Source organism: Ovis canadensis, chromosome 25 (genome assembly GCF_042477335.2).
Source record: "Ovis canadensis isolate MfBH-ARS-UI-01 breed Bighorn chromosome 25, ARS-UI_OviCan_v2, whole genome shotgun sequence".
NCBI classification, from domain to species: domain Eukaryota; kingdom Metazoa; phylum Chordata; class Mammalia; order Artiodactyla; family Bovidae; genus Ovis; species Ovis canadensis.
In genome coordinates, this window is record NC_091269.1 from 21,683,822 (window position 1) to 21,972,179 (window position 288,358).

Here is a 288,358-nt window from a genome sequence, read left to right on the forward strand (position 1 = left end):
GATACATTCAGTTCAGTTCAGTTCAGTCACTCAGTTGTGTCCAGCTCTTTGCAACCCCATGAATCGCAGCACGCCAGGCCTCCCTGTCCATCACCAACCCCCGGAGTTCACCCAGACTCACATCCATCGAGTCAGTGATGCCATCCAGCCACCTCATCCTCTGTCGTCCCCTTCTCCTCCTGCCCCCAATCCCTCCCAGCATCAGTCTTTTCCAATGAGTCAACTCTTCGCATGAGGTGGCCAAAGTACTGGAGCTTCAGCTTCAGCATCAGTCCTTCCAAAGAAATCCCAGGGCTGACCTCTTTCAGAATGGACTGGTTGGATCTCCTTGCAGTCCAAGGGACTCTCAAGAGTCTTCTCTAACACCACACTTCAAAAGCATCCATTCTTCAGCACTCAGCTTTCTTCACAGTCCAACTCTCACATCCATACATGACCACTGGAAAAACCATAGCCTTGACTAGACCTTTGTTGGCAAAGTAATGTCTCTGCTTTTTGATATGCTGTCTAGGTTGGTCATAACCTTTCTTTCAAGGAGTAAGCGTCTTTTAATTTCATGGTTGCAGTCACCATCTGCAGTGATTTTGGAGCCCCCCAAAATAAAGTCTGACACTGTTTCCACTGTTTCCCCATCTATTTCCCATGAAGTGATGGGACCAGATGCCATGATCTTCGTTTTCTGGATGCTGAGCTTTAAGCCAACTTTTTCACTCTCCACTTTCACTTTCATCAAGAGGCTTTTTAGTTCCTCTTCACTTTCTGCCATAAGGGTGGTGTCATCTGCATATCTGAGGTTATTGATATTTCTCTCAGCAATCTTGATTCCAGTTTGTGCTTCTTCCAGCCCAGTGTTTCTCATGATGTACTCTGCATAGAAGTTAAATAAGCAGGGTGACAGCATACAGCCTTGACGTACTCCTTTTCCTATTTGGAACCAGTCTGTTGACTCTAGCCAAAATAGTCTACTTGTAGTTCATTCATTCACAAATATCTATTGGGACTCAACCATATGACCTTGTTGGAGGGCAGAAAAGTAGTAGTGTAATAATATGTTTGTTGAGCACTCCGTATTGCCCACTTTTCTTGATGCTTTGTATGTGTCATTTCACTAAGTTGTCCCAACTCTCTGTGGACTACCCAGGTGGCTCAGTGGTAAAGAATCCTTCTACCAATGCAGGAGACACAGGTTGGATCCCTAAGTAAGGAAGATCCCCTGGAGAAAGAAATGGCAGCCCACTCCGTATTCTTGCCTGGGAAATCCTATGGACAGAGGAGACTGGTGGGCTACAGTCCATGGGGTCACAAAGAGTCGGACATGACTTAGCAATTGAGCATGTGCACACACTGTTACTATCTCCATTTTACAGCTGAGGAATATGAGTCTCTGAGAAGTTAGGCATCTTGCCAGAGGTCCCCTGGCTAGAGACGTGATTCCAAGCCCATTCAGTTCAGCTCCAAAGCCCACATTCCTTACCTCCATACCACTCAGACCCCAGAAGTTTTGTCAAATTTCTACCAAAATTCGAGGGATTCTTTCACAGAACTAACTCAAACACAACTGATGTTACAAAGCTACTTAAGTTGTCTAGTGACTTCCCTGATAAAAGCAATGCTTTTGGTGAGTGAATTGGACCATGATATTGTTTTGGTTGGTCTTAAGCTCTCTCCACATGGAAGCTGCCCTGCCTGGGGGCTATGAGTTTCTTGTCCTTGGTGGTATGTCCTTGCACGGGCATTGGGTAAATAAAGCTGTTAGGATTTGAAATCACTTCCACACAACATTCCATAGCTTCTTCTGATCTTATTTCTACCAAGTAACCAACTTACTATTCCATATAGACACTGAACAGTTTACAAACCTTAGGTGTTTGTTCCCTGTCTTAATATGGGAGGCTATTGGATTCACAGTGACCACAAGTACATTCCAACACCCCATTAATTCCCTGTCTAAGAGAATATCAACTGGAGAGAATAACACCGCCATGGAACCATGACTCTGTGGTCAGGAAGAGGAAGCAGGGAGCTCCCCAAAGGGAAGGCAATGCCCAACACAGTTGTGGTCAGATTGAGAGAAAAGAGGGAGCCAAAGCTTAGCAGACTAGAAAGGTCAAGCCTTTGGAAGAAAATAGCATCTAGGGATGAAATGAGCAAAACCATGGACTTCTCCAGGCAAGAATACTGCAGTGGGCAGCCATTCCCTTTTCCAGGGGATCTTCCTGACCCAGGGGTTGAACCCAGGTCTCCTGCATTGCTTCCTGCATGAGCTTCCCTTGTGACTCGGCTGGTAAAGAATCTGCCTGCAATGTGGGAGACCTGGGTTCCGTCCCTGGGGTGGGAAGATTCCCCTGGAGAAGAGAAAGGCTACCCACTCCAGTATTCTGGCCTGGAAAATTCCATGGACTGTATAGTCCATGGAGTCGCAAAGAGTCGGACATGACTGAATGATGTTCATTTTCACTTTTACTCCTGCATTGCAGCAGATTGTTTACCATCTTAGCCACCAGGGAAGCCCAAATCAATGAATAGTCAAAGCCAGAATCCAGTAGAACGAGAGCAGAACAATTTCAACACCCCAAAAGAGGCAACTAAAATATCGAATGAAGAAAAATAAAGGAATTCCCGGGTGGTCCAGTGTTAAGACTCCACCCGCCAATGCAGGGGACCCAGGTTCAATCCCTAGTTTGGGAACTAAGATCCCACATGCCACGGGGCAACTGAACCTTTGCCCCACAATTACTGAAGCCCATGTGAGTGAGAGCTGGTACACTGCTGTGAGAGAAGCCGACACAGTGTGAGCCCAGGACCCTCCACATGCTGCAACTAGACAAAGCCTGGCTCAGCAGTTAAACCCAGTGCAGCCAAAAATAAAAGTAAATAAAATTCAAAACCTAAAATAATAATAATAATAAATATAAAATAAATAAATAGAAATAAAGTATTCAAATAAACAAGACTATTACCTCAGTCCTTTGAATAGGCACATGGGTCAGCCCAATTTTGTCTTTCTGAACTCCTTTTTGAACCCCTATCCTTTCTGAAAGGAAAATAGAGTGTCATGATATCGTTAGATTAGAGGGATGTTTTATGGAACCCAAGGACAGGACAGCTGGGTCTCAGACATATGCCAGGTTGTGGGACCCTCAGAGGCCCCCTCTCTCTTTGCTGTCTCTGTATTTCTGCTTTATTCTCCACTCTCTGTTTCTAGGCTTTTTCTAGGACAGCTCCTTAACTTGGGTGTCAGAGGCCCATCTAGATTCTTTCTCTGGATTTCAATTTTAGGACAAAAAGATTCTGATCAGCCTAGTCTGGTCTGGTACCACCCTTGGACTAAACACCTTGTAGAAGCATGGCTGGTGAGAACCTACCAGGGGGTTGGGGGCCCCTCCCTCAGTTTTACCATCTCTTAGGCCAGTCTGTGTTGTTGTAAGGATCAGATTAGAGAAAATATATGAAAAGGTCCCATGAAAATGAAAAGCACTCCAGTTTTCATGGCTGAAATGTGTAGCCATAAGTATTTGAAGCTCAAATTGCTTTTGTGGTAATAATATTAGTTTCCACGCATTATAAAGATACTGGGTATATAGAGTCTTGTAAATTGGAGTGAACTTGCTTCATCTGAGATTTTATTCTAAACACTTTGCTTGCAAAGGATGCCGTGAGAGAAGGGAAGACTTTCCAAGAACGGGTCTTCTGATCTGTAGAGAAGAAGATGCTCAGGATTGTGGGGGCGGGGGGAGAGACAGTCAATATTTGGCATCCAAAAAGGTAACACAGGAAACTGTTAAGCACCAGTCAAGGATGTTTGAAGGGGAAAGTGGGTGAGTTTTAAGTTTCCTCTATAGAGTCTACCTTCAGGAAAAGAAGCAAATTGTAAACCCTGGAGAGGATGCTTTGTGTTGCTAGAGATAATTGCTCCTCATTAACTTCGCCATAAAGAAGCTTTGGTATGCGGGGCATAGAGGTGGATGTAGCTGCTTTCTTCTCGTTAAATGCTAATTATTGTAGACCAGATGGTTCTTGAGCTGTAGATTTTTATGAAATTTCCTAACTTCTCTTACACTGTCGAAAAAAAACAAACAAAAGGTAACTTAAAAGTTACCTTTTAAAGTAAAATATATCATAAGTTTTCATTAAGGATATATTTCAGGGATTGTTATACTTGAGATTATAGCTATATTAAGGCTATATCTGATATAGCCTTAAATTCCATTCTACTTTATACTTAAAATTCAAAGGGCAAAGCAGATTGACTATTTTACCTGTAACTTGCTGCGTTACCCAGAGTAAATTATGTAACTGATTTGTGCTTTTTGAGGAGAAGTAGTATCCTCTGTCTTATCTTGAGTGTTTCTGGGATTTTAAGCATAAAAGTCATGCTGGAGCATAAAGTAACTCACAGCAGAGTGTTTTTTCTCTGCCTTGAAGACAGTGCATCACATAACTTTAATTATTAATGCGCTGTTCAGATGTGTCCAAATGCTTCCTTTTTAAAACAAAAAGGGCCATGAAAAATGGAGTAACTGGGATGACACCAGAAATTAAATATAGGGCCAGCTTTCTGAGACCAGTAAGTAGTTCAGTAATTTTTTTAAGAGGGATAATTATCTTTTTAAAAATTATTTGTTTATTTTGGCTGAGCTGGGTCTTCGTCGCTGTGCTCAGACTTTCGGCAGCCTGGGGCTGCTGTGCAGTTGTGCTGAGCTGGCCTCTCGCGGCTGTGACCTCTCTTGTTGCAGACACAGGTTCTCGGCGCCCAGCCTCGGAAGTCGCGCTGCCCTGGCTTAGTTGCTCGTGCAATCTTTCCAGACAAAACCCAGTGTCTTCTGCACTGGCAGGCAGACTCTTACCCACTGGACCACCAGGGGTGAGTAGTTTAGAACAGAGAAGAAGATGGTCGAGGAGGAAAGAACCAAGTAGGAATACTCAGGTTAAACACTAAGAAGATTAGAGTAAATTAAGAATTTTAAGAAAAGATGGACATGTACAGGAGAGCATATGTGCACACACACACCCCAGAGGAAAAACTCAGTCACCGATTCAAACTTCAGAATTAAACAGAGAAAATTTCCTTGTAGATCTGTTGATATTTTCCACAGGAGAAAAAAAATTATTTCCGCCAAAGTTTTTCAGGGAAGATTAAGGGAATGGATATTCTCAAACTGACAGTCAGTCAGTTGGTCTACAAAAATGGAAAACTTAGTCAGAGCCAGAAAATAGCAGAGGAAACACACCTGGTAAACAGTATAGATACAGACACCATCCTTGAGAAGCTTTTGTCTCGAGGAGAGAGATACACAAACAAAAATGACAGGCAATGATAGAGATGCGAAGAATAAGACAGAATACTTCCAGGACCTTGTCAGAGCTGCACCTAACCTGGAGGAGGCTCCCCTGGAGGCTCAGATGGTAAAGAATCTGCCTGCAATGCAGGAGACCGGGTTCGATCCCTGGGTGGGGAAGATCCCCTGGAGAAGGGAATGGCTACCCACTTGAGTATTCTTGCCTGGAGAATTTCATGGACAAAGGAGCCTGGTGGGCTACCATCCATGGGATCACACATAACTGAGCGACTAACACTTGACCTGGAGGGTGGGGGAGCCTGGGAAGGCAGAGAGCTGCATGTTCAATGGACCAAGTGAGGAAAGAAGCATGGATGCCAGTATTCCTGAAGTCCCCTTCACTGTCCATCAGTAACTGTGACACAAGTCTTCACTGGCAACTGTGGTTGAAAGGAAAATGCTTTGAACTAGAAGTCAGACCGGTTTAGATCCACCATTAAAAGCCATAGTAAGACCTTGAGTGTCCTCATCTCAGTTTCCTTGTCTGAAAAATGGAAATAATAAAATATTTCCATGATTCTAAGTGATTGGAAGATGCACTATCAATTTAATAAGAAATTTTCAAGGTAAGCATGGAGAGAGAAGTATGTGTCAGTTGTAATATGCTTACTGATTTCAGCAAGATTAAAATGTAAAAATATGTTCACCATAAAATTAAGACAACATGGTGATTTTCCAGACTTGTTGTGAGGATTAAATGAGATTATATACAAGAATATAATTTCCAGACATCCCTGGTGGTCCAGTGATAGAATCTGCCTGCCAATGCAAAGGACACAGATTCAGTCCCTGGTCCGGGAAGACTCCACATAGAGCAGGTCAACTAAACCTGTGTTCCACCTCTACTGAGGCTATTTCCTGGAGCCCACAAGCTGCAACGAGAGAAGCCACCACAATGAGAAGGCCGAGCACTGCAACTAAAGGAAGCTCATGCAAAGCAACGAAGTCCAGTTCAGTCCTGTCACTCAGTCGTGCCTGACTCTGTGCGACCGCATGGACTGCAGAAGGCCAGGCTTCCCTGTTCCTCACCAACTCCTGGAGCTTGATCAAACTCATGTCCATCAAGCTGGTGATACCATCCAACCATCTCCTCCTGTCGTACCCCTCTCCTCCTGCCTTCAATCTATCCCTGCATCAAGGTCTTTTCTAATGACGCAGTTCTTCGCATCAGCTGGCCAAAGTATTGGAGCTTCAGTTTCAGCATCAGTCCTTCCAATGAATATTCAGAACTGATTTCCTTTAGGAAATTTCCTGGTTGGATCTCCCTGCAGTCCAAGGGACTCTCAAGAGTCTTCTCCAACACCACAGCTCAAAAGTATCCATTTTTCAGTGCTCAGCTTTCTTTATGGTCCAGCTCTCACATCCGTACATGACTACTGGAAAAACTATCGCTTTGGCTATACAGACCTTTGTGGGCAAAGTGATGTCTCTGCTTTTTAATATGCTATCTAGGTTTGTCATAGCTTTTCTTCCAAGCATCAATCTTCTTTTAATTTCATGGCTATAGTCACCATCCTCAGTGATTTTGGAGCCCAAGAAAATAAAGTATGTCACTGTTTCCATTGTTCCCACATCTATTTGCCATGAATTGATGGGACTGGATGCCCTGATCTTAATTTTTTGAATGCTGAGTTTTAAACCAGCTTTTCAACTCTCCTCTTTCACTTTCATCAAGAGGCTCTCTAGTTCTTCTTCACTTTCTGACATAAGGGTAGTGCCATCTGCATATGTGAGGTTATTGATATGTCTCCCAGCAATCTTGATTCCAGCTTGTGCTTCATTGAGCCTGGCGTTTCTCATGATGTATTTTGCATATATGTTAAATAAGCAGGGTGACAATAAACAACCTTGACCTACTTCTTTCCCAATTTGAAACCATTTTCCATTGTTCCATGTCTGGTTCTAACTGTTGCTTCTTGACCTGCATATAGGTTTCACAGGAGGCAGGTCAGGTGGTCTGGTAGTCCCATCTCTTGAAGAATTTTCCACAGTTTGCTGTGATCCACACAATCAAAGGCTTTAGCATAGTCAATTAAACAGAAGTAGAGGTTTTCTAGAATTCTCTTGCTTTTTCTATGATCCGGCAGATGTTAGCAATTTGATCTCTGGTTCCTCGGCCTTTTTCTAATCCAGCTTGGACATCTGGAAGTTCTCAATTCACATACTGTTGAAGCCTTGAAGGATTTTTGAGCATTACCTTGCTAGCATGTGAGACGAGTGCAATTGTGCGGTAGTTTGAACATTTTTTCGCATTGCCCTTCTTTGGGACTTGATGAAAACTGACCTTTTCCAGTCCTGTGGCCATTGCTGAGCTTTCCAAATTTGCTGGCATATTGAGTGCAGCACTTTAACAACTTCCTCTTTTAAGATTTGAAGTAGTTCAGCTAGAATTCCATCACCTCTACTAGCTTTGTTTGTACTTATGTTTCCTAAGGCCCACTCTGCTTCATACCCAGGATGTCTGGCTCTAGGTGAGTGATCACACCATTGTGATTATCACAGTCATTACGATCTTTTTTGTACAGTTCTTCTGTGTATTCTTGCCACCTCTTCTTAATATCTTCTGCTTCTGTTAGGTCCATACCATTTCTTTTATTGTGCCCATCTTTGCATGAAATGTTCCGTTGGTATCTCTAATTTTCTTGAAGAGATCTATAGTCTTTCCCATTCTATTGTTTTCCTCTATTTCTTTGCACTGTTCACTTAGGAAGGCTTCTCATCTCTCCTTGCTATTCTTTGGAACTCTACATTCAGATGGGTATATCTTTCCTTTTCTCCTTTGCTTTTCATTTCTCATCTTTTCACAGCTATTTGTAAGGCCTCCTCAGACAACCATTTTGCCTTTTTTGCATTTCTTTTCTTGGGAATGGTTTTGATCACTGTCTCCTGTACCAAACCTCCGTCCTGGGGAGCCTGGTGGGCTGCTGTCTATGGGGTCGCACAGAGTCGGACACGACTGAAGCGACTTAGCAGCAGTAGCAGCAATTCTACGAGGTCTCTTAGGTCTTCATAGAGCCGTTCAACTTCAGCATCTTCAGCAATAGTCGTTGGGTCATGTGTGTGTGTGGAGAAGGCGATGGCACCCCACTCCAGTACGCTTGCCTGGAAAATCCCATGGATGGAGGCGCCTGGTGGGCTGCAGTCCATGAGGTCGCTAAGAGTCGGACACGACTGAGTGACTTCACTTTCACTTTCACTTTCAGGCACTCTGTCTATAAGACCTAATCCTTTGAATCTATTTGCCACTTCCACTGTATAATTGTAAAGGATTTGATTTAGGTCATACCTGAATGGCCTAGTGGTTTTCCCTACTTTCTCCAATTTAAGTCTGAATTTTGCAATATTCAAATACTCAAATATTCAAATGATCATGATCTGAGCCACAGTCAGCACCAGGTCTTGTTTTTGCTGACTGTATAAAGCGTCTCCATCTTCGGCTGCAAAGAATATAATCAGTCTGATTTTGGTATTGACCATCTGGTGATGTTCACGTGTAGAGTCATCTCTTGTGTTTCTAGAAAGGGGTGTTCACTATGACCAGTTTCTTTTCTTGGCAAAACTCCGTTAGCCTTCGCCCAGTTTCATTTTGTACTCCAAGGTCAAATTTGCCTGTTACTCCAGGAAGCTCTTCCTACCTTTGCATTCCAGTCACCTATGATGAAAAGGACATCTTTTTTTGATGTTAGTTCTGATGGAGGAGTCTGGTAGGCTGCAGTCCATGGGATTGCTAAGAGTTGGACACAACTGAGCGACTTTACTTTCCCTTTTCCCTTTCATGCACTGGAGAAGGAAATGGCAACCCACTCCAGTGTTCTTGCCTGGAGAATCCCAGGGACGGGGGAGCCTGGTGGGCTGCCGTCTATGGGGTCGCACAGAGTCGGACACGACTGAAGCGACTTAGCAGCAGTAGCAGCAATTCTACGAGGTCTCTTAGGTCTTCATAGAGCCGTTCAACTTCAGCATCTTCAGCAATAGTCGTTGGGTCATGTGTGTGTGTGGAGAAGGCGATGGCACCCCACTCCAGTACTCTTGCCTAGAAAATCCCATGGATGGAGGCGCCTGGTGGGCTGCAGTCCATGGGGTCGCTAAGAGTCGGACACGACTGAGTGACTTCACTTTCACTTTTCACTTTCATGCATTGGAGAAGGAAATGGCAACCCACTCCAGTGTTCTTGTCTGGAGAATCCCAGGGACGGGCAAGCCTGGTGGGCTGCCGTCTATGGGGTCACACAGAGTCGGACACGACTGAAGCGACTTGGCAGCAGCAGCAGCAGCAGCAGCGTGTGTGTGTGTGTGTGTGTGTGTGCACGCATGTGCTCTAAGTCGCTTCAGTTCTATCCGACTCTTTGTGACCCCATGGACCCGCCAGGCTCCCCTGTCCATGGGATTCTCCAGGCAAGAATATTAGCGTGCCCTGCCCTCCTCCAGGGGATCTTTCTGACCCAGGGATCAAACCCACATCTCTTATATCTTCTGCATTGGCAGGCAGGTTCTTTACCTCTAGCGCCCCCTGGGAAGCCCAGTGGTTGGGACATAGACTTGGATTACTGTGATACTGATTGGTTTGCCTTGGAGGCAAACCGAGATCATTCTGTCATTTTTTAGATTGCACCCAAGTACAGCATTTCAGACTCTTTTGTTGAGTGTGAAGGCTACTCCATTTCTTCTAAGGAATTTTTGCCCACAGTAGGAGATATAACGGTCATCTGAATTAAATTCTCCCATTCCAGTCCATTTTAGTTCACTGATTCCTAAAATGTTGATGTTCACTCTTGCCATCTCCTCTTTGACCACTTCCAATCTGCCTCGATTCAGGGACCTGACACTCCAGGTTCCTGTGCTATGTTGCTCTTTACAGCATCGGACTTAACTTTCACCACCAGATGCACCCACAACTGGGGGCTGTTTCTGCTTTGGCTCAGCCTCTTCATTCCTTCTGGAGCTTTTTCTCCGCTCTTCTCCAGGAGCATATTGAGCACCTACCAAGCTGGGGAGTTCAACTTTCACTGTCATATTTTTTTGCCTTTTCATACTCTTCATGGGGTTCTCAAGGCAAGAATGCGGAAGTGGTTTGCCATTCGGTCCTCCAGTGGACCACATTCTGTCAGACCTCTCCACCATGACCCGACCCGTCAGTGGCCCTGCACGGCATGATTTATAGTTTCACTGAGTTAGGCAAAGCTGCGGTCCACCCAGCACAGCCAAAAATAAATTTAAAAAACAACAAGAAAAAATTTAATTATATAATTTCGCACTGTACTGTGAACTAAATGTGTACATCACTGAAAATTCATATCTTGAAATCCTAACTATCATCAAATATATTTGGAAATATATATTTGAAAGAGGGGCATTTTGGAGATAATTAGGTCATGAGGGTGGCTCCCTTGTGAATGGAATTAGTGCCTTTGTAAGGAGAGATATGAGAGCTTGCTGTGCTCTCCCCTTCTCTATGGAAAGATCCATAAGGAAGGCAGGTCTGACATCAAGGCGGGGTATCTTCACCAGACATCAGATCTGCCAGTGCTCGGATCAATGACTTCTCAGCCTCTGGAACTGTGAGTGGTAAATTTAGTTGTTTAAACCACTCAGTCTATGACATTTTTTTATAGCAGACTTAACAGTCGAGGACACACTATCAAGTGCTACAATGGAAATATTATTATTTTCCTCACTATCTAAATGAGGCCCAGATTTTGACTTGAAAAAATGGATGTGCTATTCAATTTTGGGATCAAATGTCTTCATGAGAGTCATTTTTTATTAAGGAAGATATATCATTCTTTTTTAAACTTTTTATCTACTTATTTATTTATTGGGGCTTCCCAGGTGATGCTAGTAGTAAAGAATCCATCTGCCAGCGCAGGAGACACAGGTTCAACCCCCGGGTCAAGCAGACCCCTGGAGGAGGAAATGGCAACCCCCTCCGGTACTCTTCCTGAAAGAAATCCCACGGGGCGGCAAAGAGTCGAACATGGCTGAGCACCACGAAGTTTATCATTCTGGCCACACTGAGCCTTCAGTACTAAGCACTGAGGTGAGTGGGAGCTACTCAGGCTTCTCACTGCGGTGGCTTTCCATGTTGCAGAGTACCAGCTCTAGGCAAGCGGGCTTCAGGAGTTGCGGTTGCTGGCTCAGTAGGTGTGGCACATGTGCTTTGTTGCCCTGAGGCATGTGGGATCTTCCTGTACCAGGGACTGATCCCCTGGCCCCTGCATTGGCAGGCAGATTCTTAACCATTGACCCACCAGGTAAGCGCTATCATTTTTATTGTTGTTTGGTGGCTGTTGTGTCTGACTCTGGGATTCCATTCTTAACAATTATCAATAATATACAGACACTTTGAGAACCAATGAATTCTATCCTGAAATTATATAATAGAAAAAAACTGAGGATCAGAGAAGGAAGATTATTTTTCTATATATATATGGTGCAGGACTCGGGACAGAAAGAGGACTTTTTATAGTGATGTTGACAACTATTAGTGATTATAGTTATGTACAGTAAGCTATTGGAGCCACTGTGTAACACCAGCTCCTACATAGCAGCTGAAGGATGCCAATCCCCACAGTGAGCAATGCCTTAGCAACAGCTGTACAAGGTTAAGCTGATTTAGATCATGGGATTGAGGGAATGGAAGGGGGCAGGTGGGAAAGGCACAGGTGGAAAATTCTGAATTCTGAGCTTCCTTCCCATGGAAAACAAAATCATGCTTAGTTTGAGTGACAGAGTTTTTGGAATTTAGTCCTGATCAGGCATATTTCCATTCCCCTTCAAGAGCTCCCAATGCTCAGCCTGCCCCCCAAGCAGTTTACCTTGGTCTGAAAATGACAAAGCAGTGTGTCTTTCAGACATATGTACTGGTTGAGGATGGAGGGGGCCTGTTGGCAGGCAGGTCTGTTCACAGTAGAATCATAAAAGATTATTATTTCCGTTGCAGTCACCAGGTGGCTGAGATGGGCTGGGGTGAGTGATGATACTGTTAGCATCACAACAAATGCATCTTTGAATGATTCAATCACATAACCTACCTACACCTATACACCCCCACCCGAATCCCCTCACCCCACCCCACCCCACCCCACCCCACCCCACCCCACCCCACCCCACCCCACAGCAGTAGTAACACTATAGAAACTTTCTTGAAGGCTTATCAAAGCATTGCAGGCAAGATGCAGCACATGATGACTTTATTATAGAAGGGAGATTAAAACAGGGGGGTCATCGTGCCCCATCTGGGGATACTGTACCTGGCTGAATCCTCCTTCTAAGCTCCCTGCTGCTGAGAATTCCGGTCAGGCCTTTTAACTCTGTGTTGCTCTGTGTACTCCACGCTGTGGGCCTGCTCTTCGACTTTAAGACAAACTGGAAGCTGGCTGTTCAACAGTAGCCAAAGCTGAACTGAAGAGTCACAGGATTTTAGAGCAGGAAGTAAGATATGCAATCTGTATTTAGGACAACTTCGTTCACTTCTCACACAGAAGTATTATTGCCATTCTATGCAGGCTCAGAGACTAGGAAAGCGTAAGTAGGCTGCTCAGGGTGGAAGCGACTGGTCAAGGAGCCGAGATTCCCACCTGGAATCCTCACTCGCAGAGTTCGGTCAAGAGAACGTCAGCACGCCTCTCCCTCGGGGGTCTACCTGCGCCGCCCCCAACCCCTTACTCCAAGCACGGGTCTCCCCAAGGGTGGCGGCTTTCTCCCGCGGCCGCCCCGCCCCAGTGGGCGCGCTCCCCGCCTGGTGACTGGCAGACACCGAGGCTCCCCGCCCGGCGCTGCGGCTCCTCTCCTGCCTTTGTTTGGAGCGCGGGAGAACCAGAGAACAGGAGGAGGCGTGACTTCAATATTCTTGTCGTTTTTAAACAAACGATCTCCTAATTCGTGTCTGTTTCAGGCCAGCGTGAAGCGTCGGTAGGCAGAGCCGGCAGCGCCGCGAGCACTTGCTCCTGCCAGCCCCAGCCCCCGCGTTCCCTGGGGGCCTCCCCACCCAGCCTTCCCGGCGGCGGAGAGACAACAGCTACGCAGACGAGCAGCCTGGCCGCGGGTGGGAGGCTCTCCTCGCGGCTGGCGAGGCACAATGTGGAGATTTTTTCATTAATAAAACTAGCAGCCATGGTCGCAGCCTTCCCGCCTGCCCCTTGCCGCCCGCTCGGCGGCACGGTAGGCCGGGGTCCAGGGAATGGGTTCCGAGGGCCAACGGGCATAGGTGGCTCGTCTTTGCGTTTCTCCAGGAAGTCCCATTTCATAAATCCCGTGCGGGGTCCTCTCTCTATTAGACGACTGACATCGATCGCGCAGGAGCCCTCTCGATTGAAGAGACAAGATGGCTTGTGGTTTGATCCATAAATAAAACCTCACCCTTTGACTCCAGGTTGTCCGACATCTTGCTGCTGCATTTTTCGGTCTATCAGATTTAGGAAGCGACTGTCAACCGTCCTATCGCTGCATTTGTAAACAACTGGCTTTCTAGGACCCTGTTTTTACCCTTTTATGGTGGCGGGTGGGAGTAAGGGGGAATGGGCAGGGGAGATGATGGCAGGGACGGGACGGATCGTCGTACTAATTCAAGATGCAATTTCCGTCCAAATAATAGATTGTTATTAACAATGATCCTCTCTGCGAACCCTTAAAATTGCCCCTTGCCTCCCCTAGCAGCAAGAGGCGAGCCCTCATTCGCCGAGCAGACTCCGCCTCCCTCCTCCTCCCCTCCTCCCCATCACTACTCCCGGCTCTGGAAATTACAACTCCTGGGCGCGCGGCGTCTGGAGAAGGCTGCGCGGGGAGGGAGACGAGAGGGGATTCCCGAGCCAGCCGGGCGCTCGCCCTCCGCCCGCTGGCTGCAGCGTCGCGCGGCCAAGGTCAGAGGCGCCGCAGGAAAAGAGGCTGCGAACCGAAGCGGAGGGTCAATCCTGCCCTCGGGGAGAGAGCCCCAGGGCGCGCTTGGCCCGCGGCAGCAGCGGCCGGAGAGGGAGGTGAGAGAAGGTCTCCGGGCCGGCACGGCCGCCGGAGGTAGTCGCTGGCACGGAGACACGGCAGGTGGCGGCCCCTGGGTCCGTGCGAGAGAAGCTCGAGCTGCACCTTCGGTTCCCGGGCGCTGTCCGTCGCCTCGTGGTGCTGAACCCAGCCCCAAGGCCAAGCGGCCTACTCGCCCTCCTTTTCAAAGATCGCCCGGACTAGGGGCGGGGCGAGGGCAAAGGGGGCTCCTGGACAGCTGCCCACTGGAATCTGGAACCGAAGGGCTGAAACGGGAGAGCTAGCGATCCGCAACCCAGCATCCAGTCCTGATGTGGAGAGGAGACGCCCGCTGCTGCCGGCGGCGGCGCTAGTGCTGATTCATCACCTAAAGCATCTCGCAGGCCACCTCGGGGGCAGCCGACCGGCCCCGGACTCTGGCCGCAGGTTGAAGCCTCTGGTGCAGGAGCCTCGCGGGCAAGAGGTGAGGACCCTCTTTTACCTCTTCCCCCTCACCTAATTGTCTATGGGCGGTGGCCCCAGGACAGAGAGAGGGGCGTGCCCACGGGTTGCAAAGTAGTCATGCCCGTGTGATGCTCCCTCCTCCCATCTCACTGGTGCTAACCTCACTTATTCTCCTCTGCCCGTCTGCGGAGCTTGGGCCATTCCACCTTCCACCCTGAGCAGTTCTCCGCCGGCTCAGCGATGGAGGAGGAGCTGAAGTGCCCAGTGTGCGGCTCCCTGTTTCGGGAGCCCATCATCTTGCCATGTTCCCACAATGTCTGCCTGCCTTGTGCTCGTACCATCGCGATGCAGACCCCGGACGGTGAGCAACACCTGCCCCCGCCGCTTCTGCACTCTCGGGGCTCAGCGCTGTCCTCAGGCGCCGCCGCCGCGCCCCCTCTAGACCAGGAGGCAGCGGCTGGCCCGGCTTGCAGCGGAGCGGGCGGAAGCGCAGCTGGCGGCCTGGGCGGCGGTGCGGGAGGCGGCAGCGACCACGCGGACAAGCTGAGCTTGTACAGTGAGACAGACAGCGGTTATGGCTCTTACACCCCGAGCCTCAAGTCCCCAAACGGGGTTCGAGTGCTGCCCATGGTGCCCGCGCCTCCCGGCTCCTCCGCCGCTGCTGCCCGGGGCGCCGCCTGCTCCTCGCTGTCCTCGTCCTCAAGCTCCATCACGTGCCCGCAGTGCCACCGCAGCGCTTCCCTGGACCACCGCGGCCTGCGCGGCTTCCAGCGCAACCGACTGCTTGAGGCCATCGTGCAGCGGTATCAGCAGGGCCGCGGGGCGGCGCCGGGGTCGTCCGCAGCGGCTGCGGTGGCCATCTGCCAGTTGTGCGACCGCACCCCGCCGGAGCCGGCCGCTACGCTCTGCGAGCAGTGTGACGTGCTCTACTGCGCTGCCTGCCAGCTCAAGTGCCATCCGTCCCGGGGACCCTTCGCTAAGCATCGCCTGGTGCAGCCGCCGCCGCCGCCCGCGCCATCCGAGGTCGCCTCCGGGTCCCCAGGCGCTGTCCAGGGCGCCCCCAGCGGAAGCGGCGGCTGCAAGAGCCCGGGAGCCACCGGGGCCGGAGCGGCGGGGGGCAACACCGCCCGCAAGTACCCTACGTGCCCCGAACACGAAATGGAGAACTACAGCATGTACTGCTTAAGCTGCCGAACCCCGGTGTGCTATCTGTGCCTGGAGGAAGGTCGGCATGGCAAGCACGAGGTGAAGCCGCTGGGGGCCATGTGGAAACAGCACAAGGTGAGCACCCGCTGGGCGGGGCACGCGGACACGGGAGCAAAGAAAAGGGTGTCCCCTCCCGTTGGTGCTGGAAATGGGAAGGGAATGGAAAGATGACATACTAGGTCCCCTCCCCCTTGAGGCTGTTTTGATTCTACCCGAAAGTCATCCAGAATGCAGAAGCAGGTCGCAGGACTCTTTCACTCCCAAAGTTGACTAGTAAGTTACATTGATGACCCCTTTGGATTTATGGCACCTGGATTTATAGAGAGACTTTCTCTTACTGGGACTCTGGGTGATGGAAGTGTGGCAGGGTTGCAGAGTAAGCTCTTAGGAAGACAGAAAGCACACTCATCTTCAGGCTGCTTTAAGCCATCTTCCCAGGGACTTGCCTGGGAATGCCACCTCCCTAGTGGGAAGGAACAGCCTCTAATATGCAACTTGCATACACTTGTGGCTGCCAATGTATCTTCATATCTGACACAGCAGGAGAAAAGCCTTCAAAATCAGGTGAGGCACTTGATCAGACTCCAAGGCATGAGTGAGGTCAGTTTTTCTAACAAACATCCCTTAACTTCCTAATCCAAGTCCAGGCTGAGCAACTGGACTCACTGCTAAAATGAGTGATCCAGGTTCCTTGTTCAAAGAGTCCAACGGCAAGTTTGTATGTTTATCGTTCAATGTCCTCTTTCCAGTAAACTCTTTCCCCACAGAGAAGCAGGAGGTCTCCAAAGAGCCCAACAAGAAGTGTGTATTCTGATTGAGGAGGAAAGACACAGGAAAATAAGGCAACTTGTAGCCTGCCAGACTCCTCCATGGAATTCTCCAGACAAGAATACTGGAGTGGGGAGACTTTGCCCTCTCCAGGGGATCTTCACAAGCCAGGGATCAAACCTGGATCTCCTGCATTGCAAGCAGATTCTTTACCATATGAGACACCAGGGAAGGCAATAATAATAATAATAATAATAAATTATCTCTTCATATCATCCAACTGGAAATGGACAAAAAGGAGAGCACAGTGGGGAGAGAAGAAGGGGCCAACCATTTATACTATAGATTTATTACATACAGTTGCTATACAATTTCTGCTACAGTGTGTCAGTTATTTCTGTAACTCAACATTTTCAGAGAAAAAAAATGAAGAACACTTCAGCAATCCACCCTGGAGAGAGAAATCTGCATTATAGGCCAGAAAAGAGAAATCTGGAGTCAAATCCCTAATTCTAGGGCAGTGATTCTCATTTGGGAACAATTTCACTCTCCTTATAGGACATTGCCAATGTCTGGAGACAGTTTTGGTTGTCACACTTAGGAAGTTGCCCCTGGCATCTGGGTTAGAGGCCAAGAAGCTGTGAAATAGCCTACAGTGCACAGACCACCTCCATCAAAACAATAATACATAAAAATATCAATACTGTCTGTGGACTTAAAAATATTCACAACCTAAAAGTTGAGAGTTTTGTTTTATTTAGTGGAAATATTTAGAACTTCATGCCCGGGAGGCAGCAGCTCAAGAAATCTTGAGAGAACTGCTCCAAAGAGGTGACGGGAGGAACCAGGTTATACAGAAATTTTGCAAATAAGGGCAAGTCTGAACATCAAAAGATTATCATTAATTAAAGAAAAGCAGATAACTCAAGCTGAGGAATTTAGGGCTTTTCGTATATGGGAAGATGCAAGAGTCTGGGCTCACTGAAATCATTCCTTTGATATGCACCTCAGCTATTGGGGGCCAATATCCTGTGTTTTATTCACATCCTTAGTTTCCTCAGGGCTTACCATAGGGAGTGGCTGCAGTGATGGCTACTAGAAGGCTGGAATTCTTTCCTTCCTGAGTTCCCTCAGAGTTCACCAGCTCACCGTCCATGGTGGCTGAGTTCCCTCAGAGTTCACCAGCTCACCGTCCATGGTGGCTGAGTTCCCTCAGAGTTCACCAGCTCACCGTCCATGGTGGCTGAGTTCCCTCAGAGTTCACCAGCTCACCGTCCATGGTGGCTGAGTTCCCTCAGAGTTCACCAGCTCACCGTCCATGGTGGCTGAGTTCCCTCAGAGTTCACCAGCTCACCGTCCATGGTGGCTGAGTTCCCTCAGAGTTCACCAGCTCACCGTCCATGGTGGCTGCAGTTGCTGGTGACTGTGGCATCTTTGTGTGTTGAAATATTCTATTTCTCATGTCTCTGAGAGAAACCATGTTGTAAGTTGCGCAGACCTAGAACCAACTCTCAGGGTTTGTAATTCACTTGCTATAAACATTTAGGCACAATTTTAAGCCCACTGAATAATGTCTAACTCAGATAGTTGTTGTTAGGGTAAGTATAATACTGTATATTTACCCTCTAGCACAGTACCTGACTCACAGTAACCTATGTATATTTATTATTATTATTATTATTATTATTATTATTATTATTGCCTTCCCTGGTGTCTCACATGGTAAAGAATCTGCTTGCAATGCAGGAGATCCAGGTTTGATCCCTGGCTTGTGAAGATCCCCTGGAGAGGGCAAAGTCTCCCCACTCCAGTATTCTTGTCTGGAGAATTCCATGGAGGAGTCTGGCAGGCTACAATCCATGGGGTCGCAAAGAGTCAGACACGGCTGGGTAAATTATAGTCTTAATCCTTAAAAGCACTAAACTTGCAGAAAGCTATAAGGCAACAGCAGATAGCTCTTATTTGACCGCAGTGATTTGGCAGTCTGGAGAAAACAGGAACTGGTAGCATGCTGAGCCCTAAAATAGCTTTGTGCGAAATGAGAATGTCCTCCAGTGAGCTGTCATTCATATGACCTTTGACATATGACATATGACCTTTTGTTGCATATCACTTCATGATAATTGTAGCTGCCTTGTTTATTTTATCTTTCAAGTGAAGAGACATTATTTTACAACTAAAGAAATCTTCTGCAAAGAGGTTGTGATCGATTTTCAAGACAAGATTCCCATTCAGATTTACAAACTGGTAAATTTTCACAGCTTAGATAGCTAGAACTAATTTCAGACATTGCCACCTAAATGCTTAGGCTTAGTGTAGAGTGGAAACTAAAATGAGTTGAAGTGAATCTGCAATTTTAAAAGACTAAGTCTCTTACCTGGGAAAGTGAGTTGGATAATGAGCAATGGTTTCAATAACCAAGATCATGCGGGGAAAACACTGGTCATCTTGATTTGGTGTCAACAGCAGTTTTACAACATTTTTATCTGAGGAAATGTGAAAAGAATCCATAGTATTTGCTCAATAGAGTGGGACAGTTATCTGAGGAAAACACAGCTATGCAGAATCTAAGTGTCTCAATTTAATATCACGTCTTCAGGGAACTAAGACATACTCCTAAGTAAAGAAGGCATTCTATGAGATACTTTTGTGAAAACTTCTTTTCAAGAATGAGAGGAAGTTCTGCTATTCTCTTTCACCAGGTGCTGTTTTTCTACAGAACGGGAAATCATTAAGTGCTCCTTATCATCTCAAGTAGGGGTTGAAAATCTAAAGAAAAGATAACAGAGACAGCCCTGATGGAAAGTTTGACCTTGATTTGTGAGCAGGCATCTAGACCACCATTCTGAGCTGTGAAGGTGGCTACTTTTGTTTGTTTGTTTTTAAGATTATTTTTTTATGTGGAGCATTTTTAAAGTCATTATTTGTTATGAGATTGCTTCTGTTTTATGTTTTGGTTGTTTGGCCCCGAGGCCTATGGGATCCCTAACCAGGGATAGAACCCCATGCTCTGGAAGGCAAAGTCTTAACCACTGGACTGCCAGGAAAGTCCCTAGATGACTACTTTTGAAAGATAAACTCGATTTCACACCCCCACTGTGGCTGTTTGAGTTCTTTAGTAAAACTTATTAAAGTCTCTGGATTTTGTTGTTATCGTCATTACTGTCATAGCCTGAAAATTCCAGGAGCCATGACAATCTTGGTGCACTACCAGAACTAGAATCAGGACAGAAATATTTCTCTAATATCCCTATGACTGCAGAAGCCTGAAGCAAAGCTTTAATTCCTCTCCAGTGCGACTAGAGCTTGCCATCTAATTAGTGATTCTTAGGCAAAGAGATGTGTAAGTGACACTGAAATCTATTTTGAAACAAGGTTGATTATCACCTCTCAAAAACAGTGTAAACACTTCAGGTCTTGGCCAAACACATTTTTAAATGATTCTCCTGGAAAAGGCTTAATCATTTCAAAGAATTTGATGTGAAGAAGCAATGCAGTGCGAAAGATAAGACAAAGAAGGGAGGCTTTCCATGAGAGCTTCTATCTTTTTGCTATTGGGTGGAATTCTAATTTTCCTGAAACTAGTAGGAGAGGGTCACTGTGGGATGGACCTCTTCCTAGTGTGTCATGTCAAAGAATGTCAGCAACCACTGTAACTCCTGCTGAGTGCAGGACTCTGAATTAAAATGGTTAGAAGTTGATTCTTGAACTGAGGTAGGGACTGCTGGATAAGCCCTTCTTCAGAAGTCTTTTGAGAACCATGACCAATAGAAGAGAAGCAAAACAAAATCTCATTGTACCCCAGGAATACAGTTCCCAATGAATCAGCATTTCACAAGAGCAAAGGAGACAGTAAGGTCTAAAAATCACAGGAAAGACAGGACTTCAGGTTACTGCCACGTCCCAAGGATCTTCTCAGCAGCCTGGTCCTACCTTATTTTTATAGAAGAGATAAAGAATGGGATTAAACTTTAAAGTCTCAGAGGAAAGACTTTCTCCATTAAAAGATAACACATAAATGACAAAAGCAGAACATGTAATCATGATTGTATATGGTCATAAATATATTTATTAGAATATTTGTGGTACATTATAACTCAGGGAATAAATGCTCTTTGTTAAGCATTAGAATTACAGGTGTAGAGACGTAGAAATTAAACATCATCCCCAAATTTCAATTTGCCGAGAAAAACGAATTCTAACATTTTGGAGTTTTTTCCTTCTAGAATTCTATTATCTATTTATTTTATAATTGTCTTTTTTTTTCTTTAACAATACAATATGAATATCTTTCTTGTCAATTAATGTACATCATTTTGGATGGCTGCATGTTATTCCATTGTAAGCATTTATCCACATCCTAATGCTGGACTTTATTATCTAGGTGTTTTCAGTCTTTTGCTGATAGGAACATTTTTCAAGTTAAATCTATGCCTATATCCTTAATAATCACCTTAAGTTAAATTTATAAATATGGAGCTGCTATATCAAAGGAGATCTGGCTTTCAGATATCTGATTAATGTTGCCAAATTGCTTTCCATAAAGTTCATACCTATCTTTTCTCCCAATAGCAAAAGTATATTAAAAATTTTTAATTCATGTTGACAAGGACCATGGAGGAAAACAAATAAATGGATTGTCTTGTTTCTAGTAACCATTGTTTGCTATTTTCATTACATTATTATTAGAATTATTTTTAAAGAGGATCACAGTATCTAGATTTTTATAACTACCTGCCTGTGATCTGTCTACGCTCAAAAACTGGTTTAATATGTATAACTATTGCTTAAATATGTGTGTGTGTGCTAAGTCACTTCAGTAGCGTCCAACTCTTTGTAACCCTATGGACCATAGCCCACCAGGCTCCTCTGTCCATGGAGTTTTCCAGGCAAGAACACTGGAGTGGATTGCCATGCCCTCCTCCAGGGGATCTTCCCAACCCAGGGATCAAACCCGAGCCTCTTAGGTCTCCTGCATCAGCAGGCGGGTTCTTTACCAGTAGTGCCACCTATCCCCTCTTGAATTAAGGCCCATGAAAAGACCAATGCTTCAGGGCCCATCTAAGGCATTTTTGAGGGGGATTGAAAGCGGGGGGAAGAGATTTAGGTAAAGAGAAGTGTTTGGCAAATATCTGGGAGGTCTGAAGTTTCCAGATTTCTGGCTAATTACTGCCAGCTGAGAGTTACTTAACAGAAATCTCTCAGAGCTGTCAGAGCATGCAGCATGGAAATATACACAATCCGAGTGGAAACGTGGGTTGTTTGAAATGTTGACTCTTTAACCAACTCTGGAGCTCTGAGAAATGAATTGCAACAGTCCCAGACTGGCTAAGAACCAGTGGCAAAACTGCTTAGATGCCTGGGAACAAGAGCTGACTCTGATAAGCAGAGGCTGCACTGTCCTCTGAAACGACCCTCTGTGTTAGTATCACCACTGTCTTTAAAGCCACCAGGGCTGTAGCCTGCCTCATGCCTGGATTTAATTCCAGGCAGGTCAGTAATTCAGGAACAACTATCAGAAAGAACTCTTGTGTTACAAGCTTTGAAGTACCTTCTTTCCTCATCATTCCATACTTCCGAAAAACAAAAAGTGTGTTTGAGAGAAAGCAAGAATCCAGAAACTCGAATTGCTTTCTCTTCTCTTTGAAGACTGTGGAGGATAGCGGTTCAGGAGAATTAAGAAGGACCTTAGAGACTGTGAAAGGAAAACCCCAGATTACTACAGAAGAATGTGTTTCCTAGTATGGTCCTGGTGGTCACTCCATGGCTAAGGTGTTCTATTTTTAGCCTGCAGTGGGATGTCCTGTATCTGGGTCTACATTGGTGGAGACGGGACCTTGCTTGTAGATGCCAGCGAGATAGATTGTTTTAAAAAGGAGAGATCTCCTAATCTCTGAGATGGATTAGAGGGGCTGATGTGCTGGCATTCCGCCTGTTTCTGTAAATAAAGTTTTCCTGGGACACAGCCATCCTCATTTGCTTACACTCTGCCCATGGCTTCTTTGGGCAATGGTTGTTTTTGGTAGGGTTGGGTAGCTGTGACCAGAGATCTATAGCCTGCAAAGCCAAAAAATATTCACTGTCTGTCTCTTTATGGGGGGAAAGTGCCAACTTCTAGACTAGGGTCTCGTGACTCAAAGAGTGGTCTGCAGCACAGCAGCGGCACTGGGAGCTCTTTGGAAATGTGGAATCTTGAGACCCGCCACAGCCACTGACTCATGATTTGAATTCAGCAACATCCCTAGTTGATCCAGATAGATGTTAAAGTTTGAGAAGCCCTGATGGGAATACTTGGGGGCTCAAGGGCACTGGGCCCAACACTCTGTGCATGTCATCTGAGAAGCAGTGTAAAGGGGACTCTAGTGGGGCTGAGAGGTTTGAACCAGAGTCTTAATTACCCTGGGAATCTTCAAGCTCACCAGATTCTGGGTGCTAGGAGGGAGGCAGTGTGGTGCTCAAAAAACCCCTGACCCAGAGAGAGGCAGGAAGCTCTGAGGGGCAGTGGTGCTGCCTGAACCCTCCTGGGCCAGAGCATGGGTATCTCGTGAGAAGGGAACTTCAGACAGATGCTCTTCGCTGCTTCCCCGGCCTGAACAGAAACATGTTCACTGATGTTTGTGTATCTGGGTTTCCTTTGGGTGTGTGTCTTAGTCCTTCTATAAAGAAGCAAAGAGGGTGCTTTACCCACTCTTTGGGCAGTTTTGAAGGGCCTGCTCAGAGAATGAGGGAGGTTGGAACTCTCGGAACCATGAAACCCAAAGGAGCAGGAGAAAATCCAGGCAGATATTGTGGGGCTCTCATGAATTCACACCTCCCTGCTTAGAATTTCCATTTTCTAGGGTAGGCTGTTTCCTAGCAGAAATTATAACTCCAGCCTCCTCCTTTGCAGATGAGGAATAGTGAGGTTGAGGGGATTGTCACAATTGCACAGCAATTTGTGAAATGATTCTATAAAATGATGATCAAGTTTCCTCCTTTGTACCTTTCAATTGACTACAAAAATGTAACAGAATACTCTGTGTATCTGAACAAAAACAGGTGGCATCCGGCATCCCCTAAAGAGTCATTAGGAATGGGAACAAATAAAGGGTGGGTGGACACCTAGTCTAGAAAGTGGAGCAGCACGTCGGGCACAACCCCTCCCTCGTTTGACTGCGATGGGCCACAGAAAAGGGGGATGAAAGGACACAAGGAGACAGTGCATCCTCTTTAGAACAAATAGGATAAAAGAATTTGAGTGCTGGGGGAAATCAAGAAGATCAGATAGCTCTGTCTCCTCATTTCTCATGTGGCTACAGAAGGAAGAAGTGGTTTGCAGGAAAGAGAGAATAGGGAAGGACCCACAAGAGACAGGAACCGGTGAGGTGGTGGAGTCTAAATGCCAGCCATAAGAGACTGGAATCTGGACCCCTCCAGCACTCATCCAGCAGGAGAATCTGGGCCTTGGTCACATGGCATCTGAAAAACCTGTCCAGACAGTGCGTCGTTTTAAAAAATAGGTCAATGTTGTGTTAGGAAATTAGGCAAATTTTGTACTTGTCCAGTCTCCAAATTCTTCCTTATAATTTGATATCTATATATTCCGGGTGATACCTATAAAACCAGAAAACCAATAAAATATGAATAATCAGAAATGACAGTCCTCTTTGAAAAAGAGAATTGTGGCTAACATCACTCCATAAATCATGTGTTATCAAATGTCTGGCTACCTCTCAGCCGAGCTGTGTACCCACATGACTAAAATTCATCTCTAGCACTCATTGAGGATAACTTAAATGTTGATGACACCTCTTGACCTGTAATTCCTTCCTCTGAACCTCAGCCACTAATGCATATTTATTCTTTAAATGACCTAACTGCTTATTCAATCAACACTGAAATCTTCAGTGCCAGTATCATGCCAGGGACCACTGTAAGCACCAAGGCCATGGAAGGGCATGTTTTTCCCTCCCAAGAGCAGAGATCTTTCCCTAGAGAGAGAAAATCAACATGTGCATAAACAAGTAAATACATTGGGAAAAAAAAAAGAGTAGAAATACAATTCCAGAGGTGGGGGGGGGGGGGAGGAACAAGCAAATACATTGGATAATTTCTGATAATAATAAGTACTACAATGGAAGTAAAAAATGTGATAAAAAGCAGTTAGGCAGACTTGTTCATGGGGAAAGTTGGAAAAAGCAAGGTTTGAAGATTGCCTGAGAAGTAACCAGCCCAGCACAGTTCCGAAGACAGCTCACTTCACAAGGAGAGCAAGACCCAAGAACCTTTAGGGTACATGAAAAAAGTGGATAAGCGGCAGGAGCAGATACAGATGGGATCCAGAGGGTGCAGGGAACCCATGCGATTTCATGTTAAATGCAAAGGGAGATGACTGGGGGACTTTACGCTGAGGAGTGATGTGGTTTTTTTTTTTTAATATTTGTTTTACTGTGGTTGGAAAATGGGTGGTAGGGGATAAGAGTAGAGGAAGGAGACCACTGAGAGGCAATGGGAGTCACTTGGACTATAAATAGGGACTTGGACGAGGCCGAAGGCAGCAGAGATGGGAAGTTGTTTTCTGTTGCCGGCTGTAGTTGACACTCATTGCTGTGCATGGGCTGTCCCTAGCTGTGGCGAGTGGGGGTTACTTGCTAGTTGTGGCGCGCAGGCTTCTCACTGTGGTGGCTTCTCTTGTTGCGAGGCACAAGCTCTAGGAGCACGGGTTAGGCACTTGGGCTTCAGTAGTCGCGGTGCAGTGGGCTTAGCAGTTGTGGGGCATGGCCTTAGTTGCCCCACAGCATGTGGACTCTTCCCTGAGCAGGGATCGAACCCATGTCCCCCACATTGGCAGGTGGACTCTTAACCACTGGGCCACGAGGAAAGTCCAAAAATGGAGAGAAGTTTATGCATTCATATGCTGCTTAGCTCATTGGAAAAGACCCTGTTGCTGGGAAAGATGAAGGCAGGAAGAGAAGGGGATGACAGAGGATGAGATGGTTGGATGACATCGTCGATTCAATGGACATGAGGTGGTGAAGGACAGGGAAGCCTGAAGTGCTGCAGTCCACAGGGTTGCAAAGAGTCAGACGCGACTGAGCGACTGAACTGAATGCTGCTCAGCATTCTCTGAGCTTCTTTGATTCATGGTTTGATGTCTTACTATTTTTGGCAAATTCTCATCTGGTATCTTCAGATGATTCTTTTGCTCTGCTCTCCGTCTCTCTCTTTTACTGCTGGTGTTCCTGTTACATGTATGTTACCCTGTTTGATATTGTTCCACAGTTCTTGAACGCGCTGTTCTTTTTCCTTTAATCATTCTTTTTGTCTCTGTGTTACAGTTTCATTAGTTTCTATTGATCTCTCTTTAAGTTCACTGATTCTTTCCTCGGCTGTGGCAAGTCAACAAATTAGTCCCTTTTTCTCTTTTCTCTTTTCTCTGCATCTTCTCAGTTGTCCTGCCTTTCCCAGCAGTAGGAAGCCTTGAATGGTCTGGACCCATGGCTGTCCCCTGCTCTTCTCCAGGAAGATTGGTATTTTCCTTCTCGCTGTCTCCAGCCCTGTGGGGTCTTCACTTTGCTTGGGGTGGTAGGGGAAAGGGACAGGTTTTGCTGTTTGTCCCCAGTGGCTTAAGGTTTTTATTTGGAGGGAGATAAGGGTCCTGGAAGGGCTTTGTATTTTCCTGTGGTGACTCTCACATCTCTCCTTCAAGCCAGCTCTGAGGTGCAGATGTCTCCCTTTTAAAACGTCATAGACCCTTTAGACTATGCAAGTAGTCAGATTTCACTTTTCTCTTTGGTTGCCAAAATGCTTAGAGCCAAATATTTGGTGTGTACACAATGGATACAATTTGGTGTGAAATTTATGTTATAAATTTTGAGCCTCATTTCCAGCTCCATTTGCTGCATCCTTCGTTTATCTTTAAGTAACGCAATCGTGAATTCTATAAACCGTTGAAAGCTGTCTTAAATCCCCTTTGAACTAAATAGATGAATGAATAATCTAGCAAGTGTCTTGCTTGCATAAAGCAAAAAAGAAAAGGAAACTTCTGGAAAATCTTGTTAAGAAAGTCCTCTACTTTTGAACAGCGCCTAGTCACTGTTACACAAGCAAAATACTGTTTGAAAATGTTCAGAACAAGAAATAGGGACCCTCCCAGTCAGTGGGATGCATGACTGCTCCCTTCTCCCTTTCAGTCCCTTACAATAAAGAATCTCCAGAATGACTATGCCTGGTCTTGACTGCAGGATCATTTGTCCTGTTTTACAGCTTTCCTGTGAATATCACCACACTCAGCTTGTTTGGAGGGTGTGATTATCACCTCTCAAGTTGGCTTCCTGTACAAGTATTTGCAGTTTATTCCTGATGAATATTTGTCTTCCACATAGCTCAGCAGGGTTCCACTTCTGTAGCTTGTTTGGAGGGGAAGATGCTCAGAGGGGAAGTCAGGGCCCATTAGGGCCAGAAGACCTTGCTGAGGGGCTGTCAGGAACCATGAGAGATTTGAGAGTTTAGCCTATGTACAAGCTTACACATACATTTGCCACAGTTCATGGATGTGGACAGGAGACGTGAAACTCCTGGGTGAGAACTAAGACAGTTTATTACTCACAGCAGTAGCAACAGTCATAGTATCAGCACGTCTGTGCCGTTTCCGTGAGCCCAGTTCCCCCGAGATGTGAAGATAGCCAGATGGCATTGGCACACACAGTCAATTGCCTTACCGAAGAGAAACATGAGCTTAGGCAAGCTGAATCTTCGGTAAAAGGCGTTAACTAAGCCCAGGCCTCTTTGCTCCAGAGGGAGACAGTAAGTCCGGTTTCCGAGGTGGTTGTCTATGCAAGCATCCTTGGAAGGACCGCCCAGGACAAAGAGCAATCAGTGCCTCACTGACAACACTCGGAGAGACACAAGAGAGCAAAATTACCTTCCAACAGGAAGATTAAATCAAAATTCAGGTAGTTCCTCAAGTGATTTCTGCTTGTGTGCATTGTGAGTAACTTCTCCAAGCTCCTCTGGTTGTCAGAACTTCGTTTCACTTGGGATACGCAGACTTCAGGGTTTTCCGGGTGCCGTGATAGTGATGGTGGTGGCGACGGTGGCGGAATGTCTGTGGTGCGGTCCACAGGACGTATGAGTGCAGTTAGGGTGACTCACTCCTGGGCGCATTTGTGTCTCCTCCAGCGTGGGAAGGACAAACACCATCTCATGGCTTCGCATTATGCAACTGAAACATTCCGTTGGCTAGGCATTCACTGGGCACCTACGTGACCCACAGGCTGCGCTGAGGGTTGTGTATACATTTGAAACACGCTACAGGGAGCTCACAGTCAACCAGAGGTGAGGATAATTTTACTCCCCTGTAATATTTGTACAACCGATATTCAAAAGTGGAATAACTGCCATATTTGTCAAGTGAATAAACTAATGAGAGAAGGCGGGGGAAGGCAGTTAATTTTGCCTGGAGATTGGGAAGGGGAAGGGTAGCAAGTGGGAGGTTGAAGAGGAAATGGCGTTTGAGCTGCAGTCATGAGTGATGAGTAGTTTTTTCAGCAGGGAAAGAAAAAGTGAAAGTGTTAGTCGTGTCCGACTCTCTGCATCCCCATGGACTGTAGCCCTCCAGGCTCCTCAGTCCCTGGAATTCTCCAGGCAAGAATACTGGAGTGGGTCGCCATGCCCTCCTGCAGGGGATGTTCCCTACCCAGGGATCGGAAGGAGAGACTTAAATATACAACATTGTGTGAGGTGTTAACAAAGATGTTGAAAGTCAAGTTTCTACTTTCAAACACCAGGGATGAACACATATTCACACACGAGGGGCACTGAGAACGAGGACACTGCTTCTGATAAAAGTGAGGGAACTTAAATTACCCACACAGCATCTGAGACTCAGAAAACATTCTGGATCTTGAGACAGTGGTGAGAGAATGATGGGATAAATGGATTCCAGAAGCGGCATTTTAGGGGACAGCTACTTTGGGAGCCTAAGAAAGATTAGCTGTTGGCTTCATTCAAATTTCAGTGAAGAATAGAGATAGCCTGGCTATAACCCTTTTGAAGGTTCTTGTAAATTCTCATTATTTTCCCCGGGTTGTTATATTTATCCAGTTTGCTAGTAAAAACTTGGCAGCAAAAACCTTTTGAACATCTCAGTTAGCTTTACTAAGTTAAGAGGAGAGAGGGGGCAAAAAAAGAAGTGAGGGAACTATGAGAGAAAGGACTTGCAGGAGCAAGGCGGCAGTGAAAGGAACATGGGAAAAGTTTGGTAAAGGGGTCGATTTGGCACTGGTCATTAGTTTTAGTTTTTAGATGGACAGAAGGGCCTGTCTGTCCACTTGCGCACGAGAAATAGAGAACAGCACCGGAGCTCAGATGTGTCATTGTGTTCAGTCACTCAGTCATGTCAGACTCTGCGACCCCGTGGACCGTGGCTCACCAGGCTCCTCTGCCCATGGGATTCTCCAGGCAAGAGTACGGGAGCAGGTTTCCGTTTCCTACTACAGGGGATCTTCCCAACCCACGGATCAAACCCGAGTTTCTGTGTCTCCCGCATTGGCAGGCAGGTTCTTTACCACTAGTGCCACCTGGGAAGCCCAGAGTGCAGATAACTGGCACTAAACCCTAAGTGTAAAAGGGTGCAGAGCAGAGTCGGATCAACAGCAGATGGCAGGGTAGGCTGCACGGAGGGGATTGGAGCTGAGTTGGGTTTCAAAGTGTTGGGAGGATTTGGAGAGCTGAAAGGAAGGAGGTATCCAAAGGAACAGAAAGTGCTCTCTCTTTTTTTAAAATAATTTGACCATAGATAGTGAAAGGTTCTCAGTCGTGTCCAACTCTTTGTGACCCTATGGACTATAGCCAGCCAGGCTCCTTTGTCCAAGGGGTTTTCCAGGCAAAAATACTGGAGTGGGTTGCCATTCCCTGCTCCAGGGGATCTTCCTGACCCAGGGATCAAACCTGGGTCTCCCGCTTGTAGGCAGATTCTTTACTGTCTGAGCCACCATGGAAGCCCAACCATGAATAGAAAACTCTAAGAAAAGTCCTCATCAGACATGATTGTCCCCAAAACCATTCTGTTATAGTTGCCAGTGTCTGCGGCTGGCCTGATTCCAATAAAGAGGAAGTTTGGGTCATAGGTGACTTAAAAAAAAAAAAATCACCTGGCTTTGCCCTGCGAATGGCCTTTGTACAAAGACAAAGTCAGAATTCTGGCCCAGGGGTCTGTGCACCCATATCCTGTCCCAGACAGTTGCGCTGCCACCGGAACACGATCTCTTTGGTCTCTGGCCTTTCTTCAGGCAAGCACAGTCTTGCTGTGCCCTGGTCTACTTTTCTACCAACTGGGTTTTCTCAGAGTCTCCACGACACTCATTCTCATGTGCTAAACAGCTTTAAATGTAAAATCCCACCTAACCGGACTTCTCTCATTTACACCTGTCAGTGCTATTTTGTGGGTGACAGAGACTTACCAGTTCTCTTTATTTAATAAACATCACATGCATGGGCTTCCCAGGTGGTAAAGATTTCACCCACGGTGCAGGAGACGCAGAAGATGCGGGTTTGATTGCTGGGTCAGGAAGATCCCCTAGAGAAGGAAACAACAACACACTCCAGTATGCCAAGGACAGCGGAGCCCAGCAGGCTACAGTCCATGGGGTCACAAAGAGTTGGAAACAACTTAGTGACTCAGTTCAGTTCAGTGGCTCAGTCATGTCCAACTCTTTTGACCCCATGGACTGCAGCACACCAGGCCTCCCTGTCCGTCACCAACTCCTGGAGTTTACTCAAACTCATGTCCATTGAGTCGGTGATACCATCCAACCACCTCATCCTCTGTCATCCCCTTCTCCTCCTGCCCTCAATCTTTCCCTGCATCAGGGTCTTTTCAGATGAGTCAGTTCTTTGCATCAAGTGACCAAGGTATTGGAGTTTCAGCTTCAACATCAGTCCTTCCAATGAATATTCAGAACTGATTTCCTTTAGGAAATTTCCTGGTTGGATTTCCTTGCAGTCCAGGGGACTCTCAAGAGTCTTCTCCAATACCGCAGTTCAAAAGCATCAATTCTTTGGCTCTCAGCTTTCTTTATAATGCAACTCTCACATCCATACATGACCACTGGAAAAACCACAGCCTTGACTAGATGGACCTTTGTTGGCAAAGTAATGTCTCTGCTTTAAACAACAACAATACATCACATGCATAAACAATGCTGTATTTGGGACATCTTGGCAGCAAGGGCTGCATCTTGCTCCTTTTGTACCCCCAGTACCCAGAAGAGAAGTTGGTACCCAGAAGAGAAGTTGGCACCCAGGAGGCCAGAGAAACATCTATTTAATATGTGAATGGTGACTCAACACCAAAATGTGTTCTAATATCAACACAGTAAATGACTGTTTCAGTGGGGTCCCTTTTAGCTTCATGGTGACTCTTGGAACAGTGTGATTCATGCAGGAGGGGCAGTCCAGGGAACAGCGTGGAAATGAGGGCAGGAAGAATTATGTGTTTTTCTTGGCCCCTGATGGAGAGAGCCATTTGCATTCATTAGCATGGCACACCCCTCCCCCATTATATTCACTAGTGGTTTTGGAAACTATCCATTGATCTCATGGGATGACAGAAGATAGCTAGAAATGTGGTTGAGACTTTTCCCAAATGTTAGCTCTTAGATCTTGTCCAGAGAACAGATTGAGTCTGTTTACTAGACTGTCATTCCTGAACTCTTTAGTGCTCCAGAACTAGCAGAAATAGAATAAATAAAGTTCGTTGTGTTTTTTCAATATATTTTTTCTTTTTAAAATTTTGTTTATTTACTTATTTTTGGCTGCACTGGGTCTTCACTGCTGCACGTGGGTTTTCTCTAGTTGCAGCGAGTGGGGACCGCTCTCTGGTTGCAGTGTGCGTGCTCCCCATTGCGGAGGCTTTTCTTGCTGTGGAGCGTGGGCTCTGGAGCACGAGGGCTTCAGTAGCTGCAGCTTGCAGGCTCTAGAGCTCAGGCTCAGTAGTTGTAGCCGCAGGCTTAGTTGCCCCAAAGCACGTGGTTTCTTCCCAGACCAGGGATCGGACACAAGTCCCCTGCATTGGCCGGCAGATTCTTAATCTCTAGACCACCAGGGAAGCCCTGAAGTTTTGTTTTAGAGATAACTATCCTAAAACTCTACCACTTTTCAGGGAATGAGATCATGCATTTTAAGCAGTGCACACCTCACAGAAAGTGCTAGGAAAAGAAGAGCCAGTGTCACGATCATGATCGTGATCATTGTGAGTGTCAGGGCCAAACACAGCAGGAAAGAAGGGGGAACTGTTTCAGGGCCTGAGATCTTGCAGGAGGCCTGAGAAACAGCCATCACCCTAATGACACAGTTGTCTCCTTGGTGGGGCCTCTTCACCGCATGACATGAATAAGCGCTAGAGTGATGATCTATCCTAGTACTACCTGGACCAACCTTCTGGCCCTCACTGACTGGTATAATGGGAAGGGTTGGGGTTGAAATCAAAAGCTCTGGGTTCAGTTTAGAGCTGTGTCTTGAGATAAGTCTCTTAATGCCTCTCAGCTTCAGTTTTCACACTTGAAAGGTGTGAGGATGAAGTGAGATGAAGTGAAGAAAGGTACCAATGGTAACTGCAGGGCACTCAGTCCGCTGTAGCTCCTGCTTCTTTCCTGAAGGTGCAAGCAACTTGGCCGTGTCCCCTCTTCTCTAAAGGACTTAAAGCCCATGTTCTGGTCTAGAGAAAGAACATGTGTAGTACGATTCCATTCAGGGATTATATGGGTTTCCCTGGTGACTCAGACGGTAAAGAATCCACCTGCAGTGCGGGAGACCCAAGTTTGATCCCTGGGTCAGGAAGATCCCCTGGAGAAGGGAATGGCAACTCACTCCAGTATTCTTGCCTGGAGAATCCCATGGACAGAGGAGACTGGTGGGCTACAATCCATGAAGTTGCCAAGAATCAGACACAGCTGAGTGATTAACACTTTCACTTTCATTGAATATATATGAAAAAACATTTTTTAGGTCCCCTGGAGGAAGAAATGTCAGCCCACTCCAGTATTCTTGCCTGGAGGATCCCACTGACAGAGGAGCCTGGCGGGCTACCAATAGTCCATAGAGTTGCAAAAGATCAGACATGACTGAAGCTACCGAGCATGCGTGTTAGAATAGGGGAAAGTATACTAGTTTGCTACAGCTACCTTAACAAATTGTCACAAACCGGGTGGCTTAACACAACCAAAATTTCTTGTCTCACAGCTCAGAAGGCTGGCAGTCAGAGATCAGGGTGTCACAGGACCAGGCTCCCTCTGACGGCTCTGGGAACGGTTGATCCAGGCCTCTCTCCTGACTCCAAGGCAGCTCCTTGGCTTGTGGCTGAGTAACTCCAAGCTTCCTGCTGTGTGTGTCTGTCTCCAGATTCCCCTTTCTCTAATTAACTGGTTAATTAATTTTTGACTGCACTGGGTCTCCGTTGCCGTGCGAGGGCTTTCTCTAGTTGTGGTGGGGGTGCTTTGTTGCAGTGCTCGGGCGTCTCGCTGCGGTGCTTCTCTTGCTGGGGAGCATGGGCTCTAGAGCGAGGGATCAGTAGTTGTGGCGCATGGGCTTAGCGGTCTGGAACATGTGAAATCTTCCCAGACCAGGGACCGAACCTGTGTCCTCTGCGTTGGCAGGCAGATTCTTAACCCCTGGACCACCAGGGAAACCTTCCCTTTTCTAAAGACTTCAGTCCTACGGGATAAGGGGCCGCTCCACCCCACTACGACCTCATCTTAACTGAGTACACCTGCAGTGACCCTCTCTATCACGTTTGGTGGCACTGAGGATCAGGACAGTGAAAAACTGCTTTAAGCTGCTCACCAGGCAGAGGGAGCCAGTTGCCTCCTCATGGAAAAAAAGCGGAAGTGTTAGCCACTAAGTCGTGTCCCATCTTTGCGACCCCATGGACCGTAGCCCCACCAGGCTCCTCTGTCCATGGAATTCTCCAGGCAAGAATGCTGGAGTGGGTACACTTTCCCTTCTCCAGGGGATCTTCCTGACTCAGGGATCAAACGTTCATTGCAGACAAATTCTTTACCATCTGAGCCACCGGGAAAGTTGTCTCCTCATACCCTATAAAAATATTTGGCCAGGATGGATTTGAATTGTTTTCTAGCAGAGACTAGGCACATTAAGGCAAGTGGGAATTCAGATCCTTGTGGTGGGTCAGGGAGAATGAAGGCTTTGAGGTGGGAGAGGGGCTGTGGGTGTTGGGTGGCAGCAAGGACCCTGTAGACTCTGGGCAGCAGCGGGGTGCAGGAGAGAAGGGCTTTCAAGGGGAGCAGTGTCATCCTTCGGCTTTCCTCTGAACCCTTGTGATGATCACCCAAATTGATTATATTGAAAATATTAGCCATCCAGTGTTATCATAAGCAATGGTATTGTTGCATCAAGACACTGTTCTGAAGTCTAAATGTACTGAATCAGAGGACATCTAGGGAAAGAGCATGTGACTGTTTTCAGTTGTAAAATTGCTTAACTGCTCAGGGTAGAAATTTCAAATGAGACCTTAGTAACATGAATTTTTTAGTGAAAATAACCCTATTGTTTTTTCAATTACATAAGATGATACTCATTTCTAAATATTTAGGCAATACAGACAAGATGCAAAGGAAAATGTGAAAATTCATTTGTACTCTTAAAATTCTTACCTGTGTGCTCAGTTCAGTTCAGTTCAGTCGCTCAGTTGTGTCCGACTCTGCGCTACACATACACATCTATAATTACCTTGCTAGGGACCACATACATAATTACATACATATGCATGCCACACTGATTTAATCATCACTCCTGGGTAGTTAAGGTTGTGTATGAATGTTTACTATTTTGAAATTTTATTTATCTATTTTTGCTTGTGCTGGGTCTTCATTGCTGTGCTAGGGTTTTCTCTAGTTGTGGCAAGTGGGAGCTACTCCTCCCGGTGCTGTGTAAGCTCCTCCTTGCTGTGGCTTCTCTTGTTGCAGAGCATGGGCTCTAGGGCTTGCAGGCTTCTGTAGTCGTGGCCCCTGGGCTGTGGCGCACAGGATCAGTAACTGTGGCGTTGGCGCAGGGCTTAGTTGCTCCACAGCATGTGGGCTCTTCCCAGACCAGGGATCGAACCCATGTCCCCTGCATTGGCAGGCAGATTCTTAACCACTGGACCACCAGGGAAGTCCTGGTCCTTGCTTCTGATCTTTGGTTCATTTTATAAACTTCTCTGCCATATTGTCAAAAAAAAAAACTATTTAATTCATCTGTTCAGCAATTATTGATTGATTATTGATTATAATCAATATAATCAATATTATAATTATTGATTATAATCAATATAATAAATATTATAATCAATTATTGATTATTGATTATTGTTATTGATTATACATTGGTAAGTTATACAGAGATGAAGCAGAGTTTCCATCCTCTAAGACCACACAGCTGAGCAGAAGAAAAGGTTAACACACGCAGACAGTACAGTATAATGAGATGTGGGCCAGTGCAGGCGCCCAGAAAAGTAGCATTTCCACCAGCCACGAAGGGGCGGTGGAGAGAGGAGACAGCAAGAGGGAGGGACATTTGAGCTGAGCTTTTTTTTTTTTTTCAAGATTTATTTAGTTTTATTATTTTTTATTTGTTTTTTGGCTGTGCTGGGTCTTCATTGCTGTGCCGGGTCTTCACTGCTGTGCCAGGCTTCCTCCCTGCAGTGGCTTCTCTTATTGTGGAGCTCAGGCTCTAGGGAGTGAGGGCTTCAGCAGCGGCCGCTCACAGGCTCTGGAGCTCAGGCTCAGTAGTGGTGGCACGGGGGCTTAGTTGCCCCAAAGCACATGGGACCTTCTCGGATCAGGGATTGAACCTGTGTCCCCTGCATTGGCAGGTGGGTTCTTAACCGCTGGACCACCAGGGAAGCCCTTAAGGTTCGTTTCAGAGACAACTACCCTAAAACTCTACGCTTGCCAGGGAATGAGGTCATGCACTTGAACTTCAGCGGTTGCAGTGCATGGGCTCAGCAGCTGTGGCACAAGGGTTCAGGGGCCCTGAGGCATGTGGGATCTCCCCAGACCAGGGATCGAACCCATGCCCCTGTCTTGGCAGGGGGATTCTTAGCCACTGAACCACCAGGGAAGCCCTGAGCTGAGTTTTGGATGATGAGGGTGGGCACTGGCAAAGCAAGGGGGAGACCACATCAGGCAGGCATACAGGGATGCATGATGGAGCAAGACGGAGCAGCCTGGCAGGTGTGCTGAGGTTGTCTGTGTCTGGCTGCTGGCCTTGCCTGTTAACTCCTACATGAGCTGACAAGCCTATGTCCCTAGGGGGACATAGAATTCCCAATTAATCTGGGTCTGGTTTCTGCACATGTGAGCTCTTGAGGGTCGTTTGGCACTAACTGACCCTCTTATCAGAATAGGAAGTGACCGTGTGTGCCCAGGGATACATGTAGTGATGTAGTGAGTTCCCATCAGGCCAGGCCTGCCTCTTCTTATTTTTGACCTCACCAGCATTAAGGCCTACCCAAGGAAGTTTGGTTGGTGTCTCTGACAAATCAATGTCGGCAGCTTGAAGATACCTGTTGACAAGTTGAACTGCTCCCCCTGCACGTCTGGGGCAGGAGCTCATCAAGAACTCCTAAGCTGTCAGCATTTTGGGGAGTTGGACTCTGAAGCTGAGCTGTGGTTGGGAAGGAGAAACAGTTCCCACCATCCCCATCTCCAGATGGACTGAACTTACCCAAGTACAGCATGAATCACTGATTACAGCATAGCTATCTTTGTATTTGTTTGACCTCCCAGCCAGTTAGACTTACTTGTTGTGAGCAAAAGAAATCAACCGTGGCTCAGTTGAGCTGAAGAAGATTTATTGAAAAAATTACACTTTTTCCTAAGCACTCACAGAATCCAAGGGAGCTTTGAGAGCCAGGTTCAAAGTCACGACAGGGACTACACACAGCACTGCATGTGTGCCCGCCTGTGCTCGCAACAGGCAATTCACTTAAGCCCACAACAGCATCCCAAGGTTCCTCCTGCCACTATCCCCCTCTATACGGTGGAGGAAAACAGGGGCAGGAAGAGATTAAACAATTCACCCAAGGACACGGAGGTTGTGAGTTGGAATCCATACCTGGCATTTTGATTCCAAAGTCCTCCTCAAAACCTAAGACACAGGAGCTGCAAGAATGGTCTACTTGCAAGAGTCTGGTCAGGGGACTTCTGCAAGTAGAACCGCAGTTCCCAATCTTTTTGGCACTGGGGACTGGTTTTGAGGAAGACAATTTTCCCATGAATCAGGGTCAGGAGGGATAATTTCTTGTGGCCCCATGGACTGCAGCATGCCGGACTTCTCTGTCCTTCACTGTCTCCCAGAGTTTGCACAAATTCATGGCCATTGAATTGGTGATGCTGTCTAACCATCTCATCCTCTGCTGCCTCCTTCTCCTTTTGCCTTCCATCTTTTCCAGCATCAGGATCTTTTTCAATGAGTTGGCTCTTTGCATCAGGTAGCCGAAGTATTGGAGCTGCAGCATCTTGATTTCCTTTAGGATTAACTGGTTTGATCTCCTTGCTGTCTAAGGGACTCTCAAGAGTCTTCTACAGTATCACAGTTCAAAAGCTTCAATTCTTTGGTGCTCAGCCTTCTTTATGGGCTAACTCTCACATCCATACATTACTGGAAAAACCATATCTCTAACTATAGGGACCTTTGGTGGCAAAGTGTTATCTTTGCTTTTTAATATGCTGTCTAGGTTTGTCATAGATTTTCTTCCAAGGAGCAAACATCTTTTAATTTCGTGGCTTCAGTCACCAGCTGCAGTGATTTTGGAGCTCAAGAAAAGAAAATCTGTCATTGTTTCCACTTTTACCCCTTCTATTTACCATGACGTGATGGGACCAGATACCATGATTGTAGTGTTTTTAATCTTGAGTTTCAAACCAGCTTTTTCACTCTCCTCTATCATTTTCATCAAGAAGCTCTTTAGTTTCTCTTCACTTTCTGCCATCTGGTATCATCTGCATATCTGAGGCTGCTAATATTTCTCCTGACAATCTTGATTCCAGCTTGTGATTCATCCAGCCCAGCATTTTGCTTGATGTCCTCTGCATATAAGTTAAATAAGCAGGGTGACTATATACAGTCTAGATGTACTCCTTTCCCAATTTTGAACCAGTCAGTTGTCCATGTACAACTATTATAATTGTTATATAAGTTATAATTGTTGCTTCTTGACCCTCATACAGGTTTCTCAGGAGGCAGGCAAGATGGTCTGGTATTCTTATCTCCTTAGAAATTTTCTACAGTTTGTAGTGATCTACACAGCCAAAAGCTTTAGTGTACCTAATGAAGCAGAAGTAGACATTTTTCTGGAATTCCCTTGCTTTCTCTATGATCCAACAAATGCTGGCAATTTGATCTCTGGTTCCTCTGCCTTTTCTAAAAACAGCTTGTACCACTGGAACTTTATAGTTCACATACTGCTGAAGCCTAGCTTGAAGGATTTTGAGCATAACCTTGCTAGCTCAAGGTTAGCTTGATTGTTAGATGATTATACAGTGGGGATAATGAATAGATTCAAGGTATTAGACCTGGTAGACAGAGTGCCTGAAGAACTATGCACAAAGGTTCATAAACTTGAGCAGGAGGCAGTGACCAAAACCATCCCCAAGAAAAAGAAATGCAAGAAGGCAAAGTGGTTGTCTGAGGAGGCTTTACAAATACCTGAAGAAAGAAGAGAAGTGAAAGGCAAGGGATAAAGGAAAAGATATACCCAACTGAATGCAGAGTTCCAGAGAATAGCAAGGAGAGATAAGAAAGCCTTCCTAAATGAACAGTGCAAAAACAACAACAACAACAACAACAGAAAAGCAATAGGAATGTGAAAGACTACAGATCTCTCAAGAAAATTGGAGATATCAGGGGAACATTTCATGGGAGGATGGGCACAATAAAGGATAGGAATGGTATGGACCTAACAGAAGCAGAAGATATTAAAAAGAGGTGACAAGAATACACAGATGAGCTATACCAGAAAAGGTCTTAATGACCCGAATGTGAAATGAGTGCAATTGTACGGTAGTTTGAATATTCTTTGGCGTTGCCCTTCTTGGGGATTGGAATGAAAACACCTTTTCCAGTGCTGCGGCCACTGCTGAGTTTTCCAAATTTACTGACATACTGAGTGCAACACTTGAACATCATCATCGTCATCTAGGATTTCACACAGCTCAGCAGAAATTCCATCGCCTCCACTAGCTTTGTTCATACTAATGCTTCCTAAGACGCATTTGACTCCACATTCCAGGATGTCCCTCTCTAGGTGAGTGACCACACCATTGTGGTTATTCGGGTCATTAAGACCTTTTCTTGTATAGCTCATCTGTGTATTCTTGTCACCTCTTCTTAATATCTTCTGCTTCTGTTAGGTCCATACCATTCCTATCCTTTATTGTGCCCATCCTCCCATGAAATGTTCCCTTGATATCTCCAATTTTCTTGAAGAGATCTGTAGTCTTTCACATTCCTATTGTTTTTCCAGGTTGGTTTTTTGTTTTTTGTTTTGTTTTGTTTTGTTTTTTCTGCATTGTTCATTTAAGAAGGCTTTCTTATCTCTCCTTGCTATTCTCTGGAACTCTGCATTCAGTTGGGTATATCTTTTCCTTTATCCCTTGCCTTTCACTTCTCTTCTTTCTTCAGGTATTTGTAAAGCCTCCTCAGACAACCACTTTGCCTTCTTGCATTTCTTTTCCCTGGGGATGGTTTTGGTCACTGCCTCCTGTACAAGTCTTTGAACCTTTGTGTATAGTTCTTCAGGCACTCTGTCTACCAGGTCTAATCCCTTGAATCTATTCATCACCTCCACTGTATAATTATAAGGGATTTGATTTAGATCATACCTGAATGGCCTACTGGTTTTTCCTACTTTCTTCAATTTAAGTCTAAATTTTGCAATAAGGAGTTCATGATCTGAACCACAGTCAGTTGGTCTTGCTTTTGCTGACTGTATAGAGCCTGTCCATCTTTGGGTGCAAAAAATAGAATCAATCTGATTTCAGTGTTGACCATCTGGTGATGTCCATGTGTAGAGTCATCTCTTGTGTTGTTGGAAGAGAGTGTTTGCTATGACCAGTGTGTTCTCTTGACAAAACTCTCCTAGCCTTTGCCCTGCTTCATTTTTTACTCCAAGGCCAAATTTACCTGTTGTTCCAGGTATTTCTTGACTTCTACTTTTGTATCCCAATCCCCTAAGATGAAAGGATATCCTTTTTTGTGTATTAGTTCTAAAGGGTCTTGTAGGTCTTCACAGAACCAGTTAACTTCAGCTTCTTTGGCATCAGTAGTTGGGGCATACTACTGTGGAGTTGAATGGTTTGCCTTGGAAATGAACTGTGATTCTTCTGTTGTTTTTGAGATTGCACCTAAGTACTGCATTTCAGACTCTTTAGTTGACTATAAAGGCTACTCCATTTCTTCTATGGGATTCTTGTCCACAGTAGTAGATAATATTCATCTGAATTAAATTCTCCCATTCCAGTCCATTTTACTTCACTGATTCCTAAGATGCTGATGTTTACTCTTGCCATCTCCGGTTTGACCACTTCCAGTTTCAAGAACCTAACATTCCAGGTCCTCTGCAATACTGTTCTTTACAGCACTGGACTTTACACTCACCACCAGACACATCCACAACTGAGCATAGTTTCCTCTTTGGCTTTTTCACGTCATTCTTTCTGGAGCTACTAGTAATTGCCCTCTCATCTTCCCCAGTAGCGTATTGGACACCTTCTGACTTGGCAAGGGGGCTCATCTTCTGGTGGCATATCTTTTTGCTTTTTCATACTATTCATGGGGTTCTCCAGGGAAGAATACGGAAGTGGATTGCCATTTCCTCCTCCAGTGGACCAAGTTTTGTCAGAACTCTTCGCTATGACTTGTCCATCCTGGGGGTGCTTACAGTGTGGCTCATAGCTTCATTGAGTTACAGAAGCCCCTGTGCCACCACAAGGCTGTTATCCAGGCAGGGGCTTGTGCACTTAATTTCTATTATTACATCAGCTCCACCTCAGATCAGTCAGTTCAGTTTAGTGGCTCAGATGTGTCCCACTCTTTGCGACCCCATGGACTGCAGCATGCCAGGCTTCCCTGTCCATCACCAACTCCTAGAGCTTGCTCAAACTCTTTGAGTTAGTGATGCCACCTCAGATCATCAGGCATTAGATCCCAGAAGTTGGGACCCCTGCTACAGAGCAAATGCCTGTATTTCTACATTTCTTGGTCCTTTTGCTTAGTTTTGAACTCCAAGGAGCTGGCACATTCCCAGCTGGAATAGGGCATGTGCCTGCCTCTCATCGGGTGATGGCAGTAGTACTGGGGTCATGACTCCAGTCCTACCAGGTGGGACCTGGTAGGGAAAGAGGCAATTTCTCAAAGCAAAACACAAGCGCCATTAGGAAGGATAGCAGATGGCCAACAGCAGGAAGCAGCAGTGCCTCCCACGGTCCCGTTATGCGCAGAACCACTGTCACTAGACTGCCAGCCCCTGAGCCCAGGGCTGTCCGTGCAGGCTCTCTCTTAAATCTTAAGATGGCTCTTGGAGAGCATATCACTACCCCCATTGCAAAGTGAGGACCCAAAGGCTCACAAAGAAACCTGGTCACATAAAATGAGGGTTTGAGTTCAGACCCTGACCCCAAAGTCCAGTTCTGGGGCCCCTGGGCGGATACAGCAGGGCTTCCAGCTACATGGCCGGCAGATCCAGGACCTTAGTGCACTCTCCAGCCTGGTTAGTGCGGGGCTGAGCTGTGAGTTGAGCTTCTGGGGAGCAGAGCCCCCATCACTGCCTCTGGTCCGCCAAGGCCCCAGTGGCTGGCTCTGGGTGGGGGTGGGGACAATGTCAAACCAGCCATAGAGGAGCCGCACTACATCCTGTCCTGACCCATCTCCCCCATTGCCAGGACTCACATGTTCCTAATCTGAAACCTCTGTGAAGAAGGAGCCTTCCATTCCTGGGACCGCCTGCATCCCACCCACCCGTTACGGAGGGACTTAGGGAGGAAAAGAAAGGAGAGTCTGAGAGTGAAGTGGGGAAGAGGCGAAACAAAAAGTCACAAAAAGAGGGAGGGCTTGACTGCCAGGGCCCAGGACCAGATGGGGCTTTGTGCCCTAGAAACAGCGGGCTCAGAGTGGCCACATGGCTGTCTTAATTAAGCCCAGTTGGAGAGGACTGAGACACAAGGAGTAGCTGGGGGCAACTTGTCAGACGGAATCCATGACAGAATCTACTCACTGACTGGCCTCTGTGGAGCACTTTCTAGGTGGCTGGCCCTGTGCTGCCCACACAGAGAAGCAAAGGACAGGCCTGCGGGGCAGCGGGAGCTGGGCCCGGGAGTGCCACGGGGAGCTGATGCATTTCCCAAGGGCATCCCATCTCACAGAGAGGGAGATGCACCCTGGAAGGAGTGTCAAGGACACATTCCATTTGGGGAGGGAAGCAAAAGATCTATAGGGGGCATTTAGGAGCCATGTCTGGATCCTTGGTGTCTAAATTCCTGCACTTCTACCAGGTGATCCTGATATCAGAGAACAAACACCTAGTTTAAAGGGCAGCAACTTAGGGGCTTCTCCGCAGAGACTGTGGCAAACATGAGAATTATCTCTGAGGCTGTGTGAACTAAAAGAATAAATAGGTCCTAGCGGGGAATTTAGATAATTCATGTCTTAGTCTGTGTGGGCTTCTAGAACCATACCATCTAATCAAGGCAAACTGGAAGTGGTCAAACAGGAGATGGCAAGAGTGAACGTCAATGTTTTAGAATCAGCAAACTAAAATGGACTGGAATGGGTGAATTTAACTCAGATGACCATTATATCTACTCCTGCGGGCAGGAATCCCTTAGAAGAAATGGAGTAGCCATCATGGTCAACAAGAGTCGAAAATGCAGTACTTGGATGCAATCTCAAAAACAACAGAATGATCTCTGTTCATTTCCAAGGCAAACCATTCAATACCATGGTAATCCAAGTCTGTGCCCTGACCAATAATCCTGAAGAAGCTGAAGTTGAATGGTTCTATGAAGACTTACAAGACCTTCCAGAACTAACACCCCAAAAAGGTGTCTTTTTCATTATAGGGGACTGGAATGCAAAAGTAGGAAGTCAAGAAACACCTGGAGTAACAGGCAAATTTGGCCTTGGAGTACAGAATGAAGCTGGGCAAAGGCTAATAGAGTTTTGCTAAGAGAATGCACAGGTCATAGCAAACACCCTCTTCCAACAACACAAGAGAAGACTCTACACATGGACATCACCAGATGGTCAACACCGAAATCAGATTGATTATATTCTTTGCACCCAAAGATGGAGAAGTCAGCAAAAGCAAGACTGGGAGCTGACTGTGGTTCATATCATGAATTTCTTATTGCCAAATTCTGGCTTAAATTGAAGAAAGTAGGGAAAACCACTAGACCATTCAGGTGTGACCTAAATCAAATCCCTCATGATAATACAGTGGAAGTGAGAAATAGATTTAAGGGACTAGATCTGATAGAGTGCCTGGTGAACTATGGATGGAGGTTCATGACATTGTACAGGAGGCAGGAAGACCATCCCCAAGAAAAAGAAATGCAAAAGAGCAAAATGGCTGTCTGAGGAGCCCTTACAAATAGCTGTGAAAAGGAGAGAGGCAAAAAGCAAAGGAGAAAAGGAAAGATAAAAGCATTTGAATACACAGTTCCAAAGAATAGCAAGGAGAGATAAGTAAGACTTCCTCAGCGATCAATGCAAAGAAACAGAGGAAAACAACAGAATGGGAAAGGCTAGAGATCTTGTCAAGAAAATTAGAGATACCAAGGGAATATTTCATGCAAAGATGGGCTCAATAAAAGACAGAAATGGTATGGACCTAACAGAAGCAGTAGCTATTAAGAAGAGGTGGCAAGAATACACAGAAGAACTATACAAAAAAGAGCTTCAAGACCCAGATAATCACGATGGTGTGATCACTCACCTAGAGCCAGACATCCTGGAATGTGAAGTCAAGTGGACTTTAGGAAGCATCACTATGAACAAAGTTAGTGGAAGTGATGGAATTCCAGTTGAGCTACTTCAAATCCTGAAAGATGATGCTGTGAAAGTACTGTTCTCAACATGTCAGTGAATCTGGAAAACTCAGCAGAGGCCACAGGACTGGAAAAGATCTGTTTTCATTTCAATCCCAAAGAAAGGAAATGCCAAAGAATATTCAAACTACCACACAATTGCACTCATCTGACATGCTAGTAAAGTAATGCTCAAAATTCTCCAAGCCAGGCTTTAGCAATATGTGAACCATGAACTTCCAGATGTTCAAGCTGGATTTAGAAAAGGCAGAGGAACCAGAGATGAAATTGCCAACATCTGTTGGATATCGCAAAAGCAAGAGAGTTTCAGAAAAACACTTATTTCTGCTTTACTGATTATGCCAAAGCCTTTGACTGTGTGGATCACAATAAACTGTGGGAAATTCTGAAAGAGATAGGAATACCAGACCACCTGACCTGCCTCTTGAGAAATCTATATGCAGGTCAGGAAGCAACAGTTAGAACTGGACATGGAACAACAGACTGGTTCCAAATAGGAAAAGGAGTATGTCAAGGCTGTATACTGTCACCCTGCTTATTTAACTTATATACAAAGTACATCACGAGAAACGCTGGGCTGGATGAAGCACAAGCTGGAATCAAGATTGCTGGTAGAAGTATCAATAACCTCAGATATGCAGATGACACCACCCTTATGGCAGAAAGTGAGGAAATAAAGAGCCTCTTGATGAAAGTGAAAGAGGAGAGTGAAAAAGTTGGCTTAAAACTCAACATTCAGAAAACAAAGATCATGGCATCCGGTCCCATCACTTCATGGTAAATAGATGGGGAAACAGTGGAAACAGTGTCAGACTTTTTTGGGGGGCTCCAAAATCACCACAGATGGTGCCTGCAGCCGTGAAATTAAAAGAAGCTTACTCCTTGAAAGGAAAGTTACGACCAACCTAGAGAGCATATTCAAAAGCAGAGACATTACTTTGTCAACAGAAGTCCGTCTAGTTAAGGCTATCATTTTGCCACTGGTCATGTATGGATGTGAGAGTTGAACTATAAAGAAAGCTGAGCACTGAATTGATGCTTTTGAACTGTGGTGTTGGAGAAGACGCTTGAGAGTCCCTTGGGCTGCAAGGAGATTCAACCAGTCCATCCTAAAGGAGATCAGTCCTGGGTGTTCACTGGAAGGACTGATGTTGAAGCTAAAACTCCAATAGTTTGGCCACCTGATGCGAAGAGCTGACTCATTTGAAAAGACCCTGATGCTGGGAAAGATTGAAGGCAGGAGGAGAAGGGGATGACAGAAGTGAACTGAACTGAACTGAACTGAACTGAACTGAACCATACCACAGACTCAGTTCAGTTCAGTCGCTCAGTCGTGTCCAACTCTTTGCGACCCCATGAATCGCAGCACGCCAGGCCTCCCTGTCCATCACCAACTCCCGGAGTTCACTCAGACTCGTGTCCACCGAGTCAGTGATGCCATCCAGCCATCTCATCCTCTGTCGTCCCCTTCTCCTCCTGCCCCCAATCCCTCCCAGCATCAGAGTCTTTTCCAATGAGTCAACTCTTCACATGAGGTGGCCAAAGTACTGGAGTTTCAGCTTTAGCATCATTCCTTCCAAAGAAATCCCAGGGCTGATCTCCTTCAGAACGGACTGGTTGGATCTCCTTGCAGTCCAAGGGACTCTCAAGAGTCTTCTCCAACACCACACTTCAAAAGCATCAATTCTTCAGCACTCAGCCTTCTTCACAGTCCGACTCTCACATCCATACATGACCACAGGAAAAACCATAGCCTTGACTAGACGGACCTTAGTCAGCAAAGTAATGTCTCTGCTTTTAAATATGCTATCTAGATTGGTCATAACTTTCCTTCTAAGGAGTAAGCGTCTTTTAATTTCATGGCTGCAGTCACCATCTGCAGTGATTTTGGAGCCCCCAAAGATAAAGTCTGACACTGTTTCCACTGTTTCTCCATCTATTTCCCATGAAGTGATGGGACCAGATGCCATGATCTTCGTTTTCTGAATGTTGAGCTTTAAGCCAAGTTTTTCACTCTCCTCTTTCACTTTCATCAAGAGGCTTTTTAGTTCCTCTTCACTTTCTGCCATAAGGGTGGTGTGATCTGAATATCTGAAGTTATTGATGTTTCTCCCGGCAATCTTGATTCCAGCTTGTGTTTCTTCCAGCCCAGCGTTTCTCATGATATACTCTGCATAGAAGTTAAATAAGCAGGGTGACAATATACAGCCTTGATGTACTCCTTTTCCTATTCGAAACCAGTCTGTTGTTCCATGGCTTAAACAACAGAGATTTATCTCTCACAGTTCTGAAGCCTGGACCTTACTGAGTCTTTACATGGCCTTTCCTCAGTGCGTGTGGGATGAGAGAGTAAGGTCTTTTCTTTTAAGGACACTAATCCCATCATGGGGGCTCCACCCTCAAAACCTAATCACATTCCAAAGTTTCCATCTCCTAATGCCTCCATACCAGATGTTAAGGCCTCCATATGTGGATTTTTGGAAGACACAAACATTCAGTCCATAACAACCCATATATGATAGACCCAGATCAAACAATGAAGAGGACTTTGGGGGACTTCCTTGGTGGTCCAGCAGTTAAGAATCCACCTGCCAATGCAGGGGACGTGGGTTCAATCCCTGGTCCAGGAAGATCCCACATACTGTGGGGCAACTAAACCCATGTGCCACAACTACTGAACCCACCGTGTTGCACCTACTGAAGCCTGAGCAGCGAGAGTCCATGCTCCACAACAAGAGAAGCCTACTTACCACAACCAGAGAGTAGCCCCCACTTCCACAGCTAGAGAAAAACCTGTGCAGCAATGAAGACCCAGCAGAGCCAAAAACAGATAAATAAATAAATTATTTTTAATTTACAGGTTTCTTTTGTTTAAGAAAGTAATAGCATGAGTAATCTAAAAGGATAGTTATCATTATTAATTAGGATGATTAAATATTTTAAACAGTGATATTATTAATAAAGTTTCCATGAAAACAATAGTTAAATTATTTTATAATTTACACTTTCAAAGAAATACAAACAGCTGTTATTATTTTAAAAGAATTGATGTAAGTTTAACAAATTAGAAAAATTTGCACAAAAAATTAGACTGTTTAAATCAGTTCAGCACTTCTTACAACCCAGAGATCAAACTGAAGGCATCCTGTTAGATAATCATTGCATTATTATCTCCCAAACATTCACTAAAGAAGAACATTTAAAATGTCCTGTTTTGGTGTGATCAGGTTTTAAAAGTAGCAAAAGAGGATTTGGGGAAAGCTCAAGCTATATTTCCAAGTATAATAGTGCAAACTCATATGAGGAGACGACCCTCTATAACAAAGAGATAAAGAATCTTTCTGAGACACACAGCTAACAGATGACAGAGCCCAGATTTGGCTATATGCCCCAGAGTCCTCTTGCTTAATGCACTGTGGTAGTCGCTCAGTCGTGTCTGACTCTTTGTGACCCCATGGACTGTAGACCACCAGGCTTTTCTGACCATGGAATTCTCCAGGCAAGAATCCTGGAGTGGGTAGACACTTCCTTCTCCAGGGGATCTTTCCAACCCAGGGATTGAACCTATGTCTCCTAGGTCTCGTAGGTCTCCTTGGCAGATTGTTTACTATCTTAGCCACCAGGGAAACCAGCTTAATGCATTATGAGGCCCTATAACTCCATCTAGAAGGAGGCAGGGGTGGAGCCAGAAAACTACCCCGTGTACCTAGAAGCTACTCCTTCAGGCTGCAGGCAAAGACATGAGGCTAGGCGAGGAAGCAGGTGGTTTGGCCCTGTTGGAAATACTGACATTTTTAAGCTGTCCAAACTCAGAGACGCTATGGCAAAGTAATTCTAACCTTTAAGAAATAGGAAGGCATAAAATACAATGTTTGATTCAAGTTCAAAATCTATTCAGTCATTTTAAAATATTTATCTTCTGTCTGGTTATTTCCTTTCTTTCCAAGAGTGTAGTATGGTCACAGAGACTGAACAACCCATTCTCATTTCGCAGATGGCAGGGTCTTCCTCTGACCATGGAGTTCTCCAGGATACTGGAGTGGATTGCCCTTCCGTTCTCCAGGGAGTCTTCCCGACCCAGGGATCAAATCTGGGTCTCCTGCATTGCAGACAGATTCTTCACCATCTGAGGCACTAGGGAAGCCCTTCTCTAGGACCAGAAGAACACAGTTTTCTGTGTCCCCTGCTGGCTCCCTAGACAGTCCTTGTGGAAAAGAGGAAGAGCATGTCTCAAAAAACTGCAGCCAAATGCAATATGCTGTGAGCCTGTAACCTGTTGCCAATAAGTAATTTGTCCCTTGAGCAATGGTTTCCACCTTTGCCACCCGATCCCTGGCTCCTTTTCCAGTAGAACAACCAGGGCCAGTTTCCACAGTGCTGCCGCCTGGGCAAGGAGAGCTGACTTGTGGCCCCACCACATGGGAAGGAACTGGGGTCAAGAAAGGTATTAATACAAGTGTGTATTTGTTGACCAGCTCTCACGTAGGGCTTTTCCGTCAGGACTTTGCTGCACCCTGCTGGGCCGGGGTCACAGGCAAGTCTGATGAGCCTGGAGCAGTGTCTAGTGAGCTGTGAGTTCATTCCCATTTTCAGCTGGTGTCTGCCTAAGGCCACTGGAACCTTTCAAAAATCACTTGTTCTGGGCTCCTTGCCAAGCTCCAGGATCTATTTGCCAAGTAGGAAGTGGATCGAGAGCAGGGCTGGGCTGCAGGGAGACCGGGGCTGGTGGGGGCAGAGCCATGCTGGCTCCAGTTTCCCAGCTGGAAGGAGGGGGACACTCACTAATGCGGCTTCTTGTGGACAAGTGTGCTGCCCGTGGATCTACAGGGATCTGTCTTGCTTAGCATCCGCTTCTAGTAGAGCAGTTGCTTTGCTTTCTATTCAGCCAGTGAGCACTTTTTGAGCCCCTATTTTGTACCTGGCTAGAAAGACAAAGACAAAGTCCCCACTATGAAGGAGTGCATAGGTTACCAGGAATGGGCCTCTCCTTGGAGAGAAAAGGGGTGCAGCCTCCAAGGGCCCTCTTCTTGCAGTGAGTGTTGTATGGAGGGAGGCACCCCTTTTCTGGACACAGATGATGAGTCTAAGTGATGCTGACCTCTCCAGTTCCTCTTGAGTGAAGTTATCAGACACAGGCTGAGCTGGTAAGGATGAGTGCAAAGATCTGTGCTGCCCAGGACAGTAGCCACTGGCCACACATGGTAGCTGAAAACTAAGTAAAATTTCAAGCACGCAGAGCCACCCATACTGGTGGCAGCTGTATGAGACAGAGCAGACACAGAATGTTCTGCTATTCCTGCGATTTCTATTGGCTAGTCTTCCTGCATAGATAATTGCAACAGAATTGTCCATAGTGGTAAGCGTGGAGGGAAGGGCTTACACCAGCTGAAGTGTGTGTGTGTGGAGGGGGGGGAGTGCATTTGGGAAGCCATTGGAGGCAGGGAGAGCTTCTCCAGGAGCCACCTCTCAGCTGAGCCACACCCGAGGCCCCCAGCCATCTCTCAGAGCAGGACACAGCCCAGACCTCACCTTGAACATTGATGACCCTGGTCACCTTCCATCTTCCCATGTCTTCTCATCCACTCTGTGGCTATGTTTGTACCATCCAATGGATCTCAAAGTGCATCAGACATCCCTGGATAGCTTGTTAAAAGAAAGATTCCTGGGCTTCACCCCCAGGTTCTGAGCAGTAAGACTGGAGTGAGGCCAGAGAATTTGGATTTCTAGCAAATTCCTGGGTGATGCTGATGTTGAGGGTCCAGGAACCACACTTGGAACCATGGATATGGTCCAAAGAACCACATCAATTAACCCGTTCATTCCACACATATCCAACTGTTGAATGCTGCCGTGTGCCTGGTGCTCTTTCTGGATGTGAGCAACGAGAGAACTTACATTCTTGGGAGGAGAGACACACAGCAAACAAACCTGCGCTGGGTGGCAATGCACGTTATGAAGAAGCATAAAACGGGGCAAGGAGAGAGGCCTCTCAGACAGATCACATTTGAGCAGAGACCTACAGACAGTGGAGAGTGGGTATGACCCAGCTTTTCTGGCCCCAGTTTTTCCCCTGCCCTCAGCTTTTTAATTTGAAACATGAGAGTACCATTAAAAATCAAGGGCATCAGGAGATTGCCCTGGCGGTCCAGTGGTTAAGACTCCACACTTCCACTGTAGGGGATATGGGTTCAATCCTTGGTTGGGGAACTAAGATCCCACAGGCTGCAAGGCATGATCAAAATATAGATAAATAAAATTTAAAAACAAAGGGCATCAGTCTATTCAATAATGAAGTTTTGAAGACAGATTAGATTGTGTGGGCATACGTTTCATTGAAAAGAAGCCAGAGGCTAAAGGCCATAGATGTGAAACAAGCCTGCAGCTCTGCCTTTGGGTCCCAGTAACTGAGCAGAGTTAGGAGTCTTGATTGCCAAGGAGGCCACCACCATCCCTTCTATACAGTGACTTGGGACCCTCCACGTGGCTCAAACTCATTTCCAGGTCTCTTTCCCACCCATCCCACTTAGGCCAAAATGCAACTATGTACAAACCTGGGGTGTCCACACATTGGCGTCTGAGTGTCCTACTGAGGGGGGTAGAGCTGCTGCGGGAGGAGCGGGGGCCAGACCCGGCCAGGTCTATACTTGCTTCTTGTCCTGGCTCCTGTCAGCCCCAACCAATTAGCTGAATGCTCCTTACTTCTATCCAGCTTTGGGGTGCAGACAGAAGAGAGCAGGTCAACCAACACTTTATCGGCCATTGCTGGAAAAACAAGCCCATGCTGCAATGACCAGGCTCCCTCCTTGGAGGAAAGCTCTTGGTTATACCCTGTTATAAACACAGCTTTCGGGGTGAAGGGCAGACCAAATGCTTTTAACACCTAATTTTCCTTTTCAATCTGTAATATCTTTTAGGCCCAGCTGTCTCAGGCCTTAAATGGAGTTTCCGATAAGGCGAAAGAAGCAAAGGAGTTTCTGGTTCAGCTGAAGAACATTCTGCAGCAGATCCAGGTGAGCCCAGACCCCACCCCTCTGCAGAAGGGATGTGAGACACGGATGAGGAAAGGGAAGGCCCCTGGCAGCTCTTCTCAGTGTTGAACACGGGGAGGCCCAACTGCTCCGCTGCACGGCCTCAGGTGTGGCAGACACTACACACCCAACCCACTGGCAGCCATCTGGTAGGAAGGGGATTTCACTTGAACTCAGAAAGAATCATAGAAAGAGAACCAGGCAGAAATAATGCATGGCCATACAGTGCTACCCCTGTGTGTATACAGTGCTTTCATACCAAATGCACTATAATAGAAAAGCACCAGTTACTAAATAAACGTATTTACTGAGCACCCATGCTGCATCACGTACAAGCCCGACACTGATCAATAAGGTGCAGTCTGTGGCCCCAGGAGCTCTGTCTGTCAGGGAGAGAGTGTATAAATCCACGCAGGGAGGAACTTTCACACAGATCACGAACTTCCTGGTATCTGGGTGGAAAAGGGGGACTGAGGGCACTGAGCTCTAAACCAGCCGGTGGAAACCACCCTGCCTAATGAGCTAAAGCACAAAGTTCAGCCACCAGGCACTTCCTTCTCTGTTTCTGATGTTTCAGGACACCAGCTATTTGGTGGGGTTGCTATAACAAAGCACCATAGACTGAGTGGCTTCAACCCCAGTAACCTATTTTCTCACAGTTATGAAGGCCAGAAGTTCAAGATCGAGGCGTGGGCAGGGGTGGTTCCTCCTGAGGGCTCTCTCCTGGGCTGGCAGACAGCCACAGCCTTCCTACGTCCTCAGGGGGCTCTCCCTCTGTGCCTGTCTGTGTCCTGACCGCCTCTTCTAAGGACACAGTCACGCTAGATCAGAGCCCAGCCTAAGGACCTCGTTTAAGTTACTTCTTTCAAGGCCGTTTCTCCAAACACAGTCTTGTTCTGAGGTCATGGGGTTCGGACTTCATCATAGGAACTTGGGCCAGGGGTGGGAGGAAACACATTAGCCATGCCACAAGGTCTGAATCCAGGCTGGTCTGAGAGGTGTTGAAGGACTCTCTTTCACAACTGAGAAAGACGGATCCTACAGCCAGACCACTGGCTTTTGTTTGTTTAACTGCTTTCTGATTATGAAAAGTAAAAATATGTTCTAGAAATTGTGAAAAGTAGAAAATAGCAGACAAAAGCAACAGAAGGTCACCAATATCTCACCCCTTTCAGTGGCCACCCCACTCTTTTGACGCGCTCTTCCATTAGTTTACACACACTCACACACCCACAGTATGCAATTATGCTGCGCACACTTGTAGCTGCTTTTTTTTCTTGCTAAGTCTCTCACTGAGTGTTTCCCATGACACTGAAAACCCTCACAAACCCGCATGGCTCAGGTGACGTTGAGTATTCGTTCCATCGTCGGATGTGCTGAGACTCACATGCACAGTCTCCAGTCTGGAAGCAGGACCACTCCCTCTGGGGCCCACTTGCTGACGCGGCTGTGTCTCTAGCACCGGCCACGTCTCTGCGTGTCTCCTCCCTAAAGCTCTCTGTGTCCCACAGGAGAATGGCCTGGACTACGAGGCCTGCCTGGTGGCTCAGTGTGATGCGCTGGTCGATGCTCTGACCCGGCAGAAAGCCAAGCTGCTCACCAAGGTCACCAAAGAGAGGGAGCACAAGCTGAAGGTGGGTGCCCGGGCAGCCAGCGCGCCCAGTCCCATCCCCCTCCCTGCCCAGGGTGGGGGACACGCAGTGTAGACAGGGGGTCAGTGTTAGCTGAGGGTATGAATGAATGAACGAGGGAGGGGAGGAAGCACTGAGCAGGGACCTACGTACCCTGGTGCCACTTTGCCTGCAGTAATCGCCACGCCTACTCTCCCTCCAAAGCGGGGACCAGACACCTGAATCCTGCTGCTTTCAGTCAGAAGCCCCCCTCTCCCATCTGCCAGGCCCCTGCTTTCTGTGGAAGGCACACACCTTGCTCCCACCTTGCAGAACGGAGACGGCCTCGTTGGGCGATGAGGGGTGTGCTCAGGGCCCCAAGTCGGCCCCTCCGTCAGGTTTTCTGGCATCTGGTGCTTGCGTGGTCAGCACAGGGGCCAGTGACCACCATGGAAAGGCAAGACTTCCCCTCACTCGCACCGGGCCCCCGGTCCAGGCAGCTGCCCCGTGATCACCCTGCCTTAATGAAAACTACTCACTTCATGGTCTGGGCTCAATCTATTTCATAACCAGAAATATTACTGAAGGGCGAGACGGAACGCGTGCTGGGGATGGTCCATGGATTACATGCAAAGCAGTTGAGCCCCTCAAGTGACCACCCAGCAAGCGAGAGTGGGGGGCGCGAACTGGTCACGTGGAAGGGTTCAGATTGTGTGCGTTCTCTGGTTTTTATCCAGAGTTCAGGAAGTGTGCTCTGTTGGGTGTGGCAGGCCTGCTTGTGGGGCAGTGTGTCCAATTACTCCCCTGTAACGAGGGCACGTGGAGCTCAGGAACAGAGCAGCGGCAGGAGAGGGTACAAAGGAGTCGAGAACAGTGCTGCCTCCCGCTGCAGCCGGGCTGTTCTTTGTCCATGAGACGGCTACCAGGGGTCCTTTTCTTGGCAGATGGTGTGGGACCAGATCAATCACTGCACGCTGAAGCTGCGCCAGTCCACTGGGCTGATGGAGTACTGCCTGGAGGTGATCAAGGAGAACGACCCCGCCGGGTTCCTGCAGGTGAGCAGGTTGGCAATCCTTCCAACTCCATGGCCACATCCCAAACCAGCCAAGGTTCTAGGAAAGTCCCTCCCCGTGGCTTGGAGGTGAGCAGATTGTCCTGTGCTCAGTGATTCCAGAACACCCGAGATCTCATCTTGGCTGTTCTCACAAGCTCTGACCTGGCTCTGGGTCATCATTAAATGAGGAGGTGAAACATCACAGTCTCTAGGCCTGCAATGGCTCGACTTCCTGGCGCACCAGTGCAACATTTTCCCCACAGATGAAAGAAGACAGTCTGCCAGTCAAGCTGGAAAGATTGCACTGGGATAAGTGAGTCAGCAGAATCCACATGACCCCCAGTGGGCAGAGTCCCGCAGGTCTGGATAGAAGACCGCAGCCCAGAAAGCCCGGGCTGCCTTGCTGGGCAACCCCCAGCAGCCAGGCTAATCCGGGTCACGAGCATCTCTTGGGAACACTTCTGTGACTCAAACGAAAGCCCAGTCCTCCTTCTGTGGGGAAAATGATGAATCTCCTTGATTGGTCCCTAGGAAGGGGGCACGGGCTTCATAGCTCTACAGGGACACGTGCAAATGTTCTGAATGAGCAAGACTTTCTCCAGCAGAGAACAGAGCTGTGGGTTTGATACAGTGGGAGTTTGGAGCAGAAGCTGCAGAACAACATGGAGGAAAGACAGTGGGAGGGAGGGAGCGGCCCCGTCCTGGGGTGAAGGAGATGCTTTCAAATGCTAGGACAAACCACTAGTGAGTTCCACTTTGCAAAGTGCGGGATCTAGCAAAAGAAGAATATGCAGAGTGTTTCTGTATATTTTAAAAGTATCGTTTGCTTCCAAACGAACTTAGATACAAAACAGAAAGAGACTCACAGACTTAGAAAATGAACCAGTGGTTGCTGAGGGGAATGGATAGCTAGAGAACTTGGCAGGTTCGTGGATATACTGCTAGATACAAAATGGATAACCAACAAGGAACTCTGCCCAGTGTTATGTGGCAGCCTGGATGGGAGTGGGGGGGTTTGTGGGAGAACAGATACATGTGTATGTATGGCCAAGTCCCTTGGCTGTTCACTTGAAACTATCACAGCATTGTTAATAGGCCATACCCCAATACAAAATAAGAAGTTCAAAAAAAAAAAAAAGTATCATTTGCTTTACAAAAGGGTTTAGCATAAAACAGCAAGTGCTTCTTTACAGGGAACATGACTGACCTATGAAGATGATTTAAACAATATAATACATTTTTATTTACCCCCACACCAGCATGGGTCCTGACATCTCTGCCAGGGCTTGAGAGGGCATGCTTAACACAGCCACCCCCTGAGCCCATGGAGATGAAGCCCCTACCCTTTCCTCACCACCTGCTGTGTTATTTTTCCTTTGCATGTGGAAACCCTAAACTCTGTGCTTCCTTTAAGATCTCCGACGCCCTGATCAAGCGTGTCCAGGTGTCTCAAGAGCAGTGGGTCAAAGGCGCCCTGGAGCCCAAAGTGTCCGCAGAGTTTGAGCTGACCTTGGACAGCGAGCCGCTGCTGCAGGCCATCCACCAGCTGGACTTCATTCAGATGAAATGTAGGGGTGAGCCGTGGTTGGCCCAGTTCAGTTGTTGCTTCTTCTGGGAGAGGCATCCACTCTGCAGGGCAGCTCATGCATCGGAAGACTTGTGACCTTGGTGTGACCCAGATTGGGAGGGAGGGACTTCTGCGGCACAGACCCGGGTTCAGGTCCCAGTTCTGTGTCCTCGAGCTGGTGACCTCTGCGGGTAGCCCCAGCCTGAGCCACAGCTTTCGCATGTAGGAAAGAGGATTGTTTGTTCGTTCAGAGACACCTATTGAGTGTTTATCACCTGCCAGGCACCATCCTCGGTGTTCAGGACACAGCCGTGAACAAGTCCCCAGACTCCCTCACAAGACTGAGCTGGCATTCTAGAGAAGGAAATAGCCAATGATACAACAGACAGTGTAATATAAGCTGAGAGTGGCGGGTGTGACCGGCAAGGTGCTTCTTGAGAAGTGAAAGTGTTAGCGCTCAGTCATGTCTGACTCTTTCTGACCCCAGGGACTGTAGCCCGCCAGGCTCCTCTGTCCATGGAATTCTCCAGGCAAGAATACTGAAGTGAGTAACCATTCCCTTCTCCAGGAGATCTTTCCAGTTAGGAATCAAACCTGAGTCTCCTGCATTACAAGCTGATTCTTTACCATCTGAGCCACCAGGGAAGCCATTTTTTGAGAAGAAGGCAGTAGTATGGGGCTAGTGTTTTGAGGTGAAGACAATGGCACCCCACTCCAGGACTCTTGCCTGGAAAATCCCATGGGTGGAGGCGCCTGCTAGGCTGCAGTCCATGGGGTCGCGAAGAGTCGGACACGAATGAGCAACTTCACTTTCACTTTTCACTTTCATGCATTGGAGAAGGAAATGGCAACCCACTCCAGTGTTCTTGCCTGGAGAATCCCAGGGATGAGGGAGCCTGGTGGGCTGCCGTCTATGGGGTCACACAGAGTCGGACATGACTGAAGTGACTTAGCAGCTGCAGCAGCAGTGTTTCAAGGTGAGAAGGAAAGAGATGCAATATAAAGGAAGAAGGTTCCAGGCAGCAGAGGGCAGGTATAAGTTTGCTGTGTTCCAAGCAGAGCGAGGTCGGAGGTGACAGCAGCGTGGAGAAGGTGGTGGGTGGTAGAGGTGACTTCAGAGAGCTGGGGGACACAGGCTATGGGTTAAGAAAAGTTTGCATAACTTTCCCCAGGTTACAAAATTAGCATGTGAGGTCACCCTGCCTCTCCAGAGACATTAAGGGTACATTCAGGGGAGGGAATAAAACTCTTTGGGGGTTTATTTTTTTAATCAATATATCAAAGAGCTGAGCACCACACCTACAGAAGCTGTGAACTCAGGAAAATGCTCACTTGCAAAGTATGTGGCCATTTTTAAACCGAAGACACCCAGTCTCTGTGCTCACTCCAACACTCAGTTTGCACCTGAGGCGAGGTTTGGAAATGCCATCTGCCCCAGGTGTGAATGAGGCGTGCTTCTGGGAGCAGAATAATCCTGGCAGAAGTGGGGGCTCTGGAAAGTGGGGGTGCTGAAAGAGGCCATTTGGAGCTGCTCCTGACAGGGTGGGGTGGCGGAATTCACAGAGGAAGTGGGAAAGCGAGAAGCAGTGCCCAGGGATGCAGAGAGGACTCCTTCCACACTGATAACCCAGGGTCCTGGGGCCAGCATGGAGCCAGCCCTGAGACGACATCCATAACAGACAGTGCTACACCCCACTAAACTGTCCACTAAGATGTGGAAGATGGTGCCCTAACATCTGGACCCAAATGGAAATCTGTAGTTTTTACAAAAACTCATGTTGCAGTGTTCCCTTTGAAAAATGTCAGCATGGACTATGCATGCATGCATACTAAATCGCTTCAGTTGCGTCCACCCCTTTGCAACCCTGCGGACCATAGCCCACCAGGCTCCTCTGTCCATGGGATTCTCCAGGCAAGAATACTGGAGTGGGTTTCCGTGCCCTCCTCCAGGGGATCTTCCCAATCCAGGGATAGAACCCAAGTCTCTTATGTCTCCTGCATTGGCAGGCATGTTCTTTATCACTAACGTCACCTGGGAAGCCCCAGCATGGACTATATTTCTAAAATCTCTCAAGCCTGAACACAACTAGAGAATAAAAAGATACTCCGGAGCTCACCTTGATAGAACTGATGATACACTTGACTTGAATCCCTAATTCCATGGGTAGACTGTCCCATACTCTAAGATTGCCTCACCTTCCAGAATCTAGTTCCCTAGGCCTTTAAACGCTCCCAGACAAAGGTTTCAATGTATCTTTGTGTTTTGCCTGTCCCCCACCCTCAACCACAACTTCACGGGCCCCAGGTGTGAGCTGCACGTGACTCCATGCAGAGGGTCTGGAGAGGCCTTGCTGTGCTGGGAGGCACAGGCAGTCAGGCTCTGCTGCTAGTCCTAGGGAGCCGCTCGTGGGGCAGAATCAAAACCAGTGATGCTCAGTGGGCCGGTGGGGAGAAGACACCTTGTCCTCAGGGCTCTGGACTCGGAGGGGTGGCAGCAACTGCCACGTCTCTGCGTCTCTCCTGGCCTCAAATCCCAGGACCCCCTCCCAGGCTCGGAGGTCCACGGAGTGTGCATACAAGCGGCAGGGAATGGCGCAGCGGGTCGCCTTCCCTCTGGGGTGGGCCGGGCACGCAGCTTGTCCCTGTGCCCTGCAGGGTGTGCACACTGAAGCCCATCTGTCCCGTCACAGTGCCGCCCGTGCCCCTGTTGCAGCTGGAGAAGTGCTGCACCCGGAACAACAGCGTCACCCTGGCCTGGAGGACACCGCCCTTCACCCACAGCCCCGTGGACGGCTACATCCTGGAGCTAGACGACGGCGACGGGGGGCAGTTCCGGGTGAGGCCTGCTGCCTGCTGCCGGGGGTGGGGGGCGAGGCTCGCACTGTCCCAGCCTCTGGGTCAGTCTGTGTGGCTGCCCCTAACTCTGATACCACTAACGGGGGTGTCAGCCCCAAGGACGCAGGACTGGTGGGCCTGGGCTCATGGGACGCACAGGGGGTTTCTCTACCGAGAGCTAGGTCTGGGCAGGCAGAGAAAGTTCAGGATGGCTTTTCTGTGAAGACTGACGCAGGTCGGAGGCCAAGGCAGAGATCAGAAGAGGGGTCCCCCACACAGACCTGCTCCCCAGTTGACCCAGCAGTATCTAGTCAATGCCCTCCCACACATCTCCCCCAAGCAGCCTCCTACTCCCTCAATGTTCCCACACAACTGCCCTGCCCCGTTCACTAATTAGCTCATCTGGCAAGGTGATCTGCGCGGGAAGACACATCAAAAACGGTTGTAGCGTTTGGGTGATGATCTACGTTCAGGTCCCCAGTGATGGAATACATGGGGAGAGTAAAGACCCTTAGTGAGTCAAAAATGTATCTTCCAGCCTCACCCTGTGGTAGGAACCCTGACAGCTCCCCACCCAACAGAGCTCTACCGAGAGGTCACAGTGGAGTTCAGACTCCTGTCCAGTAATTTGGTTAACAATGAACTCCAGGGAGCACAAACTCTGGCTCTTCTTAGAGCTTCACCTTTCTGTCCCCAAGAGACTAAATAAAGACTCATTCTAACAAACCAGAGCAATGATAACAATTCTCATACTTCTCCTGGAACTGGTACCCATTCAAGAAATCTTACCAGAGTCACTGTTCCTTTTGTTTCCCTCAGTGGGATTTACGCCTGCGTCTTTTCAGTTTTTTGTTTTGTGAATGCCAGAGTTGTAGTACTCCATGAGGAAAAATTGAGTCCCTGGGAATATGGGCTCTTTAGGGAAGAGAGAAGCTGAAGTCACATGGGTCAGGAAGAGCAGGTCATACACTGGGTCCTGAACCCCAGTCCTTCTGGTCATGCAAATGAGCTAGTAACTGACAGTTCCTTGACTAACCAGAAACCAGGAAGACAGTTTATGGTTTTGAAATGGGATGAAGGAGGATATTAAAAGAAGCCGCCAGTACTTCCCTGGTAGTCAGTGGTTAGGAATCTGCAGGGGACACGGGTTTGATCCCTGGTTGGGAAACTAGATCCCACGTGCTGAGGAGCAGCTAAGCCCGTGAGCCACAACTAAAGATCCCATGTGCCACAAATGACACCCAGTGAAACCAAATAAATAAGTAAATAAATATTTACCAAAAAAAAGAAGAAGCCACCGAGCTCAGTGGCTTCTCCCCTTTGAGATGTGACCAATAATGGAAGCTGGAGCCAAGGGCTCGAGTTTCTGAGGGACTGTGTGTCATGGTGGGAAAATCGTGGACTTAACGCAGACAGGCCTGGATTTGAACCCTGGCTTCTAAATGGATTGACTGTGATCTTGGGCCAGTTTCCTGCCCCCTCTGAGTGTCCTTGTGAGTAAAACATAAAAAATAATAGCAATGTCCCAGGGTTGTGTAAGGATTAAGATGCCTTATACAGTAATAGCTGGCCCACAGCTATTATTATCAATAACTCGAAAAACCGAATGAAGAATAACACCCCCAAGTAATCAGGCAGGAATAGTGTCTTATCATTCTATTTACTCAGGCTGTGCTGGGTCTTCCTTTCTGCACGGGCTCTCGCTGGTTGTGGTGAGCAGAGGCCTCTCACTGGTTGTGGTACACCGGATCCCACTGCAGTAGCTTCTAATGCTGCGGAGCACGTGCTCTGAGGCACGTGGGCTCGGGAGCTGCAACACGTGGGCTCCAGAGCACAGGCTCAGTCATCACAGCACGCAGGCTCAGCTGGTCCACGGCCTGTGGGATCTTCCCAGACCAGTGGCCGGACTCGTGTTTCCTACACTGGCAGGCAGACTCTTCATCACTGAGCCTAAGGGAAGCCCAGGCTTGATGTTTTATGTAATGACAAAAGTGAGATGTAAAACTATGTATTTGGGGGCAGTTAACAGGACAAATTAAGTTTGAAGTAAATGTTCTAGAAAAGGACCACCGGGGTCTGATGCAGAAATGCCCCACCCTCTGGAATCAAGATTGCCAGGAGAAATATCAATAACCTCAGATATACGGATGACACCACCCTTATGGCAGAAAGTGAAGAGGAACTAAAGAGCCTCTTGATGAAAGTGAAAGAGGAGAGTGAAAAACTTGGCTTAAAGCTCAACATTCAGAAAACTAAGATCATAGCATCTGGTCCCATCACTTCATGGCAAATAGATGGGGAAACAGTGTCAGACTTTATTTTTCTGGGTTCCAAAATCACTGCAGATGGTGATTGCAGCCAGGAAATTAAGAGACGCTTACTCCTTGGAAGGAAAGTTATGACCAACCTAAATAGCATATTAAAAAGCAGAGATATTACTTTGCCAACAAAGGTCCGTCTAGTCAAGGCTATGGTTTTTCCAGTAGTCATGTATGGATGTGAGAGTTGGACTGTGAAGAAAGCTGAGCGCTGAAGAATTGATGCTTTTGAAGTGTGGTGTTGGAGAAGACTCTTGAGAGTCCCTTGGACTGCAAGAAGATCCAACCAGTCCATTCTGAAGGAGATCAGCCCTGGGTGTTCTTTAGAAGGACTGATGCTAAAGCTGAAAGTCCAGTACTTTGGCCACCTCATGCGAAGAGTTGACTCATTGGAAAAGACTCTGATGCTGGGAGGGATTGGGGGCAGGAGGAGAAGGGGACGACAGAGGATGAGATGGCTGGATGGCATCACTGACTCGATGGACGTGAGTTTGAGTGAACTCCGGGAGTTGGTGATGGACAGGGAGGCCTGGCGTGCTGCTATTCACAGGGTCGCAAAGAGTCGGACACGACTGAATGACTGAACTGACTGGGAAACCAGGAGAAAAGCAGCTCCAGGAGGCCCAAGGAGTTGGAAGATGCCAGCTTCAGCGGTGGGAGAGGTGGGAGGAGGTGGAGTGGCTCTCTCACTCCGGAAGTGGCCAAATCAACTTGAACCACCTGTGCTTGACCACACCCTTCCTCCGTCTGCTTTTTCCCATCATGTGTGATGATGCTTCCTTTTCAAATACTGTTTATTTTGTCTACTTCGATGCTTAGCTCGTGTTTTCCAGCTGAAATTCCCATTGAAAACCGACGATCTCCTCTTGCTCCAACCGTTTTGTGCACCCCCATCTTTGGGCTCCAGAGTCCTACCATGAGAACTGCCCTCTGAGGACGCAGGACGTTCTCAGGCAGCATCACAGCTATTGCACCCCATACCTTCACAGCAGAGGGATCCCATCAGCCACCAGTAAGGGTTTCTGTTCAACTCTGATGTGGCCTGAAACCCAGCCACCACTCATCCCAAATCTACTTATTAATATCACTCTTGCGTAATGGAAATAAAAGCAAAAATAAACAAATGGGACCTAATTAAAGTGAAAAGCTTTGTCACAATGAAGGAAACTATAAGCAAGGTGAAAAGACAGCCTTCAGAATGGGAGAAAATGATAGCAAATGAAACAACTGGCAACGAATTAATCTCCAAAATATACAAGCAGCTCATGCAGCTCAATACCAGAAAAATAAACAACCCAATCAAAAAATGGGCCAAAGAACTAAACAGACATTTCTCCAAAGAAGACATACAGATGGCTAACAAACACATGAAAAGATGCTCAACATCACCCATGATCAGAGAAATGCAAATCAAGACCACAATGAGGTGCCGTCTCATGCCAGTCAGAATGGCTGCTATCCAAAAGTCTACAAACAATAAATGCTGGAGAGGGTGTGGAGAAAAGGAAAGCCTTTTACATTGTTGGTGGGAATGCAAACTAGTACAGCCACTATGGAGAATAGTGTGGCGCTTCCTTTAAAAACTGGAAATAGAACTGCCATATGATCCAGCAATCCCACTGCTGGGCATACACACCGAGGAAACCAGAATTGAAAGAGACACATGCACCCCAGTGTTCATCGCAACACTGCTTACAATAGATAGGATATGGAAGCAACCTAGATGTCCATTGGCAGATGAATGGATAAGAAAGTTGTGGTACATATACAGAATGGAATATTACTCAGCTATTAAAAAGAATTCATTTGAGTCAGTTCTAATGAGGTGGATGAAACTGGAGCATATTCCATTCAGTTCAGCAGCTCAGTCACGTCCAACTCTTTGTGACCCCATGGACTGCAGGATGGCAGGCTTCCCTGTCCATCACGAACTCCCAGAGCTTACTCAAACTCATGTCCACTGAGTCAGTGATGCCATCCAACCACCTCATCCTCTGTCTCCTCCCACGTTCAATCTTTACCAGCATCAGGGTCTTTCCAAATTAGTTCTTTGCATCAAGTGGCCAAAGTATTGGAGTTTCACCTTCAGCATCAGTCCTTCCAATGAATATTCAGGACTGATATCCTTTAGGATGGACTGGTTGGATCTCCTTGCAGTCCAAGGGACTCTCAAGAGTCTTCTCCAACACCACAGTTCAAAAGCATCAATTCTTTGGCACTCAGCTTTCTTTATAGTCCAACTCTTACATCCATACATGACTACTGGAAAAACCATAGCTTTGGCTAGTCGGACTTTTGTCAGCAAAGTAATGCTTCTGCTTTTTAAATATGCTGTCTAGGGTGATCATAACTTTTCTTCCAAGGAGCAAGTGTCTTTTAATTTCATGGCTGCAGTCACCATCTGCAGTGATTTTGGAGCCCCAAAAAACAAAGTCTGACACTGTTTCCATTGTTTCCCCATTTATTTGCCATGAAGTGATGGGACCAGATGCCATGATCTTCGTTTTCTGAATGTTGAGCTTTAAGCCAACTTTTTCACTCTCCTCTTTCACTTTTCATCAAGAGGTTCCTTAGTTTTTCTTCATTTTCTGCCATAAGGGTGGTGTCATCTGCATATCTGAGGTTACTGATATTTCTCCTGGTAATCTTGATTCCAGCTTGTTCTTTATCCAGCCTAGCATTTCTCATGATGTACTCTGCATATAAGTTAAATAAGCAGGGTGACAATATACAGCCTTGACGGTCTCTTTCCCAATTTGGAACCAGTCTGTTGTTCCATGTCCAGTTCTAACTGTTGCTTCCTGACCTGCATATAGGTTTCTCAAGAGGCAGTTCAGGTGGTCTGGTACTTCCATCTCTTGAAGAATTTTCCACAGTTTGTTGTGATCCACACAGTCAAAGGCTTTGGCATAGTCAATAAAGCAGAAGTAGATATTTTCCTAGAACTCTCTTGCCTTTTAGATGATCGAGCGGATGTTGGCAATTTGATCTCTGGTTCCTCTGCCTTTTCTAAATCCAGCTTGAACATCTGGAAGTTCACGTATTGTTGAAGCCTGGCTTGGAGAATTTTGAGCATTACTTTACTAGCATGTGAGATGAGTGCAATTGTGCGGTAGTTTGAGCATTCTTTGGCATTGCCTTTCTTTGAGATTGGAATGAAAACTGACCTTTTCCAGTGCTATGGCCACTGCTGAGTTTTCCAAATTTGCTGGTATATTGAGTGCAGCACTTTCACAGCATCATCTTTCAGGATTTGAAATAGCTCAACTGGAATTCCATCACCTCCACTAGCTTTGTTTGTAGTGATGCTTCCTAAAGCCCACTTGACTTCACATTCCAGGATGTCTGGTTCTAGGTGAATGATCACACCATTGTGGGTATCTGTGTCATAAAGATCTTTGTATAGTTCTGTGTACTCTTGCTACCTCTTCTTAATATCTTCTGCTTCTGTTAGGTCCACGCCATTTCTGTGCTTTATTGAGCCCATCTTTGCATGAAATGTTCCCTTGGTATCTCTAATTTTCTTGAAGAGATCTCTAGTCTTTCCCATTCTATTGTTTTCCTCTATTTCTCCCTACTGATCACTGAGGAAGGTTTTCTTATCTCTCCTTGTATTCAAATGGGTATATCTTTCCTTTTCTCCTTTGCATTTCGTTTCTCTTCTTTTATAGCTATTTGTAAGGCCTCCTCAGAAAACCATTTTGCCTTTTTACATTTATTTTTCTTGGGGATGGTCTTGATCACTGCCTCCTGTACAATGTCATGAAACTCCATCCATAGTTCTTCAGGCACTCTGTCTATCAGACCTAATCCCTTGAATCTATTTGTCACTTCCACTGTATAATTGGAAGGAATTCGATTTAGGTCATACCTGAATGGTCTAGTGGTTTTCCCCACTTTTTTCAATTTCAGTCTGAATTTGGCAATAAGGAGTTCATGATCTGAGCCACAGTCAGCTCTTGGTCTTCTTTTTGCTGACTGTATAGAGCTTCTCCATCTTTGGCTGCAAAGAATATAAGCAATCTAATTTTGCTGTTGACCATCTGGTGATGTCCATGTGTAGAGTCATCTCTTGTGTTGTTGGAAGAAAGTGTTTGCTATGACCAGTGTGTTCTCTTGGCAAAACTCTATTAGCCTTTGCCCTGCTTCATTCTGTATTTCAAGGCCAAATTTGCCTTTTACTCCAGGTATTTCTTGACTTCCTACTTTTGCATTCCAGTCCCCTATAATGAAAAGGATATCTTTTCTGGGTGTTAGTTCTAGAAGGTCTTGTAGGTCTTCAAAGAATTGTTCAACTCCAGCTTCTTCAGTATTACTGGTTGGTGCTTATTATACAGCATGAAATAAGTTAGAAAGAGAAATACCATATACCCTTAAGGCAGAAAGTGAAGAACTAAAGAGCCTCTTCATCAAAGTGAAAGAAGAGAGTGAAAAATTTGGCTTAAAATTCAACATTCAGAAAACTAAGATGATGGCACCTGGTCCCATCACTTCATTGCAAATAGATGAAACAGTGGAAACAGTGACAGACTTTATTTTTGGGGGGGCTCCAAAATCAATGTAGATGGTGACTGCAGCAATGAAATTAAAAGTCGTTTGTTCCTTGGAAGAAAAGTTATGACCAACCTAGACAGCTTATTAAAAAGCAGAAGCATTACTTTGTCAACAAAGGTCCGTTTAGTCAAGGCTACGGTCTTTTCAGTGGTCATGCATGGATGTGAGAGTTGGACTATAAAGAAAGCTGAGTGCCGAAGAATTGATACTTTTGAACTGTGTTGTTGGAAAAGACTCTTGAGAGTCCCTTGGAGTGCAAGGAGATCCAACCAGTCCATCCTAAAGGAGATCAGTCCTGGGTGTTCATTGGAAGGACTGATGCTGAAGCTGAAACTCGAATACTTTGGCCACCTGATAGGAAGAGCTGACTCATTCGGAAAGACCCTGATGCTGGGAAAGATTGAAGGTGGGAGGAGAAGGGGACAACACAGGATAAGATGGCTGGATGGCATCACTGACTTAATGGATTTGAGTTTGAGTAAACTCTGGGAGTTGGTGATGGACAGGGAGGCCTCGTGTGCTGCAATCCATGGGGTCTCAACGAGTCGGACACGACTGAGTGACTGAACTGAACTAAGTGCATATATATAGGGTTTAGAAAGATGGTAATGATAACCCTGTATGCAAGACAGCAAAAGAGAAACAGATATAAAGAACAGACTTTTGCAATCTGTGGAAGACAAGGGTGGGGTGATTTGAGAGAATAGCATTGAAGCATGTATATTACCATATATGAAACAGATGTCCAGTCCAAGTTTGATGCATGAAACAGGGCACTCAAAGCTGGTGCACTGGGACAACCCAGAGGGATGGAATGGGGAGGGAAGCGGGAGGGGGGTTCAGGACAGGGAGACACATGTACACCCATGGCTGTACTTGTCAGTGTATGGCAAAACCACCACAATAGTGTAGAGTAATTAGCCTCCAATTAATATTAATTAATTAATTTAAAAAATAGCACTCTTGGGATGATAGCACTTTCGATGCAACATGTGACTAAGAGAAATTTTCCACATAATAGGGGCACCTGATGAGTGGTCTGTGTCTCTTCCAGGAGGTGTATGTTGGCAAGGAGACCCTGTGCACCATCGACGGCCTTCACTTCAACAGCACATACAACGCCAGGGTCAAGGCTTTCAACTCCTCCGGCGTTGGGCCCTACAGTAAGACTGTGGTCCTGCAGACATCCGACGGTGAGCACTGGGGTGTCTCAGGGGAAACAGATTCAGGCCCAGCCCACGTATCAGATGCGCAGACAGATGGGCAGGGAAAATCTGACAGTTGCTGGTGAGGGAGGCATCGGGGTAAAGGAAAGAGGTGGCAGCTGGGTGAGTCCATCTCCTCCAGCCCTGCCCCTGACCTGCTCTCCTTGCTCCCTGCCCTCCCATCACAAAGGAAGGAGACACTCCTTCACCCTACTCTCTGGATCTGGAAAGTGAGACTGGAGGTTGAGAGGTACAGGGAGATTACATTCCCAGTGTAGCCTCACTTCCAAGGGGCCAAGAGTGGCAGGATGTCCCAGCGAAAAGAAGGCAGGAGGCTGCCAGGAGGAACTTTCCCCTCGAGCACCCCGCGCAAGAGCTCGGATCTGAGTGCTGCAGACCTCGCTGTGTCCTTTCAGGATGCAGGCAATCACAGCACACCCACACTCCACTGGGTTTTGATCACATGAACCCTAAGCGTCAAGGGGTGATGTAGGGTCTGGTCTGCTACATCGGACACGTACCTGTCGGGCCTCAGGGGTCCCTGGAGGGCACCAGCCCTGTGTTGCTGTCAGCGTTTGTCCCAGGGCTTCCCTGATGCTCGGCGGGTAAAGAATCCACCTGCACTGCAAGAGACACAAGAGAGGCAGGTTCGATCCCTGGGTCAGGAAGATTGCTTCGAGGAGGGCATGCCCGCTGCAGTAGTCTTGCCTGGAGAATCCCATGGACAGAGGAAGCTGGTGGGCTACAGTTCATATGGTCACAAAGAATCGGACATGACTGAGCAACTGGAACTTTCACTTATCCCAGCCCATCCTCTGGCTGCCCTAAGGAACACAGACAGCCTGAACCGCCCCCCAGGGACGGGCAGATGGTGCTGTCCCAGGGGTGGGCTCCCCAGCTGTGTGCCCCTAGAAGCCCTCACCTGCCAGCGGGCTGTGGGTGGAGAATAGAGCGCGGAAGCTTTGGTGACCCCACTTCACCTCTCTGCCTCTCGAGTCTCTCTCCCAGGTCGCAGGGCTGGATGTATATCCTCACTCCTAATAGCGCCGAAAATGTGCGTGAGTGCTGTGGAAACCAAGATTCCATGAGAGCATGTAGATGGGGGCCTGGATGTCTGTGTACTCGGCCCAGCTGGGGTCATGGGATTCGGCACTTGGATGAACACGGAGGAGAGAGCATGAATGTGTATGTGCGTGCATGCGCGTGTGAATTGAGCAGGGAGGAACACTCAACGCCGTGTGCCCACTTCCTGAGAGATGCCAGTGAGTCTGTCTGCAAGCCAAGGTCAGAGGCTGCCGGCAAGCTCATCCCAGCTCTGCCCCTCTCGCCCACCCCTTCCTTTCCAGTGGCCTGGTTCACGTTTGACCCCAACTCTGGGCACCGGGACATCATCTTGTCCAACGACAACCAGACAGCCACCTGCAGCAGCTACGACGACCGGGTGGTGCTGGGCACGGCGGCCTTCTCCAAGGGCGCGCACTACTGGGAGCTGCACGTGGACCGGTACGACAGCCACCCGGACCCCGCCTTTGGGGTGGCCAGGGCCAGCGTGGCCAAGGACATGATGCTGGGCAAGGACGACAAGGCCTGGGCCATGTACGTGGACAACAACCGCAGCTGGTTCATGCACGGCAACTCACACACCAACAGGTGCGCGCCCCCGCCCGCCCCCGACGGGAGGCCTGGCGCCCGGGCCCTCCTGCCCTTCCCAAATGCATCAGGACGTGGTGTGGGGCAGTGTTCTTAACCACTTTGGTGTCCGGTTCCCAGAGAGACGTGACCGCTGGCCTGCAGGCCAGATGGGAGCATATGATGGAGTGTGGAGCTGGTGGATGTGCAGGCCGCTCAGCGAGCCCCGAGGCCAGGCTCACCAGCCCTGGGCTCCAGTTCTCCTCCAGGCTCTGCTCCACTTTCCTCCACACCCCTCAGCCCAGCCTGAGTCACCATGGAACTCCCCACACACAACCGCAGGGGCTTGAAACAGGCAGGCAGGGGGTGCTGCGCCCCGGGGGCAGTCACTGTGGCGGCTCTGACCCGGGCAGCTCCAGCACTGCCTTGCCCTGAGGCTGGCTTGGGAGAGTGGGGTCACCAGGCCAGACTCGGGAAACTCGAATCCTGGAGGAGACCTGGCCCCAGTACTGGAGGGTTGTGGCCCTCCAAGCCATCTCCTCGCTGTCTCCTTCCCAGTCTGCTGAGGGCCATCACCCCTGCTGGGAGAGGCAAGAGGCCCCAAGGAACCAACTCCCCTGGACTGCAGCGCTAGGCCGGGTCAACTCCAGGGGCTCTCAGAGCTCCAGGCCCACCTCAGTGCTCCTGCAGATGGCCCCAGGAGTCCTGGCCTGGGACAGGGACTTGCCGGAGGATCCCCGGGGGCTGAAGGCAGATGGGACCCCTACCGTCGGCCTTTTCAGCAGCTGTGATCACCTATTCACAGGCCTGGGGTGACAGCAGGCAGCTCCTCTCCAGGGGCTGGGCAGCCTGGCCCTGCGCCTGCCTGGCCGTCTGCTCACAGGCCACCTGGGGACCGGGTCCAGGCCCAGCAGCACCCTCTCTGCTTGCTCAGGCCGAGCGGCAACCTAGATACCCTGGGGTGAGAGTGACAACGAGGAGCATCTATTAAGCCTACTTTGTGCTGTGGGAAGCACCTGGCTCACGGGATTTCGTTTGGGCCTCAGGAAAGTTCGATTGTTATCACCATTTGGCAGATTATGAGATCAGGGCTTAAGGTTAATGTCCAAGTCTTGGGGCTAATTACACATGGTGTCAGGGTTTAACTCAGGACCCAGGCTCCAGTTCTGGGGGAAGGGTGGAGAGGGGACTGGGCTGGGCCAGGAGACCCGGGGGAGGCGCTGGCGGGCCTCCTTCCTGTGCCGCGGGCAGCTCCTTAGCGCCACCCGTTGGTCAGTGTCTGAACAGCACCACAGGCCCAGTGGCAAGCCCCACTCCCCAGCAGTGCTCCGCCGCGGGTCCTGCCCTGCCCTCTGACAACGCCCACCCAGCACTCCTGACCAGCTCTCCAGCTGACCAGCTCGTTCCCCATCAGGAAAGGACAAAAATGGTTTTCTGATCAGAGCAGAGCCGCCTGTGTCAAGGCGGACCTCCACCTCAGCTAAGGGAGGAGAGAGTCTAACGGACTCGGCCCACCCACCCCGGGGAAGGAGACAGGTGAGGGTAATGCCCACCCAGAGACTCGCCCCACCCAGTGGATGCGAATCCAAACCACCATGAGATGGAGTGTCACAACATTCACCACGAGGGCCCCGATTTTAGTCCTTTGCTCTACAGCGGGTTCTGGGGGATGACCAGCCCCCTGCTCCACTGGGGGCACCGTGTTTCCAGGCGAGGGGGTCCCCAGCAGCCTTCAGCTGAACGTCCTGTCCTCACCCCCACCCCGGCTTCTCTCCCCAGGACGGAAGGCGGTGTGTGCAAGGGGGCCACCGTGGGCGTGCTGCTGGACCTGAATAAACACACTCTGACCTTCTTCATCAACGGGCAGCAGCAGGGCCCCACGGCCTTCAGCCACGTGGACGGGGTCTTCATGCCAGCCCTCAGCCTCAACCGCAACGTTCAGGTACCACGCACCTTCCGGGCCAGGGCCCCCTGCTGGCCCCCACCCCCGCTGCCCGTGGGCCTCCAAGGTGTGCCAGACAAAGAGGGCTCTAAAGAAGCCGATGGCGTGCTGCCCGGCCAGGAGCTTACCTACCGCCCACCCGGGCCTCGCCTGGAGACAGTCTCCTCTGGCGTGATGAATCCTTACTTGGCCCCTTGAAAGCAGCAGAAGCTCTAAGGTGGCTGTTTGTGCACAAGCAGGGGGACGGAGGGGCAGCCAGGGTGCAGGAGGTGGGCAAGTCCTGACGACATGCTCTGGGAAAGCTGCCAGGCCAGAAAGTCGGCGCCTCCTGTCCTGCAGGGCCCTGGTGGCCAGCGTGTGCTGGGGCTCCTGTGGCTTTCCTCCAAGAGGAGGGAGAGCTGGGGAGAGACCACGCCTAAGGATTTACCCCCATCCCACCCCTGCCTCTCTGGTTCCCTCAGAAAGCCAGCATCCTCCCAGGGCCGAGTCCAGTCCTGGGGGGCTACCTGCTCAGCAGCCCCATGAGGGTGTGAAGGACAGAGAGGAGCGTGGAGGGAAGCGCGGGGAGTGTGCCAGCCTTTGATTCCCACACACGGCTCCTCCCCTGGGAAGTATGGGGTTGGGGGCAAAGCTCTGTTTCAAGGTGTCCACTGACTCTGAGTATTATCCCTTATTGATTGATTTGTGGGGTGGCGCAGTGGTAAAGAATCCTCCTGCCAATGCAGGAGATGTAGGTTCAATCCCTGGGTCAGGAAGATGCCCTGGAGAAGAAGAGAGCAGCCCACTCCAGTATTCTTGCCTGGAGAATCCCCATGGTCAGAGGAGCCTGGCCGGCTATAGTCCATGGCGTCGCACAGAGTTAGACACAACAGAAGGAGCTTAGCATCCACTCGCGCACAAATCAATCAATGGATGTGTGTGCTCAGTCTCTGAGCTGTGTCTGACTCTTTGAGACTCTATGGGATATAGTCCGCCAGGCTCCTCTGTCCATGGGGATTCTCCAGGCAAGAATAGTGGAGTGGCTTGCCATGCCCTTCTCTAGGGGATCTTCCCAGCCCAGGGATCGAACCCACATCTCTTATGTCTCCTGCACTGGCAGATGGGTTCTTTACCACTAGTGCCACCTGGGAAGCTCTTGATTGATTTGTACCTCCACTCATTTGCAAAAGAGCTCTGAGGCAGCCTGAAGTATGGGCTGTTCTTACACAGGGTTAAGAAAACAAATGTAGGAAAGGAAAGAGGCCATGGAAAGAAAGCAGAAACAAATATAAACCTTGAGCCGAATTCCTCCTGCAGCAAAGAACCTCAGCCTTGCCGAGGCTCCTGGAGGCTGGGGCAGCGTGGGAACCAGGCAGTACGCAGTTCTCACTGTGAGGAGAGGCAAAGACCAGCTCCTTGGAGCAAGCTCCTGGGCCTGATAGTAGTGATGCCAAGCATGATAAATAGTAGATTCCACAACACAGAGAAGGCGGGCCGCTGCCTGTGGTGATCCTGGAGCAGAGGGCAGGGCATGGCTGCTGAGCTGTGTGCATTGAGGGCTCGTGGGGCTGCTCTGCCCCTGATCACCACGTCTTCTTTTCCAGGTCACTCTGCACACGGGACTGGAAGTACCAACAAACCTGGGGCGGCCAAAGCTGTCAGGCAACTAGCCTGCCAGGTCCTGCTCTGCGTGGCCGTCCCTCACTGCACTCACATAACCCCTGAGGGAGCACAGCCACATCCCGGGTGCAACCCAGCAGCCACTGAGCATCTTAGAGACCCGCTTTCTTTGAGGGATGGAGAATGCCTGCAGGCCATGCTCGCTGAGGCCACAGAGGGTGGTGAACATGGGTGCTTCCTGTCGTTCCACCGGGCATTACAGACACGAAGAAGGACGTTTGTCAAGACAGCGAGGAAGTATTTGGGGTTTCGTTTGGTTTCCTGCCTTCTGTTTTCAATGCTTGTCTTTTGCAGGGGGCAGGGAGGGGGGAAGGGGGAGGGCAGACCCTGTGATGAGCATCCTGAGAGCGGGAGTCGGGGGGACACTCGGAAATCCTGTATCCTTGGTGTCAAGTCTTTGCTGGATGCACCACTTCAGATATGCCAGCTCCCATCTCTGCCAGGAAGCATCATCCTTTAGGTTTTCAGTTGGCATATCCGGTGTGTTATGCCACTTGCAGAAGAGGATGCGCAGAGAGGGCCGTTAATTATTCATCTTGCTCTTTGCCGCTCCCGTGGAACTGTTGAGAACTTTTTCAAACAGTTTCCTTAGGTCCTTCATTAATCAACCAGTCTCTCTCCCCTCCACACCCCCTCACACACACGTGCGCACACACACACCAGTCTCCTAAAATTCATTCACTCGGTTCTTAAACACAAAACCCTGGAATCTGAATCACTGTGTGCTGAGTCTCCACCTGGTGATGGCTTTTTTTCGGGAGCTGGCTCCCCCAGAAGTTAGCTGCAAACCCGAGCTACTCTTCTGAGCTGCGAGGCTCTCAGATTCCTGAGCCGTGAGGCCCTGGGAAGCCTCTTATACCCAGTCCAGCTTCACTCTGAGACCATCCCCGGCCACCATGACAGCATCGTGAGAACAGGGAGTGGCCCGCTGGCAGGGGAGGCTGTGCCCTGGGGGCGGGCAGGACTCTGCAGGAGGCAGGAAACAGTGGATGCTGCTGTGTTCGTGGCCCCCACCTTCCCTCGGTGTGAGGGGTCCACATGGCCGCGCTGGGCTCCAGTGAGCCCGCCCCTCCCTGCTGGGAACGCTAACCTTCTCCCCGGAGTCCGCCTCTCGAAAAAAGCCTGCTCCGGGGTCTGAGCCCAGCTGTGCCCCTCTGCTCTCCTCCCAGCCTCTTCTTCCTTGTTGCCTGCCACCTCCCTATCCAACTGGTAGGAAGCCTTTCTCTCTCCTTTTTAAAAGAATATATTTTATCAAGCATTATTTTTGAGGTCAAGGAGTAACTTGTCTATTTGCTGGCTTGGATTTTTATAAAACTTAGCCCGTAAACCGGCACCGACTGTGTCTACTTAGTCCTACCTGCTCATTTAGATGCTGCACTTGCTTTCCGAGTCAGCCCGGCCAGCGCTGTGCAGATCCTACTGGCCTCTATTCAGCAGATGCGACAAGCCTACCTCAAGCCCCTGCTCCCAGACGAAGACTGCCGGCCCAACTGTGCCCACCAAGGTGGCCAGGGAGACTGGCTGCCCACGTCTGCAGGAGCCTCCTGGTGCTGTCTAAGCCCCTGCTGCCCAGGTCCCGGCAGCCACCCACTCAGTTGAGGTCCAGCCTCCTCCTTTCCATCCAGCAGGTGGTTCCCAGGGCACACGGAGGGGCTCGGCACCCCGCAGAGCTCCAGCCAGAGCCCGGCAGGCAACATGCATGGCATCCGCATCCTCGCAGCTGCCTGTCTCTTCTCCGCCCCCAGCATCCTTTCATCTCACTCCGGGGTCACAGCTCTGGGGGACTCCACGTGGAGGGTGGGGAAAGTTCTTGAAGCCTGGAGGCCCCAGAGGAGCCCCTGCCTTCCTGGGGCAGGAAGCCGAGGCCAGCAGGTCCAGAAGCATTGGCGTTGGGAGTGTCTTTGGGGAAAGACGAGCCCAGTGAGCTGAGAGTGAGGTGTGGCCGGGAAGTCGGCCACAGACGGCCCGGCGGAAGTGGCTCCTTTCAGTGGAGTCTGGGTGAGAGGCTAGGAGCTCCCAGGATCATCGAAGCTGGGTAACTCTGCAACCCAGGCTCTGCGTCTTCGGGGAGGAGCTCCTTCAGATCAGCCTGCACTTGGCGGCACCCTTGGGAGAGCAGTATCTGGGTCAGAGGGAGATGGGCAAGGGAGGAGGAAGACCTCCTGAGGAATAACATGGCTTCCTTCCCACCGGCAGCAGCAGCGGCCCCAAGGCCCTGTGAGTGCAGGAGCAGGCAAGTACCTGCCTTTCCCGGCTCCTCCAGGGCCAGAAGCAATACAGCTGAAACCGAGCACCGCGTCAGGTGGTCCAACAGCCACTCTCCTGTCCTCAGCACAAAACAACTTTTAGGAGCAAGAATGGACCACCAGGAGAAGGCAGGTCCACGTGTTCTTGAGGCACCAACAGAATGAAGGAGGGGCTCAACAACAGCTCATGGTTCGTGTTATGCTCTCAAGCCTGGGGTTCAGAGCTACTGCAGGGGTTCTCAGCTGCTACTGAATTCCCTGTTCCTTTACAATGTGGTGTCATCTCTGTACATAAGGTGGTATGAAGATGATGCTTTGGTTGAAGGATACCTTGGTGTTTGTCTATTGAGCAGTTTCAGTGAGAAAGGAATTCAAACTAATTTAAGATGTCAAGTTCCATTTCATTGTAAATAATGCCCCAGCCACACAGATCTGCAGTTTGTTCTTTGCTAGTGAGCAGGTTTCGTCAAAGTGTATGCCTCTCCTTTTAGAATTAATCTCTTTAAAATTTGTCCAATAGCATCTCACTGCGTAGCACCCAAGCTCCTAATTCAAAGCAAGGTAAGACATTACACACAGCCGCTTTTCCTGCTCTGTCCTATTTGGGAAAATAACAATCCCACCTGCCGCACAGAGTAAGTAACCAACCTGAAACCCATCAAACTGTACACAATCTGGGATGAGTCTTCAGCACTCTACAGACTCTGTAGTTTCGACAGTGCCCTCAGGCGCCCCATGGCCCCCTGCCCCTCTGGTGCCCCTGCCCTCTGCCTACCAGAGCATTCTCAGGAAGGGACCAGAATGCAGGAGTCATGTGTACTTCTTCCAGGGATATTTGCATCCAAGCCTTAGTTGAAAGGCTTGGTCCCCTGGGAAGGCGCATTTCAGAACAGGTGAGTAGGTTGCTTACAGATGAAGCTGCTGCCGGCTGTGAGGTATCGTATCCACATACAAGCCCCAAAGCACTCAGCATGTCAACACTGAGAAACTACTGCAAGGCTGTGGGTGATGCCAGGAGTTCTGTCTCAGCACTATTGACATTTGGCACAGCGGGGGCCTGTCCTGTGCACCACAGGACGTTTAGAAGCATCCTTCACCTCCCCTCAGTAGATGCCAGTTGTGACACCTGCAAGTGTCTACAGGACTTCCCTGGTGGTCCAGTGGTTAAGAATTCACCTGCCAACGCAGGGGACATGGGTTCAATCCCTGGTCTGGGAAGATCCCACATGCTGCAGGGAAACTAAGCCCAAGAAGCCTACACACCCTAGAACCCATGCTCTCCAACAAGAGAAGCCAGCGTAGTGAGAAGTCTGCACACCACAGCTAGAGAGTGGTCCCCACGCGCTACAATCAGAGGAAGTTCGCACACAGCAACAAAGACCCAGGGCAGCCAAAAATACACAATAAAATATATTTAAAAAACAACTAATTGAAAAAAAAAAAAAGCTTTAAAAGGATCTACAGACGTTGCCAAGTATGCCCAGGGGACTCCCTGGCTGAGAACCACTGGGTTATGCTAGCAGCTGGTCATGGGTCAATACGCAGAGTGGTGTGTGGGGCGTCCATGCTGTGGTCCCCAGAAAGCCTGAACCACAAACCTGTGGGCTTCATCCTAACACTCATGACCAGGCCTTCCCAAGTCTGCAGTGTCCTGCCAGAAGGGACAGGGCAGGAAAACGGGGGAGCCTCTCAGCGAAGCCAGCCCGTCAGGTCTCACTTTGTATTCCTGAAGGGTCTCCAACCTACCACCATTCCCAGAAAGCAACACTCCGCATCCGCATTCTTCCCGGCCCACTTCTGACTAGAAGCTGCAGGAACGCCTTAGTAGGTGTGTGGCCTTCAACTGGTCAAAATGTCAAATCAGGCATCATCAGGAAGCTACTCAAGGCCTGTGCAAATCCTGGAAACCACAGTGTTTCTTTCTCAAGCAAGCCAGGAGCTCCTGGCTATTCATCGGTCACATTCATTGATCCACAGCTTGACCTTTAAATGGACTATAAAACAAAGAAGAGTGGATTTGGGGGAGAATGCCAGGCTCAGCCATCAGAAATGCCTCTCTTTCAACCCAATGTGGGTGGGGCCACACCTCCTCAGTCTCTCTGTGCCTCAGTCTCCCCACCTGGATGTGAGCGCGGTCACACTAACCTACCTCATCTGGTGTGTTGTGATCGTAGAGTAATGCTTTTCAAGAACAAAGTGGAGACTTGCATCTGCTGAGTCCAGGCCAACGGTTCACACTTGGAGGACCGAGCCTGCGCGATGACTTTCCTGAGCCTCGTCTGACATGTCTTCCATCCAGGAGCACATGTTGATTACACAGCTGCCTGGCCAGGAATGCGTAAAACCAGATTCCCCTGAGCACAGAGAGAGACAGGACAACCGCTCCTGTTCTCAGAACGGCCTGCTTTGATGGCACTGTGTGAAGCACTGCACGCAGGCTACGCATCTGCCTGCAGAAGCTGCCTTGAAACAAGGAAAGAGAGTGACTGCCTTCCTGCCTTTGTGGTTATCTTAGCTCTCTTTTAAGGGGACCTTCGGCTGACGATGTTTCTCCTCTGTTTTCAAAGATCTCCGCAGAAGGAACGGTTTTGAAAACCAACATCTAAGCATGAGAAGGCACACAACCGAGCTACCATCTGGAAGGCAGGTTGGCCTAAAAGGTGGAGGGCCTAGTGTCCCCATGGGCTGGGACTCATCTGCACTACCTGTTGGTGGGGGGTGGGGTTCATGGGTTTCTTGATGAATGATGTTGACTTGAGTCAGAATAGCTGGGAGCTGAGACTACAGGCAAGTCTCTAAGCTGGGAGGCATCGCTTTCTCTCAACGGGAGCACAGGGCTGCCTGGCCCGGGTGCTGGGAGACCCAGGGAGCTCCTGGGCGCCACTCCCCAGACTAGGACCTCAGGAAGCCTCCAAGGAGAGGATCCAAGACAGGCTTCGGGTCTGGAAAAGTGACTGCTGGCAGCTGTGGACACAGGAGTGTAGTGGGTGTTTCCTGGGTGAGGCTGCAGCTGGGGAAGGGCCCTTCCAACTCCTCAGTGGTGACTGGACATCCCAGGCCCTGGGGTTTTCTCAGCACCAAGGGGAAGCGCAGAGTGAGCAAAGCAGAAAACATTAAATGCATGATGTAGAATTGCTGCTTTCACACTCAGCTGTTGTATTAAGCATGAGAGATGTGTGTTTAACGTTGGCAAAGGAATTTTCAAAGTAGCAAAAAGCTTCGTGTCCTTGTTTTAGCTGTCGATGACGGAAGCTCCATCTTCCTGTCTTTCTTTACCCTGCTTTCCCCCTCCCCCGCTGCACCCACAGTCTGTCGGGAGTTGCTGCCATAGGGTGGCAGCTCTTGGTCCTGTTGGTGTTCACATTCCACTGGAAACCCGGAGGAGGGAGGTGGGGGGACGGTATGCAACTTTTTTCTAATTTTTGTATTGGTATCCCAAGCGTTTGTATTTTTTGAATTGCAAACACTGTGCTTTCTGGTCTTTGGGGGTTGGTTGGACTTTGTGTATCGCCTTTTGGAAAACTTGAGTTTTACCACAACCTTAAGCAGACTTGAAATAAATTCTTTTGACACTGCCAACAGATGGAAAACAATGTCCCATCTGTGCTTACTGCTCAGCAGCAAGGTCTGCCTCTCTTCAAAGTGGCCTAAGTGCCAGCTGGATGGGGAAGAGGCTGCAGTGGGGTGGGGTGGGGGCCCGGGGAGGCCCAAGGTCAATGTGCTTCTCGGCGTGTGCTCAGGAAATCATGAGGTGATTACATATGCTGTATGCTAAGTCGCTTCAGTCGGGTCCGACTTTGTGACTCCATGGACTGTAGTCTGCCAGGGTCCTCTGTCCATGGGGTTCTCCAGGCAAGAATACTAGAGTGGGTTGCCATGCCCTCCTCCAGGGCATCTTCCTGACCCAGGGATCGAACTCACTTCTGTCTCCTGCGCTGGCAGGTGGGGTCTGTACCACTAGCACCACACGACTCTCAATTATAAGGCACCATCTCCAACAGTTCATGAAACTCATTTTTGCAAGTTAATTGGAAAGAGTTAACAAATGGCTGAGACAAATTCACGAATGAAAAGTTGATCATGGGTGGCAACTGGAAGCTAACTAAGATTGGGGAAAGTGTCCTAATCGGCCTGGGAGGATGAAAGAGACTGACCAGCCACTTCACCCACAGACTGAGCCTGGTATGACTGAAAACTGTCACTCTCCTCAAATTGTGCTTCCCAGCAACAGCTGTCTCCCGCGCCCCACAGCCAGCGACCTGGTCAGCCTTCTGTCACCTGCCGGACCACCGAGGGGTTTAGCCAGGTTTCGGGGCCAGTTGCGGACTCTGAGAGCAGGACATCCCTTAGAGGGAGCTCTTGGCATCCACACTAAGAGAAGGAAGCGGAATCTGGCCAAGGGAGACCCAGCAAAGGCCTCGGCCACTCAGCTCAGTCACCGAGTTGGGACGTCAGTCACCAGTGCCTGGGACGTTACAGGGGGCGGGCATCCCTGAGAAGAGCTCACTGCTGAAGCAGGTACCTCAGCACTCTTGGCAGAGGGTCTGGAGGGACACGGCAGGGCCACCAGTCCACGCCGCGCCACACACAGGTTTCCCCTCAAGGTGAGGGAGAGGCTCCTCCAGAGTCGCAGAGAGGGAAGCTGAGACGAGGCAGGCTGGCTGCTCCTGGAGCTGCACAGACCCTCACCATCTGCCTGGACTCTGTCCACCCCGCCACCCCAGCATCCCTGATCCAGACTCCCATCCCCTGAGGGGCAGGGGTGGGGAAGACCTGAGCTTCAGGTTGCCAAGGCCCTTCTCAGTCCAGGGTTCCCGTGCTTGTCGATTTACTACCAATGCTGGGGACAGGGAGCACCAGAGACATCTGGGTGAGCACCTGGGAACAGACTCCTCCTTGCCCCCCGGGTGACTGTAGCCCTGCCTCCGCTTGCCGGTCAGGGTCAGTTACCTCCGCAAGCTGGTGCCCATTGTTGCCCGGGCAAGAGCCTTGGTTCAGTGAAACACAGCTGTGCTCTCTGCTTCCTTCTTTGTCCACAAGCCAAGCACTGTGGGGATGACTCAAGAACTCCCTAAGTGGTGCCTGGGATTAAGGGCAGGTGGTGGTAGTGTTGTATGGCACCAGGACCGATCCACCCAGGTGTATCCATGATCAGGGAGATGCCCTGCGAAGGGGGAAGGGCGCTGCGTATGGAAGACATAGCAAGGAAGCACTTAGGCTCCCCCAGGCCTGGGCTCCTTCCACGGCAGCACTGTTCTCCACTGGCACTTCTCTCTGCTGCTAGCCTTGCTGGAGGAAGCCTCATGAGCAGGGAAATAAGCAGCATGGTCTTACACGTGATCATCAGTCCTGACCATGCAGGCTTGCTTGTCGCCCTTAGACCTATTTCCAGCGCACCCAGTGGTTACATGGCTCCTCTGTATTTACCCCATAAATTAAAAGGTGAAACAAGGAAAGCAATTTACACTAGGAGCTTGCATGCTTTTCCAGAATTGACTAGCCTGGGACTCTGGTCGAGAGTTGGGCCAAGTGCTCAGTTATCTGAGCCACAAAGGCTCATGGGAGGTGGGGTGAGGTGGGACTGCTGGGTTTCCTGGCTCCCTGTCAGTAAGGAGTTAAACTGACCGGGTACCCACTCCAGTAGGTCATTTCCGGCTCCTCAGATTTTTCCCAGGGCTTTGTCATGTGTGGTGGGTTCCCTGGTGGCTCAGACAGTAAAGCGTCCTCCTGTAACGCAGGAGACCCGGGTCAATCCCTGGGTCGGGAAGATCCCCTGGAGAAGGAAATGGCAACCCACTCCAGCACTCTTGCCTGGAAAATCCCATGGAAGGAGGAGCCTGGTGGGCTACAGTTCATGGGGTCGCAAAGAGTTGGACACGACTATTTCACACCTTCTTAAAAAATAAAAAAATAAAAACACTTAAAAACTGCCAAGGACGTCACTGGTGGTCTTAGTGGTTAGGAATCCACCTGCCAATGGTTCCATCCCCAGTCCGGGAAGATCCCACACGCAGGAGAACAGCTAAGGCTATGCTCCACAACTACTGAGCCCATGCTCTGCAAGAAGAAGCCACCGCAACCGAGAAACCCTTGCACCACAACTAGAGAGTAGCCCACGTGCACCAATGCAGGGACAGAGGACTCGGCCCAGCCAAAAACGAACCGAAATAAATCTGCCAAAATATAGACCCCAATGAATGCTGCCTTTCAAAATAAACCAGAAAGTACTTCCAGTGTTTTAATAAAACATTTCCACTTTTGCTTCAAGTCAAAATATATTTTGAACAATGTAAATGCCTTCCAAGTCAATTTATGAGTCACTTAGGAGAGTTAGCCAGTGGTGAAAATACCCCTCTGTTTTCCCCAAAACTTTATTATTTATGAGGTTTAGATCTGAATTTTTGAACAGTGGGAAAAAAAGAAATAACAGCCAAAAATGAAGACCTTTTTTTTTTTAAGTGTCACAAGCTTTAAGAAGTTCCAATACTTTCAATAAGGGAAATACTAGTTAAAAATATATGTATGGCTGTCCCAAGTTATGACTTTGAAGGAGATAACATTTGTCTAACTTATTGGTTGTGTTGTTTAATAGTCATGTTCATTTTTACCAAAAAGTTGTGTTTTATTTATACAGCTTCTTACAAAGTAGATTTTATACACCTTAGGTAGGCTGAAAATTTAAACTGCTTTTCCCCCAAAACAACTGACAAATTATCACATTCTTAATTTTTTCATGATTAAACATGTTTAGAAATTAAAAAGCAATTTTAAGCTAATTATTAGCATCTACAAATCTGTAAAATTATGAAGTATCTACATGTAAACGCACAAGGCACCAGTCAAAGTGAAACCTGGGTGAACCTCGCTGGAGAATATTAAACATTCTTCTCAATAATCTGACTTCACATTCACATTGCAGTTGGCCCAATGTGGTTATCATAAAAAAAAAGGACACTTCAGCAGCTAGAAATTAATTATTTCTTTTCCTTAAGATAAAAAAGTCTGTGAAATACAAAATAAATAAGAATAATCTGGAAGTCTTGCAGGGGTCCAGTTTCAGTCCATTTGGCACTTTCCCATTTCTCTGTTTTATAAAGTAATGTCATTTAGCCACTCTGGAAGAATTTATTTTCTTGATATCAATTTGGCTCAAAATCAATGTCCCATTTTTGAATTTTCCAACCTGTCCAATCCGTCCACTTGACAAAATACTTGGAGCAGACTTCTTCTTTTTTGATTTCCTACATTTAAAGTAAGAGAAAATTACTGTAATCAAGCTTTAAACAAATGATTCCAGCACCACAACCAGGCCACCTGGGTCTGCTCCTGTGAACTCTCAGCTCTTCCCAGGCACGGCCCCCGACCCAATGTAGTACCACCCTCCTTCCTGCGGTCCCTGAACTGCCTCCTGCCTCAGGGCCTTTCCACTGGTTTCTTCTACCCTGAATAATCTGTTACCAGGTCTTTCCAGATCTTCCTCTTTATTCAGTTCTCAAATGTGGCTTCCTTAGAACAACACACCAGCCCACCCTCAGTGACATTGTCTCATAGTGTGTTAAACTTCAACCTCCTCACGAAGCCTGCCAGCTTCCCTGGTGGCTCAGATGGTAAAGAATCTGCTTGCAACTGGGTTCGATCCCTGGGTTGGGAAGATCCCCTGGAAGAGGGCATGGCAGCCCACTCCAGTATTCTTGCCTGGAGAATCCCATGGACAGAAGAGTCTGGTGGGCTACAGTCCACGGGGTCTGCAAAGAGTCGACACAGCTGAGAGACTAACACTTGCACAAAGCCTGCCCGGACCTGACAAGCCCTATGCACCTGTTTATAGGTTTAATGTGTTTCCCGCCCTACAATGTAAGCTCCTCCAGGGCAGAGACCCTCAATGTGCTCATGGCTGTACCCCCAACATCTATGTGCCCAGCACACAGCGGAAGACAGAGCACACCGCCAGAAACAACTGATCAGCTTCCAGCCGTAGACAAAAGCAGATTTTGAAACAGTAATTTCAGAAGAGAGAAAGAGGTGCTTGAATGAAGCTAAGAAATAAGCAGAATGGCAGAAAATCAAGGTTCCACTACTCAGACCCCAGTGCTCTCCCTTGTGTGGCTGTGGACAGGCAGGCAGCACAGACCCGGCCGGTCATGCTGACCCAGCAGTACCTCTCTTAGGAGGGAACAGAGGTCTTGTTGGAAACTTCAGTCCCAGCTTTCCCATCAGTCACTGCACATGTCTGGCTCTTAAAGATAGGTTCCTTTTTCAATTCTGAGGGAGTCACCTCATCTTGGACAATTCACTAAATCCTGTCTCCCCTCCCAAGGGCCTGATTTAGGATAAAAGAGAGAGAGTACAGCACTGCACCAGGCTGGAAACACCACATCCATTCAAGGTATCACCTTCAGAACCAACCAAAAGGTTTATCCAAATCATTCCACCCCAGTGCCTAACTATCACTCACCTGTCTTCCTGCCCTTTCCTCTTCTTTTTCTTGAAAATATCTGTGTCCTTGGCCTGATTTCAGAATCAAAGAAAAAATATGTATCCATAACGCATAATGGAGATTCAAAAAAAGGCAAGAGATTTGTCACCAAAAGAAACAGAAATACCGTTTATTTTTAATATTTTTTCAAGTAGGCATATTAAAGGTAACAGACTCAAAGTTTCATCCTAAAACCCTTTCAAGACTGTGAAAGGCCATTCAGAGAAAATGAACAGCAGAAAGGTCAAACCTTCCATTTTAAGCAAAAGGGAGGGAACGTAACATCCGCATGCCCTTGTGGTTTGTCCTAAGTCCGTGTGCTCTACGTAACGCAGAACGCAGAAGGGACAACTTGACATAGCAAAAGGATCAGAGCAGCTCACAGTCTCCGAACAGGAGTTGGCCATTTCAAAGCAACCCTTTCATGTAAACGAGTCAGATTACGCGGCTGGTATCACAAAATGCAGCTGACTCAAAGAAGTGGACAGAATGGTTATTTAACTATAGGCCTGTTGTCACCTAGACTGCTTTCCAAGCAGAGGGGTCCAGCACTGCACTGCAGCAGACTGGCACCATCTTTCCATTCTAGTTTAATAAAGAGGCTATGACACCTACCATTCTCTTTTCTTCTTCCTTCGCTGCCTTCTTTTCTTTGATGTGCTCCTGCAAAACCTTGTAATTCACATAACTCTTTTTGGGAGGCTGAAACGAGAAAGTACACTTATCATTTTTTATCTTGCAAACACTTCCCAGCATCCCCCAGCCTGCCTTGCTTAGGTGTTCCCCTCTGTTGTAACCCGGCTGGGGGTGGAAGGCAGAGGCAGCCGCTCACCCGAGCACCCAGCATAATGGCACGTTCCTGTTCCAGGACTCTCTCCTTTCCTTTCCCATAGCCTGTGATCCCAAACCGGTGCACTTCCAAGCGAGCCTGCAGACACAAAGCACAGTCAGACCCAAGTACCTTCCAAAGACTCCACAAAGGGAGCACAGCCGAGGGGTACTGCCCATCAGACACAATGCGCTACACCCCCAACGCTACTATGTGTGACCTGCAGTGGCTGGCTACACCGCGTAAGAGTTCTGTCGTGGTGGCAGGGAAGCGGCTTTGTGGAGCTCTCACAAAGGTTCATGACTTCCCCACACCATTCTCCCACATTTAATGCAGGCAGCTGAAGGTGAGATTTCTCTGCGCACAAATCCGTGACAAAACGAGGATAATCCACGGAGCTCTGTGGTGCTTTAAACTGAAGTCGCTCAGTTGTGCCCGACTCTTTGCGACCCCATGGACAGTAGCCTACACCAAGCTCCTCCGTCCATGGGATTTTTCTAGGCAAGAGTACTGGAGTGGGTCGCTGTTTCCTTCTCCAGAGAATTTTCCTGACCCAGGGATCGAACCCAGGTCTCCCGCATTTTAGACAGACGCTTTACCATCTCAGCCACCAGGAAAGTCCAAGGGGTGCTTTAGACGTGCCCTGAAACAAGCTGTTACCCGCAAAGGCAACAGAGCACCTCCCCAGACATGTCTGCTCACACCAAGAAACGCTTTAGCACAGCTGCTTCAAACACAGGTTTATTTCCTTTAAAAACACTGTTGGAACTTCCCTGGTGCCGCGGTTAAAAAACCTGCCTTGCAATGCAGGGGATATGGGTCTGACCCCTCGTCAGGGAACTAAACTCCCACAGGCCAAGGAACTATGAGCTTGAGCACGCCACAGCCTGTGCACCACAATCAAAGATCCCGCAGAACACAACGAGGATTCGGTGCAGCCAAATAAATAGATGTATTAAAACACCCAACAACTTAAAAAAATGCATTATATATAAAAAACATTTTGTAAAACAGAAAAAGACACCAATAGCCACTCTTGGCAGCTGAACTACTTCCCATCTTTTTTCTCACACATTTATTTTAATTGGAGGCCAATTACTTTCCAATATCGTAGTGGTTTTTGCCATACATTCACATGAATCAGCCATGGTTATACATGTGCTCCCAATTCTGAACCCCCCCTCCAACCCCATCCTATCCCTCAGGGTCATCCCAGTGCACCAGCCCTGAGTGCCCTGTCTCATGCATCGAACCTGGACTGGCGATCTAGTTCACATATGATAATATACATGTTTCAATGCCATTCTCTCAAATCATCCCACCCTCTTCTCCTACAGTCTAAAAGTCTGTTCTTTACATCTGTGTCTCTTTTGCTGTCTCGCATATAGGGTCATTACCGTCATCTAAATTCCATATGTATGTGTTAATATACGGTATTGGTGTTTCTCTTTCTGGCTTACTTCACTCTGTATAATCGGCTCCAGTTTCATCCACCTCATTAGAACTGATTCAAAAGTGTTCTTTTTAATAGCTGAGTAATATTCCATTGTGTATAGGTACCACAACTTTCTTATCCATTTGTCTGCTGATGGACATCTAGGTTGCTTCCATGTCCTGGCTATTGTAAAGAGTGCTGCGATGAACATTGGGGTACACATGTCTCTTTCAATTCTGGGTTCCTAGGTGTGCAAGCCCAGCAGTGGGATTGCTGGGTCATATGGCAGTTCTATTTCTAGTTTTTTAAGGAATCTCCATAGTGGCTATATTAGCTTGCATTTACACCAACAGTGTAAGAGGGTTCCTTTTTCTCTGCACCCTTTCCAGCATTTATTGTTTGTAGACTTTTGGACAGCAGCCATTCTGACTGGTGTGAGATGGTACCTCATTGTGGTTTTGATTTGCACTTCTCTGATTATGAGTGATGTTGAGCATCTTTTCATGTGTTTGTTAGCTATCTGTATGTCTCTTTGGAGAAATGTCTGTTTAGTTCTTTGGCACATTTTTTGATTGGGTTGCTTATTTTTCTGGAACTGAGCTGCAGGAGCTGCTTGTACATTTTTGAGATTAATTGTCAGTTGCTTTGTTTGCTATTATTTTCTCCCATTCTGAAGGCTGTCTTTTCACCTTGCTTATAGTTTTCTTCATTGTGCAAAAGCTTGTAACTTTAATTAGGTCCCATTTGTTTATTTTTGCTTTTATTTCCAGTATTCTGGGAGGTGGGTCATAGAGGATGCTGCTGTGATTTACATCAGAGAGCATTTTGCCTATGTTTTCCTCTAGGAGTTTTATAGTTTCTGGTCTTACGTTTAGATCTTTAATCTATTTTGAGTTTATTTCTGTGTATGGTGTTAGAAAGCGTTCTAGTTTCATTCTTTTATAAGTGGTTGACCAGTTTTCCCAGCACCACTTGTTAAAGAGATTGTCTTTTCTACATTGTATACTCTTGCCTCCTTTGTCGAAGATAAGGTATCCATAGGTGTGTGGATTTATCTCTGGGCTTTCTATTTTGTTCCATTGATCTACGTTTCTGTCTTTGTGCTAGTACCGTACTGTCTTGATGACTGTGGCTTTGTAGTGGAGCCTGAAGTCAGGCAGGTTGATCCCTCCAGTTCCATTCTTCTTTCTCAAGATTGCGTTGGCTATTCAAGGTTTTTTGTATTTCCATACAAATTGTGAAATTATTTGTTCTAGTTCTCTGAAAAATACTGTGGGTAGCTTGATAGGGATTGTACTGAATTGATATATTGCTTTGGGTAGTGTACTCATTTTCACTCTATTGAGTCTTCCAATCCATGAACATGGTATGTTTCTCCATCTATTTGTGTCCTCTTTGATTTCTTCACCAGTGTTTTAGTTTTCTATATATAGGTCTTCTGTTTCTTTGGGTAGATTTATTCCTAAGTATTTGATTCTTTTCTTTGCAATGGTGAATGGAACTGTTTCCTTAATTTCTGTTTTCTCATTGTTAGTATATAGGAATGCAAGGGATTTCTCTGTGTTAATTTTATATCCTGCAACTTTACTATATTCATTGATTAGCTCTAGTAATTTTCTGGTGGAGTCTTTAGGGTTTTCTATGTAGAGGATCACATCATCTGTGAACAGTGAGAGTTTTACTTCTTCTTTCCCAATCTGGATTCCTTTTATTTCTTTTTCTGCTCTGATTGCTGTGGCCAAAACTTCCAGAACTATGTTGAATAGTAGTGGTGAAAGTGGGCACCCTTGTCTTGTTCCTGACTTTAGGGGAAATGCTTCCAACTTTTCACCATTGAGGATAATGTTTGCTGTGGGTTTATCAAATATGGCTTTTATTATGTTGAGGTATGTTCCTTCTATGCCTGCATTCTGGAGGGGTTTTATCATAAATGGATGTTGAATTTTGTCAAAGGCTTTCTCTGCATCTACTGAGATAATCATATGGTTTTTATCTTTTAATTTATTAATGTAGTGTATCACATTGATTGATTTGTGAGTACTGAAGAATCCTTCCATCCCTGGGATAAAGCCCACTTGGTCATGATGTATGATCTTTTTAATGAGTTGTTGGATTCTGATTGCTAGAATTTTGCTAAAGATTTTCATATCTATGTTCATCAGTGATATTGGCCTATAGTTTTCTTTTTTTTTGTGGCATCTTTGTCAGGTTTTGGTATTAGGGTGATGGTGGCCTCATAGAATGAATTTGGAAGTTTACCTTCCTCTGCAATTTTCTGGAAAAGTTTGAGTAGGATAGGTGTTAGCTCTTCTCTAAATTTGTGGTAGAATTCAGCTGTGAAGCCGTCTGGACCTGGGCTTTTGTTTGCTGGAAGATTTCTGATTACGGTTTCAATTTCCGTGCTTGTGATGGGTCTGTTAAGATTTTCTATTTCTTCTTGGCTCAGTTTTGGAAAGTTGTACTTTTCTAAGAATTTTTCCATTTCTTCCAAGTTGTCCATTTTATTGGCATACAGTTGCTGACAGTAGTCTTTTACAATCCTTGTATTTCTGTGTTGTCTGTTGTGATCTCTCCATTTTCATTTCTAATGTTACTGATTTGATTTTCTCCCTTTGTTTCTTGATGAGCCTGGCTAATGGTCTGTCAATTTTATTTTTCCTCTCAAAGAACCAGCTTTTGGCTTTGTTGCTTTTTGCTATGGTCTCTTTTGTTTCTTTTGCATTTATTTGTGCCCTAATTTTTAAGATTTCTTTCTACTAACTCTGGGGTTCTTCATTTCCTTTTCTAGTTGCTTTAGGTGTAGAGTTAGGTTGTTTATTTGACTTTTTTCTTGTTTCTTGAGGTATGCCTGTATTGCTATGAACCTTCCCCTTAGCACTGCTTTTACAGTGTCCCACAGGTTTTGAGTTGTTGTGTTTTCATTTTCATTCGTTTCTATGCATATTTTGATTTCCTTTTTGATTTCTTTTGTGATTTGTTGGTTATTCAGCAACGTGTTGTTCAGCCTCCATGTGCTGGAATATTTAATAGTTTTTCTCCTGTAATTGAGATCTAATCTTACTGCACTGTGGTCAGAAAAGATGCTTGGAATGATTTCAATTTTTTTGAATTTGCCAAGGCTAGATTTATGGCCCAGGATGTGATCTATCCTGGAGAACGTTCCGTGTGCGTTTGAGAAAAATGTGAAATTCATTGTTTTGGGGTGAAATGTCCTATCGATATCAATTAGGTCTAACTGGTCCACTGTATCATTTAAAGTTTGTGTTTCCTTGCTAATTTTCTGTTTCATTGATTTATCCATAGGTGTGAGTGGGGTATTAATGTCTCCTATTTTTATTGTGTTACTGTTAATTTCCCCTTTCATACTCCTTAGCATTTGCTTATATATTATTGTGCTCCTATGTTGGGTGCATATATGTTTACAATTGTTGTATCTTCTTCTTGGATTGATCCTTTGATCATTATGTAATGTCCTTCTTTGTCTCTTTTCACAGCCTATATTTCAAAGTCTATTTTATCTGATATGAGTATTGCTACTCCTGCTTTCTTCTGGCTCCAAATTTGCATTGAATATCTTTTCCCAGCCCTTCACTTTCAGTCTGTATGCGTCCTTTGTTTTGAGGTGGGTCTCTTGTAGACAACATATATAGGGGTCTTGTTTTTGTGTCCATTCAGCCAGTCTTTGTCTTTTGGTTGGGACATTCAACCCATTTACATTTAAGGTAATTATTGATAAATATGATCCTGTTGCCATTTACTTTGTTGCTTTGGGTTCGAGTTTATAAACCTTTTCTGTATTTCCTGTCTAGAGACAATCCTTTGGCACTTGTTGAAGAGCTAGTTTGGTGGTGCTGAATCCTCCCAGCGTTTGCTTGTCTGTAAAGCTTTGATTACTCCTTCATACCTGAATGAGATCCTTACTGGGAACAGTAATCTGGGCTGTAGGTTTTTCTCTTTCATCACTTTAAGCATGTCCTTTCATTCCCTCCGGGCTTGAAGAGTTTCTATTGAACAATCAGCTGTTATCCTTATAGGGGTACCCTTGTGAGTTATTTGCTGTTTTTCCCTTGCTGCTTTTAATATTTGCTGTGTTTGATCTTCGTTAATTTGATTAATATGTGTGTTGGGGTGTTTCACCTTGGGCTTATCCTGTTTGGGACTCTCTGGGTTTCTTAGACTTGGATGGCTATTTCCTTCCCCATTTTAGGGAAGTTTTCGATTATTATCTCCTCATGTATTTTCTCATAGCCTTTCTTTTTGTCTTCTTCTTCTGGGACTCCTATGATTCAAATGTTGGGGCATTTAACATTGTCCAGAGGTCTCTGAAGTTGTCCTCATTTAATTCTTTTTTTTTTTCCCTCTCTGCTTCGTTTATTTCCACCATTCTATCTTCCACCTCACTTATCCTATCTTCTGCCTCAGTTATTCTACTGTTGGTTCCTTCCAGAGTGCTTTTGATCTCAGTTATTGCATTATTCATTATTGATTGACTGATTTTTATTTCTTCTAGGTCCTTGTTAAACGTTTCTTGCATCTTCTCAATCTTTGTCTCCAGACTATTTATCTGTAACTCCATTTTGTTTTCAGATTTTGGATCATTTTTACTATCATTATTCTGAATTCTTTTTCATGTAGGCTCCCTATCTTCTCATCCTCTTTTGTTTGGTTTGGTGGGCTTTTATCATGTTCCTTTACCTGCTGAATATTTCTCTGCCTTTTCATCTTGTTTAGGTTGCTGTGTTTGGGGTGGCCTTTCTGTATGCTGAAGTTTGTGGATCCTCTTTATCGTGGAGGTTCCCCCCTGTGGGTAGGGTTGGACGAGTGGCTTGTCAAGGTCCCTGGTTAGGGAAGCTTGCGTCAGTGTTCTGGTGGGTGGAGCTGGATCTCTTCTCTCTGGAGTGTAATGACGTTTCCAGTAGTGAGTTTTGAGGTGTCTGTGGGTTTGGTGTGACTTTTGTCCGCCTAAAGTTTTGTGCTCAGGTATACGTTCCTGCGTTGTTGGAGAATGAGCTTGGTAAGTCTTGCTCTGAAACTTGTTGGCTCTTGGGTGGAGCCTGGTTTCAGTGTAGGTATCAAGGCTTTTGGATGAGCTCTTGTCGATTAATGTTCCCTGGAATCAGGAGCTTTCTGGTGTTCTCAAGTTTTGTATTTAAGCCTCCTGCCTCTGGCTTTCAGTCGTATTCTTACAGTAGCCTCAAGACTTCTCTGTTTATACAGCACTGATGATAAAACATCTAGGTTAATGGTGAAAAGATTCTCCACAGCGAGGGATACCCAGAGAGGTTCACAGAGTTATATGGGGAAGAGAAGAGGGAGGAGGGAGATACAGGTGACCAGGAGGAGAAGAGGGGGAGTCAAAAGGAGAGAGACCAATCTAGCCTGTGATCAGTTCCCTAAGTATTCTCCACAGCCTGGAACACCCAAAGAGATTCACAAGAGTTAAGTAGAGAAGAGAAGCGGGAGGGAGGAGATAGAGGTGACCTGGGGGAGAAAAAGCAGTCAAAAAGGGGAGAGAGCACTCAAGCCACTAATCACACTCCTAAGTAAAAATGGGTACTGAAGATTGGATTCTTTATGATATTAAAAAAAAATAAACCAAAGTCGCAAAGGTTATTAAAAAAATATATGAAATTTGCTTTAAAAATAGAGTCTGTTTTTTTTGCAAGGTAATAGTAGGTTTTAAAAATGAAAATTAAAGGAGTAATAAAGAACTTAAAAATTTTTTTAAAAATTGTAAGTGATAATAGAAAAAAATATATAGGAATTTCTCTGGAGCTGTTGAGGGCAATGTGGGGTCAGTTCAGTTCCAGCATATACTTCTCAAGGTCTACAGGCCCCTTCCAATGTAGCCAATGCTGCTGCTGCTGCTACTAAGTTGCTTCAGTTGTGTCCGACTCTGTGTGACCCCGTAGACGGCAGCCCACCAGGCTCCCCCGTCCCTGGGATTCTCCAGGCAAGAACACTGGAGTGGGTTGCCATTTCCTTCTCCAATGCATGAAAGTGAAAAGTGAAAGTGAAGTCGTCAGTCGTGTCAGACTCTTCATGACCCCCTGGACTGCAGCCCACCAGGCTCCTCCATCCATGGGATTTCCCAGGCAAGAGTACTGGAGTGGGGTGCCATCGCCTTCCCCCGCAGCCAATGCTAACAGGGTTTTAGTCTGTTGCATCTGTCACTTCCAAAGCGGATCCCCTTTCTTTGTTTCTTTTGGCCTCCTCTCTCTGCAAGTCTCTTCAGTGTCTAACTTCCGCCCTGACACAGGGGGCGAAGGTGGTCGTTTATTTAGGCTCACTTGTTCAGTTGTGCTGCGGGGAGGGAGGAACACTGCAAACAAATATCACTGGCATGTGTGGGGAGTGCTTGCAGTGTCTGGGCCACACTGGGTTTGCCCCTGCTCACGGCGTGTGTGCTTTCCTGGTCTACACTGCTCAGGCTCCAGGTTGTTCTGCTGGAGAGCCGTCTAAGGTGGGCCCTGGGATGCATGCACTTCCCAGGCATAAGCCGCTCAGGTTCAGGTTCTTGGGTACTCCGCAAGGGCACAGACTCGGTCAGGCCTGCGTTTTGTGCCCTTCTGAGGTCTGAGCAGCTCAGGCAACCAGGTGCTTGGCGAGCGCACTCTCCCCAGGTAGGGGTGCGTCTTATCGCCTCTCCGGTCCCAGCCACTCGGGAGTGCTGTCTCAGGTGTGCTGTGTGTCTCCTCTGGGGAGCTAATCTCTGTCTGCGACCCTCCTGGCGGATGTCAACCATCCAAGATCCCGGGAAGAGTTGGCTAGCAACTGGGAGCCTGCTGGCAGTTTGGTAGAGGATGTCTCTGGGGCAGAGTTTGCCCCTTCTGGCTCTGGCTGTCGCCTGCCTGCCTCCAGCGGGGGATGGGCCAGTCCGCAGCTAGCCCTCCTCTGGTATTCATTCAGTCCTTTGTTCTGTGAGCGGGTCTGGCAGGAAAGTTCTCTCTCTTGTCTTTTTGTATTTTCCTCTTTCTCTCTCTGGCTATCCGAGCTTGGGTTGCTGTCTTAGGTCAGCTGCCTCAGACTGCCCTCAGGGCATTCAGGCCCGGACCTTATCCTAAGCAATGCCCGCGCCTCCCTGTTAGCCCCCACTTGCTGGTGGCAGATGGGAGTGTCTGGGCTACTTCTCCACTGGGAATTGCAGTTAGGCGCGTAATCTGTGGGTTTTATTTATTTATTTTTTCCTCCTGGTTATGTGGCCCTCTGAGATTCCAAAACTCCCCACAGACCCGCAGGTGAGGGGGTTTCCTGGTGTTGGGAAACTTCTCCTCTTTTACGACTCCCTCCCCGGGACAGATCTCTGTCCCTAACTCTTTTGTCTCTCTTTTTATCTTTTATATTTTGTCCTACCTCCTTTTGAAGACAATGGGCTGCCTTTCTGGGTGCCTGGTGTCCTCCGCCAGTGTTCAGAAGTTGTTTTGCGATATTTGCTCAGGGTTCAAATGATCTTTCAATGAATTTGTGGGGGAGAAAGTGGTCTCCCCATCCTATTCCTCCGCCATCTTAGGACCGCCCCCCTTCTCACACATTTTTAAAACCAAGTTACAACCACAGAACACAAATATCCCTGTTTTTCCTACCACTATATCATGGACACTATAATCATAAAACCAGCGTGTTTTAAATGACTATACAGTGTTCAACCTAGTTAATGCAGTCACTGTTCCCTGACCATTGGACAACATAGAAACACATGCATTTTTGGTATTAAAAGCTGGAAAAATAATTTCAAAACACCTACCTTTTCTAAGTTAAATTCTTGTATACCCACATCTTTATCAAGATGGTTTTGTTCTTTAGTTTTGGTCTGAAAAGAAAAAAATAATTATTAAGGATATCTGTTCCTTACAGTATCCATCCACCAAGAGAGTAGTCATGTTTTTAAAAGCTGTGAAATTGGCCCAGATGCCTAGATAACAACCAATAACATATGCTTGTTGCACAAAAGCCTACTTAACAGCGAATGGAAGAAAAACGAAGAAAATTAATTTAAGGTTTCAAAGTTTAAGAAAGGACTGATGAGAAACTAAGAAGAAAGAGAAGTGAGTAAGGGAGAGACTGGTATCTGTATCTTATGCAGTGTACGTGGGAAGCTCTGCATAGTGAGGGGTTTAGAAAGGGGTAACTGCTGAGCAGAATTCTAGAGGGTAAATAATCATATTTAAATAATTCTCTGGACTCAGGACTTGGTGCTTTCATTGCTGTGGCCAGGGGTTCAATCTCTGGTTGAGGAATTAAGATCCCACAAGCCATGAGGGAAAGGGAGGAAGCGGGGGATAGAGGGGAAGGAAAGGGAGGAAGGAAGGAAAGAAGGAAAAAAGGCATAAAGGAACAAATTTCTTTCAGGAACATCAGAAATCTAGAAATGATGGAGACGGGGATTCATAATTCCCAAGAGAAAATAATGACGCTGCAAATGCCATCAAGATATGTGACTCTTTAGATCAATATACCCCCTGGTTATGGTCACCAATCAATGGAATTAACCAGAAGTCTGAGACTTCAAGGAAACTCTCCTGTCAATCTGGCCAAGGACAGCAGTCACTATTCAACCCCAGGCCATCCTAGCTGTGCAGCATCTCGAAAAGCAGTCTGGCCTCTGGCTCCGCAGGATACAGCTGTCTTGTATGGACAGCAATGGACAGGGGAGCAGCTTGTTAAAACCCCTCTGCTGGTCACCTGCCTTAATGGAGTAGGCTCACTTTGGTTATTCTTCCCTTCTTCCTCTCTTTTAACAGCACATCTTCCCAGCTTCTTGTAGCCCAGCTGTTCTACAGGTATGTAGTGTCAGCTCCTGCCCTGTGAGAGGTGGCTAAGGCTAGCTGGGATCACCAGCCCCAAACTGGGCCTGCACAGGGCCCAAGGAAGGGCCTTTCAGGGGCAGGTGCAGAAAACTCAACCCTCAGATCAAGTTGAGCACCTCAATTTTGAACACACCGAAGCCTGTAACCCAGACATACCTGCACAGAACACTGATTACCCCACCTTTCCCCCTTCTCCCAATAATCTCTCCCTATGCCTAAGATCATCGTGCTTATCCCATGAAGACCCCAACCCCCTCACTTCTGAGAGGCAGACTGAGACTTGTCCTCCCCTCTCCTTGCTTGGCTGCCTGGTGAATAAATTGTACATCGCAGGATCTCAGTGTCCAGCTTGCTGCACATTGGGCAAATGGACCTGGTTTGGTAACAGATCCTTCTTCATAGTGAAAACAAACATCTGGGAAAAAATTCTTGGCTAATTATCTCATGATGCTGAGTCTATTAGCATGACCCCACCACTACCTTAACGTTCATCTCTATTTTTAGCTTTAAAACCACTTTAGCACATTAATCAGTGGTCTCCCCTGTTTTCTTTGCCCCTATCCTCACTGTGGTAGGAGGCCCTACTGTCTGCAAGCAACACTCAGTCCTCCTCTACCTCTAGGCTCACAGAGAACTGGGCTTTGCTCCCTACCTGGAGTCAGGCACGCTGACTTGATTTGTTTTAGCCAAAGACATGTGAGCAGAAGGAAGCATATCCCTTCCACAGAGAACCTTTAAGAGCCTTTATTGACTTACCTTCTTCAGCAAATGGTGGAGCCCCTATCACCCTGGGTCCCTAGATTAGGATGGTGTGGACCACGGCATTCTGCCGACAATCCTGATGAACACATGACGTGAGAACAAAATTAACTTCTGCCTTTAAACCACTGAGGTGTAAGGACTACTTGTTACAGAACCACCGTCTCACCTATGCTCACTGATAAAGCCTCCCTGTCCCACACACAAGAGAGAAAATTTGGAGATTCTGAGAACTTGTATGTGAGGTTATGAAGAAGACAGCAAGCTATAAAAAGAAGCTGGGACTTCCCTGGCAGTGCAGTTGTTAAGACTTTGCCTTTCAATGCAGGGGCTGCGAGTTTAATCCTTGGCCAGGGAACTAAGGAAACTAAGATCCCTTACCTTGGCCTCCAAAAACTCAAAACATAAGATGGAAGCAATATTGTAACATATTCAATAAAAACTTTAAAACTGGTCCATGTTAAAAAAAAAAAAAAGAGGAGGAGCAGCAGTTTGGGAGGAATGTGTGGGGTGAGGGGGGAAGGCAGGCAGGTTACCAGGCTCAGTGATCTTTCTGATGGGCTGACCAAAAGTATTTTCTCCTGCACTGGTGAGATTTTTATCTATTAGTTACACTGTCCAATCTTTGCCCAATTAGAGAAGAGTTGGGTAAATAAACACTCTCTCTTTAATATGCCAGCATTTCTGGGAATATTGAGAATTTTCTTTATGTCTTCTTGAGTGTAAATTATTATTTCGGTGGGGGGGCAGTCCCAAGATGGTGGAGCAATAGGACAGGGAGACCACTTTCTCCCCAACAAATTCATCAAAAGTCCATCCAAATGCTGAGCAACTTCCACAAAACAATTTCTGAACACTGGCGGAGGACACCAGGCACCCAGAAAGGCAGCCCATTCTCTTCAAAAGGAGGTAGAACAAAATATAGAAGAAAGAAAGAGAGACAAAAGCTTTAGGGATGGAGACCTGTCCTGGGGAGGGAGTTGTGAAGGAGGAGAAATTCCCAAACTGCAGGGAACCCTCTCGCAGGTGGGTTTGTGGGGAGTTCTGGAAACTCAGAGGGCAACACAACTGGGGGAAAACCCCAGAGAGCAGGCGCCTAACTGTAACTCGCAGTGGGCAAGGGGCCCGCAGGCTCCAGGCCCCACCAGCAGCGCGGGCTGCGCAGGGAGGTGCGGGCGGCACAATCGTGCTTAGGGTAAGCGCTGGGCTTCAACGCCCTGGGGACAATCTGAGGGAGCCAGGAGAGGCTCTAACTTGCAGCCTGGCCCTCTCACAGAACAAAGGATTGAGCGAATACCAAAGGAGAGCTGGCCAGCTGCGGACCGGCCCCTCCCTGCTGCCAGAGGCAGACAGGCAGGCGGGTGACAGCCAGAGCCGGAAGGCAAGGCGCTGCTCCATTCTCGGCCCCAGAAACCAGCATCCTCCATCAAACTGTGAGCAGGCTCCCAGTTGCTAACCACGTCTTCCTGGGATCCTGGATGGCTGACATCTGCCAGGAGGGTCTCAGCCTGAGATCAGCTCCCCAGAGGAGACACACAGCACACCTGAGACGGTGCTCTCAGAGCGCACCCAGGAAACCAAGTGGCTGGGACCGGGGAGGTGATTAAGATGCATGGCCCACCTGGGACAGTGCGCTCGCCACGCATCCGGTTGCCTGAGCTGCTCGGACCTGGGAAGGGCACAAAACACACACCCAACCGAGTCTGTGGAGTACCCGAGAACCTGAACCTAGCAGCTCAGACCTGGGAAGTGCACAAAACACAGTGTCCGCTTTGGACAGTGCCCCTGCTGAGCAACCTGGAGCTGGGGCAGACCCAGCGTGGGCCATACACTGCGCGCACTCCCCACACACGCCAGTGGTATCTGTTTGCTGTGTTCCTCCCTCCCCACAACACAACTGAACCAGCGAGCCTAAATAAGTGACCACCTTCACCCCCTTGTGTCAGGGCGGAAATTAGATACTGAAGAGACTTCCAGAGGAAGCCAAAAGAGACAAAGAGGGAACCGCTCTGGAAGTGACAGGTACAAGAGATTAAAACCCTGTAGTTAATTAACACTGACTATGCATTGGAGCGGACCTATAGACCTTAAGAACAAGTACAAGCTGGAACAAGGAAATATCTGAAACGGAACTGACCCCACACTGCCCACAACAGCTCCACAGAAACTCATAGGTATATTTTTACTATTATCACTTTTTAATTTTTTTTAAAATTTAAGTCCTTTATTACAACTTTAATTTTCATTAGTATAACCTACTCTTACCTTGCAAAAAAAAAAAAAGACCCTATTTTTAAAGTAAATTTCATATATATATATTTTATAATTTTGTGATTGATTTTGTTTTGTATTTTTAATATTGTATTTTTGAGAGCCTAACCTCTACTCTAGATTTTTAACCTTTGCTTTTTGGTATTTGTTATCAATTCTGTACCTAAATTTAAGAATCTAATGTTCAGTATTCATTTTCACTTCAGGGTGTGATTACTGGCTTGATTGCTCTCTCCCCTTTTGACTCTCCCTTTTCTCCACCAGGTCACCTCTATCTCCTCCTTCCCCCTTCTCTTTTCTACTTAACTCTGTGAATCTCTCAGGGTGTTCTGGGCTGTGGAGAAAGGTTAGGGAACTGATTACTGGCTAGATTGGTCTCTTCCCTTTTGACTCCCCCTCTTCTCCTCCTGGTCACCTCTATTTCCCTCCTCCCTCTTCTCTTCTTCATGTAACTCTGTGAACCTCTCTGGGTGTCCCTCACTGTGAATTGTTTCACCATTAACCTAGATGTTTTATCATCTGTGCTGTATGAATGGAGACATCTTGATACTACTGTAAGAATAAGACTGAAAGCCAGAGGCAGGAGGCTTATCTCCAAAACTTGAGAACACCAGAGAACTGCTGATTCCAGGGAACATTAATAGACCAGAGCTCATGCAAAAGCCTCCATATCTACAATGAAACCTAGGTCCACCCAAGAGCCAACAAGTTCCAGAGTAAGACATTCCATGCACATCTTCAGCAAAGCAGGAACACAGCCCCGAGCATTAAAAGACTGGTCAACCACCTGCAAAAGAATGAAACTAGAACACTTTCTAACACCATACACAGAACTAAACTCAAAATGGATTAAAGATCGAAATCTAAGACCTGAAACTATAAAACTCCTAGAGGAAAACACAGGCAAACACTCTCTGACATAAATCACAGCAAGATCCTCAATGACCCACCTCCCAAAGTAATGGAAATAAAAGCAAAAATAAACAAATGGGACCTAATTAAATTTAAAAGCTTTTGCACAATGAAGGAAACTATAAGCAAGGTGAAAAGACAGCCTTCAGAATGGGAGAAAATCATTGCAAATGAAGCAACTGACAAAGAATTATTCTCAACAATATACAAGCAGCTCCTGCAGCTCAATACCAGAAAAATAAACGACCCAATCAAAAAATGGGCCAAAGAACTAAACAGACATTTCTCCAAAGAAGACATAGAGATGGCTAACAAACACATGAAAAAATGCTCAACATCACTCATGATCAGAGAAATGCAAATCAAAACCACAATGAGGTGCCATCTCATGCCAGTCAGAATGGCTGCTATCCAAAAGTCTACAAACAATAAATGCTGGAGAGGGTGTGGAGAAAAGGGAACCCTCTTACACCGTTGGTGGGAACGCAAACTAGTACAGCCACTATGGAGAACAGTGTGGAGATTCCTTAAAAAAATGGAAATAGAACTGCCAAACAACCCACCAATCCCACTGCTGGGTATACACACTGAGGAAACCAGAACTGAAAGAGACACATGTACCCCAATGTTCATTGTAGCACTGCTTACAATAGTGAGGACATGGAAGCAACCTAGATGTCCATTGGCAGATGAGTGGATAAGAAAGTTGTGGTACATATACAGAAGGGAATATTACTCAGCTATTAAAAAAAGAGCGCATCTGAATCAGTTCTAATGAGGTGGATGAAAATGGAGCATATTATACAGAGTGAAGTAAGTCAGAAAGAGAAACACTGTGTATTAAAGCAAATATATGGAATTTAGAAAGATGGTAATGACGACCCTATATACGAGACAGCAAAAGAGACACAGATATAAAAAACAGACTTTTGGACTCTTGGGGAGAAGGCAAGGGTGGGATGATTTGAGAGAATAGCACTGAAACATGTACATTACCATATGTGAAATAAGATGACCAGTCCACGTTGGATCCATGAAACAGGGCACTCAAAGGTGGTGCATTGGGACAACACACAGGGATGGGATGGGGATGAAGGTGAGAAGGGGGTTCAGGATGGGGAACACATGTACATCTACAGCCGATTCATGGCAATTATGGCAAAAACCACCACAATATTAGCCTCCAATTAAAATAATTCAAAAAATTATTATTTCAACTAGATTAGTTTCTTCCTAATACCTCTCTGACTGGATCCACTAAAGAGCAGGGGACTTGGTACAGCTGAAGGGTGATGCTCAAGGGTAGCCCTGGAATACTGCAGGCTTCCCAGGTGGCTTAGCAGAAAAAGAATCATCCTGAAATGCAGGAGACAGAGGCATCTATGGTTTGATCCCTGGGTCAGGAAAATCCCCTAGAGGAGGGCATGGCAACCAAATCCAGTATTCTTGCCTGGAGAATGCCATGAACAGAAGAGCTTGGCAGGCTACAGTCCACAAGGTTGCAAAGAGTTGGACATGACTGAAGCAGCTGAGCATGCACACAGGCTGGGATACTAGAGACTATGAGGGCAGTAAGAAGCGGGGGCAGTAGGGCTAATGACACTTCTGGTGCAGTGCACTCGTGTTCCTCGAGGGACAAACAGCCTAACTAACCTACACTCCTCTCACTAGTGTCGTAGTTAGGCAAACAGGTTTTAAGCCAGAGAGCCTGGGGTCAGAACTTGAGCACTTTTTTCATATCCACAACCCTTCATCTGGAATCCTAAGAAAATTCAGAAGGAAATACTGTGAATATACTGAATACTGTGTACATTTCCGTCCTTTATTTTGCCCATCTTTGCATGAAATATTCCCTTTGTATCTCTAACTTTCTTGAAGAGATCTCTATAATCTTTCCCATTCAATGGTACACAATGGGATATTGTGTACCATTTCCAGTGGGGTCTAAGACAGCAACTCATGATTAAGCACATTCACATTTCTGTAGCAACGCCTGTAAATATTTATGTCATATGGAACCAACAAAAATAACTCTTAAGCCTCACATCAGCTCAGGCCAGTTTTGCTGCCAAATAAATCTGTACCAAACTTACAAAAAAAAAAAACAAACCTAAACTTGTGCTTTGGAAAGCTCTGGGGTATTGGAGTTGCATATATGGGATGGTGGGGTGACCGTTTATATGCAAGCAAATCATTAAATCTCTCTAGGCATCAATCTCCTCTGCAAAAGGAAAACAGGTTACATGAATTGTGAAGATTCAATGAAATACTGAACTAGTTAAGGAACATAAATAATCACTTTTAGTATACAGCAGGAGAAGGCAATGGCACCCCACTCCAGTACTCTTGCCTAGAAAATCCCATGGTTAGAGGACCCTGGTGGGCTGCAGTCCATGGGGTCGCGAAGAGTCTGACACGACTGAGCAACTTCACTTTCACTTTTCACTTTCATGCATTGGAGAAGGAAATGGCAACCCACTCCAGTATTCTTGCCTGGAGAATCCCAGGGACAGGGGAGCCTGGTGGGCTGCCGTCTATGGGGTCGCACAGAGTTGGACACAACTGAAGTGACGCAGCAGCAGCAGCAGCAGCAGCAGTATACAGCAACCACTCAGGAAATGGGGCTTCCCTAGGGACTTAGATGGTCAAGAATCTCCTGCAATGTGGGAGACCTGGGTTTGAACCCTGGGTCATGAAGATCCCCTGGAGAAGGGAATGACTATCCACTCCAGTATTCTTGCCTGGAGAATCCCATGGACAGAGGAGCCTGGTGGGCTACAGTCATGGGACTGCAATGAGTTCGACATGAGTGAGCAACAAATATACACAGTAAGCTTTCAGGAAATAATGGCAGATCTTTACTCAGCAGTGCATTACAGGCTCAGAAGCAGTGTGCGTGCGCCACAGTCCACGCCATAGGATCCACGCGTCCCTTCTGATCTACAGTACACTGCTCTACTGTTCTCACTATGTCTTTCTTGTCTCTTTTCTACAGAGGCCACAGAGGAGGCTAAGGTTCATGAGACAGACCTGAGTTAAGGGTGGAGAAATAGGCTTATCAGACACAGCCCTGATGGCTGAATAATACTTGGATCGTTTAAGCTGCACCTGACCCTTTCCTAAGAGCACAGGAACTTTCTTCCTCACAGGCAGCCTTGCACTCATTAAAGAGTGGGCTCATTCACTCCACTCTCAAATCCCAAGTCTAGGCCACCCTGTTTTGAACCTGGACCCTGCAGTAAACACCTCACCTAGTCCCCTCACGCCTCTGGCTACCTATAATCCATTTACCATGCAGGGGACATAGCAATCTTTTCAAAATATAAATCAGATCACTTCACGCCCCTGCTTAAATTCTTCCATGTGGTTCTCCATGCACTTTAAATCCAAAGGCCCCAAGCCTCTGGGGCCTGGTGTGACTGGCCCACACCTTCTACCCTCTGTCCTCCTCCTGCTAGTCTCCCAGCTCCTAGAACCTTGCGGGCCTCTATATAGCTCAGGACATCAGCAGAGCCATCTTCTGCCTACACTGCTCTCTTCTCTCCCATCACTGGCACCCTTCAACAGTGTCAGCCTAGAGTCACCTCCTTGGACGCTTCCAACCACCTGCTCCAATGGAGGTTCTGCCTGTTACTCTCAGGACCCTGAACCTTTCCTTCAGAGTGTCTGTAACACTTTTAAAGTATATTATTAATTTATGCAGGGTTTGCCTGACTGCACTCATAAACAATATACTCCATGAAAGCAGAGGACTATTATCTTGTTTACTGTGGCATCTCCTAGGTCTGGCAAGTAGTAGGCACCCAATTACTTACGGAATAAATGAATGAACGAGTCAACATAAAGGTGACCTCTGACCTACTATTTCTTGTCAAATTACTTCTGTAATAAGAACTTTACAAATGGGACACGATCAGGAAGTTATTTTACGGGTCAGATATCTGGGATGGGTTAAATATACAAATGGCAGCAGCTGCTGCTGCGTCGCTTCAGTCATGTCGACTCTGTGCGACCCCATAGACGGCAGCCAGCCAGGCTCCCCCGTCCCTGGGACCCTCCAGGCAAGAACACTGGAGTGGGTTGCCACTTCCTTCTCCAATGCAAGTGAAAAGTGAAAGTGAATTCGCTCAGTCGTGTCAGACTCTTCGCGACCCCATGGACTGCAGCCCACCAGGCTCCTCCATCCATGGGAGTTTCCAGGCAACAGTACTGGAGTGGGGTGCCATTGCCCTCTCCGACAAATGGTGGTCAAGTTCCCAAATGAGTCCATTAAAAGGGGTTCTGATCATCAACTCCAATGTAGGGGAGAAGGTTGCCTCGCATGCGGGAGCCAGGTACAATAAAGCAGCGTACTATAGATCAGAACACACACAGAACACACAGCTGGGTGTTCACAGCTCAACGCAATTCCGACAGTATGTACTGGAGACAACACAGATCCCACAGGCAAAGGGCTCAGTCCGATAATACCATCCCCACTTCAGACCAGCTGCAAGCCCAGACTGTTACCTGTAGCACATCTGACCCACCACCTACAGACTGCAAGTTCTCCTGACCCCCTTCTTGTGTTCAACTAATTTGCTCAAGTGGCTCACATAACTCAAAAAACCCATTTACTTCCTAGATCACCAGTTTATTCTAAAAGGTGGTAACTTGAGGACAGTCAGATGGAGGAGGGCAAGGCATGTGGGAAGCAGAGAGGACCCTGTACCCCCTCTCTGGGCCCCACTCTCGCAGCACCTCCACATGCTCACCAACCCAGAAGCTCTCCAAACCAAACCCCATCCTCTGTGGAGTTTCAGAGGTTTCCTCACACAGGCATAATTGAGTACATCTGCCCTCTCCAGCTGTGAAAAGAAGAGAAGAGAAAAGCAAAGGAGAAAAGGAAAGATATAGGCATCTGAATGCAGAGTTCCAAAGAATAGCAAGGAGAGATAAGAAAGCCTTCCTCAGTGATCAATGCAAACAAATAGAGGAAAACAACAGAATGGGAAAGACTAGAGATTTCTTCAAGAAAGTTAGAGATACCAAGGGAATATTTCATGCAAAGATGGGCTCGATAAAGTACAGAAATGGTATGGACCTAACAGAAGCAGATGATATTAAGAAGAGGTGGCAAGAATACACAGAACTGTACAAAAAAGAGCTTCACGACCCAGATAATCACGATGGTGTGATCACTCACCTAGAGCCACACATCCTGGAATGTGAAGTCAAGTGGGCCTTAGAAAGCATCACTATGAACAAAGTTAGTGGAGGTGACAGAATTGCAGTTGAGCTATTTCAAATCCTGAAAGATGATGCTGTGAAAGTGCTGCACTCAATATGCCAGCAAATTTGGAAAACTCAGCAGTGGCCACAGGACTGGAAAAGGTCTGTTTTCACTCCAATCCCAAAGAAAGGCCATGCCAAAGAATGCTCGAACTACCGCACAATTGCACTCATCTCACACATTAGTAAAGTAATGCTCAAAATTCTCCAAGCCAGGCTTTAGCAATATGTGAACCATGAACTTCCAGATGTTCAAGCTGGTTTTAGAAAAGGCAGAGGAACTAGAGATCAAATCGCCAACATCTGCTGAATCATCAAAAACACGAGAGAGTTCCAGAAAAACATCCATTTCTGCTTTATTGACTATGCCAAAGCCTTTGACTGCGTGGATCACAATAAACTGTGGAAAATTCTGAAAGAGATAAACATACCAGACCACCTGACCTGCCTCTTGAGAAACTTGTATGCAGGTCAGGAAGCAACAGTTAGAACTGGACATGGAACAACAGACTGGTTGCAAGTCGGGAAAGGAGTACGTCAAGGCTGTATATTGTCACCCTGCTTATTTAACTTATATGCAGAGTACATCATGAGAAAGATTGGGCTGGAAGAAGCACAAGCTGGAATCAAGACTGCAGGGAGAAATATCAAAAACCTCAGATATGCAGATGACACCACCCTTATGGCAGAAAGTGAAGAGGAACTAAAAAGCTTCTTGATGAAAGTGAAAGAGGAGAGTGAAAAAGTTGGCTTAAAGCTCAACATTCAGAAAACAAAGATCATGGCATCTGGTCCCATCACTTCATGAGAAATAGATGGGGAAACAGTGGAAACAGTGTCAGATATTTTTTTGGGCTCCAAAATCACTGCAGATGATGACTGTAGCCATGAAATTAAAAGACGTTTACTCCTTGGAAGGAAAGTTATGACCAACCTAGATAGGATATTAAAAAGCAGAGACATTATTTTGCCAACAAAGGTCCGTCTAGTCAAGAATATGGTTTTTCCAGTGGTCATGTATGGATGTGAGAGTTGGACTGTGAAGAAAGTCTGAGAGCCGAAGAACTGATGCTTTTGAACTGTGGTGTTGGAGAAGACTCTTGAGAGTCCCTTGGACTGCAAGGAGATCCAACCAGTCCATCCTAAAGGAGATCAGTCCTGGGTGTTTATTGGAAGGACTGACGCTGAAGCTGAAGCTCCAGTACTTTGGCCACCTCACGTGAAGAGCTGACTCAGTGGAAAAGACCCTGATGCTGGGAGGGATTGGGGGCAGCAGGAGAAGGGGACGACAGAGGATGAGATGGCTGGATGGCATCACCGACTCAATGGACATGAGTTTGAGTGAACTTCGGGAGTTGGTGATGGACAGGGAGGCCTGGCGTGCTGCGATTCATGGGGTTGCGAAGAGTCGGACACGACTGAGCGACTGAACTGACTGCCTGCCTGCCTTCTCTAGAGGTCAGGGGGTAGGACTGAACTATCCAGTCCTCTAATCACAAGGTTGGTTCTCCTGGCAACTAGTTCCCACTCAAGGATGCTTTCCAAGTCACTTCACTAACAGAAAGGACACCTTTATTTCTCTCATCTTAGAAGAAATTCTAAGAGTTTTAGGAGTTCTATGCCAGAAACAGGGGCAAATGTTTAATGTAATATTTCTTATTATAAATCACCATATCACACCCAAGAATATCTGTTTCAATACACTGTGTAGTTGGATCATTTTTGATGGCACAACCTAAATTCTGGGAAAAGAAGGTCACTTACTTCCCAGTACCTCTTGTGTTCTCAAGAGTACTTCAGACAACAGACGGCAACAGGAACTGACATGGAGAATTGACTAGTGGGGGGAGCCACATGAATGGAGAAATAAAGGAAAACAGGAATAAAAAACAAACAGAATACTTCAATACTTCAATACTGTTCCTGTGATTGGTCAGTGGAAGCCGCCATTATTTTATCATGTCTGTTTCCATGTCTATCTGACTGTCCAATGGTGACTTGTAAGTTTTCAGAGAGCAGGGGCCACAACATGTACATTTTCCCATGTTCTGCAAACTCTTAGCATAGTATTATGTGTCCTAATTACTCCAAAGAACTGGCCTTTGCCTGGTGTGCCTTATACCCAGGATATGCCATAATGATTAGCACAATATTAATTTGCAGTTATTTATATGTTGCAATATCAGCATTCTGAAGTCTTTTTATGGGCATATGTATTTTCATTGTGTTCACATACTGTCTCCTTAGCCAGACACATTTACATCGTCAGAAGATAAATTTTTTAAAGGAGAAAAGGGCAGAACACCAAGAAGAGCTAAAAAATTTCATCAAGATGAGGAAGTTCAAATGTAAAAAGAGGACTTCCCTGCGGGTTCAGTGGTTAAGAACCCACCTGTCAAGGCAGGGGACCCAGGTTCAGTCCCTGGTCCAGGAAGATTCCACATGTCGCAGGGCAACTGAGCCCGTGCACCACAACTACTGAAGCCCGTGTGCTCTGCAACAGGAGAACCCATGGCAATGAGAGGCCCACTCACCACTGCCGGAGAACAGCCCTCGCAGCAGCGAAGACCCAGCACAGCCCAGAATAAACAAACAAACAAAACGGTCCACATCAAAAGGTAAAGCGAGCTGAGGTTCCGAGAAAAGCCGACTATAGTGAAAAGGGGATTCTGTAGAGCAGAAAGAAAGCCTGCTGTACATGTTCTATTATTAAGAGACAGGGAGATACAGACTCATTCAATGACAACTTTTTTTGTCCTTTCTATTAGAAAAAAACAAAATAAAACTCTATTCCAGAAGGATGAACGCAAGTGAATATAAAAGGAAACTAAAGACCGAGACATTTCAGGAAACGAGGGTATCTAGATGCTTAGTATCAGTTAAATTCCCCAAAGGCAGTACTGTATTTCACAGCACTGTTCTCCAACCTTCTTCATATCATGGCACACACAGAAAGTACTAATATTTGTCTGGCCCAAGGTAGTACCCTATGCAAAGAATACCAATCTTTGGAAGCTCCCTGGCTGGCCAGCTTGGGAGCTCTGGCTACAAGGGCCAAAAGAATCCATTTCTTATCTGCCTGTAAGAATTCCCACTGCCCCAGTACTTGGATACTGTAAGAATTGGAAAGCTGACCTAGGATCAAAGGAGATATGGCTGCATCCTAGCCTGTGTCCACACGTTCATCAAGAATGTGCAAGCCTAGCTGTCTTTGCAGGGGGTTGAATCATGGTCTTCAAACAGATATGCTGCTGCTGCTGCTACTAAGTCGCTTCAGTCGTGTCCAACTCTGCGCGACCCCACAGATGGCAGCCCACCAGGCTCCCCCGTCCCTGGGATTCTCCAGGCAAGAACACTGGAGTGGGTTGCACTAAAGCCAGGAATCTGTGAATGTGACCTTCTCTGGAAAAAGAATCTCTGTAGTGTTATCAAGTTAAGGATTTCATGATGAGATCCATCCCAGATTTAGGGTGGCCCTACATCCACAGATGTATTAAAAAGCAGAGACATCACTTTGCCTAACAAAGGTTTGTTTAGTCAAAGCTATGGTTTTTTCCAGCAGTCATGTATTGATGTGAGAGCTGGACTGTAAAGAAGGCTGAGCACAGAAAAAATGATGCTTTCAAATTGTGCTGCTGGAGAAGACTCTGGAGAGTCCCTTGGACAGCAAAGAGATCAAACCAGTCAATCTTAAAGGAAATCATCCCTGAATATTCACTGTAAGGACTGATGCTAAAGCTGAAGCTCCAATACTGGACCACCTGACATGAAGAGCTTATTTTTCTTGGAAAAGACTCTGATGCTGGAAAAGATTGAAGGCAAAAGAAGGGGACAGCAGAGGATGAGATATTTAGACAGCATCACCAACTCAATGGCCATGACTCTGAGCCAACTCCAAGAGGTAATGGAGATCACAGGAGCCTGGCGTGTTGCAGTCCACCGGATCACAAATAGCTGAACAGGATTTAGCGACTGAACAACACCACATCCAATGATGGCTGTCGTTCCAAGAGAAAGGCAAGAGATTTGAGACTCAGGCACCAGGAAGAAGGCCACATACAGACGGAGGAAGAGTTTAGTGTTCTGTAAGTGTCGGAAGATGGAAGAAGCAAGGAAGAACTCACCCTCTGAAGAAGGGAGCAGGGCCCAGCCAACACCATTAATTTGGACTTTGAGCCTGCAGAACTGTGAGAGAATTAATTTCCCTACAGCAGCCCCAAGAAACCAAGACAATCCTCTTTTTCTTTTGCTGACAGACAAGTTTATAGGACATGCGGAAAGCAACAGAAGTGTAAACATCTGGATTTCTGCAATGAACTTGACAAAAACTTGTGAAAAAGTTTGGATAAGCAAGCACACCTCTCTCGTGGACTGAATTCTGGGCCAGAATTACAAATGCAGCCCCAGGCTGCTGCTCAGCAGAGTCCCTCTGCTTTTCATCAGAATGGAAGTTCCTTGAGAGAAGGCAGCTTTTGCCTGTTTTGTTCACTGCTACACCCCAGTGCCTAGAACCGTGGCAGGACAACATCAGGGTTTGCACCATATGAGCCGATTCATTACCTTTGCGTTCTCCTCTTGATCTGGGTTCTGTTTTCTTTTTTTACTTTGGCTGTGAAACTGTACCACTTCTACTGGTTCCCTGTCATTCCTCGGGGGAGAGTGGGCTGCTGCAGCTCCAGAGACTACAGGTCCCACAGGGGAACCACTGGGGGTCACAGCAGGAGCGCCCTGCAGCTCTTCCTGGAGCTCCTGGAAGAAGCTGGCAGCACTCTTCCTCTGGCCTCTGACAAGAGATTCGGGCTGGGGAGCTGGCTCTGTTGCCAAGGATGCCAGGGTCCCCATACCTCTCTTCTTCTCTCTCTTTTTTCTGACTCTTTTCTCTTCTGTTTCATCTTCTGTCTCTCCTGTTTGTTCGAACACAAAAAGGAAGAATAAATATTTTGTGCTTCAGCTGTCACCAATATCAAATCATATGAATGTACGTGTCCACATGTCACAGTTTACAAACACCCAGAAATACACACAAAGAAGATATTTGTTTTTCTTCAGAGGGTTGTATCCCTTCTTCAGAGGGTTGTATCCAATATCTGCACAATCCAGAGACTCCAAAGCGCTTAGTCATCTCTTCCCAAAGGAATTACACCCCTGTCTTTGATTCTTGGTACAATTACCCAGTCCTTACCTTGGTCCTGACTGAAAGCGTCATCCTAGCTGGCTCACAGTCTGTGCTAAAAGTGCACGTACATCCACCACTGCTTCTTTTTAACACTCTCTAGGGTTACAGGTGGGTACCAGAGTCTTCCTGTTTCCCTTCATGGTTATAAACGAAAACGAATCTAAGACAACTGGCTCAATTTGAAAGCCTTTGAAAGTGAAAAAGTGAAAGTCGCTCAGTTGTGTCTGACTCTTTGTGACCCCATGGACTCCTCCGTCTGTGGAGTTTTCAGGCAAGAACACTGGAGTGGGCAGTCATTTCCTTCTGTAGGGGATCTTCCTGACCCAGGGATCGAAGCCGGCTCTCTTGCATTGCAGATTCTTTACCATCTGAGCCACCAGGGAAGCCCAAGATGAAGCTAAGACAATTGGCTAAATTCGAATGTCTTTATTTTCAACTAACATACCTCCCCTTTGTTTTAACTGTTTAAACTCTGACCAGTCACCTGAAGTTTCTGACAAGAACTCTAGGCCTCACTGACTGACAGTACGAATATCACAGGGCTCTCTAAATATTAGCTGAGTATTTATGCTTGCTTGTATTTTCTCAGTTTTTTATTCAGTAAATGTGTATCAGACTTTTTTAACTGGCCCCCAGTGGTCCAGTGGTAAAGAATGCGCCTTGCAATGTAGGGGACACAGACTTGACACCTGCTCCTGGAAGATTCCACATGCTGTGGGGCAACTAAGCCTGCGGGCCACGACTACTGAGTGCATGAACTGCGCCTACTGAAGCCTGTGAGTCTAGAGCCTGTGTTCTGCAACAAGAGAAGCCCCCGCAAGGAGAAGCCGGCACACCACCACTGCAGAAGAGCTCTTGCTCATGCTCGCCGCAACTAGAGAAACACCCAGGTAGGTGCAGCAGTGAAGGCCCAGTGCAGCCAAAAATTAAATTTAAAACACAAACCTTTAATAAGAAAATATATGTATTAAGAGACGACTAGAAAACCTTGGTCAAGATGTGGCATAGAAGGATGTGCGCTCCTTTTCTCCTGCAAGAGTACCAAACCTGCAGCTGGCTGCTGAACAATCATCGACAGGAAGATGCTGGAACCCACCAGAAAAAATACACCCCAAGGCAATGGCACCCCACTCCAGTACTCATGCCTGGAAAATCCCATGGGCGGAGGAGCCTGGTAGGCTGCAGTCCATGGGGTCGCTAAGAGTCAGACACGACTGAGCGACTTCACTTTCTCTTTTCACCTTCATGCATTGGAGAAGGCAATGGCAACCCACTCCAGTGTTCGTGCCTGGAGAATCCCAGGGACGGGGGAGCCTGGTGGGCTGCTGTCTATGGGGTCGCACAGAGTCGGGCACGACTGAAGCAACTTAGCAGCAGCAGCAGCAGCATGTCCAAAGACAAAGAAGAAGCCACAGCAAGACAGAGGAGCGGTACAAACACAATAAAATCAAAACCCATTCCCAACAGGCGGGTGACCCACAGACTGGAGAACAATAAAACCAAAGAAGTTCTCGCACTGCTGTGAAGGTTCTGAACCCCACGTCAGGCTTCCCAGCCTGGGGATCTGACAAAGGGACTTGGAATCCCCAGGGAATCTGGCCTTGAGGGCCAGTGGGATTTGACTACAGGCCTTCTGGAGAACTGAAGGAAACAGAGACTCCAGTCTTTGGAGGTCACAAACAAAATTTTGTACATACCAAGAGCCAGAGGAGAGGGGCAATGACTTCACAGGAGACCGAACCTAAGCTACCTGCTAGTGTGGGAGGGCCTCCTCTGGAGGTGTGGGTTGGCAGCAGCTCACCACAGGGACGGGGGCACTGGAAGGTCTTCCTTAGTGTAAACCCTCTTGGAGTTTGCCATTAACCCTACAGTAGAGCCCTCAGACCCCAGGGCTGGGATGCCCCAGGCCAAACAACTACCAGGGAGGCAGTGCAACCCCACCCATCAGCAGACAATTGGATCAAAGTTTTACTGAGCAAGGCCCTGCCCACCAGAGCAAGACCTAGTCCCTCCTATCAACAAGCTTAAGTAAGAGATAGTTGCTCAGTTGTTTGACTCTTTGCAACCCCATTGTGTTGTAATAAAAATGACAAATAATATACAAGGGAACTCCCATCAGGCTATCAGCTGATTTCTCAACAGAAACTCTACAAGCCAGAAGGAAGGCATGACATATTTAAAGCGATGAAAGAGAAGAACCTACAACCAAGAATACTCTACCCAGTAAGACTCTCCTTCAGATATGATGGAGAAATTAAGCTTTCCAGACAAGCAAAAGTTAAGAGAATTCAGCACTACGGAACCAGCTTTACAACAAATGCTAAATGAACTTCAGGCAGGAAACACAAGAAAAGGGAAAGACCTACACAATTAAGACCAAACAATTAAGAAAACGGTAATAATATAATAGGATATTAGTATATTATATACAGTAATAAAATAATAGGATCATACACATAGATCCTTAAATGTAAATGGATTAAATGCACCAACCAAAAGACACAGACTGGGTGGGTGAAAAACGTGCATGTATGCACATCCACTTACCACATCACTCTACTTGATTCCCCCCTAAATTCTATGTAATTATTTTATATCGTGAATCATGTTCCCATTATGGCTTGCAACTGTAATTATATTTTAATTTTGTCTGGCTACTGACTGTGAAAACTGACAAACATCTTTTACTTTGTAATTATGTAACTACTACCCACTTACCACTACTGTATCATGATTGGTCAAGAGAAAAATAATAGAACTCTATATCACCAAAACTAGGATCTAATAGAAAAACCTGTAATCACTTTTAAAAATCCAGATGCATATGAGAATTATCTTGAATTTTTTTGAAAAATACAAATGCTCAGGTAGTTTTTTTCTTCAGAGCTCCAGCTACGTTTCTAATGAGCACTCATGTTTAAAAACAATTAGACTATAGATGATCTTTTCTTTTTTACCTAGTTTCACTTTTTCTTTCATATTCAGTGCTCCCGTTTCATTTAGTTTATATTCTCCAATTTCTCCATTTCTTTCTAAAAAGCTTTTGTAAACATATGTATAATATATATTTAAGAAAACCTGAATTTTTGCCTAAATAAAAAAATCACATTTTAAGTCCACTTGTTTGACTTAGTATAATTGCTAGATTTCTAATTAAAAAATAGATATGCACAAACAACAAAGGTTTACTGTATAGCACATGGAACTATAGCCAATATCCTGTAATAACCTATGATGGAAAATAATTTCAAAAACTAATATGTGTATTTGTATAAATGAATCACCGTGCTGTGCACCTGAAACACTCTAAGTCAACTATATTTCAATAAAATAGACACATTAAATAAAGAGCCAACTAAACTTTGGCATTAGGGATATAAAATCAAGTAGATACAGCCGTGTCTTCAGAGCTCCAAGTGTAAGTTCCAGCCTGTGTTAACACAAACTATTATTTAGGATTTTGCAGAAAAACTCTTCTCCTCAGGACTTCTCAAGGTCAGAGAATAATTCTTCTCTGTCTTCCAACATTTCCAAAGGCCCAGAGATACTCTGTCCACAGTACAAGTCAACAGAAGTGAGTGAGTTGGAGACAGACAGTGTGGGGCTTAGAACCCAAGCTCTTCAAGTTACTAGCTGGGTGAACTTCCAAGTTTTTTAACCTCTAGTGCTTATTTCTACAATAATGCTATTTGTCTCTTAATAATAGTATTAATGACAATATCTATTTCATAGAATTGTTGTGATAATTAAATGACTATATACATGTAACGTATGGAGTATATATGGTAAAACCGCAATGCTTTTTTAGCTATTATTTTTATTCCAAGCTATGTAATGAGCTTAGAATTTTGAGCAACTGGCTCCAAAATAAAACAGCAACATCACAATACAAATGGAAGAAATGCGTTTGACCTATACGGCACTAATGCCTAATGATTTCTGGTGCATGAAGCAGTGTCATCTTCCCTGGGGTAAGTTCTTCAGAGTGTGCAGAACTGGCTCCTTGCTGAAGTGCCAGGAGTTCGCAACCTCTAATGATAAGTTTCCTTTTCTGCAATCAAGATGAAGGAAGGCGAGCATAAGTCAGCCAACTTAAGGCTGAAAGGTCGTGAAAAGCTTCATGTGAAACCGTTCTCTGAAGTCACTAAAAGCCTGGGTCCCAACGCAACAAGGTGCCGCCAATGCCCGAGGGTCAGGCGGATCTGGGGGTGCGTGGGGGAAAGGGGCTTCCCAGAGGTCGGGAGTGAGAAAGGCCGCTATTTCCAGAGCATGAGGTCCTGTGCACATCTCCTCGTTAAGTCTGAAAGCCTTAATGCTTTCGACAAGCAAGCCGGTCGGCCCTCATACTCAGGAACGAGTTGGGACATCTGATTCAAAGAAAGACTCACAAACCCCGGTCGTAGGCGAGGGGAGGGTGCAGGACCCATTATCTGAACCGGGTTGGAAGAGCCGAGGGGGTGCTCGAGGAGCAATCATCTTTAGCTTGAAAGCTGAGCCCAGCCACGGCTGGGGTCCTCAAGTCGGCTCTCCACGTGGGCTCCGAGGCCCCGCACTCACCAAAGTCGTAGAGGTTCTGGAGCAAAGCGTCCAGAAGGGCCTGAGAACCGGGAGGCGCGGAAATCGCCAACCGGGTCTCCTGAGCCATCGTGAGGCCGGCGGGCCGCGGCGAGACCGCGCAGTTCTCGCGGACCTCCCGCCGCCCGGCGTCCGCTTCCGGTTCCCGACGGGCTGCGCGCGCCGCAAGTCCCCGCGCGGCTTCCGTCCTGGTTAAGATGGCGGCGCCCGGCGTCCTGTGGAGGGGCTGTAGAGGGTGCTGCCGCCCTAGGCGAGGTCGGGCCGCCCCGCGCGGAAGAACCGCCCACAGCAGCACCACCACCACTGCTTAGCACGGAGTCCCAGGCCACGCCCGGGACAGCAGCCGCAGCATGGATCGCTCCAGTTCATCCAACTCTTGTTTCTCCGTTGGCTCCACCAGTCCCGGGGCTGCCGTGCTCGTCTACTCGGTATGAGCCCAGGGGAGCGAGGCCGGGGCGGGGCTGCGAGAGGACCCCCTTCTCTTGGTCCCGGGTTCCTCTGGGCTGCGACCCGAGGTCCAAAGGAGTGGGTCCGAGATCCCCAGAGGAGGGACCAGGTGATTGATTTGGTTTCCAGGGCGACGGTGTATCTCGGTGAGTGTGAACGACGGTATGCCTTTAGAAGTTTGTGTTGGTGATGGTTCCTCTGGTTCCTGCCCGCTCGTTCCTTCCCTTTCACTCCACCAGGCATGGGGCCTTCAGGAAGCCACTGACACCGAAACGAGGGAGTAGAGTTGGGAATCTCCCTCTCATCGAGGGCGTGTCGAACTACCTCTTGGTTGGTTTCTCGAACCGGAGAAGCCTGCGGGTCTGACCCAACCTGAGGTAGCCTGTGGTTCCCCATCCCGCTCTTTTGCAGGTGTGATATTCCTGGGAGAAAAAGTATTTGGCTTGTGTGTGTGCATCGAGGTTTTAAGACTTTTAATCTAAGAAGATTTGGAGTTTCTGGAAATTTTTATTGTGTTTCTGTCTCTGTCCATGATTGTACTTTTCCCGCAAGTCATTTTGAAAGACAGCTAATGGCACCCGGCCTCCCTACAGTTGGCCTTTTCACCGCCTAAACCCCTTCTCCTGATTTTAACTTTTTTTTTTTGCCAACGGAATGTTTGTCACTCACAGTTTCATGAAGAAATTTTGAGGCAGAAATTTGTAGCTCTCAATATTGCACAACCCTGGGGCAACTGACTTAAAAAATAAATTAATTTTTATTTACCATAGGAAGAAATAAAAGTGCATATTTTAAAGTCATGCTATCTATGTTCTGGCTTAAATCTAAGGTTAATTTATGTAGGAACGTGGTAACAGGGAGAATATGAAAGAGCAAAGTAAACAAGAAACTCAGTTTCAGAAAAGAAGGTACATATGATAAAGAATCCACCTGCAATGCAGGCAACCCGGGTTGGATCCCTGGGTCTGGAAGATCCCCTGGAGACAGGAATGGCAACCCTCTGCAGAGTTCTTGCTTGGGAAATCACATGGACAGAGAAGCCTAGCGTGCTAGTCTTTGGGGTTGCACAGAATTGGACATGACTTAGCGACTGAACAACAACAAAACCCACCTCTACCTTCAAATTGGGAAATCAGTGGAACATGGGAAAACGTCTGTCCCCTTGCTGTGAAGAGCTTGGGCTTATAATTGGTGCTAATTGTCCACTCTCCTGAGGTTTATCACTTGTGCCTCTCTCTTCATTGACCTCACTTCATAGATGAGTGAAATATTTCAACCTTGGACTGTAGTGAAGAGGGTTACTGTGTAGCTCTGACTCCCTATATGTAGCTTTTTCAGCCCTAACCTGGTTTATGAATTAACAGCAATTTTCCACATGTGTATTAAAGGAAATAATTGATTTTGTATTTCCCCCACTCACCAAAGATAAGACTTTGGTCCACTTTTTCACTTGAAAAACTAAAGCAATTGCATGTACACTGTTACTACTTTTGAAGCTAGACAGCAGCCCTTACTGCTCTTACGACTACAGTCTTTAGTTTCTTGTTAACCTGAACTTTTTCTTACTGGTTCAGACCGCCCTTATATATTTCCTCGCCAATGCTCTTAATTGTGCAACACTCTTATCTTAAGAGATGTTTTAGAAACCGCTGATTGCAGCAGATGTTACAGTAGTAGGTGCCTACAGTGTTCTAGTCAGCATTGACAGTGTCCAAGATATGGAAGTTAAAGATCCACCTCTTGCCTTTAAGGACTTCACAGGAGATCATGAAAATAAACAAATAATCATAATTAAGTGAGATAAGGGCTTCCCAGGTGGCATTAGTAGTAAAGAACATGCCTGCCAATGCAGGAAACATAAGAGACGTGAGTTGAATCCCTGGGTTGGGAAGATCCCCTGGAGGAGGGCATGACAGCCCACTCCAATATTCTTGCCTGCAGAACCCCATGGACTGGTGGGTTACAGTTCATCCATGGGGTCATGAAGAGTCAGACACAACTGAAGCAACTTAGTACACAGGCAGGTGAGATAAGCACAGTGATTGAAGCACGCTCAGGGTGCTGTGGGAGGGATGAGGAGGAGCACCCAGCCTGTCTGGGAACTTGGAGAAGGCTTCTAAGAGACTATGACACCTGAAATGAGATTTTAAGATATGAATTTTAAGATACGAGGAAGAGGAAGACTACCCTAGGTGCCAGTGTCAGAAGACCACACCCTAGCATGTTTGGGGGAACCAAGATGGACAAGGGTAGAATAAAGGGAACATGAGAAGCACTGCTGAGCAAATAGGCAGAGGATATTTCCTAAAGGGATTTTATATGTTTAAATGCCCTTAAGGATAAATCTTGACTTTACGAGGCAACCATTTATTTATTTATTTATTTATTTTTGGCTGTGCCATGTGGGACCTTAGTTTCCTGACCAGGGATCGAACCTGTTCCCCCGTGCAGATTTAACCCCCAGATAGCCAGGGAAGTCCCTACGGGGCATCATTTAAGGATGATCGGATTTGTATTTTTGAAAGTCCAAGAAGACTACTAGGTTTCTCAAATGATTGTGTGGATAATCTCTTTTACTTAAGTAGAGACTGTAGGAAGAGAATCTGGTTAGGGAAGGAATCTGATCTGGAAGCATGAAGATTGGTTAGGACTTTGTTGCCACAGTTCAAGGAAGTGATTGATGAAAGCCTGAAGTAAGGCAGTGGCAGTAGGTCTGTGGAGAAGGGAGACGGGTGAGTCTGTCTGGTGCTCGGGACAGTTACATATGGCGGCTAAGAGGCGGCCGTCTGAAGCTGACTCCTGATTCCTGCGATAGGGCACCTGGACGGATGATGCCACCTTTCACTGATAAGAAAGAGGAAGAGGAACAGGTTTAGTTGGAGTTATACAATAGTAATTTCAGTTTAGGGTGTGGTAAGTTGGAGATGTAAGAGGCAACATTATGATTTTTTAACTTGTGAATTATCTTGTTATAGACCCAATACATCACAAAGTATTGGGGGAACATCCAAATACAGTTAAAAATATGCTATTTCTAATGATACGGTCTATAAATATATTTCATATGATATTTAAATATGACACGAGAGTGAAAGAGGATGATCTGGCCTTAATACATGGATATGACAGCCATCAGCAAGTAGGTTGTGTCTGAAGCCATAGGTCTGCTTGGAATCTTCCAGTGATGCCACAGATGCCAAGCACACTGGGAGTGGGTAATCGCTGGGTGTGCCCGTGGCCCGAATGAGAACGCGCTGTTAGAGCCTGAATGAACAGTCTAGTCCTGTTACAGTGTCCTGCGAGACCACACAGTCGGGCAACTGCTCTGTCTCTGACTTGACTCCTCGCTCGCTGGGGTTCAGCCACACTGGCCTCCTGTTTCTCAGAAGTGAGCATGCTCCCTCCTCAGAGTACTTAGAGTCCTCTCTAAGTCCTCGCAACATGCTGTGTTTTCCCAGAACTTTGCATTGCTGGCCTTTTATTATTGTTATTATTATTATTAAGATCCCAGCTCAAGCATCATCTCCTCAAAGAGGCCTTACCCCGCCCCCACATTCAGTCTAAAGTAGCTCTCCAATCACTCTTCATTAGTTACTGTTTTATTTTCTTTATATTCTCTCTTCAGTGTTATGCTACAGCAGTCTTATCCTGACTTTCAAAGCTCATTGTTTAACTTGTATGAAGTTTGCAACCATAAGGTTAAAACACTGCTGTTATTAAAAATTAAAGATTATTATATAAATTTCCATTAAATAAATTCTGTTAAAAATAGTTAATACTCAGCACTTCCTCATTAGTTTACTAAATTTCACTGTTACGCTCTTGAAGTTATTTATGTCACACTGTAAGGTGGGAATCCTAAAGTACAGTGGCTCCTTCCATCTCCTAAGGTTGTGTTGGTAGCTTGAGGCTTCCCAGGTGGCGCTAGTGGTAAAGTACCCGCCTGCCAATGCAGGAGATGTAAGAGACAGAGGTTCAATTCCTGGGTCGGGAAGACCCCCTGGAGGAGGGCATGGCAACCCACTCGAATACTCTTGCCTGGAGAATCCCATGGGCAGAGAATCCCATGGCACATAGGTCCGTAGGGCCGCACAGAGTCAGATACGATGAAGCACTTTAGCACGCACACAGGCTTGAAACTTGCCACGGTGGGAGGGTATAGACCACAGACACTGGCACATGCTATAAATCAAGGCTCTCCCGTAGATGCACCTTTACCAGCGTGTTCCTGGTGGACTCCCTACGTGAACCTGTCTTGTTTCTTTGTTGTTTATCTCCTTAAGGGCACATTCAGCTCCCTCAGGCACATTTCCTGTCTACCTTGTTCAGGCTGTATTCTTAGCCTGTAGAACAGTGCCGGGTATATTTGGGGCTCTCAATCACTGTTGAGTGAATGGGCCCACCAGAGCAGGTAAGGGAGACACAGGTAGAGGCTTGCTGTACAAAGTAAGATAGGGAAGACAGTGGCGGAAAAACACTTCACCTCAGTCTTCTAACTTGAACTCCTCATTGTATTTTGCTCCTGTGAGTATTTATTTTAGGTTGGTAAAAACTTTTCCAGCAAGATGTAGGGAAGGCCAGTTATGGAGCAGTAACACTCAACCCTGGTCGCATGTTGGAAATACTTAAAGTACTTTCAAAAATACTTCTGATACGCAGGTAGCACTCACAGACCAGATAATCAGGAATCTTTGGGAGGGGCCTGGGCATCAGAATTTTTTTTAAGTTCCCTGAGTTAATTTTAATATGCAGCCTGTGTTAAAAACCACTGTATTAGACATTGAGTTAGACCAGATTGGGAGAAGTTTGAGCTTTGGACTGAATACTGGAGAGCTGTCCTGAACAGGGCTCAAGAAGTAGCTTCATTTAGTAATTTATGTTATCATTCTACAGACAATGATTGGGTTCCTGCTAGGGACTAGAAATACAAAAATGTATGACACATGACAAGGAGCCTCCCTGGTGGCTCAGTGGTAAAGAACCTGCCCGCCAGTGCAGGAGACACAGGTTCAATCCCTGATCTGGGAAGATGGCACATGCCGCGGAACAGCTGAACCCATGCTCCACAGCTACTGGGCCTGTCCTCGAGAGCCTGGGAGCCACAGCTGCCAAATCCTGTGCACCCTGAAGCCCTCTGCCACAGCAGAAGCTGCATCAGTGAGAAGCCTGCGCACTGCAGCTAGAGAAAAGCTGTCGCAGCAGTGAAGACCCAACTCGTCCAAAAGAAAGAACAAATTTTTTTAAAAGACACATGACAAGTTCACAGTCTTGTAGGGGAAACACCAAATGCAAGTTTATTGAAGTCTTCTAGATGAAAATGTAATGAGGATTCCCTACAAACTCGAAGGAGAAGATGACCATTTGAGTCCTAGGTTATGTGGTTGAAGGCTGAGTACTGTCCAGGTGAACAGTGGGTGAGGGCCATCTGTAAGTGCCCTGTCTCAACAACTGGTACCACCGTGCACCTGGTTACCAACAAAAGAAGCTGTGGCTCTCTGGGTCACACAACTCATATCCCCGACATATACCACAATGCCAAGAATATTAATAACAGGTGCCAAATGTTTGATAAGGAATGCTGCTCCTGTAGGTAACTTGAACAAAGCTGTAGGAGCCGTGGGATGTCATAGCTTGTGTAGGTAACTAGGTCTTTATGTAGCCGGGTCAAGTGTTAAGAGGTATGAGTTTGATCCTGCAGTTAACAGAACCATGGAAGGACTGTAGGTGAACACATCTTGGACGTTTGCAGAGTATGCATACCTGTGGCTCTGCCTGGCACGTTCTTGTTCTGAGGACTCCCTTTCTCCCCACTCCCCTGTCCTCTCTCTCTGCAACCCCCAACCCTATACACACCTCCCCAACTGATTCTGATCCTTTTCTCTTCCCACACCTAGGACCACTAAATGGGAGGTCTCTCAAGATCTTTTTGTCCCTGAAAATTATATCATTTATAATGGTAATTTGTGGCATTCTACCCAGTCTGAGCCTATATAACTTATACTGTTACTTTATTAATGAGAAATGTGAGGTTTAAGGTTCTTCAGCAGGAGTCTGTGATATGTTACAGTGACTGCAGTTTTACAGCAGAATTCCAACAGTTACAATATCTTCCCCTCATATATTTTCTTTATTTATATATGAACATGAAAATGTTCATGTTTGCATATTTCGTATGTTTTACATGCTACCCTTTCATACTTAAGCTCCCCATCAGTGCTTTTTTGGTTTTGTTTATATTGTTGTTGTGCCTAATGGTGGTTTCAGTTTAAAATTCTGTTTTTTTTTTTTTAATTACCTTAACATTTAGTCATTCAGAATATATATATATATTCCAAACACAGCTAGATGTTGGAAATACAAAGATCCAAAGTACAAAGATGCCCTCAAGGTAATTGCATTTTGGTAGGGAGGCAGACTTGCAAATGATCACATGTCATGGGCTATATACCATAATAGTTGTATGGAAAGGAGTCCTAGTGAGGAAGGCAGAGTGATTCCATCAGGGGGTCTCGAGGAGAGTTTTCACAGAAGAGTGATACCTGAACAAGGATAGGAACAGAAGGGCATTTCAGGCTGACGGACATGTGCAGAGGCCCAGAGGCATGTCAGCAATGGACTGTGTTGGGGAAATCGAATCACTCACTGTTAAGTGGACCATGAGTGTGGTGAGAAGGAAAAGCCAGGTCTCAGAGGTTCTTGTATGACACCAGGAGTGGCTTAGGTCTTACTCTGAAGGAGGTGAGGGGGAAGTCATATTTTAAACCAGAATTGTGTTTTAAAAAGGGCATGGAGTGGGGACTTCCCCATTGCTCCAGTGCCTGGGACTCAGTGTTCTCAACGCAGGCAGGCCTGGGTTCAATCCCTGGTCAGGAAACTGGATCTCACATGCTGCAACCGAGACCTGGCACTGCTAAATATAAAAGAAAATAAAAAAGGCACGTAGTGGCATGGAAGACTGATTCAAAGGGGCAAAACACAGGCAGGGAGACCAGTGAGGAAGCTATTGTGATAAAGAGCACGGGCTAGACATGAATGAGAAGACAGGATTGATTCTTAAACGCCTTGTTAACAGGATGAAATGGATTGGATGTAAAGGGTGAGGGAGGAGAAGTCTAGAATGATGTAAACTGAGGAGTGAGGATGGCATGGAGGTTATTGATGGGTATTTCAGGAAAATGATCAGGTTGTAGGATTGTTCAGAGGAGAAATGAATTCCCTTTGGGAAAGGCCAAATTGAAGAAGCGAGAGGACAGTGCAGGGGAGTCAGGAACACATATTTGAAAGCAGTTGAGTAGGTGAGAGTACTCAACTCTGTGTGGAGTGAGGAGAAGAGGGCTGGAGAGGTTAACGCATATTAAAGGAAGTGGGAGGAAAAAGACATATTTGTAGGTTAAGGAGAAGATTTCCCCCAGGTAGAGACTCTCTGAATTAGAGAAATGAGATGGATTTTCTACTTGACAAGAATCGAGAATTAAAAGCCAAAGTAGGAACATTTCAGAGTTGTTGTCGCTGAGGGCAGGAAGGCATGCTTGAGAGTGGTGTCACACTGTGCGCAGCTTTAGGAGAATGAAGACTGGAAAGAGGCCAGGTCTAGTAATTAGATTTGAAAGAAATATTAGTGTTTGTTACGCCTTTTATAGTAGCAATGAATGAAAAATAGTTCAGACGTCCGGCATGTAAAGTTATATGGGAGAAACTGAAATTGACATGGAGGAGTGTTTTTAACATTAAGTTTTTAAAAATCAGGTGACAAAAATATGTGTGTGATTGAGGAGACTGTGTCCACAGGCATAGAGACAAGCATTAGCTGAAATAGTATCTGGGTGTCGATTTTAGTTTTCTTCTTTGTGCTTTTTTGTATCTGAATTTTTATAATGAACATGTATCACTTTGGAAATTTTAAAAAATATATTAAGAAACTAAGGAATATAAAGGTGATTATGCAGCCCCTAAAATACTTTAAAACAATATTTATTAATAATGTAAGGAAGTACTTAGAATACAGTTGATAAGATAAACCATATTTGGTACAGTCCATGTTTTAAATTTAAAAATATGTACTTTTAAAATTTATGAATAAAAAAAATAAGGAAACTAGTAGTAAAAGTTAAGAGTAGTTATTCCAGAGTGTAAAATTGTGGGCAGTTTGTCTTTACTTATGTGTTTCTGTGTTTCCAAATTTTCCATAATTAACATGCTGAGTAGTGTAGGATAGTGGTTAGAAACAAGGTCTGTGCCGAGATAAGGCTCGAGGTTGAGTCCTGTCTCTGCCCTTGGAGAGCTGTGGGGCCTTGGCTGAGTTACTTCACTTCTCTGTGCCTTAGGCTCCCCACTGTGAAACGGGATAGTGAAGCTAACTCCCTCACAGGGTTGTTGTGAGGATTGCCCCTTTGTGGAGGTTAAGTTCTTATTTAGAATACTGCCTGACAGTTAGGAAGCAATGATGCATGTTAGCTGTACTGACGATTACTACTATTACTTTTATCATCAGGAAAACAAACTTTTAAGAATTAACAATTTAGAAGTCATTTAACGATCTAGAAGCCTAATAACAAGCAATTTCAGGGGCGGGTTGGCTAGAACCTGATTTGCAGTGGTTGAAAGGAGATAAGAAACTAATACAGCAAAATATGAACTGCCCCAGAGTAGCTTCTATGGGAGCACTTTTGTCTTGCGTTTGCACCCGTGTACTCTTAATTTATTTGACACAATGGTTACTTTCTAATGTATGCTTTGATTTAATTTTTAAGACTAAGTGAAGGGACTTCCCCGGTAGTCCAGTGGCTAAGACTCTGCGCTCCCAAAGCAGGGGGCCCAGGTTGGATCCCTGGTCAGGGAACTAGATTCCACATGCCACAGCTGAGTTCGCATGCTGCAAGGAAAGCCTGGCACAGCCAAATAAATTTTAAATGAAAAAATTTTAAAACAAGTAAAAGAGGCAGATAAAACAAGTGTGATGGATGAAACCTGTAAAATAGATCAGATTTGCTTTAGACCTTAGTGCCCCACTGTGACTGTATTTGTTAACTTCCCCCCAGGGACACTGGCTTTATAAAGATAGCAATCAAAAATAAAATATTACAATTTAGTATCAATTCATTGATCCTAGCAATAGCTACATTTTTTTTTCCTTACTATGTGAAAATCTAACATCAGAACACCCTATTCTTTTTTTCTGTTTTCCTTTTTTAGGCAAAAATTTATTTAGACCCACTCATTCCATGTATGGGATTTTCTTGGATACATATGGTGGTGGGGGTGGTGGGGGTAGTAGTCACTAAATTGTTTCAGACTCTTTTGACTCCATGAACTGCAGCCAGGCTCCTCTGTCCATGGGATTTCCCAGGTAAGAATACTGGAGTGGGTTGCCATTTCCGTCTCCAGGGCATTCTGTTGTTATCCTATGTCAGAATAAGTTTTGACAAAGATGAAACCTTACCAATGTAGTTCCTAACCCGTCTTAATTTATTTTACAGCATGTGCCTGACTTTCTTTCCTTTGCCTTGTCCGCAGAAAGAGCTCAAAAAGTGGGATGAGTTTGAAGATGTTTTAGAGGAGAGGAGGCATGTCAGTGACTTGAAGTTTGCAATGAAATGCTACACACCTCTTGTCTATAAGGGAATTACTCCTTGTAAGCCAAGTGATATTAAATGTAGTGTTCTCAATTCTGAAGAGATTCATTATGTCATTAAACAGGTAAGTGATTCCATCTTTAGCCATAGCCAGATCATTCATTGTGTACAAGTTTCTTTCTCTTCTAGATTCTGTGAATTTATTTTGCTATTTTTAATGTATCTTTTTGGATTTCACTATATTCAGCACATTCATCTGATATTTATTTTACCTATAATGCATGTTAGCGTCTTTGCTAAACATTGTGTCTAATAGTGAGCTAGTTGAGCAGAGTTCTTGACCTCTTGAGTGTTTAATAGGAAATGATGACAGGTGTGCAGTCAGTTACAATGAAATACATACACAAGACATGCTAGTGGGAGGCCAGTGTACAAGGACATTAATTAATCATAAGGGCAATTAATTTTGTGCAGGGGGTAAGAGAAGTTTTTTTTAAATGAGGCTCGAAAGATGTGTAGGGACTTTCCATGTGAAATAGATGAAGAAGAGTGTTCCTAGCAGAACAAAGAACTTCTTTCCTGTGGTTTTCAAACCTCATGGCACATTAAAATTATTCAGGGAGCCTTTAAAAGCCCCTGTACCTACATCTCACATTTGGGTGAGTGAAGTGAAGGAAAGGCAGAATCAAGGCTGATGGAGCCATTCACTGAGTTAGGGGCTTAGAAGAGGGATAAGAAGAGGGCCGAAGAGAGAAGCTGTGCTCCGTGCTCTGGACACGTCACTTGAGATGTCCAGGTCGAAGTCCTAGGCTGGCATGATTGGAGCTTCACGGTGGCGGCCCTTCATGTGGTAGTGTGCGTCTACACCTTGATATTCATGGGGAGATCCTGCTTCTTTGACATTTAAGTGGAGGTGAGTCAGGTTTATGGAAAATTCTTAATTTTTTTTTTTTTTTTTTGGCCACACCACATGGCTTGCAAAATCTTAATTCTCTGACCAGGGGATTGAACCTGGGCCTATGGCAGTGAAACCACAGAGTCCTAACCACTGATCTGCCAGGGAATTCTCAGGAAAACTCTTCATTGTCTCCATTAGTTGCTGTCTGTTTTCCTCTGATTTAGACTTATGACCTGTGCTGTTAATCATATTGTTTTCATCTAGCATGATCTGTCTTGGGGAAATTATCAATCTTCTCTCACTTCACGGAAGTGAAGTCAAGTTTCCTCATCTGTTAGAAGATAAAGACAGTTGTTCTCAATACTGACTCTTTGTGAGAATCACCTAGCGAACTTCTGCAGACGTTAACCCCAGTTTCCCACACGTATGTAAACTCTGTGAAGGCGAGAATTTTTTTGTCTCTTTCTCTTTTAAATTGCTATATTTCTGGTACCTAGCACATAGTGCATGTTCAATAAATACTTCTTGAATTAATGGAAAAAAAAATACTTTGGTCCCATCCATAGGGATTCTGACCCAATTAGTCTAGGTTAAGACCCAGGTATTCTCTTTTCTTCAACTCCTCCCTTTCTCCTAAATGGCACTTTTGAATTGCCCGGTTCTCCTTGAACCTCCAAATCTACCTCCACATACTCGTGACAGATGACTTTTCTTCCTACTTCACACAAAAAAATTTAAGCCATTTGTGAAAACTCTTTGAACTTGCTGTGATCAGGCTTCTAATTTACCTGCGCCTAATACACATCATTTTCTTAAATGGAGCCCCTTCTGTTTGAGTTTAGTCCCTACCCCACTCCTTCGCTCTGGATCCCTCCTCTCTCCTCCTCCTCATCCTCAGGGACTTGGCTCTCTTGCCTGTCCAGTCAGATGCCTCAGCTTCTTCCTCTTTATCAGCTCTTTACCATCAGCGTTTAATATGCTCACTGCTCTTCAGCTTAAATAGACCCCCTTTGACCACGTTCCTTCTCTGCTTAGTACCCCTCCCTTCCTTTCCCACCTCTCTCCCCTTTGAAGAAGTTGGCTGGTTTCTATGGACTGGCTTCCAGCCCCTTGTAGTAGTTCTTCCCAAGACTGTGAATGACTTCCTTCCTTGTGACTAAAATCAACCTAGTTCAAATCCTGGCTGACTTTTGGCACATGCCTTCTCCTTCCTTTCCATGACACCTTACTCTTCCGCTTGCCCACCACATCTGTTTATTATTCCTCGGTTGTCTTTACGGGCTTCTTTTTTTTAACCTATCTCTTTAAATACTGCTGTTCCTCAAGATTTTGTTTTCTCCCCTTATTCTACTCACTCGCTGGGCAGTTTTATTTATTGCCAGAATTTTAAGTACCTTCCTTATACTAATGTCTCCGTATCATAATATTCAGTTCAGTTTAGTTGCTCAGTCGTGTCCTCCTCTTTGCGACCCCATGGACTGCAGCATCCCAGGCTTCCCTGTCCATCACCAACTTCCAGAGCTTACTCAAACTCATGTCTATTGCGTCAGTGATACCATCCAACCATATCATCCTCTGTCATCCCCTTCTCGTCCTGCCTTCCATCTTTCCTAGAATCAGGGTTTTTCCAGTGAATCGGTTCTTCACACCAGGTGGCCAAAGTATTGGAGCTTCAGCTTCAGCATCAATCCTTCCAATGAATATTCAGGACTGATTTCCTTTAGGATTGACTGATTGGATCTTCTTGCAGTCCAAGGGACTCACAAGAGTATTCTCCAATACCACAGTTCAAAAGCATCAATTCTTTGGTACTCAGCTTTCTTTATAGTCCGACTCTCCCAACCATACATGACTACTGGAAAAACCATGGCTTTGTCTAGACAGACCTTTGTCACTAAAGTAATGTCTCTGCTTTTTAATATGCTGTCTAAGTTGGTCATGGCTTTTCTTCCAAGAAGCAAGCATCTTTTAATTTCATGGCTGCAGTCACCATCTGCAGTGATTTTGGAGCCCCCCAAAATAAAATCTGTCACTGTTTCCATTGTTTCCCCATCTGTTTGTCATGAAGTGATAGGACCGGATGCCATGATCTTAGTTTTCTGAATGTTGAGTTTTAAGCCTACTTTTTCACTCTCCTCTTTCACTTTCATTAAGAGACTCTTTAGTTTTTCTTTTCTTTCTGCCAAAAGAGAGGTGTCATCTGTGTATCTGAGGTTATTGATATTTTTCCTAGCAATCTTGATTATAATATTACTGTATAAAAATAGTATATTATAAATAATATAGATAATTAGTATCTATTGCTTCAGCCTGGATCTCTTTGGAGTTTCATATGTGTATTTTTGTAGTTTATTGGATATCCTCTTGGAAGTTCCAGAAGCACCTCATATTCAAGATGTATAAATCAAAGTCTTTGATTCACCTTGCCCTCATGCCATGGATATGCTCCCCCCCCCATCCCCCACCCCAGATGACCCTGTCTCTAAGAATGCTCCCCACTATGTGTTAGTTGCTCAAACCAAAAATCTGGATGCCATCTTCCACTTCTTACTTTCCTCTCATACACTGTTAGTCACTGAGAGCTGCTGAAGTGCTCTCCTAACAGTGAGGTACTCTCCTAAAAATAGCACTTGTCTATTTTCTTTCCATCTCTGCTGCCACTTCTCCACCTCAGGCTCCCTTTATCTCACAGAGTGCAGTAGCATGAAGTGATTACGTCTGCATTTAAGAGGCCATTCAGGTTTGTGAGATGGAGAATAGACTGAAGAGGGACAACACTGGGCGCAAGCAGTTGGAAGACTAGCTTCTTTTAGGTTTCCAGGAAGAGGGATCTATCGGGACGGCATATCTGTTGGGCAGATGAGAAGCCCAGCTGCACAGAATAAGAGACCAGGTCATTCTCTGCTTCTCTTGTTTCCTCCAGTGCCTTGAAGAAGTCATTCCTCCTGAATAAGAACTTGTGTTCTTCATCTGTTCACATCCTTCCTGTCTCCAGGTGTCTTGTCTTTCCTACTGCCCAGCGTTCTTTGCTGGTTCAAACTGGCATGTACATTTCCTATCTGGAGGAAGGTCCCCTCCTGGCCTTGTATTCTTTCTTTTAAATCTCCAGTTCTCTTTCCCTTCTTATCCTGACTCCTTAGAAGTATAGGCTGCCCTCTTCAGTTCAGTTCAGTCACTCAGTTGTGTCTGACTTTGTGACCTCATGGACTGAGGCACGCCAGGCTTCCCTGTCTATCACCAACTCCCGGAGCTTACTCAAACTCATGTCCATCGAGTTGGTGATGCCATCCAACCATCCCATCCTCTGTTGTCCCCTTCTCTTCCTGCCACCAGTTTTTCCCAGCATCAGGGTCTTTTCCAATGAGTTAGTTCTTTGCTTCAGGTGGCCAAAGTATTGGAGTTTCAGCTTCAGCATCAGTCCTTCCAATGAATATTCACGATTGATTTCCTTTAGGATGGACTGGTTGGATCTCCTTGCAGTCCAAGGGACTCACAAGAGTCTTCTCCAACACCACAGTTCAAAAGCATCAATTATTTGGTGCTCAGCTTTCTTTATAGTCCAACTCTCACATCCATCCATGACTACTGGAAAAACCATAGCTTTGACGAGATGGACCTTTGTTGGGAAAGTAATGTCTCTGCTTTTGAATATGTTGTCTAGGTTGGTCATAACTTTTCTCCCAAGGAGCAAGAGTCTTTTAATTTCATGGCTGCAGTCACCATCTGTAGTGATTTCAGAGCCCCCCAAAATAAAGTCTGACACTGCTTCCATTGTTTCCCCATCTATTTGCCATGAAGTGATGGGACCAGATGCCCTCCTCACGTCCCAGTTTCAGAAGTTCATTTGCTGAAATTCATCCAGTAAAAGTTACTGTGGGTCTCCAAGTAACCTGATCCCAGGGACCCGTTCAGTCCCCACTTTGTCCGCTATTGCTGTGTCACTGCTGGACACTGCCTTCTTCAGGCTGTCTTACCTGGACGTCTGTGACATCACACAGATGGTTCTCTTCTTGCACCTTCTTGTTAATCCATTTTACATGTTTCTACATCTGCCCGTGTTTCTCAGGATTGAATCTTAACAGCCTCCTTCTCTTCCTTTCTATAGTCTCCCTGATGGATTTTACCCATTCTCATCATTTCAGTGTTCATCTATAGTCTGATGATATCCAAACAATACCTCTACCCTTGGCTAGATAATTGGCATTCAGAATTTAATCTCTGACAGCCCTATTCCCTGCTGGATATCTAATTTCTGTGTCTCACAAATACCTCAGAATCAGCATATCTGCCTTCTCAACCCCTGCAGTGTCCCTGTCTGCACTCTCTATTGAGAGGATGGCCCTACTACCCATTCTTTTGCCTAAACCTGAGCGTCACTCTGCCCTTACCCTTGTCTTCAGCACCCTTTCTTACCTGTGTGTGGGGCTCTTCTGTCTCTGGTCTGAACTATCTTGATAGTTTTCCAAGTGTAGTCCCTTTCCTAGGCTCATTTCCTGAAATCCGTTCCCACCGAATCCTTGAGTCCTCCTTTTTTCCCTTTTTCTAATTCTGCCTTTCCGTCCTCTCTTCCTAACTAGCCGTTGCTAGGATTACTTGCTTAATTATGTCACCAGTAACTTTAATCCTCATGTACCACAGTCTGCCTTCCAGACTGCATAGGCTCTGTGTCAGTGTAGCTCTCTGTTCACACCTCCAGGTACCGGGCTGCTCCTGGGAGGACGGGCAGAGCTGTGCACATCCGTGATCTCCAGACTTGAGACCCCTTCTTACATCAGTCCCTTCCCGTCCCCTAAATCTGCCAAACCTTAAGCTCTTATTAGACTCTGCCCTCTTGCCATTAGCAGGCAATCATGCTTTTACTTTGGAATAATGAGAAAGATTAGAAGTTATTTTCCTCAAGTCCCTGCTCCTTGCCTTCAGGTGTGTCTGTACTGCACCCTCTCCGTGTGTGCTTCAGCCTGGGCTCGGTGACAAGGCCTTGGATGAGCACACGTTAATCTCTTGTGAGACTCGTAGCAGAAGCCTCTCCCTGTCTCTGTCTTCAGCCTTTCTTTCTCTGTTGATTCTTCCCTTAATCTGACAACAGGTCCAATGCCACCAAACTTTACACTTAAAAATCGTTAAAATGGTGAATTCCATGTTATTATGTTTTATCATAGTTTTTCCAATGCAGTGATGATGTAAAGGCTTTTCAGGTTTGGAAACACTTTTGCTGTCTGTTGTCCTCGCTGAGCTCCTTGTTGAGACTTTTCAGTTATTTGCTCTATGGCCACTGTCTTTACTCTCCCACCTCCTGTTCACTCAGTCGCCGACCTGTTTATATTCAGCGTTGGTTCTGCTCTGATCATATCACTAAACCTTTCTTGCTTCATCACTTTTCTGAGTATAAGGATAACCTCTGAGTGAAATAAGGGAGTACTGGTTAAGAGGAAGCAGTTTATCTTGGTCCCACAGTCTTGGGCCTGTTGAACTGGCTCCTCAAAAGCTCAGATACAGGGACTTGCTGGCGATCCCGTGCTTAAGACTCTGCCATCCAGTGCTGGGGCTACAGTCCCTGGTTGCGGACTTAAGATCCCACATGCCTCACAGCCAAAAACCAGAACATAAAACAAAAATAATATTGTAACAAATTGATGAAGACTTTTAAAATGGTCCATATTTTTAAAAAAATCTTAAAATGTTAGAGAAAAGCTGAGATATGGAGCTAAGTAGAGGATAGTTATACATTTGTGAGAGTACTAAGTGCCACTGACTTCTTCCCTTTGATGTGGCAGTTTGTGTGTTAGATTCCCCTCAGCTTTCTCAAAAAGTGTGACTCCTTCACTGCATGTGACTGGGAGACTGGGGCTTTCACGTCCCATCCTCGTCTTTAAGAGCTTTCTCCTTTAGTAAGAACAAATATTATTTATTACATAGATTTCAGTCTTTTTCAAAGTGCTCTTTTAGGGGGAAGTTAAAGGAACAGATTAGGCTTCTTTGAGGACAGAAGCTGTGACTTGTTCGTCTCCAGGCACTTGGCAGTCCCAGCACACAGCCAGCATTTTGTTCTCTGTACAGAAAGATGTGGCATGCCGTATGAATGAAGAGCGTTCCATTGTGAGGTCATGAGTTTCACTGATTATCCTTTGATAGTTCAGAGATTTTTGTACCAGTGACCTGCATATGTGATACAGTGAGTGGTTATTTCAATAGAATCTTATATTTTCCCCTTATATGTTGTTACCTTGTAATAGCACTAAGCAGTTAGATGAAGAGGTACAGTAATCTACTGAAAGTTAACTACTCTCAAAGTATATGCTCAGACACTAGATTTTGAGCAGCAACTTAAAGAATTTGGATGTAAGCTTAAGTCATGTCCATTTAAATTAAGAAGAAAACATGCCATTTGTGAGTTATATAACATTAGTCCATTTGGAACTGGTCCTGCTGATTTGAGCAAAAAGAATTTGGACTTTTTACTTTTCCCCAGAAATGTATCCCTGCTTTCCCTTTTAGCTTTCCAAGGAATCCCTTCAACCTGTCGAGGTCCTCCGAGAGGAAGCCTGTGAGATCCTGGATGAAATGAGCCACAAGCTGCGTCTAGGAGCCATTCGGTTTTTCGCCTTTGCCCTGAGTAAAATATTTAAACAGATTTTCTCAAAAGTGCGTGTAAATGAAGAAGGGATTCAGAAAGTGAGTATTGCTTGTTAAAAAACAATCTCTTCTTCAACCCCTCACAGTTTCCTCAACTCAGAGGCATCTCAGTGTGCACTGGATGAGCAGCTGCTGGTTATCAAGCGGCGTCCGGCCTGAGCAGAGGGCAGCTCTGCCTCTCTGCTGGGTGTTTCTCCCTCTCCCCTTCAGACCTGCAGGCTTCAGACAAACCGACTTAGTCACTTACGCACAGACTTGACAGACTGAGCTGGTGTCAGATGCTCACGGAGTACTAAGAGAGTTTCTGCACATGTTTCACTGAAGTTTACAGCATTTTCCTGTGACTCACACGCCTTTCTGGCGTGTTTTTCCTATAACCAGAGACATTCTCTCGTGGTGTAATTATCAAAAGAAGCAAATTGACACTGACACAGTGCTGGTAACACAGGTCTTTTCATGCTTCACCAGCTGTCGCAGCTCTGTCACATACAGGCAGGGGAAGTCCTACGTCACACGTCACAGTCAGCATCCATCTCTCTTTGGAGTCTTTTAATCTAGAACAATTCCTTAGTCTTTGTTTGTGTTTCATGAAACCGCTTTTGAAGGAAACAGACCAGGTGTTTTCTGCCGCCCCTTGCTCTGGATCGGAGCGGTTTCCTCACTCAGGCTAAGGCCGTGTCCTCAGTGTGTCGGCCTGTGAGCGGGTGGCCTCTGTCTGCCGGTTCCTGGTGATGCTCACATTCATCAGTCGGTCACCGCGCTCTGCCGTGTTTCTCCACTGTAGAGTTACTCTCTGTCCCCTTGTAATTAATACACATCTTGGGGAGTGCTTCAGAGTCCTGTTTTTCATCATACTTTGCTCTGTTAGTTTTTATACCCACTGATGATTTTTTCTTGAATCCAGTTATTACTCTTCTGATTGCCAAATGCTGGTTTTTCTAATTCCATCACTCCTGTCATTTAATACTTTTTTTCTGGAAATAAGAGCTTTCTCTATGATGATTATTTTTTCTATTTATTATTTAATACATTTTTTTAAATTTACTTGGAAGCTCTTACCTTCATTGGCCTTCCTGCTCATGCCTTTTAATGCTGTGTTTTTATTCAGTCTTCTACTTGGCTTCCAAGTATTTCTCCTTTTCCTCCTATGACTAATTTCCAACTTGCTGACCTACTATTTGGATCTCTGCGGGAGGGTGTTTGGTACAGTGCTAAGGGCAGGGAGTGTTGCTGGCTAGATCCTAACTGACTACAAACTACCTTACCTCAGTTGATTGTGTACTTAGAGTTCAGAAAAACAGACGGTATGTGGACACACTGGGTATGTTTGAGGTTGCTAACCTGAGAAATGTATTGGGAAGTTCATTTCATTTGTCCCTACTACTGGGCATCCACTCTCCCTGAGTCTAGTGTATAAATAGAAAAGTACCATTCCTTTTCCTGGTCCTAACAATGTGTAGTTTTTTTTTTTTAATCTCTGAGAGAGAATTCTTGCTCTCTCTTCCTACAGTCCACCAGCCAGTCTAGTACAGCAGCTAATTGTTGGCTTCTTAACTCAGACTGACTTCAGATTCATTCCCAGTTCCCAGCGAACATCAGTGGCATGACTATGTCACAACCCAGAAAGCTGAATAAGGCTTAAGCCTTATTTACAAATATGTGTGTGATATTAAACAATGCATGTAAAAGGCTTAACTGCTGCTCAACTAATATGTGTTAGTGATCATCACCATGACTATTATTATGATCTGCAAATTTAAAATTGTTAATATTCTTGCATTATTGTGAGATTATTTAGCTAGAACTCAGAAATAAGTTTTGTGTATGGGATCAGAGAGGCAGAAAACCGGTGTTAGGGTTCCCCCTGTAGCACATTCTTCCACTTTCTGATTTAAGGTTCAGTTTTAATAAGCGTGAAAGCTGAAAGTGTTCCAAGTGTAACCTTTGTCTTAAAGCTCCAGCGAGCCATCCAGGAGCATCCAGTTGTCCTGCTGCCCAGCCACCGGAGCTACATCGACTTTCTGATGCTGTCTTTCCTCTTGTACAACTATGACTTACCTGTGCCAGTCATAGCGGCAGGAATGGGTACGCTTCGGTCCTCTACTTTCCTTTTTTGTTGTTGTTATAAAAATTAAAGCTTTCACTGGAACGATTTTAACAATTCTAAGGAAGTTGAAGAAAATGATGAAAATATAACAGCCTCTCCCTCCTTCCCTCCAGTTCCAGGTGTGATCATTGGATTGTGTCCTCTGTATTGTGCTCTACTGGCCTGAACAGACATAAGCAAGCTTGTGTGCACGTAGGGCTTTTGGTTTAGCTTGAAAAAGGAGATTAGACTACCCTACTGGTTTTTTTTTTTATTTGATAGTGCATCAGTGGCTATCTCTATAGGTCAATAAATAGATCTAAACTTTTTTTGAAAAGTAAAAAAAAATTTAAAAATCTAAAGGGACTTCCATGGCGATCTGTTGATTAAGACTTCACGTTTCTAATGCAGGCGATGCGGGTTCAGTCTCTGGTCAGGGAACTAAGATCCCACATGCTGTGCAGTGCAGCCATAAAATAAAAAATATTTTAAATCTAAACAAAAAAAAATAGGTCTAAACTCTTTTTACTATTTTTCAATTGTGTTAAAATGCACAAAGCATAAAATTTGCCATCTTCATCATTTTTCAATGCACAGTTCAGTGACATAAAGTTCACACTGTTGTACTGCAGTCTATCCACTAAAGTCTTCTCATCTTGCAAAAATGAAATTCTGTCTTCATTTAGCACTTACCCTCTCATTCTATTCTCCCTGCAGCCCCTGGCAGCCACTATTCTGTTCATGCTTTCTATCTCTGCAAATTTGACTATCCATTACCTTCTGCAAGTGGAGGTACACAGGATTTGTCCTTCTTTTACCAGCCTACTTCACACAGCATAGTGTCCTCAGGGTTCATCCATATTGTAGTGTCTATCAGAATTTTCTTTTTTTTAAGGCTGTATAATACTCCAGTGTATTGTTGTTCAGTTGCTAAGTCGTGTCTGACTCTTTGCAACCCCATGGACTACAGCATGCCAGGCTTCCCTGTCCTTCACTGTCTCCCGCTGTTTGTATATACCATATTTTGTTTATTCATTCATCTATCCCTGGGTACTTGGGATGCTTCTACTTTGTGGCTGTTGTGAATAGTGCTGCAGTGAGTGTAGATGGATAAATACCTGTTTGATTCTCTGCTTTCAGTTCTTCCAGGTATATACCCAGAAGTAGAATTGCTGGATTGGATGGTAATTTTATTTTCAATTTTTTGAGGAACTGCCATTTTGTTTTCTAAAGAAGACACCGTAGGGTGTTGGCTGCACCCCAACGGTGCATGCAGGTTCAATTTCTCCACATTCAACCAACACTTATTATTTTCCGGTTTTTTAGATTTTTTTTGTTTTGTTGTTAATAATAGTCTTCATAATGGGTTTGAAGTGATATCTCATCATGAGTATTTGTATTTCCTGGCGATTAGTTATGTTAAGCATCTTTTCATATGCTTGTTGGCCAGTTCTGTATCCTCTTCAGAGGAGTATTTTAAGTCCTTTGGATTGTCTGTTTTCTTTGTTGATGAGTTGTAGGAGTTCTTTATATATTCTGTATCAGATATGTGACTGTAAATATTTTATCCCTTTTCACTCTGTTGATTGTATCCTTTGATGAGTGGAAGTTTTTCATTTTGATTTACAGTCAGTAGTCTGTGTCCACAAGTTCTGTATCCGTGGATTTAACCAGCCACAGATCAAGGATATTTGGAATAAAAACTCCAGAAAGTTCCGAAAAGCAATAATTGAACTTGCCATTCACGGGAAACTATTTGCATAGCATTTACAGGTGGTGCAGGGGTTAAAGCGTCTGCCTGCAACATGGGAGACCTGGGTTCAATCCCTGGGTCGTCGGGAAGATCCCTTGGAGAAGGAAATGGCAACCCACTCCAGTATTCTTGCCTGGAGAATCCCATGGGTGGAGGAGCTTGGTGGGCTACAGTCCACGGGTCGCAAAGAGTCAGACACGACTGAGCGACTTCACTTTTACAGTATACTTACAGCCATTTACAAGCAGTTGTGTAAGAATCATAAGTAATCTGGAGCTGATGTAAAGTGTACAAAGGTGTGCTAGGTGGTATGCAAACACTCTGCCCTTTTATATAAGGGACTTGAGCAGCCAGGTGTTTTGGTACCCACAGAGAGTCCCAGAACCAGCCCCCCATGGACTGCTCCCAACCCAAGGACAACTGTAGTCCAGTTTGTCTGTTGTTTCTTTTATTTTCTGTGCTTTTGGTCTCATATCTAAGAATCATTGTCAAATCCAATGTTATAAAGCTGTCCCCCTATATTTTCTTCTAAAAGTTCTATAGATTGAGGTTTTGTATTTAGGTCCTTGATGTGTTTTGGTTTAATCTTTGTATGTGGTGTGACTTTTCTGGTAAGATTCTAACTTCATGTCTAAGATTTTTATTGCTATATAATATCCAGCAGTGTATATGTATCATAGTGTAGTAGTTTTGCTGAAACAACTTTTCAATATATTTTCGTATTAGTGCTTTTATTTCTGTAGAATTGATTCCAAGAAGTAGGATTACCAACGCGAAGACATTGTTTTTATCCCCCTTATAGGTAGCCAGGAAAGCTGGGATTCGGCCGCATATGCGCGTGCTCAGTCATGTCTGACTCTTTGTGACCCCATGGGCCGTAGCCCACCAGGCTTCTCTGTCCCTAGGATTCTCCAGACAGAAATACCGGAGGAGTGGTTTGCTATTTCCTTCTCCAGGGGATCTTCCCAACCCAGGGATCAAACCTGGGTCTCCTGCATTGCAGGCAGATTCTTTACCACCTGAGCCGCCTGGATTTAATCAACACCGTTGTTAATAAGCCCCGGTGGCTCAGTGGTCAAGAATCTGCCTGCCAAAGGAGGAGACTAAAGAGATATGAGTTTGATCCCTGAGCCGGGATGATCCCCTGGAAGAGGAAATGGCAACCCACTCCAGTATTCTTGCCTGGAAAATTCCGTGGACGGAGGAGTCTGGTGAGCGACAGTCCATGAGGTCGCAAAGAGTCAGACACAACCGAGTGCTAACAGTAAAATAAAAACTGCCAGGAACCTCAGCACTTTAAAAGTATTTCCATCTATACAGACGATTGAAAAAGTTATTTGAAAATTAGGAAAAAATGAAAAGAACTTTTTAAAAACTGATAGTGAACTCTTTCTTTTCATTGTTGACTTTTCTGTTTTAATCTGTGCGCTTCTAAAAGAATATCGATATTTTTACCTGATGGGTAGAAAGGAAAGGAGAGAGTGAGCTAGTTTGGCCTACCCGCCCAGAGCATGAAGGATGTGTTGATGTGTCATCAAGGCCAGGCTTCCCAGGTGGTTCAGTGGGTAAAGAATCTGCCTGCCAGTGCAGGAAACGCAGGAGATGCCGGTTTGATCCCCTGGAGAAGGGCATGGCATCCCACTCCAGTATTCTTTCCTGGAGAATCCCATGGAGAGAGGAGCCTGGCCAGGTAGAGTCTTAAAGAGGGTCTTAAAGAGTTGGACACAAACTACTGAGCACTCACTCACGTCATTGAGGTCAGCAGCAGTACTGACTAGAAAGGTTGGCACGATGCCACAGTTGAGGCTGCTGCCCCTGTCTCTAGCTGGTCTGGTTGTAGATGCAGAGCTGCATGGAAAGGAGGGTGCACGAGGTAACCCCCCTACCAGCACCTGCCCAGCAAAGCCATTCTTTCCCATAATCCCATTAGATGTTTCTTCTTAAGATGAGGAGTGTCTTACATACCTAAAACCTATCTTAATAGAATTTGTTTGAGATATTTAGAGGAAGTTGCACTCTGGATAAATATTAACCAGCCTTTCTTTGGTAGACTTCCTGGGAATGAAGATGATCGGTGAGCTGCTGCGGATGTCAGGGGCTTTCTTCATGCGGCGTACCTTTGGCGGCAATAAGCTCTACTGGGCCGTATTCTCCGAATATGTGAAAACCATGTTACGGGTAAATGCAGATAACTACCCAGTGCTTTCAAGCTGTGCTTTCTTTTCACTGACGTTTGCTGTCAGGTCTTATTTAAATTCTTAACTTCTGAGTGGACCACTTAGCTGTTTCTTTCCCCTCGAGGAATGTACATAACCTCAGCAATCTGTTTACTCTGCGTGGCTCCCTTGTTTAAGTTTCACTGCGAGCAGTGTTTGCTCAGAGGGCTGGGGAGGGAACTCGGGAAAAGGAATCAAAAGAAGCATTTATCACTTTGAGAGTAGGCAACGGGTTTTGTGTTTTGTTTTGTTTGTTTGTGTTTTCTCTTTAAAGAATGGTTATGCTCCTGTTGAATTTTTCCTCGAAGGGACAAGAAGCCGCTCTGCCAAGACATTGACTCCAAAATTTGGTAGGTTCCTTACAGATTGAAGGAAAAATACAAACCCACAGGCTTCAGGTGTGGTGTCATCATAGCTGCTTAATAGAACATGATACTTGCCTTTTTTTTTTTTTTTCCAAGATATTCTTTGCCTTATAAGTGCAGTTTGTTTCTTTATAAGTGCAACAGTCTGTATTATATTTATGGGCTTGGTATATAACGTATACTGTTAGTATCTTCCCACACCCTTGTTTGCTCTCTTTTTCAGTATGTATGAAAAGCTCTTTCTCCCTGTGTTTCCAGGTCTTCTGAATATTGTGATGGAACCATTTTTTAAAAGAGAAGTTTTTGATACCTACCTTGTTCCAATCAGCATCAGTTACGATAGGATATTGGAAGAAACTCTGTATGCATATGAGCTTCTAGGGGTTCCTAAGCCGAAAGAATCTACAACTGTACGTAAAGCTTGATAGCCAAGCTTGACTTTACTGGAATTTATAGAAAATGCTAGTTTATACGTCAACTAATTTCTGGATTTATTCCTATTTTTCCCCCCTGTTGTGACACTCGTAGGGATTGTTGAAAGCCAGGAGAATCCTCTCTGAGAAGTTTGGAAACATTCATGTGTACTTTGGAGACCCTGTGTCGCTTCGATCTCTGGCCGCTGGGAGGATGGGTCGGAGCCCGTATAACTTGGTTCCCAGGTGCAAGGCCTGTGTTTTCATAACTGACATAGAAACAAGGATGAAAATCTAAAAGTGTAAATTGTAATTCTTGAGTTGACCACTTGCAGAACTGAAACTTGCTTTTCTGAGATGATACCCTGGAGAAGAGAAAGCTTCAATTAATGTGTCTTCTAGACAGTTAGCTGCAGTGTGTATATTAAACGTGCCAAGCCAGACAGTGCTGAAACAAACACAGGGCCCCATTGCCCACTCTCAAAGTGACAGATGTTTCTTCTGATTCCTTCTCCCCAGGCTCCCTCCCCCGTAACCTACAAACTTAAAAGCACAAACAAGAAAAGTGTGTTAACAAGCACATATATAGGAATTGTTGAGCACTTCTGGTAGGCCAGTCAGTATTTTTTTTTTGATCCTGGAAAGGACTGTTTAGTAATAGTGAATGGGAGTGAGTCCCTGCTCTCAAGAAGGTTACAGTTTTATGAGCAAGGAAACAGGTTCTCTCAGGTTGCAGCTATAAACACATGTTGGGCGGGAGGGGCGGGGGGCGGGGGGGCGGGGGGGTTGGTTCTTAATGCAGAGAAGTACACCTGCGGGAGTAAAGGAGACAGACTGCCTGCTCAGCCAGGCCTCACGTGGCTGCAGCATCGCTCATGATTTATCTGCAGTGCCAGTGGTCCCACAGCAGCTCCAGCTTCATTAGCTGTCAGAAGCAGATAGTTAGCTTTTTGTAGCCACAAGCTTTCACTCTTTCCGTCTGAAATGGCCAGTTGTATCCATTAGCAGGGAGTTCTCACTGGCTGCAGCTTTCACGTTATTTTGTGGGTTATTATGTGACTGCTGTCAGGTCATACGCATATCCTTGGTCCAGCCAGCTGAGTAGGTTCCTGATATCATGCAATGCAGTGTTTAGTGATCCAGGCATGAGGAGTGTGTCAGGCGAGGACCCTGGCAACACCAGTCAGGTGCCCTGAAACTTCTCAGAAGGACGGTGTGGCAGTCAGGCCCACTGTACAGCCTGGCAATGCAGACATGAGCAGTTGTCAACAGAACATACACCTATCATAACCTGATCGGTATGTTCTACAAGAGACACATTCAAAATACTATGAACGAGGCAAACAGTCCACTGGAGGAGGCATTAGTTTTCACAAAAGAACTGATCTATCCCACTTACAAAGTGCAGAAGTGTGTGTTTGTTTTGGCCTGAAACCAGGGATAATAGAACCCTGTTAGCTTGAGTATTTTTAATCACCTGTCAAGAGCATACTCTCAAGGCAAACAGATACTTTAGTAAAGTGCAGGTATATTTTTTCAGTGTGACCCGAGAGAATTCAGTTGGCATAAAGCATGAGAATGCTCTAGAGGGTCTGTCTTCTCCCGTTCCCTTCTCCTCTCACGTTGTCTAAGTGGCAGAACTGTGATTGCTTGTTCTGTATTCTTCCTTTTAGATATATTCCTCAGAAACAGTCGGAGGAGATGCACACCTTTGTCACTGAAGTTGCCTACAGAATGGAGCTTCTCCAAATTCAAAACCTGGTCCTGAGCCCGTGGCCACTAATAGTCGCTGTCCTGCTTCAGAACCGGCCATCCATGGACTTTGATGCCCTGTTGGAAAAAACTTTATGGCTGAAAGGCTTAACCCAGGCCTTTGGGGGGTTTCTTACTTGGCCTGGTATGTATGTGGGACATATGTGGTGAGAATGGTTGCTTTTTTTATTTATTAAATTTGGGAAACTTGTAGCCTAAACATGAAAAAACCCATATAGGACTTTGAGCAAAGCATTGCTCAGAGAAAGAAAGCTAAGTCTGTTTTTATGCTATAGGACATTGACCATAGCTTGTTGATTACTTGAGAATAATTGTCTATATGTCATGTCTCACTGTGAGACTCCAAGTAGATAGAGGACTAGAACACCCTCCTTTGTATCTAGCAGAGTGGGAAATAAATAATGACTCTTTGTACTCCGCATATTCTTCCTGCAACACCCACCTCTTTCTGCCACATATTTGCGATCCTTTGCCTTACTGGATTGTAAGGATTAAAGGGCTAGTCTTGCAGAACTGTATACAATTCTCTGATAATAACAGCTTTGAAAACCTAATTGAAGTTGTGACTACTATGCTCGGAGTTTGGAATATATATGACAGTAGTTAGCTTAAGTTACTTTCAAGCCCTTTGATTGAAAATTGTAGAGACTGCAATTGAAAATGCAGTCTTTCAAGGGGGGCACAACCGATAACATACAGGATCTTAGTTCCCCAACCAAGGATCAAACCTGTGCCCCCGCATTGGAAACGTAGAGTTTTAATCACTGGACCTCTAGGGAGGTCCCAGAATGCAGTCTTTTAAGACCATATAATTATATATAGTCAGATACTTACTGTTCACTCATTAAACCTGGGAAGTACCAGGGGTACAAAGATGAACAAGATGTAAACCCTGTTCTGGATAGAAGGCAGGATGGGTGATGATGTACAGACTAGTAGTTCGTTTAAATAAAGACAGAGCTATGGGCAGACTGCTGAGGGTTACTGAGAGTAATGCTTGGGAAAGGGCGCACGCTCAGGAAGGTGTGACTTGTGAACCAGCCTTGAAGGGCAGTAGGAGCCCCTCAGGAAGACAGCTGGGGAGGAGCAAGGCCAGTGCAGGGAGTAGGAACAGGCAGTGAGGGGGGCGACAGCACTGGGTGTCTCTTGACCCGCTGGTGACGGGCGTTGATAGAACACTGGCTTTGGGGAAGGCGTGACGGAGGTGGACTGCGGACAAAGGCTGGGTCCCAGAGGCCTGCTGCCTTGGAGTCTGGACTAGAGCTTGACGTCACAGAATGCAGCCGTGGATTTAGGCAGGGAGGTATGGCGGATTGGCCTTAGGAAGTAGCCAGATTTCAGTTTAAAGATGAACCCCAACGGGGAGAGACTGGAGTCAGGGAGACAAGCAGGAAGGCTGCCATTCAGAGATGAGAACTCAGGCAGCAGAGCCAGGCAGCTGCAGAGGGCGGCATGGCTGACAGAGGCCTGGAGGGACTACTCACAGGAGTGCTGATCAGCTGAGTGTTGATCACCAGTAGGGATGTAAGGATGAATCATACATCTCTCCCCAGGATTGTAATGGTCTGATAGGAGGCAAAGGACATGTTGATTGTAATATAAGGCATAAAGTCATGAGAGAGGAATACCCAGAAACATGAAAATGGAGGCACCTGTCTTGCTGAGATGTTTTGCTTTTTCAAGAGGGGATAAATATGTGGATAATCCATAGCTAAAAGTGCCTGTGCAGCCACCGTGACAGCTGTAGTTGTCATTAATACAAAGTGAGAGTCAGTTGGTAAGTTCCAGAAGTCAGGTACCAGAAATGATCAAACACAGTTTCTAATTCAGAACGTGGTGTGTGTATTTGGTTCCTTTTTTGCTTTTTTACCCAGATTATTTCATATTCTTAAGCATTCTCATGTCTAGGCTATGATACGCATATTGTTATATTATATATAAAACAAATCATACTGTATTGTTTATATAGTGTCATGCACTGTATCATTACCATGAGCAGCCTGAGACAAGGCAGATGAGTCCAGAGTGAATATGATTGAGTCTGGAAGGAAAAACTTCACCTCCCACTTGTCCCTTCCATGAAGCGTTAGCAGAACCTGTTGTCCCGCTTGAACAGCGTGCCTCCTGTACACACCTGTCAGCCAGCTCTTCGGGGAAGGCAATGGCACCCCACTCCAGTACTCTTGCCTGGAAAATCCCATGTACGGAGGAGCCTGGTAGGCTGCAGTCCATGGGGTCAGGAAGAGACGGACACGACTGAGCAACTTCACTTTCACTTTTCACTTTGATGCACTGGAGAAGGAAATGGCAACCCACTCCAGTGTTCTTGCCTGGAGAATCCCAGGGACGGGGAGCCTGGTGGGCTGCTGGCTATGGGGTCACACAGAGTCAGACACGACTGAAGCGACGTAGCAGCAGCCAGCTCTTTGTCTCAGGGTAACAATAAAATGAGTTCCCTTATCAAGAATATTGTTAAATGCTCCCACCTCTTTTATCGTGCTTATAATTCTAACTCCTCAGCTGTCTCTTGGCCAGTGGAGTGTCGGGTGCTGACATACCAGGAGCTGTTATGAGCCCACGTCTTCAGTTGCCTTTGACACAGGGCAACCAGAAAAGTCTGCCTGGTGTCCCTGTGTCCTCAGGGAGACGTGAAGCTTGGAGGGCGCCTGTTCGGGTTGCCCTTTGGTTTACCTCCAAAGTTGTAAAGTGATATTCTTGCCATCTTGGAATTTAGGTGTGCAGCATATCTTCTTTTTTAAAAAAAAATATTCATTTATTTATTTTTGGCTGCATTGGGTCTTATTTGAGGCTGCAGGCTTAATTGACCTGTAGCATGTGGAATTTTAGTTCCCTGACCAGGGTTGAACCCACGTTAGAAGGGTAGAACCACCCATTAGAAGGCATGTTCCTAATCGCTGGAGCCCCCCCCACCCCCGCCTCCCCAGGGAAGTCCCTAGCATGTCTTCTTGTCTTAGTATTCTTAGATCCACATACGTGATTTTCTTGTCATGTAACTTGCTATTACAAAAATGTGATTCTTGAGAAAGTGTTGGCTTTCAAAATGGGAGTTGATGTGCATTTCAGAATGGCTAACAGATTTGGGATAGATGAAAAAGTATGTTATATGTCCTTAAAAAGAGTTGATTTATGCCATACTGCTTTTAAAATATCCTTCCCGTGTAGTATCATTACCTCATTTGGTGAGGTCTAAAACCAGTACCTGTACTTAACAGTAAATGTGTCAGTTTGCTAGCGTTAATTCATACTGGGGGTAAGACGCCCAGCAGTGACCCAGCCCATTTCTTTGCCATTTACCTGAGTGAATTGTCCTTGCCTATGTAGATAATGAACCTCCCGAAGAAGTTATCCAGTCCAGCATTCTTCTGCATTCCAACATTGTCAGCCTTGTCAAAGACCGGGTGATTCTGAAAGTGGAGTGTGGAGACTCGGAACTGGTGGATGGACTCATTTTCCAGCATATCACCCTCCTCATGTGCTTGGCATACAGGAACCAGCTGCTCAACATTTTTGTCCGTCCTTCCTTAGTCGCTGTGGCATTGCAGATGACCCCTGGGTTCAGGAAAGGTAACTTTTGGTACCGTGGTCTTGAATTCTGGAAGAGACCTGGCCATTCAGTCCCATGTAGGGAGCAACGTTTGAAGCTTTCAATGCCCTGCCACGTGCGTGCAGCCCCATACCAGCAAGGGGAGGGCCTGTACTCAGAACTAGTCAGGTTTTTCCTCCTAAATGCATGGCTAGCTGCCTAAAACTCGGGAATGCAAAGGACCTAAAAAAATCATCTAGTCTAAACATCTCCTTTTATAAATACGGAACACTAGGCCTAGAGACTTCTGATTACTTAAGGTTATGGGACGAGAGCACAGCTCTCCATTGCCTGGTCTGACGCGCTTTCTCTGATGTCACTTCCCTCAGCCGACAGAAGCAGACGGGGTGGGTGAACTGTCGCAGCGGTGTGTGCGTGCTCATATACAGGAGCGTGCTGGTTGCACCGAGGAGTATAATAACAAGTGAAACCGTTGTTTTCACAGAAGCCTGTAGTCAGGGCCAGGGGTTTTCTACACAAGGCTGCACTGTAGAATTTTTGGAGGCTGAGTTCCATCCCCGAAGGCTTCTGATTCAGTTGGTGGTTTTTGTGTTTGTCATTCAAAGCTCTGTAGATCATTTTAAGGAAAAGCCAGAGTGGAGGTACACTGGACTCAGCCGCAGACCTTTAGCCTTGGAAGGAAATGTCATTTTGTGAATGAGGAAACTGGGCCCCAGAGAGGTCAGACAGCCTAGCTCAGGACAGAGGAAACTCAAACCTTGATCCTAGTTCTCCGGGAGGCTTCTCGCGCTGGGATTCATCCACAGCTGAGGGGCACATATGTAGTCTTCTAGAGTACTTCAGTGTGAACACCCTGAAGTTGGAGGCAACTGTTTGCATCCATATGGAGGTATATTTTTCTGATGCGAAAAGTCATGCCAGAAAGATGAAGGTCTGTAGCTGATGGGCTGGGAAGACCCACACATCTGAGGGGTAAGACAGTAGTTTCTAGTGTTGTGTGCCAGTGTGTTCTAGTGCCAAAGATGGGGTAGAGACATAGGCAGACGTTAATGTGGAAGGGGATGGAGGAAGCCATTCCTTTCCTTCTCTGCTTGGAAACCACGCACAGGTGAAGTGACGTGCCCTGGCTTCAAAGGCCACTTGCCCTTTTCCACACTGACTGATTAGAAGCCTGGTTGTAATCCAGCTTCAATCATTGAAATCATACTAGACTAGTTTACTTGTGGGTAAAATTTAGATCGTTTATAGCTTCCTTCCCTGGTAGCTCAGCTGGTAAAAAATCTGCTTGCAATGCAGGAGACCCCAGTTCTATTCCTGGGTCAGGAAAGTCCACTGGAGAAGGGATAGGCTACCCACTCCAGTATTCATGAGCTTCCCTGGTGACTCAGATGATAAAGAATCCACCTGCAATGTGGGAGACCTGGGTTCGATCCCTGGGTGGGAAGATCCCCTAGAGGGAGAGCATGGCAACCCACTCCAGTATTCTTGCCTGTAGAATCCCCATGGACAGAGGAGCCTGGCCAGCTACAGTCTTTGGGGTCGCAGAGTTAGACACAACTGAGCAACTAAGCACACAGCATAGCTTCCTTGCCCCTGGTATATGAGTAATATGCCTTTAAAATACTACATTTTGAGCTTCAAGAGGGACAGAACATGTGTATACCTATGGCTGATTTATGGCAGAAACCAAAGCTATTGTAAAGCAATTATTCTTCAATTAAAAATGAATAAATTTAAAAAAATAAAATCCTACATTTTGGAGTATCATGGACTTCTTGGTACTCCCTGAATGTTTAAAAAGCAGAGTTGTAATTTTATGCAATGAATTTATTTCCAGAGGATGTCTACAGTTGCTTTCGCTTCCTATGCAGTGTTTTTTCCGATGAGTTCATCTTTCTTCCAGGAAACACACTAAAGGTAAATCCTTAACTGCAGAAAAGCCGTGTGTTTGTGGTATGAGTTCTGAAAATATTAGGCTTGGATTCACAGGTGTGTCTTCCCTTCCTTCAAGGCTCCGTGCGGCAGAGAAAGAGACGTGCAAAAGAGAAACGTGGACGCTTAAAGTTCAACAAACTCGGTTTTAATTCTTCACGTTTAATCAGTAATTTGGGGATTATTTGGTGAGAAGAACCAAATCATTGAACTGTTAGTGCAGCCAATGTAAAAATAACTAATAACCAACTATTCTGTTAGAAAATTTACCAATCAGGACACATTTTCCAGCACAACTTACTGGAATGATTAGGGTCTTTTGCTTAGAGATTGGAGAAGAGTGGTCCTGCCTGGTGGTGTGGACAGCTGGTGAAGGATCGGGCCCCCAGAGCTGGGCCGCTGGCTTGCTGGTGCGGAAGCAGCACTGGCAGGCGGGTCTGGGGTCTGTCTGTCATACTGAGGGACACAGGTTTTGTTCAGTAGGAAATGAGGGCAGCCACTTTGAGCACAACGTGATTCTCAGTGTTTTTTGGACTTGCTGCATGCGCTTTTGTTTAAATGTGAGGAGAGTAAGGCTGTATACACGGTGAAAGAAGATCCATTGCCCAGGTAATGATTTCTGAGGCTAATCAGGTTTTCAGTGTTTACTGTATTTGAGGATCAACATTCTGAGTGTCAAAACAGTGCTCTCTGGCACCTAACAACCACAACCATGGGTCTGGGAAGGGTTGCAGAATTAGCTAGTGTTTTTCTTGTTTCAAGGGTGCGTGGCTGCATACGCTGAGCCCAGCAGTGGATCATTGACCTAAAGTATAAATCTGTGGATGAATTCTGTCTTTTCCCCTCCCCTTCCAGGACTTTGAAGAAGGCTGTTACTTGCTTTGTAAAAGTGAGGCCATACAGGTGATGACAAGGGACATCCTGGTTACAGAAAAAGGAAACACTGTGTTGGAGTTTTTAATAGGACTCTTTAAACCCTTTGTGGACTCTTATCAGGTGTGTAAATCTTTTGCAAGTTCTCCTTCGACCTCCCGTGATAAATATAACTGAGACTTTCCTACCCTGTACGTCTGTCTGGTCTGAAGGGCAAGTGTCTTCCCCAGGAGAGTGGTAGAACCTTTTTGTGCAAGGGGAGGGGTCTTCATTCTGCCATGGAGGAGCAGAATAAAACTAAGAGGGTCAGTGTGAGATCTTTACTGTTCTCTTGTAGTTGGCTGCCCTTTTTCACTTTCTGTTCCTCTTATCCTGCCTCTTAAAACTCAGATAATTTGCAAATACCTCTTGAATGAAGAAGAAGACTACTTCACTGAGAAACAGTACTTCATAAGAGTTAGAAAATTCATAAGTCAGCTTCTCGATCAAGGTGAGTCGCAGCCCTGAAGGCGGTGCTTTCTCTCCGCTGAGAACAAACTGGAGGTTACTCACGCCCTCATCCCTGTGTTTTAGGGGCCTCACAGTGTTACGATGTGTTGTCCTCCGACATACAGAAAAATGCCTTAGCAGCTTTTGTGAGGCTTGGTGTGGTGGAGAAGAAGAAGGCGTAAGTAACGGAGCACAGTGCCCAGGGTGGGCTCGGGGCAGCGACAGCTCAGAACAGCTGAGCACCAGATCCATAGAGAGAACTGTGGAGACGCACGTGATCTAGGAAGCATCACGTCATGCTTCACTTTTGCGTGTTCTGAGTAGTGAAGTCACTCTGCGTTACCAGGCAGACTTTATGTGGCTATGAATAAAAATTACATTGAAGCAAAGAAAAAAATTGCTTTAGGCTAGCATTTTGGCTTTGACCTAATTATTGAAATTTATAGGTTAATTCTGGAGTAGGAAATGGCAACCTACTCCTTTATTGCCTGAAATATTCCCTGGACAGAGAAGCCTGGTGGGTGCAGTCCATGGGGTGCAAAGAATTGGACACGACTGAGTGATTGACTACACGTGCACACATATTGGTTAATTATAAGAAAATCCAAGTAAGGGGCATGTCGTGTGTATGTGTACTCATATTAATATACACACAACTTTCAACTATTTAAAACTACCCTTGAGGAAGACTATTTGAACATATTCTTACTATATAAAAAATGAATGTTGTCTTTTCGTCCTAATTTATGCAATAAGAAAGCTTATTATTTTTTCTCCTAGAAATAATGATTATATATTTAACGTAAATGAACCTGCCACAACAAAGTTAGAGGAAATGCTTGGTAAGTACCACTTAATAAAATGTGATGGGCTTTCACATTGCATTTAGCAACATACAGTAAAACAAGAAAGTATGGTACGAAATAACTTATCAAAATGAACAGCAGTTGAGCTTTAATACACACAGAGAACATTTTTTTTTATTCATAGATAAGCTTTATTCCAACGTCTACATAAAAATGAGTTGATGTTAATTAGGAAAAATTTTTCCAAAGGGGTTAAAATTTATCACACAACAGAATTTCATCCTTCCCTTTAGGCAAAGAACTATTTCTGTCGTCTAGAGTTTTCTTAAGGAACTAAGGAGAAAACTTGGAGAAGGCAATGGCACCCCTCTCCAGTACTCTTGCGTGGAAAATCAATGGACGGAGGATCCTGGTGGGCTGCAGTCCATGGGGTCGCACAGAGTCCGACACGACTGAGCGACTTCACTTTCACTTTTCTCTTTCACGCACTGGAGAAGAAAATGGCAACCCACTCCAGTGTTCTTGCCTGGAGAATCCCAGGGGCGGGGGAGCCTGGTGGGCTGCCGTCTCTGGGGTCGCACAGAGTCAGACACGACTGAAGCGACTTAGCAGCAGCAGCAGCAAGGAGAAAACTAACAGAAAACACACCAGGCATAAAATTGGCAGTCTTAAACAGCATAAAAATGATCAGCTCCTAATATAACTAATCAGGGTGCATGATCTAGTCCTGGTGAAATCAAGAAGATTCCTCTCCTAGTCCTTGGATTCATTAGCTCCCATTTCATTCCCAAGGACCTTAGTTTCTTGAATGGGGCCTGAACCCAGGCCCTTAGTACTATAAATAGTCTTCTGTTTAGAGTATGTCTGAAAGTTCAGAATATATAACCTTGAAATTCGATTTTGAATTTTGTGGTGGTGGTGTTCAGTTCCTAAGTCGTGTCTCACTCTGGGACCCATGGACTGTAGCACACCAGGCTTCCCTGTCTTTCACCATCTCCCAGAGTTTGCTCAAACTCATGTCCATTAAGTTGGTGATGCCATCCAAACATCTCATCCTCTGTCATCCCCTTCTCTTTCTGCCTTCAGTCTTTCCCAGCATCAGGACCTTTTCCAATGAGTCAACTCTTCACATCAGGTGGCCAGAGTATTGGAGCTTTAGCTTCAGCATCAGTCCTTTCAATGAATATTTAGGGTTGATTTCCTTAGGATTGACTGGTTTGATCTCCTTACTGTCCAAGGGACTCTCAACAGTCTTCTCCAACACCACAATTCAAAAGCATCAGTTCTTTGGTGCTCAGCCTTCTTTACAGCCCAACTCTCACATCCATGGCAACTGGAGAAACTATAGCTTTGACTACGTGGATCTTTGTTAGCAAAGTGACATCTCTGCTTTTTAAAAAATGCTGTCTAGGTTTTTCATAGGTTTTCTTCTAAGAAGCAAGTGTCTTTTTTTAAAATTTCATAGCTGCAGTCACCGTCCACAGAGGCCACTAAAATTAAGTGTGTCACTGTTTCCATTGTTTCCCCATCTATTTGCTGTGAAGTGATGGGACCAAATGCCATGATCTCAGCTTTCTGAATGTTGAGTTTTAAGCCAGCTTTTTCACTCTCCTCTTTCATCTTCATCAAGAGGCTCTTTAGTTCCTCTTCACTTTCTGCCATTAGGGTGGTATTGTCTGCATATCTGAGGTTGTTGATATTTCTCCTGGCAATCTTGATTCCAGCTGTGCTTCATCCACCCCAGCATTTCGCATGACCTACTCTGTATATAAGTTAAATAAACAGGGTGACAATATGCAGCCTTGACATACTCCTTTCCTAGTTTTGAGCCTGTTCATTTATCCATATCTGGTTCTGTTTCTTCTTGACCTGCATACAGGTTTCTCAGGAGGCAGGTAAGTTGGTCTAGTATTCCCATGTCTTTAAGAATTTTCCACAGTTTGTTATGATCCACACAGTCAAAGGCTTTAGCATAGTCTGTAAAGGAGAAATAGATGGTTCTTGGAATTCTCTTGCTTTTTCTATGAGACAGCGGATGTTGGCAATTTGGTCTCTGGTTCCTCTGCCTTTTCTAAATCTAGTTTGTACATCTGGAAGTTCTCAGTTCACATACTGTTGAAACCTAGCTTAAAGGATTTTGAGCATTACCTTGCCAACGTGCGAAATGAACACAATTGTATGGTAGTTTGAACATTCTTTGGCATTGCCTTCCTTTGGGATTGGAATGAAAACTGACCTTTTCCAGTCCTGTGGCCACTGATGAGTTTTCCAAATTTGCTGGCATATTGAGTGCAGCACTTTTAACAGCATCTTTTGGGATTTGAAATAGCTCAACTGGAATTCTGTCACCTCTACTAGCTTTGCTCATAGTGATGCTTCCTAAGGCCCACTTGACTTCACACTGTAGGATGTCTGATTCTAGGTGAGTGACCACACCATCGTGATTATCTGGGTCATTAAGACCCTTTTGGTGCAGTTCTGTGTGTTCTTGCCAAGTCTTATTATCTTCTGCTTCTGTTAGGTCCACACCATTTCTGTCCTTTGTTGTGTCCCTGTTTTGCATGATACATTCCCTTGGTGTCTCTAATTTTCTTGAAGAGATCTCTAGTCTTTCCCATTCTTTTGTTTTCTTCTATTTCTTTGCATTGTTCATTTAAGATTTTTTTTTAATCTCCCTGCTATTCTTTGGTGGAGAAGGAAATGGCAACCCACTCCAGTGTTTTTCCCTGGAGAATCCCAGGGACGGCGGAGCCTGGTGTGCTGCCGTCTCTGGGGTCACACGAAAAGTGACTTAGCAGCAGCTATTCTTTGGAATTTGGTGAGAGGCATAAAGCTAAAGTAGACACCAAAGCCCTCATTCTAAGGATGATGGAGTTGCTTTCTTAACCTCAGAAGGCAGCGGTGTGAGTGTGAGCATACTAGAACATGCTAGCCTTGAAGTTCAGGAAACATGGCTGGGGGCACCGTGGCTGTGCCCATCGCCTCTTTGAGACACTGCTGCTTCTCCTATTAAGGGCGCTGCTGTCTCCACTGATTCTTTTTCAGTCTGTAAAACTCTGCACAAGTGTCGTGTGTTTTTCTTTCGCCAGTGCCCAAGCAGTTGTATGAGGGAAGGGCAAACTCGGTGTCATTTCATGAGCCATCTCTCTGTTTTTACCTTAGGTTGTAAAACACCGGTAGGAAAACCAGCAACTGCGAAGCTTTAATGATTGCCAAATGGTTACAGAAAAATTGGTCATGTAATTTCTGTCATTCACGGACTAGTATTACAACAAAGCGGGAAGTAAAGGAAGAAACCCATCTTCTCACCCTTTATAAGGCTTCGAGAACAGTGGACTTGGTACAGAGGGAAAGCCATCAATGTAAGCAGTCAGTAAAATCTCCTCCACAATGGTTAAAAAGACATTTGTGTCCAACCCTGTGTGTGTTTTAAAATAAAACAGGCTTTTGGAAACATGTTTGGAAATACAAAGCCTAGCTCCTATTTCACTAACACTTTCAACTTATTACATGTATTTAACTGTTATGTTGACTTCTGAATTAAAATGCAGCATCAACTCTATAAAGGCTCTGGCTATCAAAAGAAAACTACTAGAAAGGGCATGTCTTAACGCTTCTCGTGACTTTCTTTAATTCAGGTTACCTCAAACAAGTACACGTTTGACAAAGGTACATAATACAGTAGCTATCTTCTGTTAAACTTTGCCCCCCAAGGGCCTTCATCAGTGAACCTGAATTAGAGAAAGTACACGTGACAAAGAGAAGCTGTGCGATGCGTCATGAATAGGCTTAACAGTTCAAGGAGAGAAAAGTCTGAAATAAGACGGGCAGATAGCAAACCACTCGCCGCTTCTGGAAGGGCATTCAAGCTGAGAATTTGGATGAGACCAGCCAGTCCTCGAAATGTGGGGCTGAGGTGACAGAGGAGGGGCCGGGGTGAGCCTGCAGAGAGCACTGTGAGCAGAATGTCCTGGGATTGGTTCTGAAGGACCTGGAGGACCAATGTAACTGGAACAAGAGCCATGGAAAATGGAATTAAAAAGAAAGGCAGGAATATTCATCTGCTTGGGCTGCCTTATGAGATACCACAGAGTGGGCAGCTTAAACAGCAGAAATTTGGTTTTTTACAGTTCGGGAGGCTCAGAGTCCAAGACCAAGGTGCCAGCAAGGTAGGTTTCATTCTGAAGCCTCTTTGCTGGGCTTGTAGCAGGCCACCATCTTTCAGCGTGCTCACCTTACCTCTCTGTGCGTCTGAAGACAGCAGTCTCTCTGGAATCTCTTAGAAGGGCATTACCCCATCAGACTAGGGCCCCACCCCATTTGCCCAGTCTAGCCCTAGTTACTGCCAACGGCTCCAGATAAGTCACATTGGGAATTAGGGCTTCAGTATCTGAATTTTGAACTGTGGTGCTGGAGAAGACTGTTGAGAGCCCCTTGGGCAGCAGGGAAATCAAACCAGTCAATCCTAAAGGAAATCAATCCTGAACATTGATTGGAGGGACTGATGCTGAAGCTCCAATACTTTGGCCACCTGATGTGAAGATCCGACTTATTGGAAAAGACCCTGATACTAGGAAGAACTGAGGGCAAGAGGAGAAGGAGGCACCATAGGACGAGATGATTGGACATGATGCATCGTGAGGCATCACCGACTCAATGGACATGAGTTTAAGCAAGCTCTGGGAGATGGAGAAGGGCAGAGAAGCCTGGCGTGCTGTAGCCCATGGGGTCGCAAAGAGTCAGACACAACTGAGCGACTGAGCAACAATAACGATCTGAATTTGGGGACCACCATTCAGTCCATAGCAGCAAGGCTCAATTTCTGCAGTGCCTTAGAGACTTCTTATAAAACATTTGGATAGGAATATAAGTCCCATGGGAAATGCTGAAGCGTGGTTTCAGCATTTGGTTGTAGGACTGTCTGTATCCAAATCCCTGGAATGTGTGTTCGTTCCCCAGAGGTCCAGCTGTTTGTGCTGCACATCCGGATTGGAGAATCACTCCCCTAGTCGGTGCACTCGGGGCAGAGGGCCCCTCTGTGTGGCTCTGCTTGTTGGGAAGCCAGAGAAGACTGACTCAGAGCTGAGTCAGTTGAACAGTTCTTGGCTTGTATGGATCGTATGGCTTGCCAGCTAAACAGCACTGAGCTGCGGCCCTCCAGGTAGTCCAGAGCAGTGGGGAAGCTGGGGCCCTGGCCAGTCCTTGCTGAGTGGGTGTGCCTTAGAAAGACTCCCCATGCACCCAGTCTGGTTACTTGTTTTCTCACTGCTATGTGTGTGTTGAAGACTGAGTAAGATGACTTTTATTTACTTCTTGATGTGTTTGTAATGCATTTCCAGTTTGGGGACAAAGCTACTTGGGTGCAAATGGCTGTAGACTTCTCTCCTGGCCGGTTCTGGCATCAGAGCCAGGCAAGCAAGCCCATAGTGAGAGGCGGGAGATGGGATGCAGCCCAGACAGTTGAGGTTTTGCCGTAGGGGCAGCTGTGGGCGGTGAGTGGGTAGGTGGGACTCTTTCTCTCTCAGTCTCCTCAGACCCTCCCAAGTCCTCAAGTCAGTCTAAGGTCTTAGTCAAAGAGCAGCCTGCTTCCTGTGCTGATGGGGCTTCAAAACGGGTATCCTGCGCCCTGCCCCACACAAGCTCCTGCACACACCTGCAGCTACAAGCCACACTGCTGTCCCTAAACTGCCCCTGTCCCCCATCCCGTCTATAAATTGTGGAACTGCCCTTGCTTTGAAGTTAGTAAAAGAAGGACCCATAGCATCTGGTTTTCCAGGACAGTATCCCATCCTAACACCACACAACGTAGCAGCCAAGAATGTAGTCTGAAGCCCAACTGGCTGTGAAATCCAGCAACCATACACGAGCCCTGTGTGATTTGCTTAATGTCTTAGAGCCTCAACTTCCTTATCCATAAAATGGGGATGAGGAGAGTACCTCTTGTGTTGTAAGAAATAGTGTCAGAAAAATGTTAGATCCAGTCCTTGGCAGTAAGTATAACCTGTTGTTACTGTGACTAATGACTGGGACACACCCTACGTGGCTTCCAGAGTAAATGAGATTGGACGCTTCCAGAGTGGTCAGTATGGCCATAGGCGCTTGCATCCCTGACTGACAACCTTAGGAGCCAGCCTCAGTCCAGCTGTTTGGCCCAAGAGCGTTACATGTGCCTCACTGGGCTGTCTCAGGCACCTGCCATCCTCCAGGGTCAGCTGGGCCGTGGTGGAAGTCACAGCTTTCCAGATAGCCCTTCTTCCTCTCACCAACAGGTCAAATCCTTCAGTGTGGGTTAGGAAACAGATTTTGATGTGTGACTTGACTCCGTTCGTGTCTTTTCCTTTTTGTTTTTCCTGATTAAAGTTAGCAACTCTGACAGAAGTAGGACTCCCCCTTCAGTAGGTTCAAACACAGTTTTCTAGAGCCCACCCTGGACTGGTTGCTACAGAGCTGTCAACCAGGGGTTTCCCATCACTGGGAAACTTATCTTAACATTTCCCTTCACTTTTCTGCATTGGATTCCCCTCTCTCTTGGATCCTATGTCTTTCTTTTTATCTGTTTATTAATTTTAGTGAAGCACATGTTCCAGGGGTATAAGGGATTAATATTTTAGATTTCACCTGCTTAAAAATATCTTTCCACAGTCACAGTTGTCTGATGGCTTAGCTGGGTGTAGAGTTCTAAGTTAGAGATAATTTTCCTTCAGAATTTTGAAAAGTATTTCTCCTTTATCTTCTGTTTTCTGAAGTTGATCAGAACGTTCTGATTCCTGAATATAAACATTTGCTTTCTCAGAAAATCTTTAGGATCTCCCTTCTGAAATTTCAAGTGATGTGCTTTGTTCTCAGTGAGTTTCTGTTTGTGGCTCAAGCAAATTTATTATCTTACTGTTTAGGTCAGAAGTCTGAAAGGGAATCTCAGTGGGCTGCCTTCCTTCTGAGGCTGTCATGCGTGTACGTTTCCTCGCCGTTTCCAGCTTCCAACGACCACCATGTCCCTCAGCTCCTGGGTCCCCTCAAAGCCACGGTGTCCGGCTGAGTCCTCACACTGCCTCTTCCTGCTTCTCTCTTCTCTCTCTTTTCCACTTTTAAAAAAAATGGTTGTATAATTGAAATAGCGTTATATTAGTTTCAGGTGTAAATGTCATAATTCAGTATTTGTATACATTGCAAAATGATCCCCACAATAAGTCCAGTTATTATTCGTCACCAAATATGGTTACAGAATTCTTTTTTCCTGTCATAGGAACTTTTGAGACCTATTCTCAACAACTGTCAAGTCTGCAATACAGCATTACTAATCAGAGTCACCGTCCTGTACATCACATCCTCAGGACGCCACTCGTTTTGTGACTGGAAGCTTGCTCCTTTTGACCCGCCCCACCCCCGGACCCATTTCATCCCTGTCCAAACCTGCCGCCTCAGGCTACCAGCAATCTGTTCTCTATATCCAGGAACTCAGTTTTTTCTTTTTTTTCCCTTTAGATTCCACATGTAAGTGAGATTGTATGGTATTTATCTTTTCTTGTGTGACTTACTTCACTTAGCATCATGGCCTCAGGGTCCATCCAGACTGTCATAAATGGCAAGATTTCCTACCTTTTTTGTGACTGAGAAGTATTCTGCTGTATATAAATACCACAACTTCTCTATCCATTCATTTATTGATGGACATTTAGGTTGCTTTTATGTCTCAGCTATTAAGACTAGGGCTTCCCAGGTGGTGCTTAGTTGGGAGATCTTCCTGACCCAGGGATCGAACCCAGGTCTCCTGTGTTGCAGGCAGACGCTTTGAGCCACCAGGGAAGCCCAGTGGTAAAGAACTTGCTGCCGGTGCAGGAGACATAAGAGACCCTGGTTTGATCCCTGGGTCAAACCAGTGGGTATGATAACCCACTCCAGCATTCTTGCCTGGAGAATCCCATAGGCAGAGGAGCCTGGCGGGCTGTAGTCCATAGGGTGGCAAAGAGTCAGACACAAACTGAAGCGACTTCACACACACACACAGGCAAAGTCCTTGCTGCTTCTGTGTAGACTCTTGAGGCTTGAAACCTTTTATTTCTTTGGAAACCGAGCCATTAAATACTGAGAACTGAAAGGAAACAATTCCACAAATAACTAACACATAAAAAACTAATTTTCTTAGAAAGTGTGATTCTGCCCCATCTGTGTTAACTGGAAATGAAAAAATAAGATTCTCCATCTGTGTCAGTTTGACAAAGTAGAGACAAAGCAACTTTTCAGCTTTCTTTTCCCATGGGAAACTCATAGGTAGAAAGATTTATCAGTTTCTCAGGCAAGCTTGGCGGTTAAAGCAGAACACATCTGTATGGTGATAATTAGCTGTACTTATGTGTTAGTGGTTGACAAGTGTTGTCTCAGAGTCACCTGGAGAGCTGGCTGAACATACAGGTTCCCAGGTCACCCCACTAGGGTGGGAAGCACAGTGTCTACGTCAGATGGCTCTAGGAAGGCATGATCTTGGGGCCACTGGGCAGAAGTCAGTCAAGGTCACCCAAGTAGCCAGATCTCAGGCTGTGATGAGCTGCCCCATGGACGGAGGGGCAGAGCCAGGACTTAGCCAAACCTGGGAGGCAGCAGCCTGCCAGCAGGTACTCAGGGACAGCAATGATGCGGGTTTCCTATTAATAAAAATGACACTCTGAAACAGGAGCACTCACTGATTTACTTTCGCTGGCCAAAGCAGTATCGACATCTACATCTTTATTTTCCCCACTGCGCTGGGTCTTTGTGCTGCGCTGGGCTTTCTCTGCTTGCATTGTGCGGGTTTCTCATTGTAGGGGCTTCTCTTACAGTGGAGCACGGGCTCTAGCACATGAGCTTAGTTGCTCATATGGGATCTTAGTTCTGGACCAGGGATTGAACCCAAGTCCCCTGCATTGGCACACGGATTCTTAACCACTGGACCACCAGGGGTCCCTACATCTACATTTCCCCAGTGGCATTATTTTCCTTTCTTACCTGTTCATGATGTTTCTTTTGTAGGTTTGGACTAGACTCCTTCTGAAGTGCATTAAAGAGAATGAAATTAGAAAAACCTAATCGCATTGCAGGTCAGGAGAGCTGGACCACGTATGCTCTTCTGCAGGCTTCCAGCCGCCTGCACCAGTGCTGACACGGAGAAATCCTGGTGTCGACTAGGTGGGGGTAGGACCAGTCCACAGTCTTGCCTCCCGTAGGTGGGTCTTCTGGGCACACAGGCTGCTGCCACCTGCCCCTTAAAGACAAACAGTGGTCATAACAGCTAACATGCATCAAGCACCTGCTGTGTGCCAGGCACCATCTTAAATCCCTTACGTTGTTCGCTCACTTACTCCTGCAGACAGCAGACTGTGTGTTACTCTACCTCCACCATATGGCCGCCCAGACAGACTGAGGCTCAATAACTCACCCAGATTCACACTGCAACAAACTCGGAACCAGATGTCAAGCATCATTTTACCGTGGAGCTGTCCCTGGGAGCTGGCTGTGCACAAGAGCAGAGATGACTGCGTGGGGTCACAGGAGAGGCTCCACTTCTAAGGAGAAAATAGGGGAAAGAGCGCCTTCCCAGGGGAAAAAAGACCGCCTGTTCCTGCAAGTCCTGGTCCCCACGAAGGGGGCAGCCAAGGAAAGGCAGACAGGCTGGAGCTGGGCTGAGGGCCCGCAGAGTCTGGCCTTTCTGCCCCAGGACTGGGGAGAGGGCTGGGAAGGGCAGTGGTGCTAGCGGGGCCCATTCCCATCACCGGCCCCAGCTCCTGGTGTCCAGAAGCTGGGCGGATAGCACGCCCTCCTGTCCGCATAGGCATGGCCAGGGACCTGATCTGTGGCCTGTTCCCAGCTGGCCAGGGCACCAACCCAGGCCCAAGCCTGCCACTACCTTGTACCAACCCCTGCAGCCTCATTTTCTGCTCTCTTCCATGAGAATGAGGGGGTACCTGTTCACTCATGGCGCTTTAACCCACAGGAAGCATCCAGTAAGATCAGATCACTGCTGGCTCTTATCTGTCCTCATACATGGGCATGCAGAAGCTGGGCCCCCTGTCCCCAGCTTGTCCTGTGGGTAGTGGCCCTTGCGGCCACAGAGTGCTTCCCAGGGGTAGGTGTCAGTCACCCTGGTGGTGGGATGCTCATGGGATCTCCACTGGCTCAGGCTGTCCTTAGCTTGAGAGGAGGAAGTTATGCTCTTTACATGTAAAATTCTTGAGTTGAAATCGAAGGTACCACTCTGCTTGAAAAACTGAAGCTTCCCATTTTGCAAGTTGTCAGGTGTGGCAGCCTCTGAACTGAAGAGCTTAAGGTCGGGGATGCGGGCAAGGCCTCAGTGGGCCAGTGTGTCTCCCGGGGTGCACCCAAGGCCAGACGGGGCCAGCTCTGAACTGAAGAGCTTAAGGTCGGGGATGCGGGCAAGGCCTCAGTGGGCCAGTGTGTCTCCCGGGGTGCACCCAAGGCCAGACGGGGCCAGCTCTGTGCCACGTGCCCTCAGAAGAGCCCTAATATTAGCTCATTTGATCCACAGGACAACTGTGAGGTTGTTACCCTTAGGTTAATCCTTTTATCCACAAGAAAGCGAGCTGCATGGATGTTCTATGACATGATTTAAATTATTTCCATTTACTGTTTCCATTTCATGAATGCTTTTGGTGAAACAGCCATTGCCAACAGGACTATATAATGTTCAGTCACAGGTCAGAGGCCAAAAGGATGGAGGTGCAGGAGCCCAGGCAGTGGCCCAGAGCGGCTCAGGGCAGGACCTGGGGAAACAAAAGTGCTGGTCCAAGGGGTGGAGTGGGTCACTTAAGCTGCCCCGGGACTCAGCTGAGGACAGAATCTTCCTGGAGTGGAGACAGGCTCCCACCTTGAGGCCACTGTGTCTTCCTACTGGGGTATCAGCTTTACTGTCATCACTGAGCCCTGCCGCCTCCTTCCTCTCTCTCTAATTCTTTATTTAAAATCACCATCCAAATATACATATGTGGATGAATATTTCTTTCTTGATGTTTCCACTTTTCTCATATTTTTTCTTTTCCTTTTTCACAGTTCAAACAATTAAGCTCCCTTTTCTTTGTCTTAGGGGAAATTATTAATAGCAGTGGGATGGAAGGCAAAAAGAATTGCCAGCAAAATGTTTCCCTCTTAGGCTTTTAGACTTGTTTTCAAGAAATTAGGGATAAAACTACCATATGATTCAGCGATTCCACTACTGGGCATATATCCTGAGAAAATCGTAATTCAAGCTGACACGTGTCCACTGGAGCACGGTTTACACTAGCCAGGATGTGGAAGCAACCTCAATGGCCATTGACAGATGAAGGGATAAAGATGCGGTGCATACATACAACGGAACGTTGCTCGGCCATGAAAAGGAACGAAACTGTGTCATTTGTTGTTGTGGATCAGCTACTAAGTCGTGTCCAGCTGTTTGTGACCCTATGGGTTGCAGCACACCAGGCTTCCCGGGCCTTTGCTATCTCCTGGAGTTTGCTCAAACCCACGTCCATCGCGTTGGTGGTGCCATCCAACCATCTCATCCCCTGTCGTCCCCTTCTCCTCCTGCCCTCAGCCTTTCCCAGCATCAGGTCATTTGTAGTGCGGTGGATAAACCTAGAGTCTGTTCCACACAGAGTGAAGTCAAGTCGTAAAGAGAAAAACAAATGTCATATATTAACACACATAGAAGGAGTCTAGAAAAATGGTGCTGATGAAGCCACTATAGGGAAGGAATAGAAGCCAGATGCAGAGAATGGACTTGTGGGCACAGCGCAGAAGGAGAGGTTGGGGTGAACCGAGAGAGTAGCCTGACGCAGATAAACTACCGTGTAAAATAGCTAGCTAGCGGGAAGCCGTGGTATCACGCAGGAGGCTCAGCTTGGTGCTGTGTGCCAACCTAGGGGAGTGGGGTGCGGGGCGGGGTGGGAGGGCTTTTCAAGAGGGAGGGGATATATATATATAAGTATATACTTATAGCTGATTCACATTGTTGTACAGCAGAAACTAACACAACATTATAAAGCAATTGTCCTCCAATTTAAAAACAAATCCTATGATAAACTCTGATGAAAAAAATATTTTTAAAAGAATATATGTATATACATAAATGAAAAGACTGAGAAAAGGTTGCTGCTTGCAAAAAAAAAAAATTTATTACTGTAAGACATTTTCTGCCATTTGTATTTTTCCATTTTCCCTTCCACATTACCTGTGTAGCCTTGTAAACACATCATAATCCAAAACAGCCGAGATTTATAAATAAAACATAAACCAACATTTTAAAAAGTTAAATAAACCTGAGGCAGAAAAAATAAAATAAAATAAACCTGAGGCAGAAGATAGGATTTGCAGGAAGAAGCAAGGCTCCAAGAAAGGAGTGAGAAGGAAAGACCTCCCCCTGACCCTCACCTCTTGTCTCCTCCACCTGGTCCTGGAGTTCTTCAGAAAGAAAGATGGCCTTGGGGCTGGTGGGGTGGGGAGGGGTTTGTCCTACAGGATTCAATCTACTGTTGAATCCAGAAATCAACAGTAGAGTGCTGGGGTATAGGGAGGGCAGCAAGCAGGGCAGGGTGAGGAGTGTTGGCACAGAGAACCCAGACCCCAGGGTTCATTGTCACAATAAAACCTGATATCCTTAATGTCCTCTGTGAGGTAAAAGATGATCTTCCCAACCCAGGGATTGAACCCAGGTCTCCCACATTGCAAGCAGATTCTTTAGCATCTGAGCCACCAGGGAAACCCATATAAAGGGACAGTCAGACAAAAAGCAAGCTCAGGAAAAATAAACATGAAAACATTGGAAATGAAAAACTCAGTAGAAGTTTGGAAGATGAGACATTTCTCAAAAATTAGGGCAAAAAGCAATATAAAGATGAAAATTGGAAAGTAAGCTTTCCCTCTGAGGTTCTAATTAGCCACATTCTAAATGTTGTTGATGCCCCCTTATAAAAGTTTCTTTGTGCTGAATACCTTGTGTCTGAATTGAAGTGAAGTCGCTCAGTCATGTCCGACTCTTTGCGACCCCAGGGACTGTAGCCTATCAGGCTCCTCCATCCATGGGATTTTCCAGGCAAGAGTACTGGAGTGGGGTGCCATTGCCTTCTCCAGGGGATCTTCCTGACCCAGGGATCGAACCCAGGTCTCCCGCACTGCGGGCAGGCGCTTTACCGTCTGAGCCACGATACCTTCTTCTAATATATCTTCCCTGGTGGCTCAGAGCGTAAAGCATCTGCCTTGCAGTGCAAGGAGACCTGGGTTTGATCCCTGGGTCGGGAAAGATCCCCTGGAGAAGGGAATGGAAACCCACTCCAGTTTTCTTGCCTGGAGAATCCCATGGATGGAGGAGCCTGGTAGGCTACAGTCCACAGGGTCGCAAAAAGTCGGACTGAGCGACTTCACTTTCTTTCACTTTAACCTATCTTCCAGTTCAATAATGCTGCATCTGATTTTCTCTTAAATCAATCTATTGGTTCTCAATTTCAGGTTTTGAGTTTTACAGCTCTAGGCTCTCCATTTCATTATTTTGTGTTGGCTTTTTCATTTCCAGTTCTGAGAAACTCTGAATTTTGTCATTTATTTCTGAGAACATATTAAAGTTGTGCCTGATAACTCTTTTATCTGGGTCCTCTGTTAAGTCTGTTTCTACTGCCTATTGTTTCTCTTTCATTTAATCAAACAGTCTCTTTCATAGATCTCACTATTTTTATTTGAGGACTAAACACTGTATATAAAAAAGTTACAGACTATTTGAGAATTTTATATCCTCAGTGAAAGACTTGACATTTGCTTCTGGCTGTTCACTGGAGGAACTAGAAACCACAAATTCCCTTCATCTATGGTTTATGATGAGTCCACCTTCAGCTTCTGTCCCTTGACAGCCTCTTTATTTCTGGTTTGTCTTTGACTTTCAGGGTTCCAATCCTAAAAGCCTACCTGTGGCTGGTTCATGTTGATGTATGGCAGAAACCAACACAACAATTCAAGGCAATTATCCTCCAATTAAAAAATTTAAAAAAAAAGTTCATAAATCACATACATTTGTTTAATGGGTAAATCTGCTTTAGGAAGTAGGCAAAGAAGTGTATTATTGCTAGGTTAAAGGGCTTGTGCGTGCCTGCTCAGCCATGTCCGACTGTTTGTGACCCTAGGACTGTAGTCCACCAGGCCTCTCTGTCCATGAGATTCTCCAGCAAGAATACTGGAGTGGGTTTGCCCTCCTCTGGGGGATCTTCCCAATACAGGGATTGAACCCGTGTCTCCAGTATTGCAGGCAAACTCCTCACCCACTGAGACACCTGGGAAGCCCTGGAATAATTCTGTAATTTCGAATTATCCAGTGAATCAGTTTATGGTAATTATTAACTCTGGCTTGGCTTATGTAACTTTGCTTAATATGTTTAGCTGGTATAATAGTCTGAGATCAACTTATCAGGCAAAACTAATGAAGTATGACATGAGAAACACAGCTCTTTTCCTGCAACTTTCCTACTTGGGGGTTTAGTCCCTAAGTCGTGTCCAGCTCTTTGCAACCCCATGGACTGTAGCCCGCCAGGCTCCTCTGACCATGGGATTCTCCAGGCAAGAATACTAGAGTGGGTTGACATTTCCTTCTCCAGGGGATCTTCCTGCCCAGGAACTGAACCCAGGTCTCCTGTATTGAGAAAAAGGTATTTTGGCTCACACGGTAAAGTGGCTACCCACAATGCGGGAGACCTGGGTTCAATCCCTGGGTCAGGAAGATCCCCTGGAGAAGGAAATGGCAACCCACTCTAGTATTCCTGCCTGGAGAATCCCATGGATGGAGGAGCCTGGTGGGCTACAGTCCATGGGGTCGCAAAGAGTTGGACACGACTGAGCGACTTCACTTCTTCTTCTCCTATATTGCAGTCAGATTCTTTACCAACTGGGCTACAAGGGAAGCTCTTGCCTACTTAAATGACACCTACCCAGTGGCTTAGGAGCTTCCCTCACCTCTGCAGGGAGCAGTCACAAGCATTTTAATCCCCAAGGCAGTTTCTGCATGTTTGAGACTGTTTAATATCAGTCTTACTCAGAACTTGAGAGCTTGTTTGGAGGTTCTAGCAGGGGAGCGCAGCTACTCGTATACCCTTAACTGAAGACCAGTCCTCCTCTAGGGACGACTACCCCTACAACCTTTTTGGACTTCCCTGGTGGCTCAGATGGTAAAGCGTCTGCTTATAGTGCAGGAGACCCGGGTTTGATCCTTGGGTTGGGAAGGTCCCCTGGAGAAGGGAATGGCAATCCACTCCAGTACTCTTGCCTGGAAAATCCCAAGGATGGAGGAGCCTTGTAGGCTACAGTCCATGGGGTCCCAAAGAGTTGGACATGACTGAGCGACTTCACTTTCTTTCACTCAGCACTTAACAATGTACATCTTGTGATTAGTGGAAATAGTCTTATTGTAACTATCTCATTAACTCAAACCTGCAACTTAATTCTTTTAAGGAAGTTTAAAAAATATCCTCTGACATAACGGAGTACCTATAATTTTAACAGAGTACCCAAAATGTGTACAGATAAGCCTTTGGAAAAAGAGCAACATATCCTGGTGAGATGTCAATATCAGACAGAATCCAATCGCACAGCTCAATGACTTAGAGCAGGGGTCCCCAACCCCTGGGCCACAGAGCAGTACTGGTCCGGCCTCAGGAACTGGGCTGCACAGTAGGAGATGAGTGGCAGGTGAGCAACTGAAGCTTCTTCGCCTGTCCCTGTCGCTCCCCATCACTCACATTACTGCCTGCATTCTGCCTCCTGTCAGATTTGTGGTGGCATATCCTATATATCGCTGACACAGCTGGATATGGGGATGAGATTCAGTGGGATCCTTTACTCCTTTTAAGAGCTCTGACCGCCCCAGCAGCTTAGGGAGGCTCATACTTGAAGGGACGCAAGTCACCTGTGCCACACTGTGTGATTTTTCATTCTCATTGTTCAGGAACCAAAAGGAATGGGGATGTGTCTCATTACATCACCATCATTATTATCATGCTGCACTCACCTCATAAATGACATGAGCACTGGATATCAATGCAAGAATGCTAATGAAAGATTCACTAGAATCAGGCAGTATATTAACAGGATTATGTGTTACAACAAGATAGAATTCATTCATAGAGTGAAGTATGATTCAGTGTTAGGAAATCTTTCCTAAAAATATACCAAATTAATATGAAAAAGCAGAAAAAAACTCTAAATAGATGCTGAGATTCATTTCATAATTCAACGTGCATTCTTGGCCTTAAAAAATTAAAACCACAACTCTTAGTTAACTGAAATCCATGATCACTTCCTTCACATAATGACCAAAAGCCAACATCATGCTTTGAGAACAACAGGAAAAAACACTTCTAGAAGATATGGATCTACCAGAATTCCTAATTCCTTTATATCAACATCGAGCAAAAACTATGATTTAACATAGTTTTAGGTGTTCAATTTAATACCGGATATTGAGAACTACAGAAGATGTATAGAAATTTAAGAGGCAAAATTATCTTTAGAATCACATCTTGGTGATGTGATTACACACTGGAAAACTCTAAAAAAGAAACCCCAGAAAACTAAAATCTGTACATTTCTTACATACAGTCAGAAAACATAATGGATTTCATTCACAAAAGTATTAACAGATGAAGTACCAAGGGATAAATGCACCAACAAATGTACAAGATCTACTTGAAGAAAATTTGAAAATGCTGCTGAGATATAAAAGTACCCTTGCATAAATAAAATAGGAATAAAACAAATTATAAAATAGGAAGATTCAAAATTATAAAGATGTCAGACTTCCCTAAATTAATCTACATTTGAGATTATTCCAATGAAAATGCCAACTGTTTGGCAGGATGGTAAGGAATGTTATTAAATTACTTAAAATTGGATAATAAATATGTAAGAATACTTAGAAAAAAACTGAAACAGCAAAATAAGAAGACCAGTTGTACCAGCTGTACCAGCTGTCAAATTATAAATCTACAATTAAGATTGTTAATGGCACAGAAATCACCGCATCAGTAAAACAGAATATAGAGCCTAAAAGTGTACTCAGATCCACATCTAATAAATGTAATATGTTATTAAAATAGCATTTCAGGTAAGAGGTGGGGGGGAAGAAGGATGATTCAAAATTACTGCAACAATTTGCTAATTATTTGTGAGGAAATAGGATTCTTACATCATTCTTCACTCTAAAACACATGATAGATGGAGCAAAATTTCAAGTATTAAAATATAATAAATTACTAAAAGAAAAGCATGAATGTTTTTGGAATTTGAAAGTGGGTAAGGCCTTTCAAAACCTAATAGAAATCTTACAAATCACACAGAAAAAAACTCAGATAAATGTGGCTTCATAAGAGATTAACATTTACTATACTATGAAAATAAATACATGAATGAATAAATAGATGAATAAATTACAAACTAAGGGAAAATCTGTAACAGTATACATGAAAATTAATTTCTTCACTATACTATAAGCTACAAAATCACAATACAAAGATCATCAAAGAAAAGAATGGCAAAAGACATTTACAGAGCTTAAGAAAGAAAGATACACAAGGTTGCTGAAACTCACTCATAAAAATTACAAAGAAAACACAGTAAGATTTTTCACAGATGAGTAAAGAATAAATGTTATTACTAATCAGAATAATCTTATTAAACAGTGAACGATGAAAAGCAGTAAGTAAATAGTGACATTTGGGGAAGCAGATGTCCTCCCACACTGTTGACCTGCCTGGCCAGCAATCTGACAATGTTTTACCTAAATTTAAAATGTATGGTTTGGCTGAGCAATTTCGATAAATCTTTCCTAAGACATAATCACACAAGTAAGCAAAGATACATGCACAGGGAGCTTTTTTCAGGATTCCTGGTAATTCTGAAAAAACCCTGAAGACAGCAAAGTAATTAGAAAATGCACAACCCTGACAGATCCATTCATTGTGACAGAGTGGTGTTCAGGCACAGAAAAACCCAACCTGGTGAGGTGCACGGAAACCTGAGAACCACTGAACTGGCAACACTCAAGTGAGAGCAAGACACTCGACAGTAGGTGCCGGATGGTCCGATTTCTGGGGAAAATATTATGAGAAACTCTTAGCAGTGGCACCTCTGCTGAGGTGGGTCACTAGGGGCCCGGGTGTGATGATGTGGGCTTCTTGCTCCATACCTTCTGCAGGTATGTTAGTAGGGATGAATTACAGCCACAGCTTTCCTCACCTTGAACCTAGCACACCTGCAATGGCAGTGGCACGTTACTTCACAAGACTGTCCGCTGCACATCTTTGTTCATGCTTGCATGCCCATCTTCCTTGCACACCTAAACCTTGTCCCTTCCAAGACCGACTCTAAAGCCAACGATTCCACGAGGCCTTTCCAAACTCCTCAGGATAACACTGCACTCTTCCTTCTTAGCACTCCCATGGCACTTAAAACTACAACACACAGGTTTTTCAGTCTTTTTTATTTTTTTTTAACACAGTGTGCAATTATTTAAATTAATTTTGCTTAGTTTGCAACAATTTTGCCTTTAATTTGCTAATTTATTGTTTCAATGTTTTTATTCTCTATTTTCTCCAGTTTTTAAACACATTAAGAGAAAACACACTTAACTTTATCCTGTCCTCCTCACCCCATATTTTAGTCTATGTGAGGCATAGTACTCGATATATACTGTTAAGTCAATTATATGTGATAGTTCCTGCAGTATCCATATATTTTTTTTTTAAGATTTTTGTCATTTGTGACCCATGTCCTTAGGTCATATAGCCCACATTATATTTTCTACATTGAAAGATGTGCAGAAGCTACAAAACCCCTTTGAGTAAATTCATATTTTGTATATCTGACTCCCATTCAGGGGAATCCTAAAAATGTGCGATTTGACAATTCACAGTCTGAAAGTAGCAGAACAATTACTTAAATTAGCTACTGGTTTTGTACCTATTATCCCCATATAGAAAAACAAAACATAAAAACCTAGGCATTTAAAACATTTTAGTAACATGAACATAAGAATATTAAATCATTAAAGAAAAGAAATGAATGTAACATCAATCAATTTTACCCAGTGTAAGAAAAAAATGTAAGCTTTATTTTGGTAAGACATTTCAGATTCCCTCAGATCACAGCATACCAATAAGCAAAACATACACATACTGATTTTATATTACATGTCAAGTCCTGAATTCCCAATCCCAGGAAAGCAAACTGCAGAATACTAGTGCTGATAACAACTATAGGTAGTATTTGAAACAAAAATAAATGAGTTTTCAGCACTTAAGTGTAATGAGGCTTTAATCAAAGAGAGACTTAATTCCACAGGGCATCTTTTTTCAACGGTAATTAATTCATTCAAGTCTGATTTCAAGCTCAAGTGACAGTGTTATGTTTGAAGCAATTGAGAAAAGGCAATCAACACGTAAGTGGTATAATACAGTATGTACTAGATTTGGGAGCAATCTCTAACTGCATTCAATTTTTAGACCTTGCTTTGGAGTCTAATTAAAGAACTAGAGCTCTGACCCCACTTGGAGGAATGCAGTGAAATTGCTGTCTTGGCACAAAGGCACGTTGCAACATCGACGCTCTTTAATCAACTTGTCCCACACTAACTGATTCTCCAACAGCATACTTCCTCCTGCTACAACTTTGAGGAACACACAACTTTTACCAGAAGAAAATTCTGTACTTCCAGTTTTAAAAAGCAGACAATTCTATGGAGGCAACCATTTGAATATCTGAGTATACACACTGAGGTTTCTGCAACTTCATGCCGTAAGAGAAGTTTTGATTTCAGAAGTATCATTTCATGAACCCAGCATCAAATATTTACACAATACATGTTTCATACAATATAATTTTAGAAACTTCAAGTGGCATAAAATTTTTATCAAATTCAAGTTTCCAGTGATCTTAAAAAAAAACCCAAAAGGCAGGTTACAACTGTTTTTGATCAACTGAAATATCCAGTCACGGTTACTATCTAGAAAATGCTAAAGTTATGTGAAAAAATTTAGTCAAAAAATGATTTTCAACCTTTCAAATATGCACAGCTAAAAAGAAAATAAGAGGTTTGTCTGGCATATGAGTAATTAACGTCAAGGAGCTTTACAACCCTCAGCTGCTATTAGAAACTATTTCAGGTTTTACATAATTTCCACAGTCTTAATACCACTATTTTCATTCAGATAAAAGAAACGACCTTTTGAAGTCATTGACATCAGAAATGACACTTATGGACAAGAATGATAACTAGAAGCTGGGGGAAAACGGGTCTTAGCAGTGTCTCTCCAAGTATGAGGAAGGCCATATAATCAATATACAATAGATACAATAGTTTAATGGGTACTTTTCTGTTTCCCTCTTAGCCACAAAAAACGAATCTCTGCTCAAAGCAGTCACACTTGAGAATGCTATGGGGTCTGCATATGATTTTCCCTAATTTCCTAATCACCCAGACCTTGAAATCCAAGTAAGTATTTCAATGAAAACTTTTCTCTCATTTGCATGAAGTCTGAGTCACTTTATGTAACCCACACTAAAAGTGGGTTATCTTAACAATGTGTCTTGTTATCTTTATTATTCTTAACATGACAAGGAAAAAAGCTCCAGCTGGAACTTCAGACAACTCAGAAATATGTACAAAAAATTTTTTAACACAGTTCTTTAGATTTTCAAGTAAATGCACCCAAATCAAGTGTTATCAAGCTGCTAACTAGCAGCTACAACTAATGAACCATTTAAATCAGGTTGTAAATGCTTGCTAAACTGTGTTTACAAAAGCTTCTTCTTGTGAACTATAAGGACTGGAGTATTAGACTCCACACACTAGCTACTTTCATGAAGGCATTCTGTTGACCAAAGTATACCCTAAAGCCAATTTTCTCAACTCCTTCCACTGCCCCAAATTGTTCAAACACATTTTACGGTCCAGAAGAATATGAAGCAGGGTGTTTTATATGGCACTGTATCCTTTCAGAAACCTAACATTTCAGTGAACTGGGAGACTTTCGCCACATACTCTGTGTATTTACAGGTACTGTTCTATCTGCGCCGCATAATCTATACTGTGAGCAAGTGTGTTGAGTCAAAGGATAAGCTGAAACGCTATACTGTGACAATATATTCACTAGAGAGTTAGCATAACTTAAAAGAAAGGCATATTAGTTATTTTAGTAATTCCACTGTTTTTGTTGTATGAGCTTAACATTTTTTTTCTTTCTTTTGATTTTGCATTTCTATCTGAGAGAGCATCTTTTATTTTTAAGATGTGTTTGAGAGTACAAAGAATATGCTAATACAACTTAATATAAATATAAATAATATATAAGCAATCTATACGGCTACACATAAACAGGTCCAGGTGTCAGACCACTGATGTTGTACTTTCGGGATTCACTCGAATCAGTCTGGAGGCATTTCTCAGGTCCTGGAGTTGCTTGGCAGGTTTCCCCACACCCTCCTCAAACCTTTTTTCCACCACAGGGAGGACTGTTTCATACAGAAAGGATGCGTTCTGTCTGATAAAAGCCTTCTTCTCTGGATCTTGCTCACACCGAAGGCTGTAATCCACATGCTGAACAGCAACCAGAATGATCTCCACCAGGCTCTCCAAAAGCACCATGTGCAGCTCTGGGAAATACAGCTTCAGAGCCTCTTCTAAGAAGCCCATGGTCTGCTTGGTGAACGCAACCACCGTGTAACTCAGGTTCACCCAGCAGTCATCCCCGGTGTACTGCTCAAAGTTACTCACCCCACAGCTCTTCATTTCCTCTTTGAGTTTCCCCAGGGCCTCTGGAGTCATCAAGTTCATCCTCCTCCACATCTCCTCGGAGTTGCGATGCTTAGTGGCTTCGATGATGATTTCTTTGTAACTATGCAAGGCTCCTTGGATGTCCTTCACCAGAAGGGCGTGGACGATGAAGGTGAGGTCGAGTCCGATGTCGCCCAGCTGCTGACAATGCTCCTTCGCCACTCTGACGCACTCGGCTGCCGTGGAGAGGCTCTCCTTACTGTCGAACACCTGCTTGCTGAAAGCATCCACGAACATGCCCATGGCTGACCTCGCCCAGACGACAAAGGCAGAGTAGCAGCCACTGTCGGTGCCTGCAAAGTCGGTCTCAAATTCCCTGGCCGTCTCCAGAAGGCTGGTAAAGAAGACGTGGCACAACTTATGAATGTAGAGTAAGGTGGCCCCTTCAATGCGAAGCTGGCGTATTGCAGCGTGCACAGCTGCCGCCCTGTTTCTCAAAAACAGCTCACAAGCCTTCGTGCACTGGCCAAGCCGGATTAGTTGAGAAACTGCCCTGCGGGTCGCCTTGGGGCCACCTCTCAGGGACCGACCCGGGGAGAGTTCAAAAACTAGTACCTCGGTGAGCTGGCGGACACGCTCATCCACTCTCGCCCTTAGTTCTTTTACAGGAGGTGGGCTGGGCTTGTCTTCTAGGTAATGGTTCAATTTATCCAGGAGGTCAACGGCACCTTCAAAGTCCCTCTGGGCAATACAGACATCCAGGTCTTCAGGCAATTCTTGGATCCATTCCATTGAGAGGTCCACCTTCTCTTCTTCTATCTCGGGAACAGCTGGTTCGTCGTCGTCTTCGTCCTCAAACGGGTTACTGGCCTTGGGGGTCACCTGGGGTGGCCCTCGAGGGGCCGCTGCCTCCTCCTGTTCCCTGCGTCTTTTTTCACTGAGGGCCCTCTTGGTTTCCTCCAGCACTTCCAGCCACTCCCGTTTGATTTTTGCATTTTCTGCCTGAAAAATACGGCTCTCGGGAAACATTAACAGCTTGAACATGTCCTTCATGGGTGGGTTGTCCTTGACATTGACCACAGCCAAACCATCCAGGGGATAGAGGGCGTTGTAGCGATACATTCCCCGCCGCTGTGGCAGCCAGGTGGCCACCAGCAAACAATCGTTCATGAGAAAGCCGTGCACCCGCTGGAGCTGGGCCATGTGATCCGCTTCGTATTCCACCAGGTCACCATTGTACACTAGGTACTGTCCCGGCGTCTCCAGCAGGTGCCTGCAGCCTTCCACTTTCTCAAGCAGGGTGGTGAGGGTTCGCTGCTTTCCTTCCTCGCCTGGCCCAGAACCGTCCCGGGAGGCGCCCCCGGGGCTGGGGAAAAAGCCGGTCTGGCCCCGGAGCTGGTCGCGGCCTCCCGCGCCACCTCCTCCCTCCTCCCCTCCAGAGGCGGCGGCGGCGCCCGCGGCAGCGGCAGCCGGCAGCAGGGTAAGCGGGACGCTCTCCAAGCTGCTCTTCTGCTCCGTCAGCAGGTGGCTGAGCTGATACATCTCGCTCTCCAGGTAGGAGATCTCACGGGCCGTCTCTATGAACTGCCGGTAGTTCTGGTAGACGTTGCGCTTCAGGTTCTGCGCCGTCTCCTCCGCCAGCGCCTGGATGCGCTGCCGGTGCTCCTGCAAGTCCCGGTCCCCGTCCGACTGCTGTGAGAGCTGCTTCACGTACAGCCGCGCCTCGAAGCCGCCCGACTCGAGCTGCCGCCTCAGGCGGCTCGCCCCACTGTCTGACATCGCCATCGCCATTGCCGCCCGGGCTCACGCAGCCCCTGTCACTACCGCCGTGGCCGGTGCCGCCGCTGTGGAGGCCCACCCAGCCGGGACAAACTCCAGGGCTAAGGAAGGGACGGAAGAGAGACGAATACGCCTGCGCCCGGGTCTGAACTTCAGTCACTGCGCCTGCGCAAGGGGCCGAGTGCCGACGATGCGCCTGCGCAGGAACTTCAGGGGCCTAGGGCGCCGACGCTGGAGAGGCTATTGCGGAAGTGAGTGGAGGGCGGGGCAGAGCGATGTAGGTACTAAGAGGTGCTACGCATGGGCGGAGTGTGTCGTTGGTGTTTGACGTTACTCGCGACCCTTGAAGACGGTAACCAGGTATCTGAAACCTTCACCCTAGTTTTGAGCCCACTAGGTGGTGTCACGCTTAGTTCTTTTTTTTTAAGGCCCAGAATGTTGACTTCGGCGTTTGGGACAAGCTAAGCTCTCGTTCTCGAGCCCGTTTTCCCTGAGTCTCGCGAGATCGGCGAACTGACCAGAAAGCCGGTATCTCCTAGGCGCGCGACCGGGCCCTCAGACCCCCCGGGACGTGGAGTCACCCGCTCTGGACCTCGGCAGCTATGGATGAGGACCTGGTTTTGGCACTACAGCTTCAGGAGGAGTGGAACTTGCAGGTCTCGGAGCGCGAACCGGCCCAGGAGCCCCTGTCGCTGGTGGACGCGTCCTGGGAGTTGGTGGACCCCACCCCTGACTTACAGGCCCTGTTTGTTCTGTTCAACGACCGTTTCTTCTGGGGCCAACTGGAGGCGGTCGAGGTGAAGTGGAGCGTGCGGATGACGCTGTGAGTCCCGAGCCCTACTGGGGACGGGGCCACCGGCGGCCCTTCTGTCTCCCCTCGCGGTTTTGGCGGCGTTAGCACGGGCTCTGGATTTGGGGCAGGCGGCCCCACAGGGATTATCTTCCTTCCAGCCCCTTCCCTTCTCACTTTAAACGACTTTAAGAAAGCCCCGTGGCCCATCCCGCGACGGTTTGACTTGTAAGGGGCGCAGTGAGAGAAAAGTGTGTTTCTTTGAATCTCACTTCACTAGAAAGGGCTTCCTTGGTGGCTCAGACGTTAAAGAATCCGCCTAAGTCCTGGGAGCCCTGTTTGATCCCTAGGTCGGGAAGATCCCATGCAGGAGGGCATGGCAATCCATTTCAGTATTCTTGCCTGGAGAATCCCATGGACAGAGGAGCCTGGCGGGCTGCATACAGTCCGTGGGGTCTCAGAGTCGGACACAACTGAGCGACTAAGCACACAGCACAGTCCAAAGCCCTTAACAGTTACTAAAAAGCGAGTTAACGCTTTTCTGATTTGTCTTATGAGTGTGCTTTAGGACCCAGATGAGAGAAACAGCCAGAATCTGCCCCAAGAGAGAGTGCCAGGGACACACTGTGTGGTGTACTTAGCAGTGAGCTCGGGAGTCTTGAGTAGGGAAGGGGCTTATGTTCCCATATTTCTGGATCCAGGGGATCTAAAGGGATGCCTATAAAAGGATCCTTTTCTGACACTCCAGGTTTGAGAAATTCTGATTTGAGATAATGTACCCCGGTATATGAACGGAGTTAACAAGTAAGTCTAAGAAGTCGTTGTGTACCACTGTACTTGTTTTTGAATTGCTACAAAGCATCTAAAATAAGAGAGAAGATATGATACAAAGTTGTGTGTTTAAAGTATCGATCTCTTTCATATAGGATTCCATTATAATTTGGGGCATATGCTAATGGAGATCTGGCCGTTAGCACTACAACTGATTGAGCATAGCTTGTAGGGAGGAGACAGGAAGCAGCAAAATAGGATTATCTTCAAGCTGTTATAGCCTGGTAAGGGAAGCCACTACTTGGATGAAATACAAATATCTCCCAACAAAGTGGGTATACTCTCAAGAAAGCCATTCTTCATAGAGTTCTCTCAGTCTGAACTGTCCAAGAACAGTGAAGGATTTTGCTCTTTCATTTCTATTTTCCTTTTGTGTATATTTGGTGATTAACAATTTTTGTGGTGGTTGTTTTCCAGGTGTGCTGGGATATGCAGCTATGAAGGGAGGGGTGGAATGTGTTCCATCCGTCTCAGTGAACCCCTTTTAAAGCTGAGACCAAGAAAAGATCTTGTGGAGGTATTCTTTGCATAAATCTGATTCTTAGCTCAGTAATTTAGAAACAGTAATTATTAGACTGCTGTAAATTAACCTGTACGTGTGGGGGAAAAAAATCAGTTTTCCCTCACTGCAAACTTTTATTGTGGGGCAAATAATGATTACCTTATATTCTTACAGTGTTTCAAAGTTGGACGCTTTCAGGTATGTTAGCTACTTTGATTTTTACAACAGTCCTGTTTATGTTCAGTATGTGTTATCCTTATTTTTATAAATAAGATAAGGTTCAGATAGACAAAGTAGTTGGTTTAGAAGCAGCCAGAAAGTTAAGATCCAGATCTTTTATTGATACATGCAAATTTTGATTCTCTTCTGTTCAGCCACCATGGTGTCCTCCCATGACATATAGCTGAGCTGGCAGAACAAACCAGTGTGAGGGCACACTTCATATCTGGAGATGGTGATCACTTCTAATAGCTGAATGAAGCAGTAGGAGCCCACAACTGTGTTTAGTTGAGTCCAGTAGTTGCCTGAAAATCCTCAAGATATACCTGGTGTGAGTTATCTTGCTTCAGTTGTATCATTTGAAATGTATGCACGAGAGCATAGGTGGTAGAGGTTGGATGGGAAATAAGTTAAAACATGCCTAGAAATATGCTGTGTAAGGATAACAAAAAGTAGTGGTTTCACAACAATGTGAATGTACTTAGCACTACTGAACTGTACACTTAAAATAGTTAAGATGGTAAATTTTGTTACATTTTTTTTAATCACAATTTTTTAAAAAATAGCTACTAGATGTTAAAGTAGTACAACAGAAATAATAAAAAAAACTAATAAAGGGACAAAGCCCAGACGAAATAGAAAAGTGGACATAAAAACAATATCAGTTATTATATTAAATGTAAATGGACTAAACATTCCAGTTAAAGACATGGAATGGCATATGACATTAACCGACATGTGATTAAAACAAAGACACATATATTAAATATAAAAGGATGAGAAAAAGCATATCTTCCAAATATTAGACGATAGAAAATTGTTATGGCTGTCTAGTATTAGTATAAAGATTTTAAGGGAAGAAGTTTTAATAGAACAAAGGGAGACATTTTAAAATGATAAAATAACCTATTAAATACAGACACATAATGATCCTAAAAGTAATAGCATAGCTTTAAGCTTTAAACATGAAGCATCAATCAGCAGAAATGAATAAGAGAATAAGAGAAATAAGCAATGAATAAGAGAAATAAGCAATCTACAGTCATAGTTGTAGGTAAAAACACAATTTTGTTAGTAATTAAGTGAAGAAGCAGGAAAAAAACAGTAAAGCATTTAAAAAAATTAAACAATATGATTAACCAAATCAACCTTACAAGGAGCGCTAATTGGAACAGCACTAACTGAAAATTGAATTTGTTGCATAAACAATGTTGGTTTAAATAACACATGAATGATTTTTTTCTTAAGGTAATAGGCAAGAAGAAAATGGGAACTATGTGGTCATGCTGCAAATGAGCATTTGCTGTTGGCAGAAAGTTATAATGTGAAATCAGGAGTAAGATGGATGGAGGAAGAATAGAGGGACTGGCCTGTATTTGAAGTAGCTGCCTCAATTATAATGAATAGGATTCAGAAAAGGAAAAAATTTAAAATGGTTAAGGTCAAGAAAAGTTTTAACAGATGTGGATTTCATTACTGCTAACATCAGCAACACCTACCACTCACTGTATTGAGTACCTACTGTGTGCCAGACTAATTTAGTTATTTTAGGATTTGCTTTTGATGTTTGTTTTTGATGTTTAGTTGCTAAGTTATGTCCAGCTGTTTGTGACTGCAGCCCTCCAGCTCCTCTGTCCATGGGATTTCCCAGACAAGAACACTGGAGTGGGTTGCCATTTCCTTTTTCAGGGGCAAGCCTAACAGGACAGAACTGAATTCTGACATGTAGAAATGGTAGAGGAGACTACTTTTGGCAGAAGGGATGGGTATGCTGTGGACAAAGGTGAGGCCACCAGGCTTATGGCATATTTAGGTCTAGAAGTAGTTGTTTTTGACCAGATATGGAACAGTGGTGGGAAATTGAGGTGTTTTGGGAACAATGATGTATAGATAGAGCCTAAATGTGGGAAGTGGTAGATTAATAAAAATGGAAATGTTCAGCTTAATGCCATGTACCATTTTCAAGACGTGTTTGAATTGAACCAAAAATCAGAAACCTAAGTTGTTTCTCTTTAATGAGAATAGTTACCATTATTTTAGAATGTTGAAAAACATCTGAAATGTAGAATGATCTTTGAATTTCAGTCTCAATAGAGTGGCATTGTCTTGAAAAGATGAGAGTTGGTAAATGTTTGATTCTTGCATTTCTCTATTCATATAATTCTATACAACTAAAATTCATTAATGCCAATCTAGTTCTTCTGATGAAAATTATGGAGGATTATGAAAAAAGCTACACTTTTGAGGACCTTTATGATTTTCACTTTTGTACTCACATTTTTTAGAGTAGATTATGAAATATCAGCCATAAATGCTTTTGTAAACTTTATACCTAAAGTATTCCATCTTTGGTATGGAATGAGCAGGAAGTTTTATTGTTTGTTTTAAAATTTTACATGATTTAAAATCCTCAAACTACAGAAGACTATACATAGAGAAATCTTGGTCTCCCCCATACCTCTATTCTGACCTTTTCACCTATAAAGGATACTGTTGTTACTAGTTTTTTTCCTATCATTCTCTTTTGCCAGTATTTATATCCACTCTTATCTACTCCCCACCACACAGCATATTTCTTATATAAAATGCTGAGTACACTCTTGCCTTTTTCGTTAAGACAATACGTTCTATAGTGTCCTCCATATCATTTCATAGAGATACTTTTCATTCTTTTTTATGGCTACATAGAATTCCATTATGTGGCTGTACCATAGTTCTTTCAATGAGGCCCTTTCACTATTGTAAGCAATGCCACTACAATGAAATACCTTATTCACATGGCCTTTCATTTTAGTCTAGGTGTTGCTGAGTCCAGCAATAAATGTGTTTGTAAATATGTTAGATGTTACCAAATTTTCCACAAGGGTTGTACTAGTTTGCATTCCTACCAGTGATCTCTGGTGGCTACTGAGCCAGATTCTGGCTAAATCTGGCTAAATCTACCAGATTCTGGTAAAGAATCTGCTTGTCAGTGCAAAAAACTGGGGTTCAACTGGGGTTAGGAAGATCCCCTGGAGGAGGAAATGGCAACCCATTCTAGTATTCTTGCCTGGGAAATCCCATAGACAGTGGAGCGTGGTGGGCTGCAGTCCATGGGGTTGCAGAGTCAGACGTGACTTAGTGACTAAACAACAACAGCAGCAATCAGTGATATATGGGAATGCTTATTTTCCCTTAGCTTTACTAATAGTGTCAAACTAGTTTTACCAGTCTCAATAAGCAAGAAGTTGTATACTTAGGTAATAACTCACATATCTGTTTTTAAAAATGAAATTGAGCATTTTTTCATATGTTTATGGATCATTTATATTTCATTTTCTGTGACCTGTCCATGACATTTGCCTATTTTAAAATCAGATTGTTGATCATTTTCCTGTTGATTTTTAGGAGTGCTTTATAATTTAGGAGTTAATAGCCTGTAAGGTGGTTGCACATATATTTTCCTGAGTTTGTTTTTTTCACTTTACTGATAACATTTTTTTCCCCATACAGAATTTTAAAATTTTCATGGAGCTGAATTTATCAGTCTTTTCTACTGGATTTTGGTTAATAATTAAAAAGGCTTCCTTGGAACAGGGAATTAACCTGGGATCTACAGGACTGTGGATATTATATGCAAAGTTTTGTGAATGTGTGCTTATATAATTTTTCTAGAAAGATGGTTCATGACTTCTGTCAGTATCTGAAAGGAGCCTGTGATGCAAAGGTTAAGACTCCAGGTAGAGTCAGAAAATGCATTTTTATTTTCAGAAGCACCATAACAAATTAATGTGATTGTTTTTGTTTCAGACCCTCTTGCATGAAATGATACATGCCTATTTATTTGTCACTAATAATGATAAAGATCGGGAAGGGCATGGTCCAGAGTTTTGTAAGCATATGCATCGCATCAATCGTCTGACAGGAGCCAATATAACGGTATATAAAACCATACACATTTATGATATTTAGTAGTTATTCATTCAGTATTTCCTGGGATTTAATTAAAAATAGAGAACTGGGTAGAAACAAATACTGTGTTTGAGGATTTCCCAGGGCAAGTGAGGGGCCCAAAGAAGCAGACCGGCTTATCTGGGACCCCATAGTGTAAGACAGCAGTTCTGGTGACATCCCTGAGACCTCTGACCTCTGGGAGCAGCTTGTGCAGAGTTATTGCAGGCCTGAGTATCTCTCTTCTGGACTATTACTAACATCTCCTAATTACGTTTCCTCTTTGTCTCTTCCTTCAATCTGTCCTATATTCTGCTGCTGTTGTATGTTACTCCCTTCATCAGAAGACTTTGACTTTCATTTCTGCATAATGTGGGAGGTGGCAGAGCCTGGGGTCAGAAAGCAGGAAGAGTCAGGTTGCCTACATCCTGATGCTGGTGCCACTGATTGTGGGACCTACTTAAACTCTGTCATGCTTTGGTTTACTCACATGTAAAAGGAGAATGATAACAATACTTTGGCTATTGGGTCCTTGTGAGGGTTAGAGAAAATGCAAGCAAAAACATTTTAGTACAGTTTGGGTACTAATTAAATATTAGTTGTCTTTGTTTTTATACATTCATTTTATCCAGTAACCTTACTGTTCCTTTTTTCTTACTTTCCACAACTCCCCTGCTTGTTTCTGACGGAACTTTTCATCTCTGCCTTTCCTCATATATTCTCTCCCTAAAATGTGCCTCTTCTATTTTCTGTCAAAATGATCTTCATCTTTACAGTGGGATATAACTTCTGCCTCCTTTTAACCTCCTCAGCAGATATGTAACCTTTTACAATGTTATATTCTACTTTCATACCCCAATAGGATGGCTCTTACCTATCTTTATACACAATTGTGTATCTTCATACACACCTGCACAAGATGTATAACATAGTGCCTCTACAAGCACTTCAGTTCAGTCGCTCAGTTCAGTTCAATTCAGTCGCTCAGTCGTGTCCGACTCTTTGCAACCCCATGAACTGCAGCACGCCAGGCCTCCCCGTCCATCACCAACTCCCAGAGTTCACTCAGACTCACGTCCATCGAGTCAGTGATGCCATCCAGCCATCTCATCCTCTGTCGTCCCCTTCTCCTCCTGCCCCCAATCCCTCCCAGCATCAGAGTCTTTTCCAATGAGTCAACTCTTCGCATGAGGTGGCCAAAGTATTGGAGTTTTAGCTTTAGCATCATTCCTTCCAAAGAAATCCCAGGGCTGATCTTCAGAATGAACTGGTTGGATCTCCTTGCAGTCCAAGGGACTCTCAAGAGTCTTCTCCAACACCACAGTTCAAAAGCATCAATTCTTCAGCGCTCAGCCTTCTTCACAGTCCAACTCTCACATCCATACATGACCACAGGAAAAACCATAGCCTTGACTAGACAGACCTTAGTCGGCAAGTAATGTCTCTGCTTTTGAATATGCGTCTAGGTTGGTCATAACTTTTCTTCCAAGGAGTAAGTGTCTTTTAATTTCATGGCTGCACTCACCATCTGCAGTGATTTTGGAGCCCCCAAAAATAAAGTTTGACACTGTTTCCACTGTTTCCCCATCTATCGTGTCCAACTCTTTGCGGCCCCATGAATCATAGCACGCCAGGCCTCCCTGCTGCTGCTACGTTGCTTCAGTCGTGTCCGACTCTGTGCAACCCCATAGACGGCAGCCCACCAGGCTCCCCCGTCCCTGGGATTCTCCAGGCAAGAACACTGGAGTGGGTTGCCATTTCCTTCTCCAATATATGAAAGTGAAAAGTGAAAGTGAAGTCAGTCAGTCTTGTCCGACTCTTAGCGACCCCAGGGACTGTAGCCTACCAGGCTCCTCCATCCATGGGATTTTCCAGGTAAGAGTACGGGAGTGGCCAGGCCTCCCTGTCCATCACCAGGTCCTGGAGTTCACCCAAACTCATGTCCATCAAGTCGGTGATGCCATCCAGCCATCTCATCCTCTGTCATCCCCTCCTCCTGCCCCCAATCCCTCCCAGCATCAGTCTTCCAGTGAGTCAACTCTTCACATGAGGTGGCCAGAGTATTGGAGTTTCAGCTTTAGTATCAGTCCTTCAATGAACACCCAGGACTGATCTTTAGAATGGACTGGTTAGATCACTTAGCAAGTACTGAATTTCACTGAACCAAAACAGATATTAATTCCTACAGAGATTAAATGCCTTGGTGTGTTTAGTGTTTAGAAATTTCCTTATTTTAAAAAGCAGTACAAGCCAGTGTGATGGAAAGGGAGAGTACTCACCCTCCATGTATTATTTTCTAGCTGTCAGTTTAATTTTCTAGAGAGCACATTTCATTACTGGACTGAGTTCCTTTAACATCAAATAAGTGGCTTGCTTTAACACAGTCACATAAAATCCAGATTAGCAAAGGAATTAGGCAGTTGCTAGTATAAAAGACTTTTACACTTTAAGCAGAATTCTAGTGTACTTCCTGTTGTTCAGTTGGAAGAGAATTCAGGAGGTTTTATCAGGTAGACAGCCCTTGCTTTCCCAGGTTACATTCTGTTACAGCAGACTCCATGGGGCATCCACATTGAGGACAGTTTTTAGTTAACTACATTGTTAAAGTTACAGCCTATAGAAATTATAGAAGGAATAGGCTATAGGAATTATAGAAGTTGGAGTCAGAATAGATCCAGTTCCCTGTCTTTTTTACCACTGAATTACTAAGTGAGGTGTTCTTAACATAAGAGAGAAGGCAGGATCTTACAAGCCTCCTTGCTCCCAAACCTCTGTCCTCCAGTCTCTGCACTTACTGTAATTTGCATGCTTGCTAAACAATAGAATTTGTTTGCTTATAGTAGAGAGATAGTGAATATCTGTAGAGTTACAGAAAGCTTAGTATTGTTTCCCACAAGGGAAATTTATTAAGAGCTTAAACAAAACTCATATGCTGCTGTTGCCCCTTACCTTATATAACTAATAACATTCCACTGAGAGGACAGGAGGAAAAGTTCCTCAGTCATTTGGAAGTATCATCTGTAAAATGGTGCCGTGCCAGCCTCAGTTGCCACCATGTGGGAGGGCTCACCTTCCTTTCAGCCTGAACTCTGTCTGCTGCTTAGGTTATAAGTAATAAGATTTCATCTAAGGGTGAAACAGATCCTGTTAAAGGACTGAAAAACACATTTAAAGAGAATTTGTCTCAGTGAAGTTTCTCATTCACTCAATCAGCAAACACTTAGCACATTCCTTATGCCAAGCTGGTAATAACCACTAGGGATACAAGGATGACAACATTCAAACCCTGGAGAGCTTTTCACCTATAAACAGATAAAATGGTACCCCAGAAAGCTTGTTGTGAGGAAATGAGCAGAGCTGGGCGAACGTGGAGAATGGATTTGGCAGAGGCAGCCTGAGACCAGGTGCTTGTGTGTGGGCCCAGCGTTGATAGGGAAGAGTCCTTCCGAATCCTTTGGTAAGGTTACCTATAGGGGAAATTTCAACCTAAGCAGTGGGAACAGTTCTTACTGATTATGGCATTATATAAAATCTTTATCCTAATTTTTCATCATTTAGAAAGTGGGTTTCTAAGACTTTTAGCATATGTATAGAAGCTTTTTGGTTTTTTTGTCTTCTAGTCTCACATTTTTCTATCTTTACATAGTTTATGTAGCACTAAATTATGGGAATCTGCTGATTCCCATTAAAATGAACTTTTGAAGAGAAGCTATAGTTACTATCTTTCCCAAAACATAACTCCAGAAAACCCTTGAGAAGTTGGAAAGTTTAAAAAAAGGAAGTTGTGGGAGGCTGCTTATTTATTACATATATTTTCTTAAAATTGTTAAGTTGCTTACACAATGCTAAGAACTTTGTCTCGGCCCAGGTGTACCATACTTTCCACGAAGAGGTGGATGAGTACCGTCGACACTGGTGGCGCTGCAATGGGCCGTGTCAGAACAGTAAGCCATATTATGGCTATGTGAAGCGTGCCACCAACAGGGCCCCCTCCGCCCATGATTACTGGTGGGCTGAACACCAGAAAACCTGTGGAGGCACTTACATCAAAATCAAGGAACCAGAGAACTACTCTAAAAAGGGCAAAGGAAAGACAAAACTGAGAAAGCAGCCAGGATCAGAAGCAGAGAATAAAGGTAAGTGCTGCCTATAGTCGTCCTGCTTTCCCACTGCCGTGGCTCGTTCTCTGAAGGACACTTCCGAGAACTGGCATTAAGATAAAGCTTTAATTAATTTGTTCAAAAGAAAAAAGGCAAAACAAGAAACTTGGTTTCAACCAAAGCCCATTTTAATTTTTTTTAAATTTTATAATTTTTCTCTTGTTAGAAAACCCTTAGCAACATTTTTTGAAGAAAAAAAAGATAAAGCTTAAAGAGTGTTTCTTGTGTAGATGTTTTCAAGTATGGATTTAAAGTGGAAAAAAATCCCATTGTCCATAAAACAGTGGTCGAAAAATATATTTTGCTCTTATATACATGTGAGAAAAAGTGGGAATAGTTTCCACTGCTAAAATTTAAGGGTGAAGTCCCTTTCCCTCTCCTGACTCACTGGGTCATTAGGAAACAGAAGGCAAAAAAAAAGATTGTCAAGATAAAAACAGTAATTCAAATAACAATGCCCGGAATGTAAGTCCTAGCTACACCCCTTCCTATCAGTTGGAGTCTATCCAAGCAACTTCTGTTGATGTATGTATTTTCATTAGAAGAATGGGAAAAGGATATGGCATGTATATGCTAACACTTCAAGATTTACCCCTTTGCAGTTCAGAGTTACTGCCCTTTGAAGGGGTAACCAGGTTACTAAAGGTAATGTTTCTTCCCTTGGGAAGTTGTTGATTAGATGTGATAAGGATTCATGGACATGAGCTTTCTCAAATCTGAAACATTTACTAAGTTGAGAAGCTATAGAATTTATGTGGAAAGATTATATCCTGTTTTGTAAGCTGGGAAGATAATGCAGTAGCAGATTTTCCCCATCTGGGACGTGGTTAAGAGTACTAAAGGCAGTTTTCTTGATAAAAGTTATTCTGCTATTGATATTTGCGTGATTGAACTGCTTATCTAAAAGTATGAGATGGTATTTTGTGTTTTGTTTTGAAGAGAGGGTGTTTTTGTCCTTTATATGTTCTCAGTATCAGAGCTTTCTGACTGCTGAAGGTTGTCCTCCTGTTAATAGAGAATTACAGCATAGTTCTAAGTTAGAACAAAACAGTATTCCTTCATTTGGAAAAACTATCCATTAGCTTAATACTTGTTATGGTATAAATTTTGAATCAAGGAAAAATCTTGCTTCTTTTGCAGACAGACTGAACAGAGGGGAGAAACAGCTGGTAATCCCCTTTACTGGGAAAGGTTATGTCCTAGGGGAAACCAGCAATTTTTCATCTGGGAAATGTATCACTTCACATGCTATTAATGAAACTCAAGAGCCTTTAAGTCAAAACAATTCAGCAAATGCCCTGAGACCTCATTCTAAAACTGAGGTGAAATTTGAACAGAATGGTCCAAGTAAAAAGACTTCCGTAGCATCCCCTGTTCTCAGTACCAGTCATCAAAGTGTCTTAAGCAACTACTTCTCTAAAGTATCCGTTGCCAGCAACAAGGCTTTCAGAAGTGTGAGTGGGTCTCCAGCGAAGAGTCTCACAGTGGGCGACAGCACTACAAAGTCAGTCTCTTCCGGTTCTCAAAGGAGGGTTACATCTTCTAAGATATCGCTAAGAAATTCCTTAAAAGCCATGGAGTCGACATCTGTCACTGCGCCCCAGGATGCAAGTGGGCCTGAAGGTAAACTCCCAAGTAAACGACCCAGGCTAGTAGACAAGACTTTTTTTGACAACTTTTTTATCAAGAAAGAGCAAACCCAGAGTGGTGGTAATGATCTGAAGAGTAGTTCACATCCTCCAGCTGCAGCTCAGAATCCCAGCAGTTCATCTAGTCAGAGCAGAGTGGTTCACTGTCCTGTGTGTCAGGATGAGGTTTCAGAGACACAGATTAATGAGCACTTGGACTGGTGCCTTGAACGTGATAGCACCCAAGTCAAAAGCTGAAACAAATCTCTGAAAAATGATGGGCCTCCAGTGTCCGCCTTTATTGCCTCAGGAATTTCTGATTAATAAGATTTGCAGGTTATAATCTAGTTCATCAATATTAAATGTTCTACTTTATATAAACATATATGAGATTGTAATTAAAAAATATTTTGCCTAGAGGTGCTATATACTCTTGTCTTACGTACACTGGAGCCCAGAATTTCTTCTGGATGTATTTCATGTATAATATTTAGATACTTCTTTCTGGCTTTTAAAAGTATTTAAATCTGTTAATCTTTTTACTTATTTTTCTTAAAACACTCAGTGAGGAATTCTGTCAGGTATTTAGTTAAATCGAATATTTATTAATATTAAAATTCATTCCCAGAACTGGTAATATCCATAGTGTCAGACATATTGACCAAAATTACGAACTAGTTGTTTTAGGGTACTCACGGTTTTTGGGTTTTTTCTTCCAAATTTTAATATTTCCTGTATTATAAAGATTTTTATTTTTCTGTTTCACTAAAAGGTGGCAGATTTTACAGTAAATAGATACTTATAGTAAATATTATATAGATATTATATGTATTCTATATATTGATACTTATAGTATCTACTTATAGATAAGTATAGTAAAATAAATTTCTTTTGGAATATCGCTAGTAACAAATAGCTACTGTAATTCTGTAGGCCAGAGCTTAGCTGTTTTCTCAAAATTTTAGATGCTAAGTAACATAACAAAGTTGCCTAGTTTATGTACAAGTGAAACATCATCTGGAAACAGTATTATGAACCTTAAGCCAAAGTTGAAACCATTTAGGAATACCATTTTGCCTATGCAAAGTATTTCTTCTTTTAAAAAATATTCTTTTTTATGTTACAACAAAGGGACAAAGATAGTTTGATGAAATTTACTTTGTTGTCTCATGGCTGTAACGCCAGCCTGTTGGCATATTTTCAAGGCCTTAGTTCATAAGTTTTTTCTTTTTCCTAACTTCATTGCAACATGACTTTTACATACATAGGTGCAGCTGGGTTCCTCTCTGTGTGATCACTAGAAGTTAGCATTTCAGTTACCCTAGAAGGTGTCCTCATGGGCGTCTCTTCTAGTCAACACACACAGCCCCCAAGAAACCACTGTTTTCATCTGTCACCTCAAGTTAGTTTACTTGTTTTTGAACTTCATGAAGTCGTATCTTTGTTGCTATGGGTAACAGAAGTTCATTCTTTTCATTGCTCTGTAGTACTTGTGTGAATATGCCAGTTTATCATTCTAATATTAATGAACATTGGCATCATCTCCTGTTTGGGGCTGGCCATTGTGAACAATGCTGCTAAGAACATTCTTACTCGTTTCTGTTGACCATATCCCCAGACTGGAAATGCAGGGTCATCAGGTACCTTCTGTTTAGCTTCAGTAAATCCTGCCAGTTTACACTCCTACCAGCAATGTATGAGACATTATTGTTCTGTCCTTTTCATTTTAGCCTATCTCAGTGAGTGTTTATGAGTTTTGATTCTTCTGAAGCATGAAGTTAATAGTATTTAATAAATATTTATAAATGACTTAAAATGTGTATTATGTTGAATATATACATTTATACTCTCATACAAGATCATTTAACAAATTTTGTTTAGGAAACATTTTTTGTGTGCCAAAACCATACAAAGCTCTGGTGCTATGAAGTATATGATAGCCCGCCCATGGCCTCAAGGAGTAGTACAACCTATCAGGGAGTGAAACAAAAGCAGATTAATTTCAAAATAGTTAAGTGCTGTGGGAACTGGAAAGGACAATCAGCCCAGCCCAGGGCTTCAGGAGATGGAGGAGACAAATTCTATACCCAAGTTGAGTGTTCTAGAGCAAGTCAAGTTAGTCCAGAGCAGGATGGAGAGAAAGGGCCTTGCAGAGAGAAGGAACACTAAGGTCTGGCAGCAGTCCAGCACATTCTGCTGGGAAAACTGAGCTGCTCCAAATGAACAGAGTAAAATGTGAAGGGTGAAATGGTAGACAGGACAGATTCAAGTAAACCTTTGAGGCTGAAAAACCCATCTATTGCATTCTCCACTTACGTCCTTCGTATAGTCCCTGTTAGTACACATCTGTTGATTCACGTTGGGGTGGGGCTGTGGGGATTGTAAAGGCTTATATATACACCAGCCAAGAACATCTGAGAAGTGTTTTGAAGGGTTCATGGTGTGTGTGTGTGTTGGGGGCGGGGGGGGGGGGTGGTGGGCAGGCGCCGGGAGGTGGCAAGAGGGGGAAGGGCAATGGCTGGGATGGAGAGAAGATGGCTTCCAGAAATATTTAGGTTGTAAAATAAGAATTGGTCAGTTTTAAGGGATGATGGGAATATGTTAACTGGCAAGAAAGTTGAAGTTAATTTAAAATTTGGAATTTAAATAAGACTTCATGTCAATATCTAAAAATTCTGATACTCGCAAATCTGTTTTATATTAAGAACAATAGTTTTACATTCTGTTGGTTTTTCACTTTTAAAAATCATTAGGGGTCAACTTTTAAATGTTATTGCCCTTCATTTGAAGAGATCATTAGGGGTCAACTTTTAAATGTTACTGCTCTTCATTTGAAGAGGTGGGAAATGAGGGAAGGGAAGCAGACTTTATCCCATGGTCCAAAAGCTCTGAGATTTTCTTTTCTTTCCGAAGCTTATGGGAGTTTTAAGTAAGAATGTCACAGTGAAACAGGCAGGAGCTATAACTTCCCTCAGACTTAGTACCCAGCTGGGATCCTATACCTGGGATACCTGCAGGATCTCCTCACTGGGCTGCCTTGAAAAGAAGCTGAGCTCTTTGCAGTTAATCCTTATTGAGGGGCAGTGAGTTCCTGTTGTTCTTTGTTTTGATTTTTTATCCTTGAGGTTATTGTTGCCTTTTTGGAAATTTGTTGTATTTGTTGACTAGTAGCATATCCACCAGATGAAGTAAAACTCTATTAGACAATTATTATTGCAGATTAAATTCTCTGAAAGTGAAGTCACTCAGTCATGTCCAGACTCTTGACTCCATGGACTATAACCTACCAGGCTCCTCCCTCCATGGGGTTCTCCAGGCAAGAGTCCTGGAGTGGGGTGCCATTGCCTTCCCCAGGGGATCTTCCCGACCCAGGGAACGAACCCAGGTCTCCTGCATTGTAGGCAGATACTTTACCATCTGAGACACCAGGGAGATTAAATTCTCTAGGGAACTGAAATGGTAAAGGATGCCATGTGGTGATGAGCTCTGGCTTTTTATTTGTCACATTCCACTGTTAGTTATCACATACACATCATCTCACATCTTTTGATATGAAAAGCTAAAAACTTGATCTTTAGCGATTCAGGAATCATTATCAAAGTGTGCAGTGCTGTAGACTGCAATACAGACACAAGCTGCCGTTTGCTCCCTTCGGTTCTGGTGCTAAACCTACCGAAGGATCTACCCTCTTGCCTACTGAACACCAGATGGCGCTCTTGTGCTTAGTTCGCTGATGTCCGACTCTGACCCCATGGCGGTAGCCGGCCAGGCTCCTTTGCCCATGGGGGTTCTCCAGGCAAGAATACTAGAGTGGGTTGCCATGCCCTCCTCCAGGGGATCTTCCCGACTCAGGGATTGAACCCAGGTCTCTCGCACCGCAGGCAGATTCTTTACCATCTGAACCACCTTAGTAAATTAAATCTCTCTGAAAAACTGAAGGCAAAGCAAAGCCAAAGAGAAAGAAACTTCAGCAATGGGAATAATAGTGACTGGTTCTAACATATAACCCCTGGAGAAGGAAATGGCAACCCACTCCAGTACTCTTGCCTGGAGAATCCCATGGAGGGAGGAGCCTATTAGGCTACAGTCCATGGGGTCGCAGAGTCGGACACGACTGAGCGACTTCGCTTCACTTCACTTCTGACATATAAAGACAGGTGCTTGTTCAAACAAAAAAGGACTGATTTACAGGTCTACCTAAGGTAGACCTACTAATCTACATTAATCTTCTAAACTTGTTTATATTTCACCTTTTACTCTGAACACTAATGTGCAGTCTTCTGCAAGAAACCAGTACCCAATATGGCAAAACACGGTAACCCCCAACAGGAAGTCTTCCAGACAAGGTGGGACCTATATTTTCTACTGTTTTCAAAATCACAGTACTCTTCCTTTGAATGTCTAGTACTTATTATTCTGCTCTCATCATCTTGATTAGTCTGAAAGCTTCCTAGGATGTAATGTCCTTTGCCCCTGTATCAGAGGTCTAGTAGAACAAAGAGGCAGCTGTTAAATTCTGTGTTAAGTGCATCAAATGGCTAGGCACTTCTCAACTTTCACTGTTAACTGCTTTTGCAAAAACATGTTAATGTAACACTGATTCTTCTCCATACTTCTCCAAAGAATCAAAATGTATTTTCAAGACAGATATTCTTGCGACCCAAATCATTCCAGGTTATAAGCATTTCTTGCAAACTAAACATGAAAGAAAACTGGATTTCCTTTTTAACAAGATTCCTCACATGTATTTGTATACATTTGAAATAATTCAGTAAGATACACCCAGACACTTGTTCAGTTACATTAAGATATTCAAATACTTCCTCTGTGGCTCATGTGGTAAAGAATCTGCCTGCAATGTTGGAAGACCTGGGTTCAACCCCTGGGTTGGGAAGATCCCCTGGTGAAGGGAAAGGCTACCCACTCCAGTATTCTGGCCTGGAGAATTCCATGGACTGTATAGTCCATGAAGTCGCAAAGAGTTGGACACGCTGAGTGACTTTCACTTTCACAGGATCCCTGATGGTAGGATGGAGTCTAGCTTATCATGTCTGTGAGTCCCCCATGTTGCTATTTGTAAACTGTTCATTCTAGTTGCTATTTCATGTAAGCATACTGCAACACAGGGCCTTCCCCAGTGGCTCACTGGTCAAAAATCAGCCTGCCAAGCAGGAGATAGGGGATAGGGGTTTGATCACTGGGTTGGGAAGATCCCCTGGAGAAGGAAATGGCAACCTACTCCAGTATTCTGGCTTGAAGAATCCCATGGAAGGGGGACTGGTGGGTTACAGTCCATGGGGTCACAAACAGCTGGACGTGACTTAGCCACTAAACAACACATATGCTCATCATGTGTCCCCTTCTGCTTTCTAACCCTTTGTGACTATTCTGTATTGCACTGTGGTCTGCTTTCCTACTTTTCCCCAATGACCGTGATTATATCTTCAGTTGAATTTACTTTTCCTGGTGTATCTTACAGTTTAATCTTAAATTCAGGTAATTCTGTCGTCTTCAGTTTCTTCGCTGGAGTTACATCAATTCTTGTTTCACAGCTTCCTGAGGGATTTTTTCTTTTGGTCCATTTTTGTTCTGAGATTTTGAATTTTGAATTTCAGGTTTTAATTTTTATTCCTGCAAAGTCCTGTTTTTAAAGATATTTCATTCACACTGAACATTCTGCAGTTGCCTTATGGTTGAGGAAAGAATTTTCATCAGCTATAATTCTCATTTTTTTTCCTTATAAATAGTAGTTTGTAACTATTTTTCTTCCCTATTCTGCTCATTTTGAAAGGTATTATTTTCCTTGACTTGTAAAAACAGTTGGCTTGATACAGGCAAAGATGAAAGGCTTCTGAATCAAGAGTGTTTTCTTCTGTTTAAACAGTGAAAAACAGTATTTCTCAGAGTGGACGTATTTGTGAGATGGGAGAGATTTGCAATCTCATTTGATTCTATAATTTTATTTTTCTAAGACCCTTGCTTCCCTTCCATTTTACCTTCAAGCCTCCAGGAGACATCTCTCCCTCTCTGACATGGTGCCTTCCTCAAGCAGCCTCCTTCAATCTCATGAACTTCCAAGCCTCCCCTTGATGCCCCAGTGGCCAGCACTGGTGATGCACTGGTGTGATGTATCAGTATTTCCAACACTTGTGGTGGGGTCCCCGCTTTTTCCCTGGACACTGCTACCACTAGGCCCCTACTGCCCTGACTCTTTAACATACAGTTTCCACCTGACTCTTGGCCTTCACAGGAATTTTGGTGCTGGCTCTAGTTTCAGATGCTTATTTCTCTGCACATAAGTTGGACTTTTTTCTGTGTCTCACAGTTATGCTATCCCTACAGGTTATGGGTGACTTTGTTGGGAAGATAATGAAAGAGATTCAGATTAGGCAGCAACTAAGATTCCTTGGAAAGCCAGAAGCTCAAGTACTTCGCCTTAAATATGAACACACAAGCAAGAATGGTCAGACCTGGGAGGAAAACGTCTAACCTGACAAAAAACTAAAACAGAAATTTGAAAAATGTTAAATACTATATCGACTAAATGGAATAGGTTTTCATATATTTAAAAAATTTCAAGAACAAAAAAGAGCTCTTGAAAATTAAAAATGTTGACAGCACATGTGAAACCCTTGGAGAACTGGCAATGAGATATCTTCAAAGCAAAGGACAAAGGCACACAGTGGTAGCTGACAGTGACAGGCTCACACCTGAGGTGGAATGTTTGGTCAACCGTTCAGTTCAGTTGCTCAGTCGTGTCCAACTCTTCACGACCCCATAAACTGCAGCATGCCAGGCTTCCCTTTCCCTGTCTGGACAACAGGAGTTCAGAAGGAGCAGAGAAGATGGAGGGGAGAAATAATTGAAGGAAATGCCCCCAAATGTAGGGCCTGAGTTTACAGTTTGCATGCCTGTCATAGTGGCTGAGAATAGGCACGCTGTCACAGCCCTGGGGACACGAAATTATTCTTTGAGTGTCCACATACGAAAAGCAGACTACGTGTAAAGAGTCAGAAATAGGAATGGCTCAGATTTCTCAGCATCCACACTGCAACTTAGAACCTAGGCAATGCCTTCAAAATCCCGAAGGATAATTACTTCCGAGCTAGAGTTCTAAACTCAGGCAAATTACCGATTAAATGTGAAAGTTAAAAAAAAGAAAATTTACCTCCCAGGTACTCGTTCACAGAAAGTACTGAAGGACATGCTACACCAGATTGAGGAAGCAAGCCATGAGAGTAGACGCAGGACCCAGGAAGCGAAGACCCCACAGAAAGGAGCGACAGGACCTCCAAAACAACGTGGAAGGAGGTCAGGGGAGACAGCTGTGCTCCAGGCAGACAGCACAACCACACTTGGTTCCTGCAGGTTGGAGGCCTTGGGGGTTTGAAATGGATGATCAAGCAAGACATTAAGAAAAAAGTGAACTATGAAAGTCATCGTGATTTATTCTACATCTCACCTCTGAATAGCACAAATACTCTTTTCTTTTGCTTTGGCTGTGTCACATGGCATGTGCGATCTAGTTGCTAAACTAGGAATGGAACTCTCCCCCTGCAGTGGAAGCACAGAGTCTTAATCACTGGCCCCCAGGAAAGGATCACCAGGGATGTCCCAAATAGTCTTTTAACTATTCATGTGATCTAAAGTTACAAGACAGTTATGTAAGGAGGTCAGGGAGGTATGGTAGAGGCAGAGGAGGAGGGCTGGAGAGACACCTGTATCCTTACCTCCCACGTACAGAAGTTTGGAGATAATGAAGAATCTAGAACGTGGCAACGCAACTGTATTATTCAGAACTAACTGAGCACAAATGGAGACGGAAATGGCAACCCACTCCAGTATTCTTGCCTGAAAAATCCCATGGACAGAGGAGCCTGGTGGGCTACAGTCCATGTGGTCACCAGAGACAGACACCACTGAGTGACTAAGCACAGCAATTGGGCACATACCCAAAAAATCACTGAAAAGAGTTAAAATCTTTTCTCAGGGGAAGAACACAAGGGGCTATTTTTCTTACCAAGCCTCACATAAAACAAGCTGACTTAACCTACAAGTGCATTTGTAACTGACTTAAAAAAAACTGTAACGCTATTCTATAGAAGACCATAGAAATAAGACAATTTTGGCAAAAAAAAAAGGCCTAATCTCAATAAATATAGACCTCATCCAGGAACTCCTTATCCAATAACGTCTATAACACCTGTTCAGAGCTCAGAAATGATCCACTTGATAAGAAGCTGCCTGCAGCTGTTTAGGCCCTCCGTGTCTTATGACCTGGTTTATATTTAAGTGTTTTTTACTTGTAAAATTCTTCCCAGCTCATGAGGCTAGGCCCTTTATATATATCATTGGTCCAATGGTGTGTCCTTGAACACTGCCATGTTCCAGATGAAATTTCCTTTCTGGTGATCATGAAAAAGCAAGAGAGTTCCAGAGAAACATCTGTTTCTGCTTTATTGACTATGCCAAAGCCTTTGTATAGATCACAATAAACTGTGGAAAATTCTGAGAGATGGGAATACCAGACCACCTGACCTGCCTCTTGAGAAATCTGTATGCAGGTCAGGAAGGAACAGTTAGAACTGGACATGGAACAACAGACTGGTTCCAAAAAGGAAAAGGAGTACATCAAGGCTGTATATTGTCACCCTGCTTATTTAACTTATATGCAGAGTACATCATGAGAAATGCTGGGCCGGAGGAAGCACAAGCTGGAATCAAGATTGCCGGGAGAAATATCAATAACCTCAGATATGCAGATGACACCACTTATGGCAGAAAGTGAAGAACTAAAGAGCCTCTTGATGAAAGTGAACAAGGAGAGTGAAAAAGTTGGCTTAAAGCTCAATATTCAGAAAACGAAGATTATGGCATCCGGTCCCATCACTTCATGGCAAATAGATGGGGAAACAGTGGAAACAGTGTCAGACTTTATTTTGGGGTTGCTCCAAAATCACTGCAGATGGTGACTGCAGCCATGAAATTAAAAGATGCTTACTCCTTGGAAGGAAAGTTCTGACCAACCTAGACAGCATATTAAAAAGCACGTTGTCAACAAAGGTCCATCTAGTTAAGGCTATGGTGTTTCCAGTAGTCATGTATGGATGTGAGAGTGGGACTATAAAGAAAGCTGAGCTCCGAAGAATCGATGCTTTTCAACTGTGGTGTTGGAGAAGACTCTTGAGAGTCCCCTGGACTGCAAGGAGATCCAACCAGTCCCTCCTAAGGAAATCAGTCCTGGGTGTTCAATGGAAGGACTGATGTTGAAGCTGTAACTCCAATACTTCGGCCACCTGATGTGAAGAGTTGACTCATTTGAAAAGACCCTGATGTTGGGAAAGATTGAAGCCAGGAGGAGAAGGGGACGACAGAGGATGAGGTGGTTGGATGGCATCACTGACTCAATGGACATGAGTTTGGGTAAACTCTGGGAGTTGGTGATGGACAGGGAGGCCTGGAGTGCTGCGGTTCATAGGGTCACAAACAGTAGCACACGACTGAGCGACTGAACTGAACTGATCATGAAAAGACTCTGCTTTAAAATCAACGGCAGAATCTGGGGACTGCATTCTTGACAGTAAGAGGCCTAAGAGCCTATTCCTGAAGCAGTGGAGACTGGGTACTTCTAAAAACCCAGGTACAATTATTAAATATATGGCATAAATACATATTTACATAAATACATATCCATCCACAACCAAGACAGAGCTCACGTTCTCAGACCCTCTGCATCTTGAGAATACTCTGAGTTTCACTTGGGTTGCACACAACTCTTTCTGTAAGACTGGAGCCACTGTGCTTATTTTCAGATGCAAAAGGCTCTGAAGGTCACACAATTCAGTGGTTGTGTCAGAACTAAACAGGTCTGTCAATCCTGTCTGTGCTCTTTTTGCCACAATACCAAAAATAATCAGTTTTCATCCCTAACTCACACTGGCCCTCCCCTTTAATCCATTCAGCTATATTTCAGTAGAATTTTACAAATGCCCTAAGGGAAAGTCGCTCAGTTGTGTCTGACTCTTTGTGACCCCATGGACTTCTTCAGGCCAGAATACTGGAGTGGGCAGCCTTTCCCTTCTCCAGCGGATCTTCTTGACCCAGGAATCGAACCAGGGTCTCTTGCGCTGCAGGCGGATTCTTTACCAACTGAGCTATTGAGGGAAGCCCTAAGATAGGCTGAAATATAACAAAAACACCACACCAAAAAATATTTTAAATAAGAGGTAAATGAATATGTATATTGACCTCATGTTGTAAAGAGCTCTTTAGTTCATGACCACACCGGTTATACTTTTCTGCATATATACACACAGGATACCTGTGACAGTTAAGAGATAAACCTCATGGCCCTTCGTTTTTGCAGAAGACGGGCAACAGAGATAGGCTCAACAGTGTGAGTATTACAGTCATTAAAAAAAAACCCTATTAAAAGGGCAAGAACCTAAATGTTGAGAATACAAATACAGAGCTTATGGATCCCACGGGCAGTCCAGCCACTCCCAGGATTGCTAAACTTGTCACACTCCATGTTTGCTGTTCTCTTTCGCTTGTTATCATTTATAGAAAGTACCAAATGCTCCGGACTAAGCCAGAGATGAGTGAGAGAAAAGCACATTATCTGATGGAGGAGCCCATTATGAAAATCAGTGTATGATAAAGGATCAAAAAACAACAAGAGACAGGTGGAAATAAGCATAATTTTTTCAAGAACATTTATACATCTGTTTAATTAGATTAGCTTTACAAGCATTTTGAGAGCTTTTTCATAATGAAACACTGCTTTTCAAATTACATGACTTTATAGTTTATCTGTATGTAAATCCTGAAATTCTTTGCCTGCTGTTGATAAAGGTCTGTGTTTTACAGCTGGTTAATATGTTGAATAAAAACAGCATTAGAAGCTTTATCTTTTACCAGGATTAAACACATATAGGCCACAAATAGTTTTAAATTTTGTTTTATATAGAGTCCTGCTTGGTGACAAGTTAACAGTCCCACTAACATGAAAAGAACAGATTTTAAATGGATATTAAAAGAAATGGCTATCGTGATTTCTCCATCCTTTCACAACAATCTCGAAGAAATTATAAACTTTTCCAAAAACAAACAACAAAAAAATCCCACAACAAAATTTAAAACCTGTCAGGCAAGCACAACCCACGGACAGTAGAATCTGACACTTTGCACAACTGCAGAAATACGTATCTGAATGACACAGGGGCTCCCAGATTAAAAGGCTGTTACCGTACACCTTGACAAACAAACCTCCCACCAACATCATACAATTTCTACTCAACCTAAAAATAATAGCGCTTTTGAGTTGTGGCCTAAGGCAGTGCACTGCACTGCAGACCAGGCTGGGGAGGGAGGGGAGAGCAGGGGCAGAGGCACTTACTGTTGAGATGTTGCATTGTACTAATATTATCTGGGACTAGGAAAGAAGTGGAACAAAACTGCAGTGGGTGAGGAAAACCAACAATCACTACAATTGTCTCCTGCAAGTTCTCCAAAGTGAGAGCACAATACTGAATATTTAATCCCACCCTAAATCCATGCTGCCAGTTCACTAAACAACTTTTTTTCATGTTTTACATGAACAGTAGCAATCTTTCAATAAAAATTACTGAGCTTTCCATAGAAAAGGTCTCTAATTGAATACAAACTATACAGATGCTAAAACTGTCATAGGTTGAAATATACAGAAATATTTCTGTACACTCACATTATTTTGGCAAAGAAGATCAAGGACAGAGATAGAAAACTGAAGTGGGCAAGGTCTTACACCCATAATTCATGCAAAATACAGATACTACCTTCTGGGCTTTGCTAAACAGCCTAGGAAACTGAAGTCTAAGACATCCATCCTAATTCAGGTGTTAGATAACAAGTCTGGGAGGACTTACGTGATTTTGTAGGATTCCCTCTTTTTTCTGAAAAATAAAAAAGAAGACTCATAGAAGTTATCTGGTTTTTGCTTCATGCTTTGATTTTTAAGCTGAACACCCAACTTCCAGCACTGACGGAGAGCACCGCCTCTGGGGAGCGCACCAGCAGTGGCCTGAGGAGTCACTGATGTTAGGTCTGCAACAACACCGTTCGGTCTGGAGGCACAGTCTCCCCCTGATGCTACCCAACAAGAATGAGGTTCCGACCTGCTGGCCAGATGGGCACAGAAGTAGGAAGAAAACAGCAAAACTCAAGAGTACAATCAACCTGACAGGAAGCAAAAGGAAAAGTCTAGGAAAGGGGACAGTCCGTTCTACATCTCTGGGATGTACCTGAAAGCAGAAGAAAGCCCTTTATCTTGGGAACTTGATGCTGAGGAGGGTAACCTCAAGTTCATTTAGTGCCAGTCACTGTAGTTTGTGTTTTTTTTTTTTTTTAATGTAACTTGAAAGATAAAACCTTTTTACTGTGTATTTTTCTTATAAAACAGGAACTAAAAGTTACCGGTAGTAAATGGTAAAGTAAACAGTGACGGTTTTACTGTTACGTATCACTATTAACAATGTCAAAAAAACAACAGCAGCAGCCTTTTAAGAGTTCAAATTAGTGTAAGGATTACAAAACAATCTGATTTTTCAGTTGGTGATTAAAGTGCTCCTTTTCTTATTTTAAGTAAAAACAAAATTAATCATTAGTCACTGGCAACAATCATTATAAGAGGCTTTTCAGGGCAAAATTTAATAGTACGAAGAGGTTTACAAAAATAGATTGATGCTATTTTGGGAAATAATACTGTAATTTTTTCTCAATTCAGTTTTGATAAATTGTACCTGATTATACAAAAATTATTTCAAATTCAAACTTGACTATATAAAAAAAGGGAGAGATGAAATGAACTCAGCTAGATGACAGATCTGGCAAAATATAAGAATGAAAAAAATTCTACCTAGGGCACTTATTTCATGTCCAGATGTGAACACCACTTTTAGTTGATAACTCATATTCCTCCCATCACAGGTTTGGAGTCAATCATGCAGTACAAAGCCACACAGTCAAAATCTTTGTTTTGATGCAACATAAGAAAGTTGTTTCTGTTTCCTTAAACTGCCAGCTGGCTGGCTATTTTTCTTTCTCCCATTTATGTGTATTCACAATTCACAAACAGCGGCAGTAATCACTGCAGGTGAGTTGGGTATTGCTGGGTGAGGCTCTATAAGGCGTCTTTACTGATCGAATCAGAAGGTTTATTGAGTTCGACCCTCACACCTTTTTCACCTGCAAAGTAAAAAAAAAAAAAAATTCATTAAGTACCAGAGAGCTTCTGTTCCTGCATCCCACTGAGCTCCTAACAGTGTGCACAGCCTTTCAACTTGCAAACACACGTCATCTGAGAGTGATCACACCCAGATTCCCAAAAGTTACCCTCAGGGTTGATTACAGTAAATGCAGGGACTCTGGACTAGTAAACCTTTTAAAGGGAAAAACCACTCTCTACACAGGGATAATGATGTTTGTCTTTTATTTTTTTTGAAAAACTGAATTGCTTTAAAATATTAATAGCAGTGTGTTCAGCCTCACTGAAAGCACACTACTAGGTATCTGTCACAAACAGTGACTTTGAAAATAAACAGAAACTTAAGAATATTCAATTTTTATAGTTTTATAGAAGGCTGATGTGGGATTATCCATGGCTGGTGACAGTACAGGTAGTCAAATCAGAAATGTGAACTTGAGCAGATTTGTGAGATACAAAGTGGGGTTAAAGAAAAGACAGGTCAGCAGTCCTGGAAACCTCTGGCCCAAGTGCTCCAGGAGGGCGTCCACAAGTGGGGGTGACTGGACGCCACTTGCAGATACGGACTCTGCGTGCCTGTCAGATTTACTGATTTCAGCATCTCAATCCATCTCCTTTGCGTTAATTTTCTTCATATCCACATTTAACGCGGGAGACCTGGATTATTCTCCAGAGCATCTACATCTAAAGAGGAAAGGATATTACCTTTCTTCCATGGGGAGAATGAGACAAAGACAGCCTATGACTGAGAAGGATAATCACAGAAAACTCAGCTTGTTTGAACCATTTCCCCAGATTGCTTTGTCTCAGACTTGCCTCACCTATGGGCAATTTTGATGGTTAAAGGTAACAATGAAGGTGACTTAAGAGCAGCCCTCTTCTAAATAGGGGAATTAAGAATCTGACAAAAACAAGGGGCAAGCGTTCTGGCTCATGGAAAGCCGCGCCTGGCTGTGGGGTCTCCTCCTTCTAGTGTACCCAGGCCCCAAATGCTTACCTGTTAGATATTTCACTTTAGCTCGCGCTCTCTCATCTGCATCAAAATACCAGACAGTTATTGCGTACCTAAAAGAAAATTTAGAACAGGGTAAGAATGACCACACTGGGAGAAAAAAAGGGAATGCTGTTGCAAAGATCTAGTAAAACTCATCATGGCAAAACAACACATAACTTGGAATGACATCAGGTGATACGTGGGCACAGTAACAACCCACTTATCCAAGAACTCCAATGGTCAAGAGCATAACACAGAGCCAGGAGTAGCTCAAATTAACACTGCAGAGTTTGTGACTTTTTACGATTTTCTTAGTACCAGACACCAAGAAGGAAAGAGTGGCTGTTAGAGAAAAAGTATGTTATCAATAGCGTTCCAAAAGAAGAGAAACAGGACACCAGACCAGGGGCCTGCAAAGCAGGGGAGAGTGGGCACTCTCAGCCACATCTGAGGATGTCACTACACTTGTAACAACAAAGAATCATGACAGGCGCTTATAATTTTACAACCTGGAGTCATCAAGAAAGTTCAACCATGTGAAGAGTTTTTTAGGATTTTAATCAAAACAATTATACTATGTCTTGTTTCATTTTTCTGAAAATTTCAATCATTTGGAACACCACATTTCACAAATGAATGAAGACTCTCTTGTTTATTAAAGACCACAAAGCACTTGGTTACACCTTTTGGTACTAAAAACGCAGAAAATCTGCAAACACCACAGGGAGTGAAAGCATGTTAGAAAGGATCAGTCCCTTAGAAGAATGCAGCAATCAGTAAAATGTCCTGCAGATGCGCACCTGTATTCACTGGGGAAAAGCAACACTGATGAAATGAACCAGCCAACTGTCCGCAGTCAAGAGTCAAAGGCAGAGCAGAGGCAGAGCCTGGGAGTCTGGACAGTCAGGGAGGCTGGAAAGGGACAGAGGCGAGGTCAAGGTGTGGCCTCCCGGCTCCAGAGCTCCAGCCCCTATCCTATCACACAGGTGGCCACGACAATGGGGAAGGTGCACAAATATGTTCCTCTGTCTTTTGCACCCGCCCCAAACTCTTAGTTCCTTAGTAGCCAGAGTTCAGCCATCTGGACCAGGTCCCTGCACTGTCCAAGGCCTTCCCAGAAGACAGCTGTAAGCCACCACACATCACTCTGCTTCTCCTGCCTCAGCCCCTATCTGTTTAGATTCCTCCTCCACACATCCGCCTCTGCTCTGACTCCACACCCTCACCCTTTCCTCCCAGCCTTGCCAACACCGTCTAATCCTTGTTTCTCCTCACTCCAGGCCCAGTGGCTACACTAGACCAATCAATCCCAATGTGAGACCACTTTCTCCCTCCTACCAACTCCTGGAGCAACCCGTAGTTGCATGGCATCTATTCATTCCCTAAAATGTCCATTCTGTCTCCACTGAGAGGACACACATCACATTCAAGACTCAATGCAAAGGAAGATCAATGAAGCAGCTTCAAGTTCAGAAACGATTTTTAAGAAGCAGTCGGGGCTGAGATGGGCACTGGGGTGATGGGAGGAGAGACAGGATTCAGGACCGAGTCTGCAATGTGATGGGATCCCCAGGTTCCACCCAGGAGTTCTTACGGCCTCAAGTCATACCGCTCAGCCTGCTACTGACTAAGATGCATAAAGGCTGAGGCAGCACGGCTCAGCAAGAAGGACGGAGGGGCAGGCGACCAAACCTTCACAGTGTGAGCCTCGTGGAGTGACACAACGCCACTGTCACGAAGCGACACAACGCCACTGTCGCTCGCGGAGCGGCACAACGCCACTGTCGCTCGCGGAGCGGCACAACGCCACTGTCGCTCGCGGAGCGGCACAACGCCACTGTCGCTCGTGAAGTGACACAACGTCACTGTCGCTCGTGAAGTGACACAACGCCACTGTCAAGGGCCGACTCTTCTTGTGTTTCTAGTCTCACCAGATCTCAGCCGCTGTGTGCCAGTAAGTCACTGTCAAAATGTCCCAGATCCCTTCCATAATGGAAACAGGCATTTAAAAAGTAGAGCTTTTTTTTAAAAACAAATATTTATTTTGCTAACAATGTCTGTAACATCTTCCATTTTAATAGTCTACACATTTTAATTAGGTCATGGTAAATGGTAAAAAAAAAAAAACTTTTAAGAGTAAAAAAAATAGGCTTAGAAAATGAAATCTTGTAGAAAAAGAGTATCAAGCAGAAAATGTGAAAAACAGTATAAGCCTAACACACGCTGTCTATTAAAGCAGAGGGTAATTTTTTTTAACACACCTTTTCTCTACTTCTCTTTGCTCTATTCTTTTTTCCCTACACTTCCACTCTCTGATTATGTATTTTTCTACCTTGTATCCTTTTTCCATACCATCCCTCTGCCCCCCACTTCTGCTGGACCCCCTTTAATAAAGCTGCCCTTTCTCTTCTCTAGCTAGTCCTTATTCCCCACATGAACACTCTCACCAGGTCTGAGAACGGACACTAGTTAAGAGATGCACAAACCGAGGAGACAGGCCTGGGAAGACAAGAACCCTGAGCCTCCCTGTCTCACCCGAGACAAGGAGGGGCTGCAGGGACTCACAGACGTTTGGGACTGACTGTGAACACCGTTATAAAATCATTCAGATTAAAATAGTCACGACTAAAGCCTTATGATAAAGGTAACTGAAGGATAGGAAGACACTCATTAGAAAATGTTCACGTTTATGCTATCGAGCCCCTCCTATCTTACTATGCTCTTTACCAATTTTTTTTTTTCTTTAAAGGAATACTACCTTGTAGCATATGCTGGTTGTACTTCATGAGGGTTGCGACGGTCAGACCAGAAAAACAGCAGTCTATCAAATTTGGGTTCAATGTCAGCAAACTGGGCTTTGCCTTCTGGAAAAATTCGAAGTATACCTCCACTTACCTAGGAAAGGAGCCAAATATGTAAATATGAGCAACCAAGAACGTGACAAATTAAATTTAGGGGTAAAAGACCACTTCAGTAAATCAAGTCTTAACTGAATTGTTCACATAACATCTCGATTAATAATGTCTGGAATTGAGATTTCAAGTACATGCAGAGATACAAGGAAAAATTCATTCCTTGTTTTAGGGAATTTTTAAAATATTTGATGAAACAGATGAATAGTCTCTGGACTCAAGTCTTAAAATGACACTTGAAAGTCTGAAAAACTAGTAAGCATTCCTTATTTATGTATGGTGATGACTTGCTTCACCTACTCTTAAAAATGTATCAATTTCAAATCATTCTGCTGAGAACTACTACAAATGATTAACTGGGTCACAGAAATAGTTCATCATATTTTAAAAGTTCAACAGATAATAGAGCAGTCTTCCAGGACCTGTTGCTGGCCCTGGGTGCAGTTCAGTTCAGTTGCTCAGTTGTGTCCAACTCTTTGTGACCCCACGAATCGCAGCACGCCAGGCCTCCCTGTCCATCACCAACTCCCAGAGTTTACCCAAACTCATGTCCACTGAGTTGGTGATGCCATCCAGCCATCTCATCCTCTGTTATCCCCTTCTCCTCTTGCCTCCAATCCCTCCCAGCATCAGAGTCTTTTCCAATGAGTCAACACTTCGCATGAGGTGGCCAAAGTATTGGAGTTTCAGCTTCAGCATCAGTCCTTCCAATGAACACCCAGGACTGATCTCCTTTAGGATGGACTGGTTGGATCTCCTTGCAGTCCAAGGGACTCACAAGAGTCTTCTCCAACACCACAGTTCAAAAGCATCAATTCTTCAGCGCTCAGCTTTTCCCAGTCCAATTCTCACACCCATACATGACCACTGGAAAAACCGCAGCCTTGACTAGACAGACCTTTGTTGGCAAAGTAATGTCTCTGCTCTTTAATATGCTATCTAGGTTGGTCATAACTGTCCTTCCAAAGAGTAAGCGTCTTTTAATTTCATGGCTGCAATCACCATCTGCAGTGATTTTGGAGCCCCCCAAAATAAAGTCTGACACTGTTTCCACTGTTTCCCCATCTATTTCCCAAGTAAGGAACAATTCAGACAGATGTCATTGCGGTGATTATAATCTGGGCAGGAGTAAAGCAAGTAACCCACAACCCCACTGAGTAACTCTTTACCCTTGAAAAACTAAACTCCTAACAAGCAGGCTCCTGAATTGAAAGGAACTTGATCAAGACACTGTGGAGGCTGAGCCTATTCCTCAGTTCCATGACAGTCAGAGAAGCTGATCACCAGGCGCATAGTCAAGTGAGTTAGATTCAAGCTACTTGGTGCCGTTGCCCACCTTCTGCAGGTTCAAGCGTTGCCCTGAGAGGTTCCCAGGGCACTTGTGGACATCTAAAGGGGGTCTAGACTGTGACAGAGAGCGTACCTTCTTTTCTCTTCCCGCTTCTCTCTGTCCTTCCCCTGGAGTCAGTGGGAATAGAGATAGGTTTTAAAGCTTCCTATCTTCCTCTGGGAAGTGTTCCCTGACCCCCGCATCAGGCGGCCTTCCCATGTGTTCCCACAGCAACCTGTCCCGCACTTGGTATAACCAATTGTACTCGTCAGTCCACTTGGTCTGCACCCTCCACTGGAGCCAAGCTCTGTGAGGGAGAGCTCCATTTCTGCTCGGTTTCCAGTGCCCAGAACACCCTCTGGTACGGTGTACTTATTCAGAGCAAAATACTGCAAGGAAAGTTTTCAGTTTTACATATAAAAGCACTGAAGACTTTTTTCTGCTCATGTACTAATTAAAAAACTATATATTGATGACCTTAGATAGGTCATATAAAAATTAAAGAATAAGCCTAGAAAGAACCTAGACTCTAACAAAATGTGGAAGAGTTGATTGAACATATTTCTAATTTTCTAGAGATTCACAAAATGTGGAAAAAAATGTTAAGTTTTAACTAAATTTACACCAGTTGTTTTGTGTATTGAGCTCAAGGTTAATTAACAACTTCTTGATTTCAAACTTTGAAAGTTTTAACAAAAAAACATGTTTGTTGACATATTGCCTCAAAATACACTAGCAGTAAAACTTACCTCCATTTTGAACTTGGAGTAGGACAGAGGACATTCTTTCTTTTCAAAAAACAACATTTTTTATTTTTAACTGCTTGTCACGCTTCTATAATAATATTCTTGCGTTTGTTACTTGCTCTTTTTTTTTTAATTCATTCATTTTACCTTTGGCTGTGCTGGGTCTCGGCTGCTGTGCACAGGCTTTCTCCAGCTGTGGAGAGTGAGGGCTACTCTCTAGTTGTGGAGTGTGGCCTACTCATTACAGTGGCTTCTCTCGCAGAGTACAGGCTCTAGGGCCCATGGCTCAGCAGCTGTGGCTCCCCAGCTCCAGGGGACAGGCTCAGTAGTTGCGACACACGGGCTTAGTCGCTCCATGGCACGTGAGATCTTTCTAGACCAGGGATTGAATCTGTGTCTCCTGCATTGGCAGGCGGATTCGTTACCGCTGAGCCACCAGGAAAGCCTTATTATTTGTTGTTTATTTATTCATTTTATTGAGGTACAGTTGATTGACAATGTTGTGATAGTTTCAGAGGTACAGCAAAGTGATTTGGTTACACATGTATATCTATTTTCCTATATTCTTTTCTGAAAATTCTTTTCCACTATAGTTTATTATAAGATATTGGATACAGCTTCTTCTACTAATAGTAAATCCTTGTTTATCTTATATATGGTGGTGTATACCTCTTAATCTCATCCTCCCAATTTATCCCTCCCCACCTTCCCCTTTGTTAACCACAAGTTTGTTTTCCAAGTCTGAATCTATTTCTAAATATTCTGTAAATAAGTGCATTTGTAGTATTCTTAGATTGCACACATAAGTCACACATAACAACATCTGTCATCCTCTGCTGACTTACTCTGCTTAGCATGCTCATCTCTAGGACCATCCACGTTGCTGCAGATGCCAGTTTTATTCTCTTGGCTGAATAGCGTTCCCTTGTAAGGACCTCTCTGTCCATTCATCTGCTGGTAGATGCTTCGGCTGCTTCCATGTCCTGGCTACTGCAAACAGTGTTGCTAGGAGCACTGGGGGTGCGTGTATCTTTCCGAATTAGAGCTTTCATCTTTTCTGGACATATGCCCAGCAGGGGGATTGCTGGATCATACGGTGACTCTTTTAGTTTTTTAAGGATCCTCCATATTGTTTTCCGGAGTGGCTCCACCAACTTACATTCCCAGCAACAGTGTAGGAGTGTTTCCTTTTCTCCACACCCTCCCCAGCATTTATTATTTGTAGACTTTTTGATGATGGCCATTCTGACCATTTTGTGAGGTGTTACCTCATTGTACTTTTGATTTGCATTTCTCTAATAACCAGTAATGTTGAGCACTTTTTCACTTGTCTATTGGCCATCTGAATGTCTTCTTTGGAGAAATGCCTATTTAGGTTTTCTGCCATTTTCTGACTGGGTTTTTGTTGTTATTGGAATTGTATGAGCTGTTTGTGTATCTGGAAATTAAGCCTTTGTCGGTCACACTGTTTGCAAATATTTTCTCCCAGTCCATAGACTGTATTTTTGTTTTGTTTAAGTTTGATTAGGTCGTATTTATTTTTGCTTTTGTTTCTATTGCTTTGGGAGACTGACCCAATTGCACTGGTACAATTTATGTCAGAGTATATCCTGCCTATGTTCTCTTCTAAAAGTTTTATGGTGTCATGTTTTATATTTAAGTCTTTAAGCCATTTTGAGTTTATTTTTGTGTATGATGTGAAGGAGTGTTCTATTATATATGTGTGTGTATATATATATATTAAAAATATAACAACTTCACTGATTTACATGCATCTGTCCAGCTTTCTTAACCCCATCTGCTAAAGAGACTGTTTTTCCTCCATCACAAATTCTTGTGTCCTTTGTCAAAGATTAATTGACTGTAGATGTGTGGATTTATTTCTGAGCTCTCTATTCTATTCCATGGATCCACATGCCTGTGTCTGTGCTAATACCATGCTGCTTTGACTATTACAGATTTACAGCACTGTGAAGTCTGGAAGGGCTATGCCTCCAACTTTGTTTTCTCCTCTAGATTGCTTTGGCAATTCTATATAAATTTTAGGATCACGTGTTCTAGTTCTGTGCAAAATGTCATGGGTAATTTGATAGGGATTGCATTAAATCTGTAGATTGCTTTAGGTAGTATGGCCATTTTAACTATATTAATTCTTCCAATCCAAGAGCATGGGATATCTTCCCTTTTTGCATCATCACTGATTTCCTTTATCAGAGTTTTATAAGCCTCAGCATACAGGTTAGGTATATTTCTAGATACATATTTTTTGATGTGATCTTCAACAGGATTTTTTCTGCCTTCTCTTTTCACTGTTGGCGTAAAGAAATGCAGCAGACTTCTATTTATCAATCTTGTACCCTGCTACCTTGCTGAATTCATTTATCAGTTCCAATAGTTTTTGTGTGGAGTTTTTAAGGTTTTCTATAAGAATATCAAGGACAGAGGATATTCTTTAAATCAGTATGGTACAGAAAGATTACTGGATCACTAAGTTTTAGGATATGCTTTTAGAACAGGACTAAGTTTTTGCACATTTAGGACCTGGTGATTTTCATTTGTGTGTATGTGTGTGTGGTGAAGGAAGGTTTTAAAGGTTATTTGATTATTTAAAATTACCATGGCTACACAAGTGTGTTCACTCTGTGAAAAGCCACTGGGCTATATATTATGTTCACTTTTCTATTTTGCTTCAATATACGTAAGTAAAAAAGATTTTAAAGAAATCAACCAAAATTAGTTTATGCAATCTCCAATGCAATCATACATGACACATTTCTAAAGTTTAAATCTTTTAAATTTAAGTGAAACTAAGGCTGATATTCAGGGAATATATTTTTGAAACAACAGAGATTAGCTGTATTGTACATTCTGACTGTACCACAGAATCTGTCAGTATTAATAAACTTCATAATCAGAGAAAGAAGTCCTGCCTCCAACAGTCCAACAGCTCAATGCCAAATAGCATCTCTGCAACAATGCAAAAAATAAAATGTAGGAGTTAAATAGCAAATAATTCTTAATAATCATTTATACATAATCTCCCTCAAAAGTCGTGATAGAGCAAAAAATTCTCATAAGTGTTTTCCATATTATTTTAATAAAAGATACTTTTGTAAAAGTTAAATTTTGGATGAATGTGTCAATATCCACAATAAGGGAATCTACTTTTTGAGCTATATTAGTATCTGTTTCATTTTAATAAAGATCTACCCCTAATACCTTAAAGCATATCTAAGGAGAAATGTTTAACTGTTCCACATTTTAAAGTCAGTCTTACCTATGAGGGGTATTTGTGAGAAAAAAACACCTGTAAGATAAAAAATAAATGCTCAGTGAGGTGGCATACCTTGGCATCCCAGTCTTTATTAAGATAATATATACATGTCACACATCTTCCATCTCCATTTGGATTATCGACATGACGTACGTAACCTGTTCCATTGCCAGGATAACAAGCAACCATGGCCTGTAACAATAATAATAATAATAATAAATTTAATAGTCCAACTATAAATAAAAAGGGGAAACAGCTTATAACAAAGATCTCTGATTTTTGGCTATTCTGACTTACATTTAAATTCTTTCTCTAGTAAAAAATCATGTTTGTAGATAAGAAGAAGAAAAGACCTTCTACATTGATGAGTATAAAAAGCACAGGGTAGGCTGGTGAACAATGCAAGGTCTGGAGAACTCTGTCTCACAGTGATGGGAAGAGCTGACACAGAAGGATCAGAGAGACTGCAGAAAGGCCTCTCTTTTGTGACCTTTATTCATGCTGATTATCAAGATCAAGTGGGCTTTGTCCTGCTCCATGGAAGCTGGCCATTCTCCCTGAGCTCACCACAGAACCACCTGTGTTACCATTCCACAGCCACAAACTGCCTCCAACACACTCTCTGAGTGGAACCAATTTGGAAAGGCACCATTTAGAAGATCAACGCTGAACATTACCTCATTTAATATCAATGAGACTAAATGACAAATTAGCATGTTCCCCTCTGTGAAGGAAACTGAGGCCCAGGAAGGTTACTGTTCTTAATGACACGTGACAGGAGATCAAGTATGAATGCGGGCAATCTGGCTTCAGAACCCAAGTCACTGACACTACACTATGTTATCCATGTAACATACCACTAAACTCATATGTGGACTGCTAGTTGGCTATTGCAGTTTGTTTCCAGGAGAAAAACAAAAATCAGGTTGACTAAGGTGGCAAGGTAGGATGTATTCTGAAGGCAGAAAACCAACAAGGTTTGCTCATGGACTGGAAGTGGAGAAAAAGGTGAGTGAAGGCTGATTCTGCTGTTTCCAGCCTATGTAACTGAATGAATGGAGTATTTACCAAAAAACAAAAACAAACACCAAAACCCAGAAATACTAGGTGAAAGAGCTACCACCACGCACAGGGCAATAAAGGAGCTTCCCAGCAGTGGTCCTGATAAGCCAGATATTCCAGGGTAGAACAAAGCTGAAGACACTATGATCATGCTTCAGAATGAGAAGTTTGCGTTAGTCACTTCTACACTGTTCCTCTTTAGGGTTCCATGGCGGTGCCTAGGCATGACTGATAGGCAGTCCAGAGGAATGTTGTTGTTCAGTCGCTAAGTCATGTCTGACTCTTTGCAACCCCACAGACCCATAAAATGACAAGAGGCCAAACAAACAGGTCTCGCCCCAACCTTCAACTGGGGTACCATTTATCTGTTTCCAATGAATTGCAAGCGAGACTTTTGGAAAAATATAAAAGATGTAATAAAAGTTTTAAACAACTGTATTAATTAAATTTTATAATTCCTGAAGTAGCTCAGTTACCTCCACCTAAATGTACTATCTGAGGGGCCATTATCACCAGAGGCTTGTCTGGTGTTCCCCAGAGCCCTTTAGCTCTGCTCTAGTGACAGGGACACCACGGAGTGAAGAGAAAGGAAGGAAGGGGAAGGGAGTCAGTGCTGCACAGGGCCTGCCTGTTGTCTGCGGACTCAACCTGTCTATAGCAGCCATAGCAAAGGCAGCAGGACATTAGTACAACTACAAAAAGGATAAGATGAGAAACCCCACCATAACCCAGTAAACTAGAAGGCCTACTGATAATCAGAGCTAAATGCAGGTGGCTATAAAGTGAGTAATGCATAAAAGAGAAAGAAGCAAGAGGATCCTACTCCCAGAAGACAGACAACCCCTTCTGTGCCTACAACTAGAGACTCTAAGAGGAGAAGGGAAAACCAAGCACCTCCAGAAAAAGCAGATCACCTTGGAAAACCTGAGACCTAAAGGAGTCAAACTCCGAGAGGTTCCGGGGAAAGATAACTATTGCAGGAAACATGCAATGATTTGGGAGGGTCATGAATTCATTCCAGTATCTGCGTGGCCTGAACACGACACAGGGAAGCTGCACTGAGCAAGGCATGCGTGTCCTGAAACTCCTCCCCACTTGGATTCTAAAAACATAAAAAGATGTTTCTATAAAATCTCACGAAATCTAGAAGCTGTTATGTTTAAAATAAGTACTCACATTTAAACAAAGTTATCTTTAGCTACAATTTGGACTAGCAAAATTTAAAGTTCCTTAAATGTTACACAGTGCTTACAGGTTTTAAATAACATTTATACTTTATGTCTTAATTGGTAATTTTGTTTTCTAGGTATATTATATATATATATATTTGTATTAAAAAGACTTGCTATTCTTGATTTTTTTTAATATACAGGTTCTTGTTCACAATACTTTTAACAAATTCAATTTATTTTCTCTTAATCTCTTGGTAAAACAGTAACAACTCATTCCACACCTGATTTTACCTGCTTGAGACCATTATTAGTCTAGAAGTCATTAGCAGTATTAAAAAGTATTATGAAATACCTACAATATCCCACTACAAAAAGGGTCAGTATGGTATGTCTGAAAGGACTTAGCTGGAAAGAAAGAAAACACCAGGCACTTGCAAATCAACTGATAAACTGAGTAGTGCAGATAATAAACAGAAAAGGAATTCGGAAGAAAGAAATTATTCATGTGGGATAAAATAAAAGGACAAGGCTCTGAACTACACAGGACCTTGGCTCACCTTTAAAGGACAGGTGTGATTTGGAAAGGTAAAGGGATGAAAAACAATCAGTACGGGCCTGGCAAACAGAGGAAACAACTGAGTGACAGTGGGGGACTTTTGTAACGGTCTGCTTTGTCACTTAATAGGCAGGTAAAGTTAACTTGGCAGAAATAAGATGAAATCTTGAAAATTCAGCAGAGGAAGAAGGACATGAAAGGCAAGCAACAGTGAGCCACTGTGGTCCTGTGTAGGGATGGCTACAATGAAAGCTTTGAAGAAGGCAGCTTCCCTATTCTAGGATTTATATGAAAGATTATGTAAGATAAACGACATTGCTATGATCTCAATGTCTCCATGCCTGCAGAGATTCATATGCTGAAATTCTTAAGCCCCGAAGATTTAAGAGGTGGAACCTTTGAGAGCCACTGAGGTCACAAGCAGGGAGCCCTCATGAATGGATAAGTGCTCTTACAAAAAGGCTCTGAGGGTAACCCTGACCCTTCCTCCTTGCGAGGACACAGCCAGAAGAGGCTGTGAACCAGGAGAGGGCTTCACCAGACAGTGGTGAGCATGGTCACCTTTATCTTGAGCCTGCCAGCCTCCAGAACTGTAAGCAACACATTTCCATGTTTATAAGCTACTCAGTCTGCGGTATTTTGCTATAGTAACCCAAATGGATTAAGACACCTATACCTGATAAAGACAGCAGAAAATTCAGCAGAGGAAGAAGGCATACCTATAAAGGATAAAATTGTTTCAAGAGATTTACACTGTATATAGTGGTCCTAAGGATAAGGAAAGTCACTGAAGTCTATCAAGTAAAACTGAACTGCTCTAGAGATCTGACGAGGACTGGAGTGATACTCCCTGGGTATTCTTCTATCTTTTCTGGGAGTAGCAGACATGACCTCACACTCCCGTGAGGGCTGGGTTGAAAGACTCGACATTTGCCTGAAAAAGAAACAATGCGATTGCCTGCTCTATCATTCTGAGGTACATGACATGTCTTTGAGACACCAATTTTAAACATTTCAGTTTCTCGTTGGGAAAAGCCTATTTAAACATAAGCAAAACAATTAAATGCTATTTTTTCCCCTTTTGACTTGAAAATGTCAAAATGAAGATGTTCTCAGAATAAGAAAAAACATATATTTGTTTTTTACTCTTAAGAATAAAAGGAAGGAAGAGGTTGGTGGTACCTCTCTGGAATCTGAAGACATTTATTTCTGGCATTGGAAGGCTTGTATTCAATATGAAGTTGAACCAGGAAACTTACTTTTTTTCCTTCTTGAACTGAATTATTTTAAAACACTGATTCAAAGCTAAGAAAAGTCAAATTTTATGACTAACAAAGTACTATTTTTTTCCCCTGGAATGTGGGGAAAAGCTTTACTATTTGAAAATTTATTCTATTAAAATATATTGTCCCAGGTCTACAGCCCTCTGCAGACACGGACAGTTAACGTTTAGCAAGCACTCACCATAAGCCAGACAAGGATCATCTCGTTCACTCCTCACAACAAACTTATGAGGTCGGTCCAATTAACCTCTTCACTTTGGAGATTAGAAAACAGAGCTATAATGAGAATGAAAAACTTGCCAAACGTCACAGAGATGCTAAGGAGTCTGGAGGAGAAACCCCCCCCCCCCCTTTACAGCCTCCTCAGTTCCTGTTTCCAGTAAGGCTGTGTTCAGTCTGGCTGAAGAGTTCAGGTGAACCAGCAGCTGGCTCCTGAGGGACTCCCCACCTGCCATGACAGCAGACAGACAGACAGACAGACACGCGCGCGCGCGCGAGAGGTTCAGTTCTCCCATGTACTCTGGAAGGTCTCCTCCAACTCTGCATTACCGCTCTCAAGTCTCTCCCTCCTCCATTCCCACAGCACAGGTACCCACCACAAGCACTATCACTCGGGTTTACGCAACTCTAGCTCAAATACGGGGGGACACATATCATCAAAGAACTAGACTAAGTAGATACTATAGTATCTACTATAATCTTATTCCTTAAACTGCAGATTTCAATTATACTTGTTTAGGTAATCTCATTTCCTAAAAGACATAACTAAAAACTTTATAAAATTATTAATTTTGTTCACTGTATTAATTAGCCTGTTAAACAGGGGTGATGACGAAGGACAATCCATAGGCATTTAAAAATTCAAACCTCTTGACTTATTTGCTAAACTTTAATGTTATAAATCACATACTGTGTTAGTTGCTCAGTTCTGTCCGACTCTGCAACTGTACGGACTGTAGCCCGCCAGGCTCCTCTGTCCATGGGATTCTCCAGGCAAGAATACTGCAGTGGGTGGCCATTTCCTTCTCCAGGGGATCGTCCCCACCCAGGGATTGAACCTAGGTCTCCTGCATTGCAGGTAGACTCTCAAATTCTTTCCCATCTGAGCCACCAGGGAAATCCCAATTTTTGAGATTTTTCATATTTTTACTTGCTGTTTAATTCTTTTGTCAACTGCTTACTCACATCCTTTATTCACTTTCCTAATGATTATTCATCACTTCTCTGTTGATTTTTGAGAGATCTTTATAAATCTTCTATCATATGATAAAACAACAATTTCAACATTTTTATTATGTTCCTATAGAATATTTTAATATGAGCTAGTTATAATTTGTATACAAAGGCAGAGTATAATCATATTAACTATAAAGTTTTAAAAAGTCCAAGAGACTCCTCTGACCATACTCATAGGAATGAAGTGCAGGGGAAAAAAGGAAAGATAATATAACAGTATTGCTACAAATTACTCTTTAAATAGCTCAAGAATGATGGGCTGTTTAATTCAACACCAGACACACTATTTTCCTTCTTGGGCCCTAATTCTAGCCTGAGAGAAAACAACTCCAGTATACATTTAAAAATCAACTTGCTTAAGAGCAATGTTTCAACAGGCAGTGTATTCATCTTTAACGATGCCTTACTGCACTCTTTTCCCTTTTAGCAAGGAACTGATAAAATTCTACTTTACATGTTAGGAACTGGTCTGTAGAGCAGTTTATATTTAGGCTGCCTGGCTCTGCTGTCAGAGGAGAGCTGTGATTTGTTAGCCTCAGCTGCCAGCTCACCAGCTCTGCACAGCCCTTCCTCAGGTTCCCAGGCCAGGCGCTGCGTTTATGCCACTCACCCTCAGCACCTGAGGAGGAGGAGAGAGCAACCTCTCCCCACATGGAGGCAGGGGTCCAGGCAGGCCTCAGCTTGATCTCCAGGAGACACTACTGCATTCCAGCCCCTGCAGGGAGGTGCACTGCTAAGACACGCGCTCTGACAGCTATGGCAAACTCATTTTATTAATAAAATAATTCTCCGGCAAGCTTACAATTTAGCCTTCAGACAAAGAAAACAAACAAAACCCCCAGCTACTAAACATTACCAACAATAATTTCAGCAGCTCTCAAGGCCCAGAGAGCAGGCAGTACACTAAGCCTGGGGATACAGAGATGAAAGTTCAACACCTGCTTCCTGAAATTCCAGAGTCTGGAAGAGAGGTGTGATTTATAAGTTATTTCAGCATAGAGAGTGCTGATTTGCTTTGATGGACTGGAGGACTTGAATTAGAGGGTCCTATTATTCATCCTGGATCATTAGTGAACATTTGCAAAACCACTCCAGGACAGAGTCACTGGTTAATGATGAAAGCTTCTAATCAAAAACCTCAGGTAAGCCCTCGATCCTTATCTCTTTTCAAATCGACAGATGTTGGTAATTAGCGTAACAGCTGTTAGAAATGACAACCGTATAGAAGAGTGGTGAAGAAGCTATGTGGCTTGGTTAGATATCACACAGGGACCACCGCTCTTACATGAGCACATACATAGGAGTCTAATGAACCCAGAAGCCTATTCTCTTTGGGATGGTTCCCTAGGGCTTAAGATTCCTACAGGTTCTGTGTTAAGTTCCCTACAAGGGAATTCTGTTGTCTGATCCTACCTATATTAAAATGAATACTAAAACCGGATTAGCACTTCTGCCTAGAATACACCTTTCATGAAAGACTTTCTAAAATGGAGAGTAGAGATTTCATCCAGTTTAGAAAGGAGTCTCTAAGACTACTTTTGTGGGTGTGGCAGAGCTCTGAGTTTTGTTTTCATAGTAACATGCCATCTAGAAGCTCAGTTTTGGGGGACTAGGTCAACACCGCTCATTTATCTGAAGCTGCAAACTTGAGCAGTATCTCTCAAAGAGAACCTAATACCTAAACAACTGAACTGGCTCAGGTAGGTCATAACAGGGAGACAGTCACGCAAAGGCATCCAGGACAGTGTAGTAAACAAAGCAGGGTCTTACACAAGGTACCCAGACAGCAAGGATGATTACTGCTTTAATGGGAATGGGGCATCAGAAAACATTTTACAGGGAAAGTGACAAATGAGCAGAATTTTGAAGGATAATAATAGAACTTTTCCAGAGTAGAGGGAGTTTCCAAGTAAACAATATTTTCAAAAACCATGAACAAATATGGCACCCTGAGAGGACCACAACCAGGTAAGCACCATTGGAAGATGAAGTCCCCATCAGGGCTGTGGGAGATAGGGAAGGACGGATGGGCAGGGGCCAGCAGAAAGGCTCTCGCCAGATGTTCACGAATTTTTTTTTTACAAGTCAGTGAAGCCAAATGAATCACTTGGTCTTCTTAAACTATGATTCCAAACCCCATACTTGAAATCCTGACTTAGTAAGTATGGCATGAGGCCTGCGATCTCAGAATTTTAAACAAGCACTCCATAGGATTCTGATTAACAAAGGCCCAAATTTCCACTCAATCCTAAAGGAAATCGACCCTGCATATTCACTGGAAGGACTGGTGCTGAATGAAGCTCCAATACTTTGGACACCTGATGCAAAGAAATGACTCATTGGAAAAGATCCTGATGCTGGGAAAACGGAGGGCAAAGAGGAGAAGGGGGTGAGAGAGAACGAGATGGTTGGATGGCATCACCAACTCAATGGACATGAGTTTGAGCAAACTCAGGGAGACAGTGAAGAACAGGGAAGCCTGGTGTGCTGCAATCCATGGGGTTGCCTAGAGTCGAACACGACTGAGTGACTGAACTATAGTAAAAAATTTCAAATAACAGTAGCAAAATAATATTTCAACTCTCCAAACATCACTTAGGCTACTCCTAGGGGATGGAGTGGATGGCCTGGAATTAGAGGTTACTGACACACAGACAAGAGATGCTAGCCCGGATGAGGGGCGCAGGACTGAAGGACAGGGGAATTAAGGCAAGATGAAGAATGTGAAACAGTCAGGATTTGGTAGCAGTGACAGAGAAGGAAGAGTGCATTAAAAAACAACAACCTCAAAAATATCCACTATTTGTCCATTCATTCAACAAATCTTTTCTGAGCATTGACTGTATGTCAGATACTGTTCTAGATCTTAGAGGTACAATAATGAAGAGAGAAAAAAGTGACTGCTTTCAGGGAACACATTCTGGTAGGAGGAGAAAGGACAAACAAAATAATTAAGTCAACACAGAGCATAATAAATAGTATGTGAGAAGATTAGTATTTTGAAAACACAAGGCAGGAATGGGGAACACAACGCTGGGGTGTTAATGGGGTGGGTCCAGCAGACCCATCTGAGCAGATCTGAAGGAGATGAGGAGTGAATGTTCCGGGCAGTGGGCCTGGCCTGTGTGAGGAAAAGAAGGGTCAGTGTGCCTGGAGATGAGAGAGCAAAGCCGTGGACAGTGCAAGACGAGGTCAGAGAGGGGAAGAGCTGGGGCTTTAGACACCACTGAAAGGACTGAGAGAGAGGTCGCTGGAGGGCTCTGGGCAGCCTGGCTGCCAGGTGGAGAGTGGCTGCCCGCTGCCCAGGTAAGTCAAGTTTCCTTGGAACACTCATGTGTTTGTGTATTATCATCTACGGCTGTTTTCAGGCCATAAAAGAACGAAGCAGCTGTGATAGAGGGGTTGGTCCGTAAAGCCTCAAATTTTTTACCACCTGGCCTTTCACAGAAAGTCTGCAACCCCTGATGTGGAAAACAGACCAAGGCTGGCACAAGTGGAAGGCAGAAGATGAGTGAGAAAGCTTTCCCTGCAATAAATCAGATGAAGTATGCTGACTGCTTGGATCACGGTCTTAAGAAGTGATTGGATCCTCAATCTGTTCTGAAGGAGTCATAAGCAGGATTTCCAGAAGCACTGGTACGGAATAAGAGAGAGCACAACTCCAAGGTTTTTGGCTTGAGAAGCTGGAAAACTGAAATTACCCTAAATGGACAAAGACAACAGGTGGCATGGCCTCAGTGCAGGCGCCTTGTGAGGAGTCCAGTTTTGAACATGAGATTTAAAGAGCTCACTTGCTCGGAGGCAGGAAGACAGTCTGTGAAGAACGTACAGTCCAGTGGAACAGAAAGGAAAACTAATCATTTCAATCAACCAACCATCAGGGGAAGCTGGGATCAGGGACAGCTTCTTGACAAATGGGTCTTGAAAGAAGAACACGAACTGACCAGGGAGAGAGGAGAGTGAGAACATTCCAGGAAAAGAAAAAGTGACACACGAAGGCAAGGGAGGGTGCGGTGAATGTGCTCAGGTGTGTGCTTCGTACACACTGCAACTGGGGGGTCAAAGTGTGAGCAAGGGGTGCGGCAGGCAAGGCTGGACACACCCAAAGCTGCTTCCCGGAAGGTCGGCGTTCCTTAAACTAACTCTCTCTCGCGTGGCTAACGGAGCCAGAGGCTTCTGAGTGATGCAGCGGTACCATCAGCTCAGCGGGTCCTCACTCACTTGAGCGGCTGACAGAGCAGCTCCCAAGTGCAGCTGCAGCACGAGAGCCCGCTTCTCTCCCGGCGCCGGTAAACGGCTGGCCATGTCCTCTTTGCGGTTATTTGATAAAGGGAAAAACAGTTTAATTTTTGTAATTACAAATCCTGTAGTTTTTTTTAAGTACAGTTAATTACCATGCTGTACCAATCTCTGCTGTATAGCAAAGTGACTCAGTTATATATCTATACATACATTCTTTTTTCATATTCTTTTTCATTATGGTTTATCAAAATGTTTGGTTTTTATATTTAATTTTCTTGATGTAGAATCAATGCAACAGTAACAACAAAAATCTGATTTTTTAAAGAAAATTCCCAAAATGAGTGAGCTCATATGCAGTACTTAAACGTTTAAACTTAGCCTGAGCCTTAATGCTTAGAGAGATATTTAGTAGTCACTAAATGCTTTATTCATTTTAAAACTTAATAGAGTCAGCAAGACTTAAGAGATCAATAACTCCAATTACGAGTTGATTTTTTTCAACAACAGCACAACTCTCTTTGAAGGCAGACAGTCAAGCACTTCTGAAAAGCTTCTGTGGTGTGACTGACAGAGACTCAGGCCTCAGCCTTTGTGAGAGGACAAGTGTTACCGGGAGAGAACACCCGTCCACAGGACCCGCATATAGTACATCTCATGTCAGCCCTGCCACAGCTCCGTGGGTCATGCAGTGACTATCGACATTGTACAAGTAAATCTGTCTGGGCCTTGTTTTAACTTCTGCCTCTCCAAACCACTGCACAAGAGTGTACCCAATGTAAGAGCCAGATCTGGTCTTAGAAAATAATTATGGCCCAATTCAAATAATCTTAATCTCTATTCTACTTTCATCACCTTGAGTGAGTCATGTTCTTTAATGTTCTTCGCTTTTCACATCATTCTAAAGATAGCTGCTTAATTGTTTATGAACTACCATATCTAGACACCATTATAATACTTTCTGGATTTTCCCAATCAGATTCTGGATTCCTACAGGGTATGAATCAGGCTTTATTAATCTGTGCCAAATACAAGTGTTCAACTATCTGTTGAATAAATTAATGACTAAGGGGGCGGTGGGATTAATGTAAATAACTTAAATATATTTAATATAGAAGTTAAGTTTTACCATCTATGCTAAAGGTTGACAGAAATATTGTTAGGTTATAAGAAATAACTTTGAAGTTCAATAGCTTTCCACTTGCAAGGGATGACAAAATTACACACACACACACACACACACACACACACACTCTCTCTTCTGTATTTGATATGATGTCGAGATATGAGCTATACAAACCTAAGAGACTGCTTCTCCCACATCTCTAGATGTGAGACAAAATCCCACATCTAGGTCTCCATCTGCCTGGAAGGAGATTCTGTTATGTCTCGGCCTCTAGCTAATCTATATTTTTATCAATGATTTTGGGGGGGGGGGCGGTATAGACATCACATTAACTTTTGGCTGCACCATACGGCAGGCAGGATCTTAGTTCCCTGAACAAGGATCGAACTTGTACCCCCTGCAGTGGAAGCCCAGCTTCTTAACCAATGGACCATGAGGGGAGTCCCAGACATTACATTCTTCAAAAGGCTTTGCAAAGGATAGTACTGCAATACAAACTTTTCTTCTCCCACACAGGTAACACATAAAACCAAACCACAGTGACTAAAACTACCTAAGAGAATTTAAAACGTACAGCAGAAGCATGAGAATATATGATTCTCAAATGTTACTTCCCATTTCTCTACACTCCTTCCTTAACCTTCACTTCACTTACATTTATTTCTACCCAAATACAGCTGCTCAGCAACTTGATCACAAGTTTCTAACATTACCAATGATCTTGAATCACAAAAACAGAAGAATCTATCCATGTAACTTCTGAATAGGAGAAATTTAGATAAACATTATAACAGGAAAACCACCACCATTTACTGAGGTATCACCACCACCTGTCGGTCACTGTGCCAAGAACTGCATACTCATTCTTTCATTTAACTCTCACAACTCCTGGAAGGCAGAGTAAGACTATAAAATGGGGATAAGACAATTTCCAGAAGATAGCTTAAAAAAAAAAACCCTCCCCAAATCCAGGAGTTCAGGTTGACCATAAACTTAAACCAGTTACCACGTGGCTAAAAGGCCACTGCAACACTAAGCAGTATTAAACAGTTCCTAGATCCTGTGCTACTCAGGCCACATCTGAGCAGTATAACGGATCTACTGTATCCACTTCTGGGGATACATGAGATGAAGACTACTGACAAGCTGCAGTATTATCAAGGGGAAAAAAAGGCCGAAATGCTAAGGGCAACGTCTAGCAGATGGGAGAAGTGAGCAGGTTTAGCGTGGAGAAGATACATCCCCAGTGGACTGTAATCTCCACATCAGGTAAAACAGCACCCCATCCTACACAGAGCTTTCCAGTTTGCAACATGGCTCTTTACGGTGCCAAAAGGCCACACAAAATAAAGAAGGACACACACACTGCCTGCACTCAAATCCCAACTCTACAGGCTGGGTCACTGGGAAGTTACCAAACCTTTGTGTGCCTGATTTCTCCTGTCTGTAAAGTAAAAATAACGACGGTACACCTGACTTACATGGCCACTCAGCTAGGACACAAATACTACTTAAACACTGCCTGGGAAACAGAAAGCATCAGCAGTGTTGGCTAAGACCAACAGCTGCAGGGCGCAAGAGAAGCCCCACACCTCCAGAGCCGCTGCCTCACTGGAGAACTCAGAATTATCCCTCTCACAGGATGTGAGCCTAGCAAGACAATGGAGGAAAGCGTTCTGTAAATCTTAATCCCTTTCTACCTCCATCATAATCTCTACAAGGGCCTCCTATATGCCAGGCACCATGCGAAGTATAATCTTTAGTAGCTCATTTAATCCTACAACTACTTACCTGAGGATGCAGAACTAAGCGGGAAGCTAGACTGTGCACCCAGATTGGCTGGGCTCCAGAGCCCCGTTTTAAGGCTCCACACCCCCTCATTTATGCATCTTGGCAGCTAGCAACATTCCTAATAAAAATGCCTCATATGTATAAGATAATCCAGGCAAGAATACTGCAGTGGGTTGCCATTTCCTTCTCCAGGAGATCTTCCCAACCCAGGGAATGAACCCAGGTCTCCCGCATTGCAGGCAGACGCTTTACCGTTTGAGCCACCAGGGAAGTTGTATAAGATAATCAGTGTTTCTTTAGTCAAATAAACACCAGGTACAAGTATTCTGAGGGAAGTGTGCAGCAGCAGAGACGGGCACGCCCTGTCCCGGCCACACCTCCCGCTCAGCTGTGGAGCTCATGGACCACATCACCCTGCCAGTGTTCTCCGTCTCGGGAACTAGGAATCTGGACTGCCATAATCTTCCAGTCTGGTTGGAAGACTGTATGTTCCATCTGGTACTACTTCTGATACAGCAGAGACTTAAAATAAATAAACTCCAGAATTTAAAAATGAAGAGACCATGAAGACCTGGCCCAAACTCTTCAGTTACTCATCTAACTAGAGAGCCAAAGGATAAAATCCGGGTCTCCCAATTTCCAATCCTACATTGCATCTCTTATAAAGACATAAAGCAAACATTTTAAATAGATGGGATTAAGAGAAATATAACTGGCATAACAAAGCATGTAACAATGGGTGCCAAAATTAAACAGTACTTGGTAACTTTTATTACTCTAAAAATGCCAACTTTGTTAGTACATAATACTCATTGCTTAAAATAAACAGCTCACACAAGGACACCTTAGGATACTGTCTCAGTTTTGTGAATACCCAATTGTAATAAAAAACAGGGTGACCTCAAATAAATTACTTTGATAACAAAAGCCCTGGAGAAGCACTATTAGTTTTATTTTGCTTTGGTTTTTAGAAAAGTATTTATAGAAATACTTGATAAGATGCTGAAACTACTGTTAGAAAGTTCATCCAAGATTAACAAAAAGAATTTCATTATCTATAGAGATACACTAAAATGCAACAATTCAACTAGAATTTAACATAGTCGAGAATGGCATAAAAAGTCTTAAAAAAAAAAGTGTTCTGGAGCTAATTATAAAAAGCCACTTGTGAGATTAAAATATAAAGCACAGAGAATCGCAAGGCAGCCAAGTGGCTAGGACTCTGTTCTCTCACTGCCAAGCAGCCTGGTTCAGTCCCTGGCTGGGGAACTAAGACTCCACAAGCCATGCAGCACAGCCAAAATAAACACACACACACACATCACGAAAACATTTTCAAAAATAAGAATTTAATTTCTTAAAAAAACAAGCAATCCCCACTAAAACATTTAAGGTAAATGTTAAGTCACATTAACAAATGTTTATTAAGCATATTATTAATATATAGAATGGGGTAACCTAGGTCTGATTCACTATACTCTGCTGCTGCTGCTGCTAAGTCGCTTCAGTCGTGTCCGACTCTGTGCGACCCCATAGGCGGCAGCCCACCAGGCTTCCCTGCCTAGGCATATACCCTGAGGAAACCAAAACTGAAAAAGACACATGTATCCCATTGTTCATCCCAGCACTATTATAGCTGGAACATGGAAGCAACCCAGATGTCCATCGACAGATGAATGGATAGAGAAGCTGTGGTGCACACACGCAGTGGGATATTACTCAGCCATAAAAAGAACACATTTGGGTCAGTTCTGATGACATGGATGAGCCTTGAACCTATTATAGAGAGTGAAGGGAGTCAGAAAGAGAAAGAGAAATATCATATTCTAACACATATATATGGAATCTAGAAAAATGGTACTGAAGAATTTATTTACAGGGCAGCAATGGAGAAACAGAGAGAGAATAAACTTATGGAGATGGGGAGAGGAGAGGAGAGATATATGGAAAGAATAACATGGAAACTTGTATTGCCATATGTAAAAGAGCTAGCCAATGGGAATTTGCTATATGGGCCAGGAAACTCAAACAGGGGCTCTGTATCAATCTAGAGGGGTGGGATGGGGCAGGAGATGGGACGGAGGTTCAAAAGGGAGGGGATATATGTATACCTATGGCTGATTCACGCTGAGGTTTGACAGAAAACAACAAAATTCTATAAAGCAATTATCCTTCAATAAAAATTTAATTAATTAAAAAGAAAAAATACATTCCTATCTACACGAAGTGCAAACACTGTATGATGAGTCCACTTACACGAGGTGCCCAGAAGGGTCAAATTCATATAGAGTCAGAAAGCACACGGGTAGACTCCACACTTCCCCATCCAAAGAAAACCACCTGCTTCACTGGAGAGCAACTCCTCACTAATACAAGTGCACTGTAAAGCAGCCTCTAAAACCAGAACTCCAGGAGTCATTCTAGCCATTCTCCCCTGTTAGCCAATCAATCACCAAGTCCCGATAGACCTCTACAGCCTGACAAAAAGAATCTACCTCTTCCTGGTAGACAGGAATAGGGCAAAACTCCAAACCCAGGATGTGCGACCTTTTCATTGGCTTTCAAGACCTCCAATCCTTCTACCCCGCTTCTCATATTTCTCCTTGTGATTTCTTTCTTTTTTTATCCAGGACAGAGTTTTGGTTAGCCCTTTTATTTTTCCCTTAACCTCACCCTGCAAACTAACAAATTTATACCCCAAGCTATTCAGCACCACTGGAAAAGGTTATAACCATGCAGACTAAAAGTAGTCTCTATCCAACTAAAAGTAGTCTCTGACCTCAGCCAGATCTTCAGAACTGCTTGCCAATTTCTATATTCCTAGTCGATTTGTTTGCACTCCTCAAAATGGATATTCTATAACTCACCTCTTCCAGCCATTATTTCAGCTCCAACTTTTCAATTCAATAGATGCGGAGATGTTTCCTACTTACCTGAGGTAACTAAGGCAATCAGGTAGAAACTTCAGCTTCTTACTCTCAGGCTTCTTACAATGTATCTAAATCTATAGGCCTCATTAACTCACTTTCCTCAGTCAGAATGGCTGGTGTGTACAAGACATGGTGATGGAGTTTTAAAAAGGGTCATTCTTTCTCCTATGGAGGGATAATCCTGCCTATATAGTGCTTCTGAAATTTTAACATGCATTTAATCACCTAGGAATCTTACTGAAAATCCACTTTCTGATTTAGGAGGTCTGGAATGGGATGTGAGATTCTGCACTTCTTGCAGCAAACCAATGCTGCACGTTTGGAGCAAGGTTTGGGAAAGTGGAAGTGAAGGTACTCAGTTGTGTCTGACTCTGTGACTCCATGGACTTAATAAGCCTGCCACACTCCTCTGTCCATGGGACTTCCCAGGCAAGAATACTGGAGTGGGTTGCTATTTCCTTTTCCAAGGTTTGGGAAAGCAGGGTCCAGATTCCATCCCGTCTCATCTCCTCAGAGACCTTTCACTCCAAGTTAACACCTTTCTTTATCTGCTATATCTTCAGATCTGTTTCTCTCTCAGCGACTCCCTCCCCTAGCAGGTAACATACCTGTCTTTTCTCTCAATACTTTAAAATAAGCCCCTTCTCAGCTACCATCCACTCTCCAGTTGCTTTGCTCCACAATAAGTTTCTATGAAGAACACTTACACCAACGGTTCCCAAATTTTTTTGGTTCAAGAGTAATTAGTGTCACAGTAATTTTTTCATGGCACTCATAGGCCAAAAGAAATATCTGATGGTTCACTTTATTAAGGAATACAGGCCAAACTACTTAGCAAGTACTTAAATCCTAATAATTTAGCATCTGTCAGGCACTGCGTAATTTTTCAAATTGTGGAATCAGGCTCATTTCCTGTTTCATACTGATTTTTAGGCAGTACTTACTTTTCTTTTTTTTAAATAAGAGTAAACACTGAAAACCCAGCTTCACAAAGGTATGACAGCACCAAAAGGAATACAGTGTGGTGTCCAAGAGATACTACTGTACTTCCCTTGAAATTTAAAAATAGTCATGGCACCCCTGTGAGTTAGCTACAGTGCCCTGGGATGCCGTCAATGCACAATCTGTTAACTGTAGGTCTGTGTAGTTCTCAGAATGGCAGCATTTCCACTGCTTGGGAAGTTGTTGGAAATGCAGAATCTTGGGATTCACCCAGACTCACTGATTTCAGAATTTCTACTTTAACAAAATATTCAAATGACTCACTGATTCAAGTTCAAGAAGACTGGTCCTTGCCTACATCTTCTCACCTACCATCCAACTCACTGAAATCACCGCAAGCAAAGTCCCAAACTATGCCCCCAACCTTTTTAATGAAAGCATTGCGTGCCTCCAGTTCTAATCCTAATTAACCCTCTTTGCAGTACTTAATACTGTCAATTTTCTATTCTTCCTTGGTTTCTAAAAACACCACTGTCTTCTGGTTTCCCTCCTTTTCTTTCAATACACTTTGCCCTCATGCCCTTTCTCCACCAATGAAGAGTTTTGTTTCCCACAAGGCTTCTGTAATTAGCACTATCATTGCTGTGAAAACTGCTTTCTCCAGGGGACTGCATTCAGTCAATCCTGTGGCTTCGGCTAAGATATATATGCTAACCTCCCTAGTCTAGTCTAGTCTAAGTCTCTGCAGCCTTAGAGCTATAAAACAACTTCCCCTTGTATCTACACAGGCTTATTAAACGCAACAATTCCAAAACAGCTTACCTGCCTGCCTTCCCTGGCCTTCAAGTTGCTGTTCTTCATATAGCCTTCCTTTACCAAGTGGTGTCCTCGGTCCACCAATTTCCCTAGAGAAGCTCACAAATCATTTCTGACTTCTCCTCCTCCACTGCCCTTGCTTATATCATCAATTAGATCAAACATCTTTTGCTAAGTATGTATGGATAGCTCCACCTCTATTAATTCTGTTTTAAAAGAGGTCCTTAATCTTTTTCTTGGATTCCTATTAACAGCCTCTTGACTCCTCTCCTTGCTTCCAGGATTGCTATGACCTGCTCTGTATCATTCTCCATATTCCATCCAAGTTAACTTTCTAAAATCAAAATCTAATGTCACTGCCTGCCTCTAATCCTTCCATGGCTCCAAATACCTAGCAGTGCTTGTCAAAGTTTTCCAGCAAACAGCAGAAGGGTTTGCTGATACAGATCTAAGAAGCTCACCATAAACAAGACATTTTTTGCAAGGTTCCATTTTATCTTAACTAGTAATTTCCATTTTGCAACCTATTCCATGGTTAGCCACTTGTGTTACGACAGATTTGAGTAGCTGCAACAGAGACCATCTAGCCCACAAAGCCTAAAATAATTACTATCTGGCCCTTTGGGGGAAAAAAAAATCTGCTGACTCCTGCATGACACCGTGAGTACAGTTAAGATGAGGACTGTGCGTTACTCGTCTTTATGCCCCCAGCACACGTCTAGAGAAAGTACTAAAAAACATTAACTGAAGGAATTAGAATGTCACTAGGAAGGGCTCCAAGGGCTCATAAGGGATGTGTTCACCAAGTTGATACACAAGATCAAACAGAGATGTTCTTCAGTAAAGGCACAAGTCCGTATCACTTGCCTCCTGGTAAGAGGCACTGAGAAGAACACAGCAACACCTGAATAATATTCCTGACAAAGACGAATAACCCTAATCTAATGGTTAGACAATGTCAGAGAAACCCAAACTCAAGGACATTCTACAAAATAACAGGCCTGTACACTTCAAAAATGTTAGTCATAAAACAGGAGATCTGAGGGACTAGTTCAGATCAATGGAGACGTAAAAGACATGATAACTGAATGCAATACATGATCTAAGATTTTCATTTGTTACAACAGACATTACTGGAATAAGCTACCATATCAGAGTAGGATCTGTATATTAAATAATACAATTATATCAGTGTTAATTTCCTAATTTGATTATAGTTGTGTGCTTATACAAAATAACGTACTAAGGTATCAGGTATCATGCCTGCACTTTATTTCCAAATATTTCAGAATATACTGATATATTTGGGGAGGAAAAAATGAAGATCTCAAAGGCTGAGGTAGGCAAAATAGAATACCATTATACAGAGGTCAAAACAGGTTCTGAAGAAACCGCCACTAAGTCCTTCACTGTGTGTGAAAGTCGCTCAACCCCATGGACTATATATATACAGTCCATGAGATTCTCCAGGCCAGAATACTGGACTGGGCAGCTGTTCCCGTCTCCAGGGGATCTTCCCAACCCAGGGACTGAACCCAGGTCTCACACATTGCAGGTGGATTCTTTACCAGCTGAGCCACCAGGGAAGCCCAAGAATACTGGAGTGGGCAGCCTATCCCTTCTCCAGCAGATCTTCCCGACCCAGGAATCGAACCGGAGTCTCCTGCATTGCAGGCGGATTCTTTATCAGCTGAGCTACCAGGGGAGCTCTAAGCCCATCAGATCTAAAGCTATTTTCCTAAGAACTTCCATGTACCACTGTATCCCTTACACACACATTAGAATAACTAAGCAAGTATTAGGAACTACCATTCAGAGCAACTGGTATGAGAATTAATATTTCTGGAACCTTGCATCATATTTTTCTTCTCCAAACAATGAGAAGTAAAACACTTAAAACCAAAAAATACCTTAGATAAGACTAGGAAAGTAGGTCGCTAGGAAGACTGTTCTACCTGGCAGTATTTTTAAAAGGAAATTATTTCAAGAAAGAAAGGTAGGGAGGGAGAAAAATTTAAAAGAATAGACAGAGTGCTTACTCTAAGACCTTAACCAACAAAAGAACCATGAGATGCCCTAATTAAGCATGGCATGTCCAAAGAACAGGTCGTTCCATTTGCTAAAATAAACAATGTATGACAAGGAGTAAAGGGAAATAAAGCTAACTTGAGGCAGATCTCAAGCACTAAGCTAAGGAATTCAGATTTATTTTTCAAGCTACAGAATGCCTGAAGTCATATAAGCAAGCACTGACAATAACCTGACTTGTCATTTAGGACAGCAGTCAGCAAACTCTGACCTATGGGCCAAAGCTAGCTCACCTCCTGTTTTTGTAAATAAAGTTTTACTGGAACACAGCCATGCTCTTTCACTTACACAGTGCCTATGGCTGCTTTCCCGTTTAGAGTTCAGCAGCTGCAACAAAGAATGTTTGACCCACAAAGCCTAAAACATGTAACCCTTTTGGAAAACCTCGCTGACGTCCACCTTAGGAGGATGAATGTAAAGATAAAAGTAAAGGATGGATTAGGGAGAACATGGAATACTGCAAACAGGGAAATGACATATACAGCTGTTGGGAAACAGACACAAAAGGACAGTGCAAACTGAAAGCCGAAGATGGGCGTGTGAGCCCAGTGCTGTGCTGGTGAGAGTGGAACCCAAACTGGAAGGGGAAGCAGAGACAGGCTGAAACAAGGTACGAACCAGTCCAGTGCTAAGGCGCCATGACTCGGAGGATGACCGGCAACGGACACACAATGAAGAGCGAGTTTCCGAGGGAAGATGACAGAGGAGTTATTTGGTATCAGAGAGGAAAACTCTAAAATACCAGTAAGACATACAGGAAGTACACACACAGTGTACACACAGTGGGAGAAGAAAACCTAACCTGGGAAGCAGAATTAAGAATCAAAAGTTCAGTGACGGTATCTGAAGATACAGAACTGGATGAGATCAAGTGGATGAGACAAGCCAGAAATGACAGCCGAGGCAGCAGGTCCATCAGCTCAGCCCTATCCTGAAGATTCTGTCACCTGTAATCCTCCCAATAATCCTGAAAAAAGGAACTGCCCTTAATTTACAGAACAAAAACCTGAGCTCAGAAAGGATTCGGGTTAAAACTGGAGGTCATACAGTTAATACGCAGCAGGGGTAGAACTGAAACCCAGGTCTACTTGATCGCAAAGCCAGTGCCCGATCTCCATACCACGTGTAAAGAGAAGAAAGCTGATGCCAAAGAGAGGGAAGTACCTGCACTTAGAAGGAAGCCAGCAGAGAAGGAATAGTTTGAGAATGAAGAAAGTCAGAACAGTGCAGTATCATGTCAGCTAAGGAAAGAGAAAGAAAAAGGGACGGGTGGATAACAACAGGTGAGAATTCTGATAGCTGACCACGTGCCAGCTACAACGCTTTTCATACTCATTTAGTCCTCGCCACAATCACGACATGAGTACTACTGTTATCCCATGGAACAAATGTGAAAACAAGGTGGGTAACTTGGTAGCATCACACAGCTAGCCAATGGCAGAGGAAGGCTTAGGATCCAGGCATTCTGCCTCTGAACCCTACATTCTTCACCAGTTATACCACACTCCCTCCAGTCAAGCGCTACAGGGTAACAAAGGAGAATAAAGGCAGGAGACAGCAAAGGACAGGTGCTCATGTACTAGAGGAGCAATAACTTAAAAACATTCCTTCCTTTTAGAACATCACTTGAAAGCACGTGTCATGTTACAAGTAGGTTAAGGAATAAATAAATGATGACCAAGTGAAGGCAGATAGTATCACCTACTAGTAAAAGCCCTGGGAGAAAAAAGATGAGAGGACATTAATTTATGGGATTAATATAATCAAAAAAATGTAAACGAGCTGCTTTCATTAACAAAAGATTTCTTTTTGCTAACTTATTGGTGGTTAAGAAGTATTTAGAATAGTTAATAAATGTCCTTTGGGTATCTGAGACATGACATGTGACATTTTTTTTAATCTCTCTTACTGATCAAGAATATACCTTACATAAGTTTTCTCGGAACCAAAAATGAATTAGAAACTCTATTCAGTTTTAAAAAGTCATCTGGCCTTCACCTAGGATTCAAAACTTCTGATTCAGAAGATTTATAGTGGGTTGCTGACATTAACACGATTCCAGTGCAAAGATTACACACTTAAAGGAACTACCTCTTTTGCATACATGGCCTATTTGAAAATGGAGCACACCAGGCCTCCCCATGGTGAGATACAGGGAGGCCTGGCGTGCTACAGTCCACAGGATCACAAAGAGTTAGACACAACTGCACGACTCTTTTCACTTTCAGGCACTGGAGAAGGAAATGGCAACCCACTCGCGTTCCTGCCTGGAGAATCCCAGGGAGGGCGGAGCCTGGTGGCTGCCGTCTACGGGGTCGCACTGAGCTGGACACGACTGAAGCGACTCAGCAGCAGCAGCAGCACGACTGAACCACAATCTAAGTAAAGGTTAATTTTACCACTTGACCAATATCTGCTATGACCTACATGAAAAAACTGACCTGCCCAAAGAATTGTATGCTGCGTTTGTATACTATCAAAACAGTGTTCCTTGAAGTGAACAATTGGTATTTTTTGTGAATATGACTTTGTCTATCTTAAACAACATTCCAATAGTGCATTTCTGAAATTATTTCAGTTAGGAAAAAGAAAGGCTTGCCTTATCCCCAGTGTTTTAAAATTAAGAAATTTCTGTAATGGGTAGGAAACCTAAAAGTAAATACAATTCCCCTAAAACATGCATAAATAGAAAACTACTTCATATGTCGTATGCAGGAGGTCAAGCTCTGGAGTCAGACCATCCACTTTGTGCCCTGACTCTGTAAGTCTCTAGCTGTGTGACTTGGAACTTTTCTTTTTTTAATCTGTGCCTCAGTTTCCTCAACTGTAATATAAGGAAATAACAGTACCTATACTTCATATAGTTCTTGTAAAAATTAAACAAGAAAATCTGGGCAGAAGGAGCACTTATCATAGTGTGTGGTACATAACAAACATTAAGTAAACGTTGGCAATGCAAGGGAACAAAAATCTTCAACTCAGCAATTCTATTACTACTTCTAGAAATTTTTTTCTTATAAAAACATTACTAAAATGCACACGGTTCCCCTTTAAGAATATCTGATGCAGAACTAATTGTCATAGCAAAAAAATCAGAAATAACCCAAACTTCGATCACAAGGAGCTAAATAATTTATGGTACAATCTTTCACTGAACACAACGCTTCTGAGATTCATCCATGTTGTTGCATAAAAGAGTGGTTCATTTTACGGCTGAAGAGTATCCCACTGTATGGTGCACCACATTTTATTTATCCAGTCACCAGATAATGGATGTTTTAGGTTGTTTCCATTTTTGATGATAATGAATAATACTGCCTTTGGGTATGTTTTTATTTCTCTCAGGAGATACTTACAAGTGAAATCCTTAGATACTTAGGGTCATATGATGAGTTCATGTGTATTTAACTTTTGGGGCAGTGGCTGACCTGTTGCCCAAAGCGGCCACGCCATTCTGCATCCCTACAAATGATGAATGAAAGATCAGCGTATAAGGATTCCAGCTGTTTCATACCCTTGCCAAAAGGTGGAATCGTCAGTATTTTAAATTTTAGCCATTTTATAGTGTATGTACAGTGCTTTTTCACTGTGCTTTAATTTTCATTTCCCTAATAACCAGTGATGTTGAGAATCTTTTCAAGTACTCGGTCATTCACATATTTTCTTTTGTGGATTATCTCTTCAAATCTTTTGCCTATTTTTCTGTTGGACAGTTTCCCTCCTTGTTATTGAATTTAATGAAAGTTTCCTATATTACAGATAAAAGTTTCTGTCAGATATCTTTTATAAATACAACACATATTATTATTTTATGTCAGATATGTTCTATATATATATATAACATATTATATAAAACCCTTTTCTCCTAAAAGGACTTGTTTTTTTTTTTTTAATGGTGTTTTTCAATAAGCAAACTGCTTTAATGTTTTAAGTTAAATTTGTCAGTTTTTTTCTTTTATGGTTCATCTTTTTTTTTGCCTTAAGAAATCTGCCTATCTCAAGGTCATAAAGATTTTCTCTTATCTTCTTTTAAAAATGTTTGTCGTACATTAAGGTTAATGATCCACTCTGACTTAATTCTTTGTGTATGCAGTGAGGTAAAGGTCATGTTTACTTTTTCCATATAGATATCCACCTATTCCAAAACCATTTATTAAAAAAAAAAAAATACTATCCTGCTTAGTGTTTTTGTAAACAGCAACAACAACAAAAATCAACTGATGTTTTCAATGTGAGTCTATTTCTAGATTCTTATTCCTGCCCATTGACCTCTATGTCTATATCTATTACTTCTTTGACTTATAGATTTTTTAGGAATATGTTTTTCAATTTCCACATATATGAGATTTGCAGTATTTCTTCCTATTCTTTACTTCTAACTTAATTCTTCTGTGGTCTAAGAACAGCCTCTAAATGGTTTCAATCCTTTCAGGTCCACTGAGACCTGTTTTATGGCTCAGCACAGGGTCTATTCTCCATGTGTGTTTACAAAGCAAGTATTTTATTCTGTAATTTTGAGGAGTGTTCAACAGTTGTCAATTAGGTCAAGTTGACCGACAGTGTTCAAATATTTTATACATGCTTGCTGATAATCTATTTGCTTGGTTCTAACAATTACTAGAACGAAGTATTGAAATCTCCACCTATAATTTTTATCTACTGTCCCTTTCTATTCTATTAGTTTTGCCTTCATGTATTTTGAAGCAATTCATTTTTTTTATTATCAGACAACATATAAAATGACAAATAAAGCAGCAATCTTTCTTTCATATGTAAGATCTTTACAGTTAAGATATACAGCAATTTCCAAACTGAAAAGATAGCAAGCACGAAATTACCAAGTATTTAATCTAAATATATTAAATTATAAAAAGCACTGTAAAATTCCAAGAAATTACTCTTCTATATCTAGATAGCATATTTTTCTTAAAAAAAAAGTACAGCTGTGGACATATGCAATTTAACTTCACTCTCCTCTCAATTCTCTATTCCAAATAAGCTTTATTTGTAAACATATTTTTGTCTAGTGTCAACATAAAACAGTTGTTTCCTATATTAAAATAGTTCATATCTTACTGGTTTCATGTTTCAACTGTTAAAAATGATCAACTTTAGGAAAAAATGTGAAAAATATAAGCAATTTTTTTTAAATCGAGGATAACACGAGGTTCTTAAAATGCATTTTTCACTAGAAGCACAACTATTATGAGTCAAATTCAACACTGCAAACACCAAAGTAATTCTACAAAATGATAATAGCCAAAAAATAATATTACTAAGGGTACAAAAGACATAAAGCATGACTGAAAAATAGCTTACTCCAATAACCCCCCTCATTATTTTAGAGAAGGAAGAATTACCTTCTCAAGCTGTTTTAAAAGCTCCATAGCCTATATAAGATAAATATATAATATATAAGATAAATACTATCAACAAATTACAAAATGATCTAACCTATGTTTATATCATAATAACTATAAAGATACTGACTTTTTCACGCTCCACAGTGCCTTTTCGATCACTAAGCCTTGGTCTTGGCTCTCCTCAACTCTACACCTTTGCCCCCGTCATTGTGTTGGTACAGCTTTCTTGTTGTTCATTTGCTCAGTCGTGTCTGATTCTTTGCAACCCCATGGACTACAGCACACGAGGCTGTATATTTTGTGTGAGATATGATCCAATCACTTTATAGGTACTTGCTCATTTGTATGCATGACTACCTCTAAAATTAACATGTAAAGGTTTCAGTTTTTTAAATGCACCTTAAATGATTCAGTTAATGATTATAAATAAAATATCCATTGCCATTTGACTTCATTCTGCTAAAGGGGAGAACATGGAGAGAAAGAGCCTTTGATCCAGGTGTCCCTCAGACTGAGTTATTTCATTACCCATGGTGTAACACAACTTCTGAAATTCAGTTCAAGGTGCCCTTATCAACTGACCAGTCTGTTTCCACAATGCCAAGGCTATGAGCCAACTGCCTAAGTAACAACAGATTCCTTTTAAATAAAAATATGGTTCTGGTATCCCATTAAAAGGTCTCCCAGGTGGCTCAGTGGTAAAGAACCCGCCAGCCAATGAAGAAGACATAGGAGACATGAGACTCGGGTTCAGTCCCTGGGTCAGGAAGATCCCCTGGAGGAGGGCATGGCAACCCACTCCAGTATTCTTGCCTGGAGAATCCCAGGGACAGAGGAGCCTGGCAGGCTAGAGACCACAGCGTCACACAGAGTCAGACAAGACTGGAGAGACTTAGCAGGCACGTATGTATCCCATTAAAAGCAAGTTAAGAATTCTTAATCTAAAGCTGAATTTGAATCTGTGATGTTAAGATGATGCTAAATCCCGTGGACAGCAAAGAGATAAACCAGTCAACCCTAAAGGAAATCAACCCTGAATATGCATTGGAAAGACTGATGCTGAAACTGAAGCGCCAATCCTTTGGCCATCTGAGTCGAAGAGCCGACCCATTAGAAAAGACCCTGATGCTGGGAAAGACTGAAGGCAGAAGAAGGGGACAACAGAGGACGAGATGGTTAGATGGCATCATTGACTCAATGGAAATGAGTCTGAGCAAGCTCGGGAGATGGTGAAGGACAGGGAAGCCTCGTGTGCTGTAGTCCCTGGGGTTGCAAAGAATCAGACACGACTGAGCAAATGAACAACAAGAAAGCTGTACCAACACAATGAATGGAGGCAAAGGTGTAGAGCTGAAGAGAGCCAAGACCAAGGCTTAGTGATCGAAAAGGCACTGCGGAGCGTGAAAAAGTCAGTCACCTTACAATCACCAATGATTCAACACTTCTCCTGTTAATCAGGTCAGCATTATTCCCATTTCAGAGACAAAGAGGCTGGCAGGGGTGCTGAGTGACTTGCTCAGCACTCAGCCCAATGACAAGCACTGCCTTGCGAGCAGGTCCGAATCCCACTCCTGGCTTCTATCAGCAATCACCCCTGTCCCCAGACACTTCTGAGACAAAGAAACACCTGCAAGGATCTTTATATCAGAGACCAAGCTCACAGTTATTATGCAACACAAAAGCACGGTTCCTGAAAATAGGATAGACAAATTATTCTCACACATCTTTAAAATATTTTCTACCAAAACTATCAAGAGATCCTTCAAATCTAACAGCTACAGGAACTATTTTTAATAAAAACAAAACCAACCAATATGAGTCTAGTTTCATTTCTGTTATGAGGGCACTGCTCCCCACTCCCAGCCCTAGTGCTCTATTACTACCACAGTTTCTATATTTTTTAAAATTCAGATTTAATCTTACTGACATGCCAGTTACGAGTTAAAAAAAAAAAAGTGAAACATACATGAACATATTCAGTGGGAGTAGGAAACAAGACAGTGTAAAGGGAAAGAAGACAAAGAATCATAATCCAGTATTATTTTTTGGTAATAACCTCAGTCTTTTATGCCAAAGTGGCACATCCAGAATTCTAAAGCAAGGATAACCTAGCAGACGTGCTTGTGGAGGTATGTCCTCTGGGAAGGCATTCTCGCTGAGGTCATGGTTTCCATCCTGGTACACACCAGTTAACTCTGTTCTGTTTTACAGCCAGACAGTACAAGGCAAACATCTTTCAGAAGTCTGTACATACACACCACTGCTGCTGCTGCTGCTAAGTCGCTTCAGTCATGTCCGCAAGACACCACTAGATTTAAGTTATAAAATATATCCTTTATCTGGGTCTCCATAACTTAAATTGACTATTTTCATGGGGTGGGGGAGGGGATTCAAAGCATAGTTCTGTGGACATGGAGCAACAACAGCAACTGAATAAACCATAACCAGACATGAAATGCTTAAAAATGTTTTGTTTTGTTCTTTAGAACTCGTCTTAAAACAGATTCTTACTACAGGATCTACGGGTTGGCTTTAGTATAGGCAAAACAGGCATGTATGTTCATTTTTAGAGTAAGAAGGTACATGGCTAAAATTAGATCCCTAAAGGGGTCCAGATACAAAAGAAAGCTACGAACAAGTGTATGTAATTATCTTGGTGGGGGGGAACCCTGTAAACTATTGGACAGGGTTCGATTTTATTACCGTACGTGATTTTTAGCCAAAAATTTTTTTTAGAGATTCGATTCCAAATACTCTGGATTATAATCATCCAAAACTACACGCATTCTTTGCACATATATTATCTGTGGTAAATATTACATCTTCAGGCTTCTTTCTTCCACCTAAAAAATTGTTCTCAGAGAATGAAAATACATTTTAAATACCAAAGTTAAGCAAAATTGGAAAGTGAAATTCTTTCTAAGCATAAAATGTATGAATGCACTTCAAGACCAAACTCGAATGACCTTTATACCGCACAGTCTCCATCACATGCACTGCCTCCTTTAACACAAGCAGAGCAACCGGCTCCCCGGAGCTGACTAAACGCATGGATATGGCTAAACCCAAAGATTTTCTGATCATAAAGAAATATTTCTCATCTTGTTTAACTCATGCCTTCTCTTGTTAAAAAAAAAAAACAACTCTTAAACCTCCTGTAATGTGATCTGAAATTCTGAATAAATTACCAAATACTAAAACCAAATCAAAACTATGATGATTTTGCTCTTGAAAAACTTACTTTGCACATCAGTCCCATGGTATAAACATGATGAGCTTAGTGTCAGCTTGCTAGGCACCAGCTTCAAGAGGAGTGTGTGAGAGGTCACTTCATCGAGTCTACTATGTAGTAGCTTTGTTCTGAAGTGACACATGTTCCCTGGGGATTCTCACTGGGGTTGAAGGAAGAAAGATGCACATGCCTTTCCCCAAGAGATTAATGGATGTGTAGGGCTCTACCACAGTGGCAGTACCTTCACTTCACTTTCAGAACTTTCTCCCAGTACTTGCAGTTAAAAATAGTTCAGGCCATGTTGGCCTGGGTTATTTTTATCAGGAAAATAGGGACTAGAAATAGCATAGTAAGTATAGAAAGGAGAGTTGACCACAATAGGATGAAAACGCTCATAGACTTTCAAAAAGTCTTACTGTAGTAAGATGACGTGGAAAGAGGGGCAGCAGAGGAGAGAGGTGCAGGTTGAGGGCAGTTCACTGAATGTTAACATGTGAATAATAAATAACAAGAACAACGAAAGGTTTTCTGTCTTGCGTAAGACAGAACAGTATAAGACAGTTCCTTGTCCTTAGAACTTTCTGGAGAAAATACTTCAGGAATAAAAGATACATAAAGTTTTTGAGAAAAGCGAGATCAGTGGAGGATCAGAGTTGAGGGAGGTACGGGGAGGGGGAATGGGACTTAAGCTAGACGCAAAGGGATGTGGGCGATCTGAACTGTGGGAGCATAAACCAGTCAGAGAGCCCACAGATGTACTGAGAGGAGCGAGAAGGGAAGCAGAAAGGCGGAAAACAGCTGCCTGCACCGATGTATCAGGCATTATTTTTTATATTTTATGGTCATTCTCCCTCAATTTTCTACAGGGACTTTACTTCCAACAGCAGGTTTAAATGAAGATGTTCTGTTCCTAATTTTATTCTGAAGTTTAATCTAAATCTAGGCTGCAGTCCATGGGGTCGCTAAGAGTCGGACACGACTGAGTGACTTCACTTTCACCTTTCACTTTCATGCACTGGAGGGGGAAATGGCAACCCACTCCAGTGTTCTTGCCTGGAGAATCCCAGGGACGAGGGAGCCTGGTGGGCTGCCGTCTATGGGTTCACACGGAGTCGGACACGACTGAAGTGACTTAGCAGCAGCAGCAGCAGCAGCATGCTTGTCTCTCACGCTGAACCATCCAATTTTCTCCAGTGTTTCCCTAAATTTCAGAATCTGTGTAATTTTTTTCACGTGGATTTATATCTACAAGCCATCTTGAGTGAGCACAGCGCTATGTGGACAGCACCAGAAGCGCCTCAAGACATCCTGCAGGGATCCCACAGCAGCCCCAGGGCGGGCACGTGGAGCACAGGAGCCAAGCCGCCAGAAAGCCTCCGGAAAGGGGAGGCGTTGCGGGGAGGTCAGCAGCGGGAGCAGTGAGCACCGCCAGCTTGAAGGAATGTGGAGAAGTAGAGCATGGAACTTTTTTCTTCTGGCTTTGGCTGCGAAAAAAGTGTCAACAATTTCTGCTCTAAATGGAAGGTTAAAAAGTGGGGCAAGAGGAGAAATGCAGGAGAGTCAGAGCAAGATAAAATAGTAATTATTTCCTTCCAATTGCTCAAGCTAAAACCTGGAGGCTTCCTCAGCTCCTTCCTTTCTCTCATTCCTCCATCTAATCCGTCAATAAATCTCACTGACTCTGCTTTCAAAATATCTGCAGGTCTGCAGCTACTGCTCTAACGAAAGCCTCCTAGAGCCAAGGCTGCTGCGAGCACCTCCTCCCCGCTTCTCCTGCCTCCACGCTTGCTCCCTCCTGTGTACTCTCTCACACAGCAGCCACCAAGGTCTTCCAGAAAAACCCTCCAGCGGCCTCCCAGAGCACCCAGCACAGAACCCAGGGCTCTCGCCGTGGCTTCAAGTCGAAATGCTCCATGAAATGACCGTTTCCCAGCCCCTTCTTCACTGCCCACCTCTATCATGCTCTCTCCCTCTCTCCCTCCACTGTGACCGCAGTGACCTTCTCCTCACTGTTTTCTGAACAAACCAAGCATGTTCCACGTCAGGGTCACAGTTCTGGCGATTTAATACTTTTACTTGGAATGCTCTCCCACGTTTCCCTAGAACCCAGGCCCCTTCACCTCATTCAAGTCTTCTGTAACCAATCCTATGTAAAAGAATACCCGCCTTGATCATCACTCGGTCCTTATCCAGTTCAATTTCTTGTCTTAATATTTACCATCTAACATACCATGTACTTACTTACACGTCTCTTTATTAACTCCCTCTCCCCAACCCACACCTCAAGGGGAATTCACGCTCCGTGAGCATAGGGGCGTTTCTGTTCCCGCTGTTCAGGCACTCCTAGCTCGGAGGATAGCACCTGTACACAGAAAGCACTCATTTCATATTATCTGGTGAATCAACAAACAAATGAAAAGATTACCAAGACGGGACTCAGAGCATATGACAACGAGGAGCCATGAGTACATGTATTTTGCTTTGGAAAAGAAACTGGATTGGGGACACTAAATAAAGAAAATGAAAAATCCAAACCTAAGAAAATTTTATAGTGATTTCTATGAGCAAACAGACAGAAGGTACAGATACTATCCAAGCTCTTCAGAAATAAAACTGTGGTTAAGAATCGACCTGCCAGTGCAGGGGACACGGGTCCAATCCCTGATCTGGTAAGATCGCACATGCTGCAGACCAACGAGGCCTCTGCACCGCACCTCACCACCACGGTGAGAAGCCCGTGCACCGCAGCCCAGAGGAGCCCCTGCTCATCACAGCTGGAGAAAGCCCGGGCGCAAAAACGAAGACCCAGCACAGCCAGAAAGAAATAGGTACATTTTTAAAAAAGAAATAAAAACTGTGACTTGGTTCTGAAAAAGTGTGATAACTGAAACACAAAACATTCCAATAAAGACCGCAGAACAATTCAGTCAGGATTAAGAAATATGGTATCAAACAAACCATTGTATGGGAAGACGTTGGTTAATCATTTGTCAGTTTTTTTTTTTAATTGTTTCTTCATTTTGTTTTTCAGAACGGAAAGTTTTTAGCTGGAACAGAAAGAGTCAAGCAAGCTACGAATATGGTTCAATATGATCTGAAGGCCATCCTGTAGTCACAATGTTTCCAGTGCAGAAACAAGGGCAAAGTGGAAAGGGAGGTAGAATATAAACGCAGCATTAAAATGCATCTATGAAACACTGTCCAGGAATGTGTGCAAATGAAAGGCAGACTCAAACAGTGGGTGTTGCTTTAAAAGCCTAAAGAGAAAAATTAAATAAAAACAACTAAGCTGATAACATCAATCCAAGGGCATACTGGGAAGGCTGAGGCTTCAGAAAACATGCTAGAAGATGAACAAAGACAGATTTCATGCCTGATAGAGGAAAAAGGGGAAAGGAAAGCAGAGAATGAACACATAAATCAGAAACACAGAGCAGGAAGACAGTTCCAACTAGGGAAGTAAGAGACAGTAGGCCTGCTTCAGGGAAAATGGCTTTCACAGCAGAGCCAAAAAAAAAGAGGTGAACAAAGAACACCTAGGGTAGTCAGGGAGGAATTAGAGAGAGGAGGAAAATTCTAACTAGACTATCAGATAAGCCAAACAAACCGCAGAGTGATGGGAATAAAAGGGAGAAGGAAGTCATAAATGTTCAAGCACAGCCTCAAAAACGGCACAAAACACGCCAAAATTAGTTAAGTGGGAAGAGTTAACTTTTATAGGAGATGCGGCATCAAGCTGCAGATACAAGAATGAAGTCAGTCAAAAGTCAGTCAGTTTTGTCACTCACCAGCCCTCTGACCTTGAACAAGTCACTTAACCTCTCTGGGGCTCATTTCCTCTCTTTAAAAAAAAGTGTGTGAGTGTGTGTGAGTGTGTGAGTGTGTGTGAGTGTGTGAGTGTGTGTGTGTGTGTGTGTGTGTGTGTATAGGGGGAAGTAAAACATGGGTGATCATTCTAAGTCTTTTTTTCCTCCAGCTTTTTAAAGAGAGAAAGACAAGAAAAGCAAAGAACTCTTTTAAAGAAAGAAATCAGAAAAGGGGAAATTTTTTTAAATGAGAAAAGTTAACGAGTTTTGCACAGTGCTTTACAGTTAAAAAGTGCTTTTACACACATGATTATACACACTCCTCACAGGAAGCCTGAGAGACAGAAAAGGCAGAAAGATTAAGCAACTGGCTCAAGGACACAGAAACCCTGGCAGATCCAGGAGCCAACCCAGGTGTCACCGCAGCACAAAGTCCACTATGCTTCTGACTTGAGATGGCCTCCTCCTGTGTGACTAAGGTGTTTCAGGACATTTCTGAGGCTTATTAGATAGTAGAGAAGAGTTATACACATTTAAACAACAATCTGTTAATTTAAAATAAAACTCCTTTAGAATTAAAGAAACTACCCTATATGTAAACTAATTCACCATACAGAACGTATTTTCTACAGAGTTGAACCTGTCTGTCACAGCCTACTAAGACTATTCTTTCAGGGGCTTCCCTGGTGGCTCAGTGGTAAAGACTCTGCCTGCCAATGCAGGAGACATTGATCCCTGATCCAGGAGGAAGCCACAGGCCTCAGGGCAACTGAGCCCACGCACCACAGCTACGAAGTCTAAGCTCTAGAGCCAGGGAACCCCAACTACTGAGCCCACGCACTGCAGTCTTGTTTGGTTTTCTTCGCAGGATCTAAGAGGACTGACACCACATCTCTGTGGTAGTGATGATAAAGGATCAGGTCGGTCCTTTGCTCTAAAAGCCAGAATCAGCTAGAGCTGCCCAATTAACTGTGGGAATGGTGAAAAATCTCAGGAATACAATCTGCTACTTATTGGTCTTGTTTTATCACTCCCTAGAGTAAGCTTTAGACAAAATTAGAAAAATACGTATACGATCCTAGCAATTTTATTTTAACAGGCAAATGGTTTCCTTCAGAGTGGTTAGGAAGCTCGTACTGAACAGTTCCTCGTTTCCCCAGGACTTGCATTCCTCTGTATTATTCTTCCTCTACCCCACAAGTTAAAGGCACCTATGATTTCTTGCAGCCCATACAACGTTACTCTTCACAATCAGTAGGCCATGATTCCCTCCTCTTGGACACCACAGCAAGTCGTCTTGACGAAAGAAAGGGTGTGAAAAAGCATTAAAGTCCATTAATTAAAGAATTAAAGGGCAGCTTTAGGGCAGAAGGGAGGAAAATCCCAAAAAAGGACCAGAGAAAATGGAAACTGGAGCTCAGTGACTACAATCATGTTCCTGTTTTTCTCCTTCACGTTCCTGTCCTTTTTTCATCCTTCCCTTCCAGTTCCTCTTTTAAAGTAGCTGGACAAACAGAGGCCAGATAAGCATACTGGAAGCAGAAACTTGGGAGAAATTGGAAAAAATACCAAATGAGCCATAGCCAATTATAAATTATACATCATCTCATTAGCGGGCCCTGACATATACAAAGACCATACAGAACAGATAATGTAAATGAAGAACATCAAATCTTGGTCAGAAAACCTGAATTTAAGTCCGGGTATGCTGCAGTATTAGAAGGAAATGGCAACCCACCCCAGTACTCTTGCCTGGAGAATCCCATGGACAGAGGAGCCTGGCAGGCTACAGTCCAAGGCGTCATAAAGAGTCGGACATGACTGAGAGACTCACTCACACACACACGCTGCAGGATTACCAACAAGTGACCTAACTTTTCTAATCTATAAACAGGTATAATACACCAACAACCTAGATATTTTACAGAGCTGCTGTGAAAATCTGAGAAAAATACTGCATATTCAAGGCAAGTACCTTTCAGAGTCACCATAATGTTGTAAAGGACAATAAAACACTTAACTGAAGACCCTCTCTTGCAATCACATTGTTGTTATTCAGTCTGAATATATAGCACCCATATTATGCCTCTCCTAAGAGTTATACTGACTTCCCTGGTGGTCCAGTGGTTAAAAATCTGCCTGCCAACGCAGGGGATACAGGTTTGATCCCTGGTCTGGAAAGATTCCACATGCTATGGGGCAACTAAGCCCGTGGACCACAACTGCTAAAGCCCGTGCACCCGAGACCATACTCTGCAACAAGAGAATTCACAGTAATGAAAACTAGAGAGTAGCCTCCACTCGTCACAACCAGAGAAAGCCCGCAGAGCAATGAAGACTCAGCACAGCCAAAAATAATTTTTTTTTTTTAAAGAGAGAGAGATATACTGAAATAAGCATGATGAGGCAGATAAATTTAACTGGCTTTTTCAGTCACTAACTGAAACAAATACTGTATAGTCACCTAATACAACTGTTTATATAGTCCTAACATAAACTACAATTATTCACATACAAGACTAATGCTCTCAACAAAATATGTACAGCAAATTTTAGTTCCAATAGTGTGCTAAGCAATCTATATCTTCTCATTTAATATCCTCCCCATATTCAGGATGGTAGAAAAAGCACCAGGCTTGATGTCTGAATGACCTAAGTTTGAATCCCAGCTAGGTTATTGTAAGTGGTAGGTCTTCGCCAGCTAGGAGCTAAAACATCCTCAAACATAAAGTAAGAATAATACTACCCACTTCATAGGATTAAAATTACTGTGACCATGTCTGTATTGAGCCTAAGCTGGTAACAGCACACTGAGTTTGCTCATTATACGGTGGCTGGTAATTTGACTGCCTTCCCATTCCTGAAAGTACGCATCTTCAATTTCTTTTAGGAATGCTTAAAATCACACAATCAAACAAGATTACCAAAACCTCTCTCATCCAAGAAGTACAATGAAAGGGAGTCCCTGAGACTATTCATAGATCCTGAAACCGTGTCCCTAAAATTAAGGTAAGCAAGCCTAAGATCAAATCTCAAGAATTTAAAATCCATCGTTCCTTCACATGATCTGGGTAGTCAGGTGATTTAAAACCTCAATGGCCCTTCAGCCACAGGCACTCCCAGGAAGGGGGTGGCTATTTCCTAACAGCCTCCTATTAGGAGACACTTTTCTAAGAGCTGGGCTGACTGTTATTCCTTCCCTGAGAAGGACAGTTAAAAACAGGAAGATCGGAGAGAAGAGGATTTAGCTTAATTTGGAAAGCTAAATTAACTAAGAAAAGCAGATCAAGGAAGATTTAGGACACTATCTTTTTCATGACTTCACCTTAAGCTTGTGCCCCAACTACATACATACCTGGGTCAGTTTTGTACTGTTACATTGATACGCCTTCAAGCTTTTCCTGTTCTAGAGTTCACGGCTATATTCAGATTTGGTGCATAATAAAGTTGAAAAATATACATGCATATAAATGAAAATTTCATTAAAGACCAAAGTTGAGGTTTAATCAGGCCCTTGTTTCCTTCCAGCTTAAAGTTAAGTAAGCGTTCAACTTTTTTTTTTTTGAGACTGTATGATACTAAGACATGTGCCTTCATCCAACAACGAAGCAGCAGTTCATAAATTTGACTTTACATTGTATTTTCTCACCGGACTTTCATGTTTAGAACTTTCCCTATTGCCTGTGCCCAGCCTTGAGTCACACATAACGACTGCCAAAACCTACGGTGTGACACACACAAAAGAACTACTGGGAAGATTCAGTGTCCGTGTATAAACACCCACGTGTGATGGCCTCTGTAAACAGTCTCCTCAAACTCACAATATCGGACAGAGATGGATGGTGGAAGAAGGTGGAGTAGAGTGGCCTGGAGTGGAACTGGATACAAAGAAAAGACTAAGATCTGGGAAGTCAAACGGAAAGAGAGTATAAAGAAGGAAAGAGTTTATCATTTACCACACTGAGGAGGGAAGAGGGATTAGACCAGGTAGGAATCAAAGAATCTGTTAGGGAAAAATCTACAATAGTAAAGAGAAAACAAAGAGATTTCATCAAATTGAGACGTTAGAGTGAGCCCTCCCTCATGATCCAATTCCGTATTTTTTTCCAGAAAGCTAAACAGTTCTTTTTCAACAGAGGGATTATACTAACAAAAGCAAATAACGGAAACCTATGCTAAAAATGTAACCTACCTACACAGAGAGGTCTGAAAACGGAAATACTTCTTCTCCTGTTTAGTAGAGGGTTTCAAAGCAGTAGGGACAGGGAGATGGATGCGAGCTCTAAGAGGGGGAAGGGAGGAGCCAAGCACTTCCTAAATGCAAGGAGTCTTTGGCCTACATGCTTATTTCTAAATGTACCTTTTTGTGGTCAGCTGGCAGATTCTTAACTAAACACACAACCCTGGACTGGGTAAGCCAGAGTCTGATGAGTGGTTCAAAGAGCATGGGGGCTTGAAGAGCCGATGCAAACACCAGCCTGAGGTAGAACCCAGCACTTGCTCTGGGTTGCACTCCGATAATCCCCATCGCGCGGCTACAACTCCTGCGACGTTTGAAGCGACTAAAACAGTGTAATGGACGAGACAAAACAGCAGCGTTCAAGGGGAGCCTAAATTTAGCCAGAAGACCAGACAATTAGACAAAGTGCGTGAACCGGTAGTAGGTGGATGATATCCGTTTTCTCCACGGGCTGCTGCACAAGAAGGAAATCCCTTTTACACACACAAACCGCGTTCCTCGCCCCGCGCCCACCCCTAGCGCACACTTACTTTCGTCCGGCCATTGATTTTGTAGTTGCCCAGCTTCCCGTTACAGTGACGGATCAGGTCGTCCATGTTGTTCATAAGCAGCCCGATGGTTTCGCAGCCGGGCTCCTTGCCCTCGATCCAGGTGATCTTATCGCCTCGGATGTCCTTGGACGAGTCGCTCTTCTGGCTGACCAGCTGCCCGTCCGTGAACTTGCCGGTGTCGTGCAGGGCGCGCACCTCGTCGCCGATCTGCTGCCCGGTCTCCTTGCCCAGGAAGTCGTCCACCACGCAGATGCCGTGCTTGTTCATGCAGGGCACGATGTACTCCAGCGCCAGCTTCAGTGCCGGCAGCGGCTTGGTCTGCCCGTTGGGCCGCAGGCCGCCGCCGTGGCTCAGCCCCTCGCCCGGCGCGTTACTTGGCGGGTACAGGTTCGCCTTCTCATCGTACAGCAACCGGCCGGCCAGCGGCTCCTCCTTCGCGGGCTCCGCCTCGGCGGCCGCCGCTACCCTACCCTGACCACCCGGGGCCGCGCGGGGCGGGGACGCGGCGGCCGCGGGGTCGGCCGTGGGCTTGGCCTTCGCCTTCGCCTTGGCCGCGTCTCCGGAGGCCCGCGGGCCCGCGGCCTCGACGGCTCGATCCCGGCGCGGCGCCGCCTTCCTGGCCTCCCCGGCTCCGGCGGCCCGGGGCGGCGGCGCGGGGCCCGGCTGCTGCTGTTGGCCCGTTCCGGGGGCAGGAACGGTCTCGCCGACCTGGCACACAAGCTTGTGCTTCTTCCAGTCCTGGCGCTGGTGCTCCTTGCTGCAGTAGAAGGAGCTGCGGCAGCGGCTACAGCGCAGAAGGTTCTCCATCTTCCCGCACAGCTCGCAGTACTGCCGGTCTCGCTCGCTCGGGCTCGGCCCGCCGGGCCCGCCGCTGTCATTGGCCATGGCGGCGACGGCGGCGGCAGTGGAGGCGGCGGCCGAGCAGGAGGGGTGGCGGCCGGACGGCCTAGCCTGGGGCCGGGGAGCGGGCGGAGCGGCAGGGGCCGTCACTGCGCCCTGCGCCCGCCGCCCCTCGCCGCAGGAGACCGGCGCCCCGCGCCCTCGGCCCGGCCGCTTCCTCGTCCTTCGGTCGCGCGGCGCAGCGCCGGCCGCCGCCTCAGCGCCTCATCGCCGCCGCGGGCTGAGGGAGCGCGGCCTGCGCGGCGGACGGCGACCACCGCTCGGGCACGCGGGCCCGGCGCGCGAGACCCGCCGCCGCCTCAGCGTTCCGGGCGGCCGGGCCCGGCCCGCGGAGCAGCGCAGGGCGTGCGGGCGCCACTCGCTCGGCGCGCTCTGCACGTACACCACGGCCCCGCGCCGACCCGGGCGGGCGGGGGGCGGGGCAGGGCGAGGGGAGGGCCGAAGGGGCCGCCGCCGCGCGTTCGCGCCTGGGCCCGGGCGGCGCCGGGCCCGCCTCCGCGCTCCCGCACTCGGCCAGCCGGGCCTCAGAGCCGCCTCCGGCGCCCCCCACCGGCCCCGCCGACCCCGCCCCAAGCGGGCTGGGGACGCGGAGCGGCAGGCCCGCGAGCGGCGGAAGGGTGGGGGCCGCGCCGCCGCCGCAGGGCCCGCGCCCCGCACGGTGCCTACACCTGCTGGGCAGAGCGCGGCCGCGGAGTCGCCGCGGAGCTGGGCGGCCTTAACATGGCTGCTGTTTGTGTGGGACCAACTGGGTGTGTTCCAGGCGCGCTCCAGACTAGGTTGCAAGGTGGCTGTTGCCATCGTCGTGTTGGGTCGGAGGAAACGGAAATTCAGAGAAGTAAAGAAACTTGCCCAAGGTCACGCAGAACAGAAACTGAATCCAGGAATCGGATTCTGTAAGATTCCAAGGCTCCTTTTTCCTTGGTGTATTGTAAACAAGGTGTATTTCAAGCAGGCCTGGAATGGTTGAAAGCAAAAATGTGTGGTGTCAACCTGTGTGGTGTCAACCCAAGCCCCTGTGCCCATTTTGAGCCAAATTTAAAGGTACTGAAGTGTGAATTTTTTTTTTTAACCATTTTTAAGCCCTGTGAAATCTTGCCGAGTTTAAAACCTCATGAAAAAATGTTTGGCTCCTAGTTAATTATAATCAATGCTCACTTCAGTGTCCACATTCAGGCATTTAAGCTCAAACTGCGGCAACGACTCCAGAAACGTGGGTGGGGGCGGCGGCAGGAGGGGTGGCAAATAAGCGTTACTACATTTACGACTTCTTAAAAATATCTGTTATTAAAATATGTGCTATGCTGATGAATACAATTCTTTCTTTTCTAGAACATAAAAACCTTACCAGAAATAAGCCAAGGGTGTTTCTTTCTGCCTGCCATTTATTTTTAGAAGAAAAAGGGCTGTGATTTAGATTTTTACAGTCTTTTTTGAGCACATGCTAACGTGGGAAATGCTGTTAGACTTGTGTATCACTTGAATAGACTGCAGGTAACTTCAGCAGTCCTTGAGATTAACAACACGAGAGCTGAAATGTGTGAGGTTAAAAGCAGAAGACCATAAGGAATTATAATTCACTTTATAGAATAGTTTTAGAAAAACTGGTTTGAATCCAAAAACTCTGGATCAACTACACAGAACTTAAAACTGTCATTAAATTCTGCCATGTAAGTAAATAGTATATTGGGGATCCAATCTGGTGAAAGAGGACAGTAATTCCAATTAGCTTGACGTTTGGAATACTCAAATAAGTATTTTGTCCACAGCTTCAAATTCCAAACCAAACTAAAAATCCAACTCTGTAAAAAATCAAGACTTGGATCTATCTCAGATGTATATCCAACTTTCCCCAGAGCTTTATTAAATAAAGTGTCATTGTTTCATATATTACTAATTAGACTGTTTAACAGTATATTGGGCTTTCCTAGTGGCTCAGGTGGTACCCAGGTTCCATCCCTGGGTCAGGAGGAGCCCCTGGAGAAGGGAATGGCTACCCACTCTGTGTTCTTGCCTGGAGAATTCCGTGTACAGAGTAACCTGGCAGTGTACCAGGAGCATGCTGACTGTCAGACTGTCCAGTGTCACACCAGTGAAATAGCTACTCTACACACACTCAGGAGGTATATAGTTCAATGCAGGAGGCAGAAATGTAAGCAAATAATGACAACCTGGAGTTCAGAGTAAATGCCTTAAGAGAGAGATCTGGGTAGGGTGGGATGGGAAAAAAGAAAAAGGAATTGCTCAGACGGTAAAGACTCTGCCTGCAACATGGGAGACCTGGGTTCGATCCCTAGGTGGGAAAGATCCCCTGGAGGAGGGCATGTTAACCCACTCCAGTATTCTTGCCTGGAGAATCCCATGGACAGAGGAGCCTGGTGGGCTACAGTCCATGGGGTCGCAGAGTCGGAGATGACTGAGCAACTAAGCAGAGCCCTGCCCATTGCACTGATCAAGATTTCAAATAGATTAATTTAGCAAGTCTTAAAAATGGCTTTTAAAAGTTAGCTTTTAAAACATTTTGATGTACGTGAATTATAAAAATAAAAAGTAATTTCAATACAAGTGAAATCTATAACTTCTTTGACTTCCTTTTTCATAATAATAACTGATTCTTAACTATTACTAAGATACAGTTATTCTACAAAGACTTCGATTCTTCTAAATTTAATTTTTTGTAGATATTAGAAGTAGTCCAGCTATATCTTTGAAACTTCCTCTTTAGGTCTATGGCATTCAAAGAAGTGTATTTACATCTCTGTGCTTTTTTTTTTTTTTCATGTAATTCACTGATATCTACTTAATAGCTGTCCGTATCAAAACCTTTATTAGCTTTCATTGTGTTCCAGTTAAGTATACAAAATCACAAACTAACCATGTATGTTTAGTATGTATGTATGTTGGTAAACATGTATGTATGTTGATACTTAGTCAGAGGTGACACTCAACGTTTCCATGAGTAGAATGAATATAAAATGTTTCAAATATTTGCAAAGATCAGTGATTTCAGAGTTTTCACTTATTCAGGTTTAATCCTCTGTGAACTCATTCCAAATTAGTGAAGTTTCACCAAACCATCTGCCCACCATGCAATAGCCAGTGAATGACGGGTTCACCAAGGAGATCCTAGAACTCCTAACAATGTAGCTGTTGTCATTTAAATATTATAGAGAAGATCTACACTGCTGTGCAGGGATGTATGTTATAAACCCTATAGAGGGTACTTTGTGCCGAAATCTCTGTTCTAAGCATTTTACAAATATTAGCTCATTTAATCTTTATAATCACCATGAGATGAGGACTATTCTTATGTCCATTTATAGAAAATGAAACGAGTAAGGCAATGAGACAGTAGCGCTAGGAGTGTTACCTATTACTTCGGGGAGAACAAAAGTTTGTGTCTCCCCAAGCCAGGAATTGGTACAACTCATTCCCTTCCCCCAACCTAATCAAAATCAACTGCTCTCAAAATTGAAGAAAGAATTAAAAAAGTAGAACTGCTGTCATCACGGATATCAGACCCACTTGGACCAACACTTCTTTGGTTTTCCTGTGTTCTGGCAATGTTTACTGAAACTATAAAGCAGTAACCTCTATAAACTGACAAGAACCTTCCAAAAAAAAAAAAAAGAGCTGAGGTTAAATGCAAAGGACAGAGTTAAGCGAGGAAATGAATTTAGAGCGACTGTGTTGACTCGAGGAAAACCCAGTGAACAGGCTTTATCGTCAAGGGACTAGTCCTATGTCTCCTTTAAAAATGTTTAAAATGCACGAGAGAGTGTCTTTTCTGCTCAGGAAATCAAGCATCTGATTATTAACTAATGACCTCTTATTTTCCCATCTGTGACAATCTTGTTTTAATAGGTTACAGAGAGCAGAAAAATCACAAGTATAATATAGGCATCCCACCAAGATAAACAGGAAAGCGATCTTTGAGTTCTGGGAAAAGCAGCTAAAAATTTGAGCCATTTTCTAACTATAGTATCGGGACACACACAAGGAGGTGTTGTTGGAAAACAGCACCTGCTCTTCCCTGTACTGGGGGTTCTGCCAGTGGCACACATGAGCTATGTGCTTTCCCACGTAGTTGAACCAGCTTTACTGTTCAAAGAGCTTGTTTCCTTATGAAAATAAAATACTTAGATAGACTTTCTGTATATGTAGGAAATTTTATCTATCACCCACTTTATCAGCTAATGGTTTAAAACTTACCCACTAATCCAGTTAATAATCAATCATCTCATCTCAAGAAATATAACATGAAACTTTACAACCATTGCTCATTATAATGGTTTATAATTCTCCTGCAATGCAGGAGACCTGGGTTCAATCCCTGGGTTGGGAATATCTCCCAGAGAAGGGAAAGACTACCCACTCCAGTATTCTGGCCTGGAGAATTCCAAAGGGGGTCGCAAAGAGTTCAACACAACTGAGTGATTTTCACTTTCATTCACTTATTTATTTACACAATATGAGTAAATATAATCAGTTAATGTAATTACACTGTGAGTTGTGTTTTTTGCTGTTATCAAACACTGCCTTAATGCTGAACCATCTTTTAATGTAGTCCCAATCAGTAACTTACACCATCCCAGGTTAAAAACAGCTCCATTTTTTCTTTAACTTTTTTGTAGAAAAATGTAAACATACACCAAAATAGAGATAATAGTATAATCAATCTCAGTCCTAATTAGGACAATAATTATCAACTTCCCAATTATCAACATTTTTATACTCTTGTGGCCTCCCTATCTTGCCTTTTATTTTGGGGAGAGGGCTGTACCGTGTGGCTTGGGAGACCTTGTTTCCCTGACCAGGGATTGAACTGTGGCCATGAAAGTATGGAGTCCTAACCACTGGACTGCCAGGGAATTCCCTCATTTTACCTTTTTATTTAAATTTATTTTTTTGAGTTATAATTGATATATGATAATTGTATTCACTTTAGATGTACAGTATAATGACTTAATATGTGTATATTTTGTGAAACAATTACCACAGTAAGTTTAGCTAACAGTCATCATCTCACACAATTACAATTTTTTTTGTGTGTGTGATGAGAACTCTTAAGATCTACTCTCTTACCAACTTTTAAACCTGCAATACAATGTTGTTAGCTATAGACACTATTCTGTACATTAGAGCTCCAAGACTTACTTATGTGTAACTGAAAGTTTATACCTTTGGACCATTTCACCTACCCTCTACCTACCGCCTCTGGCAACCGTTAATCTTTTCTTGGTATCTATGAGTCAGTTTTTTATTTTAGTTTTTTAGCAATCACATACAAGTGGAATCATACAGTATTTGTCCTTCTCTGACATTTCACTCAGGATAATGCTCTTGCAGTCTATCAATGTTATTGCAAAAGGCAAAATAAACTTTATTTTTATGGATGAATAATATTCACATATATATATTTATAGTTACACATCACATTGTCTTCATCATTTATCTGTCAGTGGAACCATAATTGCTAGATCATTTGTAAATTCTACTTTTTTTTTTTTGAGGAACCACCATACAGTTTTTCACAGTGGCTGCACCAATTTATATCCCCATGAAAAGTGCACAAAAGGGTTTCTTCTTATCATATTCTCGCCAACACGCCTTTCTTGTCTCTGATAACAGCCATTCTAACAGATGTGAGATGATATTTCATGGTGCTTTTGATTTACATTTCCCTGATGATCAGTGATGTTGGGCACCTTTTCATATACCTGTGACCAACTGTATGTCTTCTTTGGGAAAATGGCTATTCAGACCCTCTGCCCACTTTTTAGTTGAATTGTTTATTCTTTCTCTGTAATATATATAGTGTATCAGATACATGATTTGCAAATATTTTCTCCCATTCTGTAGAATGCCTTTTTATTTTGTCATGGTTTCTTTTGCTGTACAGATCTTTTTAGTAACACATGCAGTCCCATGTGTTACTTTGGTTTCGTCGCCTTTGTTTTTGGTGTTAAATCCAAAAAATCACTGCCAAGACAAATGTCAGAGAACGCCCCCTGCCATATTTTCTTCTGGGAGTATTATGGCTTCAGGTATTACATTCAAGTTTTTAATCCAATTTGAGCTGATTTTGGGTGTGGTGTAAGATAGGAGTCCTGTTTCATTCTTTTGTATGTGTCTAATTTTCCCAACACAATTTATTAAAGAGACTATCTTCTCCCCATTATATATTCTTGATTCCCTTGTCATAAATCAATTGACCATATATGTGGGTTTATTTCTAGGCTTTCTGTTCTATTCCTTTGACCTATGTGTCTGTTTTTATGCTAATACCGTATGTTTGTGTGTATTTTTCATCTTTTATATACATTTTCCCTGATCCCATCTCTTTGTCAGGAGACATTCTTATTTAAATATGCTTGATAGACCTACCCACATCAAATGGGAGGTCCAGTTCCCTCCCTAGGGGTCTGCAAATCTCTGAGCAGGAGCAAAAAGATGGGGCAGGTTGGACAAGGGGAGTACAGTTTTCATTCTGACGGCCATCCCTGACTCTGAATTTCTGCTCTCATAAATCTAAAGTTCTCACTCTTTTCCCTGTTCTGTTTCTTCTGCTCTGAAAAGACCCTCGATTACTTTTGGACTCTGTGGGAGAGTGGAAGGGTGGGACGATTTGGGAGAATGGCATTGAAACATGTATAATATCATGTGAAATGAATCGCCAGACCAGGCTCGATGCATGATACAGGATGCTTGGGGCTGGTGCACTGGGATGACCCAGAGGGATGGTATGGGGAGGGAGATGGGAGGGAGAGGTCAGGATGGGGAACACGTGTACACCCGTGGTGGATTCATGTTGATATATGGCAAAACCAATACAATATTGTAAAGTAATTAGCCTCCAATTAAAATAAATACATTTATATTAAAAAAAAAACCCCTCAACTCTTTTTAAAGTTCTTTTTCTTCTGTTCCTCCTTGGGAGTCTTTTCACATTGTTTTGGCTACTCCATTTTAGGGTACCCTTCACACTAAACTCTGCAGGAAACTGAATTTTCTTGTTATATAGCTTAATCCCTGTACTCTGGGCTGGCCTTCAGATATCAGGCTGCTCACTAACATTATCTCTAAGGCAGTATACTCGGGTACTTTCTCTTGAATAGCCCAGAACTGGATGAACTTGAAATTTCACCCTCTCATGTGGAAGAAAATGATATGGGATTTATATTCCTACTCATATGGTATTTACACACTCTTCCTCCACCTTCAGGAGGCAAAAGTAGTCATAGTTTAAGATTTTTCCTCCATTACATTACTTCTTATTAATATTTAGTCATTATTTTATTTTATTAAAATATTTTCTCAGCTCATTCTTTTTTTAAAATTACTCTTTATTATATCATACCATTTCCCCACAGCTGACTGATCCCCTCTTTTCTGCAAATCTAACTCCTACTCACTCAGCAAAGATCATCTGAAATCCCGTTTCTCTCACAAAATGTGTATATACAAAAGCTTGTGTAAATAAACACCTCACTAGTCTTAATGTAGTTTTTTACACTTCACAAAGGTCTTGCACACACCAATTCTCATTTGATGCTCTCGATGTTGTTAGGACTTTCATTTTACATAAGAGAAAATTCAATCTTTGTGCAACTGAACAACTAACCCAAGGATATACAGTTAAATTGACTACAGTTTCACATTTCAGGGAAAAGATCTGTTTTCGTTTTACTTTTTGACCCTTTCACTCAAGGTCTGTTTGTTTTTTGGTTGGTGGTATTTACTATAGCTTTGCAATATAGTTTGAAATCAGAAAGTGTGATGTCTCCAACTTTGTTCTTCTTTCTCAGGATTACTTTGGTTATTCAGGATCCTTTGTGGTTCCACACAAATTTTAGATTTGTTTTTTTCTGTTTCTATGGAAGTCTCCTGTGGGGTCACTGCTCCTTTCTCCTCGGTCCTGGTGCACAAGGGGTTTTGTTTGTGCCCTCCAAGAGTCTCTGTTTCCCCAGTCCTGTGGAAGTTCCGAGGTCAAATCCCACTGACCTTCAAAGTCAGATTCCCAGGGGCTTCCCAGTCCCTTTGTCAGATATCCAGGTTGGGAAGCCTAGAACTTTCACAACAATGTGAGAACTGCTTTGGTGTAATGGTGCTGCAGTTGGTATATCTCCCACCTGGTGGCTCAATAGTGGGCCTAAAGGCAACCTCCTACACGGTGACTTATAACTGCAGAGTGCATCATGTGAAATGCCAGGCTGGATGAAGCTCAGGCTGAAATCAAGATTGCCAGGAGACATATCAGTAACCTCAGATAATGCAGATGACACCACCGTTATGGCAGAAAGTGAAGAAGAACTAAATAGCCTCTTGAAAGTGAAAGAGAAGACTGAAAAGTTGGCTTAAAACTCTACATTCAAAAAACTAAGATCATGGCATCTGGTCCCATCACTTTATGGCAAATAGACGGGGGAAAAAATGGAAACAGTAACAGGCTTTATTTTCTTGGGCTCGCTGTGGATGGTGACTGCAGCCATGAAATTAAAAGACGCTTGCTCCTTAGTAGAAAAGCTATGATAACCTTAGACAGCATGTTAAAAAACAGAGACATCACTTTGTCAGCAAAAGTCCAGTCAAAGCTATGATTTTTCCAGTAGTCATGCATAGATGTGAGAGTTGGACCATAAAGAAGGCTGAGCGCTGAAGAATTAATGCTTTGGAATTGTGGTTCTGGAGAAGACTCTCGAAAGTCCCTTGGACTGCAAGGAGATCAAACCAATGAATTCTAAAGGAAATCAATCCTGAATATTCTTTGGAACGACTGATGCTAAAGCTGAAGCTCCAATACTTCAGCCACCTGATGCAAAGAACTGACTCATTGGAAAAGACCCTGATGCTGGGAAAGATTGAAGGCAGGGAAAGAAGGGGATGATTGGATGGCATCACTGATTCCATGGACATGAGTTTGAGCAAACTCTGGGAGATAGTGAAGGACAAGGAAGCCTGGCATGCTGCAGTCCATGGGGACACCAAGTGACACAAGTGAGTGACTAAATAGCATTTAGTGGGAAAATGCCATGGGAATTTTGATAGAGATTACATTGAATCTGCAGAATGTTTTGGGTTGTATGGACATTTTGAAAATACTGATTCTTCCAATTCATGAGCATGGAACATGTTTCTACTTATTTGTATCTTCTTCAGTCTCTTTCATCAATATCTTATCATTTTCAGTGTATAAGTCTTTCACCTCCTGGTTAAATTTATTCCTAAGCATTTATTCTTTTCGATGCAGTTTCAAATGGCACTGTTTTCTTAACTTCTCTTTCTGATAGTTTGTTATTGGTGTATAGAAACAAACATATATATCTTTTATATACATATATATATACAGATCTTGTATCCTGAAACTTCACTGAATTCATTTCTTAGTTCTAATAGTTATTTGGTGGAGTCTTCAGAGTTTTCTATATACATAATATCATGTTGTCTGCAAATAGAGAACTCTTCTGTGGTTTGGATTCCTTTTCTTTTTCTTGCCCAGTTACTGTGGCTAGGACTTCCAATGCTCTGCTGAATGAAAGTGATGAGAGTGAGCATTCTTCTTTTGTCTCTGATCTTAGAAGAAAAGCTTTCTACTTTTCACCACTGAGTATGATGCTAGCTGCTACTGTTGCTGTTCAGTCGCTAAGTCACATCTGACTCTTTGCGACCCCATGGACTGCAGCATGCCAGGCTTCCTTGTCCATCACTATCTCCCAGTATTTGCTCAAATTCATGTCCACTGAGTCAGTGATACCATCCAATCATCTCATCTTCTGTTTCCCCCTTCTCCTCCTGCCCTCAATCCTTCCCAACATCAAGGTCTTTTCCAGTGAGTCAACTCTTTGCATCAGGTAGCCAAAGTACTGGAGCTTCACCTTCAGCAACAGTCCTGCCAATGAATATTCAGGGTTGATTTCCTTTAGGATTGACTGGTTAGCTGTGGGCTTCTCATGTAAGCCTTTATTATGTTGATGTATGTTTCCCTTTCTACCCAGTTTGTTGAGAGTTTTTATCACGAATGGATGTTGAATTTTGTCAAAAGCTTTTTCTGCATCTACTGATCTGATTTCATGGGTTTTATCCTTCATTTTGGTAATATAATGTATCACATTGATTAATTTGTGGACAGTGAACCATCCTTGCATCCATGGAATAAATCTCACTTGATCATGATGTATACTTTTAATGTATTGATGAATTTTGTTGAGGATTTTGCATCTATGTTCATCAGGGATATTGGTCTTGAATTTTCTTTTTTGTGTGGTATCCTTGTCTGGTTTTTGCTTAGCTTCATAAAATGAGTTTGAAAGTGTTCCTTCCTCTTCATTTTTTTTGAAGAGTTTGAGAAGGATGGGTAATAAGGCTTATTTAAGTGCTTGTTGGAATATACCAGGGAGCTGTCATCCTAGACTTTTGTTTGGTGGGAGGTTTTGGCTTACTGTTTCAGTCTCCTTACAAATAATCAGTCTGTTCAAATATTCTATTTCTCCGTGATTCAGTCCTGGTAGGTTGTCAGTTTCTAGGAATTTGTCCATTTTTTCTAGTTGTGCAATTTGTTGGCATTTAATTCATGGCATTTTCCAATTTTATCCTTTTTTTTTTTTGCTAAAGTATTATAAAGCATACTCAATTTCAGTATGCATGTCCAATAAGGACTTAAATAAAATCATATCCCCATACCATTATCAGACTCACCAAAATTAAGAAAATCTCCACATACTACCCATTATCCAGGAAATATTAGAATTCGTATGATTGTCTCACAGATTCTCTCTACCGTTGCTTTATCTTATTTAAGAGCTAAGCAGAGTTTACACCTTGCACTTGACTGTCATGTCTTAAGTCCCTTTTGCTCAATTTAACTACTACCCTGCCATTTTTTCCTATACCATTAATTTACTGGAGAAATAATAACACTTGCACTGTAGAATATTCCCTGAATTTACAGCTGATTGCTTCCTTATGATATTCCTCTTATTTTTTTTAGATAGTTAGATCTGGTATTTTTATTAAATTTAGGCTCTATATTTTATGTAAGAATACTTCATAGTGCTTGGTGTGTATTTCCTATTTCATCACATCTTAGAAACACGATGTCTGATAGTTTCATATTTCAGGATGAAATATGGTTCATGGGTTTAAATGATACCAGCTTCATTCCTATTTAGAATATTTTTCATCAACTTTTCACCTGTTTTAGCAATTCATAATTGTAAATAGATCCACTATTTCTTTCAGTTCAGTTCAGTTCAGTCACTCAGTCATGTCCAACTCTTTGCGACCCCATGGACTGCAACACGCCAAGCTTCTTTGTCTGTCATCAACTCCAGAGCCTGCTCAAACTGATGTCCATCAAGTCGATGATGCCAACCAACCACTCATCCCCTGTCATCCGCTTCTCCTCCTGCCTTCACTCTTTCCCAGCATCAGGGTCTTTTCCAATGAGTCAGTTCTTTGCATGAGAGGACAAAGTATTGGAATTTCAGCTTCAGCATCAGTCCTTCCAATTAATATTCAGGATTAATTTCCTTTAGGGTTGACTGTTTGGATCTTCTTGCAGTCCAAGGGACTCTCAAGAGTCTTCTCCAACCCCACAGTTCAAAAGCATCAATTCTTCAGTGCTCAGCTTTCTTTATAGTCCAACTCTCACATCCATACGTGACTACTGGAAAAACTATAGCTTTGGCTAGACGAACCTTTGTCAGCAAAGGTTATGTCTCTGCTTTTTAATATGCTGTCTAGGTTGGTCATAGCATTTCTTCCAAGGAGCAAGCGTCTTTTAATTTCATGTCTTCAGTTACCATCTGCAGTGATTTTGGAGCCCAAGAAAATAGTCTCTCACTGTTTCTCCTTTTTCCCCATCTGCCATGAAGTGATGGGACCAGATGCCATGATCTTAGTTTTTTGAATGTTGAATTTTAAGCCAACTTTTCACTCTCCTCTTTCACTTTCATCAAGACACTCTTTAGTTCTTCTTAATTTTCTGTCATAATGGTGGTATCATCTCAGTATCTGAGGTTACTGATATTTCTCCGGCAAATCTTGATTCCATCTAGTGCTTCATCCAGCCCAGTGTTTCGCCTGATGTACTCTGCATATTAGTTGAATAAGCAGGGTGACAATATACACCCTTAATGTACTCCTTTCCCAATTTGGAACCAATCCATTTTTCCATGTCCATTTCTAACTATTGCTTCTTGACCTGCATACAGATTTCTCAGGAGGCAGGTCTGGTGGTCTAGTATTCTCATCTCTCAAAGAATTTTCCACAGTTTTTTGTGATTCACAGAGTCAAAGTCTTTGGGGTAATCAATAAAGCAGAAGTAGATGTTTTTTCTGGAACTCTCTTACTTTTTTTCTATTATCCACTGGATGTTGGCAATTTGATCTCTGGTTTCTCTGCCTTTTCTAAATCCAGCTTGAATATCTGGAAGTTCACAGATCATGTACTGTTGAAGCCTGATTTGGAGAATTTTGAGCATTACTTTGCTAGCACGTGGGCTGAATGAAGTTCTGTGATAGTTTGAACATTCTTTGGCAGTGCCTTTCTTTGGGATTGGAATGAAAATTGACCTTTTCCAGTCCTGTGGCCACTGCTGAGTTTTCCAAATTTGCTGGCGTATTGAGTGCAGCACTTTCACAGCATCATCTTTTAGGATTTGAAATAGCTCAACTGGAATTCCATCACCTCCACTAGCTTTGTCGGTAGTGATACTTCCTAAGGCCCACTTGACTTCGCATTCCAGGACGCCTGGCTCTAGGTGAGTGATCACACCGTCATGGTTATCTGGGACATGAACATCTTTCTTGTGTAGTTCTTCTGTGTACTCTTGCCACCTCTTCTTAACATCTTCTGCTTCTGTTAGGTCCATACCATTTCTGTCTGTTATTGTGCCCATCTTTGCATGAAATGTTGCCTTGGTATCTCTAATTTTCTTGAAGAGATCTCTAGTCTTTCCCGTTCTATTGTTTTCCTCTATTTCTTTGCATTGCTCACTGAGGAAGGCTTTTTTATCTCTCCGTGCTATTCTTTGGAACTCTACATTCAGATGGGTATATCTCCTTTTCAGCCTCCTTTTCTGCTCTGACTTTTGCTTCTCATCTTTTCACAGCTATTTGTAAGGCATCCTCAGACAACCCCATTTTGCCTTTTTGCATTTCTCTTTCTTGGGATGGTCTTGATCACTACCTCCTGTCCAATGTCACGAATCTCCATCCATAGTTCTTCAGGTACTCTATCTATCAGATTTAACCCTTGAATCTAGTTGTCACTTCCACTGTATAATCATAAGGGATTTGATTTAGGTCATACCTGAATGGTCTAGTGGTTTTCCCTACTTTCTTCAATTTAAGTCTGAATTTGGCAATAAGGAGTTTATGATCTGAGCCGCAGTCAGCTCCCGGTCTTGTTTTTGCTAACTGTAGAGACTTATTCATCTTCAGCTGCAAAGAATATAATCAATCTGATTTTGGTATTGATCATGTGGTGATGTCCATGTGTAGAGTTGATTCTTGGGTTGTTGGAAGAGGGTGTTTCCTATGACCAGTGCATTTTCATGGCAAAGCTCTGTTAACCTTTGACCTGCTTCATTTTGAACTCCAAGGCCAAACTTGCTTATTACTGCATGTATCTCTTGACTTCCTACTGTTTCATTCCAGTCCCCTGTAATGAAAAGGAAATCTGTTTTTGGTATTAGAAGGTCTTGTAGGTCTTCATAGAACCATTCAACTTCAACTTCTTTGGCATTATTAGTTGGCACAGAGACTTGGATTGCCATGATATTGAATGGTTTGCCTTGGAAATGAACAGAGGTCATTCTGTTGTTTTTGAGATTGCATCCAAGTACTGCATTTTTGACTCTTTGTTGACTATGAGGGCTACTCCATTTCTTCTAAGGGATTCCTGCCCGCAGTAGTAGATATAATGGTCATCTGAGTTAAATTCACCCATTCCAGTCCATTTTAGTTCGCTGATTCCTAAAATATGAATGCTTCCTAAGGGCCACTTGACTTTGCATTCCAGGACGCCTGGCTCTAGGTGAGTGATCACACCATCATGGTTATCTGGGTCATGAAGATCTTTCTTGTGTAGTTCTTCTGTGTACTCTTGCCACCTCTTCTTAATATCTTCTGCTTCTGTTAGGTCCATACCATTTCAGTCCTTTATTGTGCCCATCTTTGCATGAAATGTGTTCCCTTGGTATCTCTTGCCATCTCCTGTTTGACCACTTCCAATTCATCTTGATTCATGGACATAACATTCCAGGTTCCTATGCAATATTGTTCCTTACAACATCAGACTTTACTTCCATCACCAGTCGCATCCACAACTGGGTGTTGTTTTCACTTTGGCTCTGTCTCTTCATTCTTTTTGCAGTTGTTTCTCCACTCTTCTGAAATAGCATATTGGGCACCTACTGACCTGGGGGAGTTCATTTTTCAGCGTCATATCTTTTTGCCTTTTCATACTGTTCATGAGATTCTCAGGCAAAAATAGTGAAGTGGTTTGCCATTCCCTTCTCTAGTGGACCACATTTTGTCAACATTTCTTTAGAAGTTAAAAAAAAGCATTTCTAAGTCTATCATTCCTTCTGAATTTGCTACCTAAAATCCTACCATAGAGAACTTTTTCATCATTTTTTTTGGTTGCCCTGAAAACAATTTGTAGACGGAAGATAGAATCAATGATTGTTTTTTATTTATCAATTTTCAGAATCATGAACTGGTGTTCTAGCAAATTCCAGTTGTGACAAATGAGGGCTTTTACATATTATTGTGAATGCACTGATTTCCATATATTTGAATTGCTTTAATTATTATTTTTGATTATTAAATTGTCCCATTTTGGCCAATGAAAAATTATTAAGTTGGTTCCTATCTATTATGACCAACCTAGATAGCATATTTAAAAGTAGAGACACTACTTTGCCAACAAAGGTCCATATAGTCAAGGCTATGGTTTTTCCAGTGGTCATGTATGGATGTGAGAGTTGGACTGTGAAGAAAGCTGAGAGCTGAAGAATTGATGCTTTTGAACTGTGGTGTTGGAGAAGACTCTTGAGAGTCCCTTGGACTACAAGGAGATCCAACCAGTCCATTCTAAAGAAGACCAGCCCTGGGTGTTCTTTGGAAGGACTGATGCTAAAGCTGAAACTCCAGTACTTTGGCCACCTCATGCAAAGAGTTGACTCATTGGAAAAGACTTTGATGCTGGGAGGGATTGGGGGCAGGAGGAAAGGGGGACAACAGAGGATGAGATGTCTGGATGGCATCACGAACTCGATGGATGTGAGTCTGAGTGAACTCTGGGAGTTGGTGATGGACAGGGAGGCCTGGCGTGCAGTGATTCATGGGGTCGTAAAGAGTCGAACACGACTGAGCGACTGAACTGAACTGAACTGAACCTATGTATTTTAGATTTGCTCACCTTAATTTTTGATAACTTTTTCGCTTTCTGGCACAAGATGGCCCAGACTTATCTTGTACATTTCCTGTCCCTGACATGGAATCAGTCATTTTTTCAGAGTCCTGACTCTTTTTAGTAGGAAATGATGGCAAGAGTGGGCATTTTTGTCTTGTTCCTGACTTTATAGGAAAAGCTTGCAGTTTTTACTGTTCAGTATGATAGTAGCTGTGGATTGTCATAGGTGGCCTTTATTATGTTGAGATGTAGTCTCTCTATAACAAATTGGCTGAAAGGTTTTTTTTTTAAATCATGAATGAGTATTGATTTTTCCAACTGCTTTTTCTATCTCTATTGAGATAAACTGTAAAAGGTCAGTTTTCATTCCCATCCCAAAGAAAGGCAATGCCAGATTGCTCAAACTACCACAAAATTGCACTCATCTCACATGCTAGTAAAGTCATGCTCAAAATTCTCCAAGCCAGCTTCAACAATACATGAACCGGAACTACCAGATGTTCAAGCTGGTTTTAGAAAAGGCAGAGGAACCAGAGATCAAATTGCCAACATCCGCTGGATCATCGAAAAAGCAAGAGAGTTCCAGAAAAACACCTATTTCTGCTTTATCGACTATGCCAAAGCCTTTGACTGCGTGGATCACAATAAACTGTGGAAACTTCTGAAAGAGATGGGAATACCAGACCACCTGACCTGCCTCTTGAGAAACCTGTATGCAGGTCAGGAAGCAACAGTTAGAACTGGACATGGAACAACAGACTGGTTCCAAATAGGAAAAGGAGTACATCAAGGCTGTATATTGTCACCCTGCTTATTTAAAATTATATGCAGAGCACATCATGAGAAACACTGGGCTGGAAGAAGCACAAGCTGGAATCAAGATTGCTGGGAGAAATATCAATAACCTCAGGTATGCAGATGACACCACCCTTATGGCAGAAAGTTAAGAAGAACTAAAAAGGATCTTGAGGATAGTGAAAGAGGAGAGTGAACAAGTTGGCTTAAAGCTCAACATTCAGAAAACGAAGATCATGGCATCTGGTCCCATCACTTCATGGGAAATAGATGGGGAAACAGTGGAAACAGTGTCAGACTTTATATTTTGGGAGTCCAAAATCACTGCAGATGGTGACTGCAGCCATGAAATTAAAAGACGGTTACTCCTTGGAAGGAAAGTTGTGACCAACCTAGAGAGCATATTCAAAAGCAGAGACATTACTTTGCCAACTAAGGTCTGTCTAGTCAAGGCTATGGTTTTTCCAGTGGTCGTGTATGGATGTGAGATTCGGACTTTGAAGAAAGCTCAGCACCGAAGTACTGATGCTTTTGAACTGTGGTGTTGGAGAAGACTCTTGAGAGTCCCTTGGACTGCAAGGAGATCCAGCCAGTCCGTTCTAAAGGCGATCAGCCCTGGGATTTCTTTGAAAGGAATGATGCTAAAGCTGAAACTCCAGTACTTTGGCCATGTCATGCGAAGAGTTGACTCATTGGAAAAGACTCTGAGCTGGGAGGGATTTGGGGGCAGGAGGAGAGGGGGACGACAGAGGATGAGATGGCTGGATGGCATCACCGACTCAATGGACATAAGTTTGAGTGAACTTCATGGGGTCTCAAAGAGTCGGACATGTTTGAGTGGCTGAACTGAACTGATGGGACCGGGTGCCATGATCTTATTTCTCCAGATGTTGAGTTTTAAGTCAACTTTTTCTCTCTCCTCTTTCACTTCCATCAAGATGCTCTTTAGTTCTTCTTCACTTTCTGCCATAACAGTGGTATCATCTAAGGTTACTGATATTTCTCCCAGCAGTCTTGATTCCTGCTGGTGCTTCATCCAGCCCGGCATTTTGCCTGATGTACTCTGCATATACGTTAAATACGCAGGGTGAAAATATACATCCTTGACTGCTTCCCAGTTTGGAACCTGTCTGTTGTTCCAAGTCCAGTTTTAACTCTTGCTTCTTGACCTGCATACAGATTTCTCAGGAGGCAGGTAAGGTGGTCTATTATTTCCATCTCTTTTAGAATTTTCCAGTTTGTTGTGATCTACATAGTCAAAGGCTTTGGTGTAATCAGTAAAGCAGAAGTAGACATTTTTCTGGACTCTTGTGCTTTTCCAATGATCCAATGGATGTTGGCAATTTGATCTCTGGTTCCTCTGGTTCCTTTTTCTTAATAAACCTGACTGAATCAATTTTATCTTTTTTTTTTCTTTTTAAAAGGGTCTTATTTTCATTGAACTTTTCTTTTATTTTTTGATCTCTATTTTATTTCCTCTCTGATCTTATATCCTTATTTCTGCTGACTTTGTTCTTTTTTCCCAATTCCCTTAAGATGGTAGATTCAGTTCAGTCCAGTCACTCAGTCATGTCCAACTCTTTGCGACCCCATGAATCGCAGCACACCAGGCCTCCCTGTCCATCACCAACTCCTGAAGTTCACTCAAACTCATGTCCATTGAGTCGGTCATGCCATCCAGCCATCTCATCCTCTGTTGTCCCCTTCTCCTGCCCCCAATCCCTCCCAGCATCAAAGTCTTTTCCAATGAGTCAACTCTTTGCATGAGGCGGCCAAAGTATTGGATTTTCAGCTTCAGCATCAGTCCTTCCAATGAACACCCAGGACTGATCTCCTTTAGGATGGACTGGTTGGACTTCCTTGCAGTCCAAGGGACTCTCAAGAGTCTTCTCCAACACCACAGTTCAAAAGCATCAATTCTTCGGCGTTCAGCTTTCTTCACAGTCCAACTCTCACATCCATACATGATCAGTAGAAAAACCATAGCCTTGACTAGGTGGACCTTTGTTGACAAAGTAATGTCTCTGCTTTTTAATATGCTGTCTAGGTTGGTCATAAGATGGTAGATTAGGTTGAGATTTTTCTTTCTTCTTGAAGTATACCTCTGTTACTATAAACTTCCCTCTTAGGACTGCTTTTGCTGGATTCCATGGATTTTGGAGAAATCTCAGTAACCTCAGATACACAGATGATACCACCCTTATGGTAGAAAGTGATGAGAAACTAAAGAGCCTCTTGATGAAAGTGAAAGAGGAGAGTGAAAAAGGTGGCTTAAAATTCAACATTCAAAAAACTAAGTCATGGCATCCTGTCCCATCACTTCATGGCATATAGATGGGGAAACAATGGAAACAGTGACAGACTTCATTTTCTTGGGCTCCAAAATCACTCCAGATGGTGACTACAGCCATGAAATTAAAAGATGCTTGCTCCTTGGCAGAAAAGCGATGACCAACCTAGACACCATACTAAAAAGTAGAGATATTACTTTGTCAACAAAGTTCCATCTACTTTTTCCAGTAGTCATGTATGGATGTGAGAGTTGGACTATAAAGAAAGCTGAGCACCGAAGAATTGATGCTTTTGAACTGTGATGTTGGAGAAGACTCTTGAGAGTTGCTGGACTACAAGGATATCAAACCAGTCCATCCTAAAGGAAATCAGTCCTGAATCTTCATTGGAAGTATTGATGATGAAGCTGAAACTCCAATACTTTGGCCACCTGATGGGAAGAGCTGACTCATTGGAAAAGACCCTGATGCTGGGAAAGATTGAGGGCAGGAGGAGAAGGGGAGGACAGAGGATGAGGTGGTTGGATGGCATCACTGACTCAATGGACATGAGTTTGAGCATGCTCTGGGAGTTGGTGATGGACAGGGAATCCTGGCATGCTGCAGTCCATGGGGTTACAAAGGAGCTGGACACAACTGAGTGACTGAACTGAACTGATTGATAGATTTTGGAAAGTTGTGCTTTTATTTGTGTTGATCTCAAGGGTATTTTCTGATTTCCTCCTTGATTCCTTTATTTCTGATTTCCTCCTTGACTCCTTTATTTCTGATTTCCTCCTTGATTTTTTCATTCGTTCAGTAGCATATTGTTTAGCATCCACATGATTTTGGTTTCCCATTTTTTGTACATAAATGATTTTTAGTTTTATATCATTATGGAAGGAAAAGATTCTTGATGTAATTTGTATCCTCTTTAATTTTTTAGCCAAGTTTTGTGGCCTATTTGTGATCTATCTTGGACAACATTATATGTGTACTTGACAAGAATGTGTATTCTGCTGGTTTTGGATGGAATCTGTTAAGTCAAGCTGGTCTAATGTGTTATTTAAGACAACCAGTATTTCCTTAACGGTTTTCTCTCTGGAAGATCTGCTTATTAATGAATTGGGGTATTAAACTTCTCTACTACGATTGTATTAATGTTAATTTCTCCCTTTATGTCTGTTAATATTTGCTTTACATATTTAGGTGCTATATTAGGTTCCTAAATGTTTATAAATGTTTTACACTCTTCTTGTGTTGATTCTTTTATCTTTATATAATGTCTTTCTTATCTTTTATTGTAGACTTGTTTTAGAGTCTACTTTATCTGTTATGAGTATTGCAACCAAAGATTTCTTTTTATTTCCACTTGCATGCAACATCTTTTTCTATCCTCTCACTTTCAGTGTATGTGTCTTTAGCTCTGCAGAGAGTCTCTTGTAGGTAGCATATACATGAGTTTTGTTTTTTAATCAGTCACCCTAAGTCTTTTGATTGGAGCATTTAGTCCATTGACATTTAAAGCCATCATTGATAGGTGTATATTTATTGATATTTTGTTATCTGTTTTCTGGTTGTTTTTGTAGTTCTTTCTCTTCTTCCGTTTCAGTCTCTTCCACGGTGGTTTTCTAATGTTTTGTGTTATATTTTTGTTCCTTTCTCTCTAGATTTTGTATATCTGTTATAGTTTTTGATTTATGGTTACCATGCAGTTCATATGTATTGACCTATATCTACTTTTTAAAGCTCCACATTTGTTACTCCCCACCCCTACGTTTGTGTTTTTTTATGTCATATTTTACATTTTCATGTCTATCCCTTAGCTATTTATTTTATAGTTGGTTTTATAACTTTTCCTTTTAACTTTTGTACAAGCTATATAAGTAGTTGTTTCATAGCCTTTACTATATATTTTTCTTTATTAGTGGGATTTCAGCCTTCCTGTAATTTCTTATTTCTTATGGTAGTCTTTTGTTTTTCACTTAAATATGACCCTTTAGCACATCTGGTAAGGTTGGTTAGGTGTTGATGAACTCCGTTAGTTCTCTTTTTGGTATTTATTATTTATCTGACTGTGTTGGGTCTTAGTTGTGGCACGCCTGATCTTTGTTGTGTCGCGTGGGATCTTTTGTTGTGGAGCACAGACTGTCTGGTTGTGGCACCTGGGCTTAGTTGCCCTGTGGCATGTGGGAACTTAGTTCCCCAACTAGTGATTGAACTCATATTCCCTGCATTGCAAGGCAGATTCTAGACCACTGGGCCACCAGGGAAGTCTCAGTCTCCTTTAGTTTATGATTGTTTGAGTGGCTATTTATCGCTCCTTCAACTCTGAATGACAGTGTTAGATGGAATGTCCCAGGTTGCAGGGTTTTTTTCTTTTCAGTACTTTAAATATATCATGCCACTCCCTCTAGCCTACAGAAATTCTGCTGAAAAATAATCTGATCGCTTTAGGAGGATCCCTTTGTATATAATTGTTTTTCTCTTCTTGCCTTTATAATTCTTTCTTTATCTCTTTAACTTTGCCTTTTTAATTATCATATGTCTTGTTATGGTTCCCTTTGAGTTCATCTTGTTTGGGATTCTCTGTACTTCCTGTACCTGGATATCAGTTTCCTTTTTCAGGTTTGGGACTTTTTCTATCATCATTTCATTTTCTATCTCCTTTTTCTCTCTCCTCCTTCTCAAACTCTAACAATGAAATGTTAGTAAACTGATATTATTTCAGATGTCCCTTCAACTGTTCTTATTTTTTAAATTTGTTTTTCTTTTTTGCTATTCTGATTGGATCATTTTCATTATTTTATTTTCAGAGCACCGTGTTCTTCTGTATCTCCTAACTTGTTGTTAGTTTCCTCTAGTGTATTTTTTCATTTCAGTTGTTGTATTCTTCAGCCTGACCAATGCTTTTTAAAAAAAATAAATTTATTTATTTATTTATGGGTGCACAGTGTCTTCATTGCCACACACAGTCTTTGTTCAGTTGTGGCAAGTGGGGCTACTCTCTAGTTGTGGTGTGCAGGCTTCTCACTGTGTGGCCTCCCTCGTTGCAGAGCACAAGCTCCAGAGTGCAGGCTCCGTGGTGGTGACACATGGGCTTAGTTGCCCTGTGGCATGTGGACTCTTCTCGGACCAGGGATTGAACCGGTGTCCCCTGCTTTGGCAGGCTGATTCTCAACCACTGGACCACCAGGGCAGTCCTGACTGATTCTCTTATATTTTCTAGTTCTTTGTTAAAATTCTCACTATGTTCATCTTCTTTTCCTCAGTTCAATAGCATTCTTAATTACTTTTACTTTGAACTCTTCATCAGATAAATTTATCTCTGCTTCATTAGGGTTTTTTTCCAGGTTTTTTTCTTTATTCTTTTCTTTGAAACATATTTCTCTGTCTTCTCATTCTGTTTACCTTTCTCTGTCTTTATGAAAAGAGGTGAAACAGTCGCCTTTCTGGTCTTGAAGGTGTATCCTTGCATGTGAGTGGCCCTATGCACTCTGCATGTACCTAGCAATTTTGGTGAAAGAGCTGGATTTGAAGTGAGCTGGGATGCATATTTCTGTGCGGTGTGCTGGCAGCCTTTGTCATGTGGGGAGCAGGGCCGGGGTTGGAGGGGCTAGCCAGTGCTTCTGCTGTGCTCAGTGGTCAATCCAGTCCTATCAGATGTGAGGTCAGGAACAGGAACCCTGAGGGAGTTAGGTTTTTCCTGGATGTGATGGTAGTCTCCACCTTGATCTGTAATGGGCTGAGGCCTGAGGGCTTAGGGCTGAACTTCTGTGCTGGTTTCACTGTTTCGCTAGTGTGAAAGCCTTGGCTAAAGGTTAATGGCAAGCAATGCCAGAACAAGAGGGGCTGAGCAGGAGCCCGGTATGAGCTGTGGGGGGTGCACTGGAGTGGTGCTGGCAGGCCAGCCAGAGCCCCAGGCAGTTTTCAGTCTGTTGCCTCCAAGCTGTGTGTGCTCAGGAGGCTCAGGTTTCTCTGGTGAGCCCCACTGGCTTTCAAACCAGCTAAGGGTACTTGGCTTCCTTGGGTCAGGCCTCAGGTCTGGTGTGAAAGTTGTTCAGTTGTGTCCAACTCTTTGTGACTATACAGTCCATGGAATTCTCCAGGCCCAAATACTGGAGTGGGCAGCCTTTCCCTTCTCCAGGGGATCTTCCCAACCCAGGGATTGAACCTAGGGCTCTCGCATTGCAGGCAGATTCTTTACCAGATGAGCCACCAGGGAAGATGCAGATGTGCCTCAAACCCTTTGCTTCCCAGGGAGTATCCCTAAGCTTGCAATATCCTCCTCTTCTGTGTTTCCTACTAGGGATGTGGATCCCAACCAGATCACTTTTCCTCCGTTCATACCAGACTCTGTGTGGCTCTTTCTTTATAGACTTGATGGTACAGGAGATGTTCTGCTAGTCCTCAGATCAATTTCAGTGACGATCACTCTATATGTAATTGTAGTTTTGATGTTTTCATGAGGGGAGGTGAGGTCAATGTCCTTTTACTTTGCCATCTTGATCTCTGCATTTTACTATTTCTTTCTTTTCAACATTTTCAAACTTTTTTTTCAAAGTTTCTTTTTGTTTAAAAAATAACATAGATTTTTATTCTACAATTTATTTTTAAGAAACCATTTTATTGATGTATTATTAATTCATAAAAAGCTGTATATGTTTCATATATACAAAAGATGAGCTTGAATATAAGTATACATCCATGAAAACATCACCACAGACTATGTGTAAAAAAATCCATCTCTAAAAATTTCCTCCTTCCCTAATTATTTATTACTTTTATATTTTATGATAGGAATACTTAAGATCTACCCTCTTGGCAAATTTTTAAATACACGATACAGTATTGTTAACTACAGTCACTATGCTGTATGGTAGATCTCTACGTCTTACTCATTTTGTATAACTGAAACTTTGTATCCTTTGACTAATACCTCCTTGTTTCCCCCTCGCTTTAATCTCTGGCAACCACCATTCTTCCCTCCACTTTTGTGAGTTTAACTATTTTAAACACTTCATATAAGGGATATCATGTTGGATTTGTCCTTCTGTGTCTGGCTTATTTCAGTTGGCACCATGTCCTCCAGGTTCATCCATATTGTTGCAAAAGATAGGATTGACTTCTTTCCTTAAGACTGAGTAATATTCCACTGTAGGCTTTTATCACATTTTCTTTAACCATTCACTCATCCATGGTTATTTAGATTGCCTTCATATCTTGGCTATCGTGGTTATAACTGCAGTGAACATCAGAGTCCAGATATCTCTTTAAGATCGTGATTCAATTTTTCAGATATATACCAGAAGTGGGATTTCTGGATCTATTTTAATTTTTTGGAAGACCCTCTCTAATGTTTTCCATACTAATATCACCATTTTTCATTCTCAGCAATGGTGTACAAGAAATATAATTTATCCACATCCTTGACAACACTTATTATTTTTTTGTTTTGTTTTTGATAATAGCCATCCTAGCAGGTTTGAGTTGATATCTCATTGTGGGTTTGATTTAAATTTCCCTGATGGTTAGTGATATTGAGCACTTTTTCATGTACCTACTGGTCATTTGTATGTCTTCATTGGAGAAATGAAGTTCATTGTCCATTTTTCAATTGGGTTATTTGGGCTTTTTTTGTTATTGAGTTGTAGTTGCAAGTGTTCCTTGTGTAAGGATATTAGCACCTTAGATATATAGTCTGCAAACATTTCTTTCATTCCACAGGCTACTTTTTCACTATTTTATGTTTCCTTTCCTCTGCAGAAGCTTTTTAGTGAGATATAGTGCCATCTGTCTATTTTTGCTTTTAGTGCTTAGCCTTTGTGTGTCATATACAAGAAATCATTTCCTAGCTAATGTTCCCTAAAAAAGATAACTAAATGGGAACTAAAAACGCAGCATTCAGGTAACTCCTATGAGCAAAGGACTTAAAGGATCCATCTAATTTTATCCTTTTAAATGTAAATATATAGTTTTCCAACACCATTTGCACCTGAAATTTCTCATATTTGACTGTTTGTGACCCATAAAGAAAGCATGTTCATGTCATTCAACCGAATATGTCCCCCTAATAGTTACCCCATGAAAGTATATTATTAGCCATTTATATAAACCCTTGGTGTATCTTGTTAACCCTGTTTCCTTTGCTCATAGGAGTTATCTGAATGCTATGTTTTTAGTTCACATTTAATTCCCTTTTTGAGCCCACTTGGATCTGGTTTCTAACTCCTTTGCTACTAAAGTTGTCAGTGATTTTCCAGTTGTTAAATTTAAAAGGCATTTTTATTTTGTTCTCAGTTTTTAACTTTCTGTTATGACACTGATAGTTTCAAAGAATATATTTCAGTTATTTTATAGAATGTCCTTCAGTTTGGATTTGTCTTCCTCATGACTCAATCTAGATTCAGACTGTTGTTCCAAATGACTTTCTGGTCAAAATACTAAAGAAGTAATGTCGTGTCCTTCTCTGTGTGTCATATTTGGAGATACATGGTGCCATTCTGTTGTTAACTTGTAATACTAATTTTTATCATCTGGTCAAGATATCTCCACTATTGTCTCCACTATTGTGTCTCCACTATTATAGTTAGTACTTTTCTCTGTGGAACTAATAAGTAATTTGTGAGGAGACACTTTTTAAGACCTCATCAAACTAGATAGAACATTCCTTAGTAATTCTTGCCTGAACCAAATAGTATTTATCCAACACCACCACTCCCTCTTCACTAATTAGTGAGCATTTTACTCTAAGGAGAAGCCATCCTTTCTTTATTTGATCATCAGTATAGATTCATGGATCTTATTTAATTCAGTGATTTATAATCCATTGAATACTTATTTATTTTGTGCTCAAAGTATCCCAGATGTTTTGTGCCCAAAATATCCCAACAGTCCCTTCAAGCTGACTTCTGTGTCTTTTTCCATGCTGCATGGTTTTTTTTTTTTTTTGGTTTGAGCATGTTATTACCCTCTGGTTCAACAAGATGTTCCAGGCCCAACTTGCACATTCCCTGCCTCAACCCTGGGACTAGTCATTTTGTCAGTAAGCCCTGCATCATTTTAGTGAGTAATGGTATCTGGAAAGCAAGATCCAGATGCTCAATGTGCTTATTGCAGCTAAGGAATCATTGCTTCTAGACCATTTCAGCCCACAGATCTAGGTAGTCATGAGTTCATACTGATACCTCCGGTTCCCATGTAATACCACAAGGTCCTTCCTTTCCTTCCCCTGTGCTTTATTTGTATATCCTTTCTTCTGTAGAGTGAACTATGGCTACTGACATTAACACAATTTGCTACAAGTAAAATAGTTTCATAATTACCACACACCTACTACTACTACTACAAAATAAAAGCAAATATTGAGTTCAAGATTTGTTTGAAGTTCTTTTTTTTCTCCTAGATTGAAAATAGTCAAAATACTATGTTCAAAAGTTATTGATTTAGCCCCAGGAGGCAGTCCTAAGATGGCGGAGGAATAGGATGGGGAGACCACCTTCTCCCCCACAAATTCATCAAAAGAACATATAAACGCTGAGTAAATTCCTCAAAACAACTTCTGAATGCCAGCAAAGGACATCAGGCACCCAGAAAAGCAGCCCATTGTCTTCGAAAGGAGGTAGGAAAAAATAGAAAAGACAAAAAAAGAGACAAAAGAGGTAGGGACGGAGCTCTGTCCCAGGAAGGGAGTCTTAAAAAGAGAAGTTTCCAAACACCAGGAAACACTCACTGCTGAGTCTGTGGCAAGCCTTGGAAGCACAGAGGGCAACATAACAGGGAGGAAAAATAAATAAATAATTAAACCCCACAGATTACGAGCCCAACGGTAACTCCCCCAGCGGAGAAGCAGCGCAGACGCCTGCACCCGCCACTTGCAAGCGGGGGCTGGGCAGGGAGGCACCGGCTTCATTGCTTAGAGTAAGGATCTGGCCTGAATGCCCTGAGGGCAATCTGAGCGAACTCACTTGGGCTAGCAAACCAGACTGTGGGATAGCTACCATGTGAAAAGCCCTAAGACACCACCAGGCCTGCGCACAGAACAAAGGTCTGAACAGAGATGGCCGGCTACAGACCACCTCTTCTCTGGTTAGAGGCAACCAGAGCAGGAAGGGGGCAATCGCAGCCCCAGAGAAACATTATCTACCAAACTGCAAGCAGGCTTTTTGCTAACTAAGACTTCTTCTTGGGGTTCTGGACAGTCAACATCCGCCTGAGAAGGTGCGCCGGTTGTACACCCAGAAAACCGAGCAGCAGGGACTGGGGAGGTGATAAGTCGCAGCTACCATGCTCGCCAAACACCTCATCACCTGAGCTGCTCAGACCTGGGAAGGGCACAAAACCCAGGCCCAACAGAGTCTGCACCTCTGAGGACTACCCAAGTGCCTGAGCCTGAGCAGCTTAGACCTGGGAGGTGCATGCAGCCCAGGGCTGGCCTCGGACAGTTCCCAGTGAAGCAACCTAGAGCCTGAGCAGTGTGGGCAGGGAGGGTACACGCGCCGTGAGCGGGGGCAGGCCCAGTGTGGCTGAGGCACTGCCAGCACGTGCCAGTGTTATTTGTTTGCAGCGTCCCTCCCTCCCCACAGCGCGACTGAACAAGTGAGCCTGAAAAAAGTGTCCACCACCGCCCCCCCTTGTGTTAGGGCAGAAATCAGACACTGAAGAGCCCAGCAAACAGAAGAAGCGAAAACAGAGGGAACTGCCTTGGAAGTGACAGGTGCCATATTAAAACCCTGTAGTTAGCACTGACTACATAGGATGGGGCCTATAGATCTTGAAAAATATAAGCCAGACCAAGGAACTATCCAAAAATGAACTGACCCCACAATACCCACAACAACACCAGAGAAAGTCCTAGATATATTTTTACTATTATTACGATCATTCTCTTTTTTTTAAATTTTTTAAAATTTTAAGTCCTCTATTACTCCTTTAATTTTCACTTTTATAACCTACTATTACTTTGCAAAAAAAAAAAAAAGAGAGACCCTATTTTTTAAAAGCAAACTTCATATATATATATATATATAATTTTGGTGACTTTGTTTCTTTTTTTTTCCTCTTTTTTTCCTTCTTTTCTTTAATATTGTATTATTGAAAGGCCAAACTCTACTCTGGATTTTTAATCTTTTCTTTTTGGTATTTGTTATCAATTTTCTACCTTTAAGAACCCAATAGTCAGTACCCATTTTTGCTTGAGAGTGAGATTACTGGCTTGACTGCTCTCTCGCCCTTTGGACTCTCCTTTTTCTCTACCAGGTCGCCTCTGTCTCCTCCCTACCCCCTCTTTTCTCTACCGAACTCTGTGAATCTCTGTGTGTTCTAGACAGTGGAGAACACTTAGGGAACTGATTACTGGCTGGATCTGTCTCTCTCCTTTTGATTCCCCCCTTTATCATCCTGGTCACCTCTGTCTCCTTCCTCCCTCTTCTCTTCTCTGTATAACTCCATGAACATTGTGGAGTGCACATAAGGAAGTGATTACTGCTTAGCTTGCTCTCTCCTCTGTTGATTCCACCTCATCTCATTCGGGTACCCTCTAACTCCCTCCTCCCTCTTCTCTTCTCCATGTAACTCTGTGAACCTCTCAGGGTGTCCCTTACTGTGGAGAAACTTTTCATCTTTAACCTAGATGTTTTATCAACAGCGCTGTATAGAAGGAGAAGTCTTGAGACTACTGTAAAAATAAGACTGAAAACCAGAAGCAGGAAGCTTAAGTCCAAACCCTGAGAACACCTGAGAACTCCTGACTCCAGGGAACATTAATTGATAGGAGCTCAACAAATGCCTCCACACCTACACTGAAACCAAGCACCACCCAAGGGCCAAGTTCCAAAGCAAGATTCTCCAGCAACACAGGAACACAGCCCTGAGCTCCAATATACAGGCTGCCCAAAGTTACTCCAAAACCATTGACATCGCATAACTCATTACCGGACACTTCATTGCACTCCAGAGAGAAGAAATCCAGCTCCACCCACCAGAACACCAACACAAGCTTCCCTAACCAAGAAACCTTGACACTGACACAACCCCACCCACAGCGAGGAAACTCCACAATAAAGAGAACTCCACAAATTGCCAGGATACAGAAAGGCCACCCCAAATGCAGCAATATAAACAGGATGAAGAGACAGAGGAATACCCAGCAGGTAAAGGAACAGGATAAATGCCCACCAAACCAAACAAAAGAGGAAGAGATGGGGAATCTACCTGATAAAAAATTCTGAATAATGATAGTGAAAATGATCCAAAATCTTGAAATCAAAATGGAATCACTGATAAATAGCCTGGAGACAAGGATTGAGAAGATGCAAGAAAGGTTTAACAAGGATTTAGAAGAAGTAAAAAAGAGTCAATGTATAATGAATAATGCAATAAATGAGATCAGAAACACTCTGGAGGCAACAAATAGTAGAATAACGGAAGCAGAAGATAGATTAGTGAATTAGAAGATAGACTGGTAGAAATAAATGAATCAGAGAGGAAAAAAGAAAAACAAATTAAAAGAAATGAGGACAATCTCAGAGACCTCCAGGACAGGGTTAAATGCCCCAACATTTGAATCATAGGAGTCCCAGAAGAAGAAGACAAAAAGAAAGACCATGAGAAAATACTTGAGGAGATAATAGTTGAAAAATTCCATAAAATGGGGAAGGAAATAATCACCCAAGCCCAAGAAACACAGAGAGTCCCAAACAGGATAAATCCAAGGCAAAACACCCCAAGACACATATTAATCAAATTAACAAAGGTCAAACATAAAGAACAAATATTAAAAGCAGCAAGGGAAAAAAAACAAATAACACACAAGGGGATTCCCAGAAGGATAACAGCTGATCTTTCAATAGAAACTCTTCAGGCCAGGAGGGAATGGCAAGACATACTTAAAGTGATGAAAGAAAATAACCTACAGCCCAGATTACTGTACCCAGCAAGGATTTCATTCAAATATGAAGGAGAAATCAGAAGCTTTACAGACAAGCAAAAGCTGAGAGAATTCAAACCAGCTCTCCAACAAATGTGAAAGGATATTCTCTAGACAGGAAACACAAAAAGGGTGTAGAAACTGGAACCCAAAACAATAAAGTAAACGGCAATGGGATCATACTTATCAATAATTACCTTAAACATAAATGGGTTGACTGCCCCAACCAAAAGACAGAGACTGGCTGAATGGATACAAAAACAAGACCCCTATATATGCTGTCTACAAGAGACCCACCTCAAAACAAGGGACACATACAAGCTTAAAGTGAAGGGCTGGAAAAAGATTTTCCATGCAAATAGAGACCAAAAGAAAGCAGGAGTAGCAATACTCATATCCAATAAAATAGACTTTAAAACAAAGGCTGTGAAAAGAGACAAAGAAGGACACTACATAATGATCAAAGGATCAATCCAAGAAGAAGATATAACGATTATAAATGTATATGCACTATGCACCCAACATAGGAGTACCGCAATGTGTAAGACAAATGCTAACAAGTATGAAAGGGGAAATTAACAATAACACAATAATATTGGGAGACTTTAATACCCCACTCACACCTATGGATAGATAAACTAAACAGAAAATTAACAAGGAAACACAAACTTTAAATGATACAATAGACCAGTTAGACCTAATTGATATCTGTAGGATATTTCACCCCAAAACAATGAATTTCACCTTTTTCTCAAGCGCACATGGAACCTTCTCCAGGATAGATCACATCCTGAGCCATAAATCTAGCCTTGGTAAATTAAAAAAAATTGAAATCATTCCAAGCATCTTTTCTGACCACAATGCAGTAAGATTAGATCTCAATTATAGGAGAAAAACTATTAAAAATTCCAACATATGGAGGCTGAACAACATGCTGCTGAATAACCAACAAATCACAGAAGAAATCAAAAAAGAAATCAAAATATGCATAGAAATGAATGAAAACACAACAACCCAAAACCTGTGGGACACTGTAAAAGCAGTGCTAAGGGTAAAGTTCATAGCAATACAATACCTCAAGAAACAAGAAAAAAAAGTCAAATAAATAACCTAACTCTACACCTAAAGCAATAGAAAAGGAAGAAATGAGAACCCCAGGGTTAGTAGAAGGAAAGAAATCTTAAAAATTAGGGCAGAAATAAATGCAAAAGAAACAAAAGAGACCATAGCAAAAATCAACAAAGCCAAAAGCTGGTTCTTTGAAAGGATAAATAAAATTGACAAACCATTAGCCAGACTCATCAGAAATAAAGGGAGAAAAATCAAATCAATAAAATTAGAAATGAAAATGGAGAGATCACAACAGACAACACAGAAATACAAAGGATCATAAGAGACTACTATCAGCAATTATATGCTAATAAAATGGGCAACTTGGAAGAAATGGAAAAATTCTTAGAAAAGTACAACTTTCCAAAACTGAACCAGGAAGAAATAGAAAATCCTAACAGATCCATCACAAGCACAGAAATTGAAACTGTAATCAGAAATCTTCCAGCAAACAAAAGCCCAGGTCCAGACGGCTTCACGGCTGAATTCTACCAAAAATTTAGAGAAGAGCTGACACCTATCCTACTCAAACTCTTCCAGAAAATTGCAGAGGAAGGTAAACTTCCAAATTCATTCTACGAGGCCACCATCACCCTAATACCAAAACCTGACAAAGATGCCACAAGGAAAGAAAACTACAGGCCAATATCACTGATGAACATAGATGCAAAAATCCTTAACAAAATTCTAGCAAACAGAATCTAAAAACACATTAAAAAGATCATACACCATGACCAGGTGGGCTTTATCCCAAGGATGCAAGGATTCTTCAGTATCTGCAAATCAATCAATGTAATACACCACCTTAACAAATTGAAAGATAAAAGCCATATGATTATCTCAGTAGATGCAGAGAAAGATTTTGACAAAATTCAGCATCCATTTGCGATTAAAACTTTCCAGAAAGCAGGAATAGAAGGAACATACCTCAACATAATAAAAGCTATATATGACAAACCCACAGCAAACATTATCCTCAATGGTGAAAAATTGAAAGCATTTACCCTAAAGTCAGGAACAAGACAAGGGTGCCCACTTTCACCACTACTATTCGACATAGTTTTGGAAGTTTTGGCCACAGCAATCAGAGCAGAAAAAGAAATAAAAGGAATCCAAATTGGAAAAGAAGAAGTAAAACTCTCACTGTTTGCAGATGACATGATCCTCTACATAGAAAACCCTAAAGACTCCACCAGAAAATTACTAGAGCTAATCAATGAATATAGTAAAGTTGTAGGATATAAAATCAACACACAGAAATCCTTTGCATTCCTATATACTAATAATGATAAAATAGAAAGAGAAATTAAGAAAATAATTCCATTCACCATTGCAACGAAAAGAATAAAATAGGAATATACCTACCTACAGAAACTAAAGGCCTATATATAGAAAGCTATAAAACCCTGGTGAAAGAAATCAAAGAGGACACTAATAGATGGAGAAATATACCATGTTCATGGATTGGAAGAATCAATATAGTGAAAATGACTATACTACCCAAAGCAATCTATAGATTCAATGCAATCCCTATCAACCTACAACAGTATTTTTCACAGAGCTAGAACAAATAATTTCACAATTTGTATTGAAATACAAAAAACCTCGAATAGCCAAAGCAATCTTGAGAAAGAAAAATGGAACTGGAGGAATCAACCTGCCTGTCTTCAGGCTCTACTACAAAGCCACAGTCATCAAGACAGTGTGGTACTGGCACAAAGACAGAAATATAGATCAGTGGAACAAAATAGAAAGCCCATAGATAAATCCATGCACCTATGGACACCTTATCTTTGATAAAGAAGGCAAGAATATACAATGGTTTAAAGACAATCTCTTTAACAAGTGGTGCTGGGAAAACTGGTCAACCACTTATAAGAGACTGAAACTAGAACACTTTCTAACACCATACACAAAAATAAACTCAAAATGGATTAAAGATCTAAATGTAAGACCAGAAACTATAAAACTCCTAGAGAAGAACATAGGCAAAACACTCTCTGACATAAATCACAGCAGGATCCTCTATGACCCACCTCCCAGAATACTGGAAATAAAAGCAAAAATAAACAAATGGGACCTAATTAAACTTAAAAGCTTCTGCACAACAAAGGAAATTATAAGCAAGGTGAAAAGACAGCCTTCAGAATGGGAGAAAATAACAGAAAACAAAGCAACTGACAAACAACTAATCTCAAAAATATACAAGTAACTCCTGTAGCTTAATTCCAGAAAAATAAATGACCCAATCAAAAAATGGGCCATAGAACTAAACAGACATTTCTCCAAAGAAGACATATTGATGGCTAACAAACACATGAAAAGATGCTCAATATCACTCATTATCAGAGAAATGCAAATAAAAACCACAATGAGGTACCATTTCAGGCCAGTCAGATTGGCTGTAATCCAAAAGTCTACAAGCAATAAATGCTGGAGAGGATGTGGAGAAAAGGGAACCCTCTTACACTGTTGGTGGGAATGCAAACTAGTGCAGCCACTATGGAGAACAGTGTGGAGATTCCTTAAAAAACTGGAAATTGAACTGCCATATGACCCAGCAATCCCACTGCTGGGCATACACACCAAGGAAACCAGAATTGAAAGAGACACGTGTACCCCAATGTTCATCACAGCACTATTTATAATAGCCAGGACATGGAAGCAACCTAGATGTCCATCAGCAGACAAATGGATAAGAAAGCTGTGGTACATATCCACAATGGAGTATTACTCAGCCATTAAAAAGAATACATTTGAATCAATTCTAATGAGGTGGATGAAACCAGAGCCTATTATACAGAGTGAAGTAAGTCAGAAAGAAAAACACCAATACAGTATACTAACGCATATATATGGAATTTAGAAAGATGATAATGATAACCCTGTATGCGAGACAACAAAAGAGACACAGATATATAGAACAGTCTTTTGGACTCTGTGGGAGAGGGAGAGGATGGGATGATTTGGGAAAATGGCATTGAAACATGTATAATATCATATATGAAACAAATCACCAGTCCAAGTTCGATGCATGATGCTGGATGCTTGGGGCTGGTGCACTGGGATGACCCAGAGGGATGGTATGGGGAGCAAGGAGGGAGGGGGGTTCAGGATGGGGAACACGTGTATACCTGTGGTGGATTCATGTTGATGTACGGCAAAACCAATACAATATTGTAAAGTAATTAACCTCCAATTAAAATAAATAAACTTATATTAAAAATAAAAATAAATAGACACACTAATAAATAAATACATAAAATAATTTTTTAAGTTATTGATTCAGTTTTCATTTTTATTCCCTTCAGTGCAGTTGTGTTATGAACTTGCAATTCAGCTAGGGTTGTTTGGTTGTATTTGCACTCATTGCTATTTGCATACATTTCCTTGTTGATTTAACTTTTTAGATATGTAAAATGTTAACATGATTTTAAAAGGGAAACTATAAGAAAAGTTACATTCAGAGAAGTGTCTATCCCTCCCTATTCCTTCCATCTATCTACTTCACCTCCCTGCCTCTGTGAGTAAGCAGTCTTATTATTTTCTGCTTTATGCATCCTATATATTTTTTTAATTAATTTATTTTTTATTGAAAGACAATTGCTTTACAGAATTTTGCTGTTTTCTGTCAAATCTCAACATGAATGTGTAAAACAGTTAGCCAGTGGGAATTTGCTATATAGTTCAGGAGACTCAAACAAGAGCTCTGTATCCATCCTATATTTTTTTATTGAATTATAATTGACATATAGCATCATGTAAGTTTGAGGCATACAGTGTGTTAATTTGATACAATTATATATTGCAGTGTGATTAGTGCTCCTGACACCTTTACCATGTGGCAGAACTTCCTTTTTTTGTGTTGAGGACAACTAAGATGCAGTCTTAACTTTGCAGTTTATAGTACAGTATTGTGGATCATAAACACTCTGTTGTGCATTAAGAGCTACAGAACTTAATTATTTGCTAGTTGCAAGTTTGTGCCCATAAACATTTCTCCAATTTTCCCATCCCCAGCCCCTAGAAACCACCATACTCTTCTGTTTTTATGAGTTCAGCTTTTTTAGATTCCACATATAAGTGACATCATACAATATTTGTCTTTCTCTGACTTACCTGATTTATTTCATGTAGCATAATGCCCTTAGGGTCCACCTACATTGTTCCAAACGGCAGAATTTTTTCCTTTCTCGTGGCTAAATTACACACACACACACACACACACACACACACACACACACATATCCCACAACTTCTTTATCTATTCACTGGTGGACAAAAAAGCTATTTCCATATCTTGGCTATTGGGAATAATGCTGCAGTGAATATGGGTATCCAGTTGTCTTGAGATACTGATTTCAATTCCTTCAAATGTGTGCTCCCCAAGTGGGACTGTTGAATCATTATGTTAATTCAATTTTAAATTTTTGAGGAACTGCCATTCAGTTCAGTTCAGTTCAGTTCAGTTCAGTTCAGTTCAGTTCAGTTGCTCAGTCATGTCTGACTCTTTGAGACCCCATGAATCGCAGCATGCCAGGCCTCCCTGTCCATCACCAACTCCCGGAGTTCACTCAGACTCATGTCCATCGTGTCAGTGATGCCATCCAGCCATCTCATCCTCTGTCACTCCCTTCTCCTCCTGCCCCCAATCCCTCCCAGCATCAAAGTCTTTTCCAATGAGTCAACTCTTCTCATGGGTTGGCCAAAGTACTGGAGTTTCAGGTTCAGCATCATTCCTTCCAAAGAAATCCCAGGGCTGATCTCCTTCAGAATGGACTGGTTGAATCTCCTTGCAGTCCAAGGGACTCTCCAGAGTCTTCTCCAACACCACAGTTGAAAAGCATCAATTCTTCGGCACTCAGCGTTCTTCACAGTCCAAATCTCACATCCATACATGACCACTGGAGAAACCATAGCCTTGACTAGACAGACCTTAGTCGGCAAAGTAATGTCTCTGCTTTTCAATATGCTATCTAGGTTGGTCATAACTTTTCTTCCAAGGAGTAAGCGTCTTTTAATTTCATGGCTGCAGTCACCATCTGCAGTGATTTTGGAGCCCCCCAAAATAAAGTCTGACACTGTTTCCACTGTTTCCCCATCTATTTCCCATGAAGTGATGGGACCTGATGCCATGATCTTCGTTTTCTGAATGTTGAGCTTTAAGCCAACTTTTTCACTCTCCTCTTTCACTTTCATCAAGAGGCTTCTTAGATCCTCTTCACTTTCTACCATTAGGGTGGTGTCATCTGCATATCTGAGGTTATTGAGATTTCTCCCGGCAATCTTGATTCCAGCTTGTGTTTCTTCCAGTTCAGCGTTTCTCATTATATACTCTGCATATAAGTTAAATAAGCAGGGTGACAATATACAGCCTTGATGTACTCCTTTTTCTATTTGGAACCAGTCTGTTGTTCCATGTCCAGTTCTAACTGTTGCTTCCTGATCTGCATACAGATTTCTCAAGAGGCAGATCAGGTGGTCTGGTATTCCCATCTCTCTCAGAATTTTCCGCAGTTTATTGTGATCCACACAGTCAAAGGCTCTGGCATAGTCAATAAAGCAGGAATAGATGTTTTCCTGGAATGCCATACTGTTTTCCATAATGGCAGTACCAATTTGTATTTCCACAAATAGTAAGGGTTTCCTTTTCTACACATCATTGCCAATGTTTGTTATCTCCTGTCCCTTTGATAAAGCATAACAAGTGTAAGGTAATAACTCATTGTAGTTTTGATTTGCACTTCCCTGATGAACTGTGGCATTGTAGAAGACTCTTGAAAGTCCCTTGCACTGCAAGGAGATCCAACCAGTCCATTCTGAAGGAGATCAGCCCTGGGATTTCTTTGGAAGGAATGATGCTAAAGCTGAAACTCCAGTACTTTGGCCACGTCATGCGAAGCATTGACTCATTGGAAAAGACTCTGATGCTGGGAGGGATTGGGGGCAGGAGGAGAAGGGGATGACAGAGGATGAGATGGCTGGATGGCATCACTGACTCGATGGACATGAGTCTGAGTGAACTCCAGGAGTTGGTGATGGATAGGGAGGCCTGGCGTGCTGCGATTCATGGGGTTGCAAAGAGTCGGACACACCTGAGTGACTGAACTGAACTGATGATTAGTGGTGAAATACAGGTGTCCAGTTTCATTCTTTTGCATGTCAATATTTTCCCCAACATCATGTATTTAATAGACTACCCTTTTCTCATTGTGTGTTCTTGGCACCCTTCTCAAAAATTAGTTGAGTAGGACAGTAGGGTTTTGATTACTTTAGCTTTGTAATATAGAGCTGGAAATCAGGCATTGTGAGGGCTCCAGCATTGCTCATCTTTCTCTAGATTGCTTCAGCTATTTGGAGTCTTTTGTGGTTTCACACAAATATTAGAATTGTTTTTTCTGTTTTAGTGAAAATATGCCATTGGCATTTTTATCAGGATGACACTGCATCTGTGGATCGTCTTTGGTAGTATGGACATATTCACCACATTAATTCTTTCAAGAATATGAAATACTTTCTATTTATTTGTATCTTATTCAATCTCTGTCTTCAGTGTCTTCTAGTTTTCAATGTAAAGGTCTTTCACCTCCTTGGTTAAATTTATTTCTATGTACTATCAGCTATTGAGAAAGGATTTTGAAATCTCCTGCTATACTTATGGGTTTTTCTTGTTCTCTCTGAGGTTTTGCCTTGTATATTTTAATGCTCTGTTAAATATGCAATTGAAATTGTATATCTTCTTACTGAATGGATCTTTTTATCATTAGGAAATGCCCCATTTTATTCCTGCTAATTGTACCTTTCCCAAAGCTTACTTTGGTATTAAAATAGCCACTTCAACTATCTTACAGTTAGGTTTGTATAGTATATTCCTTCCAAGGTGGCTCTAGCAGTAAAGAACCCACCTGTCAATACAGGAGGCATAAGAGATGTGGGTTCGGTCCCTGGGTTAGGAAGATCCCCTGGAAGAGGGCATGACAACCCACTCCAGTATTCTTGCCTGGAGAATCCCATGGACAGAGTCGTCTGGTGGGCTACAGTCCACAGGATCACAAAGAGTTGGACCCGACTGAAGCGACTCAGCACACACACCCATGTGGTGTATAATTTTTGTCCTTTTACTTACGTCTCTGTATTTTAAGCATGTTTCTTGGAGATATTATACAATTGGATCTGTTCATAGAAAACTAACTCAATGAGGAAGAGGGAGAAGGGATTAGTTAGGAATTTGGGATTAACATATACACACTACTATATATAAAAAAGATAATCAACAAGGACCTACTGTATAGCACCAGGAAATATACTCAGTATTTTGTAATAACCTATAAGATAAAAGACTCTGAAAAAGTCTTATATATATTCTGATGTACATCTGAAACTAACATAACATTGTAAATCAGCTATACTTCAATAAAATAAAAAAGATTGTCTTTTCCACACTGTTTCTGGGTATGTTGGAATTGGATTAGTTTTTCTTGTTTATGGATTACATTTCCCTACTTCTTTGCATGCTTAGTAATTTATAATTTTCATTGAGGTATAGTTTATAATATTGTGTTAGCTTCTAGTGTACAGTAATTTTTACTGCATTTTAAAATGCATTTTAAACATTGTGAATATTTCATTGTTGATTTTTTCTAAGCTATATCTCAGAGTTCATCATAACAGGTCATTTTTCCCACATATGTTTTGAACCTTTTCAATGTTTATATTTAAGTGTTCTCACTTTTGGAAAGTTGTGTGTGGGTTTTTTTTTTTTCCATTTTAAACACTAGTGTTATTCTACTGTTTCATTTCTCTTCTTAGAGATTCCAGTTATGTATATGTTGATTCTGTGTGTGACTGTTTTCCTTTCCCATCATATTCTCTCTAATCCCTTTTAAAATATCTTGATCTCAGTTTCATTCTCTTGTTTCTTCATTGTTTTATTTTGTAAATTTTTACTGAAGTATAGTTGCTTTCCGGGGGCTTCGTTGATGGCTCAGTGGTAAGGAATCTTCTTGCCAATGAAGGAAACTCAGGAGACTCAAGTTCGCTTCCTAACTGGGGAAGATTCCCTGGAGGAGGAAAGGGCAACGCACTCTGATATTCTTGCCTGGAAAGTTCCATGGACAGAGGAGCCTGGCGGGGGCAGTCCATGGGGCTGCAAAGAGTTGGACAAGATTGAGCATGCATACACACATGATAGTTGCTTTACAATGTTGTCTTAATCTTGTACAGCAAAGTGAATCTTATATATATATATATATACTCTCTTTTTGGATTTCCTTCCCATTGAGGTTACCACACAGCCCTGAGTAGAGTTTCCTGTGTCATACATTAGTTGTCTATTTAATACATATTATCGATAGTATATATACGTCAATCCCAATCTTCCAATTCATCCCATGCTCCCTTTTCCTCCTTGGTGTCCATAGATTTGTTCTCTATGTCTTGTTTCTTATTAGGTCTTTATTTGAATTCCTTCTTCTGTGGCATTTTATAGTCTTTCATTTTTTAGATCTGCTTTTTTCAATTACTTTGGTAAATTTGATCAATTCTTATTGCACTTCTGTTTTGTTGGGTTTTTTGTTTGTTCGTTTGGTTTGGTTTGGTTTGTTTATTTGTAAGGGATAAGGAGTCCATATTTCTTATTAGTGTTTGAATTTATGATTCTAAGTTGTTTTTCTAAAATTATCTTTACAGGCTTTTTTGAGATATATAATTCATAGAGTTTTGCGTCACAGTATACTACTTTCTGGTTGGTTTTGGGGAGAGAGTTTTCATTAACTAAAAGAGTGATTCTTGGTTTGCTTATTTTGTTTTATGTCCTTACAGTTTCTTTGTATGGAGTTGGTTTAATTTTTTTGCTCTTCCTAGGCATTTAACACGAGTGTGAATACCCAGTTCAGTCAGGATATGGACACACAGCTTCTTTTAAATAAATGAGTTTATGGTAGTGTAAGAGCATGGGAGTGTTGGTGTGCCCTAATTTTTAAAATTCTTAGCTTTGTTTATTCCCCTCACTGTGGTGTCTCCAAGGTGCCCCACACCTTCTCTGTTCACAGACACCCTCACTGTTTGGAGGCAGTTGCTTTTAGCCCTGTCACCTTCAAACATCTTTCAAGTACCCACGACCATCAATGATCACCTCCCAGACCTGAGTTCTGACACTCAGTGTAGAATGATTTCTCCCTGCGATGACTTTGGTCAATGCTTTGTTTAAGTCCTTTGCTCCCCTCTTTTCTTTTGAATGGAGCTGTTTAAGCCACCGTCCCCTTTTACTCTTAGCCCCCAGAGGCTTGTAGGATCAGGAGTTCTATTGAAATAAGAGCCTCTTGATGAAGGTAAAAGAGTAGAGTGAAAAAACTGGCTTAAAGCTCAAAATTCCAAAAATTAAGATCATGGCCTCCGGTTCCATCAGTTCATGGCAAATAGACAGAGAAACAATGGAAACGGTGACAGACTATTTTCTTGAGCTTCAAAATCACTGCAGATGGAGACTGCAGCCATGAAATTAAAAGATGCTTGCTCCTTGGAAGAAAAGCTATGACAAACCTAGAGAGTGTATTAAAAAGCAGAGACATTACTTTGACAACAAATGTCCGTCTAGTCAAAGCTGTGGTTTTTCCAGTAGTCATGTATGGATGTGAGAATTGGACCATAAAGAAGGCTGAGCACCAAAGAATTGATGTTTTGAACTGTGGTATTGCAGAAGACTCTAGAGGGTCCCTTGGACTGCAAGGAGATCCAACCAGTCAATCCTAAAGGAAATCAATCCTGAATATTCATTGGAAGGACTGATGCTGAAGCTGAAGCTCCAATATTTTGGCCACCTGATGGGAAGAGCTGACTCATTAGAAAAGACCCTGATGCTCGGAAAGATTGAAGGCAGAAGGAGAAGGGGAAGTCAGAGTATGTGCTGGTTAGATGGCATCACTGACTCAATGGACATGAGTTTGAGCAAATTCGGGGAGATGGTGAAGGGCAGGGAAGCTTGGTGTGTTGCAATCCATGGGGTTGCAAAGAGTCAGACACGACTGAGCTACTGAACAACAGTAACTTACAGTTAATTAGAAGTGTGAGTTGTTCGGTCTCCTACTAATTCTGAAGGCTGGTAATGTATGGTTTTATTTGTATTTTGTTGATTTTATGGTGGAAGTTGCATATATTGATTCTGATCTGGGTATCTGACATTATGTTCTAGAGCTGGATGCTCTATTAGGAATTGTGTCCTTAGTACCAACATATGGTGATTTGTGATCATATGGGCCAGAGAAGCTTTGAGCAGGAATCACCACTGTAGTATCAGTGGTGTAGATCAGCAAATCTTTTCTTTAAAGGCCGGATATTAAATATTTTTAATAATTAACTGTTGGCCAGCAACTGGTTGTAGCACAAAACAGCAAAAGACAAGCAACCAAATGAATGTGGCTGTGTTTCTATAACGTTTATCACAAAAACAGATAGTAGGTCAGGTCTTACCCTCAGGCTATAGTTTGCCAACCCCTGGCATATAGCAACCCATAGGAAATGGCTTCAAAGCAGAGAAATTACAAATGTTACGATGGATGGTTGTGTAGAAAACTCAGACTCTATTGTTCATTGCCTCAGTTGTGTCTGACTCTTTGTGACACCATGGACTGCAGCATAAATTAATAATTTAATTTCTCTGGAGTTTCTAATTAAATACAAAAATATTAGTTTGTATCCTCCAATAAGTAAATTCATCTTAAAATTTCACAATGTAACAACTGTGACCATAGAAGATATTCAATAATGGGAAGATGTTTACAATATATTGTAATATAATAACACATTTCAGCATTCAGTTAATGCTTGTTGAATGAGTAATTCTTAAAACCTGACTACAAAACCATACTGCAACCTGATCTTCAAGAGACTGAAAAGATTTTTACAAAAATGTTAACAGTAACTACTTTTAAATGGTATGACATGTACAGCTCTTTTCCTTCTTTCAGTTCAGTTCAGTTCAGTTGCTCAGTCATGTCCGACTCTTTGTGACCCCATGAATCACAGCACGCTAGTCCTCCCTGTCCATCACCAACTCCCAGAGTTCACTCAGATTCATGTCCATCGAGTCAGTGATGCCATCCAGCCATCTCATCCTCTGTCGTCCCCTTCTCCTCCTGCCCCCAATCCCTCCCAGCATCAGAGTCTTTTCCAATGAGTCAACTCTTCACATGAGGTGGCCAAAGTACTGGAGTTTCAGCTTCAGCATCATTCCTTCCAAAGAAATCCCAGGGCTGATCTCCTTCAGAATGGACTGGTTGAATCTCCTTGCAGTCCAAGGGACTCTCAAGAGTCTTCTCCAACACCACAGTTCAAAAGCATCAATTCTTTGGCTCTCAGTGTTCTTCACAGTCCAACTCTCACATCCATACCTGACCACTGGAAAAACCATAGCCTTGACTAGACAGACCTTCGTCGGCAAAGTAATGTCTCTGCTTTTGAACATGCTATCTAGATTGATCATAGCTTTCCTTCCGAGGAGTAAACGTCTTTTAATTTCATGGCTGCAGTCACCATCTGCAGTGATTTTGGAGCCTAAAAAAATAAAGTCTGACACTGTTTCCACTGTTTCCCCATCTATTTCCCATAAAGTGATGGGACCAGATGCCATGATCTTCGTTTTCTGAATATTGAGCTTTAAGCCAACTTTTTCACTCTCCTCTTTCATTTTCATCAAGAGGCTTTTTAGTTCCTCTTCACTTTCTGCCATAAGGGTGGTGTCATCTGCATATCTGAGGTTATTGATATTTCTCCCGGCAATCTTGATTCCAGCTTGTGCTTCTTCCAGCCCAGCGTTTCTCATGATGTACTCTGCACAGAAGTTAAATAAGCAGGGTGACAACATACAGCCCTGACGTACTCCTTTTCCTATTTGGAACCAGTCTGTTGTTCCATGTCCAGTTCTAACTGTTGCTTCCTGACCTGCATACATATTTCTCAAGAGGCAGGTCAGGTGGTCTGGTATTCCCATCTCTCTCAGAATTTTCCACAGTTTATTGAGGTCAGGTGGTCTGGTATTCCCATCTCTTTCAGAATTTTCCACAGTTTTTTGTGATCCACACAGTCAAAGGCTTTCGCATAGTCAAGAAAGCAGAAATAGATGTTTTTCTGGAACTCTCTTGCTGTTTCCATGATCCAGCAGATGTTGGCAATTTGATCTCTGGTTCCTCTGCCTTTTCTAAAACCAGCTTGAACATCAGGAAGTTCACGGTTCACGTATTGCTGAAGCCTGGCTTGGAGAATTTTGAGCATTACTTTACTAGTGTGTGAGATGAGTGCAATTGTGTGGTAGTTTGAGCATTCTTTGGCATTGCTTTTCTTTGGGATTGGAATGAAAACTGACCTTTTCCAGTCCTGTGGACACTGCTGAGTTTTCCACATTTGCTGGCATATTGAGTGCAGCACTTTCACAGCATCATCTTTCAGGATTTGAAATAAATCTTTACTTATTCTGCAGTGATTCTATGATAAATGTGTAAAACATTTATTAAATACATATGATCTAATAGAACAAAGCAATATTATAATTATCTGTTTGTAATAGAATAACAGTGTCCAAATAATGAAAGGATTAGAAGACTTAAAAACAAAAAGATGTGTTAGTAGATGGTCACAGAAAGAGAATTGACAAGATTCAGTCAGTTCAGTTCAGTTGATCAGTCATGTCTGACTCTTTTCAACCCCGCAGACTGCAGCATGCCAGGCTTCCCTGTCCATCACCATCTTCCAGAACTTACTCAAACTCATGCCCATTCAGTCGGTGATGCCATCCAACCATCTCATCCTCTGTCGTCCCCTTCTCGTCCCGCCTTCAATCTTTCCCAGCATCAGAGTCTTTTCAAATGAGTCAGCTCTTCCTATCAGGTGGCCAAAGTATTGGAGTTTCAGCTTTAGCATCAGTCCTTCCAATGAATATTCACGACTGATTTCCTTTAGGATTGACTGGTTTGCTCTCCTTGCAGTCCAAGGGACTCTCAAGAGTCGTTTCCAAAACCACAGTTCAAAAGCATCAATTCTTCAGTGCTGAGCTTTATTTATAGTCCAACTATCACATTCATACATGACTACTGGAAAAACCATAGCTTTGACTAGACTGTCTACTGGGAGGAGAGTGGATTTTGGAGAAAGAATGGAATTCAAATTCAAACTCCCTTAATATTTATGCAAAATTTGAAGATGGGACACCTTCCTGAGTCTCAGTTTGCCCATCTATAAAGAGGAAATAATATTACTGCCTCAATCTTGTGGTAAGAATTAAGAGGCAATTTACACAATTAATTGAGTGCTCTGTAGCATTCTGCAGTGGCTTTCCAAATCAATTCCTTAGTGAAAGAAAGTGAAAGTATTAGTCACTCAATCTTGTCCAACTCTTTGTGACCCCGTGGACTGTAGCCCACCAGGCTCCTCTGCCCATAGAATTCTCCAGGCAAGAACACTGGAGTATGTAGCCATTCCCTTCTTCAGGAGATCTTCTCGACCCAGGGATAGAACCCAGTCTCCTACATTGCAGGCAGATTCTTTACCATCTGAGTCACCAGAGAAGCCCCAATTCATTAGAGCCACCTTCAAAAATTTGTTTTGATTTGGGTTTTGACCCATTTTATCTTTTCTTCTATAATCATCTGAATGATTTATATATAATCTCTACATCTTTTAATGCTGTGAATGCTTATGTATTATCTCCGATTCATACATCAAAAGAATACCAAAAGAATTCCAGCATCCTTCTGGAAACTCCTACCCACGTACTTGCTACAATCACCATTAGGTGTAGGTGATAGAAGGATATAGTTTTGCATATCTGAATTTTTTCACAGATATGCTATTACATGCTTACATATCTATCTGCAGATTGCTTTTTCATTTCTTTTCTCTCTTGCCGTTAGAACTATTGGGACCTTGCCAATGTCCATCACAATTTATTTTCTGTTGATCAAATTTTGCTTCTGTATGTCAATTTCAAAAACTGTAAGAAGGCAATTTCAAAAACTTTTGCAAGCAGTGGCCTCCAAAAATATTTTTCAGGGCTTGACTCCCGATTGAGTCAATGTTATTATATAAAGGGAGTTTTTGTTAAAATAATGCCAGTGTTAGAGTAAATATTATTAGTATTATATCCTAGGATTCACTGGCAGGGATGTGGAAAGGATTAAGAAAATGATTAATAGCTTCGGATGCTCTCTTTATTCAGGTTTCCAATAAAGAGCCTTCCTTTGTAGTAGCTGGAGCTTTGGTTCATTCCTTTGATATTTTTTGCAGATATCTGTAGTCTGAAAAGGCCTCAGTGAAAATAAAATTATCTTCTGTACACAACGAATTCCACTCAGACTTCAAAATGCAGATACAAAAAGAAGGAAGAGGAAGATTAATGCCAATCACCTGAATATAATAAACAAGTGAAGATGATGAGAGATTCGTTGCTGCAGAGAAGTCCCTTTGGTTTCTTTGGATTCACTGGGTCTTCATTGTGGTGTGCAGGCTGTTTGCTGTAGCTCGTGGGTGCTTCTCTCTGGTTGCAACTTGCTGACTTCTCTAGTTGAAGCGCACAGGCATAGTTGCCCCTCAGTGTGTGGGATCGTAGTTCCCTGACCAGGGGTCAAACCTCCATCCCCTGAGTTGGAAGGTAAATTCTTAACCACTGGACCACCAGCGAAGTCCCAAGACTTACTTCTTGAACAAAGTGTTTAAAAAAAAGTTTCCGAAGAATTTCCTGGACTTACCTGGTTGTCCAATGGTTAAGACCCTGTGATTCCAATGTTGGGGGCACAGGTTTGGTCCCTGGTATAGTGTGGCCAAAGCAAATAAATAAATAAAATGTATATTGAGAAACTTAAAAAAAAAGAGAGAGAATTTCCTTTGCTACTTATGTTGCATGCACTTTATTAACTGGATTTTTTAATTATTTTCAAAATAATCAAAATACATCAGAACTCTTCAGTGATGTTTATGTCATTGAGATGTGTGTGACATTTCCCATGGGCTCTGATAAGCTTTATGAATGCTGTATTTCAGAGGGAAGTAGAAATAGAGACTTCCTCAAGTGGATCTCAAACTACCAAATAATGCTCAAGCTACCGCACAATTGCACTCATCTCACAGGCTAGCAAAGTAATGCTCAAAATTCTCCAAATCAGGCTTCAATAATACATGAATCATGAACTTCCACATGTTCAAGCTGAATTTAGAAAAGCCAGAGGAACCAGAGATCAAACTGCCAACATCCGCTGGATCATGGAAAAAGCAAGAGAGTCCGAGAAAAACATCTATTTCTGCTTTAGTGACTATGCCAAAGCCTTTGACTGTGTGGATCACAATAAACTGTGGAAAATTCTGAAAGAGATGGGAATACCAGACCACCTGACCTGCCTCTTGAGAAATCTGTATGCAGGTCAGGAAGCAATAGTTCGAACTGAACATGGAACAACAGACTGGTTCCAAATAGGAAAAGGAGTACGTCAAGGATGTATATTGTCACTCTGCTTATTTAACTTATATGCAGAGTACATCATAAGAAACACTGGGCTGGAGGAAGCACAAGCTGGAATCACGATTGCCAGGAGAAATATCAATAACCTCAGATATGCAGATGACACCACTTTTATGGCAGAAAGTGAAGAAGAACTAAAGAGCCTCTTGATGAAAGTAAAAGAGGAGAGTGGAAAAAGCTGGCTTAAAGCTCAACTTCAGAAAACGAAGATCATGGCATCCGGTCCCATCACTTCATGGGAAATAGATGGGGAAACAGTGGCAGACATTATTTTTGGAGGCTCTGAAAGCACTGCAGATGGTGACTGCAGCCATGAAATTAAAAGACGCTTACTCCTTGGAAGAAAAGTTCTGATCAACCTAGACAGCATATTAAAAAACAGAGACATTACTTTGCCAACAAAGGTCTGTCTAGTCAAAGCTATGGTTTTTCCAGTAGTCTTGTATGGATGTGAGAGTTAGACTATAAAGAAAGCTGAGCACTGAAGAATTGATGTTTTTGAACTGTGGTGTTGGAGAAGACTCCTGAGAGTCACTTGGACTGCAAGGAGATCAAACCAGTCTATCCGAAGGGAAATCAGTCCTGAGTGTTCATTGGAAGGACTGGTGTTGAAGCTGAAACTCCAGTACATTGGCCACCTGATGAGAAGAGCTGACTCATTTGAAAACACGTTGATGCTGAGAAAGATTGAAGGCAGGAGGAGAAGGGGATGACAGAGGATGAGATGCTTGGATGGCATCATCAACTGAATGGGCACGAGTTTGAGTACACTCCGGCAGTTGGTGATGGACAGGGAGGCCTGGTGTGCTGCAGTCTGTGGGGCCACAAAGAGTTGGACATGACTGAGCAAGTGAACTGAACTGAACAAGTGGGTCTTGACTAATCCATGAGTAATGGTGCAATGATAAAATGACTTTGTTTTAGAAATATCTTATAAAGGTAATCCATTTAAAATTTAAATGATCTATAAAGATAATGTCATTTTGTATGAAGTGAATCTGATACGGGAACAGAAAAATCAGCTTCATCAAAATTGGCCTGCTAAACATTCTAACTGGGGCTTTCCCAATGGCTCAGTGGTAACGAATCTGCCTGCAAGGTAGG

General features: G+C 43.8%; 6 protein-coding genes across 14 annotated transcripts; 3 read left to right on the forward strand and 3 right to left on the reverse strand.

Annotated features, from left to right (window-relative positions):
- Positions 1-14,996: 14,996 nt before the first annotated feature.
- TRIM67 (tripartite motif containing 67) lies at positions 14,997-71,204 on the forward strand. Of its 3 annotated transcripts, XM_069571547.1 has the most exons (12): positions 14,997-15,117; positions 15,235-15,746; positions 15,810-16,037; positions 50,728-50,823; positions 52,353-52,475; positions 53,396-53,506; positions 54,920-55,079; positions 57,763-57,908; positions 65,834-65,972; positions 67,331-67,634; positions 69,393-69,555; positions 71,139-71,204. In XM_069571547.1, the coding sequence occupies exons 1-12, from the start codon at positions 14,997-14,999 to the stop codon at positions 71,202-71,204; spliced, it is 2,169 nt and encodes a 722-aa protein (XP_069427648.1). The 3 variants fall into 3 exon arrangements, with proteins under 3 accessions (XP_069427648.1, XP_069427646.1, XP_069427647.1); XM_069571545.1 differs by having other exon boundaries at positions 14,997-16,037; XM_069571546.1 differs by having other exon boundaries at positions 14,997-16,037; positions 54,920-55,073.
- An 8,480-nt stretch (positions 71,205-79,684) lies between these two features.
- Positions 79,685-112,770, reverse strand: FSAF1 (40S small subunit processome assembly factor 1). The gene is made up of 7 exons (XM_069572606.1): positions 111,954-112,770; positions 106,781-107,124; positions 91,945-92,010; positions 82,769-82,864; positions 82,552-82,638; positions 81,916-81,968; positions 79,685-80,701 (listed from the first exon to the last, which is right to left on the reverse strand). The coding sequence occupies exons 1-7, from the start codon at positions 112,039-112,041 to the stop codon at positions 80,563-80,565; spliced, it is 873 nt and encodes a 290-aa protein (XP_069428707.1). The 5' UTR covers positions 112,042-112,770; the 3' UTR covers positions 79,685-80,562.
- GNPAT (glyceronephosphate O-acyltransferase) lies at positions 112,102-149,258 on the forward strand. Of its 2 annotated transcripts, none has more exons than XM_069572602.1 (16): positions 112,102-112,399; positions 121,932-122,114; positions 129,384-129,560; positions 131,477-131,606; positions 135,411-135,538; positions 135,851-135,926; positions 136,200-136,351; positions 136,470-136,600; positions 138,028-138,251; positions 141,470-141,712; positions 143,530-143,609; positions 144,480-144,620; positions 144,888-144,987; positions 145,071-145,164; positions 145,767-145,828; positions 148,955-149,258. In XM_069572602.1, exons 1-16 carry the CDS (start codon positions 112,322-112,324, stop codon positions 148,996-148,998), a joined length of 2,043 nt encoding a protein of 680 aa, XP_069428703.1. In that variant the 5' UTR covers positions 112,102-112,321; the 3' UTR covers positions 148,999-149,258. The 2 variants fall into 2 exon arrangements, with proteins under 2 accessions (XP_069428703.1, XP_069428704.1); XM_069572603.1 differs by having other exon boundaries at positions 112,150-112,564.
- Positions 149,259-164,879: 15,621 nt separating this feature from the next.
- Positions 164,880-169,510, reverse strand: EXOC8 (exocyst complex component 8). Its single transcript, XM_069572280.1, has one exon. The coding sequence runs from the start codon at positions 169,350-169,352 to the stop codon at positions 167,175-167,177; it is 2,178 nt and encodes a 725-aa protein (XP_069428381.1). The 5' UTR covers positions 169,353-169,510; the 3' UTR covers positions 164,880-167,174.
- Positions 169,511-169,585: 75 nt separating this feature from the next.
- Positions 169,586-234,930, forward strand: SPRTN (SprT-like N-terminal domain). 5 transcript variants are annotated; one of them, XM_069572285.1, is made up of 6 exons: positions 169,586-169,700; positions 169,769-170,163; positions 171,379-171,478; positions 175,472-175,600; positions 179,481-179,748; positions 234,767-234,930. In XM_069572285.1, the coding sequence occupies exons 2-6, from the start codon at positions 169,943-169,945 to the stop codon at positions 234,826-234,828; spliced, it is 780 nt and encodes a 259-aa protein (XP_069428386.1). In that variant the 5' UTR covers positions 169,586-169,700; positions 169,769-169,942; the 3' UTR covers positions 234,829-234,930. The 5 variants fall into 5 exon arrangements, with proteins under 5 accessions (XP_069428386.1, XP_069428383.1, XP_069428384.1 ...); XM_069572282.1 differs by lacking the exon at positions 234,767-234,930 and adding an exon at positions 180,913-181,817; XM_069572283.1 differs by having other exon boundaries at positions 169,588-169,700; positions 169,880-170,163.
- EGLN1 (egl-9 family hypoxia inducible factor 1) lies at positions 192,099-242,031 on the reverse strand. Of its 2 annotated transcripts, XM_069572287.1 has the most exons (5): positions 240,312-242,031; positions 203,972-204,091; positions 198,396-198,532; positions 195,641-195,708; positions 192,099-194,624 (listed from the first exon to the last, which is right to left on the reverse strand). In XM_069572287.1, exons 1-5 carry the CDS (start codon positions 241,215-241,217, stop codon positions 194,560-194,562), a joined length of 1,296 nt encoding a protein of 431 aa, XP_069428388.1. In that variant the 5' UTR covers positions 241,218-242,031; the 3' UTR covers positions 192,099-194,559. The 2 variants fall into 2 exon arrangements, with proteins under 2 accessions (XP_069428388.1, XP_069428389.1); XM_069572288.1 differs by lacking the exons at positions 192,099-194,624; positions 195,641-195,708; positions 198,396-198,532 and adding an exon at positions 203,338-203,592 and having other exon boundaries at positions 203,903-204,091; positions 240,312-241,943.
- Positions 242,032-288,358: the final 46,327 nt, after the last annotated feature.

Bases quoted from the DNA above. Each gene is read 5' to 3' on its own strand.
- FSAF1 (XM_069572606.1), bottom strand. From the start codon at position 112,041: ATGGCTCAGGAGACCCGGTTGGCGATTTCCGCGCCTCCCGGTTCTCAG. The intron at 82,639-82,768 runs GTGAGCGGCTGC...TTCTCGTTTCAG, and splicing joins CCATTATGCTGGGTGCTCGG to CCTCCCAAAAAGAGTTATGT. The intron at 81,969-82,551 runs GTAGGTGTCATA...TTCTGAAATCAG, and splicing joins AGGAAGAAGAAAAGAGAATG to GCCAAGGACACAGATATTTT.
- GNPAT (XM_069572602.1), top strand. From the start codon at position 112,322: ATGGATCGCTCCAGTTCATCCAACTCTTGTTTCTCCGTTGGCTCCACC. The intron at 129,561-131,476 runs GTGAGTATTGCT...TTTGTCTTAAAG, and splicing joins ATGAAGAAGGGATTCAGAAA to CTCCAGCGAGCCATCCAGGA. The intron at 141,713-143,529 runs GTAACTTTTGGT...ATTTATTTCCAG, and splicing joins GACCCCTGGGTTCAGGAAAG to AGGATGTCTACAGTTGCTTT.
- EGLN1 (XM_069572287.1), bottom strand. From the start codon at position 241,217: ATGGCCAATGACAGCGGCGGGCCCGGCGGGCCGAGCCCGAGCGAGCGA. The intron at 204,092-240,311 runs GTAAGTGTGCGC...TTATTGTTACAG, and splicing joins AAATCAATGGCCGGACGAAA to GCCATGGTTGCTTGTTATCC. The intron at 198,533-203,971 runs GTATGCCACCTC...CTCCTTTCCTAG, and splicing joins ATAAAGACTGGGATGCCAAG to GTAAGTGGAGGTATACTTCG.
- EXOC8 (XM_069572280.1), bottom strand. From the start codon at position 169,352: ATGGCGATGGCGATGTCAGACAGTGGGGCGAGCCGCCTGAGGCGGCAG.
- SPRTN (XM_069572281.1), top strand. From the start codon at position 169,641: ATGGGCGGAGTGTGTCGTTGGTGTTTGACGTTACTCGCGACCCTTGAA. The intron at 171,479-175,471 runs GTATTCTTTGCA...TTTTTGTTTCAG, and splicing joins CAAGAAAAGATCTTGTGGAG to ACCCTCTTGCATGAAATGAT. The intron at 179,749-180,912 runs GTAAGTGCTGCC...CTTCTTTTGCAG, and splicing joins ATCAGAAGCAGAGAATAAAG to ACAGACTGAACAGAGGGGAG.
- TRIM67 (XM_069571545.1), top strand. From the start codon at position 14,997: ATGGAGGAGGAGCTGAAGTGCCCAGTGTGCGGCTCCCTGTTTCGGGAG. The intron at 50,824-52,352 runs GTGAGCCCAGAC...TGTGTCCCACAG, and splicing joins ACATTCTGCAGCAGATCCAG to GAGAATGGCCTGGACTACGA. The intron at 69,556-71,138 runs GTACCACGCACC...CTTCTTTTCCAG, and splicing joins GCCTCAACCGCAACGTTCAG to GTCACTCTGCACACGGGACT.